Raw genomic sequence first — 288,358 nt, 5'->3', positions numbered from 1 at the left:
AGATGTTTGAAAAACTATGTCCACTTTAACAATTCTCTAGCTGATAATGTAAATAGAATAAATTATGACACTGACACCATGATGTTAACAGTGTATGAGTAACAATAACAGAACATTCAGAATATTCCTTATCACTATTTTACTTGATAATCTATTTTATTTAATTTTATTTTTGTATGAGCACCAGGGTCTAGGTGCTATTCCTTACTTATTTTTCTCAAAGCTGGTGCCCAACCACTTGAACCACACCTCCAATTTCAGCTTTTTGCTGGTTAATTGGAGATAGGAGTCTCCTGGAATTTTCTTCCCAAGCTGGATTTAACTGAGATCCTCAGATTTCAGCCTCCTGAATAACTGAGATTACACCCTGAGCCACTAGTACCAGGCTTAATATTCTAAAGTGTCGGCCATAATCGTATACAGTAAACTAATAGTATAAAATACTTAGATGTGGGGTTGAGACATTATCTAAAGTGGTAGAGCATTTTCCTAACACATGCAAGGCCATAATTTAAATCCTAAGCCCTGAAAAAAATCCTATATTTTTTCTAATTGTGTTGTCTTAACAGAAAATATATAAGTATATAACTACTTTAGAACATTAGTCAGTCATAGCCATCTTTTTTTTGGTACTAGTATTGGAGATTAAACTTAGGGCCAGGGAGCTGTCTCATCATTTTCTTTTAATGTTTTATTGTTATTATAAAGGTTATATACAGAAGGGTTACAATTACATAAGTCAGACAAACAGTACATTTATTTTTGGAACAAGTCGCTCCTTCCCTTGCTCTCTCCATTTTTCCTTCTTTTCCCCACCCACAAATTGTATAGTTGATTTTCAACATAGTGCTGCATTTGGTTCACCTTGTCCCTCCATTTCTGTGTCTCCACTTACTCTCCCAAAGACAGATAAACAAACAAGACAGAAAACAAAAACAGCAACAAAGAACAAACCTCTTGCTTTCATTTCCTGCAGTTCATTTCGATAAATATTATTTTATATGATCAGATGCACATAGGCATTGCACCTTTTTGCTCTTCTCCTAAGGATATCCTCCTTTTTTCTCACTATTTTAAATGTCTAGAGTCCTCTATATTTTTATAATGTACCAGTGTAGTTTATTTTATTTTTATTGTAAAGATACTATACAGAGGGTTACAGTTACATGAGTAAGGTAATGAGTACACTTCCTATTGAGCATTGTTACCCCCTCCATTGTTTTTCCCCTACCATCCCTTCCCTCCATACCTTCCCTGAGGTTCTTTTTTTGTGTGTGTGATTAAGTGATTACATAATTTCCAGAATTTCACAGTATTGTGGAATAATGATGCTCATTTAAAGTCACAAGTTCATTCTAACTTTCCTGGAGCAAATTGTCTATCACAGTCTATGTACACATGTTATACACCATACATGTGTGTCAGCAGCATGGGAATATTTAGTAGTGGTTCGACCAGATGAGTGGGAGTTCTTTGTTTCTTAAGTCCTGTTAGTTTTGTCGTATCAACCTAACATTTTGGATTTAGCATCCACTTATCAGGGAGACCATGTACCGTTTGTCTCTTTGCTCTTGGCTTACCTCGCTCAACATGATTCCTTCTAGCTCCATCCATTTCCCTGCAAATGCCATTATTTCGTCATTTCTAATGGCTGCATAATATTCCATTATGTATAGATACCACAATTTTTGGATCCATTCATCTGTGGTGGGGCATCTGGGTTGTTTCCATATCCTAGCTATTGTGAACAGTGCTGCAATAAACATGGAGGTGCATGTGTCCTTGTATATTGGTTCCTGTTGTTCAGGGTAGATGCCTAGAAGTGGTATGACTGGGTCGTAAGGGAGGTCAATCTTTAGCTTTCTAAGGACCCTCCAGACTGCTTTCCAAAGTGGTTGTATAAGTGTACATTCCCACCAGCAGTGTAATAGGGTTCCTCTTTCTCCGCATCCCCTCCAGCATTTGTCGTTGGCTGATTTGTGGATGTGGGACATTCTGACTGGGGTAAGGTGGTATCTCAGGGTTGTCTTTATTTGCATTTCCTTCACCACCAGGGATGATGAACATTTCCTCATGTGTTTCTTTGCCATTTTTATTTCTTCATTTGAGAAGTCCCTCTTTAGTTCCCTTGCCCATTTAGTAATTGGCTTGTTAGGTTTGGGAGGGATTAGTTTCTTGAGTTCCCTGTATATACAGGATGTTAACCCCTTGTCTGATATATTGCTGGTAAATATTTTTTCCCAATTAGTTGGTTGTCTTTCTAGCTTGGTTGCAATAGATTTAGCTGTGCAGAAGCTTTTTATTTTAAGGTAGTCCCAGTGTATTTTAGATCTAGCTCTGCATATGGTAGAAAATATGTACCATTTGTGTCTCTGAGCCTGGCTTACCTTAATATGATTCATTCTGGATCCATTCATTTCCCTGCAAATGACATAAAATTATTCTTTCTATGGCTGTGTAAAATTCCATTGTGTATAGTACCACATTTTTTATCTACTCATCTCTTGTAGGGTGTCTGGGCATTTCCATAACTTGGCTATTGTTAATAGGGCAGTGAACAAAGGTGTGCAAGTGTCATTATGGTATCCTGGCTTGTAATGTTCTGGCTAGATGCTCAGGAATGGTGTGACTGTGTCATAGGGAAGATCTACGTTTAGTTTTTTTAAGAACATCCAAACTGCTGTCCAGAGGTTGTACTGGCTTACATCCCCACCAACAATGCAATATGATTCATTTTCTCCACATCCCCACCAACATTTGTTGTTCAAATTCACCATGTTGGCCAATCTAACTTGGGTGAGATGGAATCTCAGAGTTGCTTTGATTTGCATTTCCTTTATGGCCTCTCTCAGCTTTTTTACTCAAGGCTGATATTCTACCTATTGAGTCACAGCTCTACTTCAGCTTTTTGGTGGTTAATTGGAGATGAGTCTCACAAACTTTCCTGCCTGGGCTTGTTTCAAACCTCAGTTCTCAGATCTCAGCTTCCCGAATAGCTAGGATTCCAGGCATGAGCTACAGGTGTTTGGAATAAGCCATCTTTTGAGTTTACTGTTGTAATGATGCCAGAGACACGGTGGAGAAAACAGTTTCCAAACCAGAAGTGGACTGCAACATTTCTAGTGGAAAGCTATGTCTGTTCCTGCACTGGGAGCTGAAATAAGGAGCAGTTTAAGGTGTGTATTGTCCAGATTGACTTCAAGAATTCTCATTGGAATTGTGAAGAGAACACCTACCACAAAAAATAAAGGGTCATATTGACACAGTCCATTTGACACAGCTAATTGAGATCAAGATAGATGTTTTAGATTCCAATAATATTTTTTGTGGTGTGGGGATTTTAACTCAGAGCTAGGGCCTAATTCATACTAGGTAAGTGTGATAATGTTGACTACATCGTTAACCTTTCAGTAAGCTCTGTAAATAGGATCTTAGCAACTAAACCAGGGCCTTTACTGTGTGCTCTGATAGTATGGCAGGTCTACTGTCTTTAAAGACGGAGCCTATGCTTTATCGATGGTAAATTAATAGCACCCAGAATTTTGTTATAGCCCTGGCTAATGAATGCCACAGATATCTGTGGCAAGTGGGCAAGAAGCAACTCCTAAAACATTTCAAAACTTCTCATTGCTGAGAAACTGATCTTTCTCCCTAAGTTAAAAATCTGGTCTACAGTCAAGCACTGCCAGTATTTCTAGCTACTCAAGAGGCTGAGAGTTGAGGATCAAGGTTCAAAGCCAGCTCAGGCAAGATACTTGGTAAGAACTCTTTTTTAAAAAAATCTTTATTGAGATTAAGTGACTACATAAATTTCACAATACTGTGGCATAGTCATATTTAGCTAAAGTCACAGACACATTTTAACATTTTAATGATAATCGTCATTATCTTAATCTACAAAGCTTATGAACTCTACAAACTTTAACAATAAAACTATTTCTTCCAAATCGGGTAATATGTACATTTCTTTCCTTTTGCTTAGTATCAGCTATTCTCTCTTTCTCTCTCATTCCCTCCCTCCATGTATATACCATATATAAGTAAAGAATACAGGGTTGTTATCTAAAAACAGTAAGACAAATTAAGAAGAGTTCCCTTATTTCCTTGTCTTTGGGGTTCTTTTAAGTCTGTATCTTATTTTATGCACATATGAAGAGGTATTTGGGTATTATCACTTGGTTTTATTCTTCCAAGACTGAACTCTTGGTTTTACTGTGTGTGGGTATCTTGAGTCCTGTTTACTTTGTCTTATCTTATTGTATCTTGAATCCAAGTATCAGGAAGACCATGTGCTGTTTGTCTCTCTGATTTTGGTTTATCTCACTGGACATGATTTGGTCTGGAACCATCCATTTCTTTGCAAACGCCATTATGTTATCCTTCCTAATGGCTCTGTAAAATTCCATTGTATATAGGTACCACAAGTTTGGATCCATTCATCTTAGTGGGGCATCTGGGTTGTTTCCAAATCTTGGCGATTGTGAACAGTGCTGCAATGAACATGGAGGTGCATGTGTCCTTGTTATATCCTGGTTCCTATTGTTCAGGGTAGATGCCTAGGAGTGGTATAGCTAGGTCATAGGGTATGTCTATGTTTAGTTTTCTGAGGAACCTCCAGACTGCTTTCCAGAGTGGTTGTATTAGTGTACATCCCCACCAGCAATACAATAGGGTTCCCCTTTCTCCTCATCCCCACCAGCATTTGTCATTGTCTGAATTTAGAATACAGGCAATTCTGACTGGGGTAAGGTGGAATCTCAGGCTTATTTTTATTTGCATTTCCTTTACAGCCAGGGATGATGTTTCTTTGCCATTTTTACCTCTTCTTCTGAGAAGTCGCTCTTTAGCTCTCTTGCCCATTTAATGATTGATTTGATAGATTTGGGAGTTTCTTGAGCTCCCTGTATATAATGGATATTAGGCCCTTGTCTGATATATTGCTGGTAAATATCTTTTCCCAATTGGTTGGCTGTCTTTCTAGTTTGGTAGCCATGTCTTTAGCTGTGCAGAAACTTTTTATTTTAAGGTAGTCCCATTTCTTGAGTCTCTCTCCAATCTCTGTGCCCCTGGGACTCTGTTCAGGAAGTTCCTGCCTGTGCCTGTAAGTTCTGGTGTTGCTCCTACTCTGTCCTGTAGTAGTTTCAGAGATTCAAGTTTGATGTTGAGGTCTTTAATCCATTTCGAGTTGATGTTAGTGCATGGTGACAGGCGGGATCCATGTTTAGTTTTCTGCATGTGGCTGCCTAGTTTTCCCAGCACCAATAGCACTGTATGTCTTTGGCTCCTTTGTTGAATATCAACTGACTGTAAGTATATAGTTTTATTTATGGATCTTCTAATCAATTCCATTGGTCTTCAGGTCTATTTTTGTGCCAATACCAAGCTGTTTTTGTTTTTATGGCTCTATAGTAGAGCTTGAAATTTGGTATTGTGATACCTCCTGCATTGTTTCTTTTGCCTAGAATTGTTTTGGCTATTCTAGGTCTTCTGCTGTTCTATAGGAATTTTTGGGTTGCTTTCTCTATTTCAGTGTCCTGTCATTGGGATTTTGATGGGAATTGCATTGAATTTGTGTATCATTTTTGGCAGTATGGCCATTTTTACAATATCGATTCTATCTATCCATGAACATGGAAGGTATTTCCATTTCCTGGTGTCCTCTTTGATTTCTTTCTTTAGATTTTTATGGCTTTCACTAAATAGGTCCTTTGCATCATTGGTTAGGTTAATTCCTAGACATTTTCTTCTTTTTGAGAGTATTGCAAATGGATTTTTTTCCCTAATTTTCCTTTCTGCTTGTACATTGTTGGTGTTCAGGAAGGCAACTGATTTTTGTGGGTTAATTTTGTATCCTGCTACATTGCCAAAATGGTTTATTAGTTCTAGGAGTTTTGGAATGGAGTTTTTGGGGTTGTTTAGGTATAGGATCATGTCATTTGCAAATAGGGACGGCTTAATTTCTTCTTTCCCTTTAATGTCCTTTTCTTGCCTTATAGTTCTGGCTAAGGATTCCAGATTATAGTTAAAAGGAGTGGAAAGAGTGGCCATCCTTGCCTTGTTACTGATATTAGGGGAATTAATTTTAGTTTTTCCTCATTTAGTATGATATTGGCTGTTGGTCTGTTGTATATGGCTTTTATTGTTTTAAAGAATGTTCCTTCTAACAAGTTGTCATGTCGAAAATGAGCTTTGCAACTTTGGTGGGGGGGGAGGATTGGGTGAGGGGGCGAAGGGAGGCAGGGAAGGGATGGGAAGGGTAAACAAAGGAGGAGGCTACAATGCTTGATAAGAAATGTACTCACTATCTTGCCCATGTAATTGTAACCCCTCTGTACAGTATTTTAACAATAAAAAATAATAAATAAATTAAAAAAGGTGAAACATGAGAAGGGACACATAGTAAAGATAGAAAACAAAAATACTCTGTGGTATACTATGCTTACATAAATGTTCATACATATATCTCTATCAAAATAGAGATATGTTCATATATGTATCTATTAATTATGTATATATACCTATCTATTAAGACAGATATAGATATTTGTATATATATATATTCCAAAATATACATTCAAAAATATCAAGTTGTAAAATTCAACCATATACATATTACTATGTATCACTAATACTTTATAATATTATCTATTGATAAAATAACAAATAAAATCACAGTGATTCACGTAAAAAAAAAGAATGTTCCTTCTATTCCTATTTTCTCCAGAGCTTTTAACATGCATGGATGTTGTATTTTGTCAAAAGCCTTGTGTCAATAGAGATAATCATGTGGTTCTTGACCTTGGTGCTATTAATGTGGTGAATAACATTTATTGATTTACATATGTTAAACCAGTCTTGCGTCTATGGGATGAAGCCTACTTGGTCATAATGTATAATTTTTAAAATTTGTTTCTGGATTCTGTTGGCTAATATTTTTATTGAGTAGCTTTGCATCTGTGTTCATTGGAGAGACTGGTCGGTAGTTTTCTTCTTTTGTTGGAACCTTGTCTGGTTGGAGATGAGTGTGATATTGGCTTCATAGAATGAGTTTGGGATAGCTCCCTCTGCTTCTATTTCATAGAAGAGCTTGAGGAGTATGTGTATTAGTTCCTCTTTAAAAGTTTTATAGAATTCCATGGTGAATCCATCTGGGCCTGGGCTTTTCCTTATTGGAAGACCATTGATTGTTTCTCTTATGCCCAGATAAGGATCCCCAAAGACCACCAAGGAGCTCATACCATTGTAAGTATATAAGAGTCATTTATTACAAGCTTGATCCAGACTCACAACCATCACCGACACAGGGGGTCAGAGTTGAGAGCCATAACCCTTCTTTCAGCAGGGTTTTTATAGGGTTTCAGGGACATCACTTAGCAAATCATATCACACCATGGGAAATTCATAAAATAATTCTACAAGGTGATTAGTTTAACCAATGGCGGGAACCGACAAGGGACTAGGGGTCGGCTGGTTTATGGGGCTGATGCTCTTTGAAATGATTGGCTACATCAGATGATCTGAGCTGTGACCAAGTGGTCTTTATCTTGCAGCAACTTTTGGAACTTAGCTGTAGTTAGTGGAATTTACCATAAAGGGGGTTGCTCCTGGAGTTTGGGCTCAAGGGGAGTTGCTGATAAAATTCCTGGAATTTCAGTTATAGTGCCTTAACAGGATGGAATCTAAAATGGTTATATTATATTTTGTTTGGGCTTCACATTCTCCCCTCTGACAAAGGGGGCCAATCATGGCCCCTTGATATCTAGTTCTATGTTAACTTCTTCTATGGTCCGATACTGAGATCTGAAAACAGGTACCCAGACCACATTAACCCGCTCTTTTACAAAGATTACTAGCCTGTTAATCATGCAAGGACCAATTGTGAGATTCAGAATGAACAATATCAGGGGTCCGGCCAGAGACATTACCTATTGGGCCAAAGGGTTGTAAAGCCATCCAATGTCCAGGTTGATAGTAGGACGTTTGCAAAGCCCCTAGCACAGGTTTTACAAGACCCTCACGTGTTTTGTTTTGTTTTCCCATCAGTCCTGACTCTGTTATCACAGCTAACTTACACCAGCTGTACTCATAAGCTCCATTTTTAAGACACACTCATACCATTTGCTACATACTTAAACTTTCTGGGGTTTGTCTTCTTCCCTTTTTCAGTTCAATACAAACATTTTAAGACAATCCTTACTTTTCAAATCTTTTCTTATCCAGAGGGGACCACTCCCCCCCCCCCCAAGGCTTTCTTTACTACCCTCTTCTTTCCCTGAGTTTCTTTGTGGCTTGAATTTAAAACTGCCCATTTTTCCTTTAGCTTGTGGAACCAAGTTATCTCAAAACAGCCTCAAGGTACCACTGGGATGGAGAAGCTTGCTAGATTTTAAGGCTGAGAGCAGGGCTGGGTCTCATTCCTCTAACTACCCCCAGTGATAAAAAATCTCTAAACAGAAGGTAGAAGGAGATGAAAGGGGTATGGAATTCTAGGCTCACACAGGGGCTAGTCTGATGGGGTTACTGCTCTTTAACACACACCCAGGAGGAAGCAGGTTATACCATACCAGGGCCAAACTAGGCTGTGACTATAGAGTGGATTTCCAGTCCCTATGCCTTGAAGTGCCTAAGATGAGCCAGTGATGTCCTTATCCCCAGTGTCCACTGTGGGAGGAGAGAGGGTTACTGGATATCACCAAAAGAATGTCCCACAAGATCTTAGTCTTAGCAGACTCAAAACAGTTTTCCACCGGGAAGCAGTCTCAGGTGATGGAATTAGGCAGGAGTTGATAGTCTACTTTTTCCACGGTGGAGGTGGTCCGGGTGACGGACGATGTTGATTTCCTCCAGGTGACTGTCAGGCTGTCGTTGAACTTTGCCCATTAGGGTGTGCAGCAGCAGCAGCAGCAGCAGCAACAGCGTCTCCCAGTGGCTCCAAGGGACTGTCACACCTCGTGCTTGACTGCAAATTTCTACACAGACTGGTTAAGAATACATTACATAGGCTTGGCAGGCTGTGACCCCACTAGTTTTTAAGACCATTTAGACAGTAGCCTAGGACAATTTACCAAGATGACAACTTTTTAAAACTAGATAGTTCTTTTAATAAGGCTAGCACTTTTCCACTATTTCCCATGCCTTTTCCTTTTGTCTATTTTGCCACATTTTTTTCAAAAGTGACTCTAGTCCCTTGATCTTAAAAGGGGATGATGGGCAAAAAGATTCATCTTCTGTAACTTCTTCAAGGGGTGTTGCCTACCTAGCCAGGAAACTATAACCTTAGCCTATTTGACAAAGAGGTTACCAGGGTTAGATGTCATTAAGAACAATATTTTAACTTTTGACAAATGCACAGACCTTTTCTCCAGTTACAGCGGTGTAGCTGGTTTAGCACTCTGGTTTGCAAAAGCAGTTTTCTGGATGGCTTAGGAACCTGATCTCTAGTGACCCTAATAATGCCTAAGTTACCTGTGCCAACCTTCAGACAGATGTCAGTAAGGACACACTTTCAGGTTTATAAACTTTTTTTCTGAACAGATGAATTTTATGTAGATGGTGTCAGCTCAAAAGTTACTGCCAATTAGGGCTTTTGGCACATACAGGGGTTGGGATTTAAACTATCCCCACATTTAGCTTTTTACTACTATCACAGAGGACTGACAAGTTCTTGTCCCTTACAAGGTAGATAGTCATGGACATTAGGCATGCTTACAAACTATCTTCCCATGACCTCCTGGCTCTGACCAACTTTGAAGGGCCACGCACAAATGACTCTAGGATCTGACATTATTTCTGCCATCCAAGCAGTGGCTTACTGCCTCTGGATGCTCCACCATTGCCAGGGTCAGCAGAGTACCTGTCTCCATGCTTGGATAAATGCACCTTTGGCATTTTTCTTCATTGGTTGCTGGACTTTTTTTTTTAATTTAATTTTATTTTATTTGTGAACATACTGTACAGAGGAGTTACAATTACATGGGCAGGATAATGTGTACATTTCTTACCAAGCATTGCAGCCTCCTCCTTTGTTTACCCTTCACATCCCTTCCCAGCCTCCCCCCTCCCCCCCATCCCAATCCTTCTCCTTCCCCCCCCTTCCCCCCCCCCCCCCGCACCGATGTTGTAAAGCTCGTTTTGGACATGACAACTTGTACTTCTCATTGTTGCAACAGGTCCATCTGTATCCTTAAACAACTGGTTTTTCCCCATCTCCTCCACAAGTTATACTGACATCAAATATAGTGAAAGCAGGGGTTATACTGTGGGGGAGGGACATACAAAGCAACAAAGAGATAATCTTATAAATGCGTTAGAAACACATGCATGAAAGAAAAAAAACATTAAAATACACATCTAAGGGTTCATTTTCCTGACATCACATTATCTGACCTTTTCCGCTTGACTCATACATATGCTAGATATTACAAATAAGGGAAACCATGGGACCTATGTTTCTTTGGGCCTGGCTTACTTCACTTAATATAATTTTTTCCAAGTTTTTCCATTTCCTAACAAATGGGGCAATGTCATTCTTTCTGATGGAGGCATAGAATTCCATTGTGTATATATACCACATTTTCTTGATCCATGGTTGCTGGACTTGAACTCAGGGTTTGGGTGCTGTCCCTCAGCTCTCCAGCTTAAGGCTAGCACTCTGCCACTTTGAGCTCCAAAGCAGCTCCACTTTTCAGCACTCTGATGGCCAATTAGAGATGACAATCTCACAGGGACCCTCCTCTGCCCGGGCTGGCTTCAAACTGCAGTTTCCTGTTTGAAGATCAATGAGTCTCTACAAATGGCCACTTTACTCCAATTAAAAGCAACAAGGTGGTCAACATAGAAGTAGCTTTTAAGCATGCTCTTACCTGGAACTTATTAAGAGCCAAAGTTACATCTGATAAACTTGCAAGAATCCTCACTCCTTTTTGTGGGCCTGCTGGGAACTGTTACACAAAAACCTATAAGAGCAAACTGAAATAGCAATTAAGCAATTATTTTGGTAATTCTAATTTTTCCTTTTTGTACATTGAGGCAAATGTTAAAAACAATTTTACTTTTAAACTTTATATCCAGAAATACATTCCTAATTTTAAGCCTCTTATTAATCTCTCTTTTAATATTTTATACTTTAGTTTTTAGTTGCATTTTGAAAAATTCCTTGAAATCTCAAGGCTAGGTGTCAGTCATTGCCTCTTGGCTGCTTGTTTTAAAACAGATACATATTAAAACTTTTAAATTCAAATGACAATTTTCCCTTAATGCAAGAATTACAATCACCATCACTGTACCAAGAAGCTAGACTTAACACCTTTATGACTTTTAAAAACATATCCTAATTGTAGAACATCATTGAAAGCAAGTCACATTACACAAATAAACTTTTTAACCCTCTCTTAAAGGCTTTTTAATTTTAATTTTAACACATCAAAGGGGCAGGTTTAACAATACTAATCAGATAATCACATCACTACTTTTTACCATCATGTCTCCAGTGTCTATCTGCAGGGAAAAGGGACAGGATGAAGATGGGCCAGTTCGCCCTTCCTATAGAATGGGCATACACCCAATCTGACTCTTTAGGGTGAAATGAACAACTGCCTTTGTGCCAGCTTGCCCTCTTGTGCCAGCATGGACTCCCCCCAGGGCCTGTCCCACCATGCATGCACTTCTGCCTGTTTACCTATGATTTCTAAAGACAGGTCTTCTGTTGGCTTCTAAGTTTTTCCCTTTTCTTTTCTCTTGGTTCTTGAATGAAATACACAATTTTAGACAGACTGAGCAGGTAAATTCTTTGACAGTGTTAAACAAACCTTTACATTTAAATTTCTATTACTTACCCCAAATTTTAGCAGAGGGAACGAAATCCCAAACAGGCCAATGCCTTTTGTTAAGCCAGATAACTTGATGACAGCCTTATGCATTCTAAAATACCAGATTTTAAAATACCAGATTTTCTAATTTTTAAGTTAAAGAATCCTTAAAAAACCTTTTAAAACAATGTGAAAAATTCTTTAAAAATTTTTGGTAATGTCCAAACCTCATAACCTTTTGAACTTTAAACTTAAACTCACCCAATTGTTACAACATGCGGACAATTTTTATCTTGAACATGTTCACAAGCACTTACAAAACACATTGACACAGATCTTAAAGACACAAAAATGAAAATCAGTTTTACGTATATTTTCTAAAATTCAGTGGCAAGTAATCTTTTTTTCTTTTTGCCAACTTACTCTTGCAGATGACAAAAATTTAAGAAAATTTAACAAAGCACTTTTTCTAGGCCATATATTTTTTCAAGGCTTGCTTGTTTAGCCAGGTATTTTACCAATTGGTCTTTTTGAATGCCTTCATTTGGAGGAAGGCTGAGTGTGGGGGGGTGGAGGGGGGCAAACACCTGAAACTAAACTGGCCTGATTCTGTGTTTTACCCAATTTTAGACAAGAGCACTTTACAAAATGTTACATTGTCACATTGTCAGGACCAGCTGAAAAGTCCAAACCAGGCACACAACCTTCTATACCCTCCAATCTGGCAGCCTCCACCAGGAGAAAATGCAGCCTGAGGCTTGAGGACCAAACTAGTCTAGCAACCTTCCATGCCCCACAGGAAGGGGGAGATAGCAGGTCTGTGACTGAGCCCAGCCAGAGGCTGGAACTTTTATTCCCCCAGAGATGTTCAAATAAATAGCAAAAACACAAATAAACACAAAAACCAAGGACCCACATTTAAATCTGGCACCAATTCTAAAACAGAACAAGACAAGATAACAACCAAAGTCTGAGTTGGGGACTATTCAGTTCTCAGTGACTGGGGCGACATCTCACCACCATTTATAAGTGGGACTCAAATCCCATCAACCCCCTCTACTCACCTCCAGAGGATTTTTCTTTCAGATTCCTGCAAACGTCCACCCAGGGACCTTCCAAGGTGGAAGAGAATTCCCAGTCATCTTGGAGCAAGGGAAATAAGTCCCTAGTGGCCGTTCTGTACTCAGATCCCCCCCCCACACCCAAGGCCTAAGGCTAAGATCCTGTTAGAGCCACTGGGCACTACAGAATGTGATCAGTTTCCCTTTTCTGACCTCCACACTGAAGTCTTGTCCTCTCCTTTTAACCTCTTTAAAATGGTCAATCAGAAGTGAAAGGGGAGTGGTTTGAGTCTGTCCATCACACAGAAATACAAAGCAACAGACAGACACAAAAGCAAAGCTGACACACAAAAAGACAAACAACAAATTCCCTCGACAAGAGGCAGAAAGGGAACCAGAATGCTGGGTCTAGGCCAGTCCACTGGAGCAACCCGCCTGGTCCAATCAGAATTTCCAGAGGTATGGGGGCTTCCACACCCTCTCAGAAGGGCCAGGACCCCTGACTTCCAGGACCCCTGACTGACGACCCTCCAGTGTGTCGGCCTAGGTCTTATGTCAGTCTGAACAGATTTTCAAATTCTCAAATTCTGGGCCCCCCAAAATGAAACACAACCACACAGAAGACAGACAACCACACAGACAGACAAAATTCACTGATCAGGGTCTGACTCTCCAGTTCGGGGGTCCTGGGTCTGGGGGAACCCAGATGAGCCCCCAGATCTTATGCCCAGATAAGGATCCCCGAAGACTACCAAGGAGCCCATATTGATGTAAGCACAGGAGAGTCGTTTATTACAAGCTCAAGCCTGGACTCACAACCATCACCGATGCAGGGAGTTAGAGTTGAGAGCCATGACCCTTCCTTCAGCAGAGTTTTTATAGGGTTTCAGGGGCATTCTATACACCATAACATTACTTAGCAAATCATATCACACCATAGGAATTTCAGTGGTGGGAACCGACCAGGGACTGGGGGTTAGCTGGTTCATGGGGCTGATGCGCCTTGAAATGATTGGCTAAAGCAGATGATCTGAGCTGCGACCAAGTGATCTTTATCTTGCAGGAACTTTTGGAACTTAGCTATAGTTAGTGGAATTTACTGTAAAGGGCAAGGTTGTTCCTGGAGTTTGGGCTCAAGGGAAGTTGCTGATACAGTTTCTGGAGTTTCAGTTATAGTGCCTTAACCAGATAGAAGCTAAGCCTAAAATGGCTATATTATATTTTGTTTGGGCTTCACAATTCCTCTATCTCATTGTATGTTATTGGTTCATTTAGTTGATTTATATCTTCTTGGTTCTGTTTGGGCAATTTTGATTTCTCTAGAAATTCATCCATTTTTTTGCTAGGTTTTCCTTCTTTAGTGAGTATAGATTCTGAAAATAGTTCTTTATGATCATTTGGATGTTTTGAATGCTTGTTGTAATTTTTCCTGTGGCAGCCCTGATTTTATTGATTTGAGTCTCCTCTTTTCTTTGTGTTAATCTTGCAAGAGATCTGTCAATTTTATTAATTTTTTTTCACAAAACAGCCCTTCCATTAATTTTATTTGCAGTTTTAAATTTTCTATCTGGTTAGTTTCTGTCCCTATCTTGGTTATCTTGCACTGCCTAGTTACTTATTTACTTTTGATTCAATATTTTCTTGTTTTTCTAACAGTTTTAATTGAATCATAGGATTATTTACTTGAGCTGTTTCTGCTTTCTTAATGAGTGTGTTTAAAGCAATGAACTTGTCTCTCAGGCCTGCTTTTGCTGTTTTGGAAAGGTCCTGTTGTGATGTATTTTCTTTTTCTTTGAATTGTAGGAACTTTCTAATTTCTTCTTTAATTTTTTTCTGTGAATGAGGTGTTATTCAGTAGTGTGCTGTTCAGCCTCCATTTATTTGAATAATTCTGCAGTAGGCTTTGTTGTTGAGAACTAGTTTGATTCCACTATGGCCAGATAGAATACAAAGGATTATATCATCTTATGGTATTTGCTTAAATTCCTTGTGTGAACTATGATATGGTTTTGTTGGAGAAAGTTCCATGGGCTGCTGAGAAAAATGTGTACTGGGTGTTGTTGGGTGGAAAACTGTAGATATCTGTTATGTCCATTTGGTATTATGGTGTCATTTAGTTCAGAGGCCTCTTTGTTTATCCTCTGATTGACCTGTCCTTTGGTGAGAGTGGGGCATTAAAGTCTCCCACTGCTATTGCATTTGGGTCTGTCTTGTTGTAAGAACTCTTATCTCTGGGCTGGGAAGGTGGCTCAGTGGTAGAGCGCTTGCCTTGTGTGCATGAGGCCCTGGGTTCGATTCCTCAGCACCACATAAGCAAAAAGAAAAAAAGCTGGAAATGGCACTGTGGCTCAAGTGGTAGAGCGCTAACCTTGAGCTGAAGAGCTGAGGGACAGCACCTAGGCCCAGAGTTCAGGCCCCACGACCTGACCCAAAAAAAAAAAAAAAAAAAAAAAAAGAACTCTTATCTCCAATTAACCACCAAAAATCTTATGTTGAGCTGTGGTTCAACTGATAAAGTGTTAGCCTTGAGCACAAAATCTCAGGGACAGAGCCTAAGTCCCAAGTTCAAACCCCAGGACCAGCACCAAAAAATAAACTAATTAAATTAAAATAATGTGTAATAGGACTACTGATCAAAAGAAAAGTTTGTGAATTTCCCCATTCCTCCCATGAGCCATCCAGAGCTGCCTTAGGTAAAGTGCCAGCCACCAGGGCCACAAAGCTCAGGTTTATGACTTCCTTCCAGGGACTCATCTCTGACTCATCTCTGAGCAAGTGAAGGACCAGCACCTGCTGTCTATGGGGATATGAAAGGGTGGGAACCAAGCTAGATTCGGGAAACACAGCCATGGATAGGCTCATCAGGTTCTGCCCTGTCCTCCCAGAACTCTCGAAGGTCTGAGTACTTTTTTTTATTCCCAACTTTGGACAGCTTTGTGATTTCCTGGACTGTCCATTTAAAATATATCCAAGTCCCAATTCAGAGATGTCCATTCTGAAGATGTCCAATCTGCATAAATTAAGGGGGAGGGACAGAACAGGGTTTTTAAAATTTACCTTTTAAAAAATATTTTATCAGTTGTGGGGCTTGAACTCAGGACTAGGCACTGTCCCTGAGCTCTATTGCTCAAAGCTAGCACTCTACCACTTTGAGCCACAACTCCACTTCCAGTTTTCTGGTGGTTAATTGAAGATAAGAGTCTCATGAACTTTCCTGCCCTGGCTGACTTCAAACAGTGGTCCTCAGATCTCAGCCTCCTGAGTAGCTAGATTAGGTGTGGGCCACCAGGGCCTGCCTCTTTATTTACTTTTTGATACTGGAGTTTGAATGCAGGACTTTCCAATTACCAGCAGGTACTCTATCACTTGAGCCATGTTCCTAGTCTCTTTTCTTTTTTTTTGCTTTCTTTCAGGGCTGCCTTGGACTTCAATCTTCCTACCTAGGCCTCCTACATAGCTCAGATGGCAGGCACACTCTATTACTTGTTGGTTGAAATAAAGCCTCAGTAACTTTTTCCTGACTTTAAACTCCAGAGTAGCTAGGAGGTCTGGTGTGAGTCACCAGACACAGTCATCCTGAAGTTTAGAATAGGCACCTTACAGGAAGGGAGCCAGAGCTGCCCTGGGGCATGGCCTCTTCACTGAGGCCTTCAACTACTCAATCACATGACCTCCTACAGGGTGGAGATGGGAAATAATTAAAGCCATCTTCTAGAGACAAGTCACAAAGGACTTGATGGCTGTGACCCAGAGATTATTACAGTTCTCTAGTATGGGAAGAGTGGGTGGTCCCATGGACTCACAGTGAACTTGGAGATAAATCTGCCTAGGGAGGAAGATCCCTGGAACCAGCTGAAGTGTCTCAGGTGCTGGAGGAGGAGCTCCCCAATCCCAAAGGTGTGAATCTAAAGCTGGGTGGAGATCTGAGGGGAGAGAAGGAACAGAGGGATGTGGGAACCCCGGGGGTTTGTGATTGGCAACAGGAGATTTGACAGTGTGCTTGAAGCATAAGTGATACCAACAGAAAACTGGCTGAGTGTTTTTTTGTGTGTGTTTTTTTAAAATCCTCTGCCTAAATGACATGGGATCATGAGTGTCTGACTGTTCACATTAATTCCTGTCAGAGCGCGCCTGTATGTCCTTATCTTAGTGAGGAAATTCCTAAATCCCTTACTAAAACTGCTTAGTAGTTAAGCAGTTGACTTTTTGTCTTCTACCCCTTGGAATGTGTCCTTTTGCCTACTTTCCTGTAACCCCCTTAAGTTTTCCCTAGGGTAACTTTAATCTATACTAGTATAGGTTAAGGAAAGAAGAGTAGCTTCTAAGTTTTCTAAATTTTCAGGAGTTAATCTCAGAGGATTACTTGCCAATTAACTCATGTGCTTTCTTTTGGGTGACAATGTTATATATACTTCCATGGATACTTTTTCGTATTTCATTTGTGCCACTCCATTAAATGGAGAAACAACAGGTCTCATGTGTTTAGATAGTTTTAATCACATGGAAATTTCACAACAGTTAAATGCTGATAAGGGACCTAGTTATACCCTCACATAATTTTCAGCTATTTTTGCAGCAATGGAAAATTCAGCATTATTCTGGTATTCCTCCAAGGTCAACCATTTGTAGAATGTGCTCATCATACCTATAAAATTTATCTAAATAAACAAAAAAGGGAGAAGAAGCCAATATCCCCTAGAGATCAATTAGCTAAAGTTTTATTTACTCTAATTTTTTTTTTTTTAGATTGTGACCAACATAGTTTGACAGCTGTTGAAAGGCATTTTCAAGCAACCTTGTCCTTCACAGAACATAAACCAGAGGTCTGAAAGACTTTCAAGGGGCCAATTCCTTGAAAGGGCTATTATTGTTTGGGGGGGAGAGGGGAGGGTATGCTTGTATTCTTTCTTCTATAGGGCCACACTGGCTCCCTGCATGAAGCATCAAGTCATATCATGAGTTGGAAAAATCAGTCTTTCAACCCTTTGCCACAGAAGGAAAAGATGACCTTTAGAGACCCCAAAACATTACTCTAGAACATTTCCAGCAACAAGAATGGTGCCTGATGTGATCTAGGGACAACTGATACAACGGAGTCAGGAAGCAGAGAAAGTGCTGAGGAGGCTGGGAGCTCCCTGCACATGGAATACTGGTTTTGATCTTATCTCACCATTCTTTCTAACAACTCGACTCAGGCAACTTTCATACTTGGGTTATTATTCCTTACATTTTTTTTCGGACATAGGAAGTATATTGAGATCATATGCTAGGCCCACTTATATTTCAAGTACTGACATGGCTAGAGAGTGAATGCTCCGTTCCCAATAATGACACCAACTGGGTAGGGGGATCATGGATCCCACCAGCAGGACCCTTACTTACTGGAACTGACTGGTGGGAACTATATAACCCATAGTACTTTTTGTCCGCCCCTCCACCTTTTTGTTTCTCTGCTACAGAAGATGATAGCTGTCCTCAGATTATATCACAAGAGCATTCATGGGAAAGAACATTACCTAGGAGTTATTAACACACACTCATATAGATCTAACAATTCTAACAAAGCTAGTTGCATTAGAACAAGCATTGAATGGTTCCAAGGATGTCAGCATACTCTGTTGGAGAGAAAATAACTCCAATGTAATACTGGTTTTGAAAAATTATGTGTAACTCCTCTAACTTATAATTCCTCCCAATGTGATTGGGATTCCCTGAAATGACATCTTCATGGTGCTTTCTCTGATTCCCTCCCCCCAGAAAGTGGAAAAGTTACATTCCCTATTGTTAATCACAACTGAATGAGTTACAAAGCCTTACCAACCACTTCTTGAGGAACTGCAAAACAGTCTCCATTGGCTTAACCCCCAACCTCAGTTCTCTAGACTGAATCTCCACATGTGGTAATTATTTGCTTTAGGAATCATTATTCCTTTTTTCCTTTTTATTATTATCTTTAACTTGTGCAAAGGAGTTCCATTTAATAAAGCAGTTTGTGAATACAATTTATCATCAGTTCGACCCCTTTCAACATTCTCACCTGCATTTTCCCTCACTTTTCTTAATTTTGTAGGCTATCACTGGATACTTTATTGCATTCTTCTTATTATTTCAGTCTTTCGAGTAATGTGTGGTGCTATCTCCTAAATGGAACACATCAGGATAAAGATGATTGCACTCTTATCTTTACAACAGATAACTGTTTTGTTTTTTTTTGTGACTGGTTTTGGAAGATTTGATGGTGTACTGGAAGCATAAATGATACCTGTAGAAAACCAGATGAGTGGGTTTTTTATGCTATGTCTAAAAGATACATCCTGTGAGTGTCTGACTTTTTGTGTTAATTCTTATCAAAAGACAGAGCCCTTTAGTAAGGAAATTCTTGGATCCCTTACTAAAACTGTTTCTTGAGTTTTTGTCTTCTAACCCCGTTGGAATTTGCTCTTTTGTCTATTTTCCTGTAACCCCCTTAAGTTTTCCCTAGCTAATTTGAACCTACAATAGTAGAGGTTAAAGAAAGAAGAGTAGCTTAACCGTGTCTGTGGATTAAACTCATCCTTTGACCCATGGTGGTAATAGGAATATTACTTAATAAACAATATTCTGAGATATCACTGCATGGGAATTTTTTCATCTATTACTATTGAATCCGCTATTTGGAACCAGCAATTTTGTGTATGTTGGTACTGGGTCTTGAACTCAGGGTTTAGTCACTGTCCCTAGGTTTTTTCACTCAAGTTTGCCACTCTATCACTTAAGTGACTGTTCCACTTCTGGCTTTTTGGTGGTTAGTTGGAGATAAGAGTCTTACATACTTACCTGCCTGGGCTGACTTCAAACTGCAATTCTCAAATCTCAGCCTCTTGAGTAGCTAGGATTAAGCCTCTGGTGCCTAACTTGAAATTTGTTCTGTTTTGTTTTGCTAGTCCTGGGGCTGGAACTCAGGGCCTCACTGCTATCCCTGAGCCTTTTTGTGCTCTAGACTAGCACTCTACCATTTGAGCCACAGCTCCACTTTTGACTTTTTCTGAGTAATCTATTAGAGAATTGGAGATAAGAGTCCCATGGACTTTCATGCCCAGTTGGCTTCAAACTGTGATCCTCAGATCTCAGCCTCCTGAGTAGCTAAGATTACAGGGGTGAGCCACCAGCACCTGACTTGTTTTGCTTGTAAGTTGGAAAAACTTGTCCAAATTATCAATTGTAGGACGTGGAGTAGAATGACCACCAGATGGAAAGCAGAAATTCCAGGATCAAGGTCCCTAGGGAAGAAGAGAACGTAGAGGAGAGTGGGGTTGTCATTGAGATGGGGGTGTGTGTGAAGGGGGTTTGGTCCGGACCTCTGCAGCCCTGTACATGGAAGTTACCTGGAAGATTCTCAAACATACTTTACCTGTATCAGTTGAGGAGTCTTGGTCTTTGGGAATCCCAGATTTATCCATTTTACAACTAAAGGAGGGTTGTCACAGCAAATGATAAATGTGCATGGTGGTATAAATGAAGGAGCATGCTCAGAGATGATACCTTCTAGACTATTAGACTGCCTTGATTCCTTTAATCACACCTTCCATAAAGGACTTGGAGCATCTCCTGGGCCACCTGAGATGAGCAAGCTTTTCTCACCTGCTAAGTAAAGCTGTCTTAAACTGCTCATCTAACTAGACTCTTCCTCCGATTCTGGATGATGTGAAGAATGCAGTTAGCATTAGAGCCAGGCACGTGACAGTGTACGTCACAAGCTCAACCCTGAGTTGAGGTTGTTAAGAAAATAAATGGAGGAGAACAGAACGAAATAGGCTGGACTCAATTGTCAACAGGCAAGGACTGTTTATTGGAGAACAGACCTTCTCACAGGTTTGGAGGTTGTGTGTGGGACTGGATTTGGGGTGGGCTTATAGAGGGCTTAACAAGGAAGCAGAACATAAAAATGGGCTATGGTCTTTTAGAGGCCAAGGACAGTGTCCTTCACCAGGTCCAAAGTGGAATGCTCCACCTGGGGTGAGGGATTTTTGTCTCCTGGGGACCAAGGGTGGTGTCCTTGGCAAGACCAAGCTTGGAATAACCTGTCTATGGGGCAGGCGTGTGGTCAAGCCTGTTCCTGTTTGTGTGCACCTGTTGTCCTTCTTGAGCTAGGGGAATAAGGCAGGAGTCAATCCTTCATATTACATCTTTAGATACATAAAAAGATTGGGCCTAGAGGGGGGAGGCAAGTCCTTCAGAAGTCATGCTCTCTGGAACCTCTCATGATTGTATGATCACCAGCATTTGAAGTTCATGCCGTCATCTCATGGAGATGTAAAGCCACATGCTCCAGGTTGTGGCTGTGAGGCATTGACCCTGGTAGGGCGCACTCCAGACCTCTCTCTTTTCTTAAGGGTGTTACTTTAGACAACTTGTCGTTGCAAGTTGTTTCTCTTTTGCTATATACTGGGACTAAACCCAGACCCCTGCCTCTGCAAGGGCTCTCCCACTTGCATTATGTCTGAGAACTATGCACCTTCTTTGAAAGAGTAAATAAGCAAGGTCCAACCCAAGACTAACATGGTCTTGGAGTTATAGCCCAGGACCATTATTTTTCTCCAAGATTTAGAAGTCTGCTCTTTGAAGTGTTATCAGCAATCAAAACAGCAATCCTAGTAGTATGGAGGTTCCTCAAAAGACTCCACAAAGAGCTCCCCTATGACCTAGCAATCCCACTTTTGGGCATTTACCTGTGCCCCGGCCCGCGGGGTCGGTCAACAAGGGCTCGAAGAGGAACTGACCTGAATGAGAGACAAACCAGACACGAGGAAGGAGACCAAGACAGGGTTCTGATCAAGGTCTGTTTATTGAACTTACAAGCAGGCGTATATACTATAAATGAACGAAGAAGTGGTTGCAACATATTGGTAACACAGTTTTTTACCAAAAAAAAAAAAAGGAATGCAGGTGGGTGGGGTAAGTAAAAGATCAGTATCTATCTTTACGATCAATCTAAGCCACATGGAGGTCTGTTACAAAATTCCTTAATCGATATGTTATGAGCTGACAATTGGCTTTGTGGTTAAGCAATAACTCTAGCAAATGATAGCTTTAGGAAAAGTTTTACAGTGGTCTCCGGCAAGTCCCCCTTCTTTTATTTATTTTAGAGAAGGTTCCTAAAAACAAATTGAGGCTTTAATCTGAGAGGGGAGACAGAGGCACCGATCCTTCTGAGCAAACGATGGGATGTATGGTAAGATGTATGGTAAGGGGAACGATCCTATGGGGAGAATCGTGTCCCAGACCTTTATACATCTCCTGTTGGTTTTTTGAAGGAGGGGATATTGAGCGACACTTCACCCCTATGCTATGGGGCGTATCTCTCGAGGGGTCCTGTGTGCTAGCTTTACTAGCCCCTCTGCACTAGTTGTTCACCTCTTAAGCAGATACCTTCACCCCAAGGGTGCGCGCCATACAGGACTGAGGTGCAGTTCCCGAAGGAGACCCTCTCTCAAGGGGCTCATCTAGGCCTTGGTCTGCAAGGTCTAGCCGGTGGTAATGAATCTGTATAGGTTTTGATGCTAGGGAATCAATCTGTTGCCGAATAAAACCAGTAAGCCTATTAAAGGCCCATGGGCCAAAAGCCAACAAAATTAGGATGCCAACAAAAGGTCCGAGTAGGGATGGGAGGAAAGTCGTGAACCAAGGGGAGGTGCAAAACCAGTTTTTGTACCAGCTTTCCTCTTGTTCTCTCTGCTTTTTTCTTTTCTCTAACCCTTCCCTAACTTTGGCCATGCTGTCTCTAACGACCCCTGTGCGGTCAGTGTAGAAACAGCATTCTTCCTTTAAAGCAGCTCATAGCCCCCCTGTGGTAAAAACGGGAGGTCTAGTCCCCTTCTAATTTGGAGCACTACTTCTGACAAAGAAGATAGTGATCTTTCTAAGGCAGATATTCCTTTCTCTAAGTTTTGTATGTCCTCATCTATTGTAGACCGGAATTCAGAGTAATGTTGATTAGAGAGGACGAGGGCGGCTACTCCGGTTCCTGCTCCAGCCATGCCTAATCCCAGTAAGACAGCAAGGGTTACAGCAGTAACAGGTTCTCTTTTCCGTCGAGGTAAGGCTCTTATGCCAGTCTCCCAAAGTCCTGTAAATTGATCTTGAGAATAGTAAGTTAACCGTGGCACAACCTGTACCATGATGCAGAATATGGGTTCTGGTAAAATTAAAGAGGTATACACACGGGAGATAAGGCCATCTCTGCAGGCCCACCATGTATCATTTGAGGGGAGTAGATATTTGTGAGTCTGATTACATAAAGGTTTATATTCTGGGGGGATAAAACTGCCATTACTGAAAATGCAAAGTCCAAGTCCCATAACTTGGGCTATTGTCACTTCGTTGAAAGGTTGTTGTGTCCAGCGACGTTGGGCGGGGTCGTCGACCTCATAAATGTGGCCAAGTACAGCTATACCCTCATAGAATGGAGGGGAGGAATGATAGCAGAGCCAGCAAGATTCTACTAATTGTGGATTGCTATTGTTAATAGTAAGGAAGGTTTGATTAATAAGGGATAAAATAAGGTTTTTGGCTCTGGGTAAAATCCTTAAGGGCGGCACCTATGGCCAAGCCAATGTTATGCGAGGCAGGGTCAACATCAGAGCAAAGTCTGATAAAGTCAGTAATGGTTTTGCCACTGCGGTGGGGATGTAAGGCAAGCAGAACTGGCATTTTCAAAAGCAAGATGTTTAATAAACTCTATCAGTTTCTTCCTTTCCCATAAGGCGCTTGGTAGCCTCTGTAAGGAGTCCAGTGAACTCACCGTAACATTCATGGGGTCCCTGTCGAACTTTGGCCAAAGAGGTAACAGCAGACCCTTGAAAAGGTAGGCTTTTCCAGGCCTTAAGGGCAGCGTATTGAATCTGAACAAGCAATCCTGGGGGAAATTTAGCCTGTTTTTCATTAGTATCAAATGGCTTGTTGCCCATCAATTTTTCTATGGTCCAGGACTTAGAGTGACCCCCAGCAGATGTGTTACGGCGAGCTATATCCTGGTATCTTTCGCCATAATCAGAATTCCATAAAAGAAAATCGCCTCGTGTTAAAGTAGCCTTGGTTAGCATGGCCCAGTCATTTACTGTAAGCCAGTCCTCGCTCAATGATTCCAAAAGAGAAATGGTATAAGGGGCGGTAGGGCTGTACAAGGAAACAGCATTTTTAAATTCTTTAATATGTGTAAATTCAAGGCGATTGTAATTTTGAGCTCTAATAACCAGACGCTCTCCTCCTTCCTCCTCGCCATTTGAATCATCAGACTTGGGCCCTCCCTCCGGCTCTTCCTCCCTGTCCTCTGCCTCAATCTCTTGATCATCAGATTCTCCTTCTAGATTTTCCGAAGTGGCTCTAATTTGAGACCGAGTGACTGGGAAAGCATTAAGGATCTTTTCCTTTTTTGTCATTAATTTTTGTAAGTTTGGGTTCCTAATTTCTAGGTCCAATTTATATAGTTGTTGTAATAGTTGGGCTTTTTCCTTCTTGGCCTGAAGTAGGGCCCTTAAGGACTGGGCTTCCCGGGAAAGCTTAACTGTGGCTTGTCTGGTGACCGCCTCAAGGTCTGTTGAAGAGACCAAGGCTGGGGCACAGAAGGGAGGGGCTATTTTATAGGGAGGAGGTCGTGTGCCCAAGGGGTTTAGAGGGGGCCAATCTGAGGCTCCTCTTCCAAAGTGGCTTTGTCCTCCGGAGGAAGGACATCATTATTGGGCCTTCGGGATCTGTGGTTAGAAAGAACCGGGTATATAGATTTTTGTTCTTGTAATTGTGAGTCGCTGTTAGTGTCAGGCATCGGTATGGAAACTGAGGGACAATGAGACGCGACTGAGGGGGGTCCGGAGAGGAGTTTTTGGGCAAGGGAGGCCTGACTCCCCGTAAATTTATGTTTTAAAAATTCTTCACCTTCCTTAACCACTCTAGACACATCTTTGTGTTGGTGGCAAACTTGAAGGATCTCATTTATGAGGTTCCAATATGAAAAAGCCTGAACAGGAATCTTTTCGGGGCCAAAAGTTTCACAAAAATCCTTAAGACAGTCTCCAACACGACCCCACCTTCTTTCTTCTATAGTACCCTCCCGAGGAAACCAAGGGCAAATATCCTCCAGGAGCATAAAAAATTGAGTTAAATCTTTTTCTTAACCCGTGTTCCTCGTGCCTTGAGTGAGGCCTTTAGGCCTTGAACAAAAAGTTCATGCTTACTAAGTGTTTGTCCCATAATTGCTTCACCTCTCTTACCTTACGGATCTATATCGCAGTTGGGCGTTTCTGCGGTGATCATGATGCGGATCTTCACTCACCGGCTAGGTGGTGATCCAAGAAGAAGAGAGCAGCCGCTCAATCAAGGGACATTCAGACCAGGATCCGTGCTTCGAGCCCCACGTTGGGCACCACCTGCTCCCGCCCGCGGGGTCGGTCAACAAGGGCTGGAAGAGGAACTGACCTGAATGAGAGACAAACCAGACCAAGACAGGGTTCTGATCAAGGTCTGTTTATTGAACTTACAAGCAGGCGTATATACTATAAATAAATGAGGAAGTGGTTGCAACATATTGGTAACACAGTTTTTTGCAAAAAAAAAAAAAAGGAATGCAGGTGGGTGGGGTAAGTAAAAGATCAGTATCTATCTTTATGATCAATCTAAGCCACAGGGAGGTCTGTTACAAAATTCCTTAATCGATATGTTATGAGCTGACAATTGGCTTTGTGGTTAAGCAATAACTCTAGCAAATGATAGCTTTAGGAAAAGTTTTACAGTGGTCTCCAGCATACCTGAATGATCACAAACAAGACCATACTAAAGCTACCAGCACAACTATGTTTATTGCAGCATTATTTACCATAGCTAAGATATGGAACCAACCTAGATGCCCCTCAGTAGATGAATGGATCAAGAAAATGTGGTATATATACACAATGGAATTCTATGCCTCCATCAGAAAGAATGACATTGCCCCATTTGTTAGGAAATGGAAAGACTTGGAAAAAATTATATTAAGTGAAGTAAGCCAGGCCGAAAGAAACATAGGTCCCATGGTTTCCCTTATTTGCAATAATTAGTATATGTCTGAGACAAGCAGAAATGGTCAGATAAGTTGATGTTAGGTGAAATGAAGATAAGAACTCAAATATTTTTTCTTTCTATTGTTTCTAACATATTTATAAGATGATTTCTTTGTTGCTTTGTTTGTCCCTCCCCACAGTATAACCCCTGTTTTCACTGTATTAGATGTTGGTATAAAATGTGGAGGGGAAGGGAAAAAACAAATTGTTTAAATAGGAATACAGGTGGACCCATTGCAACAATGAGATGTACAAGACCTTTTGTCGAAAAACGAACTTTACAAGGGGGGGGGTGCTGAGAGAGCAGGGATGGAAAGGGGAAACAAAGGAGGAGGCAACAATGCTTGATAAGAAATGTACTCATTACCTTGCTCATGTAATTGAAACCCCTCTGTATGGTATTTTCACAACAAAAAAAAACTTACTAATAAAACAACAACCAAAAAAAAAAAAAAAAAACAGCAATCCTATCTCCCTCTCCCAGGGTTGGGAGAGGTTGGAACCCAATATTCCAGGAAGTGCCAGACTTCAGTTTGCAGAACTGCCACCTGTCCTGAAGATATAAATTTATTTCTCTTTTAGCTAAAAACAATTAGTAAACAATCAGCCATTCTAATCACTAGGTGAATTGAGGATATACTCTGGGATTAATGCTGTTGTCACTTCCTGGAGGATGATTTATTGTTGTTTAATAATTTTCTTATTAGCATAAATTAATTGTACAAAGGTGCTCTATTTTGATCATTCCAACATGCACACAGTGTACTTTAATCAAATTTACCTCATTCTCTCCTTTATCCTCCACTTTAACAATTTTTGACGAATTCATTCTCATAGACAAGATTACTGACAATTCATGGTAAATACACATCTAAAGATAAAGTGATTTTTTTTCCCTAGGGAGGGAGAATCTCCTCTCCCTCTGGGCCTGGGAACTGTGGCTGAGCTCTTCAGCTCAAGGCTAGTATAATACCACTTAAACCACAGCACCACTTCCGGTTTTCTGGTGGTTAATTGGAGATAAGAAGAGTCCCTGCCTGGGCTGGCTTTGAACCGTGATCCTCTGACCTCAGCCTCCTGAGTAGCTAGGATTACAGGCGTGAGCCACTGGCGCCCAGCTCCTCTTCCCCTTTCTTAGAGGATTTACTTTAGACAACTTGTAATTGCAAATTGTGGGTTTTGTTATGCTATTTTCATATGACATATGTTTCTTTAATATCAGAAACATGTATTATCTAATGCCATTGTAAATAATACTTCAATATATATTTTAAATACTAAAACGAATCGTATTATGTAAACAACGATTTATCAAAATTAATAGAATGTATAAGATTGTCCCCTCCCTCTGCATTCATAGTTTACGTGGAGAACGTGTATGCAATGGACAGCATCTTCCTAGCATCTCATAAAAGGGAGAGATTTCTTTCTTTCCTTACAGTCCCCTCAGCGGATTGTGTACGATCCCATCACATTTGGGTTTCTTGTTTATGCAACACTCAGACTTCTTTCTCCTTCACTCTAGTGGAGAGGTTTTATTTGGGGGTGGGAGAGGGAAGTTTTCCATCATACTCCTCCAACAGTAGAAACACGGGTGTTAGGAAAGGGGTTGGGGGGAATTTGCAGCCTTTGCAGCAGGCGCGGCCAGGTCCGCGCGCGCCACTGCAGCGACTCAGGTCAGCTGGGTACCACCAGCGGCCTGGAGCATCCGCATCCCGGAGAGGGGGCGGTGTCGCGCAAGCCACGCCCCCCGGCACTCGCCCCGCCCCTCCCAGAGCGCAGCAGCTGGGAGTGCAGCCGGCGTCCGGGACGCCTAATCCGCGCGCTGCCTTGGGTGACTGAGGAGATGAAGATCTGGAGCTCGGAGCACGTGTTCGGGTGAGACTGGCTGCAGGCTGCGGGTTGCGGTGGGATTTGCACCTACGCCACCGGGAAAGGCCGTCCGAAGACTGCGGCCTCCGCATCCTGGAGACAGACTGGCGCTACCCATTCGAGGGCTGTTGCTAAGCGGAGCCCCGCGGAGCATGCCCGCTGCTGGGTCGGGCGCGGCCGCGAGGCTGCAGGGCTGGGGGCTGGCGGGGCGGTCCGGCGGGCGGGGGCGGCGGCGGCGGCTTCTCCGTGCGCGCAGGACTCGCCCGGGTCCCACGCAGGCCTGATCCGCGCTGCTGCGCACGCTCCGCGGTGAGGCGAGGGGGTCCCAGGCCCGGGAGAGGCCTTGCAGAAGCAGTTACCCTTTTTGATGAGATTATGCTGTGCAGGAGCCTTAAACAAGCATGAAGTAGGATTCCTGGAGGTCCCCAGAGGGCCTGAGTTGGAAGATAGAGAGATGGGAAGACGGCATTTGGGAGCCCTTGTCACTGAGCTCAATTGCAGGCCTGGATGCCTCCAAAACCCAGAGAACAGCTTAAACATGCCTTTCTGACCTAAGTGGTATCTTCCAAAGAATCACTGATCTGAAATCATTCTTTAAGAATGGGGGAGGGGGGAGGCTGGGAAGGTGGCTCAGTGGTAGAGTGCTTGCCTTGCATGCATGAGACCCTGGGTTCGATTCCTCAGCACTACATAAGCAGAAAAAGCTGGAAGTGGTGTTATGGCTCAAGTGGAAAAAGCTGGAAGTGGTGTTATGGCTCAAGTGGTTGAGTGCTAGCCTTGAGCTCAAGAGTTGAGGGTCAGCGCCCAGGTCGAGTTCAGGGCCCCACAACTGACAAAAAAGAAAAGAGAGAGAGAGAGAGAGAGAGAGAGAGAGAGAGAGAGAGAGAGAGAGAGAGAGAGAGAGAGAGAGAGAGAGAGAGAATACACCTGTGCATGTGCGCAGGTCCTGGGGCTTGAACTCGGACTAGATGCACTTCTTGAGCTTATTTGCACAAGGTTAGGGCTCTGCTACTTGAGACACAACCACACTTCAGGCCTTTTGGTAATCCTCAGATCTCATCCTCCTGAGTAGCTAGGATTACAGGTGTGAGCCACCAGCGCACGACTTACTCCTTAATATCTTTGAAATGTAAAAGAACAAAGAATTTTAAATTCCCTGATTGTACTCCTTGGGGCGGAATGGGGGTGGGGAGGTGGGGGTGGGTGGGAATTCTGCTCGTCATGCAGATCATAATCTTTTGACTTTTTAAAATGGAACATCATAATAAAAATTAACCAGCTGGTTTCAGAATCTCCCAGAGTGTTTTGTGGAATCTTGATTAGATCTATGTCTGTCTGTCTGTCTGCCTGTCTATCTGTCTATCTATCTATTATAGTTGGTAGCTTTCCTAGGATGTTCTCTTAGGAATAATACATAGCTTATTCCTTCTGGGTGCAGAAAACTGTTTTGTTTGTTTGTTTTCATCAGTCCTGGGGCTTGAACTCAAGGCCTGTACACTGTCCCTGAGCTTCTTTTACTCAAGGCTAGCACTCTACCACTTGAACCACAGTGCCACTTCTGGCTTGTTCTGTTTAAGTGGTACTGAGGAATGGAACCCAGAGCTTAATGCATGCTAAGCAAGCACTCTACCACATTCCCAGCCTGCGGAGAAGTTTTTTTTGTTGTTGTTGTTAGTCATGGGGTTTGAACTCTGGGCCTGGGTGCTGTCCCTGAGCTCTTCAGCTCAAGGCAAGCACTCTACCACTTGAGCCACAGCTCCATTTAGGATGGCACCACTTAGGTTTTCTGGTGGTTTATTGGAGATAAATTTCATGGACTTTCCTGCCCAAGCTGGCTTTGAACCGTGATCCTCAGATTTCAGCCTTCTGAATAGCTAGGATTACAGGCATGAGCCACTGGCGCCCGGCCTGCAGAGAAGTTTTAAAGTCAGTGAATTTAGGGATACAGAGTCCTGGGGCACAGTTTTCTCCAGGACCAGTTGAGAACTGCATTAGCAGTGAAGTGTTGGCTGATGATAATCAGCTGTGAAGTCACTTCTGATACTTCAGTTTTTTGTTTTTGTGTTTTGTTTTGTTTTGAAGTACAGGGTTTTGAAGTCAGAGAGTTGCTCAAGTCATATACCCAGCCTTTTTTTTTTGCTTTAGTTGCTTTTCATATGGCTTCTGGCACTTTAGAGCAGGGCTGGCTTCAGATAGAAGTCCTCCAACTGACAGCCTCCCTTGTAGCTAGTGTCACAGGTTTGATCCGTCTTGCCCAGATGTATTGGTTGTGATGGCATCTGTCCTCTAATCTCAGTCTTTCTCATCTCTGTTTCTCTAGTGGCTGGGATTGCAAGTGTGAGCCATTGTACCCAGCCAGCTGTTAATACTTGTGGTAATTTTTGCAGCTACAATCCACTTATTATTTAAGCTTTATTGAAGAATAAGTTATATGCCACTCAACTATCTATAATGTAAGTGACCTGTTTAAAAGTGTACAATTGTGGATATATTTACAGAAAATTTTAGTTTCTAGTAGATTGTGAATGTCAGCATAATTTGAACACTCCTATCATGCCTTCTACCCCAACCTCATTCTGCTTTCCCTTTCTGTTGATTTGCCTTTTCTAGATATTCATATAAATATAATCATACAATATGTGGTGTTTTGTGTCTGGCTTATTTTGTTTAGCATCATTATTTTTGGGAGGGGTGGTTGCCCGTGTTATAGCATGTGTTGGTACTTGGTTCCTTAAATCATTTGCTTTCTGCCCCTGACACCCTGCAGTGCCTGACACGTAGTAAATGCTCAGAAAGGGGCAAAGATAGGTCACATGGAGACCAAATGCCCTTCCAAAAGAAGCATGCTGGAAGGTCATGTCCACTCAAGGAAGTAGGGCTATGGGAGGAGATGGGACTAGTGCCAGCTCATCTGGCCAAGAGCAAGAAAGAGAGATGAATTAATATCACAGGGAGGAGTGGAAGTGCCCACTCCCCCACTTAACATTCTGTGCCTTTTCTCTACCCAAAGGCAGCTAAGATGACAAATTTGATGGGCATCTTTCCAAAGGTTCAGGTGCTAGAGGTGCACAGGACTCCATTTATGGACACCTGTGTGTCCACATATAACATGTAATTTGGTTTGCTTTTCTGAAATAGAAATGAGTGACATCATCTTGCCTCTTCTCAGTAGTGTGCTTTTGAGATCTGTCCATAAATAGATACCTAAAGGTACAGGTATTGATGGATTATACCAGCTGGGTAATACTCCTTTGTGTGAATGGAGACAGTATGTCCTTTTTCTTACAAGCATATTGTAGTGGTTAGCCCTGTGTATATTTCTGCTTCATGTAAGGGCTGTGATGATTATTCTTGATTGTCAACTTGATTGAATTGAGAGATGCTAGGAGATTAGTAAAGCTACCTCTGGATGCTGTGAGGGCATTTCCAGATATTAGATCCCCAAGGCTCTTGCCTAACCAATGGCTTGATCCATTCATGGATTCAGAATTTAAAAAGACCATTGATAGGGGGTGGAATTTGGGAAGGTGGAGCCTGGTTGGAAGTAGTGGACAGTAAGGGTGTATTTTTGATGGGTATATGTTATCTCTGGCTAACTAACACAAGAAGCCAATTAGACCAGCAGATATTAAGTTGCTCAGCTCTTGGAAAATATTGAGGACCCAAATAGTTTTTGTCTGTGTTGATTTTATCTATCATATTAGAGCCAGATGTGATTACAGCCCAGCACTTGGGAGGCTGAGGTAGGGGACTATGAGTTTAAGGCCAGCATAGGCTACTTAGGGAGATCCTGTTTCAAATATATAAGTGGATAAATAATATTAGAAGTTGCAGTTAAAAATTAAAATATTTTCTTTTGTAGTACTATGTATGAACTCAAAGCCTCACACTTGCTAGGTAGGTCCTTTACCACTTGAGCCACACCCAAAAATATTTATTGTATCATTACAATGAATAATAAGCCTATTCTATGTACCTCATATTTTAAAATAAAATCGGTTTTCCAAAATTAGAAACTGGCCCCTGTGTGTGTGTGTGTGTGTGTGTGTGTGTGTGTGTGTGTGTGCGCGTGCGCGCGCGTGTGCGTACGCATGCGTGAGCGTGCGCGTGCATATTGGTACTGGGACTTGAAGCCAGGGCCTGTGCACTGTCCCTTAGCTTTTTTGCTGGACTGGTGCTCTACCACTTGAGCCACAGCCCTACGTTTAACTTTTTGGTGGTTAATTGAAGATGTACAGGAGTCTCATGGACTTTTCTACCCAGGCAGCTTTGAACTGTGATCCTCAGATCTCAGCCTCCTGAATAGCTAGGATTACAGGGTTGAGCCACAGCACCCAGTTGAAGATTGGCCCTTTGAAAATAATATCTGTGGTCTATAGAAGGAGATTCCACTCTCTGCCTGGACAGCCCCTGTTTGGCTGTATGTTGTCTGGATAAACCTAGCCTCATGCAGGCATGTAATTGATTTTTTTTTTTTTGGGTCCGGTCATGGGGCCTGATCTCTGGGCCTGGGCGCTGTACCTCAGCTCTTCAGCTCAAGCGAGCGCTCTACCACTTGAGCCACAGTGCCACTTCTGGCTTTTTTTTTTTTTTTTGCTTATATGGTGTGAAGAATCGAACCTAGGGCCTCAGGCATGCAAGGCAAGCGCTCTACCACTGAGCCACCTTCCCAGCCCGCAGATATGTAATTGGAAAGGTAGAAATATTTTACTGTCATAAGTATTGTTATTGTGTAAAAAAAAACACCGATAGTTTCTTTTTTTTTAAATTTAATTTAATTTTATTTGTGAACATACTGTACAGAGGAGTTACAATTACGTGGGCAGGATAATGCGTACATTTCTTACCAAGTATTGCAGCCTCCTCCTTTGTTTACCCTTCACATCCCTTCCTAGCCTCCCCCCTCCCCCCCAATCCCAATCCTTCTCCTTCCCCCCCCTTTCCCCCCCCCGATAGTTTCTTAAAAATGAATTGCAATGTAAAACGAAGAGAAAAACTAGCTCTGCATTCAAACCTATTGGCTTTGGTAAGTGCTCTCTAAGGGTGAGTAGTAGCATCTTGTACTGCCTGTTTGAAGCCCCATGTTTACCCTGTTTGCTGTATGGGGTAGTTGTCATAATTGTGCAATGAGTAAAAGTTTTCTAAAATTCCAGTTTTCACTTGAAAGCTCAGATTTGATCTTTAGCAACAAATACTACCAGTTGTTTACTTCGAATCGACAGGCTCATGTCATGAATTGTCCAGCAAATGTCTGCTACATCCCCAAGTTAGAACAGCAGTTAGTGTGCTGGTCTTCCAAGTATCAGGTGCCAGCTGGTGGAGACAACAGTAAGTTGGACCAGCAACCTGAGCAGTGGTCCAGTGCCCACAGATAGCCAGGGAACTTGTTCTGCTGACGAAGTGTTTTTGGCGCACTTCCTGTCCTGGCAGAGAATAGCAAAGACAAAAGTGCTCAGAGGTCAAGTGGTACTAAATTAATCATCTTATCATTTCATCACAGTCCTAAGAGAGTCCACCACACTCCACACTCTCCTTGTGTAAGACTCTGCATTGGTGAGGAATAGTGACCAGGCTGAGGTTTGGAATCTGGCCTTTGCTGCTGGGGAGGTTCCAGAACTTTCTCTCCATTACTTTGCTGCATCAATGTAAATATGGATACTGGAGAAGGGCCAGTAATGTCTTGATGGCACTGTGATAGTTACCATCTAAAAGAATCCAGTGTCCCCTGCGGCTCATTCTCTAAGGGCCACTAGAGGTAGGATATAGTTGAACCTTTTATCTGTGGCTGCCTACTTTAACATAACAAAACTTTTTTGTGCTATTACTGGGGCTTGAACTTGGGCACTGTCCCTTAGCTTTTTCACTCAAGGCTGGAACTCTACTACTTGAGCCACAGCTTCACTTCTAGCTTTTTGGTGGTTAATTGTAGATAAGAGTCTCACGGACTTTCCTGCATGGGTTGGCTTCAAACCTTGATTTCTCAGGTCTCAGCCTCTTGAGTAGCTAGGATTAAAGGAGTGAGCTGCCAGGTGCTTCAAAACAAAACTTTCTATAATGAAAATCTTAGCGAGCTGATGGGCTGGGAAGGTGGCTCAGTGGTAGAGTGCTTGCTTTGCATGCCTGAGGCCTTGGGTTCGATTCCTCAGCACCACATAAGCAAAAAAAAAAGCCGGAAGTGGCACTGTGGCTCAAGTGGTAGAGCGCTAGCCTTGAGCTGAAGAGCTGAGGGACAGCGCCCAGGCCCAGAGTTCAGGCCCCACGACTGGACCTCCCCCTCCAAAAAAAAATGGAGAGCTGAGAGTCTAGGATGTCTTTAGTTGGTTTCCCCTGGGTCCTTTTTCCTGGGTGAGTTCAGGCGAATTTTAGACAGCACAGAATTTCCTCCTACAGAGTACTGACACTCTGGCTGTGGTGAATGAGGGCCTTTTCTTGTTCCTTTCCACCCCTTAGCATACAAGTGGAGTTCACCCTCCACCTTCCTTGGATTGTGCCATGAAAAACTTTAACATGTGTGGAGTACATACAAAGATACAGCTGTATATTGGAGCCTTCCCAGGCCCCCTTCCTTTTTGGGACAGGATTCAGATGTTACTGTTTTCTCAGTGTGCAGTGGGATTTTTGAGAATTATCTCCAATAATTTCTAGTCTGCCTAAATTTGGCAGTGACAATGTAGAACTCAGGGTCTGGGTACTATCTCTGAGCACTCTCTACCATCTGAACCACAGCTCCACATTGGCTTTTTTCTGGTTCCTTGGAGATTAAGAGCCTCTCAAACTCCCTGTCTGGAAAAACTTTGAACCAAGATCCTCGGATCTCAGTTTCCTGAGTAACTAGTATTAACAATTGTGAGCCATGGGTGCCTGGTAGATGTGTCTATGTAGGAGCTCAGTGGCTTCTGGAGCAGAGCATCGTGAGGGAGGAAAGGCTGTTTGTTGAAAGCAATGGACAACTGTATGACTGGCATGGACAGGAGATGAACTAGGAGAAAAGGTGTTCACCCACTTAGCCCAGGGTTAAGGGCTAGAAATTGTGTCCTGCAGGGTTACTGGGGAAGATTTCGGACCCTCAGGGACTCTCACAGGATCTGGGGATGTAGGGCTGGAAGTCTAGAAGTGTCATTGATTGTAGTGAGCTGGTGACACCTACACCATCTCTGTTCCTGCAGTCTCACTGTCCTAGATAGGTGGGTCCTGAAGAAATCAAGATGTTTGTATGGATGGAAGAAGCGTGGTTGATGGAATTATGATTAGTGGTTGTCTTTGGAGAGTGGAGATACTTTAAATATTCTCTAAATTTCGAACTGCTTTTATCATGCACCAGTTAGAAGACTGAACAAAGCATAGGGGCTCTTCAACTTTCAATAACGTCACATCCTGATAAACCCCAAGCAGGTGGAGAATGTGATCAGTGAAAATGCATCAGTGTATGTAACCATACAGACCACTACAGCTGGCCTGGCACAGCTGGCCTGGCACACCTTAGATGAGCTCAGAAGTAGCGTTAGCCTGCATTTGTGTAAACCCTTGAACACAAGCTCCCTCCCTTTTTTTTGCAGGTACTGGGGCTCCAACTCCAGTCCTTGCATTCCTACTAGCTCTAGCCACAACCCCACTTCTGGCTTTTTGCTAGTTAATTGGAGACAAGAGTCCTTGAGATGCCCGGGCTAGAGTCAAGCTGGGATTCTCAGCTCTCAGCCTCTTGAGCAGCTAGGATTATAGGCACAGGGCTACCAGTGCCTGGTTGAAAAGCCCATTTTATAATAGCTATCCTGAGTCCATAAGCATGGCCTATCCTGGTTATTTACTGAATCCTGTACTGAACGTGAGAAGCAGGATGACTGTAGATTATGCATTTGCACCACCATAAAGTAGAAAGATCTTGAATCTTGGTAAGTGGAGGATGGTGTGCAGCTGATTCTCCATCGTACTGAGTAGCTGGGAGAAGCCATCTTGTATAGGTGGCATCAGGTGGTCAAGTAGGACAGCCAGCAGGAAGTCAGGGTCCAGCCAGTGCTCCCAGCAGGAGGCCTGGCAGAGGCTTGGCACATGCAGGCATGTTGGTTTCCCATGAGGCACAGGGCCCTGCACCAGAGATGAGGACCAAGGCCCTCCTGCCAAGAAGCCCCCACAGAATGGTTCTGTGTCCTGTGGACAGGGGAGGTGCGGGAAGGACAAAGGGCTAGGGAGGCAGGTGGGATGGGGTCACCTCTATTAGATGGAATCTTCCTGTCCTCCAAGCATCTGATTGTGGATATTGTTCCTCTCACCAGCCACCCATGGGACACGGTCATCAAGGCAGCCATGCGGAAGTACCCGAACCCCATGAACCCTTGTGTGGTGGGTGTGGACGTGCTGGAGCGCGGTGTGGATGGAAGCGGGCGCCTGCACAGCTTGCGCCTGCTCAGCACTGAGTGGGGGTTGCCCATGCTCGCACGAGCGGTGAGCACCCCATACCTTACCCTCCCTTCTCCTGGTGCCCCCTCTCTGCAGCCCTCCCCTGTATCCAGTGCTCCCCCTGCCCCCTGCCTCCCCGTGTCTATCCCCCCCTGCATCCCTCATACCCTTTACTCCCTTCTCAATGTTTCTCCCGGTGAGGCCTATCTGCTCTCATCTGACCACTCTGGCCTGCCCTTCCTTGTTCCTGGAGCTCGCTCACAGGTCCTGAATCAGGGCCTGGACAGGATGTAGTCTGACTCATCCCTCCCATGGGGTGCTCCTGGCCACACCTCAGGAGCCTCACCTTTCACCCTGTTTGATTTTGATCTTTTTTTTTTTTTCCTGTATCTGTCACCCAAGGGAGTGGGGTATGCTGGGTAGACTTTTTTCTCTTCTGTCCATTTCTTTACCCCATCTTCACAGCACTTGTTGACTAAGTGAATTCATTAGTAAGTGGAATTTTTTTATCTCCTCATCAGCCAAAATTTATTTTTTTATTTTTATTTTTTTATTGTGAAAATACTGTACAGAGGGGAGTAAGTAGAATTTATAACATGCTACTACGCAAGTTTTGTTTTGTGTTTTAGATTTTGGGAACCAGTAGGACTTCGACATACGTCGAAGAGCGCTCTGTTGTGGACCCTGCAGAAAAGAAAATGGAGCTTTGTTCCACCAATGTAAGCAATGGCCTAAGCTGGAAAAGGTGCTGACACATGAATAATGGCTTCATTGAGTTTATCTTCAGCCTGCCTCTGGTCTTAACTGATGGATTATTTTTATTAAGAAAAGTGAATTTATTTAGTGGTATTTTGTGTTTTTCTCCAAGTATAAGTGGAGACAATTCAGATGAATAACTAAGTTGTGCTGTCCTATTGTGTAGCTGGTGACCATCGATAATGATACCCTATTGTGTATTGAAAGAACTAGAAGAGACAGGCCACTAGGAGTCTGTCTGTAGTCCTAGCTATTCAGGAGGCTGAGATCTAAGGATCGTGGCACAAAGCCAACCTGGACAAGAGTCTGTGAGACGCTTAGCTCCAGTTAACCAGCAGAAAGGTGGAAGTGGAGGTGTGACTCAAGTGGTAAAGCTAAGAGGAAGTGCCCAGGCCCTGAATTCAAGCCTCAGTACTGGCAAAAATTACAAAAAAAGGTTTTGAATGTTTTCCCCATAGACATAAGTTTGAGAACCATTTATCCTTATTTGAACATCATTCAGTTATACATGCATTGAAACATTGCCATCTCTCATAGATAAGTACAGTTTTATGTCAGTAGAACAAGAAGCAATGAAACAAAAATGCACATAAGGATGAATTGTTACAAAGTGAATATACCGTGTAAGCAGTGGTGAGCAGCCTCTTGATGCATCTAACCACTGTCCCAACCATAAAGATGAATGTTGGTATTATTTATTTATTTGTTTGTTGGCAAGGGTCACACTAGGGCATGCAGGCTGGCCCATGTACCTCCCTCCTCAGCCTCCTTAGTCCCAGCATCTCAGCTGGGACTACTGCCATGTTCCACCATACCCAGCCTATGATCATTTTTACAGCCATTTACCCCTCCCTTTTTCTTGCATATCTCTTAATTTAAATAAATATATATCCTATGCATATATAAAGCATAGTGGTACACGGTATATGTATAGTGATATATATGTGTGTACATATAATGTCTACATGAGCATGTATGTATATATGTATGTATGTGTATATGTATGTGTAATATATATATTATATATATATGGGGTAGAGTTTAGTGGCAGACTGCTTGCTGAGCATTGGCTAGGTCCCAGGGTTTAATTCCCAGTACTTCCAAAAAGAAAGAAAGAAAGAAAGAAAGAAAGAAAGAAAGAAAGAAAGAAAGAAAGAAAGAAAGAAAGAAAGAAAGAAAGAAAGAAAGGTGTTAGTCTAATGCAGATACAAAGAGTATATGGTAAGAAGTGCCTAGACTAGAAAAATGGGGTTTATTTTTGTGCTATGGATAAAACCTAGGGTCTTGCATGTGCTAGGCAAGCATTCCACCATGGAGCTAAACTTGCAGCCTCTTGGGACATGGTTTATTTCATGAAGTATGAAATACTCACAAGCTGGATGTCCATGGTGTTTGCCTGTAATCCTAGCTACTCAGGTGGCTGAGATCTGAGGATTGAAGTTCAAAGCCAGCCCAGGCAGACAAATCCTTGAGACTGTCTCCAATTAACCAGTAAAAAGCCTAAAGTGGAGCGGTGATTCAAGTAATAGAGCACCAGCCTTGAGTAAAAAAGGCTACGCAAGAGTACAAGGCTCTGAGTTCAAACCCTAAGTATCAGCGCACACATGTAAAAATATTACTTTCAGCAAACTTAGAAATGGGTCTCCAGGTGAAATTCTAACATGGTACCTGTACAAGGTAACTTTCCTTCCTCACAGACCCCTCTTCTGGCCGACCTGCCTTGTTCTCCACATCATGACATTGTTTATTGGTCTTACCAATAGTATCATGCACTCATCATGTGCAGACCTTGAGCTGCTATAGGGAATACAGGACTAAGAAAAGCTCCTGTTCTCTCTGGGTATCGTGTCATGGATAGACATCAAGCCAGCCTGTGCCAGTGGAGGCATGTAAACTGTCAGGGCTGGGAGAGAACCACAGACAGAAACTAACAAGAAGACTGGGGTTTCCCATTCAGACTAGCAGGCCTCTCACGCATTAGCACAACTAAGCCAGGGCAGGCAGAGTCTGGTGGCTGGAGCAGACAGGGGCAATACTCAGGAGGGACAGGGTGGCAGGCACAGAAGATAGTGGAGATACCAGGAAAGTTCCCAATCTTCTCAGCATTTTCTGGGAGCCCATGTTTGAAACAAACAAGGTTTGTTTCAAACCTTGCTGCTCTGGTACTTGCAATTTCTCCTCTGTCCCTTAAGAATATCAGTGGTACATTTGGACTTTTAGGAGGCTGTGGGGACCACTAGCTCAAAGCCTGTCACCTCTACTGTTCTTCTATTCCCATTGAAAGCTGGCAGCACTTTTACAGAAGAAAGCACAGTGTGTGCTTGGCTGCTGGACAACGAGGCTCCAGATTGCTCTCAGATAGGGCCGCTTTTCACCTATTGCTGGAACTCTACAACTTGAGCCACACCTCCATTTCCAGATTTTTGCTGTTTAACTGAGATTAGAGTCTCTTAGATTTGTCTGCCCAGGCTGCCTTCAAACCTGGATCCTCAGATCTCAGTCTCTTGAGTAGCTAGGATTACAGGCGTGAGCTAGCAGTGCCCAGCTGTGAAACTTTTTGGGTAACCCTGTGCACAGTTGGAAGAAAAGTTCCCTACTCACTACTTTCATCCGGATGGCAAGGATAGGCAGGTTGATGGTGAGAGATTGTTACAAAGCAGAAGTGCTTTTGCTACCACGGAAAGGTGATTTTGCTCTGGACTTTTTTTTTTTTTTTTGCTGGTCTTGGGGCTTGAACTCGGGGCCTGGGTACTGCCCCTGAGCTTCTTTGGCTCAAGACTAGCACTCTACTACTTGAGCCACAGCACCACTCCTGGCTTTTTCTGTGTATATGGTACTGAGGAATCGAACCCAGGGCCTCATGCATGCTAGGCAAGCACTCTACCACTGAGCCACCTTCCCAGCCCTAGACTTTTTAAAAAAAAATTTTAATGATCTTGTGTTGGAATAAGTTCTCAGAGGATAAGGTACATCATATGAAACAGTGCTACAATTCTAGAGCTTCATTTTGAAGTACTTCCATACTTCAAATGGCTACAAGTGGCCATTGACATTTAAATTAATTAGGATTAAATAAAATGTCAAAATTTTTAGTTCTTAAGTTCCTGTATTGCAGACAGTGCAGACACAGAATCAAATTACCACAGAAGATTCCAGGCTCAGTCTTGTTCTGGAGCTCCAGGTTTCTTTTTAGTTTTAGGGTGTGTGTGTGTGTGTGTGTGTGTGTGTGTGTGTGTGTGTGTGTGTGTGTGTGTGTGTGTGTGTGTGTGTGTGTGTGTGTGTGTGTGTGTGTGTGTGTGTGTGTGTGTGTGTGTGTGTGTGTGTGTGTGTGTGTGTGTGTGTGTGTGTGTGTGTGTGTGTGTGTACTGAGGCTCCCAGGTTTCTTTTTGGTTTTGGTGGTGGTGGTTGTGGTGGTGGTGGTGGTGGTGGTGGTGGTGGTGGTGGTGGTGGTGGTGGTGGTGTGTGTGTGTGTGTGTGTGTGTGTGTGTGTGTGTGTGTGTACTGAGGCTCCCAGGTTTCTTTTTGGTTTTGGTGTGGTGTGTGTGTGTGTGTGTGTGTGTGTGTGTGTGTGTGTGTGTGTATGTGTACTGAGGTTTAAACTCAGAGCCTGGGTACTGTCCCTTAGCTTATTACACTGCAAGCTTATGTTCTACCACTTGAACAAAAGCTCCACTTCTGGCTTTTTGGTGGAGACTTTCCTGCCCAGTCCGGCTTTAAACCTTAATCCTTAGGTCTTAGCCTCCTAAGTAGCTAGAATTACAGGCATGAGCTGGAGCTCCAAGTTTTAACAGAAAACATAAAGCGGACAGGAAGTTGGATAGTTAGGGGGAAGTAGAACTTGAGTCTTGGCTCTATCATCTGTGTGGGTCCTGGGGTCTGCCCCATCCCACTGCGGTTGCCAGGCTCTAATTCAGGCTCACTTGGATACCAACAGAGGCCCTGTCCTGTCTACAGCTGCTGGTGGCTTTGGTGCTGTGCAGGTTCCCTGAAGGCTAGAACCTTGCTCAGTGTGGGGTGTGACAAGAGAACAGATTATTACCAGAAGTGACAACTAAATGTGGTGTCCTCAGACACAGTATGGTGGGAACCTTGGGTACCTAAAAGTCTCCTGTGGGATGTGAGGGTGATCTGTCTGTGACATCTGTCACGCCATTGATCGCCAGGGTTGATTCGGCTGATCTGGCTGTGCATCCCTCCCAAAGCTGCGCACTCGATCGAAAAGGACCACCATCCCTGATAGAGGAGGACCGGTCTTCGGTCAAGGGCATACGAGTAGCTGCGCTCCCCCTGCTAGAACCTCCAAACAAGCTCTCAAGTCTCCCGTGCTGTTCTGGGTTTGGAAGAATATGGGCAGATGGTTTGGGGAGAAATGCGAGAAATAGAATCCCAAACCAATGTTTGTTGTTGCTTTTTGTTTTTCAAGATCACACTCACAAATCTGGTGTCAGTGAACGAGAGGTTGGTGTATACCCCTCATCCTGAGAACCCTGAAAAGTGAGTGGTCTCACCTTGGTTGGGATACGTTAACAGCCAGGGCAAGGCTGGGTGGACTGGAGACCCCATCTCTCAGGGCTGGTCAGCCTCTTGACTCTTGCCTGTTCTGCAGGACTGTGCTTACCCAGGAAGCCATCATCACAGTGAAGGGGATCAGCCTTGGGAGCTACCTGGAAAGTCTAGTGGCCAACACGATATCATGCAATGCAAGGAAGGTATGTCCCTCTGTGCCAGGCCCTGCATGTTAGTATACAAGTGATGTCAGGTTTGGAGCCAGGAGGCCTTTAGAGTACTGGGATCTTCTTCATCGCATTTCCTGTACTTGCCCTCCAGATAGGTGGTTTAGAAAAGACTGGCTAGGATCTGAGGGGAACAGCGCCTGTCATGCCAAGGGAGCTGTGGAGCTCCTCTCCTTAGTTGGGAAAGTGTAGGGTGAATCTAGAGTGTAAACAAGGAACCAGTACTTCAGAGAGCCCCAAATTGAGGGCACAGTGCAAGCAAACAGCTTTAGCACTGTAGACAAGGTATTCAGGCTTGTAGCTGTTTCCTGGGTAGTAGTCAGAAAGTGCCTTTGGCCGGACCCTCAAGTTTGAGCCTCCCTGGAGTCAGCTGCCAACATCACATCTCTTTCTGAGAATGAGTTTGTATGCATGTGCATGTGTGCATGTGTGTTTGCTGATACTAGACCTTTGAACTCAGGGCCTGGGCACTGTCCCTTAGCTTTTTTGTTCAAGGCTAGTACTCCACCACCTGAGCCACACATATCTCCATTTCTGGCTTTTCGCTGGTTATTTGGAGATCAGAGCCTCACAGACTTTTCCTGCCTTGCTGGCTCAGATCTCAGCCTCTTGAGTAGCTAGGGTTATAGATGTGAGTCACTGGTGCCTGGCTAGGAATGAGCTGGAGGGTATCTTTGGTTCTCCCTTTAGGAAAAGCGGTAGAGATTGCTCAGACCATCTAGCCATGTTCCCCTCCAGCAGATTGAAGGAAAGAGCTTGAATGTCTGGAAAGAAGGTCTCAAGTTCAAGGTGAATCTCCTTTTCAGAGGAGGACCTTAGCTCTTCATCTCAGCTCTCCTTAGGGGCTTACACCCTGCCCTTGTTTGTCCTTCCCAACCCTGGCTCATCCATCTGCATTTTTGAGATGGTGGGGTGATACCTAGGACTGTCCTTCCTTTCATCTTGTGCTTAAAACACCAATATAGCCAGGTGCTGGTGGCTCACACTTGTAATGCCAGCTTTCTCAGGAGGCTGAGATCTGAGGATTGATGTTCAAAGCCATACCAGGCAGAAAAGACAATGAGATTCCAACTCCAGTTGACCAGCAAAAAGCCAGAAGTGGCGTGCTAGCCTTAAACAAAAAAAGCTAAAAGCACTGAGTGCTAGCCTTAAACAAAAAAGCTAAAAGCACTAAGGCCCTGAGTTCAAGCCTCAGTACCAGTAAAACATGCCCCCCCCCCAAAAAAAAACCCCACGATGATTAGAAAGCCACATACATATGGCTACATTTAGCAACAAACGGAAGGGCCAGTCTACCTAGCTTTTAGAAAACTCCAGATTTGAGAAATAACATGCAGTAGTTTTGCTCAGGGCCACAAGGGCCTAACACAGGGCTTTGCTGTAAGAAAGCTCGCTGGGCCAGAGCTGGACGCATGTTGTTGTTTCCCCACCGACAGAGTCCCAGAGTATTTGCTGTAATAAGATATTATAGGGAGGCTAAAGCCACTTGAGACCTTTCATAAGGAAAGTCTTGGGTAAATCCACTGGAGCCAAGTTGGCTTCTTTGATTTCACTCATGAGCAATTGCTGTGTTGAAGGCCTCTGACAGAATTGCTGTCTGTGCCTGGCAAGTGAGAGGAGCCATCTTCCTCTGGAGAGGACTAGTGGCCATGTGGGAAATGGGGGGTGGATGCCTCCATGTGGTAGCCTTGGCACTGGGATTTGGGGACATCAGGGTCATACAGGCCTCTCCTGGATGAGCTTGTGCTATTTTAGCTGTGGGGCCGCACACACCAGGTACATTGATTTGCTAACTCAGTTCTAGAGCCTCTCTCTCTCTCTTTCTCTCTCTCTCACTCTCTCTCTCACTCTGTCTTTTTCTCTCTTTCCCTCCTTCCCTCCCTTCTGTCTTTTAATGGTGCTGGTACTGGGGCTTGAGTTCAAGGCCTAGGTGCTGTCCTTAGCTTTATCACTCAAGGCTAGCACTCTACCATCTGAGCCATAGCTCCCCTTCTGGCTTTTTGACACTTAATTTGAGATAAGAGTCTCATAGATTTTTTTTCTTCTGCTCAGGTTGCCTTAGAATCTTGATCCTCAGATCTCAGCCTCTTGAGTAGCTTGGCTTCCTTAGAATTGCATGTATGAACCCGCCTTATTTATGAGCTTGGAGAGGTCACTGCAGTCTAAATCATAGGCCCATAGCTTGCCATGTTAGTGACAAGCAGAAAATGTCACAGTGCTGAAATCTTGTGTTGTTGCAGGGGTGGGCTGCTATTGAATGGATAATTGAACACTCTGAGAGTGCTGTCAGCTAACAGATGTGCACCTGCGCCTTGGGAACACACGGTAAGAACAGTATTTTTCTAATGGTGTGCATGGGGTGCCATGGTGAGAAGATGCTTAGACCATGCAATTGTCCATGTCTCCAGCCCTGTGCTTCTTAGTGTCTACCAGCTCCATCCTTGCAGTGCATACTACTGTAGGCCCTCAGCCCTAGGCTGTCTTGGGACTGGTGCATAGCACAGCTGGGAAAGAAGCTCCCATGAGTAGGTGCAGATAATGTTAAAAGCTGAGCTGATCTGAGATTTTTTTTTTTGTCAGTCATCGGGCTTGAACTCAGGGCCTTGGCGCTGTCCCTGAGTTCTTTTTTTTGTATTTTTTTTTTATTGTAAAGATACTATACAGAGGGGTTACAGTTACATGAGTAAGGTAATGAGTACATTTCCTAGCGAGCATTGTTACCTCCTCTTTGTTTTTCCCATACCATCCCTTTCCTCCCCATCTCCCTGACTCCTCCCTCCCCCATGTTGTAAAGTACATCTTTAACATAGTGTTCCCTGAGCTCTTTTGTTCAAGGCTGTCTACCACTTTGAGCCACAGCGCCACTTCTGGTTTTATGGTTGTCTCATGGACTTTCCTGCCCAGGCTGGCTTTGAACTGGCTTTGAACCTTACATCTCAGCCTCCTGAATAGCTAGGATTACAGGCATGAGCCACCAGCTGGGATTTTTTTTTCTTGCAAAATTTGCACTTTTCCTTTTTTTTTTCTTTTTCAGTTCTGAGGATTGAACCCAGATCCTCGTGCATGTAGGCAAGTGCTCTACTACTGGGCTACACACACTAGCCTGCACATATTCTTACGAAGAATGTGTGTGCTATGGGCCACTTCCTTTTCTTGGCAAAAGCCATTTGTAGAATTTCCACGAGTTTCACAGGCATTCCTTGATCCCCTGAGTCCTCAGGAACCTGACATTTGGTTGCTTGGCATTCACCTTCAGGTCACCACAGACTGAGAGGAGACAGTGTCTGTTTCCCTTGGTTTAGCGGCCGCTGCTTTCTGCCTAAGGCTCTGCTCTCTTTTAAGTCGCTGGACTGTGCTTCTGGGTCCCTTCCCCCTGCCTACTGTCCCTTTTCCCAAGCATGTGTGTGCCCACTCCTGACCCCTCACTCAGCCAGCAGTCTTTGGGGTTCCTGATGTCTTGAAGAACGCTTTTCTGATGTTGCCTAAGTCACTGAAGCTTGCCAGAGACCCTCATCTTGAGTCCAATGTGAGACTTGCCATTGGGCTTCTCACTCTTGTCATGGTCTCACCTTAATGGGAGCATGAGCTGGGGGCTTGTTGGACCATGTCTTGTCCATGTGGATTGGGGGGCAGTGGGGAGATGGCGGACATTTGATATCTCATGAGCTCTTCAGTTCTGTTTCTTCATAAACTAGGGCTAAAGTATCCCCATCTTTAATTAGATACCTCATCAGAATTCTACAAAAGGACAAGAGGAAATATGGAGAAAGAAAAGGAAGTGTGGATGTGCTTCGGGCCCAGTCTGGGAAAGGTCTGTGGAATGAGCTGGAATCTGCAGCCCATGGTGGGGTCCAGCACCAGGAATGAGGTGAAGCAGCAGCCACAGAATGCACCTCGTCCCAGGCCACTCCACCCTGTTCTGATCGTTCTTGATTGTTCTCGATTGTTCTTGTGCCTTTGCTGATGCTCTGCTGGAAGAGACTTTGCCTGCCTCTCCTCTGTGCTTGCCGGTCAGAGCTGCCTGACTGCTGTCACCATCGCCCCTGTGAAAGGAAGTCAGGATGTCCCATGGGCGGCTCTGCCCTCTGGTGTCTAAATCCCGTGGTGAGGAAGTGGCTCCCCAGAAGCTGCAACCTCCCAGAGCTCTGCACTCTGGGTTCCAGGGCCCGGGGACTTTGTGCCAACCCCAGGTATCTTCTCTAGAGCGTGGCTCTGACAAGAGTCACCCATCTCAGGGAGTGGGCTGGGGACACAGGACCTACCTGTCCTTCTGTAGGCTGTGTAACAGCCACGCTAGCGTGTCCCTCTCCCTGCCCCCATTCTGGGACACCTCACCCTGGACCGGATGCCCAGGCAGGAGCGCGCTCTGCCAATCACCTCTCTACGTCACCTCCTGGTGGGGGTGTTATGGAGGCCTCTAAGTGTCTCCCTTGTGTTCTTAATTTGCTTCTCGTTTTATGGCATTTTGGGGACAAGAACAAATGCCTTTTCCCCCGAATGTCTTTAAATCAAAGTTGTTTAAAACAACACTAACTAAAAAAGAACAATCTATGTTTGTGGCTTAAGGTGGTGCAGGCCTCTTGAACGGTAAAGACCTCTTTCTCCTACCAATCAACTCCCCATTTTTACCAAACCTTCCAGAAGTTTTTTTTCTTTTATGTACATTGAAGTATATGTGTGTTTCTTTTTTCCTTTTCCTTCTTTCATTAAAGTGAAATGGTAGCATGCTGTATGCGCTGATTTCTAGCTGTATATCACTTGTGAACAGTAGTGATTTGCAAACATCCCTCAGCCTGTATGGTAGCTTATGCCTGTAATCTAGCTACTCAGGAGGCTGAGATCTGAGGCCCATGGCTTAAAGCCAGTATGGGCAGGGAAGTCTATGAGTCTCTTATCTGCAGTAAACCAGAAAAAACCGAAGTGCTAGAGTGCCAGCCTTGATTGCAAAAGCCAAGCAAAAGCACAAGGCCCTGAGCAAAGCCTCAGTACTGGCATAAAAACCAACAAGAAAAACACTCCCTGCCTAGTGCCTTAACCCCCCAGGATGAGGGCTGCTTGCCCACATTCACTGGGTCTGCTGCACCCTAGCGAGGAGGGGGTCAGGGTAGAATGTCAGGGTGCTCCTCTTCATGTGGCATCATTTTCTAGACCTTGTCCTTTACATTTTCACATGTGTCAAGATGGCTCTGTAACTTTACAGAAGTCACATCAGTTCTGTTCTAGAGGGACACATGGAAAGCTGGTTTTGGAAACCTTGTTCTTTTAAGAGAGGAGGGTAGCTTTCCTGATTCTCCGCAAGGGTGAGGGCATGCAGAGATCCCTGGGTATTTGTGGGAGAAGATTGCAGTTTTAGGGGATGAACAGTTGTAAAAATCAGGGACCAGGTACTTTAAACGGTTATTAGCCAAATAAAGGTAAAAATAAATACCTGAGACTGAACATGCTGGCACACTTCTGTAATCCCAGCCATAAAAATGTAGATAGAAGAATTGTAGTCTAAGGCAAACAGGAAATCCTATCCAAAAAGTAGTGATCAAACTCTCCTCTGAGGAGGAGAGTTTACTGGCAATCAGGTGGATCATGAACTTGACCCAAAAGCTGTGTCTCCTGAAGAGGAAAGGAATCCTACCCTGGCTGCCAGCCCCTCCCAGCCTTTCTAAGCTGGGTATACTGCTGTCTGAAGTTCAACAACCAGTTGTCCTGATGAATAGGAAGGGAAGAGAAGGGGAAGGAATGTACCCTGGCTGTATCTCATTCCCTTGTCTACTACTGACTGATATTTGCTAATATAAATAATAGTAAATTATTGAGACCTCTTCTTCTTCTTCTTTTTTTTTTTTTTTTTTTTTAAAAAAAAGGTCTAGGGATGTGGCTCAAGTAATAGAACATCTGTCCAAGAAAACCACAAAAAAGGCCTTCCCCCCCATCTGAATGTGTTCAGTTTCTTACTCTTCTGTGCTTTTCCCTGATAAAGAAATCATTTTTTCTCCTGGTAACCATTAAATGAAGGCAATAGCAATTTAGTGTCTTGTATAAAGTTGTTAGGTGTTGTAACTTGTGTGTCAGTTGAAAGTAGGATTAATATTCATTCCTACAACCCTATTTGGAATTCACTAGCACTAAGTAAATATTGCATGTGAGAAGTGTCAGAGAAGAGGTTAAACCTGGATGTCCAAGTTGAGAAAATAGCTGTAATAATACAGTGCTAATGATAATAGAGTGGCATAACCTCTAAACACTGCTGGTTCTGTGAATGTTCAGTGGGTTTGCTAGGGGATTGGAAGAAATAGCAACCAATGGGGCAGCCTTGTGTCTTCTGATGCTCCAGAGAAGTTTGATAAGTCCTCAAATAACAAAAATGGTGGTAGAGAAAACATAGACAAGCCTAATGTGCTGTGTGATACTATCCTGCAGAATACAATGTGTGATTAGGGTGCTCTCTCTGCTCACCTCAGGAGGTACTCAGGGCTATCCTCTCAGCAGGGTCAGGGGTGGGTGAGCAGGTACCTGAATGTAGACCTGAACCTGTTGGCTACTGCTTGTGGGAGCACATGGAACCTGAGGACCAACCTGAGACTAGAGCAGGGCCCAGCACTGACAGCACTGGCCCCACCTATCCTTTGGGGCCTGTCATCACTGCATCCTGGAGGTGTTTAGGAAAAGGCACAGGCAGGCTGTGGGTTGCTGGTTTTAAGACTGTCTTTTTTTACTGAACAGGAAACTTTCCCAGAGTTCATCCTTTCCAAGAGTCCAGGATATGAGAGAAAGACTTTCTCAAGCTGTGACTCCTCCCTCCATTTACTGACAGAAATTTCTAGTGGTTGTTTTATTTTGTTTGTACCAGTATTGGGGCTTGAACTCAGGGCCTGGGTGCTGCCCCTTCGTTTTTTTTTCACTCAACTCTGGTACTCTACCACTTGAGCCACACCTCCACTTTTGGATTTTCTTGGGTGGTAACAAATTATACATAAAATGTAAGCCTGATTCCTAACAAACGAGGAGGGGTGGCATCACTCCATGGGTTGGGATAATGCTTGCCTAACTCTGTGGAGAGAGGCTATGCACCCTTCTGTGCAGAAGTGAATTGCCTCACGAGATCTCCTTTATCTCTTGTGTGTCTATTTTGTTTCGGATGCAGAGGGTGTTGGGTTTCCAGCAATTAGAGGTAAGAGGTTCACAGATTTTCCTGCCCTGGCTGGTTTCAAACCATGATCCTCAGATCTCAGCCTCCTGAGTAGGTAGGATTATAAGCATGAACCAGTGGCTAGTGGCTCAAGCTTGTAGTCACCAGCTTCTAGTGGGTTTTGATCCCAAAGTTTGCAGCCATCACAGGCCAGCTTCATCCAAAAGCAGAGGGCTGGAGTTGAGTTAAATACAGGAGCCTTCTCAGGTCTGGGAGGCTTGTGAATAGTGGTGCTGGACAGTCAGTGTGGCTCTGCATCAGACTTGTAGTGGCCCGGGCAGGCCTATCTTACACTGGTCAGATTGCCCAGAGCAGCTGTGTCCTTCTCTGAGGGCTAGCTGAAAGGGCGCCTCCCATACACCTGGCACAAGTAACACAAAATACTTTTTTTTTTTTTGGCCGGTCGTGGGGCCTGGACTCTGGGCCTGGGCACTGTCCCTCAGCTCTTCAGCTCAAGGATAGCGCTCTACCACTTGAGCTACAGAGCCACTTCTGGCTTTTTCTGCTTATGTGGTACTGAGGAATTGAACCCTGGGCCTCATACATGCAAGGCAAGCACTCTACCACTGAGCCACCTTCCAAGCCTCCACAAAATACCTTTTTATCAGTTTTGGAATATTGAGCAGGGCATTGTTTCCTATACTGTTTTGACCATTTAAATTTAGTTTAATTTTTAGAGGACATACGGTCATCTCTTAAAGTATCTTGTTAATAGCGTATTACCTGCCTGAGGTTTGTGTTTTTAATTTGGTTTCAGTTCTAGGGCTTGAACACAGGGTCTAGGTGCTCTTAGCTTTTTCACTCAGGGCTGGTACACTACCACTAGAGCCACAGCTCCGCTTTCAGATTTTGGGGATTTCAGATTTTGCCCTGTCTGGCTTTGAACTGGGATCCTCAGATCTCAGCCTCTTAAGTAGCCAGGATTACAGTCATGAGTCACTGGTGCCCAGCCTGGGGCTTTTTTTTTTTTTCCTCAGTTGTTCCTTTGTACCTTCAGGGAATTGGTTCTAGTACCCAGAGGTCAACAAAAGCCATAATCAAGTTCCTTCTACAAATGTCACAGAATTTGCATAGAACCTGCAACATCCTCTTGTATATATTAAATCATCTCTAGATAACAGTGCTAGCAGTCTAAATGTGTAGTAGTTGTCAAGCTGTGTTAAGAATCACACAAACCCAGATACAACTTTTTCCATGAGTATTTAAACCATCTGTAGTTGGTTGAATTTGAAGGTACAGAGGGAGAATGGTGTGTGTGTGTGTGTGTGTGTGTGTGTGTGTGTGTGTGTGTGTGTGTGTGTGTGTGTGTGTGTGTGTGTGTGTGTGTGTGTGTGTGTGTGTGTATGTGTGTACATACCCAGACTCCTGCTGCCTTTGAATTTCTAGTTTCCTCCTTGTTCCTGGGTGAGGAGTAAGTTAAACACACTAGGCTCTTCCTACAAACCCCTGCTAGAACGATATTCAAGACAAATCTAGTTTTCTTCCCTTGGACTGTGCAAGGCCATCAGAGCCATGGCCAGGCAGCCTTTGTGGCAATGGTACTAGATCATTGTGATTCAGGATATCTTTCTTGTAAGGAAAGAAAGGAACAATGGGGCTGAATACTTTTTGACACTTTTCCATCCATTTGGCACTGGAATCAAACATGACAACATTCGGCTCTGAGCCAAGGGGTTTTCAGTTTCTGACAAGCAGGTGATTGCTTGCCTTGGTGCTTCTACCCCCAAACCCATGTTTAGGAAGGGGTGGTGTCTTCCATACAGGGTTCAAGGCTAGCCTGGGCAACAGTGACAGTTTCTCAAACTTATTTGTGAAGTTTATTTGTTGTTGTTGTTGTTTTACTGGCTTACATTAGTTTTATAGAGGGGAGTTCATTTTAAAAACACTTATTATTAGCCGTGCTTGGTGGCTCATTCCAGTAATCTTAGCTACTTAGGACGTGAGATCAGGAGAATCAATGTTTGAGGCCAAGATTTCATCTTACCCAATGAAAAGTTGGGCATGGTGGAATAAGCCCAACTAGTTATGTGGGAAGGGTAAATAGGAGGATCGCTTTCCAGATCAGCCTAGGCACAAACATGACACCTATTTGAAAAATAACTAAAGCAAAAAAAGAGCTGGGGACTTGATTCAAGAGGTAGAAAGCCTACCTAACAAGTATAAGGTCCTAAGTTCAATCCCCAGTACCACGAAAAAATTGATTAGTGTCATAAAGCTTATTTTCATAACTTTCCTTACTTTTTCCTTGGCTAAATTGTCAGTATGACAAATTTAATATTTATTTTGGCATAACTGGCATTCATTTTATTTTTTTTGGTCCTGTCGTGGGGCCTGAACTCTGGGCCTGGGCGCTGTCCCTCAGCTCTTCAGCTCAAGGCTAGCACTCTACCACTTGAGCCACAGCGCCACTTCCAGCTTTTTTCTTTTTTTGCTTATGTGGTGCTGAGGAATCGAACCCAGGGCCTCAGGCATGCAAGGCAAGCGCTCTACCACTGAGCCACCTTCCCAGCCCTGGCATTCATTTTAAAACCATAATTTTGTGATTACTAGTAAAAGCTAACAACTATGCCATAAAAAGAGGTCAGTAGTAACGAATGGGATGAACTCAGTATTGATAAATACCTTTTTCATTTCTGTAGCAGCTTGGTGGGCAGGTCTCCAGGGCCTGTGCATCTGCACACACTGTAATGGGAGGAGGTTGAGCTTGCAGATTGCTCTATCAAGGGGCTCTGGAGATGGGGGAGACCTGCCTTTACAGGAAGAAAGCAGGAAGACAGGAGCTTAGGAGGTAGTGGTAGACGGCTTGCCTGGCATTTGCAAGTCCCTGCATTCCACCCAGCACCGTGCATATGTATGCACATGTACACACACATAGACAACCCAGGGTAGCAAAAAGTATTCTTCAAATTTCAAACCCACTGTGCTAATACCATGACAGGCAGGAATTTAACTTAGAATTATACTCTGACTTAAGGAAAGGCAGGGCTGTAGCTGTTGGAGTACACTTAAGACTGCTGGTTGTTCTGAAGACAACTGGAAGGTCCCATCTTATTTCTTACTTATTCTCATTTCCATATTGAACATGCTCACACTCTCCACATCTGTGGAGGACGTGTTTCACACCAGATATTTTAGGAATATGGCAGGAAAGAAGTGTGACAAGGTCTTTGTATCTTCATGGAACAATGGACTAGGATGGTGTGTGTGTGTGTGTGTGTGTGTGTGTGTGTGTGTGTGTGTGTGTGTGTGTGTGTGTGTGTGTGTGTGTGTGTGTGTGTGTGTACTGGGGCTTAACTCAGGGCCTTGTGTTCTCATTTAGCTTTGTTTGCTCAGAGTTGGTGCTCTACCACCTGAACCACAGCTCCACTTCTAGCTTTTTACTAGTTAATTAGAAATAAGAATCTCTCAGATTTGTCTGCCTAGCTTTGAACTGGGATCCTCAGGTCTGATTCCTGAGTAGTTAAGATTACAGGTCAAAGCCACCAGTGCTTGACCAATGTACTAGGATGTTAGGTGCTAAGTATAACAGGAAAAACCTGCCCAGAAATATGGAGGGCAGGAGGTGATAATGAGAGGAATGAGGATTATTAAGAGGATCCTTCAGGAAGAGGCAGCATTTTCTGTGGAGACACATGGGCAGCACCATCAAGTCAACCATGGCAGGAATCTACCTGAGGTCAGAACTTACAACTAGTTGACCTCGTCAAAGAGGGCATTTTGCAGGGAATAAGGTCTGCCTTATCCTGGATGCATTAAAACAGGCGAGGGCCTAGAAGATGAAGGCAGAGGGTTCCTGCAGTTGGTTGTTGGCATGGATTCCTTTCAACAGTTGAGATCAGCTCTGAAAGGCCAGCTGTAGAAATGAGAGTTGGTGAGTTCAGGCAGTGACCTGCTTTTCTCCGAGTTGCATATGGGAGGTGTGCAGATTTGGAGCCACCTGCAGCTGTGACTCTCTCCTGGGTAACAAGTTGCTTTGTTGCTGAAGATGTAATTTGTGTGGTAATGCATGTCACAGAGATGAAAATGAACAGTTACAGTGTTCACCTATGAAGTCACTTTCTCTTCACATCAAAGCAGGAAGTAGGGGCTGGGAATGTGGCTTGGTGGTAGAGTGCTTGCCTCACATGCAGAGGCCCTACATTCGATTCCTTGGTACCACATAATCAGAAAATAAAATTAACTAAAAAGAAAATTAAAAAAAGCAGGAAGTATGCAGTGAATTGTGGGAACAAAGGGATGTGTTGCCCACTACTGCTATGGCAGGTGAGATCTTCCAATAGAACCCAGCGCTGGACTCAGTGCCCAGACATTGGCAAAGCTAAGTGGCTGGTACGAGGTTGGTTGTTTTGTGTGTGTGTGCGCACCTGTGGTCATGGGACTGGGAATTTGATCCCAGGGTTTTGTACATACAAGGCAAGCACTCTATCACTGAGTTATAGCCTCAGCTGCAAGGAAGGTGTGTGTGTGTGTGTGTGTGTGTGTGTGTGTGTGTGTGTGTGTGTGTGTGTGTGTGTGTGTGTGTGTGATCCCAGGGTTTTGTACATACAAGGCAAGCACTCTATCACTGAGTTATAGCCTCAGCTGCAAGGAAGGTGTGTGTGTGTGTGTGTGTGTGTGTGTGTGTGTGTGTGTGTGTGTGTGTGTGTGTGTGTGTGTGTGTGTGTGTGTGTGTTTCATAGTTAACTTCCTTCTGATGTTTGACTATTTCCTTTTGAGAGATGGACTAAAACTTGTTTATGGCAACTTGTACAACTATTTGCCTCTGCTTTTGAGTTTCAAATAAGTAACATTTTGTACTTTCTTGCTTTTGTGTAATATTCATAACCAAGTCTGTCTTCAAAAGATAGAAACATTACTTGGAAAGAATTGCCATTTCACATGTCAGTGAAAGGATTTGCTTGGATTACCCAAAGATTTCCCCCCCCCCCATTACTAATTACAATTGGCCCAGTTTAAATGTTTACCACTTGGTCAACCTGTGAAGTTCTCTCACCTGATTCCCAGCACTCAAGAGGACGCACAGGGAAGAAAGATACCTGTACTACACAGCAAGACTTCCAAAAAGTGGCCGCTTACCAAGCAAGAGCTCAAGGCCCTGAGTTCAAGCTCCAGTACCAGCATGTATGTGTGCACACACATACACCCCTCCCCCCACAGAAAAAAACAAAATTAGATGCTTGGTATTGCTGTCAAAAAAAATCTACTTTGCTAATTATAGTCTAGGGTTTTGTTGTTGTTGTTTTGTTTTTTAGGTATCAAGATCTAGGGTCTTGGCTCCTTAAAAAAAAAAAAAAGCAGCCTATTTGCTGGGGAATACCACTTTGAAACAGAGAGGGTCCAGCTGCTACATGGAAGTAGTGGCCATCACTGCTCCATCTGGAGGACCAGTGACACCTAGGGCGGGAGTCCAGCCATTATGTATCCCATGCACCTGACTCCTGGAATTGGAGCAGGATGACTCTGGAGGTTTGTAGCTGGTGCACGGCTAAATTTGGATTCTCTCTTTTCAGATGTGTAAAACCAAAGCTGCTGCCATGTTTGCTTTTGATGTCTGTAGAGAATCTTAACTCAGGGTCTGAGAGCTGTCCCTTAACCTTTTCTCTTAAGGCTGGTACTCTACCACTTTGAGCCACAGTTGTACTTCCAGCTTTTTAGTGATCATTTGGAGTAAGAGTCTCCTAGACTTTTCTGCCTGGGCTGGCTTTGTACCGTGATCCTCAGATTTCAGCCTCCCAAGTAGCTAGGATTACATGGGTGAGCCACCAGCACCTTGAAAGTTTCTTATATTTTTCTGCTTTCCCATTGGGGCTCCATATACAGAGGCTACAGTGTTCACAGGTTTACCTGAGCAGATTGGCTGTTCCTTCCCACTCCACGTCCTTCCCTAGAGCTTTACACTTAGGAACTGCTTAGGAACTTCGATTTGTGGTACAGCAATCTTCAATCCACCTGTGGCAGGTTTCTCCTGAGGAGCTGGGATGTAGGTTTTCGGTGCATGCACACTTCCTCCTCCCAGGAAAGGAGAAGGCCAGGATGCAGGTCACTGCTCATAGGCCTCATGTTGTTATCACAGAGAAACTTCAGTGCAAAAATGAAAAAGCTCCTTAAAAAGGTCAGGTGACCCAGGGAACAGCTTGAGTACATAGATCTATATAAAGTTCAGTATCATTTGATGCTAAGATATGCAGTCTACAGCACCACTCCTAGAGTGCATGAAGTATATATAACAAATTTCCTAAGTTCACACTTGAGGAAGATGCCCTTTGAGGAGTGCTATTTAGAAAGTATAAATAAAAACTGGGCATGGTAGAATACATCTATAGTTCTATGAACCCAGCAGACTGAGATGGGAGAATCTCCTGGCTTTGAACCTTGGTCCTCAAATCTCAGCCTCCTGAGTGGCTGCAGTTACAGGTGTGAGTCACTGGCATCCAGCTCAGACTTTATTTCTGAAATTACCATAAGTTACCACTGCTTGGTCTCTTACCTCTCCAGCCTGGTGACTTCAAACAGTGGGTAACCAGAAGACACTGGAACTCAACACAGAAGCTATGACCAAAGACATTTTATTTTTCCCTATATAAGTTTTAAAATAAAATACTTGAATGGAAAACATTTAGTGCCATCATGTCACCCTGAATGTCAGCAATCCCTCTCAACTTTCTACACAGGAGAAGCCAGGTCAAAGTCCAGCAGCAGTACACCTTCAATTGTTCTGATTGTACAAAATTTTTCTGCTGTTCTGCTTTAGTAAACAGGAACATAATTTAAAACACTCATTTCCTATATGATACCTAAAATCCAGTTCCATATTTATTAGTGTAGTTAGAAAAATAAAAGCCTTAAAATTTTCATAGTATGAGTTCATGGTGTTAATTGCATCTCTCTTCATTTTTAATTGGTAAGATCATTAAGTCACTGTACATCAATTATTTGATTTAATTTTTACCTGCTTTGGGACAGTTAATTCCCACTGTCCATTGAATGAATGTCTTTCAAATATTAATGAATATATTACAGTATTGACAAGTGTCTTACATCTGATACTGGTAAGAAGTGAAGCTACACAGAGAGAGGCATAGATCTCCCTGGGTGACCCCATGGCCTATGGGACAAAAGGACCTGGTGCTCACACCTGGAAGAAGCTGGGCTGGAAGAAACAACAAAGATGTGTACACATGCGCAAGGTACATCCAGCTCCAACTGAGACCAGACAACCTCAGCTTGTTATTGGGAAGAAAAAGCTGCACCAGGAGGAAACCAGGATAGCAAGGCACACTGCAGGGGTGGGGTGGGGGAGGCGCTGATTCCAGGAGGAGCGGGAAGCTCTGAGCTGAGGCGCAGGATTTTAAAAGCAAGTGCCTCGCGCTTAAATCAGACTATGGAAAATTCACTTAGTACAAATGTTGAAGGGGGCATGCATGGCCAAGATAAGGGAAAGTAGACACACAAATCTGTTTTGGTACCTCAGAGGTGCTAATTTGATTCTGAAACTTTAATCCTGTTATATGTTCTTTTTTACACAATTTTCTGCAAACTGTTTCACTGGAAACACCATTCACTCAACCTCTTGGATGAACTGGCAAAGCTGTTCATGGAGTTGTAACCATAATGGCCTGGTAAAAGGTGATCACAATGCTCAAGTCATTTGTTGCAACACCCCATACTGTAACCTGAAGAAGGGGATAAAAAGTTTACTAGATAACTACTGAACTAGATAGGAAGTTGTGAATGTGAGTGGAATTCTCATTTTGGGGGAGGTGGGTGGTCAGTGTCTTATGTTGCAATACAAACAGCAACCAGTCATTGTTTTAAAAAGCATGTTACCTAGATCCATATTTATATACTCATGTAAGTACCACCTCTTCCCCTTACTCCCCTGTAGGAAGCCACAGCAGCTTAAGCCTGGGCCATCCAAGAGGGTGGGCATATTTGTATAGTTGAGATGTTTTCTTGAAAACTTTAAAACATGAGATATAACCAATATAATTTGTGTGTGTGTGTACGCGCGTGTGCGCATGCTGCTACTAGGGCCTGCTTGAACTCAGGGCCTGGGTGATGTTCTTGAGTTGTTGTTTTGCTCAAGCCTAGCACTCTACCACTTGAGCTTCAGCTCTACTTCTGGCTTTTTGGTGGTTAGAGACAAAGAGTCTTACAGGCTTTCCTGCCCCATTGTGGCTTTGAACTGCAATCCTCAGATTTCAGGCTCCTAAGGGGCAAGGATTACAAGCATGAGTCACTGGCACCCATCTAACGAACATAATTTTTAAAGTTCTTAAGAAGAGTCTTTAATATAATTGAAACAATTCAGTTTTCTGGTGGTCCACTTTTACATGCATTATAGATTAAACTAGTAACATGCATTATTTTACTCAACTGGTAAAGTTTATTTTATAAGTGTAAGTAATTTAAAGCCATTTCCTAAACTGTAAATTTCAGTTAGAAAACTACGACTGGAGCAGTTTTGAGGTTATGATGTTAATTTAACGTGGAAATGTTACTATTTTTTTTAATGTGGTATGAAATGTGATGGTCATGCCTTTTTATTAAATGGAGCTGCCATAGTGTTGATGACGAATCTGTTCTCTAGCTTTCAGGAAACAATTGTGCATGTGCATTTAACTGGTTTTCAAGCAGCCATGGTGACTTGAAAGGTTGCACATTGCTAAGTATATCAGTCACAAAGGATAGTCCATGGAACAGGGCAAAAGGGCTGAGTGGTTTCAGGTGCCAAATGCTACCTGCCAATCTACTTTCACAGAAACCCAACCTACACTTAACTCAATTTTGCAAAAAGCATCCAAACTTTTTGCCAGTCAGGAGTTTAACTTTTTTTTTAATTTTTGAAGAATTAAATATGTGTTTCTTTTAAAATTCATTTATAAAAATAAATTTTAGTTTGATATTTAGGTACCAAATTGTGGGTGAATTTAGTTGTGATAACTGCACTACAAAATTATGAAAAATGTAGCTGAAAATGGACGAGTTGTGGCTCATTTTCCACTGGAACCTCTCCTGTAACAATCCTTGTCATAGTTGACAAAATTACAGCTTTGTCCTGAAACTCCCACAAAATTAACTCTTTTGATTTCTACTATGAAACTATTAGTCACTTTTAATACATTCACGGAAGGGAACGAAAGCCTGTCAGAGGTGCCACGGTGCTGGGAGGGGGCCAGCAGCTCAGAGGAAGCAGCTACCTTGTGCAGAGGGATGCAGGCAGAGAGCCCCTTATGGAGTTCGTACCTCAGAACAACAATAATTTAAAAATCAGTTGAAAGTACCAGCAAGTCCTAGGTTTGTGCAGTGAGGCAGTAACAGCCTAGCCCTCCCCAGGGACCTGGCTGGGAGCAGGGCACTGGACACTATGTACATGAGATAGGAACACTGTCATGTGGATATGCCAATATGACTTACTGCTTAGAACTGTGCTAACATCAACACCTCTGTCAGACCCACTTCCCATGTCAGAAACCCTTTGCCTTAGGCAGGAAATTATTTCAGGGACAATAAGAACCAAACTAAGGAAAAAGTTTCTGGTTTTCACATCCACACACCTAAGAGCAAGTTTCAGGCTGTTGTTTTGTCCTCTGTGAGTGCAAGTGACCAACTGGTTGACCTGTCACGTCTCCTCAACCGATATGAACACAGCATTCAGTCTGTGGGAGAAGGTGAAGCAGCAAAGTCTGATCTAATACAAATTCAAGCCTATGAAATAAAACCAGGGGGAGGAGAGACAGCTTGGCAGTGTTTTCCACTCTGACACCGCCTTGCCTTGGGACACAAAAGCAACTGGAAGGCACGGGCTCAGATCTCATTGATAGTCCTTTCTGAAGGACAGTACTCAGAGGGGGCTGCTGAGGACATATAGAAAGACTGTGTTTTCCTTTTTAATCGGGCTCTTTTGTTGGCCAACACCAGGCTGCGCCGACTTGAACTGATGATTTCTGAAATGAACTTTTTGCAGTCTACGCACACCTCCATTGTGCTCCAGTCCTCCATGAACTCTTTGGGAAATTGGAGTTCTTCGTCTGATTTGTCCACCGACTTAGATTTTGAAGAAAACCTGGAAGAAAGAAAGCCCAAACAGCTCAGTATTCCTACTTAAGATTCTATTGCAACATTAGCAAAACATGTAAATTATTAAAAATTTTATGAGAAGGGGTGACATTGCCCAAAAAGAAATATACTCATTACTTGACTTCCGAAACAGTAATCCTTCTTGTATAACACCTTATTAATAACAATAAAATTATATACAAAATATTAAAATTCTTGTCAAAGCATTATGGAATGGGTAAATTGATCATATCATGTTTTTGGAAGGATTTTTTTTTTTTGTTAACTGGACACAGGTTCAAAAACATTTTTTTTTTTCAGTTGTGGGACTTGAACTTTGAGCCTGGGCACTATCCCTTAGCTCTTCAGCTCAAGGCAAGTGCTCTACCACATAAGCCACAGTGCCACTTCTGGTTTTCTGAGTGGTTTACTGGAGATAGGAGTCTCATGGAGTTTCCTGCCCGGGCTGGCTTTAAACCTTGATCCTCAGATCTCTGAATAGCTCGGATAACAGGCATGAACCACAGATGACTGGCCTCAAAAACATTTTTTTAAAAAGACAGCAAGGACTAGGTGCTGATAGTGCCTAGGTATAGTGCCTCTATATCTAACTAATCAGCTAGCTAAGATCTAAGGATCATAGTTCCAAGCCTGCCAAGGCTGAAAAAAAGCATGAGATGCTTATCTCCAATTAATCACCAAAAAAAGCCAGAAGTGATAGAAAAAGCTCAAGTGATAGAGCTCCAGCCTTGAGTGAAAAAGCAAAGGGACAGTAATCAGGCCTATAGCTCAAGCCTCAGTACTGGAAAACAAACACCAGGAAATAGGTTTTATTAAGAAATAACACTGAGGGCTGGGAAGATGGCTCAGTGGTAGAGCACTTGCCTTGCATGCATGAGGCCCTGGGTTCGATTTCTCAGCACCATATAACCAAAAAGAAAAAAGCCGGAAGTGGTGCTGTGGCTCAAGTGGTAGAGCGCTAGCCTTGAGCTGAAGAGCTGAGGGACAGCGCCCAGGCCGAGTTCAGGCCCTACGAACGGACCCCCCTCCCAAAAAAAAAAAGAAATAACACTGAAAAGCTACTTACTGGTGGTTCACACCTGTAATCCTAGCTACTAAGGAGTCTGAGATTGGAGGATCACAGTTCAAAGCCAGCCTGGGCAGGAAGTCTGTGAGACTCTTATCTCTAGTTAACCACCTGAAAACTGGAAGTGGCGCTCTGGCTTAAAGTGGTAGAGAGCTAGCCTTGAGCAAAAGAACTCAGAGACAGTGCCCAGGCCCCAAGTTTGCGCAAGCCTCATGACTGACAAAACAAAACAAAAACAAAAAAAAACCCACTGAAAATTGTGCACTTATAACATCTTTGGAAAAGAGTCTCCAAGGTGTTTGCCTGATTATCATTCACATGTAGACCAGGCATTTTATCAACCAAGACACAAGTACATGTTGCTAATATCCTGCTGATGATTCAGAAGGACTTCAAGTTTGTTTTCCAGGGACCTAGTGCCCTGTGTCATGATAAGTGAGCATCAGTAAAATGCTGTGGTGCTATAGGAATGTGCTATAGGAAACTGAAATAAATTGATCATTTTGTTTTTTTTTTTTGTTTTTGGTGCCAAGTATTGAGGCTTGAACTCAATGTTATCCCTTAGCTTTTTCACTCAAGGATGGCACTCTACCACTTGAGCCACAGTTCCAGTTCTAGATTTTTGCTGGTTAATCAGAGATAAGAATATCACCAACTTTCCTCCCCAGGTTAGCTTTGATCTGCGAGCCTTATATCTCAGCCTCCTGAGGAACTACGATTATAGGGGTAAACCACTGGAGTCTTGCCTATTTTTCTGTCTTATGACACATCCTAAAAAATTATCTTTTGATCAATGTTCTTGCCACTTGTGTTTTTAATTACATATGCTCACTGCCCTATTCTTCTAGACTTGAGAGAGTGGTTATTTGGATTCAGAACTAGATCAACAGCACCATAAAAGTATAAGGAAACAAAGGATCATTAATTCCCTTATTTTTTAACCAATGCAAATATGAAAGGCCAGAAAGAAGGTCCAGGAGGTTGAGGGTAAGCAGGAAAAAGGAGGACTATTGTCTCAAACCCACTTATGACATCCCTATGAGCCTGTCATGAAGAGGTGGTTCAGAGGACAGAGCTGAAGCACAAGGCAAGTGTCTGGGGCTTGGGGCTCAGGTCTCATGCTAGGCTCTCACAGAGCCATGAGACTCTTCCCTGACAGTCTGGGACCTGAGTTGGTCTTTCTCCTCCATTGTGATGACCAGCAAAGGGACTGGTATTGGGCTTTTTTTTTTTGGCCAGTTTAGAAAACTGGCAGTTTTAAGCATAAATCTTTTACTTCTGCCTTTACAATAATAAACCACTGTAAACACAAAGTAGTTTCTTTCCAAAACTGGAGGAGGAAAGAAGAATTAGACTTGTTCCATTTAAAATCAGGTCAGTTTTAAAGATGACTTCTAAAGAATATAATGGTTACTTCAAAAGTAGGGGAACTACTATATGATTAAGTATCCTTTGAGCAAATTGTCATTATCCTCTGAAGAGTCACCTTTGAGGAAGCTTGGGAGATTTGTGTGCAAGTCTGAACCAACAAAGGAACCAGCAAATTCCTCTTCTGTCAAACCTAACCCTTCTTTGCAGTCCCTGTAAGCAGAGAGGATACTTGGAAGACCCAGGTCCTGGCTTACCTGGCAATGCCCCGAAGTGGCCGATGGTGGCTAGTGGAGGGCTTTTCTGACCTCATACAGCTTTCCCCTCTTTGCAAGGCAGAAGGTCCCAAGGAAAAGATAGGGAGCGTGGAGTATGGCTTGGAGGGCAGCCGCATCTATTACCCCCCCCCCCACAAAAAAAAAAGAAAACATGAGAATGAGCAAGACTAGCATAGGCAAAACATGGACACAACTCTATTTAACCAAGCTGGGCTTACCTTTTTGCAACACTGTGAGCATACAGGCCTGTGTACAAAAGCAGAAGCATTAGTTGGTGTGACACAAAGGATGTGAGCAGAGTTCAAGAGGCCAGTGCAACACAATATGACTTCTATAACAAGATGCATACACTCTCTTCTTCTTAGGCCAGAATGTAACAAACTAATTCAAATAGAATTGCCAAAAAGACAATAAATCTGTAAAGCTTAACTGTCCCTCTGTCCTTCACTGATAAGGGAAGATACTATTCCTGATCTTAGCTAAAAGGTCAAGACATGATTACTGTGTCCCTTACAAAAGAATCAACTTCTGTTTGGAATTTTCTTATTAGTTTATTTAGACTCACATAATGACCATAAATGTCATTTAAACACGATGCATTAGTTATTTGCTTACATAAAAGAAATAACAGAGAAAAATTTCCCAGGTTCAATAATAGTTTGGTCCATTCTTGAAGAAATAGATCGTCCTTCCTAAGTGGCAAGGAAGGTATGAGGTAATACAACAGAATGGATCATTTCTAATACTACTCCTAGGTGGAAAAATGATAAAACAGTAGAGGTAATTATATTTCTTTTTATGAATTTGTTTTTGGAACAGGTCTTACTATGTCATCCAGGCTAGCCTTGAACTCTAGATCTTCCTGCCTCAGCCTGTAGTCTGTGAGTATTGGAATTACAGCAGTAATTGGCATTTCTTTAGTACTGTGAAATGTATCTTTTTATCAATTACCTTACCTCTTACAGAACTGACAGGTGTAAGACCAGGTGAAGAAGGAAAACCTCCGTGTCCGGCAACAAAAGCAGAGCTAAAAAATACAAAGTTAAAAAGAGAGAAGAAACAGGACCAACAGCTGCCCATCTAACTCCCATAGCTCAATATATTTCATATTCATCTAGGGGGATGTTTCATAAACAGAGGGAGGAGACATTTGGCTCAGTGATACTTATAATTTGGCATTATGTTTAGTAATTCTCCTTCAGAAAAATAATAAAAGGCTACAGCACTCAAAAGTCTCATCAGTAAGGTTTTGAAAAACTATGTTTCTCAGACATATTTTCTTTATAAATCTTTTTAAAGTACAGTGATCTAAGTGTAAATATGGCTTCATCAAGCCATACTGCTACTATTATGATTGCTGTGATTGTCATATAATATATGGTCTCTGTCCATAACTAGTATATGACTATCTTACCTCCTAAGATCCCCTAAAAGCCTTGTATCATCTGGCTAGTGTACAAGGCTCCTAGGATACCATATCTAGAACTGTCTAGTCTTCTATTGTTCCGTTTAATCAACTTTACACAGCTCTACCTTTCCTTTTTTCAGGGCGGTGTAGACATCTTTATACTGTTGGTATTTTTCCAGCTCTGCCTTCACCAGAACCTGACGGATATGCATCACTTCTTCCACGGTAAGGGCGAGGCATTCCACTGGGTAGCAGAATTCCTCCTGAAATTCAAAATGCCACATGAATAAGGAACTCCCATGACTGTTCTGGAATTGCAATTTTCCCTTCAGATCATACATCTGGTTAGTAGCTGCAGAGAGGAAAAGAGGCTTCCCATGATCACTGGGACAGAGCTAGCTCCCTCTGGGGACCACCACATCAATGCCAAGTGCAGGAAGACTACAGATGGCAAGACCCAGGACCACAAGACATGCTGTAGGCGACTGACATATCCAGTCCATGGAAACGCCTCGTTTGTTCACATATTTTGCCTATAGCAACTCTCCCATTAAGTACAGCTATACAACTATGCCTGATATCTTGAAAAAAATTGTTTTTTTAAACCAACCTTATGTTGGCTTTCTCCTAATTATGTACAGACATTAGTGTTGTGGTGTGCCCTATATACTAACAGAATAACAGCAAATCCAAAACAGTGGTCCTGTTTTAAGAAAAACAAAACAAAGCTGGTTTGTGGTACCCAGAATAGCCAAGAGAAAGTGGTTAGTAACTTTATAGTGATCAGTTACATCAGCACACTTAAAAAAAATCCAAAGGGTCTGAGTTGAACTGAAACCATGGGAGCAGTTTACAAGCAAAAAGCCATCTCTCCAGGCTGCCCATTGCTCCAGATTTCCATGATTACTTTGCAACAATGGCTGAATGTGCAGTCATCCCTGGGATGACATGGAAACACTCAGAAGAATTTCATAATAAATATTTATGTTGGCTGGCTTATGTTAATGGCTTTCCTACAAACAGCTGTGGAAGATGTTGATGTAACTGATCCTACTGAATAAGAGCCTCGCACCCATCCGTTCTCCATCCGGCCCCCTCTTGATTGGTGGATCTAAGAGAAAGACAGAACAGTCTTGTGCATTCGGGCCCTGCCAGCCTTCAAGGGGCCATTGTGGTGCAGTGACACTGAAACTGAATGTTCTCAGCACAGACACATTATAATTCACTCCCACACACACAATAGCGTTGCTCCCAGGCATTCTGGAACCAAACAAGCCAAATGAGAAAGCACATGACTATGAACGCAGTCAGTTTATGGAGTTTTAACATTCAGTTCTGTCTTTCAATCAGAGGAAAACAAAAATAAAGCTAAGTTGCAAATTCAACAAACATTAGCATTTACTAAAAATAAAAAAGGTAGTTTGACAAACTACTGCTTATTGGTTAAAAAAAGTACAAAATCATCTCTGTTCAAGCTAACTTAAGGTAGACTAAACTGGCTTAAAAATTGTTTGTAAAAAATCCTGCAATTAGGTTTCTTAAGATGAGGAACTTGTTAGTATTTGGAGGGCAAGAATTGTTCAGAAAAATTACATCATTTGCTCTATGATGCCCACATTAAGATACACATTAAAAAAAAATCACCCATCACACAGTTTTCTCTTTCAGTGGGAACAGCTTTTTGAGATAATAGGATTAAAGCCACATGTTCAATATCTGCTCTGTTTTGCTCCCCCCTGAGAACAGAGCATGGTGTCAAGTGGAACAATGAACTGCCTTTCTGAAGGTCAAGCCATCAGAACTGAGTGCTGGCTCAGCACATATGAGTGATGGGTTTTCTCTGTTCTTAACACGTCAAAAGAACAAGTTTTCCTACCATGATTTTCACTCAACTGGGATGGTGGCCAATGGCTGGCTGGCAATACTGCTAAACTGTAGCCATCTGGATATAGCCAAGAACCAGATGACCATATGTGTTACTGTGCATGCTAGGAAGACAGCAAGAAGTGTCAATTTCCCCAGCTGTAAACTAGCACACATGGCTGCTAAGCAACCTAGGCAGAGGTAATTCTTTGTTTTTGATGCTGGTACTAGGACTTGAACTCAGGGCTGCTCCTAAGTTTTTTTTTTGTTTTTTTTTGCTAAAAGCTACTGCCCACTTGAGCTACAGTTCCACTCTAGTTTTTTGGCTAACTGGAGCTAAGAGTCTCATGGACTTTCTTGCCCAGGCTGGCTTTAAAACATGATTCTCAGTTCGCAGCTTCCTGAGGGGCTAGGATTGCAGGTGTGAGCTACCAACACCTAGAATGATACTTCCCTTTTATTAGCAGGGACCAACTCTCTATCATGATAAACCCACCAGCAGGGGGCTTCCCTTGTTTCAGTCACACAAGCCCTTAGTCAAGCAGATCTTCAACTTCCTGCTTTGACCTACAGCAAAGTTAGAACTTCAAAGGACATTAAGAAGTAGATTTTTTTTTTTTTTGCTGCTTTGCTTTCTGATTTATTTTTAAAGTTCAAGTAGATTATTACCCTTTAGTAAAATAACTAAACAAGTCAAATGCTAATGTTTTAATTCTGGAGCTTTCTCAAGGACAACAAGACTTTAATGCAACATGAAATGACATAATAAATACTTTTCATTATTTGTTTCCGATGACCAAAAAAAAATTAACAGCATCCCCAGAGCCAAATTAAACTTCACAGGTTTTGCTTCAACTTGTGACACCAAGGTTTGAAGTGAGTGAGAGCCTTGCCACTGAGACACTATGCTTTGTCAGTACAGCAGTAGGTGCTCAGCTTATTTGACAGGCATGGAGGGCAAGGGTTACACCATGCAACTTCATTTCCCTCACTGTTTTGTGTTCCTATGTGACAAGAGGGAAGCTAAGTCCTCACAGGCTTTCACAAAGACTACTATATGCCTTTGGAGCTTACTGGTATGCATGCTAGTAAGTTTACTGAGTTTGATTGGGTATACGTTTTAACTATATAAAAGGGGTTAGAATTAGGCAGTACAGAGAGGTTAGCCAGCAGAATTTTGGTGAATAGGTCACTGACAAGTGGGAAGAGATATCTTTTTTTTTTTTTTTCCTTCAGTACTGGGGATTGAACTCAGGGCCTGGGCACATTCCCTTGGCTTTTTCATTCAAGGCTGGCATTCTACTACTTGAGCCACAGCTCCATTACAGCTTTTTGCTCATTAATTGGAGATAAGAGTGTCACAAACTTTCCAGGATGGCTGTGAATTGCAATCTTTAGATTTCAACCTCCTCAGTTGCTATTGATGCCTGGCTACATTTTCTATAATGGTCATGAGTAGCGTATATCTGAAGATTGTCTGAAACAACCATTGGTTTTCAAATTTTTAATAAATCAGAGAGGCAATTTTAAGCCAAAATAGCAATTAAGTGCAAATACTCTTCTCTTTTTTCAAATTCAATTTTAACATCCAGAATAAATACTTTCTTTGTGGGAAATAGATATAGCTACTTCCTGTAGAGCTATCTCAGTTAGGAGGTGTTGACAGCAAAATGCCAACATGTAGGAGTGGCAGGAATTAAAGAGTCACTCCCATACCTCACTGTTCTGCCCAATGGACAGATCTAAAATGGGAAAAAGGACAGACCTCAGGACAAATGATAGAGGAAGGAATGTGCTGCATCTGGCTTACATCTAGAGCCTCCTTTCTACCAAGGTGACTAATAGAATAACAAAGGGCCCAGCTGCTAGGTCATCATTAGTAAACATCAGGTCTTTAAGAGTCAGGCCTGGCTGTTCACCAGTATCTGCTATGTGTATGTGTGTGTGCGTGCGTGCGCACGTGTGCACGGTTCACTTTTGGCTCTTTGGTACTTAATTGGAGATTAACTACTTTCCTGCTCAGGCTGGCTTCGAACTGTGATCCTCAGAAACCAGCTTCCCGAGTAGCTAGGATTTACAGGCTTGAGCCACTGGTTCCTGGCATTCTTCTGGGGAGTGAGGTGGAGTGGAAGAGCACTGGTACTAGGGCTTGAACTCAAGGCCTAAGCACATTCCTTAGCTCTTCTGCTCAAGGCTGACACTTCACCACTTGAGCCACAGCTCCACTTTCCGTTTTTACTTTGGTTGTTCATTGGAGATCAAAGTCTCATGGACTTTCCTGCCAGGGCTGGCTTCAAATTGCGATCCTCAGATCTCAGCCTTCTGAGTAGCTAGGATACAGGCATGTACCATCTGTGTCTAGCTAATGATTTCCTCTTAAAATCTTTTTGATGTGTTCCTCAACAACATGTACATTCAAATAATAGTAACATGGATTATCATGTGAGAAAAATCTCAAAAGGAGAATTAAAGTGTTTTAGATAACCCTATCAATAAAAAAGGAAACAATTATTTTCTAATGAGAAACAACATCTTGATTATTATAATGCATTTGGCAGGTGCTAGTTCTGGTTCAGGTTAGCCAGAACTGGCCTAGCCTCTGGATACTGGGAGACAGAGCTCATGTAGGTTGACAGGAAGTGGCAATGACGCACACGTACCTCCGGGTACAGGCAGTTTATGGTAGCTACTTGGCTGGCAGGAGCTGCTTTGCCAGCTGGGTGAGTGAGCAAACCTGGTGGTGAGGGAGGCCCCAAGAGGAAAGCACTGGGCCCTCAGAGGGCCTCTTGTGGAGAAGACAGGTTCCTGGTGACTCATTCCCAGAGACAGACACCCACAACCTCTCTAATGTGATGCTGCATTTTGAGTCTGTTGTCCTTTCAGTAATTTCTTTCTTAAGTGAAATCATGGCATGTTCTACACATCCTACACAAGATTGGAATCAATGATCAGAAGCAAAGGGCCCGTCTGAGCTGTTAATTCTTGCAGAGTACAGTAGCTGAGGTATCACTGTCATGGAGATAGAGTAAAGTAGGTCCCAGAACCAGCAGAAAGAGGCCAACCTTTGAGGATTTCCACCTGCTGGTGAAAGCTCTCTCACAGAGATAATACATAGCCCCTGCTACCCCAAACATGGCTGCTTCAAAAGGATGAGAGCTGAGCAGAGAAGCTGTTTGTATGGTAGAGAAAAGTGGTCGAAAAGGCGTCCTTGGCCATACACTGGTTATCCTAGGAACCTGAACAACAGAAAGGAGAAAGAAAATGGCAGGGGAAAGAAAAGGAGAAAATAATGCTGAACATGAGTGTGCTATAAATAGCAATTACACATCATGAAAGAACAACAAAACACACCAGGAGAATGGTAATGGTGAGTGCTGACGTCTGCATTCACTTGTGTAAATTAGGGATGAAAGCATGAAGTCATGCCTAGAGAGGGTATAGTAGTTCACACAACAGACTACAATTTTAAGATTGTTTTAATGTGCTCTTGGGAGCATTTCAAGTCTCCTGAATGGGGCTCATTGGGACGCAGGACAGAGGGCACTGGAACACATCCCGCAGCCTGTTGCCTCTGTGGGACCCTGGGAAGCATGGAGAGCCACCCCCATCACCCCTCCCTACCAACTGTCATTTGAACAAATGATGAAAAATTAATTTTCAACCTTCTAGGGAAATAAAGACAAAATTAAAATGATCAACAACACAAACATTACTTCCATTTATAGTTGAGAAGTTATAAATGCAAATAATTTCTTGTCTACTAAAATTTTAATTACCACCTCAGCTGGTGCCCATGGAGAACCCGGGAGAGCTGTTCTCAGGAAGGAATCCCTTCCCTGACCTTTAACCTACACATCATCTGGTGAACTATGCTTCTCCCACCACCTGGTCTCCAGAGATACTTCTCAGTGCCTGCAAATTAGTTTTCCTTGCTCTCCTTCCTGCTCCCCAAAGAAACATCAGAGTGTGACCAAGCACCAGCTGTGCCAGGAGGCAGAATTCCTGGGCTTTACATGGGTAGAAGGTCTTGGCATAACTTCTATTAATAGATGAAACTCCTTTGTAGTTCATCTCTGATTCTTTTACACTGATTTTTTTTTCTGGTACTGGGGCTTGAACTCAGGACCTGGGTGGGCACTGTCCATAAACTTTTTCCCTCAAGGTTAGTGCTCTACCATTTAAGCCACATCTTCTTCCGGTGTTTTGGTGGTCAACTAGAGATAAGAGTCTCACAGATTTTTCTGATTAGGCTGGCTTTGAACTGTGATCCTCATATCCCAACATCCTCATATCCCAGTCTCCTGAGTAGCCAAGATTATAGGTATGAGCTACTGACACCTAGTATGCACTGATAATTTTTGAATTTGAGGCTAGCCTTAATGATGCTTTATGATCAGAAAGGCTAAGTGGCCAGGTGAATGACAGTTTACCTTCTTAGAAAAGGTAGGCTGAGGAAATATTTTATTATTAGATGGGTTACAGAAAAACAGGATGTAACTATGTATGTATGTATGTATGTATGTATGTATGATCTCTATCTTTTTTTGGACTGATTCTGGTTTCTGTTCCTGAGCATTTGTGCTCAAAGTTAGCACTCTAACCACTTGAGCCACAGCTCCACTTCTGACTTTTTGGGTTGTAAACCAGAGATAACAGTGACACAGACTTTCATGCCCAGGCTGGCTTTGAACTGTGATCCTCAGATCTTTGCCTCCTAAGTAGCTAGTATTACAGGTGTGAGGCATCAGTACCCAATTCCCCTTACATATTTTTAAGTTGTGACTACTCTATTTGATAAAACAAGAGCATATTCACATTAGTGAAAGTCCTTATCTAGTCAGAATTCTGTTTTTCTTTGATAAAGCCACTGACAGACTTTATGCCATCAAGTAGCAGGGTTTTAGCAAATCTTTAGGAGTTAAGAGGCATTCCATTAGGACTGACCATAAAAATCATTAATTCCTCAACTGGAATTGAATGGAAATGACAGATCAAATGCAAATATTAAATTCTGTTCAGTCTCCCTGTATTCATGGTAACCACACAAGTTTCCTCTGTTTTGAAGGAGGCCATCTGTTTTTGCTTGAAGTCCTAGTGATTCATCACAACTAAGTATATATAGTAATTTTAATCATGAGTATTTGGAAAAACATTAGGTAGTAAGTTGTAGGTAGAAGCCTGGTATCTTGCCTATAGTCCCTAAATGGGGCTACAAAACAATCTCTGCAGACCTCCGTTGGCTGGTGGACCTGGTAGTGCTTCTTGGCAGGCCTGTGTGCGACCCCACTGTCCTGAGAAATCATCACTACATGAACCTGAACATCTCTGGAAATCAGTAAAAACTGTTAACTAGTCCAAAGATGAGCTCTGGCTCCATAGGACAAAATACACTAGGAAACAATGTACAATGACCATACATGTGTCCAAATAAAAATTTTCTCTCCCATGTACTTCTGCTCCATAAAATTATCTATTACACTCAGATTTGACAAAGTTATCTTAATCAGTTTTTAATAATAATTTTAAGTGGATGAACATCTATGGAAAGGAAGAAAGCACTTCTTTAATAAAATCAATTGATAAATCTTCTGAAAAAATGAAATATTCCAAATGAACAAAGACTAGTCAAGTATGATTACAGCCTATTTTCTTTATATATTAAACACTCAAAAGCTCATTTTAACCTTCAAGAGATCTTTTCTCCCTTTTCCTTTTGAAAGAAACTTCAACAGTTCTAGTTTTCCAGTGGGTGCTTAAATCTCCACCTACTCTTGGAGGTACTTACCAGAGAGCGGGAACTCTGCCGGGACGGGGGCAGGAACTGGCGCACATTTGTGGGGGTCTCCTTTTCAATAGAATGTCGTCTCTGTGGGGGCTGCCGTCTCTCTGGCTGGGGTGTTGATGATATAGGCAAGAATTTTGGAGGCTCTAAAGATTTAACCAAATAGATGAACTGTCTACAAAACAAAAACCTTAGATTTCTGAATTATCTAACAGAATATCCTTTGTCATTTATTTCACTGGAGGGATATTTTTAAGGTGCTAACAGTCATGAGGATTGCCACCAAAGATCCTTTGTAAGGCAAACTTGCAATAGAAAAAGCAAGGAGCTGAGCATGTGGAACATGCTTGTAACACTTGGGAGGCAGAAGCAGAAAGATTTAGAGTTGAGGTCAGCCAGAGAAAGGGTAGTGAAATCTTACCTCAAAAACAAAACAAGGAGCTGGGAAGATAGCTCAGTGGTAGAGCGCTTGCCTTGCATGCATGAGGCCCTAGGTTCGATTCCTTAGCACCACACAAGCAGAAAAAGCCAAAAGTGGTGCTGTCGTTTAAGTGGTAGAGTACTAGCCTTGAGCTGAAGAGCTGAGGACAGTGACCAGGCCGAGTTCAGGCCCCACGACCAATAAAACAACAACAACAAACAAACAAAAACAAGCCAGGGGCAGGCAGCTCACACCTTTAATCTTAGCTACTAAGGTAGCTGAGATCTGAGCTCACAGAAGCTGGCCAGGAGACTTTTTTTTTTGGGTCCGGTCGTGGGGCCTGAACTCTGGGCCTGGGCGCTGTCCCTCAGCTCTTTAGCTCAAGGCTAGCACTCTACGACTTGAGCCACAGCGCCACTTCCAGCTTTTTTCTTATGTGGTGCTGAGGAATCAAACCCAGGGCCTTGAGCATGCAAGGCAAGTGCTCTACCACTGAGCCACCTTCCCAGCCCCCAGGAGACTCTTATATAACCAATTAACAGCAGAAAAAGCTAGTGGTGAAATGGTGGTTCAGGGGTAGAGCATTAGCCTTGAACAAAAAAGCTCAAGGATAGGAAAAAAGGGTTAGGTCATGGATCAAACTGTATAGCATATGTCTCAGACATTGTTTTAAAAACACATAAAGAAGCTGGGCACCAGTGACTCATGCCTGTAATCCTAGCTACTCAAGAGACTGATCTGAGGACAGAGGTTCAAAGCTAGCCCAAGCAGGAAAGTCCTTAAGACTTTTATCTCCAATTAACCACCAGAAAACTGGAAGTGGTGCTGTAGCTCAAATGGTAGAGCACTAGCCTTGAGCTGAAGAGCTCAGGGTCAGTGTCCAGGCATAGAGTTCAAGCCCCACAACCAACAAAAACAAACAGCAACAACCAAAAAAAAACACATAAAGATATGTGTACTGTATGGCCAATAAGACTCCCAAAATTCTCAAGTGTATGTTCTTTTTACATTCTTTTTCTTATGAGTATAAAATAAGAAAACACTTTGTCTATTAAGACAGTTTGTCTTTAGACTTAAGGCTTCATACTGAAAAAATTCCCAACCAAACAGCTTTGATGTTACAATTATACCTTTATTCTCCTTTGCCTCATCATCATCTTCTTCCTTCCTTCCTTCCTTCCTTCCTTCCTTCCTTCCTTCCTTCCTTCCTTCCTTCCTTCCTTCCTTCTTCCCTCCCCTCCTTCCTTCCTTCCTTCTCTCCCTTCCTTCCTCCCTCCCTCCCTCCCTCCCTCCTCTTTCTCTCCCTCTTTTCCTTTTTCTATGCTGCTGGGGCTCATGCTAGGCAAGTGCTCAAACTGTTGAGATTCTCTAGCTCAAGCGAGACTTTAAATGAATTCTAATCAAGCTCACTCCCCTACCACTCTCCCTTACTCTGTCCCCACTTCTTAAAACAATTTCAACAGGGTTCATGGCACTATTTTATTTATTTATGAAGTATGCCCCCTTTGCATTTAAAAGTTTGTGTGAAGAAATCTACTGCCGTTGTAAGTTGTTTGTCTCTTCTCTTTTGTAGGTGTTAATAGTCTTTCTTTATTCTGTATAGTGAGTGTTGCAATTATTAAATATCTAGGGGTGTTTCTCTTTTGGTCTTGCCTGTTTGGTGCTCTGTAATCTTCTCCCATATGAATGATAACCACTTTCTTGAGGCTGGGGAAGTTTTCCGCTATTACTTTTTTGAATAGGTTTTCAATGACTTTAGCTTGTATTTCTTTCCCTTATCTATACTCATGAGTTACAAGTTTGATCTTTTGCTAGAGTCCAAGAGATCTTGTAATTCTACTCACATCTTCCAAGTGTTTTTTAAAATGTTTTGACCCATCTAACTACTCTGCCTTACCTTTGACCCCTGATACCCTATTTCCAACTTGCCCTATTAGCTAAACCTTTGATTGGGTTTTAAAAAATGATTTTGGTGGGGCTGGGAAGGTGGCTCAGTGGTAGAGCGCTTGCCTTGCATGCCTGAGGCCCTGGGTTCGATTCCTCAGCACCACATAAGAAAAAAATAAAAAAGCCGGAGTGCTATGGCTCAAGTGGTAGAGCACTAGCCTTGAGCTGAAGAGCTGAGGGACAGCGCCTAGGCCCAGAGTTCAGGCCCCACAACTGGACCAAAAAAAAAAAAAATGATTTTGGTGATTGAAGTCTTCACTTCCAGGATTTTAATTTGATTACTCCTCCCCCCAAGATTTCTATGTCTTTATTGAACTCTCCTTTTATATGTTGAATTGCCTTATTTATTTCATCCATCTGTTTTCTTTCTAGTTGTTTGTTCATATGATCTTTCTATTCATTCAGGTATTCAAACATTGTCTCTTTTAATCCAAATACACTGCTTTAATTTTCTGTCTTTTCACTAGCACCTAAGTCCTTTTTTAGTGGACTTGTTGATTTTTGAGGAAGACCTGAACTTGGTGATTGTTTTTCCACAGGGATTCACACATATGGGGAGATTTCAGTCTCCTAAAAACATGGAACATTTCATGAATTTGTGTGTCATCCTTGAGTAAGGGCCATGATAAACTCTGTATTGCTCCAATTTTAGTATATGTGCTGCCAAAGTATGCACACTTGTGATGTTTTAAAGGAGAATAGTTCTGCATTTCGCCTTTTGAAAGCATAAGGAGACATTAGACATAAAACATACTGCCAGTGTTTGATTCAGTATTCCCTCCTACTCAACATTGACTGCTTAGAAGTAGTCCAGAGGAAAGTCAGAGTTAAGGTTAAGTGGGAGCCATATATTTGGATTATCCCATCAAGAGAAACCACTAAAGGAACACAAAGGACATAAATTGCACAGTCAAGAAAAGATAAAGAGCTAGCAGTGTAGCTCAGCAGTAGAGCATTGGCCTAGCAAGTGCAAGTCCTTGAGTTCAAACACCAGCATAGCCAAAAAATAGTGGGGGAGGGGGAGAACGAAGGAGAAAGGGGAGAGAGAGAGAGAGAGAGAGAGAGAGAGAGAGAGAGAGAGAGAGAGAGAGAGAGAGAGAGAGAGAGAGAGAGAAGTTTCTAGAACCTGAAAGATCCATTACATTATTTAATTGGGTCTCTATAATATTTAACTGGCTGGCTAAACACTAATTATAGATAATAACCCAAGCCAACTGTTACTGTTCTTGATATAATCTGTTTAAGTAACTGAAATGCTATGTAAAGAATTTTAACCATTAAATTCTCCGGTGTATGAGCAACTAAGTCAACATTCTAAGAATATCTTAATATACAATTCATGCTCAATCCTATCTAATAATTTCATAAATGAAAAGGATTACTAAAAGCCTTTAGAAATTCTTTAATTTTAGGTATGTGTGTTCAGAGTCTATCGTTTAATAAGAGTTATACAGATTTTTAGGTTACATCTACATGGGCAGGGTTGTGTGTGTGGTGGGCCAGGTGATTGGAATATAATTACTTAGGCTTCTAAGCCTGAATTCGACAAGGAGGTAATAAATACAACACATGTATACACTGTTGACATATTTTTATATTATCTATATATGTTATCTACAAACATGAGTGTATCTGATCTATTGCAAGTTAAGAAAACCTAAGGCTGTGAATGCAGCCTAGGAAAATAACTGAGTTGTCGTGGTACTGAGTTTGTCCTCAAGACTTGGAGCTAGCTAATAAGTGAGTGCTTCATCGTGAAAGCCATGCCTGTAGCAGAGTTAGTTTTTTATACCCCGAATGTCAAAAGGAGAACCAGGACATCTTATAGGCAAAGAGCATTTTGTAAGGTATGGGCTCTGGCTCGCTGTGGACCACAATACTCACTCTTCCTGGTGCACACGGCCTCCAGTACTGGGTCCTCAAGAATAGAGGGAGACACACTGCTGCTGCTGGTTGACTTATGCAGAGTTTCTTCCTGAGGAAGGAGAGATTTCCTCACTTTAGTGTTTCCATGCTATTATTCAACCGCCTTTACTATCGAACAGTCAACAAATTATAATGTCAAAGGTTCAAGGCAAGAATAAAATGAACTACAAGGGATCTAAAATTAGGCCTGAGTTTGTGTCCTAGCTTTGCCCCAGTAGAGTGAGCAGACAATCAGCAGGTTTCTGAGTTTCGTTGTTTGTAAGAATTAATGAAAACAATGCATTCAAAATGCTTAACAACCAAACCTATTATCTGGTTAGCAGTGTCATTATCTGTAAAAATATTAGTGAATAGATAAAAGTAAACACTACAGAAATGGCAGTGAGTCTGTGAACATGTCTACACTATGCCAAGCAAAATGGAAGGTTCTAATACTAGTGAGAATACTAGTTTTTTACCAAGCTTGAATGAGATACAATATTTTCACATTAAATGTCTTACTTCGTGACAGGAGATACACATTACCTAAAAGAAAACTAAGTTCATGCCACTATAAAACTTCTAAAATACTAAATAATTCTAAATATAGAAGGAAGAAAATTAAGTAAATATGCTACTCCATGACTATGGGAGATAGTGAAAATTCTCTGATATTTTTAGCCAAGTTGTCTTAAGAATTAGTCAATCACTAAAAATTGAGCTCTCCTAAATTAACCTATTACTGAAATCATTAGTCTCAAGAAAGTTGCAATATAAAAGATCGAGTCAAAACCACATAGTTTAAAAAAAAAAAAAGCTAGCTACTCAGGAAACTGAGATCTGAGGATTGCGGTTTGAAGCCAGCACAGGCAAGAAAGTCTGTGAGACTCTTATCTCCAATTAAGCACCCCAAAAAGCCAGAAGTGGAGCTGTGGCTCAAGTGGTAAAGTGCTAGTCATGAGCAAAAAGAGCTCAGGAAGAGTACCCAGGCTCTGAGTTCAAGTCTTAGGACTGACGCGTGTGTGCATGCATACAGACGCAGACACACACACACACATACACACACACACACACACACACACACGTGCGCACACGCACACGCACACACACACACACACACACACACACTTTTGGGACTTACCATGGAGCACAATAAAGCATTTAACAAAGCCTTTATCCCATATATGATGTTGGTCATAAAAATTGCAAAAAAAAAATCTTAGAAGTGATTACAATAATCTTTTGTTAATAGAAAGTCAGAAGGTAAAAGAAATATAAGCCAAGGGCCAAGACTCTCTTTCAGGAAGACAAAGAAGTCTTTCCTAGCACCCCTAATAATCATCTGATGAGGTGGCTGATGAGGTGGCTGCTACTGTCTGAAACAGGGCCGGCACCTGCTTGCCTCCCAGATTCTTCAGCAAAGTCTAATTTACACGTGGTTATCTCTGCTACTGATAAGGGAGAAACACATGATTTTTCTTTATTCATATATGGAACTAGATTGTAAAATAAAACTTGTCTTTAAAATGCTATCATATTTACTTCTGTAAGAAAGCAAAAAAAAAATGGCTCTCTGAATCTGTCAGAATGAATTTTTTAATAAGGAAACAAAATTTCAATAGTTCTATGTTAACCAACTGAAATACCAAGTTAAAGTGGAAAATGAGAAGGTGTCAGGCTCAGAGTCTGATGCATGGAGCCAGGCCCAGGAAGCACTTGTGCTCACAGGGATCCTCGCATTCCAGCTGTGCCCTCTCAGGTTTATTGTATACTTGCGTCTTTATATTCTTGTTGTCTTACTGACCACTTTTTCCTGGCTGGGGTTCATTGTCTCTTCTTCAGCCTGGTTTCTAAAATCTGCTTGCTTGTGCTGGCTGATTGCAGGAATGGTTCCATCACTCATGAGATCAGGCTTTTTGAGTTCAGAATTGTGGCTGAAGGAGAGCTGCCTGTAGCTTGCCTTTGCTCCCAGGTGGCACTGTTACTTAATCTAACTCACTTATTTTCCTAAAAAGAAGCCCAAGAAAGTCTCAGACCCAGCTCCTTTGCTTACCTTTGTTACCAGAAGCCTGCGTATCACAACAACCAAAACTAATCTTTTATTTAAAAAGAGTTATTTCCCCAACTCCTCCCTCTCCTCTGCCCCCAATATTGTAAAGTTCATTTTCAACAGTGTCTTGTACATCTCACTGTTACAATGGATCAATCTGTATCCTTATTTCAGCATTTTGTTATATCCCTTCTCCTCCCTAAATTATAAAAATGCATATATAAGATGCAGGACACCGAAGGGAAGTGATGGTAGGAGTAAAACAAAGGAGGAGGTAACAATGCTTGATAGGAAATGTACTCATTACCCTACTGATGTAACTGTAATCCCTCTATACAGTAGAGTGAGAGTGAGTGAGAGAGAGAGAGAGAGAGAGAGAGAGAGAGAGAGAGAGAGAGAGAGAGAGAGAGAGAGAGAGAGAGAGAGAGAGAGAGAGAGAGAGAGAGAGAGTGTGTGTTTGCTTGAGATAAGCTAAGAGAAGTGACTGAAGATAAGCCAGAAACTATGAAGCTACATTTCTAGGAACTGACAAAAGACCCAGTATAGGAGGTCTGGTGAAATCGTGGATGGTTTTTCTAACTTGGTCTCTACCTTTCTAGGGGCTTAGTTTTCTCACTGAAAGTGAGTATGGTGGACAAAATTTCTAGGCTCCTTTCAGTTAATTTTTTTTTAATTCAGGCATTCTTACACAGTGCTGCTTGAAATATTGCCAAGTTTATGGACAAATAACTTTGGAGTTAGATGTGGGTTTCCAATATGACTGTCACAAATGCTATCATTTACAACTATTTCTGTTCCCTTATTTTTTTAAGTAAAAATGAAATATCATATGATTTGGGAAAAAAATCCACAATGGCCTTATTTGTTCCCTTTTCTTTGGGAGGAGGAGAGAATACTGTGATTTGAACTCAGTGCCTTGTCCTTGCTAAGCTAGTATTCTATCTTTGAGCCATGCCTCTAGCTGCTTTTTGCTGGTTATTTTTGGAGATGGAGTCTATTGAACTTTTCTGCCGAGACTGGTCTCAAGCTAAGACCCTATGGATTTGGCCTCCAAGTAGCTCAATTACAGGTGTAAGCCACCTGCACCTGGCTCTTATTCTTTATATAAGGACTACAGCCACTTTCTAATGTTTTAGCAAAGTGAAATTGATATGTAAAGTCTAGCTCAGAGTTAACCCTGTAAAAAGCAACTATTATCCCTTTAAGAAACTTCACAGTATCTATGTACCAAAAGCTATAAAAAATGTGCAGTCTTTCATTTAGCAAGTGGAATTCTAGAAATATTCTGAGAACCAAATGTCTGTAAAAATTTAACAAAAGAGTGCCACAACAGTATTGCTATTTATAATGGCAGAAAACTGGAAACAAACTGTTCCAAAAGAAAGGACTGAGCGAATAAAATATGGTTAGATAAACTGGGCACTGGTGGCTCACGCCTGTAATCCTAGCTACTCAGGAGGCTGAAATCTGAGGATCACAGTTCAAAGCCAGGCTGGGCAGGAAAGTCCATGAAGCTCTTATTTCCAACCAGAAGCGGCAATGTGGCTCAAGTGGTAGAGCACTTGCCTTGAGCTGAAGAGCTCACGAACAGTGCCCAGGCCCAGAGTTCAAGCCCCACGACTGACCAAAACAAACAAACAAACAAGCCAGAAGTGGAGTTATAGCTCAAGTGGTACAGCATTATTAGCCCTGATTTAAAATCTAAAGGACAGCATCCAGACCTTGAGTTCAAGTCCCAGTACTAGCACAAAAAAAAAAACCAAAACATTAAAAGATTTAATGAGACACATGAGATCATGCATGTAGAGATTTGTGCAACAGGAGTCTGGTGGTGGCTAGAAGACATTTCCTGAGACGTTAAGAAAAACCATCTCACTTGGATGACTGTCTGATGAGGGAGAAATTCACTCCTGCCTGTTAGCCCTAATGTGAGAAGGGAATGGAGTGACTGGGCTGTAGTGCTGCTGCTTCCTCCCCCAGGGGAGGTTCTGGCTTGGCCTTCTGCCATTTCAAAGGCTGCAGCACAGAGGGTAGGCAAAGAGGCCTGTGCAAGGTGCATCAGATTCAGGGGGCTCACTGGTAAAAAGCTCAGTGTCAGCTAAGTGCTGCCACTTCCTAGTGGAACTTCCTCTTAGGATGGAAAATGAATTGTACAAGGTTCTACCAGGCCCTTGCAGATGGGGAAGCGGTAGTGGTGGTGTGTGGTCAGGGCTCTGATGCCCAGTTCTGTTTCTTGCTGATGGATGCTACTTCTGTGTAAGTCTGCTTTAAGAAAAAGTTTTACTGCTTACAAAAATGATCTAGGAGGAGAAATAAGGAAGTAGGTGATAAAAATTGAAAGAAGGAAAAAAAGAAGGGTCAGACTTCTTCACAATATCCCTTTATTTGGTTTCTGTAGCCCTGAGTGTTGACTGTGCAGTCTTACTTGGGAATTCACTTGGTCAATCAGCAGAGCCACCAGATACTGTGGAATCTGATCCTGTGGGGAAGATTCACTGCAGGACAAACCTGGCTAGCAGAGCGAATGATGTGATCCCCTTCTGCCTGTCTGATGCCCCCACCCCAATTTCTCAAATACATTTTTTTGGTTGGTCTGTGAGCCAGTACTGGGACTGAAATTCAGGGCTTGTGCTCGCACTTGGTTTGTTCACTCTAGGCTGGCACTCTACCTCTTGAGCTACATCTCTACTTCCACATACCCCAAATTCTCAAACTGAGGCTTCTCCAGCTCCTCTGGATGCTGAAGTCCCTGAACTTCACATACCCTAAAACAGTGCTCACTAAACACTTGTAATAATTCTGAGATATATGGAGCTTATTTCCTAAATTATAAACAACTAGAGGGCAAAAGATGAATTATTTCTGCCTTTATTTCTTTAATTCTTGTTGAAAACATTCAGTAAATATTTGACTGGGAAAAAAACTGATGAAGAGAACAAATAGGAAGAGGATAAAAGAATACGTTAAAGTTGGGCGCCAGTGGCTCAAGCCTATAAACCAAGTTACTCCCAGGGGGCTGAAATCTGAGTTCTGTGGTTCAAAGTCAGCCCAGGCAGAAAAGTCCGTGAGATTCTTATCTCTGATTAACCACCAAAAAGCTGGAAGTGGAGCTGTGCTCAAGTGGTAGACCACACACACACACACACACACACACACACACACACACACACACACACACACACACACACACACACACACACACACACACACACACACACACACACACACACACACACACACACACACACATATGTTAGGACAGAGGGAATAAAAATTATTAAAAACATGAATGTTAGTCTGCATAATGTGATATGGGACATATCTAACAGCCATATTTGCTGCCATTATTAGATAGCAAACATAACCACCAATCTTAGTTACTCATTCCCCAACACCAAAATAAATGAAGGAATGGGCTGAAAGTGGAAGAAGAATACCCTTCTAGAAAATTAGGAAGGCAGGATTCCTCAGTGCCTTTTCCAATTTTACATTTCTGGGGAAGAGCTGCCAATTTCCAGAGGAGACGTGAAGATTATCAAGTCAACCCCTGTATCAGGTAAAAGATAGGAGGGATCAATTCTCTGTGGTATTCTATAAACTATCTACCATACAGGTTGATACTAAAAGTAGTAATATATTGCTTGACTTTCTATCGTGTAAGTTAATCTCAAGTTAATTGTGGTCTTGAAGGTTAAAACATGGGAAGAGACGAAGCAGCAGCTGTAGGTACTGGCTGAGAACTTGAGTCAGAGCCTCACCTCAGAGTCTGAGCTGTCAAGCTCCGCCAGGGTGGGGGCTTTGAGGAGCTTCTTTCGCTGCACAGGTGCCTGCTGGGTGGCACTGAGCCCATTTTCTTTTGTCTGTGATGATAAGGCTCCATTCACTATAGATGATTCTCCCACATTCTTTGGAGATTCTGAGGCATTGACATCTGGTAAGGGAAAAGCAAAAGCTTACCTTTCCTTAGGCCAGCAAGGGTAATTGTTGAAAGGACATACCATGTGACAGCATACTTTTATGTCTCCCACCCCCCACAGACTCCCCCCAAGATGCTTGAGACAATGGCCTTGTCTGTGCATATGAGACTTTGTTTTTTAAAGAAATAAACTGTCAGAGTCAACTGAAGGAAACTTTAACATGAATAATTACATATTCAAGTTATATTCAGTTTAGATTCAGAGTTGGGAGAACTCCTATAGATGACTGACTGAATTGCTATTTGCAAGTGAAAGAACAGGGCTCAGAACTAGCTCTACCTTGGGGCTGGGAAGGTGGCTCAGTGGTAGAGCACTTGCCTTACATGCATGAGGTCCTGGGTTTGATTCCTCAGCACCACATAAGCAGGAAAAAAAGCCGGAAATGGTGTTGTGGCTCAAGTGGTAGAGTAGCTAGCCTTGAGCTGAAGAGCTGAGGGACAGTGCCCAGGCCCAGAGTTCAGGCCCCATGACCGGATCAAAAACAAAAAACAAACAAACAAAAAAAACTAGCTCTACCAGCCCTAAGGGCCAGGGGTGGGTAAAAAGATCCAACACACAGAATATTATCAGGCCTAAAATTTGAAAATATTTTGGCCTAAAAATCAAAATACCTAGCTGGGTGCCAGTGGCTCATGGCTGTAATTCTACTCAGGAGGCTAAGATATGAGGACCAAAGTTCAAAGCCAGCCTAGGAAGGAAAGTCTATAAGACTATCATTCCCAATTAATCACAAAAAGGAGCTTGTAAGAATTAAATGTGTTAGTAAATGCAGGTAAAATAATATGTCTAGTGTAGACAATGCATATGCATTGATTTTTTTTTTTGTAGCACAGATTAAACCCATGAAAGTTAGAAAATGCTCTATAGTTGGAGCCATGTCCCAGCCCCCAGTATTGCCTTTTATCTCTACCTATGAGTAAAACAAGGCCTTGGCTGACTCAGATAGTGCTGTAGGCCAGAGCTGATGGTTGATGATGATCACGATCATAACTAATCCTTGCCATTTCTGATGCCAAAGGCCTCCCACGCAAGTGGAACTAATTTTCCTTAAGTTAATAACTAAGTACAAAATAAGAATTATTTCAAAGTGAAAAGAGTAACCACTATATAATTCAATGCACAGTCCAGCATGATAGACAGTTCCTGCTATTTGTGGCTGAGGTAGAGGGCATGCTGAGCATGAAAGTGAAGATGTGGTTATGGTTTCTTCACAAGCATCAGAACTGAATGGATTTCTATTTATAGTAGACTTCCTCAACAAGTGATATTATATACTTCCATGTAAGAGGTACACAGTTCCAAGGATGCATTGAGCATTAAGTCTGTTCTGCAGCATAGCTTTTGTGGACATTATTGAGAAGAAACATAGGCATCATTTTTTGTTACAATTATATATATTATATAAAATTTAATATTCACAATTTCTGCTTCACTTCAGATATGAAGAAAGCCAGAAAACATGCCCCGAAGAAAGGGCATTGAAGAAAGGGGTTAACTAAGCCAGAAAGGAAGGATAGAAGTAGGGAAAGGGGTAAGGGGACAGAGAAAGAAAAGGGAGAAGATAGCTGTCTTCTTCCCATTTTTTGTTTTAGGCAAATCTTTTAAAAGATTTTTATTTATTTAGAAACAAGGTCTCTCTATGTATCGTAGGCTGGTTTGGAATTAACTGTGCATCCTAGGCTGGCATCAAACTCCTGCTCCCCCTGCCTCAGTGTTCTGAGTGCTGGGATTCACTGTGACTAGTGGCATAGTCTGTGACACTACATCCCGCTAGATGGAAGTTTTCAGCGAGAACTTGGCATCATATGCATTCATTTTGTTCTTATCTTTTCAAGTATTAAATAGCAAAAAAAAGTTGACAGGGCATTTTACAAAGAGAAAAATAGCAAAGGCAGAAAAGTTGTATATAAATTTCAAGGGTTAAAATGACTAAATAACTCTTTTAAGAGGAGACGTTGGAAGAAAAGTATCTCAGGAAAGTATTCAAAAACTTTTCCAGAAAATGACTGTGTTAACTGGTGAATTCCTACTTAAGAAAAAGACTAATGCCTAAGTATGGTCTTAAAATATCTATCTTCAACTTTTTATTCTACAGCCTGCCTTGCTCTATGTACTTCCTATACAATTGTTCTCACTGTAGTATTTATTTTCCAAGAGAGAGGACACCTTCCCTTCTTAGCCCCTAATATCTCAACAGAAATCCTGCCACTGCCCGGTGGCAATCACTCAAGCAGAGGCTTAGTAGAGAGAATACACTCAGCTTTCCAAGGCTAGAACCACCATTTCATCTTAAGGTTTGCCATCTTCACACCATTGGCAGTGCACAGAGGAAACTGAAAAGTTGCTACAAATTTAATATCTTGCAAAAACTATAGCTATTATATCAGATCTTCAACTTTATAGATCATATATCTTAAGAATATTTAAAAAGCCATTTAGTGCAAATTAAAATTTTTTAATAGTGCTGATAACATTTAGGACTGACAAAAAAGCATGGTAGATCTGGTGGCATTGACTGTACTCCCAGCACTCAGGGCTGGGCAGGAGCTGCATGAGTTGGAGGCCAGCATAAGCTATACAGCAAGACCTCCTTTTTTCTTTTCCAGCCCCTCTGGGACTTAAACTCAGGGCCTGGGTATTGTCCTGGAGCTTCTTTTGCTCAAGGCTAGCAATCTGCTACTTGAGCCGCAGCCTTACTTCTGCAGCCCCACTTTTGTCTTTTTTGGTCTCAGACTTTCTAGCTGGCTTCATACCATAGTCCTCAGATCTCAGCCTCCTTAGTTGCTAGGATTATAGGTATGAGCCACCAGCAAGCACCCACTCGTGTTAGCAACAATGGCTGCTTTAAGTGTATTCCAGTCTCAATGCAAACAATCTCAGACATTTCTCAATAGCTTTCTAACTGTGCTATGGAATTGACAGCTGTCATTCTCATACCTGTATCAATTCAAAGTCTGAGGAGAATGAGATAAAATAGGTTTTGTAACAGCAGGTTTCAGTGACCTCACACAAGACTAGATGATATAAGGTTTTAATCACACATTGCCTAGTTATACTCAGTTGGATATATTTGAAAGAGTTTGATTATCTGTATTTGCTGTTTAAATGAATAAATCATTGCTATCACTCCAATGTACCAAATGCAAACACACAGATTCTATATTTTATATTTCATCTAAGACAGAATTTCCTAAAAAAATAATCTGATGAAACTTACATGAAGATAAAAAGATATGAATTATTTAGATATGACTTTAGAAACTATACACTGTATGATCAGATCTAAAATGCACACTTGTGATATCAAATACTTTATGTGCAAATAACTTCCTGTATGTCTACTGCAGTTTTTAGTTGGAGGAAATATGATTAGAACACATATTAGGTGTTTAGTATTTGGCAGGAAACAAATGATACTCACCTCAATTGATGCTGACTGCACGGCTAGGCTGCTCACTCAGAAATAATACTCCTAAGATACACATGCTTCAGCAGAATTACCTCCTTACAGCTTATTCTATACTTAAGTTCAGAGTCATTATCTAGACTGTGCACAAATTTCAACTTTTTTTCTTTATTCATTTTCCCACTGAGAAAACACATTCTAGCCTTTATATTTAGTCAAAGAAATGAATCTTTCCGATTTATAGTTTGGCACATTTTACTTAACAGTCAAAATGTAATAATCAAAAACGTAAAGAAGCAAAAAAATCAAGACTGAAGCACTTAGAAATCACAAAGCACAATAAGGCATAAAATAAACTATTGCAAATGATAAAGCAGTGAACACAGGCAGTACTTGGGGCAGTACTGGGGTCTGAATTCAGAGCCTTATGATTTCTAGGCAGGTGCTCTACCACTTGAGCCACACTGCAGCTCTTTCCTCTTTAGTTATTTTCAGATAGGGTGTGCTTTTTTGTTCAGGATGGTCTTAAACTGATTCTCCTTTCTGTCTCCCATACAGCTAGGATGTAAAGTACCATGCCCAGCCTTGGACTGATTCTCCTATATCTCCCAAGTAGTTAGGATTATAGGGATGAGCCTATCCTTTTGTGTAAAGGGCTATAGAGGTGTCTTTCCAACACAGAACGATCACAGCCTATGAAAATAGAGTAAACTTACACATATTATGTGTGAACATGCACAACTGTGTGCATGTATATTATATATTATACTATATAATATATACACAATATACATATTCCTAATAGCTAATTCATACAAGTCAATAATTCATGTGTTTAGGCAACTTCCCTCTCCCTCACAGTTCAACTAAAGAGAACACATTTAGCAGATATTCAGAGAGATAGTGTCTATTATGATGTATTTGGCCATTTTTTCCCCCTTTGGCACTACTAGAGTTTGAACTCAGTGCCTCGTGTTTGTTAGGCAGGTGCTCTATTGCTTAGGTTATGTTCTCATCCATTTTTCGCTTTAGTTATTTTTCATAGGATCTTGTACTTTTGCTAGGGGCCAGCCTTGGACCACAATCCTACCTATACCTCTTGTACAGTTAGAAGTATGTGTTATATGGCCAACTTTTGAAGGCTAGTAGTAACCACATATATTCCACTGCAAATGGACTAATAAATAAAAACTGCCAAATGGATAAAGAAAATAGAAAAGGTTCATTGGTGGTCAGTCAAAAATAGTAAGTGAAGATTACTAAATATTAGTTATACTTGAGACTTACTATGATAAATAGAAATTTTAAAGAAGAGTTGAGATAATTTCATATTTAGAAGACAGTAAAGATGTAATACAGAAAAGAACACAGCACTCACTGTTTCTTTAAAAATCTTCATGTAAGGCCTGCTTAAGAGGCCTTAAAAGAGTATTCTGGAAGAAAATATGCTAAAAAAAATCTCATTTTGTCATATTATATCTCATTTTGCAATTTGAACAATGGCTCCTGATATCTATAAACTGGATTTGGAAAATATTTCATAGGAATTAGATTATCTTTGAAAGTTTGCTCAGATACATTTACAATTCTGTTTTAAAAAGGGAACTGTGTTACAGATTAAGTTCAGTAATTTAAGCTTGTAATATCCCTAAATTTGAACTAAAAGGGCATGCCTTCCACTGAAAATGGTAGGGGGCAGAGGGAAAAAGGACCAAGGCCACCGTGCTCCTCACCAGCATGTGGTGGCTCATCAGCTTCTGCCCCCACACAATGCTCATTTAGTGGTCATTTTGGGGGGCTTAGCTGCTTCATTACGGAAGGGTTTAGAGAACACTGTGGACACTGTCTTTAAAGTTTTCCACCATCTCCTAGGATGCTATGGGTCTATTATTTCAATAATACTAATAATGTTCCAAGTAGGCAGGGAATTTTTGTTTTACTGACCACAGCTTAGAAGAAAGCCTTTCCATTTTCTTTTCTGCCATGTTAGAACAAGCAGACAATGAATGTGATTCACAAAAACCACACAGCCCACATCACGACCCACGTCAGGTGTGAAAGCACTTTGTTTTTACCTGACAAGTCAAAACTGTGAGACATGCTAAGTGGCCGCATTGCTGAAAAAAAAAAAGAAAAAAACAATAGAAAGGAAATAATTTAGCTGTTAGGAGTATACAGGGAAGACAAGAAAGAGAGCAAGGTAAAAGCAGCCCCTTGGTGACACATCGTAGATCTGAGGCAGAAGCTGGAGGGACAGAATCAGAAATACACTAAAATCACACAAGACTCTAGTTTCAGTTCTATCATTAAGACTAGAAACAAAAGAATATAAGAAAAAATCGTGTTTGAAAGAAGAAGCCACATGTTAGATACAAACACTTTAACATCATAAAACATGATTTTTCACTTATATATAAACAGAACAAATAAAAATGACTTTGGTTTTACAACATGATTTCAGGAATAATGTATGGTAGTTTTAGAATACACATGTCTTTCAACAACCATGAAAATTTGGCCCTGCATAAGCGTAAGGTTGTTTTTTTGTTTTATCAGTCCTGGGACTTGAACTCGGGACCTGGGCACAGTCCCTGAGCTTCTTTTGTTCAAGGCTAGCGCTCTATCATTTGAGCCACAGCGCTACTTTGGCTAGTTGTTGTTGTTGGTCATGAGGTTTGAACTCTGGGCCTGGGTGCTATTCCTCACCTCAGCTCTTCAGCTCAGGTTAGCAACCTATTACTTGAGCCACAGCACCACTTCCCATTTTCTGGTGGTTTACTGGAGATTAGAGTCTCATGGACTTTCCTGCTCAGGCTGGCTTTGAACCGTGATCCTCAGATCTCAGCCTCCTGAGTAGCTAGGATTACAGGCATGAGCTACCAGTGCCTGGCTACTTTGGCTTTTTCTGCTTACGGGTTACTGAGGAATCGAACTAAGGCACATTCCCAGCTCAAGAGTGAAGATTTTTACAAGATATCTCAGTGAAGAACAAGGTGTTGGTGAACCAGTTGTGTTGGGTACAGTGTCATCTTGGAGTTGGGAGTCCACAGGTCTTAGCTCCGCCATTTACTGGCAGTGTGACCCAGCAAGTTACTTAACCTCTTCATGTTGTGGTTCTGTCATCTACAAGACAGGAATAATGGTACCTATCCCACAGAGTTATTATAAAGATTAAATTACTTCATACAAAAACAGGGCTTGTGGGACAATTACCAACACACACACACACACACACACACACACACACACACACACACACACACACACACACACACACACACACACACACACACACACACACACACACACACACACACACACGAATGACAGGAAAGTAAAACAGGCTCTGTTGGGGGACTGTAGCAGCAAGGAGGGTAGAAGGTGAATAAAGGTGAATATGGTCAAAATACTTCAGATGCACTTATGAAAACAGAATAATGAAACCTGCTGAAATTGTTTTAAGAAAGGGAAGAAGAGTAAGGGAGAGTAAGAGAGGAAGTGAGGTTGGCCAAGTCCATTGTCTATATGGAAATGTCACAATGAAATCCTCCTTGTACAATGAATGAATGCTAATAAAATTGTCTTAATAAAAAGGGTGGTTTGAATAGTGCTTATTACACAGAAACACAATTTTTATTAAGAATGAAATGACTATTTCTTTCATGTTGAAATAATTTTAAAACACTACATAGAATAAAACTATTGAAGATGGGTAAACTCTAGGGTATGTAAACTTTTTTGTTCTATTAGAGACTGAACATAGAGCCTTGTGCTTGTTAAGCAAGTGGTCTGGTACTAAGCTACAACCCTAACCCTTTTAATATTTATTTTATTTTGAGATAGGATCTAAATTAGTTGCCCAGGCTGACCTTGAACTTGCAATCCTCTTGCTTCAGATTCCTAAAGAGCTAGAATTAGAGACATGCACCAATGTGCTCAGCTGTGACTTATATCTTAATAGTGCTTTAAAAAGACCATTGCAAAGATTTGATGAACTTGTGTATTCATGAAAGAATTACCTTTTGTCACCAAAGTCCAAAACTCTGGCCAGTACTCCATGCTAACACATCAAATTAGAATATCTGTCTGTGACCTCGAATTAGACTTCTTGTGGCTGTGTCAAAATGGCCACATCAACCACAGTTCTTCATCTGAAGAACTCAGTGATCACTTTCCTCTTCTACAAAGCATCTCCCCCCCTCCCCCTTTCTTTTTTTTGTCTGTTGTGGGTTTGAACTCTGGGTCTGGATGCTGTCCCTCAGCTCTTCAGCTCAAGGTGAGCGCTCTACCACTTGAGCCACAGTGCCAATTCCAGTTTTCTGGTGGTTTATTGGAGGTAAGAGTCTCATAGAGGGGCTGGGAAGGTGGCTCATGGTAGAGCGCTTGCCTTGCATGCATGAGGCCCTGGGTTCGATTCCTCAGCACCACATAAGCAAAAAGAAAAAAGCCAGAAGTGGGGCTATGACTCAAGTGGTAGAGAGCTAGCCTTGAGCTGAAAAGCTGAGGGACAGTGTTCAGGCCCCACGACCGGACCCCCACAAAATTAAAAAAAAAAAAAGTCTCATAGACTTTTCTGCCCGGGTTGGCTTTGAACCGCAATCCTCAGATCTCAGCCTCCTGAGTAGCTAGGATTACAGGTGCCCGGCTTCCCTCTCTATTTCAAAGCCACATCTACCAATACCCCAAGACTTTCCAAAAGCAATGTCTTTCATCATTCTTTACTCCTTTCTTCTAAATCTCTTTTCTATCAACAAGGTAAGATATCTGAGATGTTAATCATTTCTCCTTAATTTTCTCATCACCTCATTTCACAAATCCTTACCATTGTCAACTAGGTGCAGTACTGCCTTCCCTGAGCTCTAGGAGCCTGGGATGCAACTAGGCATTCTGCTAAGAGGAAAGGACAGGTCCTCTGTAGGCCATGGAGGCCACCACTGCAGGTGCAACACTGGGTCCCATCAGGCAGCCATCTCTTCAGCTCATGTTTTTCTAGGGAAGACCACCTCTAAGGTTCTATTACTCCAATATAATGAACTATTCTCTCCCTCCCTTCCCCCCTCCCTCCCTTGCCCCCTCTCTCCCTCTCTTTCCCTCTCTCTGTCCCCCTCCTTCTCTCTCTCTGATGGTACTGGGAGACTTGAACTCAGTGCCAAGGCATTGTCCCTTGGTTTTTTGCGCAAATCTAGTGGTTACCACTTCAGACAGCTCCATTTCCAGGTTTTTGGTGGTTAATTGGAGTCTCATGGACTTTCCTGCCCAGCTAGCTTCCAACTGGGATCCTCAGATCTTAACCTCTTGAACAGCTAGGATTACAGGCATGAGCCACTGTGGTAATAGCAGAATTCATCTTCCCATTTACAACCCCAAAGCTCACTATGTCTTTAAAACAATGGTATGAAAATGAAATATTGGCCTGACTCACAAATATGACAAGTCAGTGTTTTTAGAAGCACATATGTCACCAGAGAATGTGCATCTTAGATGGGACAAATAAAGAAACAATTATGCAACAATCATATGCACTGTTTGGTGGTTAGAAAGTACTATTTTGGCCTAATGCATAAGTTAAGAAGAAACTTTGCAGTGATGTTTTTTCCTCCACAAAGGCAAAGGTTGTAAGATTGAAGTCAGAGGCAAGCCTGAGCAAAAATGCCAGACCTTATCTAGAGCAAAAAGGCTGGAGGCGTGGCTCAAGTGATAAGGCATACATATCTAGCAGGTGTGAGGCCCTTAGTTTAAGCCTCCTACTGTAAAAAAAAGGAAAAAAGTAATTTTAAACTCAAATACAATGTTCAAACTACTCTAATATATGTCTAAGTATATAAAACAAATAAAATATTGCATATTCTCAAAGCACTCTTCAATCTTCTCTAGTATCCTCTTACTGTGCTTTTCTCAGGAACTTGAATATATCTTTTGAAACAAGTCTGACTATAACATATAAAAGAGATTTGTCATTTCTTAAGCATAAGGTTCTCTCTCTCTCTCTCTCTCTCTCTCTCTCTCTCTCTCTCTCTCTCTCTCTCTCTCTCTCTCTCTCTCTCTCTCTCTGTACCAGGGCTTGAACTCAGGGTCCTGTACTTTTGTTTAGCTTTTTTTCCTCATGGCTGGTGCTCTACCACTTAAACCACAGTCCCATATTTTGTTGGTTAATTGGAGATAAGACTCTCACAAACTTTTCTGCCCAGGCTAGTTTTTGAAACTCGATTTTCATATCTCAGCTAGATTACAGGTATGGGCTGCTGGCACCCAAACAGGTTCATATGTTTCCCGTCTCCATATATTACCAAATGGACAATAAATAAAGATTGTAGCAGCTAAGATGTCTAGGAAAAATGATCTGAGACAGGAACAAGCATGAATGCACACTAATAATAATTTCAGGCTCCCTGGGGAAAATAATGGGAACTAACCTGTATAGCAATAGGGAAATGAAGAAATAAATCACAATTTAGTTCTACATTAGGAGAGCATGTCCTTATAATTCATGTTTTGAATCTTATTTAATGACAAAAGAAGATGTCGCAGTTATAACATCTAATGTTAAAGGGAGTGAAATATTGTCCTCATCTTGTAATGCTCAGGTCAATTTATAGTAGATGCCTGTGGGCTAGTCAAATTATGGGTGGCATGTTTTTCTCTTTAGACATGTAGATGTTCCCCCACATCCGGCTATCTACTTGTCATTACATTAAGAGGAACTGTCATAAAAGTTAGGGAAACTTCTGCCAACCTTACCTATATTCCCAAAAGCATACTTTGATAGTAAAAAGAAAAATGTAAATTTGAAGAAAAATGTCCATTTAAGGATTGATCTATTTAAGGATGAGTCCATATCATTCACTTAAATCATCCATATAAACCATATCATCTTAAATGGATGATATGGACTCAATTCTAGAAGTCTAAGATTCTCATATGAAAATCAGTTTCTACAGCAGTTCAATTCTGGTTATTGTGACACACTGTCTCTGAAAGTTAAAATAAAATAATATATATTCAATATAAAATTGTTGTTTATTCCAGGTAAGGGTCTGGAAGCTAGCATTTAAATATAACTTTAAAAGTAAAAATGGAGGCTCCAGGAAGGTGGCTTAGTGGTAGAGTGCTTGCCTTGTACACATGAGGCCCTGGGTTTGATTCTTCAGCACCACATAAACAGAAAAAGCTGGAAGTGGTGCTGTGCCTCAAGTGGTAGAGTGCTAGCCTTGAGCTGAAGAGCTGAGGGACAGCGCCCAGGCCCAGAGTTCAGGCCCCACAACCACCACCAACAACAACAAAAGTAAAAATGGAGGAGTATGTAAGTGAAAAACACTTGGTGTGGGAGACTGGCTCAGTAATTCAAAAGCTCTCAACAAAGAAAAGTCTAGGGTCAGATGGCCTCATCTGAATTATAGCAAACATTCAAAGAACTAATGAGAGCAAATGTCTATCTTTCTCAACATTTTCTAAAACTCTGAAGATGGAAAAACACTAAAGATGAAAAAAGAAAAAAAAAACTATAGGCAAATGTCCTTAATGAATAGGATGAATACTCAACAGAAAACAGCATACAGTCCCCCACAGCATGTCATTAGCAGTGGACCAAGTGGGATTTCTCTCTGGGATATGAGGATGGCTCAACAAATAAAAATGACTTAAAAGGATACAATATCAACAGAATTTCATAATTGTCTCAAAAATACAGGGCAAGTGTGTTGGGCAAAATTCAACATTCTCTCACGCTGAAAACTCTCAACAAACCGAGCGTACAAGAAAATGATCTCAGCATAATGAAAAGCCCATAGATAATATTATACTCTACAGTGAAAAATGACCTTTTTCATACTCAACCATAGTACTGGTAGTCCTAGTGAAGACCATTAGTCAATCAAGAAATTTTTGTTAAAGAAAAAACAAGCAACTAAATAGGAAAATAAGTAAAACCATTCCTGTTGTAGATAACATCTTATATGCAGAAAACCCTAAGGTCATCATTTAAGAAAAAAAAAACATATTTAGAATAAATTCAGTGAAGCCACAGGTTCCAAACCCAATATAGAAATATCTATTGTGTGTTTACATACAAAGTCAAACTATATGAAAAACAAATAATAACACTTGTGACATTACCAAAAAGGAATACAATACTTAGGACTATTTGTATAAAGAAAACTGTAGGACACAAACAAATGCAAAGACATTCTGTATCCACAGACTGGAAGAATTAACATTGTTAAATAATCCACACAACTGACAGCTATATACAAATTCAGTATAATCCCCATGAAAATCATTTTTTAAAAAGTTTTTTTGAGATAAGGTTTCACTAAGTTCAGGAGACTGACCTAGAACTTGCTATATAGCCCAGGCTTATTCAACTTGAGACCCTCCTGCTTTTGCCTCCTGAATGCTGGGATTATTATAGGTATGCACCTCTAATGCCTGACTCCCATGAAAATTATAATGGTAGATTTTATAGAGAAAACTAATCCTAAAATTCATATGGAAACATAAAAGACAAATAGCCAATCAGTACTGAGAAAGATAAACAAAGATGAAGGCATCACACTTCAAAATAGTAAGGTAAGTCTGAGCTATGTAAGTGCAAACCTATCTCAAAAAAAAAAAATTAGGGCGGGGAAGGTGGCTCCATGGTAGAGCGCTTGCCTTGCATGCCTGAGGTCCTGGGTTAGATTCCTCAGCACCACATAAGCAAAAAAGAAAAAAGCCAGAAGTGGTGCTGTGGCTCAAGTGGTAGAGTGCTAGCCTTGAGCTGAAGAGCTGAGGGACAGCGCCCAGGCCCAGAGTTCAGGCCCCATGACCGGACCCCCCCAAAAAAATTAAAACAAAATCCTAGTAACGACTGGAATATAGACAAATAACAGACAGATAGAACAGAGAAGCATGAAGTATGTATGTATGTATGTATCTATAGTCTATTCAACTGATCTTTAAGAAGATTGTTAAGAGTACAACAATGAGAAAGTACACTAGGTCTCTTCAACAAATGATGTTACGAAAATTGAATATATATGTAAAAGAATGAAACTAGGGCTGGGAAGGTGGCTCAGTGGTAGAGTGCTTGCCTTGCATGAATGAGACCCTGGGTTTGATTCCTCAGCACCACATAAGCAGAAAAATCTGGAAGTGGCACTATGGCTCAAGTGGTAGAGAGCTAGCCTTGAACTGAAGAGCTGAGGGACAGCGCCCAGGACCAGAGTTCAGGCCCCACAACCAACCACAACAAAAAAAAGAACGAAATGAACCCTTATCTCACACAAAAACTAGCTCCAAATGGATGGATGGTTTAAATGTAAGATCTGAAACTGCACAACTCCGATAAAAAACATAGGAGTAAAGCCCCATGAAACGGGTCTTGATAATAAACTCATGACTAGGACAGCAAAAGTACAGTTGAAGCAAATATAAAACAAAAACAGTCAAATGGGACTAGATCAAACTAAAAAGTGTCTGCTCAGCAAAGAAATCTATCAACAGAGTGAAAAGGCTGCTTGCTTCTCTGGGGAATGTATATGCCAACCATGTAACTCATAAGGAGTTAGTTAATATGCAAAGTACAAAATCAGTTTCTATAAGAATAACAAAAAAATGACTTAAAAACAAGCTTGGTGCCAGTGGGTAGCTCACACCTGGAATCCTAGCTACTCAGAAGGCTGAGATCTGAGGACTGTGGTTCAAAGCCAGCCTGATCAGGAAAGCAGTGAGACTTTTATCTCTCGTTAACTACCAAAAAAAAAAAAAAAAAAAAAAAAGCCAAAAGCAAAGCTTTGGTTAGAGTGCTAGCCTTGAGCAAAAAAAAGTTCAGGGACAATGCCTGGCCCTGAGTTCAAGCCTCAGGACGACTGTAAAATAAAATTAACCAAAGACAACATATGAATGATCATAAGTAAATGAAAAAAAATGCCCAAACAAACCTACTCATCAGGGAAATGAAAACCAAAAGCACAATGAGAGATTACCTTACACATATCAGATGGAACGTATCAGGATGCACACTGTTGAGGAGAATACAAAATATAGCCACTGTGGAAAACAATATGGAAGTCCTACAAGAAATTAAAAATACCAAGAATATGGTGGCTCAGACCTGTAATACTAGCTACTAAGGAGGCTGATATTGGGAGGACTGTATGTCAAGGTTGGTCTGCGCATATGTAAGACCCCATCTCAAAAACAGTCAAAGCACAAGGTGCTGGCTAGTGGCAGAGCATCTGCTTAGCAAGCTCAAGGCCCTGAATTCAAACCCCACCGCTGCCAAAAGAAAAACAAGCAAATAAACATAAATAAATAAGATATAGTAAGTCTACTTCTGGTAATCTAACTCTTCAAGTTGAAATGAGGATCTTGAAATGATATTAGCACCCCTGTGTTCCTTGCAGTAATCACAGCCAAGATGTAGAAACAAGCTAAATTCCCACTTACATATGAATTAAAAAAAACACAAAATATACACCTAGCAGCTCTATAAAAGGAGGAATTCTGTAATACGTAGAACATGGATGAACCTTCAGGACATTATACAGTACAATGTCACAGAGAGATGATACATGAATTTACTACTATGCGCTATCTCAACTAGCCAGATTCTTAAAACAAAACCAGGGAATAGTGGCTGCCTGGGCTAGGAAAGAACGGAGAGTTAGTAGTATGTGGGATCACCTAGGCTTCAGAGCAAGTTCAAGTGCAGCCTGGGTTATGTAGTGGGGCCTTCTCAAAAACAAAACAAAACAAAATAAAAACAAAGAACAAAAAAGAAAACCAACAAGTTTTCTATGACACTCTAGTGCCATAGGAGTGTCTTCCTATCTGGTTAGAAGGAAAGCTAGCTTCTCCCTTAGCCATTTGCTTGGCCACTGTTAACGCTCATTTATATTTCTTGAAACATGAATACATGTGGTACTTAATCACTACATGCAACACTTTGTGTGCAGAGCCTACGTTCTGAAGCCTCAGTTGCTTGAACAATAGAGGTTCAAAAAATTAAGGGAGCAGATGCAACTACCCAGCCATCCAGGATGTTAGGCCTGGTTTGCCCCTTCCTCTGTCTGATTGGTGCTCTCACAGAGGTTCAATCCTGAGCCTTTGCCTGTTTCACACATATAAATCATAACCTCACTTGTCTCATGTAAATATAATTGTTTTACCTCATAGTTTTATTAAAATCTTCTCTTCTAATGTCATTATTCTTTATCAAGGTGTAGTAATTTTTCTTTTAAACTATGCAGTATATACTCTATAGTACCATTTCAGTTATATTTCGATAGTGGTTCTTACTCTTTTGGGGCTAGGGGTCCTTCAGGAGTATATATTCCTTACTTTTCTCTATATATACTCTTTGTGAAGTAATCATGTCCTTTGGATTTTAGACCTTCCTCATGCCCACTCAAAGACTCTCAGCAAAAGATGTCTTGATTTCCATAGCTTAAATGTTTTGGCTCAAAATTACATAAATGTTCCCATGGATTTATTTGGTATGCTTGAAATTTTTTTTTTTTTTTTTTTTTTTGGTGCTGGTCCTGAAGCTTGAACTCAGGGCCTAGGTGCTGTCCCTGAACTTCTTTTGCTCAGGGCTAGCACTCTACCACTTGAACCACAGTACCACTTCTGGCTTTTTTTGTAGTTTATTGGAGAAAAGAGGTTCACAGACTTTCCTGCCTGGACTGGTTTCAAACTGTGATCCTTAGAGTTCAGCCTCCTGAGTAGCTAGGATTACAGACATGAGCCACCAGTGCCTGGCAACTTGAAACATTTAAAGAGAAAAAAACTTGTTGCCATAAAAACCTGAGGTAGGAAGGTGGCTCAGTGGTAGAGTGGTTGCTTCGCATGCATGAGGCCCTGTGTTTGATTCCTCAGCACCACATAAGCAGAAAAAGCCAGAAGTGGCGCTGTGGCTCAAGTGGTAGAGCGCTAGCCTTGAGCTGAAGAGCTGAGGGACAGCGCCCAGGCCCAGAGTTGAGGCCCCACAACCAACAAAAACAAAAAACAACAACAAAAAAACCCCCCACAAACCTGAGAAGGATAAATTGATCCAACCTTCACTCACTCTAGAGCTTTGTAAACAGTAGGTACATTTAATTATTTAGTATATATGGGACTACTTTGTCTCCTCTGTCCTGTGCGAGGGACACAACAAGAACAAGATGGACACAGTCCTGTCATTACAGAGGTCATACTGTGACAGAGGCATTGGGACAAAGAACACAGTGTAGAATGGCTAAACAGTCCCAGGCTAGAAGCAGGGAGCAATCAGAGGCTGATGTGATAAACACAGCCTGTGTTAGGACAGTGAGTGCTGTACTGGAAGAGAGGAAGACTAGAAAAATGCAGAAAAAGTAAAATCAACAGGACTATGCCATGAGGCAAGAGCAAAAGATGATCTGGAAACAGAATGGGATGATTTGGAGGAGGGTGGATGACTTGATTGCATGCATGTAGCTAGTCATGCTTGTAGAAGGCTCTCTAGTACAGAGTTAGATATATAGATGCATGCTCTGAGAGTTCAGAGATGGCTGAGCCATAAATTGGGAGCTGGAAAGCAACCAGAAACAAAAACCATAGGAGAAGATATATAGTTGTTCTGAGAGCAGAGAGCCCAAGACAGAACCTGAAGAACCAAGGAGACTCTGAAAGAGGAAGAAAACAGGGAGAAAACCAAAAGAGCTTCCTAACTGTTCAGGTACCACTCTGAATCTCTTAGGTATCTTTAATCTTACAAACTGTAGGAAAGCTATAGAAACAAAAACATTTACAAATATCTTATAATATAGTCTTGCCCTAAATCAAAATCAATGGATGCTTAGAATATACATTAAAAATAATAAGGGAGTAAGTTAAGTATTATCAGATAATAAGGGGTATCCTTATCATCCAACCCCATAATTAGGATGACAGAGATATGAATAAAACTACACATCTATTACCAAATTTGCTCACATGTCAAAGCTTATGAAGTGCTTTGACACTATGTTACTGAATTCTTATAGAAGAACCATATATACGTAAGAGGATTGTTCATGTTCAGAGAGGTAGTTTCCTAAAATCTCAGTCAAGATATTGACAGAGCTCTTTCCATTGCACACAATGCTCTCCTGTAGTTTAACATCAGGTAAGGAATTTGCTGTCCTCTGATTTTGAACATAAACAGGAAGTATGTGTGTGAAAGAGTCAGAGACAGACAGAGACAGACAGAGCGAGAAAGAGAAGAGAGACAGAGGGGGAGAGAGGGAGGTGGGGAATCAAACCAAGAGTCTACACACCTTAATCTACCTTGTCACTTTCATGTGCTGGTTATATAAAATCACCTTTCACACTATGTTGAAAAACCATATAATTTAGGCTGGGGGGGGGGGTTGGGTGTGTGTGTGTATAGTTGTGGAGGTACCTGAGGGAAGGGATGGTAGGGGAAAAACAAAGGAGGAGGCAACAATGCTTGATAAGAAAGTATTCATTACCTTGCTCATGTAACTGTAACCCCTCTGTACAGTAGTTTCACAATAAAAAACTTATTAAAAAAAAAAAACCACCTTTCCCAATGGCAGCTCAAGTGTAAGAAGCAGAGGACTCACCTAATCTACTCCGTCTAATTTCCTCTGGTGAGACAGGCCGCAACTTTCTTTCTGCTTTAATTTCTTCTAATATTCTTTCATGGAGGCTTCGTGGCCGTGGTGGGGTTGGCTTCAGTTTTCTGGCTGAGGCCTTGGGGAAAAAAAAAGAGCATAATGGTGAGAGACTTGAGTATTTGTTTCTAAATAAATTTTAAGGAAATTTATCACACAGTATAATATTATGAATTATATCTCATTGACTATAAAACCGCCTATAGAAGACTCTGTTCAAGTCATTAAGCATCAAGATTTCTACAGCATTAAGGATATTTTGGGGTTTCATGTGATTTATTTAGTCATATGTATATTCAATAATTGAAGTTCTGCTAAAGTTATAATCACATTTTTGAGTAACTTACCCAGCCTTCTAATAACTACAATTTTCTCCATTCTATGGTTGGGGAAAAAAGGCTGGGGGAAGCCAGCTAGCTGGCTCAGAGGTGTGGCTGCTAGACGTGGCACTGGTGTGCATACCAGGTCCACTTGACCCTGTTCTCCGCTCTGCAGCTTCTTGTCCTTCCACAAAGATTTCTACAAGGGATCATTCATTATGCTGGAGATGAATGCAAACTGGGAGACACCATTTCCTGTTATTTTATGTCACAAGCTTAGAAGTTGAGCCGGGGGAAAAGAAAGAAAATAAAAGGAACATAAACCAACATTCCAACCACATTAGTGTATTCTGACTCTAATCTCTAGGAAGAAACTTGCTAGCAAAGCGAGATATAGTTTCAGCAGAGGTTGACACTAAAAATAATGTCAATGTGACACTACCAAGGAGGGAGAGTAGAACTATAAAGTATTGGAAGGGCAACTCATACCTGAAACTATCAAGTATTTAGTTAGTTGCTATTCAGCAAGATTCTGCACCATGACTCAGCTTGTTTATAGATAAAAACATTCTGGGACATAGCTATGTATCGAACAACTGAAAGAAAGTTTTTGTGTGTGTGACCTAAGAATGTAATTTTCAGTAGAGCATGGTGGTATATGCCTGTAATCCCAGATCTTGAGAGGCTGAAGAAGCAGGACGGTGAGGTCAAGGCCACATGGGATACATAGTGAGTTCCAGGCCAACCTCTGCTCTCCAAAAAAAAAAAGAATGCACTGTAACTTATAGTTGCATTTCATCATATCATTCTCAGAAAAAAAATCGGTGGAAAAAGTAACCATTTAAAAAGCCAAGTTTTGAAACAGTCCCTAGAGGAGAAGAATTCATTAAGCTTTCACCAAAGAAGGGGTGTCAGAGGATCAGACTACATACTGGATTTAAAGGAGGTCTTGATCTGATAAAGTCAAGGATGATTTCATGAGCACTCTTTTTTAACCGAGGGGGAATGTCACCATTCACCTAAAAGGAGACAAAAAGTAGAAAACCATGTGACTACAGATCTATCATTTTAGGTTTTCTAGTACCGTTGTTATCTTAAATAGATCACAAAGTCAGTGAAGTATGATGCAGCCTACCAAGGACACATTTCAAATCGACAGAGTAGAAAATAAATGATTGTGTGAATTAGAGCAAAGTAACTATGAAATTAAAGAAAAACCCAAGTCATACTAATTCTATCATGTTAGAAAATTACATTTGAGATACATGAAGATTAACAAAAAGTTTCTGAAATCAGAATGTGAACAGAATAAATAACACTGTAGTTTACTGAGAATTTTATAATTTAAAAACCCTTTCACCTCTTATTTGCATCATTGAGGAAAAGCCTCATATCAAACAGGCCAGGAAGGCCTGGTAACACAACTTACATTCTGTTAAGTAAATTCAAGTACAGAAACAAGATTTGCTTATATTCACAGAACTGCCAAATGAAAGATAAGCAGAGACTGAATTGATATCCCTAGTCTTAGTCTCCCCACAACCCCTGTTCCTTGTATAAACCTTGAGGAGTCTATCCAACAACCACTAGGCTCCTCCTCCCTGTACCCACCCCTAAGCCTGAATGAGGTAGAGTGACCTCTGTCAAGAGTGATTGCTGCTTGAGCCAAGCCATGCACAGGCTTCTGGGTGCCTGGTTTAAGAAGGACATTGGCACCAGGCACCGGTGGCTCATGCCTGTAATCCTAGCTACTCAGGAGGCTGAGATCTGAGGATCATAGTTCAAAGCCAGCCTGGGCAGTTAAGTCCATGAGACTCTTATCTTAATAAACCACTCAGAAAACCGGAAATGGCTCTGTGGCTCAAATGGTAGAACACTGGCCTTGAGCTGAAGAGCTGAGGGACAGCGCCCAGGCCCAGAGTTCAAGCCCCACAACCGACAAAAAACAAAAACAAACAAACAAAATAAAACAAGGACACATTTCCACCTGGTTGGTGAAGATGTACAATTCTGACCACTTCTGTGTGCCTTAGGTTTCTTTCCTTTCAAATGAGAGTGACAGCACTTACCTCAGGGCTGCAGTGTATCCCAAATGGGATTTTTTAAAAAAGCATTAGAAATCAAATGTAAGATGTATGCTTATTCACAGATGCTAACTCTACAGTTCACCAATCACTGCAGACTTGTAGAACATGTCGATTTCAATTACATACTCATGCTGAAGCCTGGGACCTTTCCTGACCCAGCCGTTTTCTTTCTTGTTACTGCACATAGATTGAAGATTAACCTTTCTAAGGTGATCCTTGGGCTGTACTTCATGTGTTTTCAGGGCACTTGTCTTCTGAGACACAAGTTCCTCACTTAAATACAGCATTAGAAGTGCTTGGCAGAGACAAATGGGGCCCTCCCTCCTCTGTCCAGAGCACAGATGGCTGTGACAAGGACAGAGCCAGAAGCTCACATCAGCCATACTCCAGGAGAAGGTGCAGGGCTCTGCCAGACATGGGGCAGCACTTCCCTCATTTCTTATGGAAACAGTCTACTTGGAGATGGTGGAGGTGGCTAGGTCAGGCAGTATGTGAGGTGTCAGTGCAGAGAAGCAGTCAGATTCAGGATACATGTTTTGGTTGTTGTTCTAGTATTTTGTCTCGAACTCAGACTTTGCTCTCACTTTTTTTTTTTTTTCTCAAGGCTGGCACTCTACTGCCACATGTCCACTTCTTACTCTTTGGTGGTAAATTTAGAGATAAGAATCTCTCAAATTTGTGTGAATCCTCAGATTTCAGCCTCCTGAGTAGCTAGGATCATAGGCGTGAGCCACCAGTACCCAGCTAGATTCAGCATACATTTTAATGACAGAATTTCAGGATTCACTGATGAGGTGGATGTTCCAATTTCCAGAACTTACTAAGGACTTCATTGTGGCTATCCACAAAATTTTATGTGCTAGGAAACAGAAAATAGGTTGCTTAAATAGACTCTGGTATGATAGTCATAGTTAGAAAAGGTGGTTACTTAGAAATGATATTGTTCTTAGTCATTAGGGGAAAAATCCCCACCTTGAGATTCCATCTCATCCCAGAATGGAATGGCTATCATCAAGAAAACAAACAACAAATGCTGGGGAGGATAGGTAGGGGGTGGGTGGGGAAAGAAATCTTCATACAATGTGGATAGGAATATATGTTAGCATAGTCACTATGAAAATCAGTATGGCGGTTCCTCAAAAAAATAAAAATAGAACTACCATATGATCCTGCTCTACCACTCCTGGGAATGTACAGACTCAAATCTGAATCAACATACAATAGAGGCACCTCACACCCATGTTTATTGCAGCACTGTTCACAACAGCTAAATTATGGAACCAGTCTACGTGCTCAACAACAATGTGGTACATTTACATAATGGAGTTTTACTCAACTCTGAAGAATAAAATTATGTCATTTTCAGGAAAATGGGTGGAATTCGTGATCATCATGTCAATAAGCAAAATAAGTCAAACTTACAGTGCAAAAAAAGAAAGAAAACACTAATAGTGTATGTTTAAAAATCATAAAAAGTAGAAGGGGACGATGTGGGAAGAGGAAAGGGACTGGTGGTGAAGGACAGAGAGGATTAACGGACAGGTGAACGTGGTCAAAGTAGATTATATATGAAAATGACATGATGAAACTCATTACTTTGTAAATGTTTGTGGAGAAAATGATGCCAAGCAATGATAATGCTGCATATAATGATGTGGGAAAAATATTGACAATATGTTAAACAAAAACAACTGGATACAAAGCTAGCCCATTTTGTTCTAACCCAATGCACAGAGCAAAAAAACTGAGGATTATAAACCAACATGTTGGTGAGATTACATATTTGAAACTTTTTTCTTTGAGTTTTGTATTTTCCAAATTTTCTACAATGATTATTATTTTCATAGGAAAAAAATCACCGGGAAGACCATTTTCTGCAAGTAATATTACAGAAGGACCATGAGCATATTAATTTTCTTTGTTTCTTACCATCACTTTCCGCAAGGTGTATCTTTTGCACCGAATGTCATCCATTAGCATTTCATAGGGTGTGAGCTGGTATTCAATGGGCAGTGGGTTGTACTGCCGCTGTTGGACCTTCTTCAGCTTTACTCCATTTCGCAAATCTCTCATCACCTGCACCCAGAATCGGGCCTAAAAAGACCAAGGGTGAAGAGATAGCAGTAAGTAAATTCATTCATTTCTTCTGAACAGCTATAGTCATCAAAATAAAGAGCATGAATGCGTAAGCCAAACAAAAACTTCTTTAAAAATTACATTAGGATGGGAAAAGATAGGTAGAAAGTCAAGAATCCATGGGCTCTAAAAGCTGAAGGGTCTGGGTTTAAAGCCCATCTCCAACACTGTGTGTGGTTGCATTAAGACACATCTCCCTGTGCTTCTGCCTTGCTTTGTGACTGGACTTGCAACAGGGTCTATTTCTCACAGCCTGACTTTGGGTTTGGCTATATAATTTGCTTGGACACTGGAACAGGAGTGGGCATGATGAGATCAAAGATTTTAAAAGGACATGGATGTCAGGCTTGTCTGTCATGTTTCTTTCTGCTGAGAGAATATCAAGCTTGGATTGGCCTTGCTTCCAGGGCAAGACTACCATACCTGTGGAGTTAAACGACTCCAACTGCTCGCAGACCTGTGATCTAGGTTTACCTAGCGCTGTCTCTGTGACTGCCTAGTGGTTAGTTTCACAGCATCACTGTGACCACAGCTGCCTGATTTAATTACCTACTTGCTTTTGACTAGCCCTAGTTTCCTCATCAATAAAGGAAAATGGTACTTCATAACTAATCAGGAAGGTCATAGTTGGATCAATACATAAGGAAAGGCTCAAATGACAATTCTTGTTATCTTTATATATATATATCATTTAATCATAGTTTTTTATTTATAAATAACAAGTTGCCTAATTAACCTTCAAGAATCCTAAGAATAAAATGAGACTTACATGAAAGTGCTTGATATAACAATGTTTTTGTTTGATTGATAGAGAATAAAAAAGAAAATAGCTTTCAAAAGTGAGTGGAATTTTCTGAAAAAAATATTATAGCCTATTACTACTTCTTCACCAGAAAAATGATTATTCTTTGTTTTTTTCTATTTAATTATTTTTATTTATGTACCATTAAGCTCCATTTTCATTACTATTTTTTTTAATATTATTTTATTTTATTTGAGAACATACTGTACAGAGGGGCTACAATTACATGGGCAGGATAATGCATACATTTCTTACCAAGCATTGCAGCCTCCTCCTTTGTTTACCCTTCACCTCCCTTCCCAGCCTCCCCCCTCCCCAGAAAAATGATTATTCTTAATGTCTTAATGTAAGTACAGTATGTTTATCTAGAGAAAAAAAGTGCTTGATATAACATATGACAAATATGTATACTCTTGTTTTATCCCTTTTGTTCTCCTGACTAGTAACATTAGTTCATCATTCTTTCTGTCTGTGAAAAGTCAGTCAATACAATATTTGATTAAAATGCTGTAGCTCCTCCAAATTAATGATCTCAATACCTACCTAAATGTATTCTTATAAAATCAATTTCTTAAGAATTGTCTATACTGAATGAGGTAGAGGCATAGCTCAGTGGTAGAGCAACATAAGTGTGTATTATGGTTGAACTCAAGGCCTATTATAGTGAGTGTTCTACCATCTGACTCATACTGCAAGACCTTTGCCTTTAGTTATTTTTTTTTTAGATAGGGGCCTATGTTTTACCAGGCCTTGAACCCTGATTCTCCTACCTATGCCTCCCATGTAACGGGGCTTACAGGCATCCACCACTATGCCCATCTTATTTGGTGAGGTAGGATCTAACTTTTTCTAACCAGGTTAAGCTTTGAACCACAACCTTCCTAATCCTCATCTCCTGAATAGCTGGTATGACAAGTGTGAGCCACTGTCCCCAGCCTAAGATATTAATAGGTTAATTAGAAATATCATGCCAGTTGCTGGTGGCTCATGCCTATAATCCTAGCTACTCAGGAGGATGACATCTGAGATCACGGTTCAAAGCCAGCCTGGGCAGGAAAATCCTTAAGACTCATAAAATAAACCACTCAGAAAACCAGATGTGGCTCTGTGGCTCAAAGTGGTACAGTGCTAGCCTTGAGCTGAAGAGCTGAGGGACAGTGCCCAGGCCCAGAGTTCAAGCCACATGACTGAAAAAACAAAACAAAACAAGAAATATCAATATATATTTGTATGCTAGTACTAAAGCTTGAACTCAGGGCCTGGGTGCTATTCTTTAGCTTTATTGCTCAAAGCTGGCACTCTTGTCACTTGAGCCATAGCTCCACCTCTGGCTTTCTGTTGGTTAATGGGAGATAAGAGTTTAATGGATCCTACCCAAGTTAGCTTCAAACCATGATCCTCAGATCTCAGCCTCCTGAGTAGTTAGGATTACAGGTGTGAGCCACCTTTATATGTATACATATAAATCTATCTATCTATCTATCTATCTATCTATCTATCTATCTATCTATCTATCTATCTATCTATCTATCTATGGTCAGTACTGAGGTTTGAACTCGGAACTTTGGTCTTGCTGGGCAAGTGTTCTACCATTGAACCACATTGTCTAGCCCTGACAACTGGTTTTGTAAGAGCATTACGGTACCCTGACATGAAGCAGGTGAAGAAGTATACAACCCTTACCCAATCGGCATGCTGTAGTTCCTCCAAGTCTGTGCCACATTCATCACTCTTTTCCATTTCTTGAATCTTTTTAAGATTCTGCCAGTTAAAACAGAAAGAAAATAGCCATGAAAATTCCATTGTTATATCCAAATTAAAACTCCTCAAAGACAGGCTCAGATAAAATACACATAGAAGTAGCATCAATGAAAAGATAATACAGAATGCATTCTTCCTCCAAGTCTAAAATCCATTAAAATGGTTTCATTTTGTTGGGTGCGGGTGATGGAGAGATGGTCCACTGTCTTCTTGTGAAGCATCTAATCACAGCATTAACTCAGCTTCTAAAGCTACAGGAGCTGAAGATTGTTTCTTCTCCCTCAACTTGAAACACACTCAATCTGATACTGTTATGGATATTTTTGTTGCACCTTTTTTAAACTTTAGGTGTCTTTATCTCCCTTACATCAACCACATCTGTCCTGGACCCTCTCCTCATCCCATAGTCACTCTCTACTCTCTACTTCCCTTCCTGCAGATATCAGGACCAGAGAACTATCCAGTTCCTCAAAGAACCCTCCCTTTATAACCTTCTATTACAAAATTTCCTCACCTCCCCACAGCCACTATCATGGGAACTGCACACTGACTTGGGGCCTCCCTCAAGGCTTCATGAGGCCAAATTCCATCTTCTGAAGCTAGTGCAAGCTTTGGCAAGTTCTGGCCTTTGAGATATACATATATATACATATATGTATATATATATATTTATATGCATATTTTTAAATTTCAATGGATTAATACATTTTAAATTGCATCAACCCAACAATTGCAACTTTAGCAAAATCTTGATGGATAAAGCATGTATTCACATATTAAATATATTTTATTGTACATCATTCCTGCTAATATAAATTCAACCCCAATATATTTCACTTTTTGCTGAGCTGTTTCCAGCCTGCTTGCCTTTAGTTTAAATGTACTATATGAAACCTAACTTGCTTATGAGAATATAAATGAAACATTTCTAAACCATTTATTTTTAGCTTCCAAATGTTATCAGCCATCTGCAAAAATGAGTACACCACCACCTACTTTTTTCTATGCAATCATATAGTGTTTCTATAAAAAATAAAATGACATTATTCTGACCATTTAAAGAACATGCTGTGTAAATAATGCAGCATTTTTTCTATCCATAGGGAAAAAAAACAAGGAAAAAGTTTCTGGTTATTTCAGGATATACTTTCATAATTATTTTGAAAGGAGAAGTCAACACTGGAACATGGTAAATTATACAGGATTTTAGACATTCACACATAGTGAGACCAAAGAAGGAAATTCTCAGGAGAGGAACACAAAAGTCCAATGCCTAGATACATCTGATCATATAAAATAATATTTATCAAAATGAACTCCAGGAAATTGAAACAAGAGGTTTTTCCTTTGTTGCTGTTTGTTTTTTCTTTTTTAAAAAATGTTTTATTTTATTGTAAGGGTAATGTCAGAGGGATCACAGTTATGTAACTAAGGTAAGGAGTACATTTCTTGTCAAACCTTGTTACCTCCTCCCTTGTTTTTTCCCACTTTTCCTCTCCCCTTACTCCCCTTCCCCCAAGTTATAAAGTTCATTTCCAACATAATGTCTTATAAGTATTGCTGTTGCATTGGTTCACCCTTTGTCCTCTGTCTCATCATTTTGTTTTGTGTGAGAGTGTGCGTGTGTGCATGCATGTGTGTGCATGCATGTGTGTGCGTGCGTGTGTGTGTGTGTGTGTGTGTGTGTGTGTGTGTGTGTGTGTGTGTGTGTGTGTGTGAGTCCTGGGGCTTGAACTCAGGGCCTGGGCACTGTCCCTGAGCCTCTCTGTGCTGAAGGCTAGTACTCTGACACTTAAGCCACAGCGCTACTTCTGGCTTTTTCTGTTTATGTGGTACTAAGGAATCAAACCCAAGGCTTCATGCATACAAGGCAAGCACTTTACCATTAAGCCACTTTCCCACCCCGTCTCACCATTTTGTTATTCCTTTTCTCTTCCCCAAATCAGATAAATATATATACAAGACATAGGGTACAAAAAATAAAAACAGTGACAACAGGGGATAAACCAAAGGGGAAAAAATGAAAGAAAAAAGAAATAACTTCACACAGTGCCTTAAAAAACAAAAACAAAGAAACAAAAAAAAAAAAACACTCTTCTTTCCAAATCTTGGAGTTCATTTCAATTAGCATCATTTTATATGATCATATGTACATAGCTATTGAGCTATTCTGATCCTTTGTGTATCTGTCTTTGGGAGGATAAGGGAGGCATAGAAATGGAGGGACAAAGGTGAACAAATGCAGCAGTAGACACTATGTTGAAAATGAACTATACGACTTGTGGGTAGGGACCTGAGGAAAAACCAGGAGAGAGCAAGGGAAGGGGTGATGTTGTCCAATAAGAAATGGGACTCATTACATCATATTGCTGTAATCTCTCTGTATATAACTTTAAGAATAACAGTTAAAACATTAAAAAAAAAGTCATTTCTCTTTGAGATGATGTGGTAAGATATTTGCCCTCCTCTCTGTCATATGAAGACTGATCCCATGGTAAGCACTCAATAACTCATAAACCAAAAGATAATGCAACATAGGAGGCGGGGAGACAGGAGAATGTCAAAGTTGAGGCCAGGCTGGGCTACACAGTAAGATCCTGTCTCAAAAGAAACTGAAAACAACTTGAAAAACCATCTGAAAGCAACCTTAATCTCTGTAAGCCTATGTTGTAATATACTAAGAGAAGAAGAAGGAGAAGGAGAAAAAAAAACCTCTAATGGTCTTCAGAATGGGACCAAGTTTTAGGATGAGAAGAGAAGGAAAAACAAAGGAAACAGATACAGCAAATAATGGGAGAAATCTGGCCAGAAAGAAGATTATAACATGCCTCTCCATTCTTTCTGTTCCAGTTTCTTCCCCATTTGGTCCATTTCTCACTCTCAGTTTGATAGCCATGGCCAACCAGTGCAAAGATATGTCAAGGAGCATTTAAAACAATAGGTACACATTGCATGTTTCTTAGAGTCAGTTTAAAGACAAAGCAGTGGAGCTGGGTACCTATGGCTCACAGCTGCAATCCTCACTGTTCAAATGGCTAGGATCTGAGGATCATGGGTCAAAACCAGCCTGGTCAGGAAAAGTATCTGTAACTCTTATTTCCAATTAACTACTCAAAAGCTGGAAGTGGAGCTGTAGCTTAACTGGTAGAGTGGCAGCCTTGAGACAGCATCTAGGTGCTGAGTTCAAGCCGCCTCAGTACTGGAGTGCACACACACACACACACACACACACACACACACACACACACACACACACACACACACACACACACACACACACACACACACACACACACACACACACACACACACACACACACACACACACACACACACACACACACACACACACACACAGCAACAGAAGCCTTAGTGGCCTGCACTAGTTGCCAGAGAGATCTGCCAAATGGTCACTGCTTGATCTTTTAGCTCCCTCAGCAAAGAGCTGTAAGCCAGGGCTGTAGCCCTCCTACAGGCCTCAGTCACTTCAAGTCAGAGCCCCTTGCTTCATTTTAGGATTTCTCTGGTCCTCCGCTTCTCCTCTATCCTGCTTCCTGGGCCCCATGGTGCTACTGATAGTATTCTTCCATACTCCTAAGTTTTTCTACTTCCTGGGGTAACTCAATTCACACCATGAGGAATTTTAAAAAACATCAATTTTTGTTTTGTTTTTTAAGTTAAAAAAGTTTTTTTTAAAAACATCCGTTTTATAAAACAGAAATATAGAGATATGTTAGTAAAAATCAACATGACTTTTAAGAGGTAAAAGTCACAAATTCCAAGGCATCTTGATTTACACTGGACTACATATCCCTCACAGGGTCAGTGTGAAAATCCTCCCTTCTCCTCCCTTTGATACAGATTGTTCAAACCAGGTGCTGGTGACTCACACCTGTAATCCTCGCTACTCAGGAAGCTGAGATCTGAAGATCTCAGTTCAAAGCTAGCCCAGACAGAAAAGTCCGAGAGACTCTTTATCTCCAATGAACCACCAAGAAGCCAGAAATGGAGGCATGTGGTAGAGTGCTAACCTTGAATGGAAAAAGCCACAGGACAGTGGCCAAGCCCCAAGTTCAAGCCCAGTAGTGATGGGAAAGAAAAAAAAAGGGGAGACCCTCATTCTTTTGGGATACATCTCATGCAGTTTGAGTAGAGTTAACATGCAGGATTTCCAACTCATAAGAGTAAGACCAGCCAGGGTAGTCCATTTCCCCAATTCCTGTGATGCACTGTGATTAGTTTCCAAGTTGGTTATTTCCAAACTTCCATGACCTGTTTGCCTTTCTGCTGGAGTTGCTGAACTGAGAGGTCAAAGATTAGGGCTGTGGACTGCACTAGGAACCTGTCTGTCCTGGGAAGTGGGTAGGAGAGCCTGTTCTAATTACAGCTGAGTCTACAGCTTGATGTCCCCACAGACTTCCCAATTATGTGAACCAATAAATTCTCCTCCCCTCCCCATGCTAACAGAAGTCAGAATTACAGCTAAAAGTCAGAATTTAGTATATTGCCCAAGCCTAGCACTATGAGTTTATGCTTCCATGTCACATAGTCCTTTGGCGGCATCACAGGAGAAGCAGCAATTCAATTCAAGCTATGGCTAAAAAGCTTGCTGAAGTGGGAGAGAGTGAAGGAAGGGGTGATGTACTCATTACCAGACTTATAAAACAGCCCTTCTATAATCACCTTTATAACAACAATTAAAAAAAGAAAAAATAACAGCAATGAAAAAAGCCTACTGCTTCATGGACTCTAATCCTTTCACCTTCATTTCTACTGTTATCTGACACATCCCTTATTAAAGGACTTTATGGTCACTAGCTTTTTGTGCTGGGATCAAAGCCCTAACTTCCTGCTACTAAGACAACTGTTCTATTTTTCATAATATGGAAAAAACTTAAATGATCCAAAATATCATGAATCTTTATTTTTCTGAACAAAGGAACACATTGTAGATCAGACAGTCCACAGTTGTATGATTTAGGGAATGCTCTAATCCTAACTAATTTACTCATCTATAAAATGTGGATGACAGTGGCTGGGAAGGTGGCTCAGTGGTAGAGCACTTGCCTTGCATGCATGAGGCCCTGGGTTCAATTCTCAGCACCGCATAAGCACAAAATGCCATTAGTGGTGCTGTGGCTCAAGTGGTAGAGCTCTAGCCTTGAGCTTAGAAAGAAAAAGAAAAAAGAAAAAAAATGTGGATGACAACAGACATCTTTTGGTCTTACTAACATTACATAAAATAGTACAGAGGAAACAAAGCAACCCAGTTCATGTTAAGCATTTAGTAGATAATAGGTATTGTAAAACAATGAACATTTATTAGGATTTGATTGTGAACATTTACTTCACCACTGAAACATTTTGTTCTTAATGAATTTGTTTTACTGAATACCTACAATCTCCTATAAAATAAAAAATGAAGCATGTGACTAATAACTTCACTTTCTACTGAGCAGAAAAGACAAGTTTTTTAACCTAAATTAAAGATTGTTCTCGTTTTAGAGACATGGTTCTGTCAATTATATCAAGTCTGTTTTAGCTTCTGAATGAAATTTTGACTTTCACTTGCACATATGCAGTTACAGACACCAACCTGTGCTTGGAATCTGCCGAGAAACTCTAATTGGGACCCACATGGCAATTAACCACACTTTTCACATAGCCATTTTCAAGCCAGCAATTAGAATTATCTCATGCCAACATTTCCAGTTCCTGGCATCTTTAAAAACAAGAAATATCTACTCTGGGAACCACAAGGACCATATGTCAAATACCCAGAGAGTAATTTTCACCCACTTATGTAGGTTCAATGTCAGCATCTATATAAGCCCCTGTTTTGATTAAATTTCCTTGGCATTTAAAGATCAGCACTTTTCTCCATATTGTTAACCATTTAAAGCTGTCCTTTCCTCTATGCCTGGATATCTTCAGTGGTGACAAGAACAGACAAAGAGCTGATAAGGAGATTTAATTGTTGTTGGTAAATTGAGCATGCTGCATATAACACCAACATCCACAACAAAACAGCAACTCAAAAGGAAAAAAGTAAAGAGCAACAAGAATCCTGAAGATTACAAATGATGATGATCTAATTAAAATGAACAACTAGCAGTCATGCACATAGACATCTGGTGGTAGATTCCTTCCATCAGAAGGTGATATGTTCAACCACCTGGAGGGACATAGCCCATTTTAAATCTAGAGAGAAATGCCCAAGCAACTTAAAATGCCACAGTTGCACTGCTGAAGGTGTTGGAAATGGACATGAAGGAGGGGGGAGGCAAGGACTCTGAGAAGCTGATGAAAAAATACACTTACTGTGAGTCAGATGGACATCCATGGCTCCATCTTGTTGAATCTATTCAGACAAGCCTGTCACAATGAGGTATCTAAGTTCACGTGTAACCTGCACTACAAGACAGCTGGATTTGACTGGATTTGGTTTGGTAAGAGATGGTAGCATAATCCTAGGTACTGGTGGCTCATGCCTATAATCCTAACTGCTCAGGAGGCAGAGATGTGAGCATTACAGTTGGAAGCCAGCTCAAGTAGAAAAATACAAGAGACTTGGGCTGGGAAGGTGGCTCAGTGGTAGAGCGCTTGCCTTGCATGCCTGAGGCCCTGGGTTCGATTCCTCAGCACCACATTAGCAAAAAGAAAAAAGCCAGAAGTGGCGCTGTGGCTCAAGTGGTAGAGCGCTAGCCTTGAGCTGAAGAGCTGAGGGACAGCGCCCAGGCCCAGAGTTCAGTCAGGCCCCACGACCGGACCCCCCCCCAAAAAAAAAACAAAAAACCAAAAACAAAACAAAATAAACCACAGTACTGATCAACATATACGTCCTGATCAACATATTTTCTTAATAGTCAACCAGAATTGTGCATGATTACACATTAAAGTAAAAAGGGGTAATACTAAGAACAAAAAAATCAGGATAATAATGGCTTGTTGGGTTGATAACCAAGTAGAAATGGTATATAAAATTATAAGGACAAGAAGTTAATATAAGAAAAATCTAAAAATCTTCTTTGTAAGCTAGGTGCCAGTGGCTCATACCTATAATCTTAGCTACTCAGGAGGCTAAGGTCTGAGGATCATAGTTAGAAGCCAGCCTGGGCAGACAAATCCGTGAGACTTATCTCCAATTAGCCAGCAAAAAGCTGGAAGAAGTGTAGCAAGTGGTAGAGAGCACTCAAGTGAGAGATTGAGGCACTGAGTTGAAACTTCAGTACTGGGCACTAATGTGTGTGTGTGTGTGTGTGTGTGTGTGTGTGTGTGTGTGTGTGTGTGTGTGTGTGTGTGTGTGTGTGTGTGTGTGTGTGTGTGTGTGTGTGTGTGTGTGTGTGTGTGTGTGTGTGTGTGTGTGTGTGTGTGTGTGTGTGTGTGTGTGTGTGTGTGTGTGTGTGTGTGTGTGTGTCTGTCAAAGGCTAACAAACATGAGATCAAGTTCTGGCTGTTCATCTAACTTGTAGAATTTTGAATAAACACAGAAGAACCAGAAGAAAACCCAGAGAAAAATGTAAGCAGTAACTTTTTCCTCTTCTTGATCACACAGACATGCCTAGCTTCCCATCAGTCTCAATTGGCCCCTTGGTAGGTTAAGTTTCCTAGTGCTGGCCTTTATGAGACAGTTCTGAGAACAGCAACTAGCCTCTCTTCCTACACTACCTTCCTCTGGCCAGTCTACTGATAGTCAAAGAGTCATCAATATTTCTATTTTAAAGCAAAAACATCTTTAAAGCAAAGGAATTCCATGTGTAGAAGAGTGAACTTATATCTTACTGATGTGGGAAAATACTGACTGCAATTGTAACTGAACTATTTTTTAGGTAGTCATAAGTAGCTCCAGAGAGAATATCATTCCTAGGCTTCAAGTTCATTTTTCTCTGCTCATTCCTTCTCTAGGAGGGCTCCACTGCTCCTTAAAAGCAAGTGTCCGTGATCTTCATATGCTCAGGGGGTGTTCAATGACATATGCTAAACAAATGAGGGAAAGTAGTGCTCAGTGGACAGGATCCTGAGAGTACTCACACACAGATATTACTTCATGCCTAAAAAAGGCATTCAGAGTATCAGTAGTCACACTTGCTGGTGGATCACAGTCTATAATCCTAGACACACAGGAGGCTGAGATCTAAGGATTATGGTTCAAAACCAGGCCAGGCAGGAAAGTTCATGGGACTCTTATCTCTAAATAATCATTAAAAAGCCAGAAGTGAGATGTGGGTTAAGTGGTAGAGCACTGGCCTTGAGCAAAAAATAAAAAAGCTAAGGGATAGCATCCAGGCCCTTAGTTCAAGCCCTAGTATTAACATACACAAACACATACACACAAAACAACAACAGCAAAAGAAAAGTGGTCTCTATGGCCTCCCCTATTAGATGCCTGTTTTACCTATGTAACATCTCCTGGGATGGTCCTCCTAAAAGTGGTTTCACTGCCTGACAGCTCTGCCTCTCTCCCTTCTACCTGCCCCACCCACCTTCTCCCTTGTCCACCCTTGTCCTGATCTTCACATGGGCTGCTTCCTTCCACCATTTTGTTTAGCAGCATCACGTCTTAGCACAGGCATGTGATGTTAGCCTCTTGTGCTGGATTAGTGCCCTGCATGAACTCATCACAGCCTTCCCACATTGAGCTGGATGGCTCCTCTTAGACTGTCATCCTTAGTGAGAGGCAGAGGCCACAATCACCTGTTCACCACTGTACGCCCAAAGAAAAAGGAAGTAATAGTAGCACTTAACACATGGTTTTGTTGTGAAGACTCAACAAATTGATGTGCATTCTTAGGATGGTATCCAGCATAGAGCAAGCAAGAAATAAATGTTGGCAATTACTGATTGTAGTGGCATCTGTCATACAGGAGACCATTAAATGATTGTTGTACAAATGAGTAAATTGTGTCAGCTGGGCCTAGTTCTAAAATTCAGTGCCTGCTAGAAACAGTTATTACAATCTGTCAGGTTTTCACCAAAATTCCTTGTTCATTTCTGGTTATACCTATATGGAGCTTTATAGATACTTCCCTCACTTCTGGACCTCCTATGCCAAGCTCCATTTCTACTAGTGAATCCTAACCCCTTTCTATCAATCACTCTAGCAACTATTTTATTGGAGTTTGGTCAACTTTGTTTGGAGTTCCCTACTTATACAAAGCAGTCATTACTACCTAAGTAACAAGCCTGTCACAGTTATGAAGTACAAGCAAAGGCCAAGAAGGAGGTACTCAGGAAGAAAAGTGGGCCTCAGGTAAAAGGGATAAAGGCTGTCTAGCTTTCAATAGCTGTACAGGATGGTGGCTCTTTCCCCCAAGTACACAAAATGTCCTCTAGCAGAAATCTTTGAAAAATGAACAAAAATCAAGTGTCATTAAATACTAACACCCTACAATTCAGCATCTCACTCTGAACAGCAGAATGTGGCTGTGCAGACCAGGTGTTAATTAGTGTGCATGATTTCAGGTGCTGACTCCTGGCTGGTACTCACCAAGCTACTCAAAATTTGATAAATATTAGGTGAAAAAAAGTCCACCTCATTGACAGGGATCTATGTTACATGAGTTTAGGAAACAGCAAGGGAAACATGCCCAGAAGAATGCTATGTGAGACATTTCCTGATAATGTAAAATGATCCTTGCTCTTGAAGAAGTTCACTGAGGAGACATATGTAATTACAGTACAGTATAAGTGACAGATAGAAACCAGAGCACAGTGCTTTAGGAACCAACACGAAGAAAAAAATTAACTCACAGCTATAGAAGCATTTCAGAATAGTGGACCTCTAAAGTTACATCTTAAGATTAAGTAGGCATTGTATAAGAGAAGGAGGCGAGGGAAGGGGCTTTTCAGGATTCTGAGGCTGGGATGATCATGTTACAAGTATAGGCAGGACAAACATAGATGGTTATATTGGTGGATGACAACCTGGAGAGGACAGGCTGTACTAATTTAAATGCTTTAAACTTTGTATCTACAGAGAACAAGTGTTGACAAGATCTTTACACAGGCAAGTAACATTGGAGGATAGATTACAGGAAAAATATGAAGATCTGCAATGGCTCTAGAAAGTGATGCCACTCTACTACATAGACCAGACCAGCAAAGTGAGAAAGAAAGCTCTGAATTCCAGAGGTGATTCAGAGTACAAAGGACCATCTAAGCCCTATTTGCTCCCACTAAATACACAAGATAAAACACAGACAACTGCAACTACCACACTGATCCACCCAGCACCTCATTTAGTCAACATCTGTCTAACATTTCCAGAATTGGGAGACAGGCCTCTTTCCCAACCAGATTATATTCTATTAGCAGAGATCAAGACAAAGAGAAAGACCATTGGGCTTACTTGTAGATTTACAGGCATATTCTAATCACTACAAATGAGCAGCCTATGTTTCTGTGCATCTGTCTTACTTCACTTAGTATAATTTTTTTCCAAGTCCTCCCATTTCCTTATGAATGGGGCACTATCATTCTTTCTGATGGAAGCACAGAATTTCATTGTGCACATACCACATTTTCTTGACCATGATTAAGCAGCAGTCTAAACATTCACACATAGAGAACAAAGCAGGACATCCTTAGGAGAGGATTGTAGGGGCTTAAAATCATATAAAATAATGTTTATCAAAATGAACTCCAAGAAATGGAAGTAAGACGTTTTTTATTGTATAGTTCATTTTTTTCTCTTTTCTTCTTTCTTTTTTCTTTGGTTTATTCAGTTTCTGTTTATGATTTCTGTACCTTTTGTCTTGCATATGTTTATCTGATTTGGGGAGGGGAAGGGGAAACACAGAAACAGCAGGACAAAGACTGAATCAATTCATCAGTGAAACCCACTAGATACTATGTTGGAAATGAACTATACAACTTTGCAGTGAGGGGAAATACTGGGAGAGAATGAGGGAGGGAGGAATATTGTTTAAAAGGAAATGTACTCATTGCCTGACTCATGTACTGTAACCCCTCTGTACATTACCTTTATAATAATTTTTTTAAAGAGAAAAACCAATTAGACACTTACAGACTGTGATGGCTGCTACCAAGGAAACAGCTGGGTCCTGCTGTATACTAAGTATGTGAATGTGTCCAGCTGGGTCCTCTGTATGCAAAGTATATGAATGTGTCCAGGGATGGTCTGGGACATGAAGGAAGTGAATAGAAAACCCTAACTGAAAGGGTGAATAAAGAATTTACAAGAGGAGGTTAAGACGTCAACAAGAAACTTATTAAGCACTAAGGATGGAGCCACACTTGACCATATAATCAGATAATCAGAAACAACAGTCCACACCTGTAGAATCTGCACTGCTGAAATCTTAAGTCAGCTTAACTATATTAGACATCGAACCTCTCAAAGATCAAAACATTTGGATAGTCTACCTTAGCCGAGTGTTAAATTATGATGGAAAAACAGAAGTTAGGACAAATCTTTTATATGCTTTATAAAGTTCTGACTGCAATAAACAGAATATAATGTTTCTTAATGCTCAGCACTACTTGTACTGCCTCTTTGTGACTATTAAGAAGGTTTTAAAAAAATTGTATTGTGATGATAAAGATGATGTATAGAGGGGTTATAGTTACGTAAGTCAGATAAAGAGTACATTTCTTTTTGGACAATGTCACCCTTCCCTCACTATCTCCCATTTTTTTCCCTTCCCATCACCATAGAAGTTCTTTTCAGGAATCTTCTATCACTAGATTATAAAAACAAAGAATTTATTTTTAGGTTCTACTGACATTAATTTGGTAGTAATATTTATCCTAAGTTATAGGGTTAGTTTAACAATTTTTTAAATTCACAGGATTTTTTCAAAAAAGATCTGTAGCCAATGGAATATTATGCAGCCATTAGAAATGACAAAATAATGGCATTTGCAGGGAAATGGATGGAGCTAGAAGGAATCATGTTGAGCAAGGTAAGCCAAGAACAAAGAGACAAACAGTACATGGTCTCCCTGATAAGTGGATGATGAATCCAAAATGTTAGGTGATATGACAAAACTAACAGGACTTAAGAAACAAAGAACTCCCACTCATCTGGTTGAACCACTACTAAATATCCCCATGCTGCTGATCACATATATGGTATATAACATATGAGCACCGTTATATATTACAGACTGTGATAGACAATTTGCTCCAGGAAAGTTAGAATGAACTTGTGACTTTAAATGAGCATCATTATTCCACAATACTGTGAATTTCCGGAAATTAAGTAATCACTTAATCACAATCAAAAAAAAAAAAGAACCTTGGGGAAGGGAGGGAGGGAGGGGATGGTAGGGGGAAAACAATGGAGGGGTTAACAATGTTCAAGAGGAAGTATACTCATTACCTCACTCATGTAACTGTAACTCTCTGTATAGTATCTTTACAATAAAAATTAAAAAAAAAAAAAAAAGATCTGTAGCAACCTGAAATTTGGTTAGTATATTTCTAATACCGAACTTGTTTCCTGTAAGATCTCAAATTTAAAATATAAAATAGTAAACACTAATCTCATAATAAATATTATAGGACATGCTTTTTACATGTTTATATGTACACATTTTGCCTATGAGGTAAGACTGATATGAAAACAAGGAAGAGCTTGTTGAATGAATACAACAAGTCATCTTTGAACCGAACTTTCTGCAGTGATTTAGATGGCTTCGGAACCTTAGCCTCCCCATTTGTAAGCCTAAATAAACTGGAAAATTTAACAGTGCCCAGCCTGGGGTAGTGTAAGCAATAGAGGTGAAAATGAGATGTGGAAAGGAAGAAAGAAGCCATCAGCCCGGGAAGGGAGGTGGTGTGACCCCATGTCTCCTGTCACTTAACTGTGTGTATTCTGGGCTCCTATGCAGTCTGCCGATTAACAGTTCTGTGGGGATGGGTGAGAGGAGGGCAGAGGGGAGGGTATTATTATTTATCTGAGACTGGGCAGGTGGAGCTCCCTCCCCCAGTAACTCAGAGCAATGCCAGGGACCTTTGTTTGGCCAGTCCAGGTGGCCAAGAAGCGAGCAGAAGAACCTGCAAAATAGATCTAGGAGCTAGGGGAGATGTTGAAGAGACCATGCCAGCTATCCCGGAGACGGAGAGCAGGGCCTGCTAATCCTGCTCAATAGAAATCCCTGAAGATTTCTCTACCACACACTCAGGGAAACTCAGATCCTGAGATGCAGACTAGGTGCAGCATAGACATGAGAGAAACATGGAACAAAAACGGACTGCTTCATGAATTTGTGTGTCATCCTTGCACAGGAGTTATGCTAATCCAATCTCAGCTATTGGATAGGCAGAGATCAGGAGGATCAGGTCATTCAGGGCAAAAGTAGCAAGACTTTAACTCAACCACTAAGCTAGGTCTGGTGTTTTCACATCTGTATACACACTACTTCAATGTATAGACTTAAGGATCACAGTCTGTGGCCAGCCATAAGTAAAAATCACAGAACTATACCTGAAAAATAACCTAAGTCAAAAAGGGCTGGGGATGTGGCTCAAGTGTTAGAGTATCTGTACAGAGAGAATAACGTCCTGAGTTCAAACTCTAGTACCACAAAAAAACTCTTACTGTTTGATATTTCTGTAATATTCTGTCTTTTCCTTTTTTATCTCTCTCTCTTATTTCATATCTAACGACATGTATCTCCTCTCTCCAGCCTACATGTGTGAGCCCAGTCTATGAACTCACATGTATACATTCTCTCATTACCCCTCTTCTCCTCCAACATTAAATTTTATTCTCTCTGGCTCAGACATTCTTCTTCCAAGCCTATGCAGAAGTATCTTCCTCCTAACTAGCTTCTTTTCTAAATGGTTTCAGCATTTCAGAAAGATGGAAGTAAGCATTTTATTTCACTTTTAAATTTTAATTTTTAAATATTATCTTAAGTTGTATAAAGGGGTTTCAAAAGCATGTCAGTTTATGAATACAATGCATCTTGACCAATAGCATTTTAAAATAATAAAACAAACAATGTTGCAATCTCAGGTTTACCTTTCTCAATACCAATAAACATCAAACAGCTGCACTTACCTCCTTTGCACTCTTAATTTTGGTCAGAAATGTATGCAGCTCCATGGTCTCTGCAAATAATGCACGGCACACAGCCTGATAATGATTCGGAGCCTCTGACTCGGTTGGGAGATGAGCAGCACAAATCTACAGGAGAGATGAACTTGGTTATTAGGGGTTTGGATGCCTTAAATACAGATACATCTACTGTAACTTTATTTTCATATCAGCTAGGCAGTTGCCAACATCCAAGGCTTAATGCACCCAACACAAGACCATTGGTAAAGCCTACATAATGAGGGAAAGAAAAGGGGTTCACTAATGGATACTTTGCAGCATGAATGGGCTGATTACAATTTGCTTTTACTTGAAAATGAAAGGACACCATGTAAAAGTGTTGGCTAGGAGCAGAAAGGGAAAACAACCATTTACTGCATATTGACAGTAATTTAGGTACCAATTATTGAACATACCAGGTACTATATTTGACATAGCACATTAGCAACATAATACCACTCACTTGCCAATGTAACCCTGAACATTCCCCCATTTTATAACAAAGAAAAATGAGGTTAAGAAAAGGCAGGTACCTTGTCCAATAACAGAATTTAACACATGTTGGATTTTGGCAGAAAAACATGCAGACCTTAGAAATGGATAACAGGAAATGGGGGATGGGGCGGGGTGCTAAGCCTGCTGGTGCTGTAGCAGCCTTGATGTCCTTGGTTATATATAGCCCATAATTCCCCCAGGATGACTACGGGTAAAAGAAGAAATTTAACTTCATGCAAAGCAATTTAGAAAATCCAAGCACCATTTACCTTGTTAGAATGCAGACATCTTCTTACTACTCCATAGGAATAACTTTATCTTTCTGCTAAACAATAATTATGCATCTAAGTACAATAGATACAACTTAGAGTTTAGCTTTTTTTTTTTGCCAGTCCTGGGGCTTGAACTCAGTGCATGGGCACTGTTCCTGAGCTGCTTTTGCTCAAGGCTGACTGTACCACTTGAGCCACAACACCACTTCTGGATTTTCTGTTTATGTGGTACTGAGGAATCAAACCCAGGGCTTCTAGGCAAGCATCAGAGTTCTAACTTAACACAACAGATAAACCTGAGCACTAAAAACCTGGTGTTCTTGGAAGTGGCACTGTGGCTCAAGTGCTTTGAGCAAAAGGTGGTCAGGGACAGAGCCCAGGCCCAGAGTTCAAGCCACAGGATCAGCACACACACGCACACGTGCACATGTGCGCACACGAACACACACACACACACAAATTGATGTTCTCTTAATAAATTCAACATTAATACAACTGTTGAAATGTACATTTTATTGCATCTTCATAATTTTTGTCAATAAATAAAGGCTTTGTCAATTATGAGCTTTTACTGATGAATCAATGCTTACCTTTTTTTTGGTATCATGGAGAAAGTTTCTATGTTAGCCTTTGCATTGGTGTGACAATGAGAAAAACAACTTATGGAAGAAGGATCTATTTTGATTCATGGTTTCAGGTTTCAGTCTATGGTCACTTGGCTCTGTTGTTCTGAACCTATGCATGGATTTTTGACAAAACATCATGGCAGGGAACATGTAGGGGAGCCACCTTGCTCCCCTCACAAGGTGGCTGAGAGCAGAGGGTAGAGGAAAAGTAGAAAGGGAGAAGAATGGCCTTCAAGCCATGCCCCCAGTGAACTATTTCCTTCAATTAGGCCCCACCTCCTAAGAATCTATTCAGCTATGGATTAATCCCTCAGTGAGCTTTTTGCTCTCATGACTCAATCACCTTTCAATGGCACCAACAGCTGCTGAGTCAGCCTTCAACTTGAACTTAATGTTTTGGGGGAATATTTCATGTCCAAAACACAACAGTGGCCTACTCAAACTCAAGTTCTTTTTTTCCCTCTAATAATGCCAAAATAGAGCAATTCACTCAAGACAATAAATATGATTTGTTGACTCTCTCTTGGAACAAATAAGCTACAACACACGAGGTGATCTTTTCTTCCCCCACCTCCCAAGAGTGTAGGGTGAGTAGGGAGCAGGGAAAGAACAAAATGGGGTTGAAGTTGTTTAGCAGAATCCACTGACAGAAAATCACATCTAGCTGTAATTTGACACAGACAATTAAAATTCAAAAGTTCAGTGAGTGGTAGAAGAGACATTTCTGCATTTGACAAGAAACACAATAAAAAAAAAAAGTGAAACAAAAGGTTAAAAAAGAGAGCTGAATGCTGGTGGCTCAAGCCAATAATCCTAGCTAGTCAGGTGGCTGAGATCTGAGGATCACTGAAGCCAGCCAGGGCAGGAAAGTCTGTAAAGATTGTAGTTTGAAGCCAGCCCAGGCAGGAAAGTTGGTGAGACTCTTATCTCCAATTCACTAACTGAGGTTTTCAATCTACTAGCCAAACCACAAATTCTTATGGGTCTCTCTATGATCATGAGTAATGGGTTTTATAATATTTAAAATTTTTAGTTTACTTGTTAAATGTCTCAGCAATTGTTTTTCCTCTCATTTAGCTGTACTGAATGTTTCAGAGAATATTGTTACAGTTGTAGGAAACTCACAGGCCAGTTTTTATTAGCATGGAGATTAAGAAATAAGAGGTGAAGCCGGGCGCTGGTGGCTCACGCCTGTAATCCTAGCTACTCAGGAGGCTGAGATCTGAGGATCGCGGTTCAAAGCCAGCCCGGGCAGGAGAGACCGTGAGACTCCTATCTCCAATAAACCATCAGAAAACCGGAAGTGGCGCTGTAGCTCAAGTGGTAGAGCGTTTGCCTTGAGCTGAAGAGCTGAGGGACAGCGCCCAGGCCCAGAGTTCAAGCCCCACGACCGACAAAAAAAAAAAAAAAAAAAAAAAAGAAATAAGAGGTGAGATTATGATACTCATAAGTAAAACAGCTAAAAGTGGAACTAGTAAATGTACAGATTTCCTCCAGTCTATAGTCTTTCATTATCATAAATTAATTGTACAAAAGTTTCATTGTGATATTTACATTGATGCATGAATTCACCCCATATATTGCTCTTTCTTAAATACTCTCTGCCTATAACTGTTGAGTATCATTATAGTACACACACACACACACACACACACACACACAAACACACACACAATGTATTTTGATCATATTTGTCTACTGCTCTCTTCTCGTCCCCTCTCTCTTACATTGGTCCTTCTTCTAGAATTATGTCATTTTAAAAGTTTGCATTCCACATATGGGTGAAAACGTAGTATCTGTCTTTCTGAGCTTGGCTTATCTCATTCAATATGATGATATCCATATAAAATATGACTTTTTAAGCACTTCTTTAATGACTTAGCTTTTTTTTCAGTACCGGATTTGAACTCAGACCCTGGCATTTGCCAGGCAAGTGCTCTACCACTTGAACTGAGTCTCCAATTCTTGATGTTTATTGAGTATGGCAAACACAGTAGCTCAAATTTAAAATAACAGAATAAAAAGTATATCTTCAAACTGCTAAATGCCCAGGAATGTTTGTTTTCTAATAAGCATACTTAATAGGCTGCTGTGAAATTTTAAGATTTCCATTCATCTCTGCCTTCATCTTTCAAACTACATGTCATGCTACTGGTGCCAGAGCTGATTTTATTGATAGTACAGGTTCCTTTTTCCTTCACAACTCCTTGAACACCACTTTTGCCTATACACGCTACCAAAATACTGTTAACCTTGAGTGGTATGAGTAGTGTTTTTAATGTAAACTCTTTATTCTTCATTTTTAGGATCATTATCATTGATTTTTCCATAAAATAAGTAGAGAATTTTGATCTGCAGACCTTTAAGTGTATTTCTTTTTTTTTTTTTGTGGTACTTATGATCTAAACTCAGGGCCTTGTGCTTGCTAGGCAGGTGCTCTACCACTTGAGCCATGGCCCAAGCTCCTTATATGAATCTTCTTTGAAAATATTTTTGATAAGCATATAGAATTTTACTTATCACTAGAGCTTTATATGGTATTTTGACACATTCATACTGTTGCTCTGATCAACCCTTCCTACCCAACATCTAGTGGCCCCCAGCATATTCAGATTGATTTTACCTTACATATGAGAGGGACTGTGAGGTACTTGTCTTATTGTGTCTGGCTTATTTCAATCTACATATGTCCCCCAGTACATATGTATTTAAAAATAAACCATAATATCTATAAAACCTAAATGTGTGAAATTTTGGTGTGTATATATATATATATATGTGTGTGTGTGTGTGTGTATGTGTATATGTGTGCATAATATATAATATTATATATTTATATACATATATGTGTATATATATATATGAACCACAGAATATATCTGAATTTCTTATATATTTCTTATATATTTCATATATTATATGGCCACTTTCCAGAGTACCAAGAGACCTATATGGGGAAAGGGAGGGAGCTCCTCTCTACATGATTCCTCTACATTACTGCATCTGAAATGCTTTAAGAAAAACTAGAAAATAAACTGATATACTGCCATTATTGCTTACAAAATCAGGTATTATATATAAATAACTCAAAATGGAACACTCTGAGGCTAATTTGTTAAATCTGTCTTAATTTTAACCCCATACATTTAACACGGCAGACATTAGGGGCTTCAAATAAGCAGCAAAATTTAACTACAAAGAAACTTTAATCTTAGCCCCTGAACTTGATTCATTTATATAGGTCCTATTAGGTAGGTCAAGAAAACAAAACAATCAGCTGTGATACTGGCATCCAGAGTCTTCATGTAAATAATTGGCATGCAGTCACTATTTACTCTAAAGAAAGAAATGTAGAAGTTTGCAGAAGACACAATGCCATCTAGGCTGCAGAGAAGAAAAGAATATTCCTGAAAGTGGGTCGTAAAAGGTCCTATTCAGGGTACCAAAAGTCTGGGAACTAATTCTCTTTTTTTTTTTTTTTTCTTTTTTTTTTATCGGTCGTGGGGCTTGAACTCTGGGCTTGGGCGCTGTCCCTCAGCTCTTCAGCTCAAGGCGAGCACTCTACCACTTGAGCTACAGCTCCACTTCCGGTTTTCTGGTGTTTTATTGGAGATAGGAGTCTCACGGTCTCTCCTGCCCGGGCTGGCTTTGAACCGCGATCCTCAGATCTCAGCCTCCTGAGTAGCTAGGATTACAGGTGTGAGCCACCAGCGCCGGCTGGGAACTAATTCTCAAAACTAAAATATCAAATTTTAAAAAATGAAATCATCAGGCACTGTTAGCCCACATCTGTAATCTTAGCAACTCAAGAGGTTGAGATCTAAGGATTGTGGATCAAAGCCAGACTCGGCAGGAAAGTCTGTGTGATTCTTCAATTAATCACTGAAAATCCTGTTTGGCTCAAGTGGTAAAGTGCCTACCTAGAGTGAAAAAGCTAAGGGCCCGTGCTTAGGCCCTGAGTTCAAGCCCAAGTTTATTTAAAAAAAAAAAAAAGCTGGGCACCGGTGGCTCACACCTGTAATCCTAGCTACTCAGGAGGCTGAGATCTACCAACCCAAGGAAAGTCTATGAGACTTATCTGCATGCAATTAACCACCAGAAAACTCAAAGTGGTGCTGTGGCTCAAGTGGTAGAGTGCGAGCCTTGAACTGAAGAGCTGAGGGACAGCGCCCAGACCCAGAGTTCAAGCACCACGACCAACAAAAAAAGAGAGAGAGAGAGAGAGAGAGAGAGAGATAACAACTTTAGAGATTCAAGTACTATATGAAGCACCATTTTACCTTCATGACATCCTTGTAAGAGCGGATAGCTGAGATCTTTCTTTTTTCATCTTCTTCATCTTCCAGGCCTTCATCCGCAGCCCCATATCCTTCATCATTGCTGCCATCAGCTTCCACTGTGTTGGCCATGTTGTCAATGAGCTGCTCCAGGGGAGGGCTAAGCTCCCTTTCTTCATTTTCCTTTAAACCATAATCCAGTGCTTTATAGATAATAATTCCCAAAGATTCAATAACCTAAAAATATTAAAGGAGGTTGTTAGTAGACGTGACCAGTTGAACATGATTAATTAAAAGCCCAATATTTAGTATATTTAAGCTAGGTCTAAATTATTCTATTTCAATCACATGTAATGAATTAAATTTAAGGAGAGACAACTCTCAACTTATGCATATATTTAAGAAACTCTGGCCAGCAGGTTTCTTCCTAACAAATACATAACACATCTACAAACTGCTCTAGACATTGGCCAGTACAGGAAATCCTACTTTACCTCTGTATTTTCTGTACCCCCCCCAAAAAAAATCTATAAACCCTTTCTTATTTTATAACTTCTTTCTTCCTATTTTTAAGAACAGAGGCAATGAAGCCAAACATTTAGAATTAAATCCTGATTTTTACCACTAGACATCTGGCTCAGCAAAAAATTACCTATAAATTGATAGCAATGATCTTTAGATTACGTAAAAACTAAATGCAAGAGCTACAGTTGTGGCTCAAATGGTAAAGCACCTACTTGGTAAGTAGGAGCCCTGAGTTCAAACCACAGTACCAAGAAAAACCAAAACAAACAACTAAATACATTCACTATGCATGAAAGTACCTGTTAGTGCCTGGCTTACTCAGCAAATGTTATCTGCCCTCCCTTCCCTTCCCCTAACTCACTCATTTCCAGTATTTACAAAGTGAATACATACAAATTTAATTTTATTTATTCCATTTTAACTATCCAGCTCTGTGGTTAAAAAGAAATACATCTGCTGGGTGCTGGTGCCTCATGCCTGTATTCCTAGCTTCTCAGGAGGCTGAGATCTGAGGATCACAGATTGAAACCGCTTGGGCAAAAAAGTCCACAAAACTCTTCTGTCTACTAAATTGCTCAGAAAAAGCTGGATGTGGTGCTGTGGCTCAAGTCATAGAATGCTAGCCTGGAACAAAAGAAGCTCAAGGAGAGTGCCCAGGCCCTGAATATAGGACCAGCAAAATAAAAAAGTAAATTATACACTATCAAAAACGGGGAGGGGGTGTTTTCAGTGAGTTAAGCACAACAGTGTCAAGACCAGCATATTTAATGTCCCTTAAAAACACTCAGGCATTCAATAAAATCCATCAAATCCGAAATCTATCATATCAAGTAAAATAATGTTTTTTCAACATTGGTACTTCATATGAACATAACATGCTTTAAAATTCTTAACTTCTAGCTATTAAACAATAAAACCACATTAAAAATATTTCTCATTGAAACACACAGCATTTTTTCATTGGACCTGAACCTCGCTACTAGTTTTTTTTTTTTTTTTTTTTTTGTCGGTCATGGGGCTTGAACTCTGGGCCTGGGCGCTGTCCCTCAGCTCTTCAGCTCAAGGCGAGCGCTCTACCACTTGAGCTACAGCGCCACTTCCGGTTTTCTCGTGGTTTATTGGAGATAGGAGTCTCACGGTCTTTCCTGCCCGGGCTGGCTTTGAACCGCGATCCTCAGATCTCAGCCTCCTGAGTAGCTAGGATTACAGGCGTGAGCCACCAGCGCCCGGCAATTCGCTACTAGTTTTAAGTAATGCCTTCCAACAGTGGACCATGTAAGTTCCAAGGCAAATGGCTACTTTGGGTCCCTTCTCCTGGCAGGCAGCCTAGAGAAGGTCCACTTTAAATGCTTCCCTGGCATAACTATATGGTATTCCTAGCACCAATCATTCTCCCACACTTAGGGCAGCGATTTTAACTTTTATTTCAACCAGAGCAGAGCCCACAATGAGATGTGTACTCAATAAAGCTTACTAAATTGATCTCAGAACAGTCACTGAAAATCAGGGCATCATAGCTAATACATTAAACTCTCAGAAATTAAGAAAAAAATTAAGGTTGAGGTTTCCTTGTAATTCTTCTCAATTAAAAATCACACTCTACTGAAAATTCTGTATGCTTGGGGACTCAGTAACTTCTCATAGCCCTACTCCTCCTTTAACGCTGTAGAAATTACAAAAAGAAAGATAAGCCATAAAATCACAGATAATGCCAGCACCAATAATAGCTTCCAAATGTAGCTAGGACCCAAGGGCTGCTGAGCAAGCTTTGCTTTTTTCCTTTATTCAACCATTCTTCACGAAGGTCATTTTATACCTTCTTGTTTCAGGCCTCCCACACCCTTTTCAGCTCAACATAAGTCATTAGAAAAAACACTCATTATCTGCCTTCAAGTGTACAATCTGAGGGGCATCTCCACTTACGGGCCTTCCTTCCTCTTACAGTGGAAGAGAGTCTGTTCCTGTCAAAAACCCAGCCCCACCCTATACTCACTCCCTTACACCATCCTGTGCTGTTTCCCCAGCAACACTACTCCAAATCAGTATGCCCGTTCCTTCCTCCCCCTCAATCATTCTTTTTTTTTTTTTTTTTTTTTTAGTTTTGTGCCATTATTTGTGCTTGAATTCAGGGCCTGGACACTCTCCCTGAACATTCTCCCTGAAGGCTGGCACTCTACCACTTGAGCCACCATTCTACTTATGGCTTTTTGTTGGTTAATTAGAGATAAAGAGTTTTATCCCCAATTATCCTGCCTGGACCTGATTCAAACTACAATCCTCAGATCTCAGCCTCCTAAGTAGCTAGCATTACAGGCTTGAGCCACCACTTTTAATCTTCTGAAGTCAGTGAAACCACAAAGTCACAGTCTTCCCACATCCTTATCCTAAATGGTGCTTGACAGCACCTGAACAGCAGACCTGTTCTCAATACTACTGAAGGTCCAGGTTTCCTCCGCACCACCCTTTTGTCTGATGACCAGTCTACAATTGCTGAAATAATTGAGTTCTCAGCCCACACATTCTACTTCTACTGAGTGTTCATGTACATGATTATCAATGCTATAAATATATATCCTGGTATTCTTGACCTTACATTTCTAGACAGTATTTGTCTCTGGGGTGCAGACTTGTATATCATACTGTTACTTAACACTTCCACATGAATAAATAATAAACATCTCAAACATTAATGCTTGTTGGCTATCCCCTCCACTAAAATTCAAGTTCCATAATGCCTGGAGTCTTGTCTATTTTGTTCATCATGGAACACATACCTATACAGTGCTAACTCACAATAGATGATAAGTCTCATAATTAGATAGGATGATTTACATCAACTTTGGAGTTTCTTATTGCAGATATAAAGTGAAATATTGAGCATAACTGTTTCTCAGAAAACTTACAGAATTTTTATCTTAAAAACTAGATTACTGCTGTATGCTGGTGGCTCATGCCTATAGTCTTGGCTACCCAGGAGGCTAAAATCAGAAAAGTCCATGAAACTTGTATTTCCAATTAATCATCAAAAGCCTGAATTGGAGCTGTGATTCAAGTGGTAGAGTACTAGCCTAGAGCAAAAAAAAAAAAAAAAAACAAAAAAAAAAAAACACTCTCTCTCTCTGTCTCTGTCTCTGTCTCTCTGTCTCTGTCTCTGTCTGTCTGTCTGTCTCTCTCTCACACACACACACACTAAATTACCAAGCAAAACCATTTGACCTATGTGTGAATATAGGCAGTCTCCACTTAAGCATGTTCTACTGAATTCAGGGACTTCTTTTTTAAATGACAAACTAACTACAAAGAGAATTATACTACTGTTATCAAGGCCACCATCACTTTTGGTCGTATTATTAACTCTACAAACCTTTGAGGGCAGTTTTCTTCATGAGTTAAGAATTTAACATGTTTAAACATCCCATATCTCTCATATTTCTCCCAATGGGATAAAGAAACTACTCTGTCGCTTACAATTAACAGTCCTACAGTGAAATATATCCGCACTTGATTCAGTAGAAAGATTATTTACAAAGTATTACACCATTAGACTTTGCCACCAAATGAGATGAATGCCAAACTTAGGGAAAATAAACTTTTGGTTTCCAGGATGTTCTGAATAATAGATTTGCAAGTAAGGATTGCACATGGTGCTATGACCAGAAACCTTAATAAAATCATCTGATGCTCTAGATTAGACTGTGAGTTAAGAAGATGCAAAGTCTTACTAATATAGTAACACCTAAGTGAGGCTTAAGCTTGCTTTATATAATAAGAAAACTGGCCTTCGATTTTATTTTTTCTACTAGGCAGTGGGAGAGTAAAAGAAAGAAAGAGCCTACTCTTACTTTCCTTCACTGAAATGTTACAAACCAGAGGTTTATTGCCTTTTATTGGACAATGACCTATTTAGTATTCTGATGAAACCTAAGAATCTTGCCTTATAATAGTACCTTTAAGTGCTTAGAACATGATAAAAAAAAAGTATTCTAGCATATACTTATAAAATTATAATACAGCAATATATAAGCTTTATAAGCACATTAAATAACATGCTCTGTTGGGAATTACAACTAATTATGCAGTAGTGACACATGTATTTGAGCTATCTGCAACAATTATAATTTAACTGAAAAGACCTATGAGCTCTACTGGTGTGCTAATACCATGGCTTGTCATTCAGAGTCACCACTGAAGAAATGCCTAACTTGTCTTGGAGGGGAATAATAGTAACTAAGCACTTTCCAGGCTCACAGACAACCCTAAGCACAGGACATGAGTCCCTGATCTGTATCCTATTGCAAATAACATCTCCCTGAGCTCTTAGCATATAGTATTCACCTATAAATCTGTTAATAAAGTAGCTACTTCTGAGCATCAAAATGATAGAATTCCACACAACTATAATGTTACTGTCTGCTTAAAATGGAATTTTTTTATAACTCTCAGTTCAATTGCTTTATTGGACACAGGTGTTTGTGTCTACACAAAAGAGTAATCTAAGCCAGGTGCTAGAAGTTCACATCTGTAATCCTAGACACTAAAGATGCTGAAATCTAAGGACTTTGGTTCAAAGCCAGCCCAGGCACGAAAGTCTACAAGACTCTTATCTCCTATTAACCACCAAGTTCAAGTAGTAGAACATAAGTCTTGAGCAAAAAAAAGCCCAAATACAGGCTTGAAAAATACTGGGGGAGAGGGAGAGAGAAGTAGTTCCATGTGGTAATAGGTAACCCTTAGATACATTTTTTAACCTAGGATCATGGCTAATTATGTATGTATATATCCTAATTCCCCATAAAAGTAAACTCTTAAAGTCACAATCCTTCTGAAAGTTATCTTAATTATTAAAATTATTTCATAAACAGTAGGGAATTAGTAATAAGCTAGCCAAGTATAAATTCATTCCACTCAGATGTATATGCTTGAAGTTCAATATGGAACTTACAAACAAGAAGGCAGACACTTCAATCTTTGTCATCCCAACTGAGCATCACAGTGTGGTCCAGCTGAACAGTACCTCCTTGGCCAAGGAGAGTTAGCCCAAGGATAAGCAAGTCAGTCTTTTTTTTTTTTTTTTTTTTTTTTTTAGCCTACTCAGGTCTTTCAATCTTTCCTGGCAAAATTAACCCAACTTTGTAGAAATGCAGGCATAAAAGGCATATATGGGGAAAAAAAGCCTCTTCAATAACTGGTGATTGAAAAATTGAGCATCCATATGCAGAAAACTAAAAGTGGATCCCTGTTTATCCCTATACACATGTCCACTCAAAACTTCAAAATCACTGCAAAAAGGAGTAGGAGAAACAGATGCCCTAGAATAGATAAATGAATCCAAAAAGGGTGGTAACTATACACAATGGAATTTTACACAACCATTAGAAAGAATAGTATTATGTCATTTGCAGGGATATGAAAGGAGCTAGAACAAATCATGTTAAATGAGGTAAGCCAAGCTCAGAAAGACAAATGGCACATTTCTCATTTGTGGAATCTAGATCTAAAATACACTGGAACATGATAAAATATATAGGACTTTAGGCATTCATACACAGTGAGACCAAAGGAGGATCCTCTTAGAAGAGGAACATAAAGGTGCAATGTCTATATGCATTTGATCATATAAAATAATATTTATTGAAACAAGTTGCAGGAAATGAAAACAAGAAGTTTTTCCCTGGTTGCTGTTTTTGTTTTCTTTTCTTTCTGTCTTGTTCATTTATCTAACTTTGGGAAGGTAAAGGGGAGGGGCACAAATATAGAGGGACAAAGGGTGAACAAATGCAGCAGTGATACTCGCTAGACACTATATTGAAAATAACTATGCAACTTGTGAGTGGGGACAGGAGAGAAAAACTGGGGGACAGCAAGGAAAGGGGTAACATTGTCCAAAGCAAAATATGCTCTTTACCTGACTTATATAATTGCAACCCCTATATACATCACCTTTATAATAAAATTAAAATTAAAAAATTAAAAAAAGAAATACAGGCATAATAAGGCAGGGCATAGTAGACCAGGCATTTTTTCCCTTTGTTTTTCCTTTCTTCCTGTTTATGGGACAGAGAGAAGTTTGAACCTTTTGCCAAAGAAGCATTACCTAATTCTTCAGATGCTGTCTTGATTTATTTATTTATTTATTTATTTATTTATTTATTTATTTATTTATTTATTTATTTATGCTTAGACTCAGAACCTTGCTTGGTTTTTTTGCTGAAGGCTACTGTTCACCCAATTGAGTTACATCTCCATATCCAGTTTTTTTGCAGAATAATTGAAGATAAGGGAATTGGAACTTTCCTGCCCCAGCTGGCTTCAAACCAGGATTCTTAGAGTATCTCATCCTCTTGAGTAGCTAGTATTATAGGTATGAGCCACCAGTACCCAGCTTTTGTTGAAATTTTTTGAGAAAAACTACTAAAACATGAGTATGTCAAATTCCATAGATAGCTACTTAGGCTAGTTTTAGAAGCTCACTGGCAAAAACATGTGGAAGTATTAAGAAAACGTAAAAAACCTAAACTTTCTGAGACCTAAAACTTTCATCGGAGTCAGCGGTGTCTCAAAACAGCTGGAAATTCATCCTTCAGTCTGGTCCTACTGGTACTTGATCTCTAGGGACATTTACGGAATGTCTGCTATTCATTACAGTGAACAAGAATCACACTGTAATGTTTTAAAATTAAGTGGAACAAGTGAAATACCTTTGAACACCATGGTTTTACAGCCTAACAAGGGGGTACAATGATGAAAGGCATGAAATTGGTCAAGATGCATTGTATTCATAAACTGATATGTTGAACTGAAACCCCTTTGTATACCTACTTAAAGACAATAAATACCTCGTGAAGCCTTCCTATTACCACGTTCCTCCCTTCGTCCAGCACTCTACTTTCTGCCCTTCACTTTCTAAAACATTTGAGTCCCTATTTGTATCCTTTGCTAGAAGGTAAACCTCTTTAGGTCAAGGACAGAGTAGGTGCTTTGAAATCTTTGTTTGACACTAGCAAACAGCAAAAGCACAAAAGCCAAATCTGATTAATGGAGATGACCTATGTCAAGGTGTGGAAAAGCACAGGGCCTGGCAATTTAGTTGACATCAAAGAACAACTACTACCATGCCATCATGCCTCTAAGTCCAAAACCCCTCTTAGCCAGCCTAAACATTAAAAAGGCAAAACTGAAAACAAAATGCCTTCAATTCTTCAGGGCCTATTGCCAACTCAATAAATAAAATCTCCTTATAACTGAGTAACATTTCATTAGGAAGATGTTTTACTTTACATGTCAACAATCCTGTGAAGCAGATGCTATTCTCTGTGCCTAACTGTAACCTTAGCTACTTGGGCAGCTGAGCTGAGACAGAAGGGTCACCTGATCACAGGGCCAGCCTGTCTCAATAGAGGAGTGAAAGGAGGAAAGGAGAACTGAACATGAAAGAAAATCAATAAATCACTTTTAAGTTAGAAAGTTAATAATTAAGAAAACTGAATGGCAGATGACTGTGGTGGCTTATGCCTATAATCCCAGTGACTTGGGAAGCAGAGATAGAGAAGATATCAGTTCAAGGTCAACCTGGGAAAATTTTAGCCAGATTCCATCTCAGCAAACAAGCCAGGCATGGTGTTTTACATTTGTCACTCCAGCTATATGGGAGATTGCATAAGAATGGTGGTCTGAGGTTGGCCCTATGCAAAATGTTACTATATCCTACCTGAAAAGTAAAGCAAAAAAAGGAGTGGGGCAGGGATAGAGTAGTAGTTGCCTAGCAAGCATGAGGCCCTGAGTTCAAATCTCAATTCAAGAGAGAGAAAGAGGGAGATGGAGATGGAGTGGGAGACCAAAACAGAAATGAAAATAGAAACAGGAGAGGCTAGGATGACTTCTTGGCTTAATCATGGAATTCCACATGCATAATTCTACTCTATCACTGATCTGCACACCTGAACACCCCCTAGTTTGTCAACACTGGTCTAAAATGTGTCATCCAGAATAAATCCTATTCATAGTATGATCTGCAGAGAACACACCAGATGAATACTTTCCTGTGTCATACATCAAATTCAGTATTTGGGTTTTGAGAACACTCATTAAGTTGCAACTTTGGGTTGCTGTGAACTTTGGGTTTACAGTCATTTACAGTGGCCAAGTCACCTACACCATACAACAGTTACATGTCTTTCACTTTTACCTTGTGAATGACATTTTTCAGGACTAGTGACTGGTTGTACATTTACTTCAAAGTCATTTTATCCTGTTTAACTTAATCATTAGATGGCATCTAATGCATCACTCCCAAATGTATAGCACTAGCCACACTGGGTGTGCTTTCTGAGTCTGCAGAAAGTCCATCTGAATGTTGAGCAGGTCAGGCCTAAGAAGCACTTCAGAAATCTAGGGATGCTATTCTCATGCTGACTTGGATTACAACCTATTACTACCTAACTTTTATTATTTTAATTTTAATTTTTGGCTAGTTCCAAGATTTGAACTCAGTCCTCAATTTTTCTTGGCTTGGTTGCTCTGCTGACACTCTACAACTCAGAGTTTTCTGCAGGGCTTGTTTCAAACAATGCTGTTTGAGATGGCAGCCTCCTGGGAGCTAGGACTACAGGCATAGTGCCAAGCTACAAAGCATCTTTATAAAGACTGATCTCCATCTTGCTCACAAAAATATTACAAAAGACCTCTCATAGCTTGCTGTGACCTCTGAATATTAATTACTGTAATCTCATATCTAGTAAATCTTAGTGTTTTTTTTAATACTTTAGCTAGATGTGGTGGCTTATGACTATTAATATTAGCTACTTGGGAGGCAGAGATTGGGAAGACTGTAGTTCAAGGCCAGCCCAGGCAAAAACTAAAGATTAAGCTGGGCGCCGGTGGCTACTCAAGAGGCTGAGATCTGAGGATCGAGGTTTTAACCTAGCCCCGGCAGGAAAGTCCATGAGACTCTTATCTCCAATAAACCACTCAGAAAACTGGAAGTGGTGCTGTGGCTCAAGTGCTAGTGCACTGGCCTTGAGCTGGAGCTGAGGGACAGCACCCAGGCCCAGAGTTCAAGCCCCACAACTGACAATAATAATAATAATTATTATTATTATTATTATGAGATTCCATCTCAACCTAATAAAAGCCGTATGTGATGATACATAGTTGCCATTCTAACAGGAAGTGTAAACAGAAAGATTGCAGTTCAAGTCTGTCCAGGAACAATACAAGACTTTGTTGGAAAAATAACTAAAAAAAAAACAAAAACAAAAACAAACACAGTTTCAGGGTGTGGCTTAGGTGGTAAGAGTGTCTGCCTAGCAAGCATAAGACCCTGAGTTCAAACCCTAGTACCACACACACAAAAACTGTGTTTTTCCATTGGATAAGCTTATTAATGTTCATCATTCATGATTTCTTTAACATTAGCCAGTGTAGGGGCTGGGAAGGTGGCTCAGTGGTAGAGTGCTTGCCTTGCATGCAAGAGGCCCTGGGTTCGATTCCTCAGCACCACATAAGCAGAAGAAGCTTGAAATGGCACTATAGCTCAAGTGGTAGAGCACTAGCCTTGAGCTGAAGAGCTGAGGGACAGAGCCCAGGCCCAGAGTTCAGGCCCCACAACTGGCAAAAAAAAAAAAAAATTAGCCAGTCAATAGAGCAAAATGTGCAAGGCACAGTAATGAAGATAACATACAAGATCCTGGCCTTCCAGAGCTCCTGTCTTTGGGGAAACAGTATAACAGTGCTAAACATTGTAATATAAGAGAAAGGTGTCATTGGAGTACATTCTAGGAGGCTCTAACATAGCCTGGGATCAGGAAAGCCTCTACTAAGAGTCAACTCTATACTGAAACCCGAAACAGAAGTAGGAGCAGGAGATAACCAGGAGGAGAGGTGGAAAAACAGTTGTAAAGAGAGGTGACTGGGAGGTTAGAGGCCCATAGGTTAGAAAAGACATGAAAACCATGTCTAGAGGGAGGGATAAGACAAGGCAAAAGTGTGAGGGCACCAGTCATAATAGGTTCTCAGAAAGGATTTCTATGGACCTGGGTTGTTCATCAAATGAAAGCAATATGAGCCTCTGAGTATTTAGGAAAGTGGGACAGTCTGACCTGATTTTTATTTTAAAAGGCAGAGTGTGGTACTGGCAAAAGAATGAACAGAAGGCCCATAAAAAGCCACATAAACACTGTCAGCTGATTTTTAACAAAGGTGCAAAGGTAATACAATGGAGAAGAGACATAGACTTGTCAAATGGGCTACAACAATTGGAAAACCCAGGTATAGACACAGATCTGAAACCTTTCATAAAAATTAACTCAAAAGGGATCACATACTTAAACATAAGTTACAAACTATGAAGCTTCTAGAGGAAAACATAGTAGACTAGTGACCCTGGCTTTTCAGACACAATATCAAAAGCACAATCTGCCAAAGATAAAAATAAAGCTAGACCTTATTAAAATTAGAAACTTCAGCTTTGTGAAAGGTACTTTTTAGGTGGAGGAAATGATAAACCACAGACTGGGAAAAATATTTGTAGAACACCTATCTGATAAAGGACCCTAGATACATAAAGAACTCTTAAAACAATATGAAAGCAATTATAAGATGAACAAATTATGTGAGTATTGTACTTATCAAAGAAGATACATAGATGGCAAATGAGCATACAGGAAGAAGCTATACATCACATGTTAATAAGTAAGTGCAAATTAGAACAATGAGATACCAACACATCCCCTTACTAGAATGGTTACTCCAAAAGCTGACACCACCAAATGTCAGCAAGGATACAGAGTAAGGAAAATGTTGTTTTGTTTTGAGATAAATCTTGCTATGTTGCCTGCCTAGGGTGGTGCTGAAGTGATAGGCTCAAGTGGTCCTCCCTCCTCCACCTCCCAAGAAGCTAAAAGCCTGTAGCATCAACTCATACTCAATGATACTAGAAGTGCAAAATGTTCCAACCATTATGGAGGGCAGGGCGGTGGTTTCTTACAAAGTTAAACATATTCTTACCATATGACCCAGCTGTTATGCTCTTCAGTACTTACTCAAAGTAAAAACATGTCCACACAAAAATCCACAAATGTCTTCATAATTGTTCAAACTTGGAATTAGTCAAGATGTGCTCTAGTAGACAAACAGATGAATTCCTCCAGATAATGGAATATTATCCAGAGATAAAGAGAAATGAGTTGGGACTGAGGGAATAGCTCAGTGGTAGAATGCTTGCCTAGTAAAGCCCTGGACTCCATTCGACAATGAAGAGGAGTCAGAGGATAAGGTAAAAAACAACTCCAAACCCCAGAGCTTCCAAGTCTTTGAACTATAGATGCCTTTTACTGAAAGACAACATGAAAAGCAACATACTATATACTTCTAATTATACGGCATTCTGGGAAAGGCAACACTATGCAGACAAAGAAGTGGTTGCCAGGGATTCAGGAGACTAAGGGATAGATAGGTAGAACAGAGAGTTTCAAGGCAGGGATACTATCATGTAGTATTTCTATAGGATACAGTAATGCTGGACATATGCCACTAGATATGTGTGAAAATTGATCATTTACAACACAAAAAGTGAACCCTACTATTCTATAGACTTCAGTCAATAACAACATATCAATATTGGCTAATTAGTGGCAATAAATATACTAAGACAAAACATTAATTGTGGGCCAGGTGCTGGTGGCTCACACCTGTACTCCTACCTAAGCAGGAGGATGAGATCTGGGCAGAAAACCAGAAACTAGAAGTGGCAGAATACCAGCCTTGAGTGAAAAGCTAAGTGAGAACACAAGGCCCTGAGTTCAAGCCTCATCCTCATTATCCTCATTATCTTCGTCATCATCATCATCATCATCATCAAAAGTGAGGGAGAAAAGAAGACTGTGGTAACTCTACTTTCAAACTGTTTTGTAATTGAAAACTACCCTGAAAGATTAATGAAGTCTCTTAATTTCAAAAACACACAGGAACTATCACTTAGCAGATAAGAGTGGTGTTGAACTATAATCCTAGCTACTCAGAAAGCTGAGAACTAAGGATTAAATCCCAGTACATACCCCCGCTCTCTGTGTCTCTGTGTCTCTCCCTGTCTCTCTCTGTCTGTCTCTCTGACTCTCTGTCTCTCTCTGTCTCTGTCAGTCTCTCTCTCTCTCTCTCTCTGACACACACACACACACACACACACACACACACACACACAGAGAGATGCTGAAAATGGGCTGGAGTGGCTTCTTTTCCTGGAGAAAGATGCAGCAACAGGTAGAGAGTCTGGTCCATCTACTCCTGTTCTTGCCTTATTGTAGCTTGCTCTTTGGTGGGACAAAATTGTTCAGGAAGTCATCCTGCCTCCTGATTTTTAAGTACACATGAAAACCAACTGTGGAACTGGAGGTAGCAATTCATGAAACTAGAATTACCCAGCAGCCTCAAGGTAAGACCCCTGAAGGGTGTGATGATTTGATGAGAGATCTAAAGGAAAAGAATCGCAAAGAGCACAGACTGGTTCAGACGAATACAAGATTCTGACAATAATCACAAACACAAAAAGAAAAGGTACACTGTGGTGGAGGTTTTAATACATGGAATCTTTCCAGATGACGATTCAGAAGCAACTCATTGATTCTCATAATCCTTTTGAAGTTATTAAGGAAATGACTTCCCTCAGTATTGAACCAGTCTCCATGGCAGATGCTTGAGCCAACTCTGCTAACAAACTGATTATCAGTTGTAAAAAAGAAAAGGAGTAGAGGGGGTGCTGGAAGATAAGATAGGAGACTTACAGTAGAATCCAAACCAAGGATGATGTTTCCTTGAGCTAAGGTATAACAATGGGTATAAAGAGATAGAATCATTAGGAGGTAAGGTGGAGAGGACTTTGTAGTATATTAAATATAGAGAGGAGTCTTGTACTATAGAGATAGTGGTGGCATTCATGAATAAAGATACTAGACAAAAGGGGTTAGAAAGAGAAGGATGATAAGTTCAGACATCTGTGGGAAATACAATACTAGACTGTATTTATATTTATTATATAGGAAGCTATACGGACTATACAAGAGAGCATAAATTGTGTCAAAAGTAGGATTCTTTGTTATATAATCAGTAAAGTCATGAGAGCATATGAGACAGTCTAAGAAGAGAATACAAGGGAGAAGAAGTAAACATTTAGTCATTAACAAGAGGATAAAAAAATCAAAGACTAGATTAGAAAGGAACAGGAATACCATGTAAGAGGGAGGGATGAATGACATCAGAAGACTGTGGTATCACAAAAAGCAAAGAGAAACTATTCCAAGAAGGAAGGTGCAGTCATGTGCTCTAATGTGGTCAGAGGTAAGAGGAAGTCTAGAACACACCCACTTGCTTTTGTGTTGAGGAGGTCACTGAGGACTGCAGCAAGGACATCTGAGTGTGTAAGAGAAACATGCACATGACAAATTTCTACCAATGGGAAACTGGAAGCTTGGCTTTAAGTGATGTGGTGCTTACCTAGCAAGTGTGAGGCTGTGAATTCAATCCAATACCACCAAAAACTTAATCAAGATAATAAGATTAAATGGTGCCAGAACTCAGTAAACAAAACTTACAACAAAAGGGAGATGGGAAAATATAGCAGCGAGAAAGTAGAAAGAGAAAATCAAAGGCAATGGAAAGACAAGGGGTAAAAGTAACTGAAAGGAAAAAAGCAATTATTTTATCATTTTAGTTTGACAAATTAGATTCTCAAAATGGGTACTTTCTCAGGGGAAACGAAAAACAAAATAAACTTCCCCTAAAATGAGACAATGCTCTGTTGCTTTTTTTCCCCAGTACCAGAATTTGATCTTGGGACCTTGTTCTTATTTAGCTGATGTTCTACCTCTTGAACCATGCTACCAGCTCTTATTTTGCTGGTTATTTTGGAGATGGGGCTCTTAAAACTTTTCTGCCCTTGATGGCTTCAAACCATGATCCCCTGGATCTTGGCCTTCTGAGTAGCTAGGATTACAGACGTAAAGTCACCAGTGCCTCTTTTCTTTTTTCTTTCTTCCCCTCTCCCTCTTTTTGTTTGGTGTAGTATTGAAAATCAAACCCAGGACCTGGTGCTTCCCATACTCTTATCATGGAGCTATACTTCCAGTTCTGCTGCGTTAAGTGACAAGGTTACTCCCTTACTGACATCACTTATTGTGGACGATGTGAATATAGCCTAAATTCACTCACATGCCATCCTAAGTCTCTCAGCTCCCCCGTGTAGTTCACTTCACCCACTCTCAAATTGGTCCTTTCTTTATTCACATCAACCTCTGTTCAAAGCTCTTTTCCCCAGCATTTTTATCAGACAATTAACCTTTACCCAGCCTTTAAATGCCAGCTCAGTGTTACTTCCCCTGAGAAGCATTCTTACCCACCATGGGCTGAGCTCTTCCTATCCTGCTCTTTCCTGATGGCTATCTGACTTTCACAATGAGCTATGTAACTATTCACTATACCCAAACTGCGGGAAAATCAAACATTCTCTTCAATTGAGGATGAGATTCTTATAAGAAAATTCCTGTGTCATGAAAACAGATCCAGTACTTTTTCTTTTTTTGGGTGGGTGGGGTGGGGGTGGGTCATGGGGCTTAAACTTGGCCTGAGCACTGTCCCTCAGCTCTTCAGCTCAAGGCTAGCACTCTATCACTTGAGCCAAAGCACCACTTCCAGTTTTCTGGTGGTTAACTGGAGATAAGAGTCTCACAGACTTTCCTACCCAGACTGGCTTTGACAATTCTCAGATTTTAGCCTCCCGAGTAGCTAGGATTACAGGTGTGAGCCACTAGTGCCCGGCTACAGATCCAATACATTTTAAGATGGAATATCAAAGTATATTTCCTGATAATAAAATAAAATCAGAATCGGTTAACAAGCAATCTAGAACATTCCCAAGTCCTAAAACATTAACCCACATCTAGATAATATTTGCTCTAACTCTTTAATGTAGTAGGCAGCATGTCAGTCTCGTAAACAACTCTTGGAAATTTTAAAATACTTCATGACAATAAAGCATTAAAAGAGCAAAATTTGTGAGCTGCAACTAAAGCAGTATTTATGAAGAAACTGACAGCTTCAGGAGAATGGGCAGATTTCCTGGAAAATATAACTCACCATAGTGGATTCCAACACTGAAAACTGTAAAACATGACTGAAACTATTGTGCTGAGAAAATGGAGACGTACCAAATTCATGAATTGAAAGACTAAAAGTTACAACTCTTTCCAAATGGATTTAAAGTCAAGAGTAATCCCCATCAAAATCCTTTTTGGAGAAACTGACAAACTGATTTAGAAACTTGTATAGAAATGAAAATTACTTAGGATACACACAGTTTCTGAAAACAGCCATACAGTCCATTGCAAAAGCCTTCGACACTAATGTGGCATATATACATAATGGAATTTTATTCATCCATTACAAAGAATGATATTGTACCATTTATAAGGAAATGGAAAGACTTGGAAAAAATTATGATCAGTGAAGTAAGTCAGGCCTAGAGAAATGAAGAATCCATCTTTTCCCTTACATGTGGAAGTAGACTTAGCTCACAAACTCATAAGTAAATACATTGGGTGGTATGCAAGTATATACAAATGTATTAACTGAAATATGGTAGATTCAAGGAGATCTCAAATAGTATAATTCCTTAAAAGCCAAAATCAGAGTTCATCAAAATGAAATACCATGAAGTAGGTACTAGAAAAGGGTGGGGTGGAGTCAAGGGGAAAGAGTTAGATGAATAACAAGGAGAAGAGGAGAAAAATACAGATAAGAACCCAAAGTATATCGCACGAAATTAAGAAGAGTGAGGGGAGGGTATGGAGGGAAAGGATGGGTGAGAATGTTGAAAGGGGTGACAATGATCATACTGTATTCATAAACTGCTTTGTTACATGACAATTCCTTTGTACTACTTAAAGATTATAATGAAAAAATAAAGAAGTGTTTCAAATTGAGAAAAAAAAGCAAATTAAAAGCAAAAGGATTGAGGTGTGCTCAAATATGTGCTGGGTTCAATCTCACCCAAAAACACCATTAAAACTATTTTCTTCAAAAGAACATGATAAAATGAAAAGGCAAGTCATGTACTAGTCAAAAGTATATACTATATAAAACTTAGAACTCAGTAAGATATATAGCCCAATAAAAATGGGCAAAAGTTTTATATATGTATTTCACCAGCGATCTAGGTATACCTTATAAATATGTTGAGTAAATGCTCTACTTCATTAGGCATTAGGAAAACACCTGTCACAACAAATTGTGCTTTAGTAGGAGAAAAATGACAACAACCATCTGCTTCTGAAAAGTCTGTCATCCTAGGAACTTGCCTGGCCTGTATTGAAGGAACATTCAAATTTGAAACTGGTTCTCCTTCAATTAAAGATGAAAACAGGAAGTAGATCCGTGGCTGAAAGTGGTAAAGCCCTGGCCTGAGTAAAACTTTTATGGACAGGGCCCAAGCCCTGAGTTCAAGTCCCATGGCTAACAAAAATAAAAAATAAAAATCAGGTCTTAGAGACTTTGAAAGAGAAGGGAAAAATCTCATTAGAGACAATAAAATCTAAACAAGAATATGAACAAGATAGAAATTTTCTACCACCAAGAGGGAAAACAATGTACTCAAATATATAATAGTAATGGAGCCAATTTAAAAATGTTTGGGTTATCCTAGCTATTCAGGAGGCTGAGATTTAAGAATTAAGGTTGGAAACAGGCTGGGATAGAAAAGTCAATGACACGAGTACAATTAACCACCAAAAGAGCTGGAAGTGAGGCTGTGGCTCAAGACCCAGCCTTCAGTGCAAAAGACAAGCAAAAGTGTGAGGCCTGAGCTTAAGACCCAGTACCAACACACACACACACACACACACACACACACACACACACACACACACACACACACACACACACAGGGGCTACATACTGTGTTAAACGTAAGTAAATTATGCCACTTTGATGAGCCATAAAAACATGCTATATGCAAGATGTCAGACAAAAAAAAAAAATCAACAGTATAGAAATCTACTTCTACAAAATATCCAGAATAAGGCAATTCAAAGAGAAAGTAGTGGGGAGGGGAGGAGGTGTGGTTAGGGCTTACTGGGTACAGAGTTTCCATCTGGGATATGAAGTTTGGGAAACAAGTAATGGTGATGGTTGTAAAACACTGTAGGTGGAACTAATGCTACTGAACTGTACACTTGAAATCATTAAAATGGTGTTATATGTATTTAATAACAATGAAAACATTAAGGCTTCCATAATTTCTTAGGAAGAGCTATCATTAAGGAGCTTTCCAAAAGGCCTAATTCATCTTATTTACCAGTGTTTCTAAGGCCTCCACATCAAGATAAAGGTTCCAGGAAGATCCAGCCACAGTACTCCTCTGAAAGTGCATCTGTTCCCCCCATACTCTCATTCTGTTCCAAGTCTGAGCATGGGCATGGGCCAGAGTTTGCCTTACTTTCACTGTTTATTTTTTTTAACAGCATGAGCTTGGTTATTTCATTAAGCTTGCTAAGAAAATGAAGGATTAGAAAATAAATGAAGTCTTCATTTCTTCAGCAAAATTTAATTAAAACCTAAACTTGTTTGTACATGGTAACTTTCTGGGCTCTTATTTATTTTTTGTGTGTGGGGTTAGGTATGGAACACAGGACCTCAATGCATGCTAAGCAAGCACAATGCCACTGACCTCTAGTCCTTTTGAGTTAGTTTGTGGGGCTTGAACTCTGGACCTGGGTGCTGTCCCTCAGCTCTTCAGCTAAAGGCTAGAATTCTACCACTTGAGTCACAGCGCCGCTTCTGGTTTTCTGGTGGTTTATTGGAGATAAGAGTCTCACAAACTTTCCTGCCTAGGCTAGCTTTGAACCGTGATCCTCAGATCTGACTCCTTAGTAGCTAGGATTACAGGCGTGAGCCACAGGCACCCGGCTCTTCTAAGCTCTTTATATTAATAATTTTATTAAAACCAAGGCTATAAAATACAGTAATGGTCCAAATCTATCAAATGATGAGAATACAATGCAATATTATTGAGCTATAAAAAAATGAAGTACTGATACATGCTAAATATACACAAATCCTAGGAAAGCTCTAGCTAAGTGAAAAAAGCCAGTGGCAGGGGACCATTTATTGCTTAATTCTACTTATATGAAATGTCTAAACTGGCAAGTCTGTAAACATAGAAAGGAAATTATTGGTTGGCTAAAACCTGTAGTACTAGAGGGACATGGTTAATATCTGCCAATAGTACAGAATCCTCCTGGAAATGAAGAAAATGTTCAAGAATCAAGTGTGGTTATATTTACACACCTCTGTGAATGGATTAAAACAATGAACTATACTCTTTAAATGGGCAAATTGCATGATATGAAAATTGTATGCCAAGAAAAATGCAAAAAAAAAACCACACTAATAAACATTATATACAAATCTCAGTCCTCATTGACAACTATCTCATAGAGTCCTGGATTCAGTGGTACAGAATGATATGGTATCATACAAAAGAAGTGAAATCTAAGATATTGGAAAAGCAAACTAAGACAGGAAATGGAAAATGGCTAAGACCACAGTACAGTATGTCTAAAGCCAGGTTTAAAGTACATATTTGATGAGGACAGGCCAGCAGAATGAGTAAATGTAGATAAAATGCTGTATATTCTATTCTGGGCTATAGAATTGTATCAATAGTATGCTTTATATTTTACTCTGAGCTATAGCTATACGGTAACATGTTCTATGTTTATGTTGCCTAATGATGTACCCATTAGGCATGACTGGCCTTTGACCCCTTGAAATATATCCAGTGTGATTAAAGAAGTAGAATGCTAATTGTATCTAATTTTAATTGTAAAAGATACATGTGAGATGTAGCTGCAGTCTGATGAGCGTGTGGACAGGTTACAGAAAGAATAGGGCTACCAAAAAGGGAAAAGCTTAGAAATCTAGGACACATTTCATCGTCTAGAGACTTAAATAAAGACAGGGTAGTAGAGCCTAAAAGATACTTTAAAACTTCAACTGTGATAGTATTATACGACAAAGCAACCAAGTCTTGTATCAACTGAAACAGTTGATGTGAAAGGTCTTATGTAAATGTAAGATGGCTCTATGTAAATGTAAGATGATTAAAAAAACAAAACAAAACAGAATAGACCTGTAGAAGCCAGAGAAAGGAAATGACATTCTCGGAGGAGACAGAGTTCACTTTCATTATTTCCAGATCATTCATCTGTTCACCCTCAAGGGCAGACCTATCTTCTGCTCACAGTACATTACCCTGAACATGGCAGTGATGCTATAAATGTACGCTGAACTACTAAAGTAAATAAATACTTCACTGAGTTTCCAGGGTAAACAATGAAGGAGAAACATAAAGAGTTCTCAGGTGAGGGTTGGGAATGTGGCTCTGTGGTAGAGTGCTTGCCTAGCATGCATGAAGCCCCCAGTTTTGATTCATCAGTACCTTAGAAAAAGCCAGAAGTGGTACTGTGGCTTAAGTGCTAGCCTTGAGCAAAGGAAGCTCAGGGGCAGTGCCCAGGCCCTGAGTTCAAACCACAGGACAAAGAAAGAAAGAAAGAAAGAGAGAGAGAGAGAGAGAGAGAGAGAGAGAGAGAGAGAGAGAGAGAGAGAGAGAGAGAGAGAGAGAGAGAGGGAGGGAGGGAGGGAGGGAGGGAGGGAGGGAGGAAGGAAGGAAGGAAGGAAGGAAGGAAGAAGAAAGAAAGAAAGAAAGAAAGAAAGAAAGAAAGAAAGAAAGAAAGAAAGAAAGAAAGAAAGAAAGAAAGAAAGAAAGAAAGGAAGGAAGGAAGGAAGGAAGGAAGGAAGGAAGGAAGGAAGGAAGGAAGGAAGGAAGGAAGAAGGAAGGAAGGAAAGGAAGAAAGAGAAAGAGAAAGAGAAAGAGAGAAAGAGAGAGGGGAAGAGGGGGAAGAGGGAGGGAGGGAAGGAGGAAGGAAGGAAGGAGGGAAGGAGGGAAGGAAGGAAGGAAGGATAAAGGAGGGAGGGGGGAGGAAAGAATTCCCAGGTGAGCCAGATGTAGTCATTTTTATTGATTGAGACCCCTCACTCAACTAATAAAAAGCTTGTAGTGGTATGCATATGTCATCTCAGCTACTTGAGAAGTATAAATAGGAAGATCACAGTTGAGGCTAGCCCAAAAATAATTGAAGCAAAAAATGGCTGAAGGCTTGGCCCAAGTGGTAGAGGTCCTTGGTAGTGAAAAAGAAAAATTCCACAGGTGAGATTAGAAGAGAACAAACATGGTCCGTGTCATAAAAATAACAAAAAGGAGCCATTACATCATAGTCAATGACAGTTGGTTAGTCATTTCCACAGAAAGTCCTCAAACTACTTATTTAACACATTTTTACTATCATATGATGAATGGAAGTGACTTTCATCTAATTTGCTTAAAGCACTGGATTAGAAACCATTAATTAAGGTTCATAAGGCATAAATTATTATTTCCATTTTGAAAAGCACGGCACTAAAAAGGTAAATAATACAACCATGTTTAAAAGATGATAATTATAAAAAGTAAAAAGCTACATTCTATTTATTTTAACCTGATTAAATCCCAAAATACTAATCCAGCTTTTTTCTTGAATATAGCTAACGAAAGAAAATCCACTAGAAAAAACAGCTGCTTACTCTTAGCATAAGGCCAACATGAAACCTGATGAACTGCTTTTCAATCACAGGTTTAATTAACGACTGCCTGCAACTCTAAAGGTCCGCATTCCCAGGAAGTCTGCTCCTTCAGGCAAATGAGTTTCCTAACTCCACAGATGACTCAACCCAAAGAAGCCATCATGTACACAGAAAAAACTAAAATAATCTCAAGGCCTTTGTATGCCAGTCAACCTCATCAACTACAAACCCTGAGAAACATAGACTAAGAGAACCAATACATAAGGAAATTGGGAAAACATAGGCCTAAATCCAACCACTGATGGCAGAAAGGCATAGAGGCATGTACAGCAAAAACTTTCTTATAGAACACATGGAAAAGATGTGGGAACGCTTGAAAAATTATTTAAAGAAGAGAAAAAAGAAAATTTAGCATTGCTTTTTTGATGTTATTGAAATAGTAAAAGCAGTTACCTTTTCATTAAAAGAAAAGCTAAAATTGTGGTATATTTCTCTAAATGAGGAAACCATGGCCCTTCTAAGTAGATAGCTCACTTAGTAATCAATGTTGCACTTCACAATTTTTAACTACATCAGGGGACTCCTAAGTTTGTCTCAATGTAGAAAAATCCATCAAACATCAGCTAAAGCCCCTGGCACCTAAGGCTCACACATGTAATACTAGCCTCTCACAGGGGTAAAATCTGAGGATTATGGTTCAGAGCCAGCCAAGGACAGAAAGTGAGACTCTTATGTCCAATTAAATAGCAAAAAGCCAGAAGTGGACGTATGGTTCAAGTGGTGCTAGCACCGAAACAAATCAGCTCAAATTATTTCAAATCTGATCATCAGGTTATCTGAAGAAATTTTATCTAGAGCCTGCCCTTGAATCAGACAGATGCAATCAATTGGCTACTGGGGGCCAGGACAAATTGAAGCGAGCAGCTCCTACAGACAGGTGCCATCTTTGCTATGTCAGCTGAATGCTTCCGTGCAGGAATGCATGCCATTGCCACAGGGGTTTTTCTAAGGAGGCAAGAGAAGGGGGTGGGGAGAACTAAGATAAAACATGATGGAAATGAATCCACATATATCAGAAATTATAATAAATGTAAACAGGTGAGCCAAATTCTCCAGGTGAGATTTCAAAAAGAGCTTTCAACAATGACAACAATTTAGTGAAAAATGGGAAGCAGTATAATGTATCTACAAGGAAGAGGTTAACAGGGCCATGTCTGAAGTCAGATAGGTTCATATCTCAGCTCCAGTAACATGTGTTACGTGATCACATCAATCCCTCTAGGCCAGTCAACTCTATAGCGTCAAATCCTCATTGTATCTAGTAGCTCCTAAGACTCTTGGCAAGGATAAAGTAATAACATACACACACACACACACACACACACACACACACACACACACACACACACACACACACACACACACACACACACACACACACACACACACACACACACACACACCTTAGAATACTGCCTTGCAAACTGTCAGCTTAACAAAATGTTGGTATGCTGTTATAAAAAATGAGGTAGCTATGGGAATTAGGGTTAAACAGGCAAGTTGCAAAATACTAATGAGTTGTGCATGAAAGCCTTTATACGAAATATAAATATAGGCCAGGCACTGGTGGCTCACATCTGTAATCCTAGTGACTCAGGAGGCTGAGAGCTGAGGATTGCAGTTCAAAGCCAGCCCAGACAAGAAAGTCCGTGAGACTCTTTATTTCCAATTAACCACCAGAAAACTGAAAGTGGTTCTGTGGCTCAAGCAGTAGAATGCTCGCCTTGAGCTGAAGAGCTGAGGGAGAGCGTCCAGGCCCAGAGTTCAAGCCCTGTGACCACCAAAAAGAAAAAAAGAAAAAAGAAAAATCCACATTGTTAATTTGTCATCTGCCACTGTGGCAGATACCATACTGAGAGATTCTGTTTCTTTCCTTTTTTTTTTTTTTTTTTTGTCAGTTGTGGGGCTTGAACTCTGGGCTTGAGTGCTGTCCTTTGCTCAACACTAGTGCTCTATCACTTTGAGTCACAGCTCCACCTTTCAACTTTTTGGGGGGTTAATTGAAGACCAGAGTCTCAATGACTTTCCTGCTTGGTCTGGCAGGAACTGTGATCCCCAGATCCTAGCCTCCTGAGTAGCTAGATTACAGGGATGAGCTACTAGCACATGGCTAGAAAATGCATATTTTATTATCCATTTAAAAATATTTCATGAAAAAAAAATATTTCATGATTCAGGGCCTTAAAGCAGTATTATCTAATAGAAGTAGCAGCTAACACTTACAGTGGCTGTGACATGCTTAACATGTATCATGACAGTCCTCACAGTAATTTTACCAAGTAAACATAGCACTTACGCTCATTCGTTCTGATTAAGAAACAAGCACAGGGAGGTTAAGAAATTTGTTCAGGGCTGGGAAGGTGGCTCAGTGGTAGATTGCTTGCCTCACATGTATAATGCCCGGAATCAATTCTTCAGTACCACATAAGCAGAAAAGGCTGGAAGTGGTGGCTCAAATGGTAGAGCGCTAGCCTTGAGCTGACAAGCTGAGGGACAGTGCCCAGGCCCAGAGTTCAGTCCCCACAAACAACCAAAAAGAAAAAAAAAGAAAGAAATTTGTTCAAAGCTACACAACCAATAGGCGCAGATAAAGCCACTAAAAGGGATATAGCACCTACACTTATGACAGAGCAACTATATATAAAACAAAATCTGCCTGATAAAGTAGACAGAGAACTAGATTGGGCATAAATCTTAATTCCAATTCTCCCTCTTAGAAGCACTTAAGAACAAACTTAACTTCTTTGACTTTAGTCTCCTGGTCTGTAAAAAGATCATATAACAGTGGTTCTTATATCATTTCAAGCTCTAAATAAATAATGGCTATATATGGAGCAACAAAGCAAGAAAATGCAATCCAAGGCTGACTGTACACCAGAAGCACCTCTGCCAGAAGTAGAGCTTAGTTTTTGATACAGAGAACAACTGACTATGGAAGGAGCCAGCTTCCTGCCTGGCACCCCTAGGAGAAGATTGGCAACCACATACTTCTCAGGTAATCCACGTGTTCCAGATCTGAGAACCACTGCTCTAACCACTGGCCTTTTTGCCCACTGATTTTATTAGGAAGACTCCAACTTAATGCAAATTAAATATTCTACCTCTTTTTTTTTTGTTTCTTAGTAGTTTTATTCATTAACTGATCCAGTATTTACAGATGATATTCTACCTCTTATACTTTGCAAAATTAAGAATTATTTCCAATTGCTTATTTTAAAAATTATCAGTTTTCTCCCAACAAATCCTCAAAGAAACAACTGCCCAATAAATAAGTGGGCTAAAGACTTAAAGAGAAACTTCTCTGAAGAGGAAAGAAGGATGGCCAATAGACATATGAAGAAATGCTCAACTTCCCTAGCCATAAAAGAAATGCAAATCAAAACACCATTGAGATACCACCTCACCCAGTTAGAATGGCTATAATCAAGAACTCTAATAACAACAGATGCTGGAGGGGATGTGGACCTTACTGCATTGTTGGTGGGAGTGTAAACGTGTTCAACCACTTTGGAAAGTAGTATGGAGGGTCCTCAAAAGACTACACATAGAGCTCCCCTATGACCCAGCAATCCCACTTTTGGGCATTTACCCAAATGATCACAAACAAGACCATACTAAAGCTACCAGCACAACTATGTTTGTTGCAGCATTATTTACCATAGCTAAGATATGGAACCAACCCAGATGCCCCTCAGTAGATGAATGGATCAAGAAAATGTGGTATATATACACAATGGAATTCTATGCCTCCATCAGAAAGAATGACATTGCCCCATTTGTTAGGAAATGGAAAGACTTGTAGTAAGCCAGGCCCAAAGAAACATAGGTCCCATGGTTTCCCTTATTTGAAATTACTAGTATATATCTGAGACAAGCAGAAATGGTCAGACAAGTTGATGTTAGGCGAAATGAACCCCAAGATAAGGATTCAAATGTTTTTTCTTTCTTGTGATTGTTTCTAACATATTTATAAGATGATTTCTTTGTTGCTTTGTATGTCCCTCCCCATGGTATAGCCCTGTTTTTACTGTATTTGATGTTGGTATAATTTGTGGAGGGGAAGGGCAAAAACAACTTGTTTAAATATGGATACAGGCGGACCTATTGCAACAATGAGATGTACAAGAAATTATGTCGATAAATGAACTTTAAAACTTTGGCGGGGGGGAGGGGGGGAGGGAGAGGAGGGGAGAGATAGGAGGGGATGGGAAGGGATGGGATGGGAAAGGGATGGGAAGGGGAAACAAAGGAGGCGGCAAAATGCTTGATGAGAAATATACTCATTATACCCATTGCAACAATGAGAAGTACACGTTGTCATGTTGAAAACGAACTTTACAACTTTGGTGGTGGGGGGGGGAGGATTGGGTGGGGGGCAGGGGGAGGCTGGGAAGGGATGGGAAGGGGAAACAAAGGAGGAAGCTACAATGCTTGATAAGAAATGTACTCAAGAAGTGGCGCTGTAGCTCAAGTGGTAGAGCGCTTGCCTTGAGCTGAAGAGCTGAGGAACAGCACCCCGGCCCAGAGTTCAAGCCCCACGGCCAAAAAAAAAAAAAAAAAAAAAAAAAAAGAAATGTACTCATTATCTTGCCCATGTAATTGTAACCCTCTGTACAGTATTTTCACACACAAAAAAAGAAATATACTCATTATTTTGCCCATCTAATTGTAACCCCTCTGTATGGTATTTTCACAATAAAAAAAATTATCAGTTTTTCGAACTAAGCAACTCAATGGCAGCGATGGGAGGGAAGGAATGAGCAGGAAAGAGGGAACAGCTTACACTAAGCAAAAGGAAAGAAATGTACATATCACCCAATGTGGAAGAAATAACTGTATTGTCAAAGCTCATACAACTCATAAACTTTATAGACCACAGTAAAGACAATTTGCCCTATGAAGGTTAGAATGTGTTTGTGACTTTACTAAGTATCACTATCCCACAATACTGTCAAATTTATGTAATCACTTAATCACAGTAAAAAATTGCTATAAAAAATAATCAGTTTGGGGGGAATATTTTTGTCGGTTGTGGGGGTTAAACTGCATTTAAAGTTGGGCACTGGTGGGTCATGCCTGTAATCTTAGCTACTCAGGAGGCTGAGATCTGAGGATCGAGGTTCAAAGCCAACCCGGCAGTAAAAGTCCATGAGACTCTTATCTCCAATAAACCACCAGAAAACCAGAAGTGGCACTGTGGCTCAAGAGGTAAAGTGCTTGCATTGAGCTGAAGAGCACAGGACAGTGCCCAGGCCCTGAATTCAAGCCCCACAACCGACACACACACACACACAAAATATATCTATATACTCTCATTTATATATACATATATACATATGTATATATGTATGCATGTAAGTATAGTATAGTATAGTATAGTATAGTATAGTATAGTACAGTACAGTATAGTATAGTATAGTATAGTATAGTATAGTATAGTATAGTATAGTATAGTACAGTATAGTATAGTATAGTATGTCAGTTTTCTTGTGCTGCCAGTACTGGGACTTGAACTCATGGCTTTGGCACTGTCCCTTATCTTTTGTGTTCTAGGCTAGTGATCTACCACTTTAGTCACAGCTTTACTTCTCTTTGTGTGTATGTATGTGGGGTGGGGGTTAACTGGAGATAAGTCTCACAGACTTTCCTATCTTGGCTGGTTTTTAACTGTGAGCCTCAGATCTCAGCCTCCTGAGTAGCTAGGATTACAAGTGTGCACCACTGGTGCCTGGTTTTCCCTGAGCTTTTTCACTCAAGGCTGGCACTTTATACTTGAGCCTCACCTCCAATTCTAGCTCTCTCACAGACTTTCTTTACTGGACAGGCTTTGAAGCAAAATCCTCCCATGTCAGCCTCCTGAGTAGCTAGGAATACAGGTGTGAGCTACCGACTCCTGGCCATATAGTTAACCTTATTGCAATGTAAAATAGTATACCTCTTACAGTTAACAATGTAAATTTGCATATTACTCACTGATATTAAAAACAAGATACCAAAATATGAATACGACTTTCTTGTGTAGTAGAGATTTATACTTTATAAAAGAAATCCTGTTTCTTTCAAAACCAGTTAATTTCTGATTCTGCCACCAGCAGTTGTGGCTTTGGTACTGGAAAACTACTGACTTCACTTTGCAGCTCATAAGTGCTCTCCTTGTTTTGCTTTTAAAAAGAAAAGAAAACCCTCCATGGACGTGCTCCAGTCTAGTGCACAGACCTTTATTCTTTCCACTCCCTTTCTTGTCCAGGGCTGACCTAGTTGTCCTTACAGGCAGACCTTTCAGCTTGGAAAGCACTCTACTCCAAACTCTGGAAAACTACCCTGGTTTTCTAAAACACCTTTTTGAACTGCAAAGTTGTTAAGCTTGCAAGTTAAAATGTTCTCTCCCAGTACCAGGGAGTACTTAGGGGTTTCAAACTAGCTAGGTTGGCACTCTACCACTTGACCTACACCTCCAGCCCAGCTCTTTTGCTGGTTATTTTGAAGATGGGAGTCTCCCAGACTTTTCTGCCCTGGCTGGCTTTAACCCACAATCTTCCAGATCTTGGCTTCCTGAATAGACAGGATTACAGCCATGAGCCACCAGTGTTCAACTCCACTTAAAACATTATCCCTTACACAGAAGGTTCAGATTTGACGATCATGGTATAAAGCCAGCCTGGGCAGAAAAAGTCCTTGAGACTCTTATCTCCAATTAACTACCAAAAAAGCAGAAAGTGTAGCTATGGCTCAAGTGGCAAAGCACTAACCTTGAGCAAAAAAGCTCAAGGACTGTGCCTATGCCTTGAGTTCAAGCCTCAGGTCTGGAAAACACACAAAAAGTTATCCCTGTTTCAACTACATTTTCCCCCCCAGTTTTAGAACAAATCAATTGTTTGTTCCTTGGTAATGCCTAGTGATTTCAACTCTGTATCTAGAAGAGATAATGATCAGTTATACAAATGTTTTATATATATATATGTGTGTGTGTGTGTGTGTGTGTGTGTGTTTGTATATATATAAGTATATATATTTATATAAATGTTCTCTCACTTTCTCTCACTTTCTCTCTCTCACTTTCTCTCTCTCTCACTTTCTCTCTCTCTCTCTCTCACTCTCTCTCTCTCTCTCTCTCTCTCTCTCTCTCTCTCTCTCTCTCTCTCTCTCTCTCTCTCTCTCTCTGTCACTAAGTTCAATCCTTGCTACTGCCAAGGACTGCTTGGTTTGCTTCCTTAGTTGGCACTCTACCACTTGAGCCATTTTAACTTATTTTGGACATGGAGTTTAGTGTACTTTTCTGTCCTGGCTAGCTTTCATCACAGTCCTCTAGTTTCCTGAGTAGCTACGATTACAGGCATGAGCCACTGGCACCCAGCAGCTATTGTGCATTTTAATACACACTCTTCTCAATTTTGGAGATAAATAAATTGGGAATTGAATAATATGTTAGGGACTAAGTAAACAATTTAGTCAGAACTGAAACCCAGGTCCGCATGCAGAGCCATAAATTTGACTGCTCTACGGCTGTTCACACAGAAATCAAAGACAACAGAGCTCAAGGCCTGAATGGCAAGTATAAGAAGGAACACTCTTGACCTTGGAACACATCACCCAGGTAGGAAGGAGGAGGTACCCAGGCAGCAGGTGTCCTCTTTCTCTGACCTTTTTCTAAAGCATGTACTAACATTAACAGGACAGAGAGGACATAGTAACGGCTAGGATACAGAGGATGTTTTCTCTTACCTCCAGGGGCTTGCAGGTAAAAGTTGTTCTTAGGTAAAGCTAGCCTGTTCTAAGCGGTTTAGAGCTCATCATTTCTAGAAAGCAGCTCTGTGCCAAGCTGAATAAATAAACAAGAAAGCCCAGCCTGAGAAGTCAGGACAAGGACAGATACTGACTCCCAGCTGCCGGGCCCTTCCAGTTCTAGTCCAGTGACAGCCACAGCTGCAACCCTCAGATTTCTACCTCCCAATAGGAAAGAAAGGACAGTAAGGATTAAAATGGTCCTTTGCAAAAAAAAAAAAAAAAAGAACCTTGGGGAAGGGAGGGAGGGAGGGGATGGTAGGGGGAAAACAATGGAGGGGGTAACAATGTTCAAGAGGAAGTGTACTCATTACCTCACTCATGTAACTGTAACCCTCTGTATAGTATCTTTACAATAAAAAAATTTAAAAAAAAAAAAGGTCCTTTGCTACACACAGAGTTAGTTAATGGAACAATAGTATTGAGTTATCAAAATAAATACTTTCCCACTGTTTACATATAATTTATCTTCATAAAACATATTACTTGAGAACAGAAGTTTGCAATTTTTAAGATATACCTACAAAATCAATATATCTTCAAGATTAGTTGAACAGCAGGAGGATATTGTACCCTTGCCTCTCCTCTATTATTTTTTTCCTGTCCACTAACTGCAAAGTTGTTCTGAAGGCCTCTCCTAGCTGATGAGTATATTTTGTTCCAGTTTTCTTTCAGCGCAATCTGCACACTAGAAATTAACTTTCCCCTAAAGTCATAAAGTGTTCCAATATTAGGTCACTGTAGACTATTTAAATTGGAAATGCAGTGTCTGAGCACAAATGCTCCATCAGCTCCTTGGCCATGAGAAGGGCAGCATCGGCCTCCTGCTGGTCTTGATTGATAGATGTCAGTGATAAAGCAGCAATGTGCGAAGACAGAGGGACCTGAGGGACCTGAAGAGGGCCCAAAAAAGCCAGTTTCAACTGGGCAGAAGGTGCTCAGGTTCCTGGGCTAGCAAGGCCTGGCAGAGCACCTTAAGCCAGGGACCTCCAACACATATGTCTGTATCGAGCATGGGAAATGGGTTGTGCAACCATGGTAGTTTCTTTAGTCTTAATATAAATTTGTCAGATGATATTTACTCAAGTAACTCAGCACTGCTTTCCATCTTTATTTTAACAGATGAGAAAAGATTACAAAAATTAAGTCATTTATTCAGTATTTCAGAGCCCACAACACAGCAGTGAACCAAAACACAAAATTCTCTGCCATCTCTAACACTTACCTTAGAAGAAGATTGGTTAATAAGCCAGATCAGTAAGTAAATTACAGTACATAAGAATAGGCTAAGCACTGCAGAGGAAAACAACATGCAAAGTGCAGAGGTGGTTCAAGGGACTGGGGTATGATTTTAAATAAAATGGTGTAGACTTCAGGTCATTACCCAGGAGCACATTGGGTATTTGAAGGCAGGTGTGTAACTGACTGTCTGAGGAGAGAGTTCCAGGCAGCAGGAGCAGCCAGTGCAAAGTAGTCTCTTCAAAAGGGATGTGCCTGGAAAGTTCTGTCAGACAGCAGGACAGCCCATGTGTCCAAAGAAGGGTGAAAAGGAGCAGAGTTTATTATAAAAAGAGAAGTCCCACCACATGGGATGAATAGGAGTTTGGCAACCATTGTACAGACTCTGAAGTCTGGGAAAAGGGAGAAAAGGAGCCACTGAAAAGGAGCCACTGAAGGGGGCAGAGGAGTGACACAAGACATGGCTGATAGGGAATGCCCCTGGCTCTTGGCTGAAAGTAGACTCTAGAGGAAGAAAGCACTATGAAGAAGCACTGGGGACAAGAAGGCAGTTTCCTAGTACATCTCCACAGTAAAGATTTGCTAACAGATGAACAATTAAGTACTAAGAAAGAGGACTCCACAGTTTCTGTCTTCATCAGATAGAAAAAACATACAGAACAGGTTTGCAGGGGAAAAAAATCTATCAGGGTTCTGTGTGTGTGTACTGATACTGGGGCTTGAACTCAGGGCCTGGGTGATGTCCCTTAGATTTTTCACTCAAAGGTGGCACTCTACCATTTGAACTGCATCTCCACTTCCAACTTTTTGGTCGTTAATTGGAGCTAACCCTGCCTGGGCTGGCTACGAACTGCAATCCTCAGATCTCAGCCTCCTGAATAGCTAGGATTACAACCATGAGACACTGATGCCTGGCTCCGTGTTCCATTTTCAATATATGAAGTTTTAGACATGTCCATTGATCTAAGTGGGTCCACACATCAGCAGTTTAATTCTGGGGAGCAGTATGGGATGGAGACTTCCAGTTGTAAGTGAGCAGATGTAATAAGAATAACTGTACATAAGAACAGATGAGATCTGTGTTCTTGATTTAAGAGATTGAGTGCAAAAGAAATTCATCAGGATTTTCATTTTGTAGGGATATCAGGAATTCTCAGTAACGTAATGCTATTTACCTGGGACTCAAGAGTTTTGTAATGAACTGTTAAACTGATGTAATATCAAATTTACAGGAATATAAGAATTCCATTTCTCATCCACATCCTCCTCCTTTCAAGTGTGATTCTTTTTATGTGTTTAAACACTGTAATAACTAGAGAACAAATGTGAATTCACAGGCCATCTACTTTTACAGAAAGGAAGATGAAAGTGATGGATTAAATGACCTGATCGAATTCACAGAATTCATCAGTGGTAATGACAGTGCTGGCTCAAGGACTCCAAACCCAGTGTTCTTTCCACAGTAGCATTATTGGCTCTTCTGGGTCAGAAGTTCCAGCAAAACAGAGGTTCCAGCTTGTATCTATCTCATACAAATGAGCATCATTTACTATCTCTATGAATGGTAATAACTGCAGATTCAGGAACAGGGAAAAGACTCTGAAAGGGTTCAGGTGACTGCCACATCTGTCCCTCACACCCAAGTGTGTCCCAGTTCAGGAGAAGAAAGGATAGTTGTCACTTAATGACAACATAGATGCCCTTCAACTTCAGAGGAGTCACATTCTTTTGTTTGGGTTTTTTTTTTTAACTGTATTTTTTTTGTCTTTTCTTTTTTGGTACTGGGGATCGAACCCAGGACGTTGCACTTGCTAGGCAAGCGCTTTGCCACTGAGCTACATCCCAGCCCAGAGGAGTCACATTCTAATAAGCCCATCTTGATTCAAAAATGTATTTGCTCCACTAAACCTGCCCAACTTCTTGGCTAAGCAGCATCCTTTGTCTCCCCCTAGTTTCCCTCTCCCATCCCTACCCACAAGTTACATAGGTCATTTTCCACATAGTATACACTGAACACCATGACTGCATTTGTTCACCCTTCTTCCCTCCCTTTCTGTACCTCCCCCTGGCCTCACTTCCCAAAAAAGAAAAGAAAAAAAAAATAATACCACCCCCTAGTTCCTCTTTTGAAAGATGATATAGTCTAGTAGAAGACACAATAAAGAATACATACAGCTGAGTACTGGCTCACACCTGTAATCTCAGGTATTGGGAGGCAGAGATTGGGAGGATTACAGTTTGAGGCAAAAGTTGGCAAGCTCCCCTATCTCACTTAATAAACTGGGCATGATGGCAAATACTTGTGGTCCAAGTTATATGGGAGGCCATAAATAAGATCACAGTATAAGGCTGGCCACAGGCAAATTGGAAAAATAAGAAAGGAGGGAGAGCTGAAAAATAAAAGCTGAATAGTTCAAGTGGTAGAGACCTTTCTACTCCTTAGTTCAAAACATCAGTCCACACACATACACATGCACGCGTGCTCACACACACACACGCACGCACACACACCCCTACCACAAACACAGTATGCAATTTGGGCTAGGCATGGTGGCACACACATTTAACCCTAGCTATTTGGGAAGTATAGAAAGGATCACAGTTTGAGGCCAGCAAAAAGTAAGACACTACTCAAAATAGGTAGGTAGGTAGGTATGAAGGTAGGTAGGTAGGTATAGGTAGGTAGTTAAGTAGATAGATAGAATGCCAGGTGTGGCGGCACAAAGCTATAATCTTAGCTACTCAGATAATGGAGGATAATGGTTTGAGCCTAGACCAGACAAAAGTACAAGGCCTATTTGAAAAACAAACTAAAGCCTGAGGGCATGGCCCAAATGGTAGAGCACTTGCAAAAGGTCCCGAGTTTCAAAACCTTCCACCACCTAAAACACTTAGCAAACTGTTTTCCTAGAATTACAAAATTCTGCCCACAAAGCACACTAGGAGTCAACTAAACCAGTGTGGGAGGGAGAACATGGAGAAAAAGACTATCTAAATTCAAACTTTAAAATCTGTATCTGCAGCAAGTGGTTGTGAGTGTGAGCCCAGTGGCTCATACCTATAATCCTAGCTACTGAGGAGGAGTCTGAGATCTGAGGATGGCGGCTTGAAGCCAGCTTGGGCAGGAAACTCCCCTGAGACTCATATCCAATTAACCACTCAAAAACTGACAGTGGAACTGTAGAGGTCAAAGTGGTAGAGCACTAGCCTTGAGCAAAAGAGCTTAGGAACAGTGCCCAGGGTCCTGAGATCAAGCCCTACAACTGACAAAAAATAAAAATAAAATAAAATAAAATCTGTATCAGGCTGGGCGCTGGTGGCTTACACCTATAATCCTAGCTACTTAAGAGGCTGAGATCTGAGCATCTCGGGTCAAAACCAGCCTGGGCAGGCAAGTCCATGAGATTGTTATCTCCAATTAACCACCATAAAACCACAAGTGGCTCTGTGGTTCAAGTGGTAGAGTGCTCAGCTGAAATGCTGAGGGACAGCACTCAGGCCCAGAGTTCAAGCCCACAACCAACGCCACCCCCCCCCCAAAAAAAATCTGTATCAGTTAGGTAAGTGTGCTTTGGGCAGAAAAAATGGCACTGTAAATGGAAATAAAAGAACATATGAGTTTCACAATTTTTTTTTTTTTTGTCGGTTGTGAGGCTTGAACTCTGGGATTGGGCGCTGTCCCTCAGCTCTTCAGCTAATGGTGAGAGCTCTACCTCTTGAGCCACAGCACCACTTCTGGTTTTTAGTGGTTTATTGGAGATAAGAGTCTCACGGAGTTCCCTGCCTGGGCTGGCTTTGAACCACCATCATCAGATCTCAGCCTCCTGAGTAGCTAGGATTATAGGTGTGAGCCACAAGCGCCTGTCGAGTTTCACAATTTTATGTGGCTCAATACAGGCTGAATAGCTCTTATCAGAAATGCTTGGGACCAAAATGTTTCAAATTCCAGAGGTTTTAATTTTCACTTTGGGGGGTGGAATTGGAACATTTGCATAAATGTTACTGGTTGGCAATTCCTAATCTGTAAATCTGAAATCCAAATGGCATCTTGACTAATTTAAAAAAGTATGGGGGCTATGAAGGTGATTCAATGGTAGAGTGCTTGCCCCGCATACATGAGGCCCTGGGTTGGATTCCTCAGCACCACATAAGCAGAAAAAGACAGAAATGGCACTGTAGCTCAAGTGGTAGAGCACTAGCCTTGAGCTGAAGAGCTCAGGGACAGCGACCAAGGCCCAGAGTTCATGACCAACAAAATAAATAAATACATACATAATACATATAAGGTATGAATTTAAGAGCACTTTATCAGATTCTCGGATTGGATATGCTTAACCTGTACCATCAAAGCAAAGACAAGGAGAGAAAAAAGCATGAAGCTAGAGAGCTATGTGTGATCAAACTGTTAAATGAGTAGACAATTGTAAGGGATTGGTTAAATGAATTATAGTGTGCCCATACAATGGAATATAACTATGAACATAATGTTCAAAGAGTAGTCAGTAGTCTCTGGCCTAGGATACAGTCCCTGTCTAGCAATCACAAAGTTCTAGTTTCCAGTATCACAAAAATAAATAACACTGAAATATAACTATGGATAAAATGGTCACTAAAACAAATATTGAGGTAAGTGAAAAAAATTATTTACAAACCAGTATGTTCACATATGATGTAATTCTTGTGAAAAAACATATTCACAAGAAAAAAGATCAACAGAATTTTTGTTTTTCTTTTTCTTTTCCAATTTTTCTGTCTTCTTATGAAATAGTATAAAAATGCAAAGTAAGCTGGGCACTGGTGGCTCATGCCTATAATCATAGATACTCAGGAAGCCTGAGATCTAAGGATTGCTGTTGAAAGCCAGCCAGGCAGGAAAGCCAGTCAGACTTTCATCTCTAGGTAACCAGCAAAAAGTTGGAAGGGAAGCCAAGCTCAAGTCATAGAGCACTAGCCTTGAGTGAATGCTAAGAGACAGTGCCTGACAGCCCTTCTCATAAGCCAAGTTATAAAAGAAAACTATACATATGGCTCACCATATTTAAAGGAAGACCTGGTTTTGGTTTTATGCCAGTGCTGGAGCTTGAACTCAGGGTCTAGCTGCTCTCTCAGCTTTTCCACTCAAAGTAAGAGCTATACCACTTCAGCCACAGCTCCACTTCTGGCTTTTTGGTGGTAAACTGGAGATAAAGAGTCAAAAGACTTTACTGCCTGGGCTAGCCTTGAACCACAAACCTCAGAACTCAGTCTCCTGAGTAGGTATACCGGATTACAAGTATGAGCCACCACACCTGACCAGAACTATTTTTTAAACAAGAATCTAATTAAACTTTATTAAAGGCTTGCTTTATACTAGGCACTGAAAAAATATGGACACAAGATGAATGAAGCATAGGCCTAGAAAGCTCAGCCAAGTAGAACAGACAGATGGGCAAACAGAAAGTATGATGTGGGTATGTGACTGTCTAAACAGAGATCACCAAATATTACAGAGCTCTGAGACCAGAGACCACTGGCACTCTACAAGCTGCTCTTTTATATATACCTTGTGTACCCCAGAGAGTCACACTTATCCCAATCACCTTGACCTATTTGCCACCAGAAGAAAAGTGGGGAGGAGGGCAGGGAGAGACACTGTACCAATTATACTAACCAGGCCTACAATGCAGTATTTATGTACCAATCCTGCTTTACAAGGAGCCATTGTAGGAAGGACACAATGGCCAGACCAAGAGATGTCTTATCTGATGGTCTGCTCCTGTTCTTTGGTACTCTTGAGTTGTTAAGGGCAGGTGTACAGTTAGGTCCGGACTGCATGTGGACAGTTCTCAAGGAAAGCCAAAGAACTAGAAAAGAGGAAGGCCTATAGTCACCATCTTTTACTGAAAGACAAAACTGAAAGGCAAAATGAAGGCCAGAAAGAAGGCTAGCCATTGCTCTGGCCTAATTTCTCCATTTTGGTCTTCTGTCTGTCTGTCTCTCCCTCTCTCTTTCTCCCACTCCTTCCATTCTTGTTGTTGCTAGCAGTGGGGCTTGAACTCAGGACAAGGGCACTGTCCCTCAGCTTTTTTGTGTAAGTCTAGCACTCTACCACTTGAGCTACATCTCCATGTAAGGCTTTTTGCTGTTTAATTGGAGGTAAGAGTTTCATGGACTCTTGCCATTCTACTTCTGGTTTTCACTACATCACAAGAGGAACTATCACATACAAAATATCTGGACACTTTGAGTATTTATGCCTTTATCATACAGAAATTTAGTGGAAAAAAAACGTTCCCTGAAAAGTTAAAAGGACAGGAAGTATGTTGGCAGAGTAGCCCACATAAGTAATTGTAACTTACTTTTTTTTTTTCTTTTCTTTACAGTTTTATGTCTGCGATGGGGACACAAACTGAGACTCACTGGCTAGCACTCTACCAGCTAAGCCACACCTCCAAGCCTGTAACTTACCTTATTATTCATGACAGATAACCACAGTCAAAGTTGATTAGGAGAAATGTGTGGCTTATTAAAAATTCCATATACTTCAATGACTGTGCCACTGCATTAAAAATACTGTCTTACATTAGAACTTATAGGAACTGGCAGAAACTTCCTAAATAGAGTCCCCAGAAGCATAACAGATAGGAGAGAGACTCAATAAGTGGGACTACATTAAAACAAAAAGTTTCTGCACAGGTAAGGACATAAACTAGAAAGCCAACCAGTTGGGAAAAAATCTTTAATAGCAATATATCAGACAAAGGCCTAATATCCAATATATACAAGGAACTCAAGAAACTAACACCTCCCAAACTTAATACACCAATTACTAAATGGGCAAGGGAGCTAGAAAGAGACTTCTCAGAAGAAGAGGTAAAAGCAAAGGCAGAGACACACATGAGGAAACATTCATCATCCCTGGTCATAAAGGAAATACAAATCAAAACAACCCTGAGACTCAACCTTACCCTCAGTAAGGCTGGCCAACATTGTGAATTCTGACAACAACAAATGCTGGTGGGGATGTGGGGAAAAGGAATCCTATCGCACTGCTGGTGGGAATGTAAACTAATACAACCACTCTGGAAAGCAGACTGGAGGTTCCTCAAAAAACTAAACATAAACCTTCCCTATGACCTAGCCATACCACTCCTAGACATCTACTCTGAGCAGCATGAGCCAGGATGGTAAGGACACCTGCATATTCATGTTTATTGCTGCACTTTCACAATAGCCAAGATGTGGAAACAACCCAGATACCCCACAATAGATAAGTAGATCCAAAAAATGTGGAACCTATATACAATGGAATCTTATACAGCCATTAGAAAAAAATAATGTCATTTGCAGGGAAATGGATGGAACTTGAATAAATCATGTTAAGTGAGGTAAGCCAAGATCAGAGACAAACAGCGTATGTTCTCCCTGATATGCAGAAGCTAAAACACAATAATACATAACAAAATTCTAGATACTCCTGGATAGTCTTAGAAGAAAATCACAAAGATGTAATACCCAAGCACCTCTTTATAGGTATATAAAATAATATATATACTGAAACGAACACCAAAGATATGGAAGCAAAGAACTTTTTTCTTAAATTGTTTTTTTCTTTTTCTGATGACTCTGTTTTTGTGTTTTGTTTTGTTTTTTGTCAGTTGTGGGTCTTGAACTCTGGGCCTGGGCACTGTCCCTCAGCTATTCAGCTCAAAGCTAGAGCTCTAACACTTAAGCCACAGTGCCACTTCCGGTTTTCTGGTGGTTTACTGGAGATAAGAATCTCTTGGACTTTCCTGCCTGGGCTGGCTATGAACTGTGATCCTCAGATATCAGCCTCCTTAGTAGCATGATTACAGGCATGAGCCACCGGTGTCCAGCTAACTCTGAATTCTTTACCTTATATATGGTGTACTCACCTGCACATCTGAGCGAAGGTGGGGAAAGGCACAGAATCAGAGGGAAAAGGGTGAAAAAGTACAGCAGTGGAGCACAGTGGATGCACTGGACATCGATGAAACTGAACTCTGCAACTCATGGTATGTATAGATGGGAGGGAAGGAAAGGGAGAGACTGAGGGAACAACCTGATGTATGTAAAGGTATTCCCATTATATATCACCTCTAAAACAGCAATAAAGTTAATTTTTTTTAAATACTGTCTTGGCCTGGTGCCAGTGACTCACGCCTGTAATCCCAGCTACTCAGAAGGCTGAGATATGAGGATCACAGTTCAAAGCCAACTCAGGCAGAAAACCAGAAATGGAGATGTGGCTCAATGTAATAGAGTGTTAGCCTTGAGTAGAAAGAGCTCAGGAGAATCACCCATGCTCTGAATTCAAGTCTCATGACTGACAAAAAAAATACTAATTTGTTTATATCTATTTAATCTTCATATTTAAAATACTAATAAGTTACAGTTGGGGAGACAGAACTTTTTTGGGGGGGGGCAATCCTGGGGCTTGAACTAAGGGCCTGGGCACTGTCCCTGAGCCTCTCTGTGCTCAAGGCTAGCGCTCTACCACTTCAGCCATAGGCGCCACTTCTGGTTTTTTCTGTTTATGTGGTACTGTGGAATAGAACCCAGAGCTTCATGTACTTTACCACTAAGCCATATTTCCAGCCCAAGACAGAACTTTTATATTAACTTCCTAACAATTTATGACATGCTCCATAAGAAAACACTGTAAGCCAGGCTCTGGTGGCCCACATCTGAAATACTAACTACTCAGGAGACTGAGATCTGAGGATCAAGGATCAAAGCCAGCCTGAGAAGTAAAATCCTTGAGATTCATTTCTCCAATTCAGTTCCAAAACAGTGAGAATAGATCCGTGGCTCAAATGGTAAAACACTAAGCAAAAGAGCTCAAGGACAGTGTCTAGGCCCTAAGTTCAAGCTCCAAAATAGACACAAAAGAAAGAAAAAAAACTGGAATAAGACCCTACCGGCTCCATCTGCCCTATTAGCCCCCCTGTATGTTTTCTCCTCTACTTTAAAAATGAGCAAGCTCTCAAAAGCCTGCTCTGATCTCTGTATCTCTTTTCTTAGCCAATCACATCTCTCAACAAAGGCCTTCTGGTCCTTCTTCCATAACCTAGGCACCCCATTTTTTTGTTATCCCTCATTTCAAATTTCTGTTCACTTTGAGTCTCTCTCTGTCCCTCTCTCCTTCTCCCTCTTCCTCGCTCCTTCCCTCTCTTACATACACACATATACACAGAGTGCTTACTTAAAATCCTTCCAGTCGATAAGGAGCCCACCAATCTGTGCCTCCTTGCTGGGCCTAAAAAAGTACTGGAGAGGCTACTGTAGCTCAGGATACCACAGAGCAGGCAGGGAAGGCTGTGGTGGGTGCAGGTGATCTGGGCTGTTTTAACTGGAAGAGTCACCCAGACAGGTAGAAGCCAGAACAGCTAGGCTAGAGCAACATTTCAGGGGAGATTCTTTTAATTCTGCATCTTTGTGGGGGCACTTTTTGAATATTTGCCAAATGAAAGTTTCATCTCAAGACTCCCCAAATAATTTGACTGCTTCAAAGGAATGTTTGGCAAGAAAATTAAAGACTGCACAGGAATAATCTGCTAAGGATTCCATGTGAACAGCTTCTACACCTAGCTTCTCCTGAACTAAAGGAAAGCAGAGTAGATGTGGTTTCTAGAATTTATTTTTTGAAGAGCTACTTGAAATGACTGCTTCGTTTCTCTGCTCCCTTTTCTGGGGCATAATTACACATGCAGACTGAAGAAACCAAGAGTGGAATCCAATGACAGAGATGCCCACGCAATTACATAGCTGGGAGTGTGGGTGCTGCCCTGCCCTGCCCAGCTCGCCCCACCACTGGTGTGGAGCTAGGCCCTGGAGGCAGCCAGGCTGTGCTGGCACGCATGTGTATGCAGGCAGAGGCCACAGAGCCTCACATATTTCGGATTTTTACCCAGCAGATGAGCTTGACTCACCAAACTGAAGGGTAGCAAATCACTGACATTTCAAAACTGTGAAATACGTGGTAAAAAACAAGTATCTATATCATTTACTCCTAATGTATTGTTCTTGTACTTATTCAGTATAGTTATAACTTCCTAGTTGTTTATTTTTTACAAATAATTGTTTTTAAATTAAAAATATACAATGAGCATATGATATCAAATCTAAAATTCATTTGAAATATGTCAAAAGCAATTATTCTTTTAAGAATATTCCCCAAATTCCTCATACTTCATTTAAAACCAGTGTTTTAAATTCTAAACAAAAAGTTCTAATTATATTTTATTTTTTCTAATTATATTTTAATAATCATGTAGAAGAAAAAGCATATGTCTATTACTACTTAAAGCCTGTATCTATTCCAATACAGCTTTATCATAAACCAGTTTTTATAGTTTTGGGGCCTTTTTTTTATTTGGTCCATTGTGGGGCTTGAACTCTGGGCCTGGGTGCTGTCCCTCAGCTCTTCAGCTCAAGGTGAGCACTCTGCCACTTGAGCCACAGCACCACTTCCAGTTTTCTGGTGGTTAACTGGAGGTAAGAGTCTCATTGACTTTCCTCCCAGGACTGGCCTTGAACCACGACCCTCAGATCTCAGCCTCCTGAGTAGCTAGGATTACAGGTGTGAGCCACCAGCACCCAGCTTAAATAGTTTTGTTTTGTTTTTTAACTCATGAAACTTTATCAAGCTAAAATAATTACGAATTCAGGAAATGTTTAAATGTTATCCACAAAATTCATTTCAATGACTTTTTTGAACCATTCTTGACACTCTCTGTTAAGTCTTAAATTATACAAGAATGAAAACTTCCTAAAAAACTGAAACTAACTGAAACGGCAAGAGCAAGCAGGCAACCCAGCTTTCCAGCAGCACTTACACCATGGACTGTGGTGGGGAGGGTAGAAAACCTGGGTATGTACCTGTAAAATTGCTGAGTGTTATCTGAAGCCAATTCTGAAACCTGCCTCTTTCACTTTTGGAGAGCCCATTTCCTTGTCATTTAAATCAAGTTAAGGTTTTTGAAACTTTACTTACAGATAAGGCTGAAAAACAATCCTAAGAATCACTATATATATATTATCAACATTTGCCTAATGTGCTTTATCTTATTCTCATTCTCTCCTCCCTCCCTGCCCCCCGACCCCGGCTTCTTGGAACTATTTGGGAATAAGTTGCACACAACATACCCACTTCTTATCCATTTACTGTTGTGTATTTCCTAAAAATAAAGAATAGCTTCGATGACCAAAGTACCATAATCCAAATAAGAAAATGAGTTAGGAGCTGGGAAGGTGGCTCAGTGGTAGAGCGCTTGCCTTGCATGCCTGAGGCCCTGGGTTCGATTCCTCAGCACCACATAAGCAAAAAAGAAAAAAGCCAGAAGTGGTGCTTTGGCTCAAGTGGTAGAGTGCTGCCTTCAGCTGAAGAGCTGAGGGATAGCACCCAGGCCCAGAGTTCAAGTCCCATGACCGGATCCAAAACAAAAAGAAAGAAAATGAGTTAGCATCCATATAATTCAATGCCTAGTTTATAAGATGTTCCCCCAAAATGTTGCCTTTTTATTGTTGTTGTTGTTGTCAGTTGTGGGGGCTTGAAATGTGGGGCCTGGGCTCTGTCCCTGAGCAATTCAGGTCAAGGCTAGCACTCTAAACACTTAAGCCACAGTGCCACTTGCAGTTTTCTGGCTTGCTTTATACCACGATCCTCAGCTCTCAGCCTCCTGATTAGCTAGGATTACAAGCATGAGCCACCAGTGCCCAGACCAAAACGCATTCTTTATGCTATCTTTTCCCTAATCCAGCATCACCACGTCTTTTAATGAACTTTAGACAAGATTATGTCCTAGGTTTGGTGTTTCAGGACAATGAGACTGAAAAAGTATGGGCCAGGCTTGTTGTTGTTGTTGTTGTTGTTGCTTGTGGGGCCTGAACTCTGGGCCTGGTCACTGTCCCCTCAGCTCTTCAACTCAAGGCTAGAGCTCTACTACCTGAGCCACAGCTCCACTTCTGGCTTTTTCTGCTTATGTGTTTCTGAGAAACCAAACCCAAGGCCTCATGCATGAAAGGCAAGTACTCTACAACTCAGCTACCTTCCCAGGCTCTGGGCCAGACTTTTGAATCCTCAGAAATTTGGTTTGTCTCATGCTCCTCAGTTGTGTGTGCATAGTATACAGGAATAGCTGAACAGTAGCACTGTGCCCTTCTAGTATAGTAGGAGTATGGGTTGGGTCTGTGAACTCTGTCCACCAGGGCAGACAGACCCTACGGTGCTCCTGGCACCCCTACAAACTGGTATTCATGTGGGGAGATTCTGTGATTTGTCTCTAGCCAATAGAACACAGCAAAGCTGATGGATGTTCCTGATCCCTGGCTGGCGGAAGCAGGTGGCTGTGTGTGTGTGTGTGTGTTTGTTTGTGTGTGTGTGTGTGTGTGTGTGTGTTTGTGTGTGTGTGTGTGTGTGTGTGTCCTCATAGCAAGAACCTACATAGTAACTAATGACCAAAAAAATGACAAGCTGTCAGTCCTCCACCCACAGAACTCCACAGAGTCTGCAAACACATGAACAGGAAGTAGATCTTTCCCTGATGAGTCTCCAGATGACCCAGCCTCAGCTGACACTTGGCTTCCAGTCTTAGGACACCATGAAAAGAAGACAACTAAGCTAGGCCCAGATGCCTGACTCACAGAAACTGTGAGATAATAAATATAAAAGTTGTTTTAAGAGGCTGGGAAGGTGGCTCAGCGGTAGAGTGCTTGCCTTGCATGCATGAGGCCCTGGGTTCAATTCCTCAACACCACAAAAGCAGAAAAATCTGGAAGTGGTACTATGGCTCAAGTGGTAGAGCTGAAGAGCTGAAGAGCTGAGGGACAGAGCCCAGGCCCAGAGTTCAAGTCCCATGACCAAAAAAAAAAATTTTTTTTTAAAAAGTCTGGCTTTACTTTCATTCTGCTTTGTGTGTGTGTGTGTGTGTGTGTGTGTGTGTGTGTGTGTGTGTGTGTGTGTGTGTGTGTGTGTGTGTGTGTGTGTGTGTGTGTGTGTGTGTGTATGTATGTGTGTGTGTGTGGTTTTTTTTGATGGTAATCAAATCCCCAAGGACTTGCAAGTGGGAAGCAACTGCTCTATCCCTGAGACATACCCCTAGCTGCTGCTTCAGAATTCTTCAGAATATAACCAAAAGGCTTTCCTTCTGGGCTTTTGCAACAAAAGAAATCTTTTCTAAGCAATGACTACCAATTCTATGCTGGGTATGGGGGGATCCCTCCCTCAGCCATGTGGGCTGTGAGTTTGCCCTTTACAACTGTACCATGTGTAACCAATCCAGACAAATGACAGTGTCTTTGAGACATAGCCAGGCTCAAAAGAAGCCCATTAGCTCTGTGGACCAAAAGCAGAATTAAGAAAATGTAGCTGTTAAAGGCCTTAAGCTCAGCCTCTCAGTTTCTGTATCTGAGACAGCCAGGAGTTGGGAAGCAGGTACAGGAAAAGACTTGAGATCAAGTGCACTGTGCCAGATAGGACAAGTCTTTCTCCATGTGCTACAAGCACTGTGCAGATTACACTTTGTAGTGAGCAACACTGAAGTCCTTCAGTGGATGTCAGGAGTTACAAACTCACCGAAACTGTGGGCAACATTCTAATATACTCGTGAGATTATGTGAGGCGGCACAATGGAAATCACATGATGACCACCAGAGTTTGCCACACTGTGTGTGTGGTTTTGTCAGCTATTTCTCAGAACACATGCATGCCCAATGCATATGCAAGACACAATAGAAACAAACACAAACTCTACACTTCTATGTTAGTGAGGGCAGAAAGAGCCAGCGAGAACTTGTGAGAGCATGTCATCAGACCTTGTCACTCTGCTCAAAACTCCCTAGTGATTGCACACCCAAGTTTATAGCAGCATTATTCACAATGGCTAGGAAGTAAAAGCAACCAGCTGTCCACTGAAGGATATGATATATACATAAAAGTTAATAGGACTCAACTTAAAAAAGAAGGAAATTAGCCAGACACTAGTGGCTCACACCTGTAATCCTAGCTACTCAGGAGGCTGAGATCTGAGGATCACAGTTCAAAGCCAGCCGAGGCAGGAAAGTCCATGAAACTCTTATCTTCAATAAACCACTCAGAAAACCAGAAGTAGCACTGTGGCTCAAGTGGTAGAGTGCTAGCCTTGAGCTGAGGAGGTGAGGGACAGTTCCCAGGCCCAGAGTTCAAGCCCCATGACCAACCAAAAAATATATTTTTTAAAAAAGGAAGAAAATTGTGACACATGCTACAACACAGAATCTTGAGGACATTATACTAAGTGAACTAAACAAGTCTCACAAGGACAAATGCTGTATGATATCATTTATATAAATTATCTAGGGGCTAGGAATGTGGCTTAGTGATAAGAGTGCTTACCTAGAATGAAGCCCTGGGTTCAATTTCTCAATACCACAAAAACAGAAAAGGCCAGAAGTGACATTGTGGCTCAAGTGATAGAGTGCTAGTCTTGAGCAAGAGAGGCTCAGGGACAGTGCCCAGGCCCTGAGTTCAAGCCCCAAGTCTTGTAATAAATAAATAAATAAATAAATAATCTAGAAGAATCCAGACCATGGCAACAGAAGACAGAATGGTTACTGTTAGTGCCAGAGGTCAGGATAGGAGAGTTTGAATTTTATAAATGAAAACATTCTGGAGCTCTTGTTTCACATGGGTATATGGAACAGCACTGATCTTCACACCTAAAAATGATGAAGATGGTCAATTCTGCCAGGTGCTGGTGGAGATCTGAGGATAACAATTCAAAGACAGCCCAAGCAGAAAAGTCCATTAGATTCTTATCTGCAATTAACCAGCAAAAGGCTGGCAGTAGAGTTGTGTGGCTCAAGTGATGGAGAGCCAGCCTTGAGTAAAACTGCTTAGGGACAATACCCAGGGCCTGAGTTCAAGCCCTAGTATTAGCGTGCATACACACACATGCATGCGTGCACACACACAAATCATCAGGTTTATAATGTGATGTGATGTTTACTAGATTTTTTTGTTGTTTTATTGTCAGTCGTGGGGCTTGAACTCTGGGCCTGGGCGCTGTCCCTCAGCTCTTCAGCTCTACCACTTGAGCAGCAGCTCCATTTCTAGTTTTCTGGTGGTTAATTGGAGTTAAGAATCTCATGGACTTTTCCTGCCCAGGCTGGCTTTGAACCACAATCCTCAAAATCTCAGCCTCCTGAGTAGCTTGGATTATAGGCCTGAGCCACTGGCGCCCAGCTTGCTTACTAGAATTTTAACAAAGGAAAGGAAACTTTAGCACCTTATGTTTGCTAGCAAATCCTAGTCAAGGACAAAATTAATAAGCAAACAAGCCAGCAGTAAGAGAGAAACTGTACCTCATATGTTGCTGACTACTGAGGAGACTAGATGGAATAATGCAATTATATTACATGCTAGTTCAATTATTCCTAGGTAAGACAAGGTTTTAAATAAGTTAAGATTTGAATCTGTTGAATTCCTATTTTATCACTTACAGTACTACTAACAGCTATAATAAACTTCTCAAGGGGTTTCCTAATTCACTTATCGTGGTTAACAGGGTAACAGGGTGCTCCTTGTCTGACCTCATCTACTGCCTCTCCCTAGACACACTAACCTAGTTACTTAATTACTTACATTTGGGGGGATTACTTTAATGCCATGTTTGCTAAGCCTCAAGCCCTCTACCACTTGAGCTATACCCCCAGTATTTTAGCTTTTACTTTGTTTTTCAGGTAAGGTCTTCATTTTTGACTGGGTCAGACTTACACCTTGATGCTGTACCTCCCCCTCCCAAGAACTGGGATTATAGACATGGGCCATCCCCACATATCAACATGCTCTTGGCTGCAGGGCCTTTGCACATCCTCTTTCTTCTCTCCATCATTTTTATTCTCTCTCATCATTCCAGTATCTGCCCAGATGTTTTAACAAATGAGAAGCTATCACTTCAAAACTAGAACTGTAGGGCTGGGAAGGTGGCTCAGTGGTAGAGCGCTTGCCTTGCATGCATGAGGCCCTGGGTTCGATTCCTCAGCACCACATAAGCAAAAAGAAAACAAAACTAGAACTGTAAAACAGACTGAAGTGTACCTTCTCTTCTCTGTCTGCTCTAGTCCCTACCAGGTTATGTTCCATCCCTGGCCTTTCTTTATTTTTCTTCGTAACATTCAACATCATACCATATTTATAATACTGATCGGCCTATTATCAGGAAATAATAGGGTGTAAACTCCATTTTGTCAGTTCTGTTCATTGACACACCTTCCATCCAGACAACAGTGCCTGGCATAAGGTATGTGCTCTCTTTGTATAAGAATTACAGAACAAGCTGGGCATCAGTGGCTCACACCTGTAATCCCAGCTACTCAGAAGGCTGAGATTTGAGGATCATGGTTCAAAGCCAGCCTGGGCAGGAAAGTCCGTGAGACTCTTACCTCCAATAAACCACTAGAAAATGGTGCTGTGGCTCAAGTGGTAGAGTATCAGCCTTGAGCTGAAGAGCACAAGGGCAGTGCCCAAGCCCAGAGTTCAAGCCCCATGACCAACAACAACAACAACAAAGAATTACAGAACAAGAGGAAAAGGAAAAAAGGAAGCAGTGGAGGAGGAAAGAGAGAGGAGAAGGGAAGGAGAGAGCAAAATAGAACTAGAAAGGAAAAGGCAGAGGGTGTCTGTCCATCAGTAATCCAGAACTACTCTCCTGGCCACATCTTTTCCAATGCTGGTCACTCACTAAAGGGAGTAATTTTTTTTCTTTTACTTTATTTTTTATAATTAACAATACTAATGTTCCATTTTATTAGTACAATGTACAAAATTTTAAAAACTGACTTACTCTCATACCTGCTGAACAACTGACTAAAAGATAATCTTGCTAGGATATGAAAATGCTTTTTTTTTTCAGAAAATATTCCAATGATCTTGGAAGTCATCTGATAAATAACACTAATTTGATGGCTTCACTGCTTACTTGTTAAACTGTGACTCAGAGTGCTGTTACACAACAGTAAATTTCCTGGTTCCTAATTGCTCAAGTAGCTTATGACAATCACAAGGTTCTTTTCCCTGAAAAAGGAGTTTGCTCATTCAATAATATTCACAGAAAACCTTTGAAGGAAACAGTTCTTCTGCTCACTTACATCTTTCATAGTTCTCTTTAGAGTTGCTTTCCATCTCATCCCAGGTGAGCATCATGGTGATTTCTAAAGAACTCTATTTTTTGGAAATCAACTAAGCCACAGTTCTTGAGTCACTGCCAGGCCTGTAAGGTGAAGAGCAAGGTTCTCTGCCTCCCTTGCCTGTCATCCACAGAAAAATGCACCAGACTTCTCCACAGTCACTGTGACTAATAAGAGAGCCAAATGTGTTCATCCTCAGGGTTTTTCATGTCAGCAACACAGACATAGACATAGACACACACACACACACACACACACACATGCACGCACATGTGTGCATGTGCTCAATTTTCATATTACAAAAGCAAAAAACGTTTATTATAAATCTCAGACAACACAAGCAAGACAAGAGTTGGTGGCATAACACATAATCCAAGCTACACAGGAGATTGAGATTAAAAGCCGATGCAGGCAGGAAAGTCTGTGAGGCTCTTTTCTCCAATTAACCACTAAAAAGATAGGTGGAAGTATAACTGTGGCTGAAGTAGTAGAGCACCAGTCTTGAGCAAAAGAGCTACTGGACAGCACTTAGCTCTGAGTTCAAGCCCCAATACTGACATAAAATACAATAAAAGCAATCTGAAAGTCCATTCAAAAAACTCCTTTATCTTAGAGGTAATCTCTGCTGACCAATGAGACAATTGCTATTTGTTCTCCAGATCACATCCTTGGCACATTCCTTTCACACTACTGGATCCTTCAGTACTGACTCTTTGGTAACCTATTTGGTACTGCGATGGACACCTTCCCACATAACCAGTTGCATAAATCCATTTGTAATAACCTAGCCTGCTACTGCAAACATTTCTGTACTATCTAACTTTCCTCTTTTCTAAACTGTGCTGCAAATAAGCAATCTTCTTATTGCATTTCCACATACATTCCTTATTTTCTTTGAGGAAAGTCCTAGAAGCAGAAATATTGGATTCGGCCCACAATCATATGTCTGTGACATATACTAACAATTGCCTCTAAAGAGTTCACAGCAGAATATGGCATATTCTCTGACAGGTGCGCTCCTTTGTAACCAAGTTTTAACTTAAGGTGATGACAACAAGAATAATAATACCTGCTATTACAGGAACAACTCTCTACCAAATCTTGTAACAGCTGAGGAATAAGTGATTAGGCCTGCAGTTTAGAAAGAAAACTGAGGAAGTCAGGTGCTAGTGGCTCACGACTGTAATCCTAGCTACTCAGGAGGCTGAGGTTGAAGGATCACAGTTCTAAGCCAGCCTGGGCAGAGAAGTCCATGAGACTCTTATCTCCAATAAACTACTCAGTAAAAGCCTGAAGTGGTGCTGTGACTCAAGTGGTAGAGTGCTAGCCTTGAGCAAATTAAGCTCAGGGAGAGCTTCCAGGACTTGAGTTCAATCCCCAGGACTGGTGAAAGAAGGGGAAAGGGGATAAGGGAAAGGGGAGGAAAGGAGAGGGGAGAAGAGGGAAGGGAAGGGGAAGGGAGGGGAGGGGAGGAGAGGGAAAGGGAGGGGAGGGAGGAACAGAGAGACAGAGAGAGAGAGAGAGACAGAGACAGAGAGAAAGAGAGAAAGAGACAGAGAGAGAGAGAAAGAAAGAAAGAAAGAAAGAAAGAAAGAAAGAAAGAAAGAAAGAAAGAAAGAAAGAAAGAAAGAAAGAAAGGAAGGAAGGAAGAAAGTTGGGTTTCCATAAAGTCATGATCTATAAATAAGCAAAGCTGAGGATTAGTGCTTACATCTGCCAGACTCTAAAGCATTTAAAGGTATAACAGCATTTCAGAGGGAATAGAGTCAGCTTTATACAGTGCTAGAGAACTCATACCAGCTTATTAACAGCCAAACTGTCAAATACTCAGGAATTCTGCAAAATGGTTAAACCTCTGAGAGACTCAAACTGGCCAGGTGGGCCCATCAGTGTTGCAGGGGAAGGAGTGGAAGGGCAGTGCTGAAGGGCCAGTTTACTAACAGAAAATTTAAGTAATGAAACCTCTCATCAGTTTTCCCAGATATCTCTTCATTTCCCTGCTAAGCAGTGCTGGTTTGATGTCTTTTCTCTCCTTAAAACAGCTGTGTGCTCCACCATGAGGGAGCTGGGTGTGCTCCAGGACAGTGGATCTGAGAGCTATTTCTGGAACATCCATCTGCAAGGATTCAAAAGAGAGCTCCACCCTCCACACCTCAGCACCCACAGCCTCATCACCATATTTGCTGTGAAAGCACCATGACTGTTTGTCCGGTATCTCCAGTGACATAATCAGCAAAGATGCTGCTGGTGCCACAGCAGGTCTCCCTTCAAACCCCACACCCTTCTTTCTATGCCCTCCAGATGTTCTGTGTCTTTAGCTTTTCTCATAGTCCCCTCACCTTGTTTAACCTAAATCTCAGTCTCCCCGGGGTCAGTGCTGGCCCAAGCTGCTCTTTCTGTCTTTAATTCTGAAGCCACTGGGGCTAGTTTGGAGAAGGCATCTTGTTTGCTCTGCCTGATGTTTCCTTGTCCTCCCTAAGGCCTCTATACATGCATACCTGTGGTCAGGTTTAATTGCTAAATTAGGCAAAGCAAGAGATTAAGAACAAATAATAATAAAATAGCACAATTTTAACAATATATACTTTTTTTGTATGTGCCAGTACTATGTTTCAAACTCAGGAAGCTCATTGGCTCTCTTACAGCTGGTGCTCTATCACTTGAGCCATGATTCAAATCTGATTTTTGCTGGTCAGCTGGAGAGAAAGTCCTGCAGATTTTTCTTACCAGGCTGGCTTTGAATTGTTATCTTCCAGGGTTAAGCCTCCTGAGTAGCTAGGATTATAGGAATGAAGCATGAGCACCCAGTAAATTCTTTTTATTAATAAGAAAAGTTACATGAACTGGGCACTGGTGGCTCATGCCTATAATCCTAGCTCAGGAGGCTGAGATCTGAAGATCTGAGGTTCAAAGCCAGCCTAGGCAGGAAAGCCTAAGAGACTTATCTCCGATCAATCACCAGAAAACTGGAAAAGAAGCTGTGGCTCAATCAGTAGAGAGCTAGCCTTGAGCAAAGGAGCTTAAGGACAGCATCCAGGACCTGAGTTCAACTCCAGGACTGACAAAAAAAACAAAGAAAGAAAAGAAAAGAAAAGTTACATGAGCATGGTCTTTCTCTCTCTCTCCTCCACCCTCCCTCCCTCCCTTTCTCTCTCCCTTTCTCTCTCTCTCTCTCTCTCTCTCTCTCTCTCTCTCTCTCTCTCTCTCTCTCTCTCTCTCTCTCTCTCACACACACACACACACACACACACACACACGCACAATATCTTACTGTATCCTTTTTTGCACAATGCATTGTGAAGCTCATGGGTATAGCTCAGCACCTTCCATACAAGAACCCCTGGGCATTAACCTCCCAAAAAGGACTGACAAGAATACAATGCTATCTTATTAGATAATATGGGGTTAATGATAGACTATTGTATAGGTTATGTAATCACAAGCATTGAAGTACAACATAACCCAGAAGGCTACAAAAAGGCTATCAACCACTATAATTGCCACATTGTCAAATTCAGCCCTCTGTATCAGGGGATTGATTTTAGGACCTCGCTCCCCTGTGGATATAAAAGTCCTTTTATTGTCAAGTTTCATATAAAATGGCACAGTATTCATATATTTGTATTGGTGCTCCACACACTGCCTATATACTTTGAGTCTCCTCTGTATTACTTAAAAAACCTAATAAAATGTAAAAACTATGCAAGCAGTTGCTTGGGAACCAATGACAACAAGAAGTTTACACAATTTTACAAAAAAAAATTGGGGGGGGGGGCATGTGGGGCTTAAGGCTTGGGCTCAAGGCGAGCGCTCTACCACTTGAGCCACAGCGCCACTTCTGGTTTTCTAGTGGTTTATTGGAGATAAGAGTCTCACAGACTTTCCTGCCTGGGCCAACTTTGAACCGCGATCCTCAGATCTCAGCCTCCTGAGTATCTAGGATTACAGGCATGAGCCACCAGCACCAAAACATTTTTAATCTCCATTGGTTGAATCTACAGATGCAGTAGCCATGGATAGGGAAAGCCAACTGTAATTGACTCTTAGTTCCCTTTCTCAATCTGATAAGCAACACTTCACATAGTTGGCTACTTACTTCTTCCTCCTTTAAATACTTAATCTACTCTCCACACTTATAAGCTCATGTGGTGATCACTCTTTTCCTTCACAGGCTTTCTTTGCTGACTCCTCCTCCTCTCGCTCCTCTCATCCTCTCAAAACGTTGGGACACCCAGGGCTCAGTCCTTAGTCTTTTCTTTCTTCCATTCTCATTCCTTTCTTTGCTGATTGCTGACTCCTCCTCCTCTCGCTCCCCTCAAAACGTTGGGACACCCAGGGCTCAGTCCTTAGTCTCTTCTTTCTTCCACTCTCATTCCTTTCTTTGCTAATTTCAACTAAACTATATATAACTATATATATATATTTTATATATATATATATATACACTACACTACACACACACACACACACACACACACACACACACACACACACACACACACACACACACACACACACACACACACACTATATCCTACCTAATCAAAGTGTAGTCCTAGGGGTTGGAGAGGTAATTCAGTGGTAGTGTTTGTGCTTAGTATTTGTAAATCCATGGGTTCACCCACAAAACAAAGAAAACAAACAAAAAACAAAACACAAACTAATAACAATTAATAAACTATTGTGGTCCTTGGACCAACTAAATCCATATCACCTGAGTTTATCATCTCTGGCCTTAGTCAAGACTTACCAAATCAAAATCTAAAACTGAACAAGATTTACATTTATGCAAAATGATGTTCAAGAAGCACTTCTTTGGTGTTCTAGTATCCTATCTTCTCCTTGACTCTATCTTCTAACAAACCTGACTCTAACTGGCCCACCTCCTTGTCAGTCCTTTTATATATAATTTTTTTATTGTAAAGATACTGTACAGAGGAGTTACAGATACATAAGCAAGGTAATGAGTGTAAGGTCCATTCCAGGACGGCGAACAGACCTCGCCCAGTACCTGCGTTACCTAGGCAACTGGGACACCTGGAAGAGGTCACATCTGCATTCGCTGAGGTCACATCTTAATCTGATGTGGCCAACCTTTCTCCCACCTGGTCCCACTTCCCTTTATCTGGACACACCTTTCCCCCCCCCACACCCTATATAAGGCCTAACCCGGGGCCAGACGCCCTCTTTTGCCAGCCGCGTGGAGTGCCAACCTTGCCTGGTCCCAGCAGGTCTACTGAATAAACCTACCCTTTACCTGAATACCATGTGCGTGGTGCTGTTCTTACTCGGCCACCTCTTTTTAAAAACCTAACAATGAGTCAATTACCCCTTCTTTCTTTTTCCCCTTCCATCCCTTTCCTCCCTCCCTCGCCCAAAGCTGTAAAGTTCCTTTTCAACCTAGTGTCTTGTACATCTCGTTGTTACACTGGGTCACCCTGTATACTTATTTCAGCATTTTGTTATTTCCCTTCCCTTCCCCAAATTAGAAAAATGTATGTATGTATATGTGTGTATATATATATATATATATATATATGTGTGTGTGTGTGTAATATATATTATATATATGTATATATATGATGCAGGGCACTGGAATCAAATACAGTGAAAACGGGTTATATCATGGGGGAAGAACATACAAAAGAAACAAAAAAAAATTACATAGTACATTATAAGTACATTAAAAACAACAGCAAGAAAGATAAAACCTCTTGTGTCCCTATCATAGGGTTCATTTTGCTTAATACCATCTTATATGGTCAGATGTACATAGTTTTGACCTGGGCACTGTCACTGGGCTGTTTCATTTATTTTTGGGGGCTCAAGGCTAGCACTTTCCCACTTGAGCTAGAGCTCCACTTCCAGCTTCCCAGTGGTTAATTGGAGATCAAGGGCTCACAGACTTTCTTGCCCATACTAGCTTTCAACTATGATTCTTAGATCTCAGTCTCCTAAATGGCTAAGGCTTATAGGCACGTGGTTCCTTGTAAAATATTTTAGGATAAAACTGTTTTTATGCCTAGGACATGGTCTATAAACAGCAAGTACTCAAGAATTGATGGCTGAATTAAGGACAGTGTGTGTGTGTGTGTGTGTGTGTGTGTGTGTGTGTCTGTGTGTGTGTGTGTCTGTGTGTGTGTGTCTGTGTGTGTGTCTGTGTGTGTGTCTGTGTATGTGTGTGTCTGTGTGTGTAATTTTACTCATAATTATCCCTCTCTTTCACAATTCCATTTTCCTAAAACTTCTTCCAATATATCAATGATAATTCCTCTGCTAGATAACAAATTCAAACTACAAGGCAAAGAGCTTGTTAATTATCCACAGATGTGAAACTCACAAGAAGACAATGTCATAAACATTTGAGGCTAAGGCCAGGTGCCGGTGGCTCACTCCTGTAATCCTAGCTACTCAGAAGGCTGAGATCTGAGGACTGTGGTTCAAAGCCAGCCGGGGCAGGAAAGACCATGAGATTCTTATCTCCAATAAACCACCAGAAAACTGGAAGTGGAATTGTAGCTCCAGTGGTAGAGTGGTAGCTAAAGAGCTGAGGGACAGGGCCCAGGCCCAGAGTTCAGCCTCCACAACTGACAAAACAAAAATAAACATTTGAGGCTAAATTAACATCAGATAAATTAATATCAAATTAATATCAGGTAAAACCCCTAAGAACAGAGCATGGGAGACCAAAGGTAATCAGTGTCACATTATCAACTCCTAGTTTGAAGCTACCTATATTTTTTAGTTTTATATCCAATTAGCTTGACATTCTAAAGAGAAAATGATCCTAAGGAGGGAAACAATAGTCCAAATCCAATTACAAACTAAAAAGTTTGTTTTAACACACATACAAAATTTACTTTCACTTAAATAGAAAGTATATAAATATTCTTTTGTAAGTCTAATTTAACATTCAAATATTTAAATATTCTCTACTATAATAGCTATGCCACACTTTGGGACATTCTCCAACTCTCTGACTCTAAGTTGTGTACAATATTTTAAAAGAAATAGCATGACAATGAAGGAGGAAAAAAAAAGCATCCAAATGGTAAACAAAAAGTTAAGCTATTTTTGTTCACAGATTATGTGAACTTGTACACAGAAAATTTTTAACAATCTACTTTTTAAAACTGTTAAAATTAATAGGTTATTCCAGCAAAGTAGCAGGACAAGATCAATATACAAAATCAACTTTATTTCTGTGTACTTTTAATGAACAATCCAAACATAAAGTTGGGAAAACAATTACACTTGTAATAATACCAAAAAGGAAATACTTAGGAATATATTTAACAAAGAAAGTATAAAACTCAGCCCCTTTAAACTGCAAAAGAGCATTGAAAGAATTAAAGCAGACCTAAAGAAATGGAAATCCTTGTTCACGGATTTGAGGACTTGCTATTAACATACCCAAAGCTAATCCCAAAGGAACTCCCTATAAGAGTCCCAACTAATTTCTTTGTCAGATATTGAAAAGCTGATTCTAAAATTAATATGGAAATTCAATCTAAAAGAGCCAGACCGATCTCAAAAAAGAACAAAATTAGGAATTCATGCATCTCAATTTCAAAACTATACAGCAATAGTAATCAAGACAGTATGGCACTAGCACAATAGAATATAACTAACAGTCCAGAAATAAACCCACACAGACAGCCAACTGATGTTAACAAGATCATTCAATAAGGAAAAATAGTTTCTTCAAGAAACTGCTGGGACAACTGAATATTGACAGGCAAAGGAATGAAACCTGATTCCTCACTCACACCACATAAAAGAACAATTTAAATTAGTTCCAAGACCCAAATTTAAGAGAAGCAAACACGATAAAACTCTCAAAACAAACAAATAAAAACCCACAGGTAAATCTTTACAACCTTATGTTGGCAATAAGTTCTTAAATATAACACCAAAACCATGAGAAACAAAGGGATAAATTTATACTGGACTTATAAAAATTAAAAACTCTTAGGGTCATTGTTCTACTCAGTAGAATGCCTTCTTTGCATGCATGAGGGTGTGGGTTCAATCTCTAACACAAAAACTAAAAAATAAGTAAACAAAAAATTTGTACTTCAAAGAATACCATTAAGAAAGTAGAAAGGGAAACTCTATGTTTAGTCTTTTAAGGAACCTCCATACTGCTTTGGAGAGTGGTGGAACAAGTTTACATTCCCACCAACAGGTTCCCTTTTGGCCGCAATTCCACCAGCATCTGTTACTGTTAATTTTCTTGATAATGGCCATTCTAAGTGGGGTGAAGTAGAATCTCAATGTTGTTTTGATTTACATTTCTTTTATGGCCAGAAATGCCTCCTGGCCATTCTAATTTTTTTTTTTTTTGGGGGGGGGTCCAGTCATGGGGCCTGAACTCTGGGCCTGGGCACTGTTCCTCAGCTCTTCAGCTCAAGGCTAGCGCTCTACCACTTGAGCCACAGTGCCACTTCCGGCTTTTTTTTCTGTGTATGTGGTGCTGAGGAATCGAACCCAGGGCCTCATGCATGCAAGGCAAGCGCTCTACCACTGAGCCACCTTCCCAGCCCATCTTACTTCTTCTCCTAGGAGGAGTATTTCTTTAAATCTTTGCTCTTTTTTTTCTCTCGTCACGATTTTGATTTCTGTACCTTTTGTTTTCTATGTAAGTATATCTGTTTTAGGGAGGGTAAGGGGGAGCACAGAAATGGTGTGACAAAGAGTGAACATATGGAGCAGTGATACTCACTAGGTACTACGCTGAAAATGAATTATATAACTTGTGGGGGAAGAGGTCAAGAGGGAAAAACTAGGAGAAAATGAGGGATGGGGTGACACAGTTCAAAAGGAAATGTACTCATTAGCCAACTTAGGTAATTGTACCCCTTCTCCCAGTATATCATCCTTACAATGACAATTTAAAAAAGAAAGTGGAAAGAAAACATTTGTAAGACCTGGTGCCTTCATTCATGAAGAAGTATAACTAATTAATAGAAAAAAAAAAAAGATTACTCAATCTGGCCACCAGTGGCTTACACCTGTAGCTTCTCAGGAGGCTGAGACCTAGAACACTATGGTTCATAGCCAATCCTGGCAGAAAAGTCTATGAGACTCTTATCTACAATTAACCACCAAAAATCCAGAAGTGGAGCTATGGCTCAAGTAGTAGAGCACCATCCTCAGGTGAAAAAGCTAAGGGACAGGGCCCAGGCTCTGAGTTCAAGCCCCATACTGGCACAAAAGAAAAAACTCAAAAATGATCATGACCCCAAGTAAATTAGGTCTTACTGACTGATGGCTTGTCCTTTAAACTGTATTTTATATTATTTGTCAAATACAGTGAAATCTGTCAGACATCATTACCAACAGCAGGTGCTGTTAATCACCCCTAGCTAGCTGGCATGTCCATGTCTCACTCTCCAATCTGCCAAGTCCAGATTGACCAGCAGCTACTCTTCAGGTCATCGATGCATTCCTACCCCTACCAAGGTAAGTGGCAAGCTTCCCATGGATCACTTTATACAACTGCCCTTGTACGAGTGTAATTCCAATTGATTTAAATAGTGTATAAACTGATGAAATATGAATACTCGGCCACCTTCCCCATTGTCAAGAAGGGAAACATACCAAAAGTACAAACCTAGAAAACAGAAGAAGTTTACAGACAGAACTGTTTCTTTCTAGCTAAGAATATGGCGTAGTGTGCTTGCCTAGCATGCATAAAGCTCTGGGTCCTTAGTACCACATAAACAGAAAAAGCCAGAAATGGCGCTGTGGCTCAAGTGATAAGTGCTATCCTTGAGCAAAAGCTCAGGGACAGTGCCTAGGCCATGAGTTCAAGCACCAGGACTGGCAAAAAAAAAAAAAAAAAGGAAGAAAGAAAGGAAAGGAAAGGAAAGCAAAGCAAAGCAAAGCAAAGAGAAATCCTAGCTACTCAGGAGGCTGAGATCTGAGGATCACGGTTCAAAGCCAGCCCCGGCAGAAAAGTCTGTGAGACTCTTATCTCCAATAAACCACCAGAAAACTGGAAGTGGCGATGTAGTTCAAGTGCAGAGCACTAGCCTTGAGCTGAAGAGCTGAGGGACAGTGCTCAGGCCCAGAATTCAAGTCCCATGACCGACAAAAAAAAAAAATCTATCTATCTATCTATCTATCTATCTATCTATCTATCTATCTATCTATCTATCTATCTATCTATATATATATATATATTGTCCCACTACAGATGAATGGATCCAAAAATTGTGGTACCTAAATACAATGGAATATTATGCAGCCATCAGAAAGGAAAAATAATGGCATTCGCAGGGAAATGGATAGAACTAGAAGAAATCATGTTGAGGTAAGCCAAGAGCAAAGAGACAAACAGCACATGGTCTCGCTGATAAGTGGATGTTAAATCCCAAACATACGGTGATATGACAAAGTAAACAAGACTGGAGAAACAAAGGACTTCCACTCCTCTGATGTAATCATTACTAAATGATCTCATGCTGATGACCACATATATGGTATATATGTGCACATCGGAGGGAAAGTAGGAGGAGGACACAGAAACAGAGGAAAACATACAACAGCAGAACCCAACAGCTGCACTGGACATTAATCAAAACAAACTAAGCAACTCAATGGCAGTGATGGGAGGGAGGGAATGAGCAGGAAAGAGGGAACAGCTGACACTAAGCAAAAGGAAAGAAATGTACATATCACCCGATGTGGAAAAAATAATTATATTATTGTCAAAGCTCAAAGAACTCATAAACTTTATAGATCATGATAAAGACAATTTGCCCCATGAAGGTTAGAATGTGTTTGTGGCTTTAACTAAGTGTCACTATCCCACAATATTGTGAAATTTATGTAATCACTTAATCACAAGAAAAAATTGCAAAAAATAATAATATATTAACTTCTGACAAAACAGATTAATTTGGCTCTTGACGAGGCAAATTATTAAGAAAATGTTCTACTAGTCAAGTGTAAGATTTATACCTATAATCCTTGTTACTCAGAAGTCAGAGATTGGGAGGAACACAGTTTAAGGCCATTGGACAAAAAAGTTAGACCTATCTCACCTCAACAAATAAACTGGGCCTCGTGATGCCACTAGAAGGTATAGGTAGTAAGCTCACTATCAGGGGCTAGCCCTAGACAACAGCATAAGACCTTATCCAAAACTTAACTAAAGCAAAGTGGGATGGGACTCAAGACAGAGTGCTCAAGGTAGCTAGTGCAAAGCTCTAAGTCAAACCCCTCTACTCTTACTACAAAAACAAAAACAAAACAAAACAAAACAAAAAAACAGTCTGAGAGAGACAAAGAGAAAGTGAGAAAAAGAGGAGGAGCAACAGCAGAGAGGGAGGGAGGGAGGGAGAGAAGGAATAGTCTACCATATTGTGAAAGAACTGGGAAATGTATAAGTTACATGTACAGCAAACTTTCCATTTACAAATAGTTATAAAATATTTACTCCTAAATCAACATTTTTGTTTATTCTGATATTCTTTAACCAACATAGATACATAATTATCATTTGTCTTCAAATACAGTAAAGCCTAAACAAAGAAACTTGTATAAATTCTGCATTATAAGGTTAAATCACAGTCTCTGACACAGACGTTTATCAATCACTGTAACCCAAAAAGGCTGTTCTAGTAGTAAATGCTATCTGGGTCAGGGAGGGGAGGATGAATCCCAAAGTGCCAAGTTTCATAATGTGCCCAACTCTGTATGAAAACACATGAAATCTAAAGGACTACTGTCTTCTTAGCACAGCAACACCACTCTCTCCCAACCTCCACTAAATCTGATACTCATAAGTAGCAACTTACATGCAGGTGTGACAGTGCATAATCCCAAAATTCAGGAGGCTGAGGCAGGAGAACCATAAGTTTAAAAGGGGATAACCTGAGCTAAATAGCAACTCTTGTTTCAAACATTAAAATTAAAAATAAACAAAAAATAAAAGCAGCAGTAGCAATGACATCATTTTCTCTGAGGACATATGAGCCAACTTCCTGATCAAATGGCCAATGTCAATCAATGTCAATCAAATGGCCCTACATACACATATTCCAGTGCATATGAGGTCTTCTGTTTGAAAGGACAAGAAGTAGAATTGAGCAGCCTGCTGACCAAGGGGAACATGTGGCTGCTACCAGCAGTTAATAGGCTTATTCTCATTCTTTTAGACAACCCCACATATAAACATCTTAGCTGTGGGTCATACAATTCCATTTATAAGCCCCTAAAGTTAAAGATCAGAGAGAGTCTCTGCTAAAAGAACAGATTCGGTACTAATTCACCTTTTGTTTCTGCTAGCTAGTCTTAAGATTTAATTCAGTTGGTTTCTAATACTATTTTCAGTCATATAAAAGTCTTATTCATGCAGGTAAAGTTGTACATACATGTAAATGTTTTTATTAAAAATCACACTCTTCTTTTGGGTTAGATTTTTGAGTTATTTTGAAATTAACTAAGGACCAATTCTTATCAAGAGCCAAATGGAGCTAAAGATGAAGTAAACAGGAATAGGCAGATTCAGCTCAAGAGAAAATCAACACTTTTCAACATTATACACTGCACTAAAGCAGCTAATTCCAAGTAACAGATTATTTCAGGCTGCTCAGAAAACATAAAAATGGTTCATATTCTCCAGTTTGGGTAAGCTATCCACAACAATGGAGTAATCCAAGACACCAACTCCAGTATATTTCTTGGCTCATTCCCTAGATCTATGGGTTGCTCATAAAACAAACCCAATTTCCTAGGAGATTCCAACATGCAGAACAATTCCTAGATCGTTCTGAGTAATTCAGAGTCGTACTACTTTACACGTTCTATGATATAAAACCTGTATTCATTCATCTATCTTTGGAACTGAAGGTCATGTGCTGTGTTCAAGTCCTGTCAAAGTTGCAGCTGGCAGTAGCCTCTCTTCTGGCTAACTATGATCATAAACTGAAGCAACATAAGGGAAGAAGCAGAAACAGACCAAACAGAGGTGCCACATTTCACTGTTCCAAATGGGACACTAAATGAATCACCAGCATATGGAGATGCCTTACATTGCAGGTAAACATAATCTCAAGAAAGAACACAGGAAAGGGGAGTTATATGGTTTAACAACCTACTGACTATTGGCACTTGGGCAGATCACTCAGCCTCTCTATACTTTTAGCTCTCATCTCCAAAAACACCTAAAATAGTGGTTTTGTTTTAACTATTATATTCCTAAAAGAGTAAAATTAATGTCTCTAACAATGCCTAGTATATAGTAAACTCTGAAGCACTTTTAAAAGATGCATGTAGGAGCTGGGAGGCAGTTGCTTGTGCCTGTAATCCTAGCTTTTCAGGAGGCTGAGAGCTAAGGATCACATTTCAAAGCCAACCCAGGCAGAAAAATTCATGAGACTCATCTCCAACTAACCATCAAAAAACAAAACCAAACAAAAAGGCCAAAAGTGGGATTGTGGCTGAAGTGGTAGAGTACCAGACTTGAGTAAAAAAAAAGCTAAAGGACAGCACCCAGGCCCTGAGTTCAAGCCCAGTACACACGTACACACACGTATGTACACACACACATACACACACACACACAAAATGCAAGATGGAATATAGAATAAGTGCTTACATACAAAAGATGCAAGCTCTATTTTTAAGACATAAGCATGAATCTTTTAAGTTTTCTTCAAGTAAAGGCTAATTTTTCTTCTAATATGGCACAGATTAAGGTCAGCTCTATGAAGATCTCACTTGAATCAGTTTATCAAGATTAAAGATAAAACTTAATTTAATTTTGCATAATACTTTAACCTATTCCACTTAAAATATAGCTAACCCACCAAGGGAACAGCAAGATTGCTCTAGTTATTCATTTAGCCTCTTTCCTGCTAGCGAGAAAGGGTCTCTGAAGGCTACATAATTAAGAGTGGTTAATATAAGACAGGAAGGTAATGAAATTTGGAAGCTTTTTTAAAAAAAAGTCTCAAGTCAAATACTTGAAAATTCAAATCAGTTATGTTTTAGTAACTTAAAGACTTAGTAATTTTCCTTAAAAATTGTAATACACTGAGCTATTTAAATAATGGTACTAGGAAACACTTTTAAAATGAAGGCAAAAACTACCTTTAATTTGGTTCCAAACACTCACTTGATAGACAAGCACAAGTACAGGTTAGCCATCTAAGAGTTTATAAGTTACCAATCTGAGCTGAGAGCCACTTCTAGAAGTAGAAATAGATGGGTCACACACTGTTTAATTAGCTTGTCCTCCTTCAAACAGTAAGGACAACCCCCTGATCCTTGCTTGCCAGGTATGAAAGGATAAAGGGAAAATTCAGGGAATGTTTTAATTTTATTGTGAGGCTAGTTAGCAAAGTATTGTGATTATCAACAGTGGGATAACTATAACTAAAAGGGTGAATTTCACTGCACGTAAATTACACCTTAAAATGAAAAAAAAATTGCCTATTAAAAATTTTAATGTTTATGTGGAGACTGTGTGTGGTGGTGCACACCTGTTATCCCAGCATTCAGGAAGTAGAAGCTTGTGACCCTATCTCAAAAAAACAAAAGTGCATGTCCTTTAAAACAAATCCTATGAAAGGTTTCAAGTTCAAATGCTTGAATATACTAGCACAATCAAGCTATTAGAACATTTTCCAGTTGGCTGGAATCTACCCCAGTGGTAGAACACTTGTCTATATGTGCCACACCACAGTCAGTAATACACACACACACACACACACACACACACACACACACACACACACACACACACACACACACGCACTCACACACGCACGCACGCACGCACGCACGCACGCATTCACATTAGCTGACCTGACAGTGAAGGCCCTCATAGAAGTTGACTACCTATGACTTCTCTTTCTCTCAACTCAATTTTAGCTTGGTTTCTACAAATGTAGGAAAAATATTTATTAGAAAGAATAATTTTAATATGCCTTAGCCAACTCATTTAAGTGATGTAATTAAAAAACAAATTCATAGGAAGACTTTATGTACTACAAAACCTATGAAAGCCAGGTACCAGTGGCTCACACCCCTAATCCTAGCTACTCAGGAAGCTGAGATCTGAGGATGGAGGTTCACATGAAAATGTCCCTCTGCCATACACACCCAGTCCATCAGCTGTCAAATATCAACAAAGACAAAGTTTTTGCTAATGTGAGCTATAATCTATCCACATTTACTGAAATAGAAATCAAAACAGAAATATAAAAATATATTTATTAACCCACTTAACCCCATAACATATAAATTTAAATACCACTTTTATGAAAAATAATTCTTTTCACAAAGTTAAGAAGGATGGGATGATTTCATGTGGTTTTTGTTTCGTTTTGTTTGGTCAGTCATGGGGCTTGAACTCTGGGCCTGTGTGCAGTCCCTGAGCGATTTAGCTCAAGGCCAGTGCTCTACCATTTGAGCTACAGTACCACTTCTGGTTTTCTGGTGGGTAACTGGAGATAAGAGTCTCACAGACTTTCCTGCCCAGGTTGGCTTTGAACTGTGATCCTCCGATCTCAGCCTCCTGAGTAGCTAGGATTACAGGCGTAGACACCAGTGCCCAGCTTTGTGTGTCTTTTTAAACTCTCTAATGGGTCAAATAACAGACCTCAAGTCAGCTTCTGCAATGAGCCCAACAACTGGGAGTGAATTCTGGCTGCCGATGCTAGCACTGCCTTGATTTTGTGGTAATATATCATATCACATGATAGAATTACATCACAATTCAGTAAAACAAAATAATGAGACATGCCAATGTCCTATATGTCAAATCTCCTCCTTTCAATACCTAAAGGCAGAAATGCTAACTGTATTTGTATCATCACTTAATGAAATACCTTCACATATATTATTTAAAATTTCACAACCCTATGAAGTTAGTACAGATGATCATTAACATTTATAGGTAAGAAAGATAAAAGTTCTAGGAGGAAAAAAAATGACTTGCTCCAAATTGCACAGCTAGGAAGATGTACTACCAGAAACTACAGACAAAACTCTTTTAGGTTCAAATCAAATTTACTCATTGATAAACACTATATCAAAACTAGCAAAATAAAAATTTTATGGTTTTCTCCATTTTTTTTTAAATTGGTTGTGGGGCTTGAACTCTGGGCCTCAACATTGTCCCTCAGCTCTTCAGCTCAAGGCTAGTGCTCTACCACTTAAGCCACAGTGCCACTTTCGCTTTTCTGGTGGTTTATTGGAAATAAAAGTCTCACGGACTTTCCCGCTTGGGTTTGTTTTGAACCACAATCCTCAGACCTCAGCTTCCTTAGTAGCTAGGATTACAGGCATGAGTCATGGGCACCTGGCTAGTTTTCATCAATTTTTAGAACTGATTTTATAAAGTTATCTCTAACTTTTAATGTTGAACAAGAAAATACAAAATGAACTGAATGCAAAAAAGATATTATTTTTGCTTTTTGATACAACGATATAATCCTTTAGGAAGATTGAATTGTACCCAAAACAACAGTTAAAATTTATTAAAACCTTTATCGAACACAGCTACATTACAGAATTAGGAATTCAATTTCAAAAGTCCTTTATTTAGGCCATTAACATTAAATGCCTACCACCCTTAATCTAAGGACTGCTGAGAGCTTACACATACATGCTACCCAGGCACAGCACGGTCATCCTGAAGCTCCTGAAGGGAACATAAGAAATACCTCCAAACGCCCATATTTTACAATCATAATGTTCAATATAATTATTATTTAAATTATTTTATAAAATATGTACTTGCAGAAAATAATAAAGTTTTATTTCACTGCAATCTAACTAAAACATGCCTTTTCCCCCCCAACACTAAGGCAGTGCCATGGAGTCCAACAAATTAAAGTGATACTTCTATCATACACTAGATTGAAATATGAAAAATAAATAAATTTAGTGTAAAATATTCCTATTCAAGGGACTCTTGCCTGGATCTTAATTACCTCAATTTACAAATAATAATACAGAAAAAATTTTGAAGCTATGTTAAGTTACTCTTTATAATATCTCCTGACAAATATGTAGACTTTCCTTCAGCTTACTCTTCCTAAATACAGAACACCTGTACCTCTTCTCAACACATCCTATGAGAAAGCTGAGAGCCTTTAGAAAGGTAGTTGGCAATCAAGTTCACCTAAGCAGGACTGCAAAGATGTACTACTAGAAATATTTGAGCTTTTCTCTTACCTCTGTTTCTGTACAATGTGAATATCCCAATTTACCTGTAATAAAAATACAAAAGGTTATTTCCAAAGAACCTGAGGTTTTTAAAACCATTAATAAATATATTTAAGTTACTCAAGTAACTTATGAAAGATGACATCATCAAAAAATTACTCTTTACCCAATTTATGTAACTGTAACCCCTCTGTACCTTTTTCTTTTTTTTTTTCTTTTTTTTTTTTATTGTGGGGCCTGAACTCTAGGTTTGGGCGCTATCCTTAAGCTCTTCAGCTCAAGGTTAGAGCTCTACTACTTGAGCCACAGCACCACTTCTGGCTTTTTCTGCTTATGTGGTGCTGAGAAATCAAACCCAGGGCCTTGTGCATGCAAGTCAAGAACTCTACCACTGTGCCACCTTCCCAGCCCCCTCTCTACCTTTATAATAAAAATAATTTTTTTAAAAAGTGCCTAGAATGACCAAATACCAAAAGATCTTGCTCAGAGATTTAATCAAAGGAAAATAAAAAATCTTTTAAAGTCTTGCTTTTTAAATACCCTAAAATGGTTTAAAGGCATTTAGAACATGCTCTAAGAAAACTTTTTAAAAACTCTTAGACTTTATACCAAATATATTCCCATTTGTTTCAAACTATTTTCCATTATAGAGCTGGTTGCTTTTCTTTAATATATGATTAGATAACATCATATAGTTTAGTAATTCTTCCAATAAGGATCACCCAAAGAATAAATAGAACTGGCTGGGTGTGGTGGTACATGCCTTTAACCCCAGCACTCTGGAGGCTCAGGTGAGACGCTCCAGTTCAAGGTCCAGGCCACCCTGAGCTATGTAGCAGTGAGGCATCATGTCTAACAGCAAATACACACACACACACACACACACACACACACACACACACACACACAAAACAGACTAGAACTTTAACAACACTTTACTAACCCACATTGTAGTTGGTATATGTACAATTCTGTATTTCTGTCCATTTGAGTAACTAAAACATTTTAAAATAAAAGGGGCTACTTAAAGAGAGAATAATACTTTAACAAAAAGAACTGATAACTCCTGTATAGTCGTTATTACGAAATTCAATTTCCCACATCTCCACTTCTTAAGTGTTGTCATTGTCTTAGGTACCTGCACAGCCTCCCGTCCCCCGACACTGCCCTCCTCACCGTGCCAGCCTTCCTTTCCCAGTCTCTTACTCCAGGCCTACTCCAGAAGACTGAACTGAGAGCCTCTCATTTACTAGGCAAGTACTCTACCACCACCAGCCTGTGGGGTTTTCTGAGGCATAATATTGTTGCCTTGCCCAGGCTGCCCTCAAGCTCATGGTCCCTCTGCCTCTGCTTCCCATTTAGCTAGATTTACAGATATATGCCACCATATTCAGCCTTTTTTTTCCTCTTCAGATACTAGAATTCACACACCTTAAGAGTCCACCACTAAAGAAAAATCATGCTTTTTATTTGCCACCCAATTCTTTAAAAAAAAAAAAAGCTGATATAATTTCTCATCACTATCCTAATATGAAACACTGTTAAAACTTCAGACCAAAGAAACCAGATGCCAGTGGCTCGTGCCTGGCTGTAATCCTAGCTACTCAGGAAGTTGAACTCTAAGGAACAAGGCTTGAAGCCTTATATAGTAAGATTTGATTAACATATAACTTTGATTAATACATGATTTATGCTGGGGTGATGGTGGCTCACACCTGTAGTCTTAGCTACTCAGGAAGCTGCGATCTGAGGACTATAGTTCAAAGCCAGCCCTAACAGGAAAATCATGAGACTCTTATCTCCAATTATCCACCAAAAAGCCAGAAGTAGAGACATTGCTCAAGTGATAGAATGCTAGCCTTGAGCAAAAAAAGCTCAGGAACAGAGCCTATGCACTGTCCCAGGACTGGCATGTGCACACATATGTACATATGCTCACACACACACTCAAAATATACATACATATCACATATATTTGTGATACAAAATTACATTAGTATGTCATATATTATTTATATATACTATATATAGTTATAAATTCTGTCCTTTATTCACACTATTAAGCTTTTACTCCTTTAGAATTGGTAATTGAACTAGAAAGGTACCACTGGATAGGAATAGCTCAAATAAAGGCATAGCATACCTCTCAGCAAACATGACCTGTGTGCCTACTCTGCACAGGAAGAACAGAGGTACCAGAGCAGACTTCACCAGAAGAGAGCAACAACACTAAGAACACATGGATGTACATCTCAATAGGACATATTCTAAAGAAAAGACGCCACTAGAGTTCAGGTACTAGATTGGTAATTAATTGTAGTTCCCATTTTGCAAATGTTACAGTACTAAGCAAATGATAAACTCAGTGATGAAGAAATCTACAAACCTAACATGGGGGAGGAAGAGGAAAAGCTCTACAGAAGTATTAACCAGAAACAAGAATTACCCAGCTTCAAAAACCATACATTTGCCGGGCACCAGTGGCTCACGCCTGTAATCCTCACTACTCAGGAAGCTGAGATCTGAGGATCTCGGTTCAAAGCCAGCCCAGGCAAGAAAGCAAGAAAGTCTGTGAGACTCTTATTTCCAATAAACCACTCAGAAAACAAAGTGGCACTGTGGCTCAAGTGGTAGAGCTCTAGCCTTGAGCTGAATTGCTGAGGGACAGCGCCCAGGTCCAAAGTTCAAGCCCCACAACTAGATAAAAAAAAAAAAAAACAAGCAAAAAAAAAAAAAAACATACATACATTTCCTAGTTCTGCCCATCAAAAATGGAAGAACCTTATTCTGCAGGAGCATACATAGACCCATTCCCCCTCAACAGGATGGATTCCTCCTGAGATTGACTGACTTCAGGGTTGCACAGGGAAATGACAACAAAAGCCAGAACATCTTTCTTCCACTAGAAAATAATGAAATACTTGAGGAATGACAGTGTGATGTTAAAAGGGCACGAGTCCCTTGAAATTAAATTCCTGTCGATGACTTCTGTTACAAAATTGAAAATGCTTTCCTGCAAGGATGCCAAAGCTTTTTGTGGAATGTGCAACTGCTCTTGGTTATCCACTGAGAATTCGTGAGTACCTCGTGAAACTATGCTAAGGTTATAAGCACAAAGGGTCTGCCACCTACACAACTCTTCCCTCTACATCTCTGCCCATCTGCTGACCCACAAACCAGAAATCCCAATCTCATGACATCAGAGCTTAAAGGAATCATGGGAGTGACCTTGCCCAATTCATTCATTTTACAGACGAGTAATCTGACAGGCTGACTCTGCACATAACCAGAGTGGGTGGCAGGGCTAGAAGGACAGCCAAGGCTCTGGATGCCTTGTCATGAGGGCTGGTGCAATTTTCTTAGCCCACTCATCCATTCCCACTCCCACTGGAGACAGGGGAAGAATATGAAAGAGTGCTGTCCCTGCTAACTAGCTTTTGGGGAAATACATTCCTCCAATACTAACTTAAGTTGGAAACTGCCAGTACAGCACCAAGAGATTTTCATTTAGCCACTTTTGAGTCTTTCTTCAAGGGCTGGCCACCTTGTCTTACAGAACTAAGGAAGTCCTCTCAAACCTAGAATTACCCTGACTCTACATTCTACATTATAAGCTGATGGTAGGCCTTACATTACATGGTAGGCCTTAAGGTTACAGTTACTGTGAGCTAGTTCTCCCAATTAAGTAATTACTTCACATTAGCTGATAAAAAAGATCTGAAATGGTATTTAAACAAAATCATTAAAAAGTACTTATATACTAGAAGGAAAGTAGATTTTCTCAAGAAGCTAGAAGTATAAAAGTTCAGCTCTGTGGGGAGGTTTTGTTTGGTTGGGTTTTTTTGTTTGTTTTTGGTGCCAGTATTGGGGCTTGAACTCAGGGCCTAGGTGCTGTCCCTTAGTTTTTCTGTTCAAGGCTGGTGCTCTACCACTTGAACCCCAGCTCCACTTGTAGCTTTTGGGTGGTTCACTGGAGATAAGACTCTCATTGACTTTCCTGCCTGGGGTGGCTTTGCACCATAATCTCATATATCAGTCTCCTGAGTAGCCAGGATTAGAGGCATGAGCCACTGACACCTAGCAGCTCAGTACTTCTTTTTTTTTTTTTTTTTTTTTTAATTGTATTTTATTTTATTTGAGAACATACTGTACAGGGGGGCTACAATTACATGGGCAGGATAATGCATACATTTCTTACCAAGCATTGCAGCCTCCTCCTTTGTTTACCCTTCACTTCCCTTCCCCGCCTCCCCCCTCCCCCCACCCAATTTTACCCCCCTCCCCAGCTCAGTACTTCTTAAAAGGCTTGGGCGGGCTGGGAAGGTGGCTCAGTGGTAGAGCGCTTGCCTTGCATGCATGAGGCCCTGGGTTCGATTCCTCAGCACCACATAAGCAAAAACAAAAAAGCTGGAAGTGGCGCGGTGGCTCAAGTGGTAGAGCACTGGCCTTGAGCTGAAGGGCTGAGGGACAGTGCCCAGGCCCAGAGTTCAGGCTCCACAACCGGACCAAAATAAATAAATAAATAAATAAAAGGCCTGGGCATTTTAATACTGCTACATCACCTGAAAGATCTGCTCTTCTCTAAAGATTGGCTAGGTGAGATCCTTATAGCCCATGACAATACCTTTCTATAAACTGATATAAAACTAGCCCAGTATAAAACAACTGTCATAAAGATTTCACCAAGACTTTCAGTCTTCACTGTCTATAACCAAGTAATTCCATTTGGGAGAACAGGAAGTTACCAGAAAGAACATCCTGCGAATGCGCACTGGCAGGCCCACTCCATCTTAGCTGTTGAGGATTTAGTCATTACACACTTGCTGCTCACCTTAGTGAGAGATCACACGTTCTAACAAACCATACAACCTTTCAACAAAAAGTAAAGCAGTGCCGGGTGCTGGTGGCTCACACCTGTACTCCTAGCTACTCAGGAGGCTGAGATCGCAGCTCAAAGCCAGCCCGGGCAGGAAAAGTCTGTGAGACTCTTATCTCCAATAAACCACTCAGAAAACAAAGTGGCACTGTGGCTCAAGTGGTAGAGCGCTTGCCTTGAGCTGAAGAGCTAAGGGACAGCCCCCAGGTCCAGATTCAAGCCCCACGACCGACAAAAAAAAAAAAAAAAAATTAAAGCAGTACTGGAAAAAATACACAAGTTTTCATAGCTAGAATAGTCTTTGGTGTAGAAACTTCACCACAGTGGCCAAACTATCAGTCTCATTATCAGCAGGATTCAAATAAGCTGAATAAACACAAGGCAAAGTATGCTCACCAAAAATTCCTGAATTTTTTTGGCTAAGAATTAGCCTAATTTTTTCTATGTGACCAAACTGTTTAGATTTACTGAACATGTGAAATTATGTTATTTTTCATGCTAAAATTCAGTGATACCAACAGATATACCAGTTTATCTACCCTCCTCATTTGTCCCATCATTTTTTTGGGGGGGGGTCCGGTCGTGGGGCCTGAACTCTGGGCCTGGGCACTGTCCCTCAGCTCTTCAGCTCAAGGCTAGCGCTCTACCACTTGAGCCACAATGCCACTTCCAGCTTTTTTCCTTTTGCTTATGTGGTGCTGAGGAATCGAACCCAGGGCCTCAGGCATGCAAGGCAAGTGCTCTACCACTGAGCCATCTTCCCAGCTGTCCCATCATTTTTTTAATTTGGGGGGAGGGTTTGAACTCAGGGCCTCTCACTTGCAAGGCAGGCACTTGACCATTTTAGCCATTCCCACAGCTTTTCTTGCTTTAGTTATTTTTCATGTAATCTCTCCTGTTTGCCAGTGAGTTGGAGAGCCTGGATTGAGATCCTTTACATTTGCATTTACAGACCCTGGATTACAAGTATGTGTCCCTATACCAGCTTACTGACTGAGATGGGTCTCACTAACATTTTACTCAAGCTGGTTTTGAACCATGATTATCCATCCTGCTCTCAGCCTCCTGCATAACTGGGATGATGGGCATGAGCCACCATACCATAAATATTGACTGAATAGTTGCCTGATCTATAAATATTGACTGAATAACTACTCAATACTGTTGACTGGCAATGACAATATGCTGTGAGCAAGACTGGCATGGCCCTTTCCCCACAGTACTACATTTTAGTCAACACAAACCAGAAAAAGCAAACAAAATAAAGACAAGTGGTAACACATGTAACTATGGATGCAAAATAAGAGAGAAAGAAAATACAAATGTCCCAATTAGGGTAGCAGGTAAGACTCCTTGAGAATAAATTTTTTTAAGACCTTGAATTTGAGTAGAAGTGACTACAGGGCTAGAGGAAGAGCCTGTTGCAGAAGTGGGAACTGGAAGGCAGTCAGTGCTGAGTTTGGGAAATTCAGAGGGCTGAACACAGTCTGCATTTGAAAAGACAAGCAGGACTTGTGAGGGCAGCCCAAGGTTTACAAGTCTGCATGTGACTTTAATCACCAAGAGAAGCTACTAAGGGATGCTAAAGTTAGGCAAGAGAATGAGCTGACTCCAGGTCTATTTCCAGTGAAAGCACCAGCCATCAAGAAGCTACTGTCATCATTCTGGAAAATAAGCAGGGGGCTGGCCCATGGTTGAAGCAGGTATGAGGAAGGAAAAGAAGATTTTTGAAGAGATAATTTGGAGATTGAATAAACAGACTATGCTATTGAACAGGGTGTGAATAAAGAATGGCATTCTATACAATCTGTATTTCAAGAACAGTATTCTCTCAGAATTCTCTATTCTTCAAACTCATCCACAAGTACCAGATTAAGAACTGACATTTTGGGGCTGGGAAGGTGGCTCAGTGGTAGAGTGCTTGCCTTGCATGCCTGAGGCCCTGGGTTCGATTCCCCAGCACCACATAAGCAATAAGAAAAAAGCCGGAAGTGGTGCTGTGGCTCAAGTGGTAGAGTGCTAGCCTTGAGCTCAAGAGCTGAGGGACAGCGCCCAGGCCCAGAGTTCAGGCCCCATGACCGGAACCAAAAAAAAAAAAAAGAACTAACATTTTTATTTAAACAAAAGTATATAAAGTAGGCTTTTGAGATAATGGGTTATGTTATTACTACAAACAAAAGTATATCGTTTTTGAACAATTACCAGGCTGCAATTTAGCAATAATAATAATAATAATAAATAATCCAGGACTGAAGGTACTGCTCAAGTGGTAATGTGCCTACTGTGAACAAGCAAGCTGAACAAAGATGAAGCCCTGAGTTCAAATCCCAGTACTGACACTCCCTGAAAAAAAATCCAGCAGCCTATTGACATGTGAATTTCCAAAACATCCTGGTAATTGATGATTTGAAAACCATGAACAGTATCTTTATTCCATTAACATGATACATAAACTTACATGTTCATATGTCAAAAGTCTCTAAGCTGATAGCTCCCACCTACAAACCTAGCTACTTTGGAGACTGAGATTGTGAGGATTATGGTTCAAAGACAGCTCAGAAAGAAAATTCTGTGAGATCTCCTTCTCAACAGATACCTGGATACAGTGGTGTATGCCTGTTATCCCAGAATAGATGTCTGGGAAGTGAGAGCCTACCTCAAAAAAACAACCAACAGAAAACAGGGCTAGAGGCTAGCAAGAGTGAGGTCCTAAAATCAAGACCCAAAACCAGCACTAAAACAAACAGTACAGGCTAGAAGATGGCTCAGCAACAGAGCCTTTGCCTAGCAAGCATGAGGTCCTGAGTTAAAAGAACTTTAAAAAGTTCTATGAGAGACTAATATTCCTATGCCTTAGGTATGTAATAAAGTTTGTATGTTATTTTTTTCTATGTTAAACAAAATTTCTATAGAGAAACAGAATATAATCTTTCATATTTGGGGGGAGTGTGTGTGGTTGTAGAGGTGGGAGGGAAGGGATGGTAGGGGAAAAAGAAAGGAGGAGGCAACAATGCTTGATAAGAAATGTACTCATTACCTTACTCATGTAATTGTAACCCCTCTGTACAGTATTTTCACAATAAAAAAAATTTAAAAATTTTTCATATTTAATAGTCTCATATATATGTGTATGTATGTATGTGTGAATATATATGTGCATATGTGTGTGTGTGTGCATAGCAGTTTAGATTAACCCAGGACCCCAGCAGCTCATGCCTGTAATCCTATCTACTCAGGAGAGCTGAAGATAGCAGTTCAAGCCAGCTTGGGCAGGAAAGTCCATGAGCTTCTTATCTCCAATAAACTACTCAGAAAAAGCCAGAAATGATGCTATGGCTCAAGCACTAGCCTTGAGCAAAAAGAAGCTCAGGGACAATGCCCAAGCCCAGAATTCAAATCCCATGACCAGCAAGTAAAAAAAAGCAGTTTATATTTTGAAATAAAAAATGCCTATATCCAGGGACTCATCAAAGAAAGAGAACTATAGACCCATTTCTTTGATGAACATTGATGCAAAACTTCTCAACAAAATTTTGGCCAATCGACTTCAACAATTCATCCAAAAAATCATACACCATGATCAAACAGGATTCATTTCAGGGATGCAAAGCTGGTTCAATACACGCAAATCAATTAATATTATTCATCACATCAACAGGAGCAAGAATAAGAACCACATGGTTATCTCAATAGATGCAGAAAAAGCATTTGACAAGATCCAACACCCCTTTATGATGAAGGTTCTGGAAAAATTAGGAATCCATGGATCATTCCTCAATACAATAAAGGCTGTATATGACAAACCTACAGCCAGCATTATACTCAATGGTGAAAAACTAAAGCCATTTCCTCTTAACTCAGGAACAAGACAAGGATGCCCACTCTCTCCACTTCTCTTCAATCTAGTATTAGAATGCCTAGCTACAGCAATAAGACAAGATGCAGACATAAAGGGGATCCAAATAGGGAAAGAAGAAATAAAACTCTCCCTCTTTGCAGATGACATGATCTTGTATTTAAAGAATCCCATAGACTCCACTCCCAAATTACTCAAGCTGATTCAAAACTTTGGCAAAGTAGCAGGTTATAAAATTAACCCCCACAAATCAATGGCTTTTCTATATGCCAACAATGAGAAAAGTGTGGCTGAAATTAGGAAAGCAACTCCATTTGTAATAGCCCCACAAAAAATAAAATACCTAGGAATTAACTTAACCAAAGAAGTGAAGGACCTCTATGATGAAAACTTTAAAATCTTGAAAAAGGAAATCAACACAGAACTTAAAAAATGGCAAAACCTCCCATGCTCCTGGATTGGCAAGATTAACATCGTGAAAATGGCAATACTTCCCAAGGCTATCTACAAATTCAACGCGATACCTATCAAAATTCCACCCTCATTCTTCCAGGAAATAGAAGAGGCAATCCAAAAATTCATATGGAACAATAAAAGACCCCGAATAGCAAAAACGCTCCTCAACGGAAAGAACACTGCTGGAGGAATATCAATACCAAATTTCAAACTCTACTATAAAGCCATAGTAATCAAAACAGCTTGGTATTGGCATAAGAACAGACCTCAGGACCAATGGAATAGAATTGAAAACCCAGAAATGAACCTACAGACCTATAGCCATCTAATCTTCGATAAGGAAGCTAAAACAATAGAATGGAAGAAAGACAGCCTCTTCAGTAAATGGTGCTGGCAAAATTGGTTAACTACATGTAGAAAACTAAAGCTAGATCCTTATATATCACCCTGCACCAGAATCAACTCCAAATGGATCAAAGACCTTGAACTCAAAGCAGACACTCTGAAAACATTACAGGATGGAATAGGAGAAACCCTAGGTCTCCTTGGCTCAGGCCGAAATTTTCTGAATAGAGACCCGGAAGCACAACAAATCAAAGAAAGGTTGGACAAATGGGATTGCATACGGTTGCAGAGCTTCTGCAGGGCAAATGACATAGCTAGCAAGATCAATAGAAAGCCCACCGATTGGGAGAAGATCTTTACTAGCCATACAACGGACAAGGGTCTCATATCTAAAATATACTTGGAACTCAAAAAATTAAACCACCCAACAACAAATCCTCAAAGAAACAACTGCCCAATAAATAAGTGGGCGAAAGACTTAAAGAGAAGCTTCTCTGAAGAAGAAAGAAGGATGGCCAATAGACACATGAAGAAATGTTCAACATCCCTAGCCATAAAAGAAATGCAAATCAAAACAACATTGAGATATCACCTCACTCCAGTTAGAACAGCAAAAATCAAGAACTCTAACAACAACAGATGCTGGAGGGGATGTGGACAGAAAGGAACCTTACTTCATTGTTGGTGGGAATGTAAACTTGTTCAGCCACTTTGGAAAGCAGTATGGAGGTTCCTCAAAAGACTTCACATAGATCTCCCCTATGATCCAGCAATCCCACTTTTGGGCATTTACCCAAATGTTTACAAACAAGACCACACTAAAGCTACCAGCACAACTATGGTTATTGCAGCATTATTTACCATAGCTAAGATATGGAACCAACCCAGATGCCCCTCAGTAGATGAATGGATCAAGAAAATGTGGTATATATACACAATGGAACTCTATGCCTCCATCAGAAAGAATGACATTTCCCCATTTGTTAGGAAATGGAAAGGTTTGGAAAAAATTATATTAAGTGAAGTAAGCCAGGCCCAAAGAAGCATAGGTCCCATGGTTTCCCTTATTTGCAATATCTAGTATAGGTATGAGTCAAGCGGAAAAGGTCAGATAATGTGATGTTAGGAAAATGAACCCTTAAATATGTATTTTAATGTTTTTGTTTCTTTCATGCATGTGTTTCTAACGCATTTATAAGATTATTTCTTTGTTGCTTTGTATGTCCCTCCCCCACAGTGTAACCCCCGCTTTCACTATATTTGATGTCAGTATAACTAATGTGGAGGAGATGGGGACAAACAACTCGTTTAAGGATTCAGGTGGACCTGTTGCAACAATGAGAAGTACAAAATGTCATGTCAAAACCAACTTTACAATGTCGGTGTGGGAGGGGAGGGGGGTATAATTGGGTGGAGGAGGGGGGAGGCTGGGAAGGGAGGTGAAGGGTAAACAAAGGAGGAGGCTGCAATGCTTGGTAAGAAATGTATGCATTATCCTGCCCATGTAATTGTAGCCCCTCTGTACAGTATGTTCTCAAATAAAATAAAATAAAATAAAATAAATGCCTATATCATAGGAAGATTTTGAAATTCAACTCATTTTTGTATTTGTTTATTAAGATCTTTAAAAAGCTTCAAGCTGGAGCCAGGCACCAGTGGCCATGTCTGTAATCCTAGCTACTCAGGAGGCTGAGATCTGAGAATTGTGGTTCAAAGCCAGTCCAGGCAGGAAAGTCCATGAGACTCTTAGTCTCCAATTAACCACCAGAAAACTGGAAGTGGTGCTGTAGCTCAAGTGCTAGAGTGCTCACCTTGAGTTGAAGAGCTGAGGGACAGTGCCCAGGCCCAGAGTTCAAGCCATACAATCAATTAAAAAAGAAAAAAAAAAAGTCAAAGCATCCTTTCATCATCTCAAACACTATAGTCTACTAATCCTGCACCAAATGTACTAAAGTCACCTACCACAAAGGCTAAAGAACAGAATCCTTAAGACAATGTCACCAGAAGCAGTGACAACAGTGAATAAATGAAAGGGAAAAAAAGAAAAAGAAAAAAGAAATAACTGAAAACAGTACAATTAAATACCTCATTTCCATTTCTTGAGGTTCATTTCAATAAGCATCATTTTATATGGTAAATGCACATAGCTATTGAACCACTGTGATTATTACAAAGGACGGAAACCATGCAGCCTCTGTTTCTTTGGGTCTGACTTACTTTGCTTAATATAATTTTTTTCCAAGACTTTCCATTTCTTTACAAATGGGACATGATCATTCTTTCTGATGGAAGCACAGAATTCCATTGTGTATATATACCACATTTTCTTGATCCATTCATCTACTGAGGGGCATCTGGGTTGGTTCCCTATCTTACCTATGGTAAATACTGCTGCAATGAACATGGTTGTGCTGCTGGCTTTAGTGTAGGCTGGTCTGTGGTCATTTGGATAAATGCCTAGAAGTGGGATTGCTGGGTCCTAGGTAAGCTCTATGTTTAGTCTTTTGAGGAACCTCCATACTGCTTTTCAGAGTAGCCGAACAAGTTTACACTCCCAACAGTGCAGTAGCGTTCCCTTTGGCCACATCCCCACCAGCATTTGTTATTGTTAATTCTCTTGATAATGGCCATTCTAACTGGGGTGAGATGGAATCTCAAATGTTGTTTTGATTTGCATTTCTTTTATGGCCAGAGATGTTGAGTGCTTATTCATATGTCTATTGGCTATTCTTATTTCCTCTCCAGAGAAATCCGTTTTTAATTCTTTAGCCCACTTATTGATGGGATGGTTGTTTCTTTGAGGATTTTTTTATTGGAGGGTTTAATTTTTTGAGTTCTAGGCATATTTTTTATATGAGACCCTTGTCTGTTGTATAGTTAGTGAAGATCTTCTCCCAATCTGTGGGCTTTTTATTTATCTTGCTAATTCTGTCCTTTGTTGTGCAGAAACTCTTCTGTTTAATGCAACCCCATTTATCTTTCTTTGATTTGTTGTGTTTCTGGATCTTTACTTAGGAAGTTTCAACCTATACCAAGGAGCCCTAGAATTTACCCTATCCCTTTCTGTTATATTTTCAGGGTATCTGCTCTTACACTGAGGAATTTTCTTCAGGTTACCTTCTACTTCTTCATGTTACCTTCTACTGATCAACTGACAAGAGTCCAATCTCTAGTAAATACTGGAAATTGGGAGACATGACTAAGGCTATGGTTCTAGAATTAGTCTGCTAACTTCAAATTTGGTGATAGATCACTGTGTTTAGTTCAATCTGCATGTATTTAATTTGCACACTAAAATGGCCTATCTCCTAACAGACTTTATTATTTTTGCTCACTTTGGCTGAGAGTCTGATAATGCTACAAAATAATTTTAACTTAAAGGTCCTAAGTTAGAGTTACAAAGTTTTTACAAGTGATTATTACACCCACATTATCAACACTAAAATCCATACAATTATGAACTTCAAGGTTCACATTCTTTGTATATTGTATATTCTTTGTATATTTGTATATCACAGTCTTTGTATTTTTTTAATAAATGAATCTATTACTGTAGTCTCATGCATAATAATTTCATCACCCTAAAGGTTCTCTATACTCCTGTTCTCCCCCTTCCTCAACCATAACCACTATCCCTTTACTGTCTCCATAGCTTTGCCTTTCCCAGAACATCATGTAGTTACAAGACCGGCTTCTATCTCTTCATAATATATACTTAAGTTCTTCCACATCTTTTATGGCTAAGATTAGTCTTTCTAGATTGAATAATATTCTGTCATTTGACTAAGCCAGTTTATTTATGCATTTGTTTGCAGAACAATATCTTCATTGCTTTCAAGCTTTGCAATTACAGAGAAAACTGCTATTAAAAAAAGAGAGAGAGAGAGAGAGACAAGGTCTCCAGGACCAGATGTTTGGGGTTTGAATCCCAAGTGGGTTGCTACTTACACTTAAGAAAAGGCCTCTTAAAAGTTTTCCATTTGGCATGGGAAGGTGGCTCAGTGATAAAGAGCTTGCCTTGCAAGCATGAGGCTCTGGGTTCGATTCCTCAGCACCACATAAGCAAAAAAAAAAAAAAAAAGAGCTGGAAATGGCACTGTGGCTCAAGTGGTAGAGCGCTAGCCTTAGCTGAAGAACTGAGGGATAGTGCCCAGGCCCAGAGTTCAGGCCCCACGACCGGACCCCCCCCCAAAAAAAAGAAAAAGTTTTCCATTTGTGAGATGAAAAGTAATACCACCTGCCTCATTCTCATTGTGAGGATCAAAATGATAATCAATGCCAACTGCTTAGCCTGTTATTCAATGAGCACCACACTGGATAAATATTAGTCCATTATCTTCAAATCTTTAAACCTTCTTACAAAAGAGCTTGGTCAAAAAAGATTCTTCTTAGTTGGCACCAATAGTCAACACCTGTAATCCTAGCTACTTAGGAAAGTCCATGAGACTCTTATCTCCAATTAACTACCAGAAAACCAGAAGTGGAGCTGTGGCTCAAAGTAGTAGAGTGCTAGCCTTGAGTGAAAAACCCAGGCCCTGAGTTCAAGCCCTATGAACACACACACACACACACACACACACACACACACACACACACACACACACACACACACACACACACACACACACACACACACACACACACACACACACACACACACACACACACACACACACACACACACACACACACAGACACGTAACAGTAGAACTGGAACTAAAGTGGCAGAGCACCAGCCTGGAGGAAAGAAGCTTAGAGATGTCATCCAGGCCCTGAGTTCAAGCCACAGTATTGGCAGAAATTGAAAACAAACAACAACAACAACAAAAACCCTAACCTCTTCTTTTCCAAACCTGAGAAGCCTAAGTAAACACATCACTTGGCCTCTCACAGGTCTGATATCATCTTCCTAGGTCCTCACTACAAAACCCATCACTCAGCTTTCAGTAAGTCCCAGGAGCCTCCTGCCTCTGAACCTCCTGCATAATTCTGAGGGCAGAGCAAGGATGAAGCATCACAAACACATTCAGCTTTCCTCCAGATAAGGATAGGCCACAAGGAGGAGTCACTGAGACCTCCTCTCTCTTGGTTCCTCTCATTCTTTCAGTGTCTTCCTCCCAGTGGTCTAGTGGTCAGACCCCCAGGGGTCTTACCTGACCCCTCAAGTTCTTCAGCCAGAATTAATGGAATTCTTCAGAATGATGCCAATTATTACCATTTTCTTCCACCTCCTTACACGGAGCAACTCTGGGTGAAATTTTCATTTAAATGTTCTGAGTTTTTTTGTTGTTGTTCGGGTTTTTTTGCAAGGATCCCAACTTTGAGGAAAACTACTCTTAACATCTTCATCAGAAATGTATTTTTAAAAAAAGACAAAAGACATCTATACAACTTCCCTGGACATTTCTAAAATCACATAGTATTCAAACTAACCCCCAAAATGCCCTTTAAAATTCTAAGAAATTAAGTTATTATTCATAAGCTTTCTCGTAAATACTTAAAGTCGATCCATACTTATTTTATATGCAACATGCTGGTCTGAAGCCCAGACCTGAGAACCATGGCACAAACGCTCTCATTTTTACAGCTAAGGAAACTCAAACTCTGAAGAATAAAATGAGTCATCAAAGGTTACGGTCTATTACCCTATGCCCAGGCTGCTAACCCTGCCCAGCCACCTTGGACTTTCAGGGTTCAGTAACGGTGAAAACAGAGCCAATGGGTATCCTCAACTAAAACTAAGGCTCAGGACTCGGAGCCATGTTTCGGAATACTAAAACAAATTTGGCTAAGTACCATTTTGATTTACTGACTCTTGTTCTTGACTAATAAATAAGAGAAAAGGGGCAAAAAAAAAACTGTACTTAAGCTTTACACTCTCTTTTAAAAAGGGGGGGGAGCTGGGAAGGTGGCTCAGTGGTAGAGTGCTTGCCTTGCATGCATGAGGCCCTGGGTTCGATTCCTCAGCACCATGTAAGCAGAAAAAGCTGGAAGTGACGCTTTGGTTCAAGTGGTAGGGTGCTAGCCTTGAGCTGAAGAGCTGAGGGGCAGTGCCCAGGCCCAGAGTTCAGGCCCCATGACCAACAAAAACAAAAACAAACAAACAAAAAAAGGAATCTCTTGAATAATCAATGTGTACTTGTAGACTGAAACACCTTGGCAAGAATTTGGAGCATAGTCTGGCCATTTCAAATAAGTAGAGAAACCTGAAGAGGCATAGATACATTATATGTTTGCCTGTATAACACTGTTTCTCTTATAGATAACTGATTCTGACTGAGTTTCTGGTGCAAGACATAACTTCTAATTTTTAATAAGTTTTTTAATTGTGAAAATACCGTATAGAGGGGTTACAATTACATGAGCAAGGTAATGAGTACATTTCTTATCAAGCACTGATGTCTCCTCCTTTGTTTTTCCCCTACCATCCCTGCCATAACTTCAAATTTTAATGCTGCTCACTTCTTCATTCATGGAATGCATTTGCCTGAGCTTGTATCTACTTCATTTTTTGTATCTACTTCATTTGTATCCTCTGCATCATGAACTTACCTTTAAAACAAACAAAAACAAACTACCAAATACAAGTCGTTGAGTTCAAACTGCAGTGTAACCTTACAAGATAGAAGGGGAAGTGAGGGAGGAAGAAAAAAAAGAGAGAGAAAGAAAACCTTAGCTTTTTATTGCTGGTCACCTTCCCAAATACTGGAGTCCCCACCACCAGACCTGATCTCCCCAGAGCAGACCGATTCCTGGCTGTTACAGATACTATCAGCACCTTCTGGCTGTCTGCGGAGGCTGAAGGTGCCTGCTTTGTGGACTAACATCATGATTTCTGCCCCTTCCATGAAGTTAGGTGTCACCAACAAAAACATCACCCCAAATCTAGGAATAAGTGTGGTTCAGACCCTGCCAACCTACTCTATGGTACTATTTTTAAAATCTAAGTTTTAAAAGCAGGTGTTCTTAATTACTAGCATTTTTCTATTCAGCAACCTTAATACTGCCTCACAGAAATACTATTATTATCCAATGAAAAACAATTACTTTAGCATAACTTTTCTCAATATAAGTACCTACCTTTGTCTCTTTTATGTAATTTGGCAACAGTGCAAGCTTGTAAAGCAACTGCCAACTTATAAAGCAAATACATTTCACCTCTTATGTTAAATCTACCTGACTGCCAATGACTATCTAAAACACAATTTTCAGAAAAGTTCAGGCAAATAAAAGGGGAAGTATACACCAGAGATAGTTAGCAGTGTTAGCCATAGCAATGGGCCATAGTGCTGACAGTCCTGTTAGAGGACAGACATCCTGGAATCTGTGGTGCCACTTGTAAACCATACAGATGTGGGTTAAAGTTTTCTCTACTGATAGTATTTCAAATATTGCTGAAATGTCATGAAACCTCCAAAGTATACTGTGATCCTAAGTACTGTGTTAATTCTTTCAAGAACTAGGAGAACTTGTAGGGGAACAGTCCCAAGTCAAATCATGCAGCCAAAGACCTGGTAACAGTGAAAACCTTGAATGTCCCAGTTTTCCCTATCAATGGGGAAGTTCAGGTTTTCACACACTCCATCTACCCTCTGCACATTCCTAGTGCCCTCACCCACTACAACACCAAGAGTCCCAACAGAAGCTTCTCTCCACCTTTAGATACAACACAATCCTGCCATCCATTGCCTTGATCAAGATATGCATAGATCTGCTTCTAGCTACAAACCCCATGTAGGTTGGGCTGGGGTGATACAGCCTTGCCTTGCATACCCAAAGGCGTGAAACACTGCAAACAGTGTTTTTGCATGTATTAGTTGTACACTATTCCATCACCCATACACAATACTTTGATCAAATGCTCCCCTTTATTATTATTATGCTACCTCCCACCTTTTAAAAATAATTTGTAGCATGTTTCATTATTCTATCTTTAGACATGAGTGTGAAGTGCTTTAATAATATTCTACCCCTTCCCACTATTTTCACTGGCCCAGTCCACTGCTTCCTACCTTTTATCATTCTCTCACTCCATTTACACTTGTGTTTTTGTTCTGTTTTGAGCTCTAGATTCTTTTTTTTAATTGAGATTAGATGATTAAATAAATTTCACATATTTCAGAGTATTGTGGAATAGTGATACTTAAAGTCACAAATACATTTTAACCTTCACAAGACAAACTGTCATGATCATAGTCTATAAAGTTTGTGAATTCTATGAGCTTTGACAATACAATTATTTATTCCACATCAGGTGATATTTACATTTCTTTCCTTTTGCTTAGTGTCAGCTGTTCCCTCTTTCCCTCATTCCTCCCCTCCCATGGCTGTCTTTGGGTTGCTTAGTTCATTTTCATCTATGTCCAGTGCAGCTGATGGGGTATGGCTCAAGTGGCAGAGTATGTAGCAGGTGCAAGGCACAGAGTTCAAATCTCAGTATATGGGTGGGGGCCTCAGCAAGGTAAAATGGCTTACCAGAGGTTATAACTAAGCAATAAGCTTCCAAGCCAAGAATCCAAACCATGTCTGTGGTAACCAATTCCTATACTCTTCCCATGGTAGCACCTAACATTAAACAAATGATTCTGCAACTACCTGGAAGAGCAAGAGGACGCAGGAGGTGTCAACATGACTGTATAGGAAAAGTATTTTCCAGGGCAACTTAATTTCCATAAAGCCTAAGTCAGTACCTTCCCATCCTAACCTACCCTCCTGCCTTCCCTATCACTCAGGCAGGGAGTCTGAGAACCTGTAAGGGATCCTTCCTGTTTCTTCCCACATGTCAAACACTAAATAGCCACAGCATATTCCATTTCCCAAATCATTCTCAATGTGACTCTTTCAATCCATTCCTACTGCTGTTGCAACCCTCCATCATGCCTTGTCTGAACAGCCACAATATTCCTAGTTTAGCAACTCAAAGGCCAGTAAGATCTAAAGACAATATGAAATGCCAAATGGTGTCTTTGCCCCCAATTTCACCCAGTTCAATGCATTGTCTACAAACCTGAATAGCTGTCTTTCTAAAAGTAATCTATTTACATCATTTTCCAGTTTAAATTCTTTTCAGGACTCCCCAGTGCCTACCCACCCCTTATACAATGTCAACAGTGTGGCACAGTGTCCTTCATAATCTAACTCCAACCAGAGTCCCTACCAGCCTGTCTCACCCCCACCACTCCCACACATCCCATGCTCACGGCATAGTCAACACCCACTGCAGGGTAGACAAACAGGTTTAACCTCACATGCCAAGTCTATGTAATTGGTAGTGGCTGCCTGAAGCATCCTGTTGAGAACTCAAAGTTTGCTTATGAGTTTAGCAGCAAAAATGTCATGACTGATTAGCAAGCAATGTCTGCTTTCGGTATGGGTAAGTGGGTGGCACAAATGCCACACTGAGCATCCATCATGTGTGTGGTATGACGTCTTCTGGATACTCTATGATGTCCAAACCTTTCTATTTAGATGCTTCTGCCTCACATTGCTGTTTTTTTTCCCACATTGTTGTTCCTTTCTGAAACTAAATTGCCATGTGATATTGCCTATCAAAGTCAGCTACTCTTTTCCCTGGGCTCATACAGTGTTCTATACATGTTTCTGTTTTTGTGAAATTATTGCACTGTGTTGCGGTATTAAGGTTGTACCTCTTTGAGCTTCTCATAGGTATGTATGCAACTCATCCCTCTTTGTATCTTCAACATCTAGCACAGTAAACTTGTTAAGCATTCAAATACTGGTGAAATGAATAAGAGAAATCATGTCAGAAAAATTCCTCTACTACAGTATTTTCACTAAAAATCCAGAAAGATGTGGGCCAAACCTGGGACAGGCAGCCTTTGGGGCATATTAAAGGCATCCTACCACATTTTGTCAACTGTATCTATCATTATATCTCATAAATACAAGATATTGGGGGATATTTGATAGAAATTTGTCTTCTGAGAATATTGAGGATAGAAGTGAAAACAGGTAATATATGAGTAAAAGACATTGTCCTAATTTGTGTTTAAAAAAAAAAAGATACATTAGCACAAGCAGCATAAAAACAGTCAAGAGTCACAGGTTTCAGAAGCTCAGTAAATATAGATCTGATGTTCTTATTAGAAATAAAACACTTCTAGCCAGGCACCAGTGGCTCATGCCTGTGATCCTAGCTACTCTAAAGATCATGGTTCAAAGCGATGGTGGGCAGGAAAGTCTGTGAAACTCTTATCTTTAATAAACCACCAGAAAACCAGAAGTGGCGCTGTGGCTCAAGTGGTAGAGCGCTTACCTTGAGCTGAAGAGCTGAGAGACAGTGCCCAAACCCAGAGTTCAAGCCCCACAATCAACAAAAGAAAAAAGAAGAAAAAAAAGAAATATAACACTTCTACCCATCTGAAACTATTTAAAATGTTGGGCTCTTAGGTGACAAGTATTTAGATTTTGCGAGAGTATATAATTGTATATCCTCTTGGAGCATAAAGTGGCATTTCAATACACACATACATTGTGGAATAAGTTATATCTATCATTCTAAAACGTATCTTTTCTTTATGTAAAAGTCCTTAAAACTCTTTATGTTATTTGAAAGATGTATTATTACTTACTATAGTCATCTAAATTTGTACTGAAGTCTCAAACTGACTTTGTAATTTTAAAAGTTTGTGAGGTACAATCACTTTGGAAAACATTGGCAAAATACAGCATCTATTAGAATGAACTAACAATTGCAAATTACAGTATAGGCTCAACACAAATGCTGTATCTAACTACTAAAGCACACACTTGACAGTGCTTTTAACAGCATTATTCATAATATCCAATGACTGCATATCCAAAACCCAAATATCCATGTAGAGTAGAATGGGTTAATTCAGCATATTCATACAATGGAATATGATCCTAAAATCTAAATAAACTATGCAACCATGGTATAGAAGCAGGCTTTTCTGGATGCTAATGATATTCTGTTCTTTCTAGTGACACAAGTATACTCTCATTTGTGAAAAGTCATCATTTATGATTTATGTACTTTTCTGCACACATTTTAATTAAAACTTGTTTTAAGAGTAGTAGTGTAAGCCATGCTCAAGAGATGAAGACAGAAGGGGCTGGGAAGGTGGCTCCGTGGCAGAGCGCTTGCCTTGCATGCCTGAGGCCCTGGGTTCAATTCCCCAGCACCACAAAAGCAAAAAGAAAAAAGCCGGAAGTGGCGCTATGGCTCAAGTGGTAGAGCGCTAGCCTTGAGCTGAAGAGCTGAGGGACAGTGCCCAGGCCCAGAGTTCAGGCCCCACGACCGGACCCAAAAAAAAAAAAGAGAGAGAGAGAGAGAGATGAAGACAGAAGACCTAAACGAAGCCCAGGCTATCTAACAAGACTGGGTGGGGGGGAGGGGGGAACAAAAATATCTAAAAATCAATAGTGGCGATAATTGTACATTACTGTAAATGTAATTAATGCTATGAAATCAAAAGGTTAAAACTGCAACCTCTTTACATATATCTTACCAAAAACAACAATAAGGGGAAAATGATCAAAAGATGTAAACAAGAATTTCACTAAGAAATATCTTCATAACCAATAAAGAAGGTAATCAATCTAATTAGCCATCAGAAAAATACAAATTAGGAATATATTGAGCCAGTAACTCATGCTTGTAATTCTAGCTACTCAGGAGGCTGAGATCTGAAGATTGTGGTTCAAAGCCATCCCAGGCAATAAAGTCCACGAGACTCATCTCCAATGAACCAAGTCAGAAATGGAGTTATGGCTTAAGTAGTAGAGTGTGAAGACTTGGGCACAAAAACTCAGGGACAGCACCAGACCCCCAGTTCAAGCCTCAGGACCAGTACACAAACATGCACGCATGCACACACACATGCTCATATGCACACACACACAATTAAAATTACAATAAAAAATAATAAAACAATTCTAGTAGCAACACATAACACACCCAGTTCTTCAATCTTGATTCATATCATTCTCCAATTCAAGGATCCAGAGCTCCTTAGAGATACAGCTAGTTCTAGGGCTGGGCAGGAAATAAATACACATGATGAGTTTGTAGTGCCAGAAAGCAAGGATGTATTCCACTAAAGGATGTCTATGTCAAAGGGAATAGTGGCCCACCAAAGGAGTGCCCCAATGGCCACAGCTGGAGATAAAAAACTTAAGCAATCAAAGAATGTGAAGTGGATAGCCACCAAAGTATAAAATACCTGCAAGTCCAGACTGATAAAAATAAATAGGCAGATTAGAAAAAAGGACAAATCTTCCTTACAGAAGAATTGCAAATGGGGGTATTTATGCATGATGGAGCTGATCTGACTGCCTGGACTCCATGACTGAAAGCTGGAGAAAGCAACACAATTCTAACCAAGAGTACAGAACAGGGGAAAACAGTAACTTTTAGTGGAGAAATCTGGTAAAGGCTGTCTTCACCGAGGACCCAGGTGACACATCACGCTGGATACAGTGTGCACCCCAATGTGATGAGATGAGAAGAGCCTTCACTCAGAAACATCAGGCAAACACAAATAGACTTTTCACAAAACACATGACCAGTATTCCTCAAGATTTTGGGTGTGAAATGGTTTTTGCATATTTCTGTAGAAATACACAAAAGAGGACATTAACAGAAATACTGAGGAATTCCAAAAGTTGCTGGGGATAGTGACTCATACTTATAATTCTAGCTACTTGGGAGGCTGAGATTGGGAGGATAATGGTTTGAGGCTACTCAGAAAAGTCCAAAAGACTCCATCTCAAAAAAAAAAAAAGGTTTTTTAAAGATTTTCGTGACAAGCACTGGTGGCTCAAGCCTGTAATCCTAGCTAGTTAGGAGGCCGAAATCTGAGGATCACAGTTCATAGCCAGCCCTGGAAGAGTCCGCAAGACTCTACCTCCAATTAAACACCAAAAAGCTGGAAGTGGAGCAGTGGTAGCTCAAACAGTAGGGCGCCAGCATTGAGTGAAAAAAGCTAAAAGCCAGCAAGTAGGTCCCAAGTTCAAGCCCCAGTACTAGCAGCCACACACATGCACACACATGCATGCACCTACAAACACAAACACAGTGTTTTGACCATTTCTTTTCCCTAAATATTCTGGCTCTTTAAATTCAAACAGAATAGTATTCCACAGTCATTTTCCTCACCAAATGATCATGAACCTTGCTGAGATGCTTGACTGATCACATCCTCATTCCAACCCCTACACCTAGAAGCCATGTTCAAGGGACCCCAGTATTAGTATATATATAGCCTTCATTAATCTTCCTAGAAAACTTAACTCATTACCAACCTTAAGATTATTTAAAACAGCCGGGCGCTGGTGGCTCATGCCTGTAATCCTAGCTACTCAGGAGGCTGAGATCTGAGGATCCCAGTTCAAAGCCAGCCAGGGCAGGAGAGATCGTGAGACTCCTATCTCCAATAAACCACCAGAAAACCGGAAGTGGCGCTGTAGCTCAAGTGGTAGAGCGCTCGCCTTGAGCTGAAGAGCTCAGGGACAGCACCCAGGCCCAGAGTTCAAGCCCCAGGACCGACAAAAAAAAAAAAAATTATTTAAAATAAAAATGCGGCCATCATATTTTAAGTATTGGTTATAAATCTAAAATGAATTGTCCATCGAAAAACTGAAAGAAAAGTTTGAAGTGATTACTGTCAGATGGGTATTTTAATTACTAGAGGACTAATGAATCTAATCACTAATATTCCGCCACTAACAGTCCTTTGTGACATCTCAGAAAAATCAATGTTCTAATCTTATGACTATCTAGGACATCTCCTAAATTTCATCAGTCACCACTTTCTAAAGATACCAAAATGTGAGCTGAATGCCAGTGGGTCACGCTGGTGAGGCTTCACAGAGCTCACATGCTTGTGATACCTCAGTCACCGGGGTGTGAAGAAGAAACTTCATTAAACTGGACCTAATAAACCTTCCCCACGGTAATGTCCATCACAATCATACTGCATAAACATTGGGGAAAATCAAGTGCTAAGCCAACTACAAAGACGCATAAATCCTCTAGATTCCAAGCCCTGAGTTCAAGCTCCAGGACCAGCACCAAAAATGAATAAATAAAAGTAAATTGTGGCCTGGGAGGGTAGCAGAGCACTTGTCTAGCATGCACAAAACCATGGATTTACCCCAATACCAAAAAAGAATAGAGGAACTTTAAAAAAGTAAATTCAATTACTACTATATACAGTCCCCAAACAAGCCAGGAAAAGCAAGTAAAGTGCTCTTTCTTTTCCTGGGCTGAGATGGAGTGATAGTGGTGGTGGTGGTGAGGGTCAATGTCACTCACTTGAATGAATAGCAGTAGACAGATTCATTGGCTTCAGGACTGAGCCAAATCCACTTCACACTGAACACAGACATGGCACCACCCATCATCTGCTAGACCAGTTCTCAACCAGGATAATTTTGCGTGGTCCAGATGGCAAGGTCTGAAGACTTTTTATTCTCACGATTGAGGGAGGGGTTTACTGGCATCCAGCCATAGAAGCCTGCAATGCTGAGATTTGAGGTACCACATAGGACAGCCCCACAACAAAGAAGTATTGAGCCAAAAATGTCAGTCAAGCCATAGTTGAGAAACCATGACCTGGACATCTGTCCTAATTCAGAATTAAGATACCATGGAGGCACTATGGTGGTATGACAAAGGACCATAGGATAGAAAGGTCAATAAAGTATTTGTCACTTTACATTTCTTACTGAATTTACACCTTGCCCAGATTTTAAGTTCCCTAACCAAAAGGATAGTACCTGGGCGGGGAAGGTGGCTCAGTGGCAGAGCGCTTGCCTTGCATGCCTGAGGCCCTGGGTTCGATTCCTCAGCACCACATAAGCAAAAAGAAAAAAAGCCGGAAGTAGTGCTGTGGCTCAAGTGGTAGAGTGCTAGCCTTGAGCTGAAAAGCTGAGGGACAGCGCCCAGGCCCAGAGTTCAGGCCCCACAACCGGACCCAAAAAAACCCCAAACAAACAAAAGGATAGTACCCTACCACTTTGAGCCTCAAGGACACTTCCAATTTCCTGATGGTTAACTGGAGATAAGAGTTTCACTGCCTTTCTGGCCTGGGCTTGATTTTGAAAGGCAATCCTCAGATCTCAACCTACAGAGTAGCTAGGATTACAAGCATGCACCACTGGCACCCGGCCAATCTAACACTCTTATCTAAGCAACACACTAACGTTTAAGACATATAATCATGAGATTTGTTCTTTCTGGAAGCAACCATTCCCATGATGCTTCAAAAAGTGAGCTGCAGGGACTGGGAAGGTGGCTCAATGGTAGAGCACATGCCTTGCATGCCAGAGGCCCTGGGTTCGATTCCTCAGCACCATATAAGAAAAAAGAAAAAAGCCGGAAGTGGCACTGTGGCTCAAATGGTAGAGCGCTAGCCTTGAGCTGAAGAACTGAGGGACAGCGCCCAGGCCCCGAGTTCAGGCCCCATGACCAGACCCCAAAAAAAAAAAAAAAGTGAGCTGCACACAAATTCTTTTCCTCTTGAAACAGCTAGGGGCTGGGAAGGTGGCTCAGTGGTAGAGTGCTTGACTCGCATGCATGAGGCCCTGGGTTTGAATCCTCAGCATCACATAAGCAGAAAAGGCAGGAAGTGTCACCGTGGCTCAAGTGGTAGAGTGCTAGCCCTGGGCTGAAGTGCTCAGGGACAGTGCCCAGGCCGAGTTCAGGCCCCATGAAGGACAATAAAAATAAAACACCCTGACACTGCTTCCCTGCATTTTAAAAAGGTGTCTTCCCATGCCATCTTAAAATACTATAAACAAGCAAAACACCAAGTACTTCCCACTATTCTATCCAATACACAAACACAAAACAGATCGAATCTGAAGACTATTTGAAATAAAAATTATTTCAAAAGAATCCTTAAAAGGCTGGCTTTATTTACATCTCATACAATGTACACATTTACCAATTTAATGGGATATCAGGTGATATCCCATTAAAGAGAAAATGTTTAAGTTTTCTATGTATCCCTTCAAAAAGTAAAAACAACACAAAGGCGATTAACTAAAAAAGAAACGTATAGATGTCTGGAGGAATGAAAACATAATCTTGAATGTTTTCATCGGTTTAGAAAAGGCTTTCCTTTACACGTCATTTTTCTGACTATTCTGGGATCACATCTTTCACCTGAAGCATTTTGACAATTTCTTGGAGAGAGGGTGGATTGTTTTTCTCTGTTTTTAATCGACCTGCCTCTCAGAAGACGGCATTTGGTAAAAAAAAAACCGGGTAGGAGCAACCAATTATCAACCTCTCCTCATCCTCAGTGAGTACGCCTGGCTGTGTGTGTCACTGTTCGGGGGACAGATCCTCGGGAATCTGCAGTAGACAATAGCTAACCGAACGAACCCGTGTTCGCCTTTCATCCGCTTTCTGGTTTGCACCGCAACAAACTTTGACACACCGGTGAATACGTGTCCCGACGCCCACGACCCCAAGCCCCTCGTCTGGGTTTCCATTCCTCCCCAGGAACAGCAGGACCCTCGAGGCGTCCGAAGAAGCCGAATAGTTACATTCGTAAACACCGGGCGCTTCTTTAGAAAGCTGTCACCGTCCTGCCTCGGAGATCTCACGCGGGCTCGCCGGTACCTGAGCCCGGCACCAGCCCCGCGCAGGTGAGCGGGCTCCGCAGGTAAGCCCGGCCGGGGCCCCGGGGACCCGGGGCGGCGGGGCCGCGGGCAGACAGCCGGGCGCAGGCCCAGCCCTGGCCGGACCCCCGGCCCCGGCCCTCCTTCGCTCGCGGTCCTCCCCTCCCTCCTTCCCTCCCTCCTCCTCCCGGTCCTCAGTTCCCCTGCTCGGCCCTCCCCGCCCCCGGTCACCCGCCGGGCCTCACCCGCGGCGGGGGTCGGCTCTCCCTCGTCGCCGGCGGGCGCCAGGGTGACGGCGCCGTCCCTCCAGACGCGGATCTGCGCGGCGGAGCGCACGCGGCGGCGGGGCCGGCGGCGGGCGGCGGCGCGCAGGGAGCCGCAGCACTGGTAGCACACGGCCCACGCCTGCTCCTCGTTGATGGGCTGGTTGTAGAGCCGCAGGATCTCCGCCAGGCTCAGCGAGTCCTGCGGGCCCGCGGCCGCGCCGAGCTCCGCCGGCTCCCCGCGCGGCTCCCCGCCGCCGGCAGGGCCTGCCGCCTGCGCCATCCCGCTCGGTGCGCCGCGTCCGCTCAGCTCCGGAGCATCGTCTCCGCGCGCCGCCGCCTCCTCATCCCCGAACCGCCGCCGCCCAACCCGGCCGCGCGCCGCCGCCGCCGCCACCGCCGCCGCCGCCGCGGGGACTGGGCGGGGGGTGAGGCGGGGGCGGGCGGCCCGGACGCCGGGCGGCCGCTCGGTGCTGCCCAGGACGCCGCCGCCACCGCCGCCGCCGCCGGCCGCCAGCGACGCGATGGCGTCCGCTCGCCCCGCCCCGCGCCCGCCCCGGGGGGCCGCGCGGGACCGCGCGGCGGAGATCGGTGACGCGGGCGAGGGGGCGCCGCGCGGCCGCGGGCAGTGACGCGGGCCGGCCGGGGGCGCGGGGCCGGGGCGCCGGGTCGGAGGCGGGGCGTGGGAGGGGCACAGCCGCGGGCCCGGCCCCGCCCCGCGCGCGAGCGCCCCGCGCACCCGCGCTGGAGGGCTGTCTGTCCGCGGTCTCCGCCGGGACCCGGCTAGCTGAGAGTCCAGCGAGGACCTGACCGCGCTGAGCCCTCCCAGAGGCCCGCTGAGCCGCCGGGCCAAGCAGGGCTGCGGACTCCGCCGTGCCCGGGGCCGCGCTGCCCCGCACCCTGCGCTGCTCATTTTCAGTCATTTCTTTAAGTCACGGCCTCGCCGGGTGACCCAGGCTGCCCTTGAACCGGAGATCCTCCTGCCCCGGCGTCTCCCAGCTGTGCACCAGCATGCCCCGGCTGATTTTTAGATTAACTGGACATTCCCTTTCCACACTGCCACCTTCCATGAAGACAGAGATCTTATCACGTGTGCCTGATTTCTCTCAAAAGCCTAAAACGAGGGGTCTAGGAGGAAGTTCATCAAAATGTCCTTTCGGTTCACTTGTAACATTAGCCCAACCACTAACTACTATCCGTACTGGTGACCAAACTCATCCTAGCCCAGTTAATCCAGTCTGCTCATAGGATTGGTAGTCACAGGAGCAACACGTAACTGAGGGCAATTAGCCCTGGAATGAAAGGAAAGACTCCGGGGCTCCTCACTCAATCCACTACGAGTGCAATAAAATATGAAAGGGATAAATAATTCTTAAATAAAACAATCACTCACTAGGTAAATGACTTTAATTGGTTACAGGCTAGTCCTATGTGAAAACCCTAGCGTTAAAAGCATCAAGCAAGAACATTATTTACCATTTTGTTTGACATGAGAAACTGTATTGCTGAACAATTAAGTCCTGCAAGTAGAATCACTAGTTTGTTCATGTAGGTTACCAAGGTACATACAGCAGGGATGGGGAAACAAAAGCAAAGGGTCATAAAGGAAGAATAAGAAATGGAGCTCTGGAAGAGGAAAGAGCCCCCCTAGACAGCTCATAATTCTACTGCAAGAGATGTAAAACAACCCCTTAAGAAGAATCACTTGAACAGGGCGCTGGTGTAATCCTAGCTACTCAGGAGGCTGAGATCTGAGGATCACGGTTCAAAGCCAGCCCGGGCACAACAGTCCATAACACTGATCTCCAATTAACCACCAGAAAACTGGAATTGGCGCTGTGGCTCAAGTGGTAGAGTGCTTGCCTTGAGCTGAAAAGCTGAGGGACAGGGCCCAGGCCCAGAGTTCAAGCCCCATGACATCATCAACAACAACAAAGAATCACTTGTAGGTTTATAATTTCAGCAGTATTTGTGTGCCTTGGCCCCAGTAAGCAAAGACTTTCCTGATTCTATGTGTGAGATATATGTGTATCTGTTTTTTCTTCTAAAAAAAACATGAACATTCTCAAATGTTGATATTTTTGAAAGTTTAACTTGTATGGACCTTGAAAATATAAAGGGGTTTAAGAGTTTTTATGCAGAAAACAGTGAAATGGTCTAGTGGACAACACTGCCACCTTCTGGCGATATGGAGTTTTGTCCCATTGCACTTGGATAACTATAGCCAGATATTTTTGTCCTTGCCTGCCTTACCCCTCACTGAATTAAAGAGCAGCAGCCACTCGCTGCTCTTCTGCAATAGGACAGCAAACATTCAAGTAAAAATACCAACAGAAGGAAGAGGGAGGGAGTGAAAGAAATATTATGTTAAAATCCGAATTTTATGGGTGTGTATGTGGGGGGGGGTATTGTAGGGGGGCGTTGTTTTAGCTCATGGAGCTTGAACTTAAGGCCTAGGTGTTGTCTTTGAGCTCTTTTGCTCAAGCTAGCCTTCCCACTTCTGGTCTTTTGGTGACTGATTGGAGATAAGACTCTCACGGACTGTCCTGCCTGGGATGGCTTTGAATGACAATCTTAAGATCTCAGCCTCCTGAGTAGCAAGGATTATAGGCTTGAGCCACCAGCACCGGGCTTAATTATTGTTGTTGTTGTCGTCGTCATTGGTCATAGGGCTTGAACTCTCAGCCTGGGCGCTGTCCCTCAGCTCTTCAGCTCAAGGCAAGTCCCTACCACTTAAGCCTCAGCACCACTTCCAGTTTTCTGGTGGTTTATTGGAGAGTCTCAGGACCTTTACTGCCCAGGCTGGCTTTGAACCTCGACCCTCAGATCTCAGCCTCTTGAGTAGCTAGGATTACAGGCGTAAACCACCAGTGCCCAGCTTTAAATGTTGTTTTTATAAGGTTGTTTTCATTTTTGTGTTTTTGGTACACCTTGGATCTAATGTTGAGGAAAAGAAAGGTAAAGCTAGGCACCAGTGGCTCACACCTGTAATCTTAGCTCCTTAGGAGGCTGAGATCTGAGTATCACAGTTCAAAGCCAGCCAGGGCAGTAAAGTCCAGGAGACTCTTAATCTCCAATTAACCACCTGAAAACTGGACGTGGCACTGTGGCTCAAGTGGTAGAGCACTAGCATTGAGCTGAAGAGCTGAGGGACAGCGCCCAGGCCAGAGTTCAGGCCCCATGACTGATTTTTTTTTTTTTTAAAGAAAAGAAAGAAAGAAAGAAAGAAAAATCAGGAGTTTAGTGCTGTACTCTGGATGCTTCATTCATTTTCCCATAATACAGCTCACCTTCATTGCCTTTCAACAAATATCACTTGATCAGTTCAGTGCATGACATATCTTTTTTTGTCAGGGGATTATCGTAACTTTTACCTTGCTTTTGGACAGGCAGATTATCAGAAAATTAAGGTCAGGGAAACATTCAGGAGATCAAAAATGATGTAAACACAGTTGATGAACTGAGAACTTCCCCCAAAGCAACCAAATGGATAATACGTAGGTGGGAATTTAATTTTTTGTGTTAGAATTTGATTTTTTAAGTTATTGTTTGTCGATTTACAAACAGGAACCCATCTGTCACAAACTTTGAATTAGGTGGGCGTTGAGCCCAGCACCTTGAGATCTACTGCTTGAACTAAACAAACAAAAAAACTAAATAAACAAAAGGAGAAGAATTTTGCTTCTCTGCCAGGACTGGCTTGAAACTGGCAATCCTGCCTCAGCTTCCTAAGTAGCTGGGATTATAAGCATTAACCACCACACCTGGCTAAAAGATGTGTCCTGGGGATTGAACTCAGGGCACTGTCCCTAGACCATTTTTGCTCAAGGATAGTCTCTACCACTTGAACTATAGCTCCACTTCCAGCTTTCTATTTCCTTTTCTTTCTCTTTTGTTAGTTTATTAGAGATAAAAGGCTTATGGATTTTACCGTCCAGGCTGCCTTCAAACCCCAATCCTCCCATCTCAGCCTCGTGAATAGCAAGGAGTAAAGGGATGAGCCACTGCTGCCCAGCTAAAAGATGTATTCTTTAAAACAATTTTATCCTAGGGTTTTTTTCCTTTTCCTAAGAGAAACTTTTATATGTATAAACACATTTTGACAGGGAAAACATCATGACTCTGAATCTCAGAAGATTGCACACAGAAAAAGGTTTATTTGGTTTGGTTTTATTTTGCCAAGTACCAATCATGGCTATTATATACTATATTTAAAGTCTTTGGCCTTGTGTGAGCTTGTATGTAATTAAATCAAGGCAAGATGACAGCTAGAATGTTATTTGATGTTCTTTCTGTACATAGAAGGAAAAACTTTAAAACAATAGCTACTTTCTATTATAATTCTAGTCATTTATAGGCTAAATCTTTGACATTTTCTGTTCAATGATAGTACAAGGGTATGGTTTTCAGTATCATTTTTAAGTATCCTATGGATTTTTTTTGATGCCCATCCTGGGACTTGAACTTGAGTTCTGGACACTGTCCCTGAGCTCTTTTCTCAAGGCTAGCACTCTACTACTTGAGCCACAGCTCCACTTCTGGCTTTTTGTAGTAAATTAGTAAATTATGAACTTTTCCTGCCTGGGCTGGCTTCAAACCATGATCCTCAAATCTTAGCTTTCTGAGTAGCTAGGATTTATAAGCATGAACCACCAGCAGCTGGTTCTAAGAAATTTTCACAAGCTCCATCACTCATCATTGTAAAACTCTAACCATTCAAAGCTGGCATGTTCTCCATGTGCAACAGGTTAGCACCTTTCCACTTTCTCATCTTCAAGTTTAAAGATTCAAATTCAGCGAGCATGGCAGTACATGCCTGTAATCCTAGCACTGTAGGAAGAGGCAGAAAGATCACAAGATACAGGCCAGTCTGGGCTACAGAATGAGTTCAAGACAGCCTAGGATTTATGTAATAAAACCCTGCATCAAAAGGAAAAATAATTATTGTATTTGAGATATTTTGTTCCAATTTCTATCATTGATTTTTTTCTGGTGACTTCTCTCTTTTTTTATTTATTTATTTTTTTGTGTGGACTTCTCTTTTTGATTGCCAGTACTGAGCTTGCTTGGCAAGTGCTCTATCGCTTAAGCTGGATTTTTAGTGGTTATTTTGGAGTTAAAGTCTCATGGACTTTTCTGCTTGAGCTGGCTTTGCGCCTCAGTCCTTTAGGTCTCAGCCTCTTGAGTTGCTAGGCTGACAAGCATGAGTTATCAGTGCCAGTGACTATACTTAATGAGTTTTCTTCATAGTTAAAATGTGTGAACAATTCAAACAAGTAAATGTCTCCCAGGTAGAGAGATGTGACAAGTAGTGACATACATTACCCTGTGATTTTTTTTCCTTGATTTTGTTGTTTATTGACAAGAGACTCCTTCTAATCACAAGGAGTCCTTTGTGTAGAATAAATGTTCTTCATGCTTCATACTCTAGATGTGTGGCTGAGCTGCTCCAAGTCTTTGAGAGAGCAAGGTCTTGTGAGAGCAGAGTCTGTGTAGCTCAAGCTTATCCCAGACTCTTGTAGACAATTGCTCCTAAGAGGCACATTTGCCTGGAAAAGTGCATCGAGGAGGATAAATATAAAACAACTTTTTCAATGTTGTAATCTAAATTTTCCTTGCCCATAACTATACATTATATACATTGATTTTTAGTGATTTAAAAAAATAGTTTCAGCCGGGAGCTGGTGCCTCACATCTGTAATCCTACCTACTCAGGAAGCTGAGATCTGAGGATCCTGGTTTGAAATCAGTTGGGGGAGAAAACCCTATGAGGTCCTTATTTCCAATTAACCAGCAAAAAGCCAAAAGTGGAGCTATAGCTTAAGTAGTATAGCTCAAGCCTTGAAAAGGGCATGAAAAGCCAAGGAAGAGCTCCAGGTCCTGAGCTTAAGCCCCAGAATGGGGCTTAAATTGATTTGGAAAAGATTTGGAATGGATTTTAATTTTAGGCCATCCACTGTTTTATGAACATGGACATTACAAAGCTAGACGACTCATTATTACTAGAGATAATACCCATATACTTCTATTAACAACTTTCTGGACTGTGATCCAAGACCAGCCTAAGACAAAATGAAGACCTTGTCTGAAGCAGAAAATCCTAAAAGCAAAAGCCTGGAGTGGCTCACGTTGTGGAATGCTTGCCTATGCAAGACCCTGAGTTCAGTCCCCAATATTGCCAAAGGTTTGATGTTCAACAAAAACTGCTTTAAAAATGGAGAATTCTCAATAGAAAAAAAGAAGTGTATAGAGGATAGGATATGGGAATTCTCTGTACTGGTTTTGCAGTTTTCTCTATTTTGAAACAAAAATTTCATTTAACAATGAACAAAAGGCAATAAAATCATGCTGGACCCAGTCCTGGGTACACTGAAATATCGAAATAAAAATAACCCTTTGCCTAAATATCAATTGAAAAATGAAGAATGTTCAATAATATTTAAAAACCAGAATTTTGGCTTCAGATCACATCAAACTTAGCTAGTGAAGTAAAGCTAAAATATTTTTTCCCAAACCTCCATTGTTCATTTTTTTTCTGGCCTTATAAAGAAATGATGGCAGCAGATCAATAGCGGCACATGCCTGTAATCCTAGCTACTCAGGAGGCTGAGATCTGAGGATCATGATTTAAAACCGACTCAAGAAAATCCATGAGACTCTTATCGCCAATTAACGCCAAAAAAACCCAGAAGTACAGCTGTGGTTTAAATGATAGAGTACTAGCCTTGAGGAAAAAGAAAACTCAGGACACCCTGCAGGACCAGCACAAAAAAAAAAAAGAAAGAAAGAAAAAAGAAAGAAAAGGAAAAAGATGGTCTTTTCTTGCTTAAAAATAGCTGTCTGTCCCCACTCCAATACAAACACAGAGGTATTGCTCTTGCCACCAAGGTGCTCACCTCGTGAGAGACTCATTGCCCCACAAAGATCTTGTGAGAAACATAAAATATGGCTTCCTTTTAATTCAGTTCAGTGAATGGGCTAAAGGATATTCTATACCAAAATCAGACAAAGCCAAAACAACTATAAACCAAAATTTCTCACACACATAAAAATACTATTCCAAGCTGGGCAACAGTGGCTCACTCCTGTAATCCTAGCTACTCAGGAGGCTGAGATCTGAGATCACGGTTTAAAGCCAGCTGGGGGAGGAAAGTCCATGAAACTCTTATCTCCAATTCACTACCAGAAAACTGGAAATGGTGCTTTGGCTCAAGTGGTAGAGCGCTTGCCTTGAGCTGAAGAGCTGAGGGGCAGCGCCCAGGCCCAGAATTCAAGCCCCACGACCAAACAAAAGAAAAAGAAAAAAAAACTATCCCACAAACTTAGGGTTGAATTAATATTTGAAAATCAGTTGTGTTTATGTAGTAGCATTATATTAATAGAATATAAAGCCAAAAATCATGCAAAACATGCAAAAGCACCTTGATAAAATACATTTCCTAATAAGATCATTTTTTTAACTGTAGAGAAGAACTTTTTTTTTTTTTTTTTTGGTCCAGTCGTGGGGCCTGAACTCTGGGCCTGGGCGCTGTCCCTCAGCTCTTCAGCTCAAGGCTAGCGCTCTAACACTTGAGCCACAGCACCACTTCCGGCTTTTTTCTTTCTGCTTGTGTGGTGCTGAGGAATCAAACCCAGGGCCTCATGCATGCAAGGCAAGCACTCTACCACTGAGCCACCTTCCCAGCCCCGAGAAGAACTTCTTAACCTGATAAAACCCTGTTAATATACACTGAACTAGAGGATAGTGGATGCAGTCCCTTAGACCAGGAAAAAGACAAGATAAATCTCATATCTTTTTTTTTATTAGCATACATTAGTCTTACAAGGGGGTTTCATTTTCCCCAATTCCATTTATGTATACAAAAGCTCCTTGATCATAATCACCCCTCTGTCATTCTTCTTCCTCTTGCTCCCTTTCCATAAGTCTAAGTACCCTTGTTCCATTTTCACACATGTATATATTGTCTGTATTTGCCCTCCCTCTTTGTCTACTAATATGACCCCTCCCACTATTTATTGCCAACACTCCAGACAAGAAATGTTACCTAATATTTTTTGTATGTTAAGGGTTTTTATCATGGTGTCTCACACATGCATCACACTGAACTTTAATCCAAATGATCATATATGCATATTCACATATGGCCCTTATGGCTTATGTATATATTTATATTTTAGGTCTAACATCTATGTCAGAGATGTAGATGGTTTAATATGATGGTTTCCAGGTCCACCCATTTCCCTGCAAATGACATTTCCATTTCCTTCCTTCTTTCCTTCCTTCCTTCCTTCTCTCCTTCCTTCCTTCCTTCTCTTTCTTTCTTTTTTTTATTATGAAAATACCATACAGAGGAGTTACAATTACATGGGCAAGATAATGAGTACATTTATATATATATGCAAGGCAAGCGTTATTGCCTGGCATGGTGCCTGAACTCTGGGCCTGGGCGCTGTCCATCAGCTCTTCAGCTCAAGTCTAGTGCTCTACCACTTGAGCCACAGCACCACTTCCAGCTTTTTCTGCTTATGTGGTGCTGAGGAATCGAACCCAGGGCCTCATGCATGCAAGGCAAGCACTCTACCACTGAGCCACCTTCCCAGCCCCAATGAGTACATTTCTTATCAAGCATTGTTGCCTCTTCCTTTGTTTCCCCTTCCTATCCCTTCCCATCTCCCCACCCCATATCCCCCCTTCCCTCACCCCCCATCCATTACCACCCCCCCGCCCCTGCCCCAGCCAAAGTTGTAAAGTTGTTTTCCACATAAGGACTTGTACATCTCATTGTTGCAATGGGTCCACCTGTATCCCTATTTAAACGATTTGTTTTTTCCCTTCCTCTCCACAAATTATACCAACATCAAATACAGTGAAAACAGGGGTTATATCATGGGGGGAGGGCCTTTTTTTCTTTCTCTTTCTTTTTTTGCCAGTCCTGGGGCTTCAACTCAGGGCCTGAGCATTCTCCCTGAACTTCTTTGCCTCAAGCCTAGCACTCTACCACTGGAGCCACAGCTTCACTTCTGGCTTTTTCTGTTTATGTGGCACTGAGGAATTGAACCCAGGGCTTCATGCATGCTAGGCAAGCACTCTACCACTAAGCCACATTCTCACCCTGACATTTTTTTGTGGCTGAATAATATTCCAGTGTGTGTGTGTGTGTGTGTGTGTGTGTGTGTGTGTACACCACATTTTCTTGGGGTATATATACCACATTACAACCCATCAGTTGTAGGACATGGACTGTTTCCACAGCTTGGCTATTGTGGATAGTGCCACAATAAAAATGGGTGTGCAAGTGTATCTATTGTGTATCCTGACAGTCTTTTGGTATATGCTCAGGAGTGGTATCACTGGATCATATGGTAGTTCTATTTTTAGTTTTGTGAGGAACCTCCATACCAGTTGCACTTGTTTCCATTCTTACCAATACCGTATTAGGATCCATTTTTCCTTGCACCCTTTCCAACATTTGTTGTTGCATGTGTTCTTGATGGCCACCATTCTGACAGGAGATGGAATCTCACAAAGATTTGCATTCCTTTATGGCTAGAGATAGTGAGCATTTCTTCATATTTGTTGGCCATTCGTACTTCTGTTGTGAAGTATCTGTTCAGTTTATTTTCCCATGTATTAATTAGGTTAGAGATTTTGTGTGTGTGTGTGTGTGTGTGTGCGCGCGCGCGCATGCACACGTGGGTGCACGCGCACATGCAGGTTTGGGGGCTTGAACTCAGGGCTTGAGCACTGTCCTTGAGGTTTCTTCTCAGGGCTAGAACTCCACTTACAGCCTTTTGCTGATTAGTTGGATAACAATATCACAGACTTCCTTGCCCACATTGGCTTTAATCCATGTTCCTCCTATCTCAGCCTCCTGAATAGCTAGGATTCCAGGCATGAACCATCAATGCCAGGGTGAGGATGGGGGTTTGGGTTTGTTTTTTAAGCTGGTTTTGAATTCTACTTATTAGATCCTTGTCAGGATCATTAGAAAAGATCTTTTCTAATTCTATAAGCTCTTTTTAGCTGTGACTATGTTTTGCTGTGCAAAAGCTTTTTAGCTTGATTGAAGCTCACTTGTCAATCCTCTCTCCTATTTTCTCTTTCACAGTTCTATTCAGGAAGATGTTGCCTATGCCAACCAGTCCTAGTGTTCTTACTCTTTCCTGTAGTGGTTTAAACGTTTCCAGTTTTACTTTAAGGTCTTTGATTCATTTTGAATTGGTATTAGTAGAAGATGAGAGACAAGGATTCATAAGGGATCCGGTTTCAATGTTTATCTCTTCTCTTTAGCATTATGCTGGGAGGGTGCTAGCCAGGGCAACCAGGCAAACAAATGAATAGAAGAGAGCAAGATTTGGAAGGCAAAAGTAAAACTGCTTCTTTCATAGATGACATGGCTAAGGAATATGTTGAAAACAATTAGAATAAGTAAATTCATCAAGGTTGCAGGATATGTAGGATAAATATACACTTGCAATGAATTTTATTTTGTGAGATTGTGTGTGTGTGTGTGTGTGTGTGTGTGTGTGATACTGGATTTTTTTTTTTTTTGGTTGGTCATGGGGCTTGAACTCTGGGCTTGGGTGCTGTCCCTCAGCTCTTCAGCTCAAGGCGAGCACTCTACCACTTGAGCTACAGCACCACTTCTGTTTTTCTAATGGTTTATTGGAGATAAAAGTCTGATGGACATTCCTGCCCAGGCTAGCTTTGAACCCTGATCCTCAGATCTCAGCCTCCTGATTAGCTAGGATTACAGGCATGAGCCACTGGCGCCCGGCGATACTGGTATTTGATTTTAGGACCTTGTATTTGCTAGGCAGATGCTTTACCACTTAAGCAACTCTTCTATCCTGCAATGAATAATTTGAAAATAAAAGTAAAGAAACAAGTCCAGAGTTGGGGTTGTAGTTTAGTGGTAGAATGCTTGTGCCACATGCACAAGGCCCTGATTTTGAACTTAAAGAAATGTCAGACACTGGTGGCTCATGCCTGTAATCCTAACCTATAGTCTCAGGAGGCTGATATCTGAAGATAGTAGTTCAAAGCTAGTCCAGGCAGGAGAGTCTATGAGACTCTATTTCCAACCATCCAAAAGCCAGACATAGAACTGTGAATTAAATGGTAGAGCATCAGCTTTGAACAAAAAAAATAAGGGACAGTGCCCAGGCTCTGAGTTCAAGCCCCAATACCACCACCACCAGCAGCAGCTGCAGCAGCAACAACAACAAAACCCCCAAAGACTAAGTAACAGTGCTGGAATGTGGCTTAGTGGCAGAGTGCTTGTCTAGCGTGCATGAAACCCTGGGTTCGATTCTTCAGTACCACATAAACAGAAAAGTCAGAAGTGGCACTATGGCTCAAGTGGTAGAGTGCTAAACTTGAGCAAAAGAATCTCAAGGAGAGTGCCCAGGCCCTGAGTTCAAGGCCCAAGACTGGCCAAAAAAACCCCACAAAACTACGTAATAGGTGTTTTGAAGGATGTAAAGAAATCAGAAAGGTCATCCACTGCAGGTAGGATTATAAAATGATGTAGCTGCTCTAGAAAACTGCCAAAATGTTGAACAATCATATGACCCAGACATTCTTCACCATCAGTGTTCACTGTATAGAACTTCAAAGGTGTCCCCCCAACAACACACACACACACACACACACACACACACACACACACACACACACACACACACACACACACACACACACACACACACACACACACACACACGGCTGGGGATGTGGCCCAAGTGGCAGTGCCAGCCTAAAAATTCAAAGCCCTGAGTTCAAACTCCAGTACTGTCCAAACAAAACAAAAAACATGTTTTAGAGTAGTAGTACAAATCCAAATTCATTAATCAGAAAAAAAAAAAAAAACATTTGAGTCAGCGTCTTATGGTGCCCAGGCTGTCTTCAAACTCTAGATCCTCCTGCTTCAGCCTCCCAAGTGCTGGGATTACAGTCGAATACCACCACACCTAGCTAAAAGAAAGAAATTGTCCATCAAAATTTACATTAACTTGTCAAATCAGTAGCCCTCCCCCTTTTCCTTCTAAAATTCATGATTATTTCAACATTTGTGCCAAGAAGTTAACTTACAAATAAACCATAAGGGCAAATGTACTATGCCAATCAAATATCATAAATATTAAGCAACATCCAATGTTAATATTTAAATACATTGTATCAGTGAACTTGTACTCAGAATGTTTAAAGGTGTTATGCTACAAACAACATGCTAAGACTAAAATTGGATAGCTTCTAGATCATGTGTTTGGCCATATTGGCACTCTCTAGCTAATTCCAAGTTGTCCTTCAGGTAGCAGCTGTTGGAAGGTCATGCTACTTTTATTGGTACAAAAGCTAAGTGCACTTTAAAAATAGACAATATAATTCCCTGAGTATTTATTGACAAGTAGAAAGTATAAGATTGTTAAAATCAATAAAAATTATTAAGTTGTCATCATTGTGTAAACTGAGGTTTTTAAAACTTATACTTGAATTACGTCCCCAGACCTTTTAGCTTTGTAGTTCATTTGTAAGATCATGTGCTTTTGCCCCAGCTGGTCTCAGCCTATAATCCTCCTATTTCCAATGTAGCTTAGATTACATACATGAATTACCACATCAGCTTATTTCTTTTTTTGTTTTGTTTTTTGTTTTGGCAGGTTGTGGGGCCTGAACTCTGGGCTTGGGCTCTGTCCCTCAGCTCTTCAGCTCAAGGCTAGCGCTCTACCACTTAAGCCACAGCGCCACTTCCGGCTTTTCTGCTTATGTGGTTCTGAGGAATCAAACCCAGGGCCTCATGCATGCAAGGCAAGCACTCTACCACTGAGCCACCTTCCCAGCCCTTAGCTTGTTTTTTGAGATAGGGACTGTTTTGCCCAGACTGGCCTCAAGCCTCATCCTTCTTCTCTACCTATCTATCCAGGATTATGTTTCATCACTACCAGCCCAAAGCTAATGCTTTCCAATTATCATGTACTTATAAATTTTCTAGGGGCTGGGAATATGGATTAGTGGTAGAGTGCTTGCCTAGCATGCATGAAGCCCTGGGTTTGATTCCTCAGTACCACATACACAGAAAAAGCCAGAGTGGTGCTGTGATTCAAGTAGTAGAGTGCTAGCTTTGAGCAAAAAGAAGTTCAAGGTCAGTGCTCAGGCTCTGAGTTCAAACCCCAGGACTGGCCAAAAAGAGTTTTTTCTAATATAAAAGCCACTGGTGGCTAACACTTGTAATCCTAGCTAGTCAGGAGGCTGAGATCTGAGGCTCAAGGTTTGAAGCCAGCCCGGGCAGGAAAGTATGTGAGGCTCTTATCTCCTAACCATCAAAAAGCATGAAGTGGAGCTGTGGCTAGAACACTAGCCTTGAGCATAAAAACTCAGGGACAGAACCCATGCCAAGAAAAAAGAAGAAATTACCTGACTACTGTTACTGTAACCCCTCAAACTAAATCACCTTTATAATAACACTTCATTTGGCCCAATGTTGCCTATTAATAGGCAGTAGAAATGTAAATTCCAAATTTAAGCACTGCCAAGTTATAAATATGATTTTGCAGATGTATAAAAATGTGAATCTATATACTAGAAAAATTCTAGAAGGACCTGGAATGTTCAGTTAGTTGGAACTGTGCTTAGTTCAAGTGGTTTTGTGTGTGTGTGTGTGGCTGAGGTTTGAATTTAAGGCCTGGACGCTATTCCTGATTGAGCTTTTGTGCTAAAGGCTAGCACTTTACCACTTGAGCCACAGTTCCACATCCAGCTTTTTGGTGGCTAACTGAAGAGTCATGGACTTTGCTGCCCCATCAGAACCATGATACTCAGGTCTGTCTCAAAGTAGTATGATTACAGGCACGAGCTACCAGTACCCGGCTTAGTTTACTTTTATATGTTTCTGGGTTTCATATTTTTCAACTAAGTAAGTCTTACATATTTTATACAGAGAAGACTGTAAATACATGTTGTAAAAGAGAAATACATTTAAAAAAATGTTAGAGCCAGGTGCTGGTGGCTCACACCTGTAATCCTAGCTACTCAGGAGGCTGAGATCTGAGGGTTGTGGTTCAAAGCCAGCCTAGGCAGGAAAGTCCATGAGACTCATTATCTCCAATAAACTCCTCAGGAAAGCTGGAAGTGGTGCTGTGGCTCATGTGACAGAGCGCTAGTCTTGAGCAAAACAAGCTCAGGACAGCATAGCACCCAGGCTGAGTTTAAGCCCCAGGACCTAGGGCTGGGAAGGTGGCTCAGTGGTAGAGCGCTTGCCTTGCATGCCTGAGGCCCTGGGTTCGATTCCTCAGTACCACATAAGCAAAAAGAAAAAAGCCGGAAGTGGTGCTGTGGCTCAAGTGGTAGAGTGCTAGCCTTGAGCTGAAGAGCTGAGGGACAGCGCCCAGGCCCAGAGTTCAGGCCCCACGACTGGACCCTCCCCCCCCCCCCCAAAAAAGCCCCAGGACCTGGGGGTGGGGAGGTGCTGGGAGAGATAATGGGATGGACACATAAAAACCACACTAGAGACATTACATAAAATTAAAATTTTTAATAGGAAACAACTTATGATGGCTAAGTATACAAGACAAATTTAATCCTTAAAAATAATTACAGAAGTCTAGTGGTAACTTGAAATAACTATGAAGCAAACCATCTTTAGAGAAAAGTATTAATGCCAGACTCTACTAAAGTGCATAAAAAGCAAATTTATTTTAGAATTTATAAGAAAAGTACATTGAAAGTACATGTTATTGCTACACAGCAAGGTAGTCCTCAGTGTCAGTAAGCCCTGATCTAATAGTCTGCCTCTTAGTATAGGACTCGAACTTTGTTTCAAAAGTCCAAAGTTACAAGCAACTTTCTTTGATAGTTTTATGTGTACCATTAGCAGCAGACTTAAAAAAAGATTAATTCTTAGTTTATTAACTCTCTAAAGCTATGTCAGTTTCACAAGAAAAATCTATCATTTTTTTCATGAAAACTGGTAACAGGACTGTAAAATGTTCAGACTTTTACAATAAGTTATAAATATTCATTATTAACAACAACAAAAAAAAGCTGAATGTGGTGGCTCACACCTGTAATCCTAGCTACTCCAGAGGTGGAGATGAGGAGAATCATGGTTGAAGCCAGCTGGAAAATATTTGAATCCCCATCTCAACCAAAAAACCTGAGCATGGTGGTGTATACATGTCTTCCCAATGGGCCCAGGCAAAAAGCAAGGCTCTATATGAAAAATAATGAAACCAAAAAAGGCCAGAGACAAGACTCAAGTTATAGAGCAGCTACCTAGCAAGTGCAAAGCCCTAAGTTCAAATTTAGCACAGTCAAAATACAAACAATTTAAAATAGTTAGATTTTAAATAAAAAATAATTTACAACTAGCTGCAGTGGCTCATGCTTTTAATGCCAACTCATTGGGAGGATACTGGTTAGAGGACAGATAAAGCAAGTTAGTGAGACATGCTGGTGTGCAACAGTGATGTCAGCTACATAGGAGGTCATAGGAAAGAAGATCATGGTCTGAGGTCAGTCCTGAACAAAAATGCAAGATTCTACCTTAAAAATAACTAAAGGAAAAAAGGGTTGGGGGCATGGTTCCAGTGACAGTGCACCTGTCTAACAAATGACAGGACATGTGTTTAAAAATAATTTTTGTTACAGTACTGAAATTTAAATGATGAAAATGAAAAGAATAATGTACTTTCTTAAGACCATCAATGGACAAACCTACTAAATTAGGGACTGTGCACGACGGACTGAGAGGGCACCTCAGTGGTAGGATGCTTTGCCTAGCAGGAGGGATGCCTGGGTTTCTATCACCCCCAAAACAAAACCAAACAAAACGTGCAGAGATGACTAACAGGCAAGCCTGACATCTATCACAGCTTCTTTCAGAGTCGAACTGGCAGTCTTATTAACCTTTATCTTTGTTCACTTAAAAATAACCTAGGCCTGGGAGTATGGCTTAGTGGTAGAGTGCTTGCCTAGCATGCATGAAGCCCTAGGTTTGATACCTCAGTACCACATAAACAGAAAAAAGACTAAAAGTTGTGCTGTGGCTCAAGTGGTATATGCTCAAGGCTAGTCACTACTCTGCCACTTGAGCCACAGCGCCACTTCTAGCTTTTTTGGTGGTTAACTAGAGATGAGAGTTTCACAGACTTCCTGCCCGAATGGCTTCAAACCATGATCCTCAGATCTCAGCCTCCTGAGTACCTAAGATTACAGGCCCGAGCCATTGGCACCTGGTGTTCATCAGTGTTTTTATCACAGTGAAAAAGAAAAAATATGGTTTCAGAAGGAAGCTAGAGAGACTAGAATGAATCTTTTTGACCAGAGAGATTCAGCAACAAAAGACAAATTAACTACAGAAAAACCCACAACATATTACAGCGGTATTTTCTGAAGTACCTACCCAATTCAGTCTTATAAATATTTATATAAATGATTTGTGTACCTTCAGGTGCTTTGTTACTAATATTTATGCTTTTCTTGTATTATCATAATTAAGCAAAATGTGTTTTCACTTATGTAATGGTATTGTAAAGCTAGTTTCTCCTAATTTGTTTAATATATTCTCATTTATCTAAGAAAAATAATCATTGATTTGACTATGACCCAAACCCTTACAGAAATACCTCCTTGATTACTTATTAGCATAAAGAAAACTAAGTATATTTTTGTTCATAAACTATTGAGTACCTGAAAATAAAATACCATTTATTAAAATAAAGTATCTATTTAATTCATACTAAACACAATAAAGATTTGTACAAGCTTTTTATCTGTACTTTGTAAATACATACATCATGATTTTTAAAACATTATCAATCAGCTCTATACAAAAATGAAATATGACATCCAAATAAGAGTGGTTTTAAAATAAGAAACATTCAAACAGCTAATAATATACCATGTGTAAAAATTTAAATAAGAGACAGATACAGTTCTAATTGAAATGTCAACCTTATAATACTGAGCGATATTTACAAGCAAACATGATCCAAACAGCACATGCAGATTCAGGGTAAGTAAATACTCGAACACGAACTGCCAGTCGCACCTGGTCTCCACGGCAACAAATTATTTCTTCACAAAAAGGAGACCTAAATAATGAAAATGTATTCAACTAAGAATGACTGTAACATTTTTTTAATTAAAAAAAAATTTAGAGCTCATTCCTGTGGCTGACACCTATAATCCTAACTACTTAGGAGGCAGAAATTGGGAGGATCATGGTTTGAGGCCAGTGTGGACAAAAAGTTCGCAAGACCCTCCATCTCAACTTAATGAAAAGCTGGATGTGGTAGCATGCAGTACCACACAAAGTACAACTAAGAGGATCACTATTTAGGCTGCCTAGGCAAAGGCAAAACTCTATTTGAAAAATCACCAAAGTAAAAAGGGATATATATGGGCACTGATCCCATGGCAACATCTGCCTAACAAACATGAGGGCCTGTTATTCAAACCTCCGCACTACCAAAAAAAGAATTTTATGTGTGTGTGTGTATTTATTTTTGGTCATGGTACTTGAACTCTGGGCCTGGGCGCTGTCCCTCAGCTCTTTGGCTCAAGACTAGCGCTCTACCGCTTAAGCCACGGTACCATTTCTGGTTTTCTGGTGGTTAATTAGAAGTAAGAGTCTCATGGATTTTCCTGCCTGGGCTGGCTTTGAACCGTGATCTTCAGATCTCAGCCTCCTGAGTAGCTAGGATTACAGGTGTGAGCCACTGGTGCCTGGCCCCAAATTACTTTTAAGTAACCATAGATTTAATCTTTTTCTACTTAAGTCAATATTTAAGTATTTAAGAACCTCAGAACTAGATGCATGGCTCTAAGTGCTAGTACGCCAGCTGTCAGTGAAAGCACTATGGCCCTTAGTTAAAGCCCCAGTACCTGCACAACCACGTTAAAAAAAACGAAGTATTAAATATTTTAAAACATTATCAAAATGGTTCTAAAGTTTTAGTTGAGCTACTCATATTATTATTATTATTTTTTTTTTGTCGGTCGTGGGGTTTGAACTCTGGGCCTGGGCGCTGTCCCTCAGCTCTTCAGCTCAAGGCGAGCGCTCTACACTTGAGCTACAGCACCACTTCCGGTTTTCTGGTGGTTTATTGGAGATAGGAGTCTCACGGTCTCTCCTGCCCGGGCTGGCTTTGAACCGCGATCCTCAGATCTCAGCTTCCTGAGTAGCTAGGATTACAGGCGTGAGCCACCAGTGCCCAGCTCTCATACTATTTTCTAATAGTCTATAAATTTAGGAAATTACACTACAGCACCCAGATGCTAATGGCTCACATCTGAAATTCTTGCTATTCAGGAGGCTGAGCTTTGAAGATGGTGGTTCAAAGCCAGCCTAGGCAGGAAAGTTCATGAAACTCTAATCTCTAACCACTAAAAAAGCTGTGGCTTAAGTGGTAGAGTACTCAGTGGAAAAAAAAAAAAAAAGGAAAAAAAAAGAAATGCCAGGTGCCAGTGTCTCACACCTGTAATCTTAGCTACTCAGGAGCCTGAGATCTGAGGATCACAGTTCAAAGCCAGCCTGGGCAGTAAAGTCTCTTATCTCCAATTAACCACCTGAAAACCAGAAGTGGCATTGTGGCTCAAGTGGTAGAGTGCTTGCCTTGAATTGAAGAGCTCAGGGACAGTACCTAAGCCCAGAATTCAAGCCTCACAAGAAAGAAAGAAAGAAAGAAAGAAGGAAAGAAAGAAAGAAGGAAAGAAAGAAAGAAAGAAGAAAGAAAGAAGAAAGGAAGGAAGGAAGGAAGGAAGGAAGGAAGGAAGGGAGGAAGGAAGGGAGGAAGGAAGAGGGGGAGGGATGGAGGGAGGGAGGGAGGGAGGGAGGGAGGGAGGGAGGGAAGAAAAGAAAGTAAGTACACTAGAGAAGATCAGAGCTTTTCAACTGAGTAGCCTATACTCACTGGAAAGTCACTGGGAAAATTATCCCAGACTATCCAGGTCTATCTTTCAGACCCAATGAATCGAAATCTGTAATAGAGCGTAAGTCATGGCTAAAGCTCCCAGGATTCTACTAGACTGAGTTCTAAGATTCCTAAGCCAAAAACATTATGAATCCATAAATGACACCTTACCGGAGACATGTGGCAAATGCACGCCTTGCATTTCTATACACAAAATGTATCGGAAACCCTTTAAATGTGTGACCATCAGGCACAGCCCTCCTTATGGCATCTTGGAATTCTTCATTGCCTGCAGATATACTTGTTGTACGCTCAAATTCATAAGAAGCCAAAGCTGGAGATAAAAGGTAGGAAAGTTGGTCTTCCCAAACAGTAGTAAGGCCAAGATCCTATAACAAAAGGAAAAGTGAAACATATTAACATTTAAAAAACCTATTTAAAAAATGTTTTCTCTTTTTTGGGGGATGAAAGGTTTTGTGGTAGTAGAGTTACTAGGCAGATACTCTAGTACTTGAGTCAAGCCCAAAGCCCTTTTTGCTTTAGTTATTTTTTGAATAGTCTCTTGTGTGTTATGCCCAGGACCAGTCTGGACTGTGATCTCCCTATTTATATGTTCCATGTAGCTGAAACAACAGATGCATACTCAACCAACTATTGGTTGAGGAGGTATAGAAAACTTTTTGCCTGGGCTGGCTTTGAACTGTGATCCTCCTGATTTAGCTATGATTATAGATGTGAGACAACACTCAGCCTTATTTTTTTGATAGAAGTGTGTGTGTGTGTGTGTGTGTGCGTGTGTGCGTGTGCGTGTGTGTGTGTGTGTGTGTGATCTAATTCTTTAGCCCTGCTCCCACATGCTAGGATTACAAAAGCACATCATATGCCTGGTTATTTAATAGATGTCAATAAATTATTTTTAAATGAAGGGCTTTCATGTCCAGAAGTATAATCAGTAAGATCCTCTTGCCAACTCCACTGCTGAAAACATAACTACAAAATACTCTTTCAAATGTTCCAGGAATTCCAAGTAAGGAATATATTAAAGGTAAAGTTAGAGAACATATTTAATGAATCACATCGACATTTATGGGTTAAGAAAAATGGAAATGAAACATAGGTCCCATGGTTTCCCTTATTTGCAATAACTAGTATAAGTCTAGAACAAGCAGAAAAGGTCAAAAGCTATGTACATATGACCACATAAGATGATGTTAAGTGAAATGAACCCCAAGATAGGGACACAAGTAGTTTTTTTCTCTCTTGCTATTGTTTTTAACATATTTAAAAGGTACTATGTCATTTTTTTGCTTCTCTTGTATGTTCTTCCTCCACAGTATAACTCCTGTTTTCACTGTATTTGATGTCAGTGCCCTGAATCTTGTATACATTTTTCTAATTTGGGGAGGGGAAGGGAAATAACAAAATAAGGATACAGGTAGACCCATTGTAACAATGAGATATACAAGACGCTATGTTGAAAATGAACTTTACAACTTGCGGGGGGGGGGGGGGATTTGGGGAGGTGGGGAGGGAAGGGATGGTAGGGGAAAAACAAAGGAGGAGGAAACAATGTTTGATAGGTAATGTACTCATTACCTTGCTCATGTAATTGTAACCCCTCTGTACAATATCTTTACAATAAAAAACAAAAAAAGAAAAATGGAAGAGCTTCCCTAAGAAGTAGAATTTAATAAACACCAAAAATGAATGAGGCATAAATCTTTTATAAGAATTTTAAATTTGGTCTTTTGTTGGTTTAATATATTGCAGATAACTTTTCCCACTCAAAGGCTTCAGTCTCTTCATGGTTTCTTTTGCTGAACATTAAAGTTTGGGTTTATTTGCTTGTTTATTTTGTGGTACCCAGGATCTAACTTCAAGCATTCTATGCAAGTACTTTGCCATATAACTACATCCTCAGTCAAAGGAGATTTTTTTTTTTTTGCAGGGGAGAGGGGAACAGTCAGTTATGGGGCTTGAACTGAGGGCCTTGGTGCTGTCCTTGAGCTCTTTTGCTCAAGGGTAGTACTCTACCACTTTGAGCCACAACTCCACTTTGTTTCTGGTCATGAATTACAGATAATTTCAGAGGGACTTTCTGTTGGGGCTGGCTTTGAATAGTGAGTTGGGCTAGTTTCTAGCCATGATCCTCAGATCTCAGCCTCCTGAGAAGTATGAGAAATATGTACACTTGGCTAATATCTTCATCTTAAATGACCCTTTAAAAAAATCTTTCGCAAGGTCTTTTACAAAAATAATCTATGCAGCTGGAAAGGTGGCTCAGCGGTAGAGTGCTTACCTCCCATGCATGGGTTTGATTCCTCAGCACCACATAAGCAGAAAAAGCCAGAAGCGGCCCTGTGGCTCAAATGGTAGAGTGCTAGCCTTGAGCTGAAGAGCTGAGGGACAGCACCCAGGCCCAGAGTTCAGGCCTCATGACTGACCAAAAAAAATAAAATAAAATAATCTATGTGGGAAGGGGTGGGGAGAGTGAGGCAGGGGAGGAGAGGGAAGGGATAGTGGGAAAACAACAAGGGAAGAGAAAACAATGCTCAACAAGAAATGTACTCATTGCCTTACTCATGTAACTGTAACCCCTCTTTACAGCATCTTTACAATAAAATAAAAATTTTAAAAAATCTATGTGATTCATAGACAAGAGATTTGATTTTAATTAGTAATACAAAAATGCAAATTAAAGCCAGAACTGAGTACCATTTTACATACAATGAGACAATAAAAATAGAAACAAGCCTGGGGCGGGGTGGGGGGGGGGGAGTGAAAAAAATCCAGGGTTTATTGGGAGGCAGTAATGAGATGCAAACTCAGGGCATCAAACTTGCTAAGCAGGTGCTCTACCGCTCAGCCATAAATAATTTTTGTGCCAGTTATTTTTGAGATAAGGCACTTCTTGCCTAGACACATTTAGGTCCTATAGTAGTTGATGACAGGTGCATACCACTATGCCCAACTTTATCCCTTGATATGGAGTCTCATTGGCTGGCCTGGAATTGTAATTCTCCCAATCTTAGCCTCTTATGAAGCACATACTGTTCTCAATAGTTGAAATGGGTGTTTCTTGAATTTTTCTGCCTAAGCTGCCCTTAAACTTAGCCTCCCAAGTAGCTAGAATTACAGACACAAACCAAAGGGTGCAGCATAATTCAATATTTTAATGGAGCAATTATCTGAATAAGCCACTTCATAAAGAGGAATACTAATAGTGATATTCCACAAAAGTCTGATGTAAGTCCAACATTCCTCATTTCTAGAAGGAAGCAATAATTATATAAAAAGTAGTGGATCCAGCAATTTTTGAGTCTTAGAATTGATCTCTCATCATTTTTAAAACTTCAAGCTTTATAAAAGCAGGGACTGTAAGGGGATGGGGGCCTGGTAAAAGAGAAATAGACTTGTTTTTGTTAGTGCAGGGGTTGGATATCAGGAGAGGGTAAGTCTGACAGAGAGAATGAAGGAGTTTAAGTTGAATGCCATCACAACAGATTAAATGGCTGGGCACCAGCAGCTCACATCTGTAATCCTAGCTACTCAGGAGGCTGAGATTTAAGGACTGAGGACAGGAAAGCCCATGTAAGACTCTCATTTCCAATTTAACCACCAGAAATCTGGAATTCAAGCCTCAGACCCAATACAAACAAACAAGCAAACAGATTAATTCTAACTATGACAACCTGTTGAAGATATTTTTGAGCAGGGAGGGAGAGCAGAGAGTGACACAGAGGATAAGCCTGGAATACAGCGCAAATGTGGAAATACAATGAATGAAATCCTTCCACCCCTATATAACTAATATAAGAAAAAGAATAGAAAGCTGGATGCCAGTGACTCACGCCTATAATCCTAGCTACTCAGGAGGCTGAGATATCTGAGTATCATGGTTCAAAGCCAGCCTGGGCAGGAAAGTCCATGAGACTCCTATCTCCAGTTAACCACCAGAAAACTGGAAGTGGCACTGTGGCTCAAATGGTAGAGCACTTGCCTTGAGCAGAAGAGCTCAGGGACACCACCCAGGCCCAGAGTTCAAGCTCCACGACCAACCAAAAAAAAGAAAGAGAACAGAGGAGGTGATGGAGACAAAATTTGTCTGAACCCCTATATTTTTGGCTAATTAGTAGAATATCAAAGACATTTATGAAAAATAAGATCAGACGATAAATCTCCTATGTGTTAAATATTTCAATAGTCGTTCATACTGAAAATCTTCTAATGTAATTCTCATGTAACTATGTTTGAAACATTTTTTTGCCAGTGAGATAACATGCTTTTATCATTATATCTTTGAATAGCCTATTATTTACCTGAGCTAGAACATTTTATATAAAAGAGAAGCTAAGATAGCAAGAGAACACTTCATAAAGATGTGCTGTTAAAATTTATTTAAACAGCACACACTGTTTTAATCAGAAGTCATTAGAAATAATTCAATGAAGTGCCCTCATCATGTAAGAAGCAGTTAGGTGAAGAGCTGAGGGTCAGCGCCCAGGCCCAGAGTTCAAGCCCCACGACCGACAAAAAAACAAACAAACAAACAAACAAAAAAAGAAGCAGTTAGGAAGACCAATAGAACTCCAGGATGCATTAAGGGAGAAAATAATATGGAATGAGTTGATAGTATATCAATTAATGCCACATTTTCAACTGCAATACCAAGTCTAATTTCAATCAATACACCTTAACAGATAGAAAATGAAAATATCAGGAATGAAAAGAGAAAAAGAAAGGTAGGGACTGTATTTGCCTTTTTTGATTAGGATAATGACTAGCACTATCATACATACTAACAGGAAAAAAAAAACCAGATAAGCTTACAATCAACTATTTCAATATTAGTTACTTACTTTCCTGTGTTCTGACACCAGGAGCCTCAGCTGCATTTCTATTTCATTACTTGTTACTGATGCATCAATTGTAGATGCACACAGGGGTGGGAAAGGAGGAAGGGATGTGGTAGCTCCTGGAGCACACACAGACTTAATTGCTTCTTCGCTCATGGGTTTCCACTTAGATTCATCATTCAAATCAAACACGCACGTTTCTACTGCATCTGAGGGTTGGCAATTTCCCAGGAACATCTGATGGTTGAAAACACAACCAATGGTTCTATATGGGTACAATGGTTTGGGCTGTTCAGCAGATGGAGGTTCATCGGGATTGATAGGTTTGTGGATGTACCTAAAAAAAAAAAAATCAAACAATAATTCCCCTAGTTACAATTCAAAAACTACAAAGACGGTATCCTGTGAAGGAAAAAAAAGTTATCCAAACAATTAAGGCCATAAAGTTTAATACCTGTTTTTCCCTAGGCTAACTACATGGTATATTTATAGAAACCAATTTTATTCCATGAACAACAGACTATTCTATGCCCACTGTCAAGATAAAAAAAATTAACCTTAGAAGATATAACTAAAATAGCTATACAGTAAGCATAACTAATCAAAATGATCATCAGCCAGGAAGAAAAGAGTGCCCAATGCTGTTATCTTTAGAACTCTTAACACTTAAGAGAAAACCTGAGAAAGAATATACAAGAATAATTTAAAATTGTAAGACAGCAATATAGCAGAAACAAAGAAAAAGAAGAAACTCCAGGAGAGAGGAGGCTCACTTCAAAAATATGACAAACTAAGTACTGAAATAAATATTTAGTGGGATTACCACCATGAAATTGTTACCCAATTAAATTTTCCAAAGAAGACTCTATGCCAGGTACATACAGGCTCATGCCCATAATCCTAGCTACTTAGGAGGCTGAGATCTGAGGATCAAGGTTTGAAGCCAGCCCAAGGCAGGAAAGTTACCATAAGCAAAAAAGCTCAGAGGGTCCAGAGTTCAAGCCCCAGGATCAGCACATAAAACAAAAACTCCCTAATGTATAATCCAAACTTATGTGCTAACTTAGGGATGATGATCAAGAAAAAAGTTTACCAATTACATAAAACTAAAAGTCAATGTGACATATTTCTATCAATATTATGTGGTAAAGAATATTTTAGGAGTACCATATTTTTCCTTAGATTTCATTACTTAGCTGCTATAAGTGAAATAGCTTTCATAGTTTCAAGAAAAAAACTTCTAATAACTGAAGTATAAGCATGTACCTTTGAATAGCATTGTTATAAATGAAATTTCTCTAATTTAAAATACTTAGGGCTGTGCCAGGTGCTAAAGCCTCATATCTATAATCCTAGCTACTCAAGAGGCTACTCTGAAAAAAGGCCAGGCTCTTAAGTTCAAACCCCAGTATCAGCACAAAAAGAAAGAAAAACATATGACTGGGAATGTACCTCTCAAAGGTAGTGTCAAACTTAGCATGCACAAGACCTGGGCTTTGTACCCAGTCCTATAAAAATAAATATTTATGCTTTAGTATCCCTATGAAGTTAGTTGACTAACCTGTGTCCTGTTAAACTCTCCCAAAAAGTGATGGTTCCGTCAGTTCCACAAGTCATAACCCATGCATGCGGTACCCCTTTTGCCTTGGTCCCAACACAGACAAAGGCTTCTAATCCGTATCCAAGAAGAAGACTACACAGAAGATTAGCATGATCTTCACAATCTCCCTACAAAATGAATTTAAGCATTTAAAATAAAATTAAGTATTCATATTATTTCATTAAGTACAAAATTACAATGAAAATTTACTAATAAATGTTTTCACATTAGTCCCATGTTAAGCTGAAACAATGCAAGAAAAAGATACACTAATTACTTTTCTAAGTTAGTGCTCATAAATCTGATGGTCCTAACAGTATATAGGAGGCATTTAGACCCAGAAGTTTACAAAGAACTCAGTCTTAATGGAAGGAAAACTAAGAGGCTTTAATAGATGAAGAAAGGACATGAATGGGCAAGCCAACATATCATTCAGTTAAAAAAAAAAAAGAAAACTTGTGAGTTATAGTGTATATATTTTAAGGAATTTTAAGGAAATAGGTATATATGAAAAAGGAGGGGAAAAAGCAAAGTTATCATAATACTTTCCATTAGGGTAATATATATATATATATATATATAGAGAGAGAGAGAGAGAGAGAGAGAGAGAGAGAGGTGCACATGCTTCTCTTTTTTTCCAAATTCCCTTTGATACAGTTATATACAATTAAAAAAAATTATGAGCCAGCTGAAATGGCTTATTCCTGTTAATATCAGCTCCTTAGAAAGCAGGTATCAGAAAAAAATCAGTTAACACCAGCACAAGGCAAAAAAGCAAGATCCTATCATAGCCAGACCAGTGACTCATACCTGTAATCCTCTACTCAGGAGGCTGAGATCTGAGTATCACAGTTAGAAGCCAGCCCCGGCAAGAAGTCCATGAGACTACCAAATTTACTTCCAAAAAGCCAGAAGTGCAGCTGTGGCTCAAGTGGTAGGTAGAGTACTTGCTATCCTTGGACAAAAAAGGTAAGGGACAGCACAGCACCCAGGCCCTGAGTTCAAGCCCCAGGACTATCACACTTACACACACAAGTAGGACCTGAGTAAATGCTAACACTGAATTATACCATTGAACCATTGTTCTCATCTCCTATTCACTCTATACCTGGTTCCTTTTTCAGTTTTTTGGGGCACAGGGTCTTCCTAGATAGCCCAGGCTGAGCTCAAACTTGTCAATCTCTACCTTCCATCTCCAGAATGCTGTGATGACAGGATTTTGTCACCACACACAGCTCTATAACTTAATTTCTAAATCACATTAAGGAAGAAACTACAAAAGCAATTTAAAGATGCTGATTCTTTATGGGGGAAAGGGCAAGAAGTGGTACAGGATGTTGAACATATAGCCTCATGCTTACAAGGCAGGCATTCTACCTCTTGAGCCATTCCTCCAGCTTCTATTTTTGAGGTAGGGTCTCACTTTATGCCTAGGTTAGCCTAGGTTGAAATCCCACTTATGCTTCCTAATGTTGCTTGTGTGCCACCATGCCCAGGTATGAGTTCAGATGGAGTCTCACTAACCTCTATTTTGCCTTGGCTGGTCTTGAACTATGATTCCCCAATCTGCCACCTAAGTAGGATTATAGGCTTAAGCTACTGCACCTGGCTCTTAAGTTGTTCCCTTTATATACTGATATTATATGTTATTTAAAAATGGTATTGGGGCTGGGAAGGTGGCTCAGTGGTAGAGAGCTTGCCTTGCATGCATGAGGCCCTGGGTTAGATTCCTCAGCACCACATAAGCAAAAAAGAAAAAGCCGGAAGTGGCACTGTGGCTCAAGTGGTAGAGCACTAGCCTTGAGCTGAAGAGCTGAGGGACAGCGCCCAGGCCCAGAGTTCAGGCCCCATGACCGGACCCCCCCAAAAAAACAACAAAAAACATGGTATTAAAAAAAGTTTAAGCCAGGCACTGGTGGCTCACACTTGTAATCCTTGCTGCTCAGGAGGCTGAGATGTGAGGATCATGATTCAAAGCCAGCTTGGGGAGGAAAATCTGTGAGACTTCTCTCCACTGAACTAAACTACTAAAAAGTCTAGAAGTAGAGCCATGGCTCAAGTGGTAGAGCACTAGCCTCAACTCAAGGATGGCAACCAGGCCCCAAGTTCAAGCTTTAGGACCAGCACAAACAAAACAAAAACTTGACTTGTTCCAGCTGACAGCATGTACATGTGCATTTTTCCTAAAGTAATTCTTTCATAAGTATACTATCATTTCCAAATAGCTATGTTGTACTGCTGTAATTATGCGTGTATGGTACCTTGTTTCTACAGAGAAAGGCCAGCAGAGTGCACCACTGCTCCTGTTTACCTCCTCCTCCAATAACAGGAGCGCGTTCATAACCAAGGACATTAACAAATCTTGCTGCTTGCCTTGGGGTATCCAGAAGTCGTCCAGCTCGAAGTGGTTTGACATAGGAACACACTGGTCTATTTATCCCATTCTCATCCTGGAAAAAGAGGGGAAAACATTATCATTATCTATAGCTATGCTACTGTGCAGTTTAACACCAAAACTTTTCTAAATTTTAATAAATTAAAATTAAGTAAAATTCGGGCTGTGAAGGCTCAGTGGTAGAGCACTTGCCTTGCATGCATGAGGCCCTGGGTTTGATTCCTCAGCACCACATAAGCAGAAAAAGCCGGAAGTGGCACTGTGGCTCAAGTGATAGAGTGCTAGCCTTGAGCTGAAGAGCTGAGGGACAGCGCCCAGGCCCAGAGTTCAGGCCCCATGACCGACAAAAAAAAATTAAATTAAATTAAATTAAAATTGTTTCAGTTACATTGTGAGTTCTCAACACAGCTGGAAGGTACCACATCAGAAAACACAACACAGAACATTTCTATTATTGGAGAAAGTTCTGAGAAGTAGGGCCTGAACATTGGAAATGCCCTTTTCAGACTATGTTATAATAGGTTCCTAGTTTTACTTTAGTTTTTAAGATTAGATTGACTGTCTTAACAGTTGTTCCTTAATTTCACAGCTAGTCAAACACAGGAAGGAAATCAACTCAGAAATTACATATTATTCTAACTATACAAACAGAAGTAGCCGTGACATGCTGTTTGATCTTACAAAGTCATTTTCCCCTTCCTATACTATTAGCCAACTAACTACCCCATGCAGAAACTAAACCATTCTTAGTGTATCCTTAGTATAGGATAGGATCAGGAATATATGGTAAATCTAGATGAACATACAGTATCTGAGAAGCATAAATCAAAATAATATACCATTATATATAGAAGAATCTATATGGAGTGATATATATATATTTATATATATATAAACATATAAATAGGCAGATAATCATTCTTCAGAATTTACAGCTATATGCACATTCAGTACAAATCATACTTTAATTTTTTTTTTTGTCGGTTGTGGGGCTTGAACTCTGGGCTTGGGCGCTGTCCCTGTGCTCTTCAGCTGAAGGTGTGAGCACTCTACTGCTTGAGCCAGAGCGCCACTTCCAGTTTTCTAGTGGTTTATTGGAGATAAGTTTCACGGATGTTCCTGCCCGTCTTTGAACCTCGATCCTCAGATCTCAGCCTCCTGAATAGCTAGGATTACAGGCATGAGCCACCAGCACCCAGCTTTACTTTAAATTTTGGATTCTGGGGCAAACAGACATCTGAAGAAATCTCTGGCCATAAAGAAATGCAAATCAAAACAACATTGAGATTCCACATAATCCCAGTTAGAGTGGCCATTATCAAGAAAACTAATAGGGGCTGAGAAGGTGGCTCAGTGGTAGAGTGCTTGCCTTGCATGCATGAGGCCCTGGGTTCGATTCCTCAGCACCACATAAGCAGAAAAAGCCAGAAGTGGTGCTGTGGCTCAAGTGGTAGAGCACTACTAGCCTTGAGCTGAAGAGCTCAGGGACAATGCCCAAGCCCAGAGTTCAGACCGCAAAACTAACAAAAGGCAAAACAAAACAAAACAAAAATAATAGCAGATGCTGGAGGGTATGTGGCCAAAGGGAATGCTACTATACTGCTGGTGGGAAAGTGAACTTGTTCAACCATTCTGGAAAGCAGTATGGACATTCCTCAAAAGACTAAACATAGAGCTTCCCTAGGACCAAGCAATCCCACTCCCGGGCATTTACCCAAATGACTACAAATCAGCCTACATTAAAGCCACCAGCACAACCATGTTCACTGAAGAATTATTTACCATAGGTAAGATACAGAATCAACCCAGATGCCCCTTAGGAGATGAATGGATCAAGAAAATGTGGTATATATACACAACTGAATTCTATGCTTCCATCAGAAAGAATAACCTTGCCCCATTTGTAAGGGAATGAAGAGACTTGGAAAAAATTATAGTAAGCAAAGTAAGCCAGACCCAAAGAAACACAGACTGTATGGTTTCCCTCATTTGTGATAACTACAATATGTCTGTAAATCTACAAGTTAATCCAATGGATAGTAAAAGACAAATAATTATATTTGGACATGATTAAACTGCACTTTAAGCATCGCATAAGCATCGTAGTGAGAACATAGGAGGATATTCTTAGGAGAGGATCACAATGGCTCAATAGCTATGTGCATTATGACCATATAAAATGAGGCATATTGAAATGAACTCCAAAAAATGGAAACAAGGTTTTTTTTAAATTGTACTGTTTGCAGTTATTTCTTTTTTTCCTTCTTTTTTTCCCTTTGGTCTATTCCCTGTTGTCACTACTTTTTATTTCTGTACCCTTTGTCTTATATATATGTTTATCTGATTTGGAGAAGGGAAGAGGAATCACAGAAATGGTAGGACAAAGGTTGAACCCACTCAACAGTGACACTAAATGAATTTTACAACTTGGAGGGAGGGGAGATGAGATGGGAAAAAGTGGGAGAAAATGGAGGGGTTGCATTGTTCAAAAAGAAATATACTGCCGGGCGCCAGTGGCTCATGCCTGTAATCCTAGCTACTCAGGGGGCTGAGATCTGAGGATCACAGTTCAAAGCCAGCCTGGGCAGGAAAGTCCGAGAGACTCTTATCTCCAATAAACCGCTGTGGCTCAAGCGGTAAAGCGCTCACCTTGAGCTGAAGAGCGCAGGGACAGCGCCCAGGCCCAGAGTTCAAGCCCCATGACTGACCAAAAAAAAATAAATAAACATACTGATTATCTGACTTAAAAATTGCAAATCACCTTTATAATAAAATTTAAATTAATAAAAATTTTGGAGGGGGCTGGGTAGGTGGCTCAGTGGTAGAGTGCTTGCCTCGCATGCATGAAGCCCTGGGTTCGATTCCTCAGCACCACATAAGCAGAAAAAGCTGAAAGTGGCGCTGTGGCTCTAGTGGTAGAGCACTAGCCCTTGAGCCGAAGAGCTGAGGGACAGCATGCAGGCCCAGAGTTCAGGCCCCACGACTGAACAAAAAAAAAAAAAAAAAAATTTTGGATTCTGATCTCCAGAATCGCAGAAATACAATGTATGATACTATCTCCCAATGCGGGGAAGCCACAGCTTCTAGTCACCATATGATCACAAGGGTAAACAACTAATCCTCTACAATAAAATTTGTGGCTAAGCTATGATGCATGGCAGTTTAGATGTACTTTCAACTTCCAGTATTTAATTGATGTAACTCCATCAGAAGTAAAAAAGCATCTGTAGTTTAAATTCTCCAATTAAATACTTCTGGTCACCACTGGCTTAGAAATCTTGGTTCTACAGAATTATTACAATTAATATTGTTTTTGCTTAACTCTATAACAAAAATATGTCCAGAGCCCTTGTTTAGCACACAAGAGCTGAATTTACAAATAAATCACAACATGTCCAACTAGTTAATTATTTGGTTGTAACTATAAGGCCAGGGTTTAGTCTAGTAAAACAAATTTTATCCACTTTTTGTTGTTGGTGGTGGTTGTGGGGCTTGAACTCTGGGCCTGGGTGCTGTCCCTCAGCTCTTCAGCTCAAGGTTAGTGCTCTACCACTTGAGCCACAGTGCCACTTCTGGCTTTCTCTGTTTATGTAGTACCAAGGAATTAAACCCAGGTCCTCATGCATGCAAGGTAAGCACTCTACTACTGAGCCACCTTCCCAGCCCCAAATTTTATCTACTTAAATGGAATACATTTAAGTAAAAGGCTTAAAAGCCCAGTAGCTAGTATGAAAAGTAAAACAAACATTGTATTATGCTACTCACCTACTCAATGAAATAATTATAAGAATCAACATTTTATTTTAGAAACAAATTCACATTTTCTACAAATGTAGAATTAAATATTTACGTATGCAACACTAAATCTCAAATACAGGCATTAAACTGTTGAATGTAATTTACCAACCTGTGCAAAAATCTTAACCAGTCGTGAGTTGTGTGAGGGTCGAATTTGCAAATATTCTCTCCACCACTGTTTAGCATACACGAGAAATAATCGTTCTTTCTCTGCAGTTTTTTGACGTTCTAAGGCAAGCTTGAAATTAAAAGAACATATATTTCTTAATTTCCTTTCAATCTCTTTAACTACATGTATATAACAATTACCACCATCCTTGTCTGCACCTACATCATTTCTTATTTGTAAGAGCCTCAACACTTTCCTATTTCTAGTTACCCCAGTACCTCATTCAGTCTTTCCATGACAGTCAAAGTAAGCCAGGTACCAGTAGCTCAGGTCTGTAATCCTAGCTACTCAGGACTTTGAGACCTGAGTAAGAATCACAGTTTGAAGCCAGTCCATGCAGGAAAAAGTTCATGAGACTCATCTCCAATAAACTACTCAAAAAAAAAAAAAAAAAGCTGCCGGGAGCTGGGCACTGGTGGCTCACGCCTGTAATACTAACTACTTCAGGAGGCTGAGATCTGAGGATCACAGTTCAAAGCCAGCCCAGGCAGGAAAGTTCATGAGACTCTTCTCCAATAACCACTCAGAAAAGCGGAAGTGATGCTGTGACTCAAGCAGTAGAGCTCTCACCTTGAGCTGAAGAGCTGAGAGACAGTGCCCAGGTCCAGAGTTCAAGCCCCACGACCGACACACACACACACACACACACACACACACACACACACACACACACACACACACACACACACACACACACACACACACACACACACACACACACACACACACACACACACACACACACACACACACACACACACACACTGCTGGGTACTGGTTGCTCACACCTGTAATCCTAGCTTCTCAGGAGACTGAGATCCGAGGATCATAGTTCAAAGCCAGCCCTGGCAGCAGTTTGTAAGATTCTTATTTCCAATTAACCAGCAGAAAACCAGAAGTGGTGCTATGGCTGAAGTGGTAGAGCACTCACCTTAAACTCAAGAGCTAAGGGACAGGGCTGGGAAGGTGGCTCAGTGGTAGAGCACATGCCTTGCATGCCAGAGGCCCTGGGTTCGATTCCTCAGCACCACATAAGAAAAAAGAAAAAAGCCAGAAGTGGCGCTGTGGCTCAAGTGGTAGAGCTCTAGCCTTGAGCTGAAGAGCTGAGGGACAGCGCCCAGGCCCAGAGTTCAGGCCCCATAACCAGACCCCCCCCCCCCAAAAAAGCTAAGGGACAATGTGCCCAGTTCAAGCCCCAGGACCAACCAAAAAAAAAGCTGAGGTACAGCCACAGCTCAAGTGGCAGTGATAGCCTTAAGTAAAAGAAGCTCAGGAGGGGCTGGGAAGGTGGCTCAGTGGTAGAGTGCTTGCCTTGCATGCATGAGGCTCTAGGTTCGACACCTCAACACCACATAAACAGAAAAAGCCACAAGTGTCACTGTGGCTCAAGCTGTAGAGCACTAACCTTGAGCTGAAGAGCTAAGGGACAGCACCCAGGCCCAGAAATCGAGCCCCATTACAGACAGACAAACACATATGAATGATCATTTCCTTGTTTAAAACACTTCAATCATTTCCATTATGCTCTACACCTCATTGGGCTTTAAATTTGATAGTCTCAGCACTGTTTAGACTACTACGCTTCTTGCCATGCAGATTTTTACCTACTTTAATCACTTGATACTAAGTGATTAAATCCCTCAAATCCCTCTGCCACACATTACCCTGTTACTTTCCACAGAGAACTTTCTACTACTTGCTATTGTTTGCTGCGTCCACCAGAAATTATCTATCTATCTATCTATCTATCTATCTATCTCCCTATCTATATCCTAGCAGAAGCGTGAGAAAATACTTCAAAATGTTAAATTTTACATACATAAATGTATATACTTTTTAAGAGTTTCATCAGGATGGTTCTCTTCCCCATCTCCTTTTTTGTTGTTGTTGTTGTTGTTGGCAATGCTAGGGATCAAACCCAGGGCAAGGCACATAGTAAGCAAGCATTCTACCACTGAGTAGAAGCTATTCAAGTCCTTGCTTTGCAATTCTGACCTGGTTCTGCATTCCCCAAACTACATTACTGATTTCCCTATAGGAACAATACCATCATTATTTTTCTCATCCCTTTTGTTAACCTTTGAGTACTAATCTAAAAGTAACTGTTATCATGCCCTCCATCTCAGGCCCTGACCCCTCCGACAAAACCAGTTGATCTGTTCAGGCCTAACTGCAGCCGGCCTTCAGCCCTAGCTGTTTTTCCCACTTCACTTCCCGGAGCCCTGTTTTACCCCAGCCCCCAGCTCCATCAGGGAAATGCTGCCTAATTGTAACTGTTATAATCAGAAAACCCCATCCCAGCTATATGCCATCATTAGCATTCAGCTGACAGGCATACACACAGATTTCCCATACTTCCTGCCCCAAGCCCCCTGACTATAAATTTGACCTTAAACAAAGGATGAGTGCTATTCTCCCTCTCATTGAGGGAGGTGGCCTTGTCAGCCTTGCTGACAATAAAACTCCTTTTCCTATATGTGACTGTGTCCATGTGGTCTTCTGGGATGGTGACATTCAGTAACAAATTATAATTTTCTGAATAAAAATTATTTTATAGGATCAATAAATACTACAAAAAACATGCATAAAGAAGAAAACTATTTACCTGTGTATTCACTACTTCTTGGGATAATGTTTGATTGAGTGCTGGGTACATTTCAAGTTTTATATTTAAAATTCCCACAGAAACTTTTGATTCTGTGCCTGCAAACATAAATATGTATATGTTAATACTTATATTCAGAAATCAAATACTGCATGGACTTTTGGTGTGTGGTTATGTGTCAGTACTGGGGTTTAATCTAAGGTCCCAGATGCTATCCTTAGTTTTTTCACTCTAGGCTTTACTCTACTACTTCCAGATTTTGGGGGGAGTGGGGTGGGGTAGAGTGGGGTGGGGTGGGCAGTGTTAATTGGAGATGAGAGTCTCATAGACTTTCTTGCCTGGGCTTGATTTGAACCATGATCCGCAGATCTGTGTAGCTATCATTATAAGCATGAACCACCAGCACCTGGAAAATATTGCATGTATTTACTCAACTAAAGTCTTAACAAAAGTAATTTTAGGACTGTCATGCTTTCCTATTTAAATAGAGTACTTAATATTAACTTTAATATGCATGTTAAAAATGACCAATTCCCCAGGCACTGGTGGCTTGTGCCTGTTATCATCTTTACTCAAGAGGCTGAGATCTGACGATCAAGGTTCAAGTCAGCCACAAGAAAGTCCATCAGACTTTTATTTCCAATTAACCACCAATAAGCCAGAAGTGAAACTGTAGAGCATTATTAGCCTTGCATGCCTGAGGCCCTGGGTTCGATTCCTCAGCACCACATAGCAAAAAGAAAAAAAGCCGGAAGTGGCGCTGTGGCTCAAGTGGTAGAGCGCTAGCCTTGAGCTGAAGAGCTGAGGGACAGCGCCCAGGCCCAGAGTTCAGGCCCCATGACCGGACCCTCCCCCCCCCCCAAAAAAAAATAAGCCCAGAGACAGTACACCGGTCCTGAGTTCAAGCTCCAGGACTGGTGAGCACGCACACGCGCACGCGCACGCGCGCACACACACACACACACACACACTAGTTCATTTTTCATTTACAAGACCATTTATCTACTAGTAAGAGACATATTTTCTTAGTTACCTAATCACATTTTTTACACCCTGATTTAATAATTTGTGAATTTTTCTTCATTAAATACACAGTACCAACCAGACTTACATTAAATACAAATCCAAAACACCTGCTAATTGTACCTCCATGAAAAAAGCAGAAACTATACTTGGTCATATACAGTAAACCCACTTGCTCTTTCTTCTTACTATAATCACTTGAGTACAAATTTTTCATTCATGCTTAGACTTAACAATTAAAAAAGTCATGTGCCAGTGACTCACATCTGTAATCCTACTTAGAAGGCTGAGATCTGTGGATGATGATTCAAAGCTGGCTCAGGCAGAAAACTCTATGAAACTCATCTCCAATTAATCACACTGTCACTCTCTCTGTCTCTCTCTCTTTCTCTCTCTGTCTCTCTCTCTCTCTCTCTCACACACACACACACACACACACACACACACACATACACACACACACACACACACACAGAGCCAGAGTAGAGTTGTGGCTCAAGTGGTAAAGCACTAGCCTTGAGCAAAACAGTCCAGGGACAGTGCCCAGGCTCTGAGTTCAAGCCCCAGGAATGCCATAAAAAAATAATTAGAAACCAGCAGGGTGCTGGTGGCTCTTGCCTGTAAACCCTAGCTACTCAGGAGGCTGAGATCTGAGGATTACAGTTCGAAGCCAGCGTGGGTAGAAAAAGTCCATGGGACTCTTATCTCCCATCAATCATCTAAAAGCCAGAAATGGAGCTGTGGTTCAAGTGGTAACTTTGAGCAAAAGGGCTTCAGGAAAGTACCCAGATCCCAAAACCACTACTGAAAATTTTTAAAAAGAAAAAGGAAAATACATTTCACATTAGAACTAGTTTACATTTATTTCTTCAGCAAATCAGTGTATGTTGGTTTCCACATTATAATTATAACCATAGGGCTATTTCTGAAGGCATATAACTAGGATTATTTTTTTTAATACAACTATATAAAGCAAACATTTTTTCCTCTAGTTTTTATTTGACTTTAAATTCAAATTTTTATTAAGGCTAGGCTGTCTATAGCCTTGTTTCACACTAGGAATAATCTTCAGTATTCTGAGTCAGACTTAAAATTCAAATTATTAAGGATAGGCTGTCCACAGCCATGTTTCATTCTAGGAATAATTTTCAATAACAAAGTAATTCCACTATATGTTATATATAAAATACAAGTGGGGTGCTGGGAGGATGGCTCAGTAGTAGAGTGCTTGTCTTGCATGCATGAGGCCCTGGGTTCAATTCCCCAGCACCACATAAGCAGAAAAAGCTGGAAGTGGCATTGTGGCTCAAGTGGTAGAGAGCTAGCCTTGAGCTGAAGAGCTGAGGGACAGCGTGCAGGCCCAGAGTTCAGACCTCCCAACTGACAAAAACAAACAACCACAACAACAACAAAAAAAGGTGGGTTTTGTTTTCTTCATTTTAGCAGAAATATATTACATAGAAAGCAGTATGCAAGATTCCAAAGAAATAATGATAAATTCATCATTTTAACCTTTACTACTTAGTCCTACCGATATTGAGTATGATGTCATCTCTTCCAGGACTCAGTGCACTGAAAAAGGCTAGAAGACCTACTCCCTACTTTAAGAAGCACTAGTCGGAGCTGGGCATGATGATGTAAACCTGTTATCCCAGCTCTGAGGGGGCTGAGGCAGGATGCCAGACTAGAAAAGCTTGTCAAGGCTGGGAATATGGCTCAGTGGTAGAGTGATTGCCTAGCATGCATGAAGCCCTGGAGTTCAATTCCTTATACCACATAAACAGATAAAAGCCTGAAGTGAAGTGGTGCTGTGGCTCAAGTGGTAGAGCACTAGCCTTTAGCCAAAGAGGCTCAGAGACAGTGCCCAAGCCCTGAATTCAAGCCCCATGACAAGCCAAAAACAAAAACAAAGTTTGTCAAGCTAAAGCCAGACACCAGTGGCCCATAATCCTAGATACTCAGGAGGCTGAGATCTAAGGATCAAGGTTCAGAACCAGTCCAGGCAGGAAAATCCATAAAACTCTTATCTTCAATTAATCACCAAAAAAAGTAGAACTATGGCTCAAGTGGTACAGCACTAGCATTGAGGTAAAAAAGCTCAGAGACAGTACCCAGGCCCCAAGTTCAAGCCTAGGACCAGCCCCCCCCCAAAAAAGTTCAAGACTAAAAAGACAGAACCATAATACCTCTATCCTCCCTCCACCCCCCCCAAAAAGAACCACTGTACTATGTGTGCTAGAGAGTAAGCTATTTTAGTAGATGTAAGGACATTACTTTTCTTTATACTCAGACTTATTCCAATATATAAGCAAAAAAAAAGTTTTGAACCTCAATTTTTCTGCACTAATTTTACTGAAAAAAAATTTTCCCCTTAAGGTAAAAGGCCAGACTAACTCTAAAGTACTACATTGCTTATTTCTTAATATATTCCCTCAGGTTACTATTGTAATCCTAATAAAATTCTGTTTTACAGGTTTCTCTCCTGGCCTATAAAACTGCTCTGAAGATATAAAATGCATTTACAAACTGCCTACAAAAAGTTAACAATGACACAAATCATCATACCTACACCCATAAGTTCCACAGTCAGACTGGTTACTCCATTTTCTGAGCCCAAAACAGATCGCCATTCCAGAAAATAAGATGCTATTAAAGTGGTCTCACCAAATATATCTGTTTTGATTAATACCATATGAATTGGATCACTTATTGATAACATTGTTGTTGAATCAGCCATTCTAGTTCCATCACCTAGCAACATAAACCAAAAAAGAAATATACCACGTTATTTATTTACTTAGGGAACATAAAACAGTAATTTTCTTAAAAGTATACTAAATAGAAGGCTTATAGAAAACCAGAGAATAATTTGGTAATGTCTCAAAAACCATGCCAGAGCCTGGAAATAAAAGTCGAGTCCTATTTTCACTACTTTTTTTTTTTTTTTTTTTTCAGTCATGTGGCTTGAATTCTGGGTCTGGGTGCTGTCCCTGAGCTCTTCAGCTCAAGGCAAGCGCTCTACCACTTAAGCCACAGTACCACTTCTGGTTTTCTGGTGGTTAATTGAAGATAAAGAGTCTTATGGACTTTCCTGTCTAGACTGACTTTGAAACATGATCCTCAGATCTCAGCCTCCTGAGTAGCTAGAATTACAGGAATAAGCCACTGGCACCCAGCTCACCACTAACTTTCGGTGAGTAGAACAATTATGAATTACCTAATTAGAGCATAATCAATGCTTTCTAATCCATAAGAAGTCACTAAGGTAGGGAACCTTTTCCTACCAAAGGTCATTTGGATATTTATATCATTCGCCAGCCATACAAAATGATCAATTCAGGAAGATGACTGAGAACAGCCTACGACAAGTGTCTGGCTAACCCTAACCCTGTCACGTACCAAATGTTTGTGGGTCTCATGCAGCTCATGTGCCAGATATTCCCCACTACTGCTTTAAAACTACTTGTATGCTACAATACAAAACCATCAAATGTCAACTTTAATCTTCAAACTACCTTTATTCTCTAGCCTCCAGAAGTTTATTATCTACACTGTATTACTGACACAAAACTGAAAGATCTACCACCTTAAATCCAGCAAATTATCCCATTAATATTTTTATAGAAGAAATCTATATTAAAACCCCAAATTACAAAGGTATAATTGGTAACTGTGCTTACTTCATGATTATAAAGTTTTCTAGGTTGACAACTAAAAGGCATAAAATAGAACTTTGTTACTGTCATTCTCCACTATCACGCTGCAACTGCTTAATATTTAGGGAAAATTTGCAAACAGAATAAAAGAAAGATGAGAAGTCAAATCAAAATCAGCAAGAGATTTATCCACTAAAAATCTCCTCTAATAGCAAAAGTTGGCACCGTTGTTCTACAATACTTAATAAAGATCTGCTCAATTAAATGACTATTAATGCTCACCTAAGCTTTCCCTGTGTACTTCAAGTAAAAAGCCATCATGAAAATCTGGTTCACAGGCACATGGAACAGGTTTAGAACGAAAACGTTGATTCCGATAATGTAAACATAAGGTAAAAGTTGAACAAACTTGTCCTGGTAAAGGCTCAGGTTCTTGTAGATGTTCCAAGAAAGCTTTTCCACCCAAAACCTGAAGGTAAAGATACCTCCGTGTTGGATCAATATTAGCTGTAAAGTGTAGCAATAAATATGAGGAAACTGCCAAACAATTTAATGAATGTGATCAAAACATAAGGAAACAACTTGACAACCAAAGATTAAGAGAGAATAACAATTTTACTATATTATATAGCAAGATTATTTGCTTTCTGGGAAGGAAATGTACATTATGGTATTCTTTTCTGAGTTTATATTCTAGCTATTTTCAACAATGAATTCAGAGCCCAGATCTTTTGCTTTTTGTTTAGTTTTATTTTGTTTTGTGCTTTAAGTATCTTGCCTAGGCTGGTGTATTTCCTAGTCTGACATTTTCTACATAGGGCAGACTGGCCTCAAACTTGAGATCCTTCTACCACTGTCTCCCAAGTTCTGGGAGAACAGACCTGGGCCCCCACACAGCTGTACTTTTCACTTTCTGTTTATATATGTTTTATGTAACTTCACTTTCATAAACCAACTTAGCAAGCATATTTGTCAATTATTCTACCATTAAAAAAGCAAAACATTGGAGAGGGAAGGGATGGTAGGGGGGGAAAAAAGGAGGAGGTTACAATGCGCCATAGAAAATGTACTTATTACCTTATTCATGTAACTGTAACCTCTCTGTACACTATTTTTATAATAAAAAACAAAAAAAAGCAAAAAAAATTCTGTAAAATGAATTATTAAGATATAAGAAACCAGTCTACTTGTTTTTGCATGCTCTGTGCTATATATAAAATCTTGAGGGGCTGGGAAGGTAGCTCAGTGTAGAACACTTGCCTTGCATGCCAGAGGCCCTGGGTTCGATTCCTCAGCACCACATAAGCAAAAAGAAAAAAGCCGGAAGTGGCGCTGTGGCTCAAGTGGTAGAGCACTAGCCTTGAGCTGAAGAGCTGAGGGACAGTGCCCAGGCCCAGAGTTCAAGCCCCACGAGCGGACCCAAAAAAATAAAAAATAAAATAAATAAAATAAAATCTTGAGATGTATTTTATATAAAACAGAAACTAAGGACCTGAACTCAAGTGCTAAAACACATGCCAAGCAAACACAAGGACCTGAGTTTTAATCCCTAGTACTGCAAAAAGCTAACTAGGGACAAAAATGTATTTTATTTTGGAAATAAAAACTGAAATATTTCCCATCAATAATACTATAGCACAGTAATATACCATCACTAATCACAACTAAATTCATGTAAAAGCATATACATACTTTTTTTAAATGTTGATTGTTTATCAAAACCAACAGCATGTTTCGGAGAGGAAGGAAGTTCTTGATCAACACTGTCCTAGAAAGATTTTTTTTTTAATTAGAAAACAAAAATTATAGTTAAGAAAATGCTAATAATGGAACTAAGCACTGACCCACAAAAAGCCCCATGTCCTCCGGAAGACAGAGGCGTAAGGATCAAAAATTTGAGGCTATATATTGCAAGTTCTAAGCCAGCCAGGGTTACTATGGAAGACTATCTCAAAAAAAATATATATATATAAACAAGAAGCCCCTTATTTTCACTAGTCTAATTAAAATAATTTAAATACCTGCATAAAAGCTATAACTGGTCACTCCTGAAAGTTGAATTACTAAGAAATTAAATTGTCTATCAACCTTGTCACCCACAGAAAGCTAAAAACAAATTCTAAAAACCTTAGCAAATTTCAACAAAAAACCATGAACTTATTTTAATAGGGTGGCATTAATCCAGTAGAGGCTGATATTAGGTCAACAGATGGTTTTTGTAAACCTCAAAAACCCCTAAATAAATAAGTAAATAAATAAAGCCATATTACAATAATTCCTTGGTATACTATGAAGTCCACCCTATTTTTATAGTATCGAGGTCACAGTTTTTCATTATTACCTCATTTTCAAAATAGCACCTATAACTGTACACTGAGAAGCTAACTACTGACCTATTTGTATGAAGATATGAGGGCTCTTACATAATTTTTTAACAATTTTATACTTTTATTTTAAAATAATTGTTTTAAAAATAAGTTTAACTTAAAAAGTTATAGAATAACTAACTTTGTTAAATAGTAAACTGACTAAAATGTGTTTAAGTTTCAGACTTAGAGATTAAGAAAAACCACTGAAGACAGGAATTAAGCATAAAACTTCAATCATATTGATATATATATACTATTTGCCTTACTCCAGCGTAGAGCTAACTTCAACTTGAAATAAGGATATTATTAGACAGAATGAACAAAGTGGTTTTACAGAAAGGACAGACCCCAAGTAAAGACCCTATAAACAGTGAGTTCCAAGTGCATATTCATTTCTACTTTTCCCCTACATTACTCACAGGAACAAAATTAAGTTCTTTCATCACATCATCAATGATTCCTCGCCGTCTAAGGGCTTTGATCAGATCTTCTGTTGATAAATGTTGTTGGTCAGGTGACAATTCTTCACGTATTGTTTCCGCAAGAATTTCCCTTATTCTGCCATGGACATCCATCTGAAGAAGACTCACAGTATAGTTTACAACATTACAAAGCAATTAAATACCATCCACTTTTTAGGCTTCTAGAGGTAGCAGTAAACCTCCACTTGTAAGCTTTTTAAATTTTTAAAATATAACTTTATTGTTATTATTAAGGGGTTGTACAGAGGGGTTACCTTTCATAAATCAGGCAATGTGTACACTTGTTTTTGGACAACGTCCTTTCTTTCACTTTCCCTCCGTTTTTCCCTCTTGTCCTTGGCCCACAAGTTGCATAGTTCATTTTCCACATAGTGTCTACTGAGTATCATGACTGCGTTTGTTTACACTTCTTCCCTCCACTCAAAGGTAAGCTTTAAAACGATAACACTCTTAAGTAAAATTCTAAGAATCATCTCTACCACCTTTCTTACCCTTTATTCACAAATAACACTCAATGACAACAAAATCGGTTAAGAAGAAATTATTCAGAGTACACCTACCTGGCGGAGTTTGCAGATCAAAGAGTTTCCGCTCTCACCTTAATAGACGTACAACCCTGCGCTACCTTATGAATCTGATGCCTCCCCTCCAGATGGGAAAGGTGGGCTGTGGAGAGGATTCGAGCACGGGCGCCCCATAACCAAAGGCTTTTGTTACTTCAACTCCGGGCGCTCAGCTGAGCGCCCCCAGAGTTCTTGAGCTCGGAAAATGGTAACCAGGTTCGTTCATCTTCATTTTCTAGTCTCCTCTCCTTGCCTTCTTAAAGAACCGCGGATGGGAGGGCGCTCCGGGGTCCCCCTTACAGTAACCAGTCGACAAATCCGCTCCCAGGGCATCTCACACGCCATGCGACCCGGAGAACTCGCCCGCCAATCGCTCCGTGTTTACAACCGTCCAACAACCAGACCGTTCCATGACTCGCTATTTCTAGAACTCTCTCTGCTTGTTCTTCTGCTGAGGCTACAAAACGGCTCTGGCCTCACCCACAAGCCCTCTCCGGGGTCCCGGTCCCGCCTGCTCTCACCTTGCTCAGCTGCTGCTGGATGAGCTGCTTCAGTTCCGAGGCTTTCTCCGGAGGCAGTGACATGTCGGCGGCCAGAGCCTCCAGGCTGCTCCCCGCCTCCGACGCTCTAACACAGGGGGTCGCCGAGGTGCCGCCGCGGAGCCTCAGTGGAGGACAAGCTCAGCGGCCGACCGCGCGCAGCAACCGAGGAGCGGAGCGCAGCGCAGCGCACCGCAGCGCAGCGTCAGGTCTGCGTCTGGAGAGAACCAAGGTTGCCGCGGCGGCGGCGGCGCCAACTGTTTTCAAACGGCGCCGGGAGGACCAGATTTTGGGCTGTCCACCCCATTGCCTGATCACTTCCGTCCGCGCCCCATCTTGTCGCAGGACCTGCACCACACAGCTTCAGCGCACTCGGTCCACCTGGTCTTGGCAGCTGCCCCAAAGCTCTTCTTGTTTCCTTTCTCCACCCCTGGTGGCGACCTCCTTCAGCACTGTGTGCCGGCAGGAAGCTGGACAGTCCCACAGAACCAGGCGCCGAGGGGATTGAAGGACCCTGTCGGCTAGGCGCCGGGCTCTGGGGACTGAACAGTGTGGACCCGACGCCGATCTCAGGTTTCCGCTTTCCTAGCACCCTCGTTCTTCTCAAGTCCGGGTTCATACCTTTCCTCGCTGCCAAAAATGTTTGTTCCCTGCGGGGAGTCGGTGCCCGACCTCACGGGCTTCACGCTCTTGATGGTGAGTCTCGCTTGAGCTGGCGGCTGCCGCCACCTGGACCCGGGGTAACCCACCCGACCTCGGGAGAAGTGGAGTTGTTTCTTCTGTTAAGGATTTTCAGCTTGAAAAAAAAAAAATAGGAGGCAGATGTCCAAATGGAACCTTTGTCGGTGCCACCAATAGTCGTCTACGAAATGTAGATTTCGTTGACTGTTAAGACGTTTTATGTGTGTGTATTACACATATATTGTACATACCTTGTGCGGGGCAGGCCTAAATTTTATCTTTGAAAGCCTGTTTCCGAATAGTGTAGAGATCGTCCGAAGCTAGCATATCATTGTCATTAGGCAACTACTGTTCGTAACATTTGCCTGTGGACAGTGGTACCATTGCCGGCATTCAGTCATTGTTTCAGTAAGCAGGCTGTTAGGTATAAATATTAGCTTATTCTCAGAGAGTTTGCATTCTCTTGGAAAACTCGCGGAAATCAGTAAGATCAATATAATTAGGAAGTTTGAAAAACATACAGAAAAGCCTGAAGGTAATTGATAGGAGGAACACAACACATGGACCTGTCAAGAAAAGCTTCTTAGAGAAATTAATGTCTTTTACTGGGCTCCGATGGCTCATGTCTGTAATCCTAGCTGCTCAGCAGGCTGAGATCTGAGGACCAATGTTCGAAGCCAACCTAGGCAGAAAAATCTGAGGAACTCATCTCCAATTAACCAGCAAAAAATAAATAAATAAAACCAGCTAGAAGTGGAGGGGTGGCCCAAATGGTAGAGTGCCAGGTTTAAGCAGATATGCAAAGCAGGAACATGAGGCCCTGAGTTCAAACCCCAGTACAAAGCACAGAGAGGGGGAGGAGTTAATATCTGACACAGCATGGAGCATTGGGGCTGCAAAGAATGTGTAGTGGCACTTTGGGAAGGAATTGTTTGGAGGCTCTGTGAATCCAGAAGACACCACTGGTGAATGCATTGTTTTTAGTGGTGTAAGACCAGAGAGAGAACTTTTATTCCAAGGGTCTTTTTAGTCAACAACATGGTGGCCATCTAGGCAAAGTTACTAACTGGAGTGATAAAGGGTAGAGTAGTAGCCTTACTGAAGTGGGTTAAATAAGTAAAAGCCTTACTAGGGTGTGTAGCTATATTTGAGATGGAGAATTGTGTATGTTGTGTATTCATCAGTTCAGAGATGAAGTTGTTAAGCTTTAGTGGACAACTTGGTGAAGTTTAGTTGGCTATGTAGGGTGAGAAGTGAGGTGACAGCTAGGAAAATACATGGAGTCATGAGAGGATTTTTTTTTTTTTTAGAATAAAAGGTGTTAGAACACGAGTACTTGCTGATAGTGAGGAAAGGAGGGATTATACACTTGAGGCTAACCAAAGTAAAAAAATCATTGGGAAGGGAATTACAGGAGGTAGCCAGATGAGATTAATGAGAAGTTAGAAAATGCTTAGGAACCCCTCTATACAGTATGTTCACAAAAAAATAAAACAAGAAAAAAGAAAATGCTTAGGAAATCCTGAAGATCAAAAGAAAACAGTTGTTGGAAGAATGCAATGGAGGAGCTCATTAAAGAGATACTTTGGGATGCTGACCATGATGTCACCTGCTTTAATCTTAGCTAGTGCAGAGGCAGAGACAGGAAGATCCTAGTTCACTAGTAGTCTGAGAAAAATTAGTGAGATTGTCTCAAAACAAAACAACAAGAACAACAACAACAAAAAAAGATGTGATGAATGCCTATAGTCTCAGGTGCTTGAGAAGCAAAAGAAGTAAGTTGGAGGCCAGCACAAGCAAAGTTATCATAAAATCCTATTTGAAAAACAAAACTAAAAGCAAAAGACTAAGGGTATGACTCAAATGGTAAAGCACTTGCCTAGAGGTCCTGAGTTCAGTCCCAAATACTGAAGGAAAAGAATACTTAGGATAGGAGACTGAGGCAGAGAGGATCTTGAGTTTGAGGCCAGCCTGAGCTACCATATATTCTATATTCTTTTTTTTTTTTTTTTTGTCAGTCATGGGGCTTGAACTCTGGGCCTGGGCGCTGTCCCTCAGCTCTTCAGCTCAAGGCAAGCGCTCGACCACTTGAGCTACAGTGCCACTTCCGGTTTTCTAGTGGTTTATTGGAGATAGGAGTCTCATGGTCTTTCCTGCCCGGGCTGGCTTTGAACCGCAATTCTCAGATCTCAGCCTCCTGAGTAGCTAGGATTACAGGCGTGAGCCACCGGTGCCCGTCTCATATATTCTATATTCTAAGGACTGAATCAGATGTAATTGATAAAGGAAAAGGAAGGAATTTCATAATTTAAGCCAATGAGGGAATAATTTTGCTCTTTTGTGAAATACAGATAAAAGGACAAGATTGGGCAAAGTTCAGTCTTATACATATTGAATGAGCTTCCTATGCCATAATCTACATCCAGTAGATTGGAACTAGAAAATAGTTGTGGGATAGGCTGGGAAGGTGGCTCAGAGGTAAAGTGCTTGCCTTGCATGCCAGAGGCCCTGGGTTCGATTCCTCAGCACCACATAAGCAAAAAGCAAAAAAAAAAAAAAAAAGAAAATAGTTGTGGGATATAGGTAGATATTTGGGTCTTTGATGTTATAGGTATGTGTATGTAACGTAAAAGGATCACTTCTGGGAGTGGATAGGGAAAGAGATAAGAAAGTAAGCAAACTGGCAGAAGGCCAAGATTGATTTTGTTTGTACCTCATATCCCTTAACACTTGGCTTTTTCACTGTCTGCACCATTCTTTTCCCAGAGTGATAAGATTCTTTAGCTTATTCAGGTATGTAGTCATTTTTCATCTGAAATGAGTCTTTTCTTGATCATCCTATTTACAATTGAAATGGACTACAAGTACATTTACACTCACTTTTTCTCTGTAGCACTTAAACAGTGTTTATTACATGCAAACCATTAGAATGGAAGCCTCATGAGAGCAGAAACATCTGTTGGTTTGTTTTACTACATGAAATTCAATATGTACCTGTGCACCTGTACAAAAGCATTCAATTCTACTGCTTTGGTTATTACCTTCTGTTAAACTTTTTAAAGAGCTGCTGATTTTGGTGACCCATTTAACATATCTTTTTTTTTTTTTCCAGCCAGCTGTATCTGTTGGGAATGTTGGCCAACTTGCAATGGATCTGATTATTTCTACACTAGACATGTCTAAGATTGGTTACTTCTATACAGATTGTCTGGTGCCAATGGTTGGAAACAATCCTTATGCAACTGCAGAAGAAAATTCAACAGAACTCAGTATCAATGCTGAAGGTATGTCTTTAGCATGGTTTTGTTTTTTGGATTTTTTTTTTTTAATATGTTGTTTTATATATGGTTTTTGACACGGGTCTTACTATGCACCCCAGGCTGGCCTGGAACTAACTATGTAGTCCAGATTGGCCTCAAAAAAAAAAAACCACAGGCTACTCAAGTGTTAAGAATTACAGGTGTGGGCCGGGCGCTGGTGGCTCACGCCTGTAATCCTAGCTACTCAGGAGGCTGAGATCTGAGGATCGCGGTTCAAAGGCAGCCCGGGCAGGAGAAACTGTGAGACTCCTATCTCCAATAAACCACCAGAAAACCGGAAGTGGCGCTGTAGCTCAAGTGGTAGAGCGCTCGCCTTGAGCTGAAGAGCTGAGGGACAGCGCCCAGGCCCAGAGTTCAAGCCCCACGACCGACAAAAAAAAAAAAAGAAAAAAAAGAATTACAGGTGTATTCCACCACATTTGGCTTGAGTCTTTTTTTAATTTGGAATTAGACACAAAGGTGGGCATGGTAATAAATACCTATAGCCTACTTACAAGGAAGGATGGAGCAAGAGAATCATTTCAGCTCAGGAGTTTAAGTCCAGCCTAAGCAACATAGCAAGAGCTTGTCTTAAAAAAAAAAAAAAAAGGCAGGACCTAAAGAGCAATAGATAAATGAGCCCTGATGCTTAATGCTTAATGATGAAATAAAAAGCATAAGTTGGTTTTGATAGAAAGAAGAAAGACTCCAGTAGAACATTCCTAAGAGCTATAATTGAACCTCTGGTCTAAGAGAGCTCATGGCAGTGTCCTCTAGGTCTGGAAAGAAAGGCTTAGTTTAAGTGAGTCCAAAGGCCTCGGCCACAGCAGGCGTGGCCTCCTTTCGTCTGCATATCACTTTCTCCCCTTCTTGGTCTATGTTTCTTAGCTTGGGTCAGAAGACCCAGTGCCATTAGACTAAATGTAGTCTTTGTTTTTCTTTTTTTGTTGTTGTTGTTGGTTGTGGGGCCTGAACTCTGGGCCTGGGTGCTGTCCCTCAGCTCTTCAGCTCAAGGCTAGTGCTCTAGCACTTGAACCACAGTGCCACTTCCGGCTTTTTCTTCTTATATGGTGCTGAGGAATTGAACCCAGGTCCTCATATGCGAGGCAAGCACTCTACCACCGAACCACCTTCCCAGTCCTAGTCTTTGTTTTTCTGTAAAAGAATCCTAGACAATCAGTAAGAGAAGATGATAAACAGACCCCATAGCACCTTCCCTCCCTAATATTTAGTTTATTGAGAGAGAGTGTGTGTGTGTGTGTGTGTGTGTGTGTGTGTGTGTGTGTGTGTGTGTGTGTGTGTGTGTGTGTGTGTGTGTGTGTGTGTGTGTGTGTGTGTGTGTGTGTGTGTGTGTGTGTGTGTGTGTGTGTGTGTGTGTGTGTGTGTGTGTGTGTGTGTGTGTGTGTTGGTCCTGGGGCTTGAACTCAGGGCCTAGGCACTGTCCTTGAGCTTTTTAGTTCAAGGGAGCCACAGTTCTGGCTTTTTGGTGGTTAATTGGAGATTAGAGTCTCATGGACTTCCTACCCAGCCTGGCTTTGAACTACAGTCCTTAGATCTCACCCTCCTAAGTAACTAGGATTGCAGGTATGAGCCACCAGTCTGGCTCTGATAGGATCTTGCTTTTTTTTTTTTTTTTTTTTTTTGGGTCAGTCATGGGGCTTGAACTCTGGGCCTGGGTGCTGTCCCTGAGTTCCTCAGCTCAAGGCTAGTGCTTTACCACTTGAGCCACAGTGCCACTTCTGGTTTTTGGTGGTTAATTGGAGATAGAGTTTCACAGACCTTCCTGCTGGGCTGGCTTTGAATTTTGATCCTCAGATCTCAGCCTCCTGAGAAGCTAGAATTACAGGCATGAGCCACCATGCCTGGCTTAGGATCTTGCTTTTTGCCTTGGGCTAGCGCAAAGAGATTGAGTTGCTTGGTGCTACCTATAGTATATGATTTTCCTTGACCATAAGACTCTGTAATTTCTTCTTGACTGTCAGGCTTGACATTAGGGAACAATGGTTATAAATATAGGATAGGACCAAGTGAGTAGGGAAGAGTTCCTATTGATCATGAAGCACAAGAGCATCTAGTTGCTTCCTTTGATAGACTCTTAGTCATCTGTTTAACCATTTTTATTTTAAGTTTTAGCAGTCTTGAGGCTTGAACTCAGGGTCTGGTAACTGTCCCTGAGCTCTTCTGCTCAAGGCTAGTGCTCTGCCACTTTGAACCACAGCTCCACTTCCAGTTTTTTGGTAGTTAATTTGAAATAAAAGTCTCATGGGAACTTTCCTGCCTGGGCTGGCTTCAAACTGTAATCCTCAGATCTCAGCCTCTGGAGTAGCTAGGATTACAGATGTGAGCCACTGGTGCCTGGCTGTTTAACCATTGTAATGTCAAATCAGAAAGTGATAGAAGAGCTTGAGAGGCCATTGGTAGATTGAAAGACAAATGAACTAATACCTTAGTTATCATATATAAAGTTCTTAGCTTACAATAAAAAAAATCCTTTTGGGAAGTAATCTTACTACAGAAATTCCTGAAAGAAAGATAGCTTTGTTATTTTATGAAATTATTTTATGCCTTAAAAGATATAAGATTTGACAGGCACCTGGCTCATGCCTGTAATCCTAGCTACTCTGGAGGGTAAGATCTGGGGATCAAGATTTGAAGCCATCCTGGGCAAGAAAGTCCATGAGACTCTTACCTCCAATTAACCACCAAAAATGCAGAAGTGGAGCTGTGGCTCAAGTGGTAGAGCATTAACCTTGAGTACAAAAGCTCAGGGACAGCACCCAGACCTTTAAGCCCCAGGACTGGCTGGCACACACATACACACACACACATTTGCACACACAAAAGAAAATATATAGAATATAGGATTTATATACTTTAGTGATAAAAGCTATCATTTACCGAGTATTTACTTTTGAGCTAAATGCTATAATGTGCTTTTATATGTATTACTTTATTTAATACTTACAAGGTAGTTTTAGGGGCTTTTTATTTCTTTATCTTTTTTTCTTTTTTTTTAAGTTTTAATTTTTTTTTTTTATTAGTGCTGGGTATTGAGCTAGGTCCTTGTACTTCTAAGCAAGTGCTGTTCCACTGAGCTATATCCCTAGCTTTCCATAGCTAGATGAGGAAGACATGGCCTGGAGAAGTTCTGTTTGATAACTGGTGTATGATAACTGATGTAACTGAGATTCTTTTTTTTTTTTTTTTTGTCAGTTGTGGGGCTTGAACTCTGGGCTTGGGCACTGTCCCTGTTGTCCCTGTGCTCTTCAGCTCAAGGCGAGGGCTCTACAGCTTGAGCCACAGCGCCACTTCTGGTTTTCTAGTGGTTTATTGGAGATAAAAGTCTCACAGACTTTCCTGCCCAGGCTGGCTTTGAACCTCAATCCTCAGATCTCAGCCTCCTGAGTAGCTAGGATTATAGGAGTGAGCCACCAATGCCTGGCTTTGTAACTGAGAGTCTAATCAAGGCAATGTAACCCCAAAAACCTTACCACTCTGCTATTGCATCTCACTCAAAACACACCCTACTGTGCTGTGGTCTCACAAGCTGGCAGTAAATCAGTGTACGAATATAATTCTTACCTACTTTATTTATGCCTGTACTCAGCCACTGGATCCCAGCCATTTTTTTTTTATTGTGAAAATACTGTACAGAGGAATTACAATTACATGGGCAAGATAATGAGTACATTTCTTATCAAGCATTGTAGCCTCCTCCTTTGTTTCCCCTTCCCATCCTCCCCCCCCCCGCCCTCCCCAATCTTCCCCGCCCCTCCCCCCAATATTCCCCATCCCTTCCCCCCACTCCCCCGCACAAAAGTTGTAAAGTTTGTTTTCGACATAATGACTTGTACATCTCATTGTTGCAATGGGTCCACCTGTATCCCTATTTAAACGCTTTGTTTTCCCCCTTCCCCTCCACAAATTATACCGACATCAAATACAGTGAAAGCAGGGGTTATGCTGTGGGGGAGGGCCCAGCCATTTTTTTTAAAAGATGAGTTATTTAAAAAATGACATTCAATAACCTAATACATATATATATGTATGTATATATGTGTGTGTGTGTGCATCTTAAAAGATAAAATTATTTTCTTACATAACTAAAATGACATTACTGTTAAAATTAGTATTTTCTAATATCTTATTGTATCTCATCCTATTTTACTCAAAATATCACTTAAAATTAGCTTCTTCAGATCAGAACCTGTAATATATCTGACTGTTGTACCCTTGAATCATTTACTTTAGAAAATATGGGGCTGGGAAGGTGCCTCAGTGGTAGAGCGCTTGCCTTGCATGCATGAGGCCCTGGGTTGGATTCCTCAGCACCACATAAGCAAAAAGAAAAAAGCCAGAAGTGGCGCTGTGGCTCAAGTGGTAGAGTGCTAGCCTTTAGCTGAAGAGCTGAGGGACAGCGCCCAGGCCCAGAGTTCAGGCCCCACGACCGGACTCAAAAAAAAAAAAAAAATTAGAAAATAAAAGTCCCTTTTATTCTTCTTCATCATAAAACTGATCTATTGAAGAAAGTCTGACCCATAGACTATAAATATATTACTTCTGCATTTGTCTAATCATTTCCTTGTGCTGTCATTTGGCTTATTCATCTAACTTTTGTAGTTTCCAAAACAAGCTAGGTCTGAAGGTTTGATTTAATATAAGTATTGTTGGTTAAAATATATAAAGGGTGATGTTGTTTTCTATTACATCAGAAGAAAAAGTACATGAAAACAGGATCCTAACATGTTTCACTGATGGAAAATGTAGGAGTTGCTATTACTGAAGATGATGTGTCTTAGATAGTTTTTTTTGTTTTTGTTTTTCTTTTTGTCAGTCCTGGAGCTTTTGAACTCAGGGCCTGGCACTCCCCCTGAACTTCTGTGTTCAAGGGTAGTGCTCTACCACTTTGAGACAGGGTGCCATTTCTGGTTTTTGAGCGGTTAATTGAAGATAAGAGTCTCATGGGGATTTTTCTGCCTGGACTGGCTCCAAACCAAGATCATCAGATCTCAGCCTCCTGAGTAGCTAAGATTATGTGTGAGCCACCAGCATCCAGCTGTGTCTTAGATTGTAAGTTTAGTCTGCCTGTACCCTACAGATTACTTTTCACGCCTATATCTGTTAAGTTGTACTGTATATGTATGTCAAAGATAGACTAGCAGCCTGTGTTTTCTTATAACTACTCTCTTTTTCCTCATTCCTAAATTGCTGCTCTACTTCCTTTGGCCTGAATGTGCCTGGGGCTCACTAGACTGACTTGCTGACTGTGGCATAATCCTTACTCCCACTATATCATATGAATCATAAGGAGATAATTCCCAGAAATTGTAACATGGGAGAACTGATTCTCAAAGCATTTGCTTAATTTATAGTTATGTGCAGTCCTTCCTTTTTGTGTACGTATATGCATTTGTGTGTATGTGTGTGTATGTGAGTATTGGCAATTGAATGAACTCAGAGCCTGAGTGCTTTCTCTCAGCTTTTTTGCTCAAAGTTCACACTTTAACACTTGAGCCACAGCTTACTTCCAGCTTTTTGTTGGTTAGAGTTAAGAGCCTTATGGATGGGGCTGAGAAGGTGGCTCAGTGGTAGAGCGCTTGCCTTGCATGCATGAGGCCCTGGGTTCGATTCCTCAGCACCACAGAAGCAAAAAGAAAAAAGCTGGAAGTGGCGCTCTGGCTCAAGTGGTAGAACGCTAGCCTTGAGCTGAAGAGCTGAGGGACAGCGCCCAGGCCCAGAGTTCAAGCCCCATGACTGGACCCAAAAAAAAAAAAAAAAAAGGAGCCTTATGGACTTCGCTAGCCTTAACTGGCTTCAAACCTTGATCTTCAGTCTCAGCCTCCTGAGTAGCACCCAGCTAATGTGATCTCTTTATAGTGTCCAAAAGCTTTATCTTGGGACTGAGGGTATGTGTGGGTCAAGTGGCTGAGCATCTGTCTAACAAACATGAGGCCTTGAATTCGAATGCCAGTATTGCCTCCAAAAATCTTTTATTATAAAAGCTTAACCTTGGAGCTGGGAATGTAGCTTAGTGGTAGAGTGCTTGCCCAGCATGCGTAAAGCCCTGGGTTTGATTCCTCAGTACCACATAAACAGAAAAAGCCAGAAGTAGTGCTATGGCTCAAGAGATAGAGTACTAGCCTTGAGCAAAAGAAACTCAGGGTCAAGTGCCTAGGCCCTAGTTCAAGCCCCAGGACAGGGAGGAAAGCTTAATCTTTAGCACAGTTGACCTAGACCTGTCTCCTTAGTGGCTCTTTTGTTCATACAAGAACTTATTTGTAGATGTGAAATTGAGGAAAGGATCCTTAAATGTTACTAGAATAGGCCCTTCTAAAATCTAGTGGAAGTTATTAATCTTTTTCCCAGAAAAAAAATATGTACACATATCAGCTCACAGAAAGTTTTATACTATTTCAGGGCCTTTGAAATGTTCTAAAGAATACAAGCATACCTATTCCATGATTTGATTATATGGCTAACATTCTCTTGCTTTTTACTATTTCTTCCATTAATCTCAGTAAGTGTTGCTGTTCTTAGGAGAGAAGAGGGAAGTGTATCAGAAACTGAAAGTTTAGATTTCTTTTTTTTTTTTAATTTAATTTAATTTTATTTGTGAACATACTGTACAGAGGGGTTACAATTACATGGGCAGGATAATGCATACATTTCTTACCAAGCATTGCAGCCTCCTCCTTTGTTTACCCTTCACATCCCTTCCCAGCCTCCCCCCTCCCCCCCACCGAAAGTTTAGATTTCTTAAGAAATTTATTTGCTATAATACCAGAAATTTCTGGGGTGTGTGATGGGGGTGGGGGGGAGGGTAAGGAGGAGGTTGGAAACCTCTGATTTTGCATCTGAAGTCAGAAGAAAAGAAACTATTTTTAGAGATGTGGCTTGATGTGTTATGTAGTCCAGATCCAAACTCTTGGGCTCAAGCCATCTGGTGCCTCACTTTACACAGAAGTTAGGACAATTGAATGCATGTCATCATGCCAAGTTAAAAAATATACTTTTTTATGTTTTCTTACAGTTTAAAGATGAATATATTACATAGGATAAAGCTCATTGGCACATTTTAAGTTCCTTTTAAAATGTATTATTTTAACCAGTTGATGTGCTGCATATGTTTTAAAGCTGGATGTGGTACCATATGCCTATAATCTCAACTTCTCGGAAGGCTGAGGCAGGAAAATTGTGAGTTGAAGGCCAGGCTAGGCAGCATAGTGAGACAGCATCTTAAAAAAAAAAAAAAAGCACATAAATTTTGTGTGTGTGTGTGTGTGTTATACATATGTTTGTGTTTATATATTTTTTGGTGGCTATTCTGGCGTTTGAACTCAGGGACTTGTGTTTGCTAGGCAGCTATTCCATCACTTGAGTCATAACCCCAGCCTTATCTCTTTTTATTTATTCTTTAATAGGGTCTTGGGGTTTTTTTTGTTTTTTTTGTTTTTTGTTTTTTTTTTTGCTGGGAAAGCCTAGACCATGATCCTTCTATTTGTGCTTCCCAGGTAGCTGGGATGACAATTATACATCCACCTTATTATTGAGATTGGGTTTTGCTAACCTCTCAAACCATGATCCTCCCAATCTCCATGTAGGTGTAGTTATAGGCATGAGCCACTATCCCCAATTTATATTGAAAATACTGAGTTGACTGGGTGCTGGTGGCTCACACCTGTAATCTTACTCAGGAGGCTGAGATCTGAGGATCGCAAGTTCAAGCCAGCCTGGGCAGGAAAGATTGTGAGACTCTTATCTCCAATAAACCACCAGAAAATCAGAAGTGCCCTGTGGTTCAAGTGGTAGAGTGCTAGCCTTAAGCTGAAAACTAAGAGATAGCGTGAAAGCCCAGAGTTCAAGCCCCATAACTGACAGAAAAAGAAAATACTGAAATGCAAAAGCTATAATAATTCAGGTATTGTTTTATCATTAATAATTTCAACTTAGGGCTGGGAAGGTGGCTCAGTAGTAGAATGCTTGCCTTGCATGCATGAGGCCCTGGGTTCGATTCCTCAGAACCACATAAGCAGAAAAAAACCAGAAGTGGTGCTGTGGTAGAGTACTAGCCTTGCGCTGAAGAGCTGAGGGACAGTGCCCAGGCCCAGAGTTCAGGCCTCACAACCAACAAAATAATAATAGTAATAATAACAATAATTTCAACTTATTAACTTCTTATGATTTAATTTTCTTTGTAGTATATTCATTGCCTTCAAGAAAACTAGTGGCTCTTCAGTTAAGATCTATTTTTATTAAGGTTGGTATGTTACATTTACTTTTTAAAATTTATTAAAGTAAAATGCAATGAGAAAGTCTCATTGAGAATTAAAATTTTAAAAATCATTTCTACTATATTATATGTATAGTTAAAAATAATGTGACCCTACAGAGAAATAACTTCATAATATTTCAGTATATTACTCTTATTTCATGGTTATATAGAAGGGAACTGAGGCTTATATCTTGGATATTATGACATTTTCCATTCAGGTACTATTGGTAACAAATGTAGGTGTATCAATATTATAGATTTATTCCATTTGAATTACATTTCAGCCCCAAACATCATTGTATAAATTATGTGTATGTCAAGTTACATACATAAAGTACATAAATATCTTTCCACTGCTACCACTTAAGAAAAACCAGTCATCTGGCAGTTAGCTGGGTATAGAATCCAGGACCCCCCTCATGCTAGGCAACTACTCTACTACACTGACAATGAATGAAAACTTTAGTTGTCAGTTATACTAGTCATGTTTCCAGTGCTCAGTGGCCACACTTGACAAGAGGATCATCACTATGATCCTGGAGAGTTCTTCTGGACAGCTGCTCCACATGATCTGACCTTCAGCCATACTGGCTGCCTGCCTAATAGTTTACACACATTGGGTTCCCACTGTTTCTCTGCTTGGAATGCTTTCCTTCTTGAGAACCAAATATCTTACTTCCTTTATTCTTTATCTAAATGTTACTTCATCTGAAACGTCTTCCCTCTCTACCCTTTCTGTGTTCTCTATTCTATGTTCATTTTCATCAAAAATCATGACTAGGGCCAGGCACTGTGGCTCAGTGCTGCAATTCCACTTACTAAGGAGGTGGAGATGGAGATGATTGCAGCTTGAGGCCAGCTCAGGTAAATAGACCCTATAACAGTTAATAAGCCAGGCATAGTGCATACCTGTAATCCTTACTACTTGGGAAGCCATATGTAGGAAGTTCTCAGTCTGAGGCTGGCCTGAAAAATAACTAAAACTAAAAGAACTGGTGGTGTAGCTCAAGTTAAAGAGTACCTGACTACCAAGTGTGAGGCCATAAGTTCAAACCCCAATACCACCAAAAATAAATGAAAAACATCAGTACTTGACATGTCATGTGTGTGTTTATTACCTACCTCTCTAGTGGAAAGTAAACATTCTGAGAGAATCAGGCCTGTGGTATTCACTCTTTTACCACAGCTCCTACAGCAGTGCTTTGTTCACAGAGATATTCTCAGTAAGTATTGGTTGAGTGGCTTATTTGAAATGAGTCGGGCACCATTTGTTCAGGATGTCAGAAATATATGAGGTTGTTTGGGTTTTTTGAGATATTCTCACTGTGCTATTCAGGCAGACCTCAATCTTGCTACCCTCCTGCCTCAACTTCTCAAGTAATGGGATGACAGGCCTGCACCACCACACTCAGTTGGTAATAAGGAATTTTTGTGTGTGCATGTGTCGGTCATGGTGCCTGGAACCATGAGGTTCTATCCCTCAGCTCTTCAGCTCAAGGATAGCACACTACCACTTGAGACACAGCACTAGTTCTGGCTTTTTTTGCTTATGTAGTGCTGAGGAATCAAACCCAGGGCTTCATGCATGCAAGCCAAGCACTCTACCACTGAGCCACCTTCCCAACCGAAATAGGGGATTTTTAGTGGCAAGGTTAACTCTATAAAACATGTTTTAACTTTTTATTGAAGTATACATAGAGAGAAGGACACAGTTCATAGATGTATAGCCTGATGAGTTTTCACAAAGTAAACTATGAAACCCAGCCTCCTGGTCAAGAAATAACCTTTCAAAGGACTATGATCCTTCTCACATAGATGGCATCTTTAATAGTGTGTGTTCCTCTAGCTTTCTGTATGCGACATTCTGTCTGTGATGTTTATCCATTTTGTTGCCAGTGACAAGTGTTCATTCTTTCTTTTGGCATCCTGCTGTGTAAGTAAACCATACCTGCCAGTAGCTTGAGGCTACCAGGAACAGTGCTGCTTTCATCATTTGTGAATTTATAAGACTCCTTTCTTCATTAAAAGAGTTAGTATTTGAGTTTTGCATGGAGAGTAACCTACCTTTATAGATTATGCCACATGACATTTTGGTCCTCTTCCAGTGTCTTTTTTTTTTTTTTTTTTTTTTGTCTGTTGTGGGGCTTGAACTCTGGGCTTGTGTGCTGTCCCCTGGGCTCTTCAGCTCAAGGCAAGCACTCAACCGCTTGAGCCACAGCACCACTTCCAGTTTTCTAGTGGTTTATTAGAGATAAGAATCTCATGGCCTTTCCTGCCTGGGCTGGCTTTGAACCATGATCCTCAGATCTTAGCCTTCTGAGTAGCTAGGATTACAGGTGGGGGGGGGGGTCCAGTTGTGGGGCCTGAACTCTGGGCCTGGGCACTGTCCCTCAGCTCTTCAGCTCAAGGCTAACACTCTACCACTTGGCCACAGAGCCACTTCTGGCTTTTTTCTTTTTGCTTATGTGGTGCTGAGGAATCGAACCCAGGGCCTCATGCATGCAAGGCAAGCGCCCTACCACTGAGCCACCTTCCCAGCCCCCCAATGTCATTTTAAAAATTGAGATAGGTACCAGGCGCTGATGGCTCATGCCTGTAATCCCAGCTACTCAGGAAGCTGAGATCTGAGGATCATGGTTCAAAACCAGCCTGGGAAGAAAAGTCCCTTTGAGACTCTGATCTCCAATCAACTACTCAAAAAACAATTGTTGCTGTGGCTCAAAGTAGTAGAGTGCTAGGATTGAGCAAAAGAGCTTAGGGACAGTACTCCCAGGCCCTGAGCTCAAGCCCTACAACCTACAAAAAAATTGAAATAGGCAATTTATATACTTCTAAGTTAAATCTGGAGATGTAAATAAAGAATGATTTTTAAATAGTAAACATTTACTGAGCATGGTTTCTTTACACTAACACTATTTGAAATATATATATATTAGTCTACTTTAATCTTCACAATTCCATGAGGCAGCTACTGGCATTATTCAGTAGATGAGAAGTGAAACCCAGGAAAGTTAAGCAATTTCCTGAGGCATACACTCCTGAAGAACTGGAGACAGCATTCTACTTCAGGCAACTTGCCTCTTTCTGGTGTTATACTGTTTTTTCTCTCTGTGTGTCTCTCTCTGTCTCTTTCTCTTTTCTTTTCTCTCTCTCTTCCCTTTCTTCCCTCTCTTCCTTTTCTCCCCTCTCTACTCCCCCCTCCTCTTTTTCTCCCATCCCTCTCTCTTTTTTCAATGCTGAGAACCAAACTCGGGGCCTTGCACTTGCTACACAAGCACTCTTCTACAGAGCTAAATCCCCTTACACCTGCTGTCTTTTTTATAATTAGCCATTTTTCACTTCCATTTTTAAATTTTAGTAACTATTTTTCATTTTCATAAAGCAGGTTCCCCTCCCCCCCAAATTTTGTAACTCAGATTTGGCAATTGTTAAAATGTTGTCACACCTGCTTGATCTTTCTGTGCCTATAAAAACACACACACACACACACACACACACACACACACACAAACACACACACACACATTTTCTGTAAACTAATCCAGAAATTGGCTAGCAATAGGATACTTCACCCCTAAGTGCTCATACTTTCAACAGCAAGGACAGGTTGCTAGGGCTTTGACTCTGCCTCGCATGCATGAGGCTTGTGGACAGTGTTCTGTGCCACAAAAAAGGACATTCTTGTCACAACCATAACACTTGAAAAAATCAGCATATAATAACTTATTATAAAGTGTTACTCGGAGAGAATGAGGGAACAGATGATACTGTATAAAAGGAAATGTACTTATTACCTGATTTGTGTAAGTGTAACCCTTCTGTATATCACCTCTAAAGTAAAAAAAAAATTTTAAAAAGTGTTACTCACTCATTTCCAAAATTTCCTTCAGTTTTGGATTCAGTTAAGAATCACATGTTGGGCTGGGAAGGTGGCTCAGTGGTAGAGTGCTTGCCTTGCATGCATGAGGCCCTGGGTTCGATTCCTCAGTACCACATAAGCAAAAAGAAAAAAGCCGGAAGTGGCGCTGTGGCTCAAGTGGTAGAGCGCTAGCCTTGAGCTGAAGAGCTGAGAGACAGCACCCAGCCCCAGAGTTCAGGCCTGACAACTGGCCAAAAAAAAAAAAAAAGAATCACATGTCATAGTCCTCCTCTTCTTTCTATTCGTTGTTGTTGGTGGTGGTGGTGGTGGTGGTGGTGGTGATTGTGGGGCTTGAACTCTAGGTCTGGGTCCCTGAGCTCTACAGCTTAAGACAAGCACTCTACCACTTGAACCACAGCAAGACTTCCGGTTTTCTGGCGGTTAATTGGAGATAAGAATCTCACAGACTTTCCTTGCCTAGCTGGCTTTGAACCACGATCCTCAGATCTCAACCTCCTGAGTAGCTAGGATTACAGGCATGAGCCACCAGGTCTTGGCTTTCTTTCTATTTTTCCCTGTATTATTTTGAGAAAGGAGGCTGTGTGTCCATCACTCTGTAGTCATCTAGTGATTTCTTCATGATTAGATTTCAGTCAGAAATTTCTAGGAATGACCGTGTGATAAATATTAATAGTAGATTACTTAAGTAACAGAAAGGGAAATTATATTTAGAGTAGAGTATTTTGGAATCTAGATTTCTCAAAAAATTATAAAAATAAATCACTGCCCTTTTTATTTGCAGTTTAAAAATAGTGGATCTGACAGTACTAATAATTTTATTTTCCAGAAATTGTCATTATCACATAAAGTTGATAAAATATTATATAGAATATTCTTATAACTAAGATCCCACTTTGTTTTTACTATTTCTTATACAAAGTACAAAGCCAGGCCATTCTGTGAAAAACTGCTTTCCTGGGTGAAAAGTAGTCATTGTTCCAGGGTTATTGTTCTCTCAAGCAGCCATTCATCTCACCGTAATGACCTCCAGCTTCGCAGGTATGTTCCTGTCTTTATTAATGCTTTACTCTGTGATCACTTTTCTGTTGAAAGGTTCAAATAAATTCTTAAAGCCATGTATATCCTTACCTCTCCTAATTTGGTAGAGAAGGTGGAGAGGTAAGTATAGTTGGGTAGATCCTCTGAGGTTAGTATGTCTGAGTACAGGTAAGGCTTTGGTGGGAAAAGTTTTAGAACCATACCAATAGTATTTGCCCTTGTGTATGGCCATTGCACAGAACTTGACTGAGAGAAAAAAGGATACCCAAGATTTATTGATTGATAAATTTTTGTGTGTGTGGCACTAGTGTTCAAACCCAGAACTTGAGCCCCATCCCCTACACTACTGACTGAGAATTTTTGAAAGATTAAACTGATACACTATACTGATATATTATCTTCATTTATGTTCATATTCAATCATCTGTAATTGTATAAATCCATTTGTTTCTCAGAAAACTTCATAGCATGTCAGAGTGAGTCCTTAAATATGAGACAAAGTATCCTAGAAGTAGAAATATAAGGTCTTACATTTTATCATTATCATAGAAAGTTGATAAAAAAGTATTGTATAGACTGCTCATTATACTCTAAAATCTGACTATTAAGTTATAGTTTACTGTGTACACACCCAGATGAAAAATATCAAGTCCATAATCACCTTTCAAAATGAGCTAATTTCTAGGACTGTCAAAATAGACATAGGAATCATGGCAGAAAGGAAGGTTGCTATTGGAAGTAGATCTGGGTTTTTGTTTGTTTGTTGTTATTTTTTTTGTCAGTCAGCGGGGCTTGAACTCTGGGCCTGGGTGCTGTCCCTCAGCTCTTCAGCTCAAGGCTAACACTCTACCACTTGAGCCACAGCGCCACTTCCAGTTTTCAGAGTGGTTTATTGAAGATAAGAGCCTCACGGACTTTTCCTGCCTCAGCTGGCTTTGAACCGAGATCCTCAGATCTCAGCCTCCTGAGTAGCTAGGATTACAGGCATGAGCCACCGGCGACAAGCAGTAGATTTGTTTTTATAGTGGCTTTGCCTTGGTTTAAATTTTCCTCTGTTTACAATTTCTCTCCTAAATATATAAATAGTAAGCTAGAGTGATTATTTTTGCATAAATTATTCTTCCACAATCTGCTGAGACTGGTATTTTGCCTATGCAATAGGATATATGGAAATCAAGGTAATTTACATAGAAACCTGGTATTTGCCACTTACAAGTGTTCATATTTGTGAATTTTCTAAAAATGCAAATTATCTGATTGTTTTTAGTACTCCCTTCCGGTACCTACTGACACCTTCTGTGCAAAAGAGTGTTCTAAATAAAATAAAGAGCCTTAACTGGGAAGAAATGGAAAAAAGTCCATGCATTCCTCAAATGAATGATTCTGAATTATGTATCCGTATTCCGGGAGGAGGTATCACAAAAGCACTCTATGATGAAAGGTGAGTTTGCTTGGATTTTGTTACTTACTTTATTTAAAAATAAAATTGGCACCAGGAGCCAATGGCTCACGCCTGTAATCCTAGCTACTCAGGAGGCTGAGATCTGAGGATTGCTGTTCAAAGGCAACGCAGGCAGGAAAGTCCATGAGACTCTTATTGCCACTAAGAAAAACCACTAAGAAAACTGAAAGTACCACTGTGGCTCAAGTGATAGAGCGCTATCCTTGAGCTGAAGAGTACATGGACAGCACCCAGGCCCAAAGTTCAAGCCCCACAACCAACAAACAAAACAAGATAAAATACAATAAAATTGGCAATTTGGGCTATATAGTGAGACCCTATCTCAAAAGAAAAAAAAGCTGGGCACTGGTGGCTCTCATCTGTAATCCTAGCTACTCAGGAGATAACAGCCTCATGCACTAAGGCTAAGACGTGAGTAGTACAGTTCAGATCCAACCTGGGCAGGAAAGTGCATGAGGCTGTTATCTCCAGTTACCCACCAGAAAACCAGAAGTGGTGCTGTGGCTCAAAGTGGTAGAGCACTAGTCTTAAGAGAAAGAGCTCAGGGAGGACTAGGAAGTTGGCTTAGTGGTATTGTGCTTGCCTCGCATGCATGAGGCCCTGGGTTCGATTCCTCAGCACCACGTAAGCAAAAATGGCAGAAGTGGTTCTGTGGCTCAAGTGGTTGGGCACTAGCCTTGAGCTAAAGAGCTGAGGGACAGTACCCAGGCCCAGAGTTCAGGCCCCATGACCAACCAAAAAAAAAAGAGCTCAGGGACAGTGCCCAGGCACCGAGTTCAAGCCCCACAACTGACAAAAAAATAAAAAAGGAGCTGGCTATAGTGGCTCACACTTCTGAATCCTGTCTTTGATCCTGCCTAGTCAAGAGACTGAAATTGGGAGGATTGTGGTTTGATGTCAGCCTGAGAAAAAAGTTGTTGAGCTATGAAAGCTGGACACAGTGGCTTAAGCCCAGCCATAAGTCAGAGAATTGTGGAAATGGAACTGGCTCAAGTAAAGCACCAGCACTGAGTGAAAAAGCCAAGGGCAGCACCCAGGCCCTGAAATTAAGCCTCAGTATTGGCACACCAAAGGAAAAAAAAGGATTTGAGGCCAGAGAAAAATCAAAACAAAAATAACCAAAACCTTTTTTTGCTTTAGAGGTATGGCTCCAGGGATTGAGGCAGAACAAAGCCTTGAGTTCAAACTCTGGTATCAAAAAAATAAAAGAAGAAGAAAAAGAAAAAACTTAATTGGTACTATGGCTCACATCTGTAGTCTCAGTTCTCAGGATGCTGTGACCAGAGAATCACTTGAGTGTAGGAGTTCTATATCAGCCTGGTCAAAATAGTGAGACCTTATCTCAAAAAATTACATATACATACATACATATATCTATATCTCTCTATATAATAAAGTATATTGAATTACTTATTGGACCTTTGGGAATGTATTTATCAGTGTATTCTATAAAATATCTTCAGGAGAAAGATTTAAATTTATCTGTAGATTGGTTTCTGAAAAGCTGTATTTAATACTGTATTAAGTTTGACATCTTAGGAATCCTGATAATTAATATAGCCTGTTAAACTTTTCAAAAATGGCATTAAAGCCATTTTTGTTCATACCTATAATTCTAGATACTCAGAAGGCTGAGATCTGAGGATTGCAGTTCAAAGCCAGCCCAGGCAGGAAAGTCTGTGAGACTCTTACCTCCAATTAATCACCAGAAAACTGAAAGTGGTGCTGTGGCTCAAGTGGTAGAGCACTAGCTCAAGTACAGCACCCAGACTCCGGAGTTGAAGCACCAGGACCTGCACACAAATAAAATACTCTGTATAAGTTCCATACTTCTGAATTTCCTAGTTTTCCTTCTGTTATGATTGCTAGCTTTACTGTATTAAAAAATACTTTATATTCAATTTGTGTAGACTTGTTTTATGGTCTGTTATCTACCCTAAAGAATATTCTGTGTATAATTGAGAAAAATATATAGTCTTTTGTTGGTGAGTAGAGTGCTAAAAGTATTCATTCTCTTTGTGTGTGTGTGTGTGTGTGTGTGTGTGTGTGTGTGTGTGTGTGTGTGTGTGTGTCTGTCTGTCTGTCTGTCTGTCTGTCTGTCTGTCTGTCTGTCTGTCTGTCTGTCTGTCTGTCTATCTTGGGGCTCCAAATCAGGGCTTGGGTGCTGTCCTTGAGCTTCTTTTGCTCAAAGATAGCACTCTACCACTTGAGCCACAGTTCTACTTCTACTTTGGCACTGGGCCAAAGTAATGATTCTTTACCTTCCTTTTTTTTTTAAATTTTTTTATTGTACAGATACTATACAGAGGGTTACAGTTACATGAGTAAGGTAATGAGCATACTTCCTATTGAGCACTGTTAACCCCTCCATTGTTTTCCCCCTACTATCCCTTCCCTCCCTACCTTCCCCGAGGTTCTTTTTTTTTTTAATTGTGATTAAGTGCTTACATATTTTCCCAAATTTCACTGTATTGTGGAATAATGATGCTCATTTAAAGTCACAAGTTCATTCTAACTTTCCTGGAGCAAATTGTCTATCACAGTCTATAACATATAACAGTGTACACATATACACCATACATGTGATCAGCAGCATGGGGATATTTAGTAGTGGTTCGACCAGATGAGTGGGGGTTCTTTGTTTCTTAAGTCCTGTTAATTTTGTCGTATCACCTAACATTTTGGATTTAACATCCACTCATCAGGGAGACCATGCACTGTTTGTCTCTTTGCTCTTGGCTTACCTCGCTCAACATGATTTCTTCTAGCTCCATCCATTTCCCTGCAAATGCCATTATTTTGTCATTTCTAATGGCTGTATAATATTCCATTGTGTACAGATACCACAATTTTTGGATCCATTCATCTGTGGTGGGACATCTGGGTTGTTTCCATATCCTAGCTATTGCGAACAGTGCTGCAATAAACATGGAGGTGCATGTGTCCTTGTATATTGGTTCCTGTTGTTCAGGGTAGATGCCTAGAAGTGGTATGACTGGGTCGTAAGGGAGGTCAGTCTTTAGCTTTCTAAGGACCCTCCAGACTGCTTTCCAAAGTTTTAACAGAGGGTAACATTGAAACTTCTCTGGCTTTTTGTAGTAGAAGCAGTGTTAAGTTTCAGACCACAAGCCTTTCTAATGTGTAATTGAAACAAGAGCATTTAGAATTAGACTTCCCTAACCAGGTGCCAGTGGCCCATGCCTGAAATACTCTCTACTTAGGATACTGAGATCTGAGGATCACAGTTCAAAGCCAGAAGTGGTGTTGTGGCTCAAGTGGTGGAACACAAGGCTTGAGTAAAAGAAACTCAGGGACAGAGCCCAGGCCCAGAGTTGAAGCCCTAGGGCCGGCAAAACAACAAAAAACCAGACTTCTCTGACTCTCAGGACTCATGAGTAGAGGCTCATGCAAAGATTGAGAGTCTCTGAAAGATTTAAGAATGGCAAAGTGAGATAATATGGGCAAGGCAAAAAACTTTACTTTCTGTTTGCTAGAGATGGATCTGTGGCCAACCAGCTGAGTATCAAGCCAGTCTCTGAGCTTACACAATCGCCTGTGTATTCTTAGTCTCCTACTTAGGAACTAGGTGGTTGTCAGTCCTGTACTCAAACCTTTTCTTTTTTTTGGGGGGGGGGGGAGGTCTGGTTGTGGGGCCTGAACTCGGGGCCTGGGCGCTGTCCCTCAGCTCTTCAGCTCAAGGCTAGCGCTCTACCACTTGAGCCACAGCGCCACTTCCGGCTTTTTTCTATTTGCATATGTGGTGCTGAGGAATCGAACCCAGGGCCTCATGCATGCAAGGCAAGCGCTCTACCTCTGAGCCACCTTCCCAGCCCTTTTTTTATGTTTTTTATTGTGAAAATACTGTACAGAAGGGTTACAGCTACATGAGCAAGGTAATGAGTACATTTCTTATCAAGCATTGTTGCCTCCTCCTTTGTTTTCCCCCTACCATCCCACAACTACATTTCCCCCCTCCCCTCGCACATTTTCTGATAGTTCTAAGAAAATCTGTAAGAAGAACTCTGAATGCTTTTCTTATAGTTCTTGGTTTGGGGAAATAGTTTTGCTTTGTTGGCAAAGAGGAAACTGCACCGACATTGTGTCAACTGATCACTGGCTTTGAGGCCTTTATAGCAGTATAGAAAGTTGACAGTTGAAGTTAGACTTATTTTAAATCACTTCCACTCTATACCTCTTCCACTTAATTAGGGGTTACCCAGGTATGGTGGTATACATCTAGAATCCCAGCACATAGGAGGCTGAGATAGGAGGACCTATTTGAGGCTGTGTAGTAAAGCTCTGTCTCAAAAATAAACCAAAAGAACCCCTGTAGGCTAATCATATTTTCAGTCTGCTTTGTTTTATTTGGTAGCTCTGTAGGGGTTTTTTGGTGGCCTTATCCTTGCTAGGAAGACTATCACTTGAGCGTGTGTGTGTGTGTGTGTGTGTGTGTGTGTGTGTGTGTGTGTGTGTGTGTGTGTGTGTGTGTGTCTTTCCTGGGGGGCTTGAACTCGGCCTGATACTGTCCCTTAGTTTTTTTGGTCAAGCCTGATGCTCTGCCACTTGAATAACAGCTCTTCCTCTGGCTTTTGGGGAGTGAACTGAAGATAAAAGTCTCATAGACTTTTCTATCTGAGCTGGCTTCAAACTACAATCCTCTCTGATCTCAGCCACCTGAGTAGCTAGAATTATAGGCATGAACCTCTGCAGTTTCAGTGTCTCTAAGTCTGTTGCCTTATCATAATAGCTCACATGTCCATTGTCTATGTTATATATATGTCACTGTCTCTGCACTTTGCTATCATGATCTCTGTTATTCTTCATGACAGTTTTTGATGTGGGTTCTGTTGTCTTTCTGAGTGAGGATCACTGTTCGCACTTTTAAGTAGGAATGTAAGAGTTTGAATCCTGGCATTCTGTCCTGGTTCTTGTTCTGAATCAATTCATTTGTGAAACAGACAACTAGAGCTTCCTCAAGGACTGTTATACAAATTGATTCATAAAATTTTCAGTGTTTTGCATGTATGAAATACATAACAGTATCCGTAAAAGGAATAAGCTTGCTTTCCTTTATTCCACTGTCTTGCACCTTTCCTTCACTACTTTAATAAGAAAGGTGTTATTTTCGTTCAGTCTCTTTTTTTCTTCAATCTTCTGAAGTAGGTTTTGGGAGTAGATCAGAAGGTACCTAATGTGCTATAATCAAGGATAGACAACATGGTTTTTCCTGTACCCTTGGGGTGAGGCACCAACTTGCACATTCCCCGTGTGGCTACCTGGTTGTCGCACACATAGAATGTTTATGGGGCAATGTAGACCAGCAAGTCATCTTAGGATGTTAAATCTTTTCCTTGCCTAAAATTTTACCAGGCAGGTTAACCTACTTGTAAAATTAACACACTAGAATCAGCATCTTCTATCAGGGGAAGAATATTAAATTGTTCTTTTTATTTCTTTTAGCTGTTCTAAAGAAATTCAAATGGCAATTCTGCTGAAATTTGTTTCAGAAGGGGATAATATCCCAGATGCGTTAGGTCTTGTCGGGTACCTAAATGAATGGCTTCAGATAATCAAACCATGCGTAAGTTTTATTATAGCATAAGTCTATCATTTTTCTAGTTATGTATTCATCAACTTGCATTTGCTATATTATATAAGTATACTAGATAAATGAAGGGGTGGGTCAAAATTTAGTTTAAGCTGAATTTCTGAAAATAAGGTAATTAGCCAATCTATTTCTTACAGTTGTTTGATTAAACCCAATTTTTCAGAAGAAAGTCTGAGTTCATTGTGTTCGTTGCTTGTGCTACAATAACTATGCCAGACATATTCTTTTAAGAATGAACAGGTAGGACTGGGAAAGTGGCTCATTGGTAGAGTGTTTGCCTTGCATGTATGAGGCCCTGGGTTCAATTCCTCAGCACCACATAAGCAGAAAAAGCCAGAAGTGGTGCTGTGGGTTAAATGGTAAAATGCAGAGCTGAGGGACTGCGCCAAGCCCCAGAATTCAGGCCCATGAATGACCAAAAGAAAACAACCAATGAGCAGGTATTCTGTGAAGTTTAGTATTATTTTAGGGAAATAAAAAGTATTGCTATGTGAGTCATAATAAAGACGGTGGATGAGTTCATTGCATCATAGGAATGCAGTGGCCTTTAGGCAGAACGGAAGCACCACAGGGCTGCTTTATATCCTGGGTAACTGGTGCTTTTGCTAAGAAAAATGGAAGCTAGTCACTTCGTTTTCCAACTTCTATTCCTTTTTAATTTGATTTTACTTAATAGGCATTTGTAGCCATTCTGGCATATGTAGATTGTTTGAAACTTGAAGTATGTCTTCACTTGATGAAAACATAAGAACTTACTAATTTTTCCTAACAGTAAGACCTAAAAGTATCAAAGCCAGAAGGGAGATACGGTAACAAAACTGAGGGATTAAAGTATTTTGTTCATTTACAGAGTGAAGATCCTACAGCGTCTGCATTACCCTGGAAGCTCCCCAGCTCCTGGAGACTGCTCTTTGGCAGTGGTCTTCCCCCTGCACTTTTTTGATCTGTTGCACTTTTTGTCCCAGACACTTAATACCAACACAACTAACTGTCCAGAGAATATTAGGAAATCCTAACTTGTCACAGAAAATCCCAAAGACAAAGGAGTAAACATAAGGTTTTTGCCAGCTTTTCCTCACATACAACAAATGTAAATTTTGTACAATAAATTTTATTTCGTAACTTGGTCTGAAAGTATCTTTTTGTTTTTCGTAATCTAGACTGATAGTTTCCGTTGCCTACCACATACCAGTCAGTGTGTACTCCAGATCTGTAGGTTAGCTGCTTTACCTCTATGCCTTGGCTTTCTCATCTGTAAATCTAGGGCAAGTAATACTAATGGGCATGGAATCTTCCTGCAGCACTCTGTAAATCAGTGCTGTAAATATTCCTTTTGATATGTTCATCATCCTGGATTCTGTAATCTCTTTCCCTCTTGGTGACAATATTGAGTGGGAATTGGCATCAATTAGCATTGTAGTTGTAAGCGTTCCCACAGAGATACCAATTTAATACGTGGGCCAAGAAATCAGAAACCAGTCAAGATCACTTCATCAAGTGCAGATCCAAATGGCCACGGAAAGGTTAAGGGTCATGTCACTTTGCCTGTGGTTGCCCCCCAGCCAAAGTGACAAACAAGCATGAGCAGAGGAAGTCACCAGTTTACAGCTGCTGGATGGCTGGGTTGGAGAAGGCTGGAACGCGTGTCTTTTGGTTAGTGTTTTTCAGAATACTACCCAAGGTACTGGTTTCTCCCACACTTGACTTGAGTCATTGATGGAACAGCCATAGCTTAGTTACCCCAAAGCCACTGAAATCAAGGGCAACTAGTTAGGGGACTCTGGTGGCACTACATCATGCAGGTCCACAAGGGTTACTATGGCTGGGCACAGAAATCCAATTTATAGCTTTTCTCTAAGGAAGAAGAGAATGTAATTCCCATGAGTCTGGCTTTTCAGAGCTTGAGGATTGCTGTCTCAACCTAAGTTGGATCACTTATGGGAATCTATGGCGTCTTGATTACAGAGAACCTACAGAACAAAGGCAGTTTACTGCAGCAGCACCAGTGAACCTGCAGTACTGCTAATGGACACCAGAGAGAGTAAGAGATCAATCTGAAAATGAAAACAGCAAGTTGGCTTTGTGAAAATATACAAGCTCCAGTTTATCTAAGTGGTCCCTCCTGTACAAAGCTAGGCATTGGAGGCTCACACCTGGATCTTAGCTACTCAGGAGCTGAAGATTGCAGTTCAAAGCTAGCCTTGGCAGAAAACTTCAGATTCTCTATCTCCAATTAAACAGCAAAAAAAAAAAAAAAAAAAGTGGAACTGTGGCTCAAGTGGTAGAGTGCCAGCCTTGACCAAAAAAGCTAAGGGATAATGCCCAGGCCCTGAGTTCAAGGCCCTGTACCAGCATTCCCCCTAAAAAAAAAAAAAAAAAAAAAAAAACTATCAAATATATAAAACTATAAAAACCCTGGGCTGGGAAGGTGGCTGAGCAGTAGAGTGCTTGCCTTGCACGCATGAGGCCCTGGGTTCTGGGTTCGATTCCCCAGCACCACATAAGCAAAAAGAGAAAAAGCCGGAAGTGGCGCTGTGGCTCAAGTGGTAGAGCGCTAGCCTTGAGCTGAAGAGCTGAGGCCCAGGCCCAGAGTTCAGGCCCCGTGACCGGACCCAAAAATAAATAAATAAATAAATAAATAAATATATCCTAAGGGCACATAAAGAAATATAAACATGGTTCAGTCAAAAGAAAAAAATTAAAAATCCCAGGAAGGGGTGGGGTGGGGGGGAGGATGGGAAGGGGAAACAAAGGAGGAGGCTACAATGCTTGATAAGAAATGTACTCATCTTGCCCATGTAATTGTAACCCCTCTGTTCAGTATTTTCACAATAAAAAAAATAAAAAATAAAATAAAAATCCCAGGAAGAGGCTGGGAAGGTGGCTCAATGGTAAAGTACTTGCTTACCATGCATGAAGCCCTGGATTCCAGTCCTCAGCATCACATAACAGAAAAGGCCGGAAGTAGCCCTGTGGCTCAAGTGGTAGAGTGCTAGCCTTGAGCTGAAGAGCTGAGAGACAGCGCCCAGGCCTAGAGTTCTAGTCCCACGACTGACCAAAAAACAGCAAAACAAAAATACCAGGAAAAGGGGCTGGGATGGTGGCTCAGTGGTAGAGCGCTTGCCTTGCATGCATGAGGCCCTGGGTTCGATTCCTCAGCACCACATAAGCAAAAAAGAAAAAAGCTGGAAGTGGCGCTGTGGCTCAAGTGGTAGAGCGCTAGCCTTGAGCTGAAGAGCTGAGGGACAGTGCCCAGGCCCAGAGTTCAGGCCCCATGACCCGACCACCCCAAAAAAAAAAAAACCGAAAAAATAGATTGCTAAGTTACTTAAAGAATTCATTGTCTTTAACAGTGCTCTACAAAAGAAAACATAGGCAACTAAAAACCACAAAATGCATGAACAAAATTGGACCCCCCAAAATGTAACTGCTTCTTTCCTTCTGCTATAACAGAGTTCCAGGAAAACTCAGTGTAAAACAACCAAACACTGTAAGCCAGAGCTGTTTAGACAGTTCCAGAAGGGCACATGCAGTTTATTGACTTACAAAGAAGGTCATAGATGGCAGCAAGAGTGGTGGGTCCTACGACTTGAGTTGGAGGGAAGCTTGCTACTACTATTTGGATCTTAAATGTCTCCAAGGGTACATGTAATAAAGACGTAATCACTATCCTTTGGCCCTGTTGGGAGATACTGGAACTTTTAGAAGGTGAACCCTAGTGGAAGGAAGCTGGGTTACTGGGGACATGTTCTTGAAGGTGATATTAGGATTCTGGATCCTTCTCTCCCCCACCCCCTTTGTTTTTTGGTCAGTTATGGAGCTTGAACTCTGGGCCTGGGCGCTGTCCCTCAGCTCTTCAGCTCAAGGCTAGCGCCCTACCGCTTGAGCCACAGGGCCACTTCTGGCCTTTTCTGCTTATGTAGTGCTGAGGAATCGAACCCAGGGCCGCATGCATGCAAGGCAAGCACTCTACCACTGAGCCACCTTCCCAGCCCAGATCCTTCCCCTTTCTTTCTCTGCTTCCTAGGGAATAGTTTTGTTCCCATCCCATGCTTGCTACCATGACTGCCTTGCCACAGGCTCAAAAGCAAGTGACCACAGACTGAATCTTCTGTTACCATGAGCTAAAATCTTTGCTCCCTCCAAGTTCATTCTCAAACATTTTGTCACAGCAACAGAAAGCTAACAAGCTTTATATAGTAGTACAGGCAAAGCTTGCTTGCATTCAACCAGAATGAACCTGGGTTATAACAAGCTCACATAAAAGTGTTGTTTTAGGGGGGAAGATTGGAGAGGGAGGGAGGAGGCTGGGAAAGGAGATGAAGGGTAAACAAAGGAGGAGGGTGCAATGCTTGGTAAGAAATGTATTCATTATCCTGCCCATGTAATTGTAACCCCTCTGTTAAATATGTTCACAAATAAAATAAAATAAAATGACTAGGAAAAAAGAAAAAAATAATAAAAGATGTTGTTTTTGTGGCACTGACAACACCAGGATCTAGCTGAGAGCTCCACATATTATGCTAATAGTTTTGTTTATCTGTGATATGCTGGGCAGGTATGCAAAGAAGACAGGCTAGAATTACTTAGGGGCAGTCACTGCAGTTCTGATTGATGATTGCTGCAGGCCATGCTGGATCCCTGCATACAACCTGGAGAATTTGTAAGGAAATGTATTTCTCACCATTCTGAAGGCTGGGCCATTAAGAGTATGGTAGTGACATTTGGCAAAGATCTTCACAGCATGCTGATGGGAGGCAGAAGGGCAAGAATAAAAAGAGAGCTCACTCTATAACAAATTAATCCATTCCTATGGATGGATTAACTCCATTCCTAAGATAATTGTTTTGTTTTTAATACTGGGGTTTGAACTCAGGACCTCAAACTTGTTAGGCACTCTACTACTTTTTCAGATAGTGTCTCATTGTTTTTTGTCTGGGGCCAGCCAACCTCAGACTAATCATCTAACATATCTCCCCTATAGCTGGAATTATAGTAGAGTACTCCCATGCCTGGCTTATTTGTTGAGATGGGGGTCTTTAACTTTTTGCCCAAGCTGACCTTCAGCCATAGTTCTGATCTCTACCCTTCCCTACCCCCATGTAGCTAGTTAACTTTTTATTTTATTTGGTTTGTTTTTATTTTTTTTATTGTTAAGGTGATGTACAGAGTGGTTACAGTTACATAAAGTAATAAGTACATTTCTTGCCAAACTTGTTACCCCTTCC

At 41.0% G+C, this 288,358-nt stretch overlaps 4 protein-coding genes and 1 non-coding gene across 15 annotated transcripts; 2 read left to right on the top strand and 3 right to left on the bottom strand.

Annotated features, from left to right (window-relative positions):
• The first annotated feature begins 27,737 nt into the window (after positions 1-27,737).
• Positions 27,738-46,423, top strand: Prelid3a (PRELI domain containing 3A). The gene is made up of 7 exons (XM_070028673.1): positions 27,738-27,816; positions 36,081-36,249; positions 36,834-36,923; positions 41,384-41,454; positions 41,567-41,669; positions 43,934-44,018; positions 45,416-46,423. Exons 1-6 carry the CDS (start codon positions 27,785-27,787, stop codon positions 43,985-43,987), a joined length of 519 nt encoding a protein of 172 aa, XP_069884774.1. The 5' UTR covers positions 27,738-27,784; the 3' UTR covers positions 43,988-44,018; positions 45,416-46,423.
• A 9,003-nt stretch (positions 46,424-55,426) lies between these two features.
• On the bottom strand, positions 55,427-216,280 carry Spire1 (spire type actin nucleation factor 1). Of its 4 annotated transcripts, XM_070029608.1 has the most exons (18): positions 215,903-216,280; positions 189,520-189,554; positions 124,891-125,124; positions 119,182-119,307; positions 105,075-105,152; positions 102,383-102,547; positions 99,299-99,385; positions 97,996-98,125; positions 86,503-86,544; positions 80,803-80,975; positions 74,974-75,064; positions 70,725-70,867; positions 68,002-68,175; positions 63,202-63,339; positions 62,625-62,695; positions 61,887-61,914; positions 61,648-61,784; positions 55,427-58,942 (listed from the first exon to the last, which is right to left on the bottom strand). In XM_070029608.1, exons 1-18 carry the CDS (start codon positions 216,201-216,203, stop codon positions 58,684-58,686), a joined length of 2,412 nt encoding a protein of 803 aa, XP_069885709.1. In that variant the 5' UTR covers positions 216,204-216,280; the 3' UTR covers positions 55,427-58,683. The 4 variants fall into 4 exon arrangements, with proteins under 4 accessions (XP_069885709.1, XP_069885710.1, XP_069885711.1 ...); XM_070029609.1 differs by lacking the exon at positions 86,503-86,544 and having other exon boundaries at positions 215,903-216,279; XM_070029610.1 differs by lacking the exon at positions 68,002-68,175 and having other exon boundaries at positions 215,903-216,278.
• Positions 73,662-73,765, bottom strand: LOC138832641 (U6 spliceosomal RNA). Its single transcript, XR_011373596.1, has one exon. It is a non-coding gene; the product is annotated as a U6 spliceosomal RNA (small nuclear RNA).
• An 11,455-nt stretch (positions 216,281-227,735) lies between the features above and the next one.
• On the bottom strand, positions 227,736-259,057 carry Cep76 (centrosomal protein 76). Of its 8 annotated transcripts, none has more exons than XM_070029598.1 (13): positions 258,873-259,055; positions 257,726-257,881; positions 256,630-256,705; positions 255,220-255,444; positions 253,847-254,032; positions 250,259-250,356; positions 247,594-247,722; positions 243,553-243,741; positions 241,253-241,419; positions 239,695-240,028; positions 235,007-235,224; positions 232,899-233,014; positions 227,736-227,893 (listed from the first exon to the last, which is right to left on the bottom strand). In XM_070029598.1, exons 1-13 carry the CDS (start codon positions 258,933-258,935, stop codon positions 227,829-227,831), a joined length of 2,022 nt encoding a protein of 673 aa, XP_069885699.1. In that variant the 5' UTR covers positions 258,936-259,055; the 3' UTR covers positions 227,736-227,828. The 8 variants fall into 8 exon arrangements, with proteins under 8 accessions (XP_069885699.1, XP_069885701.1, XP_069885703.1 ...); XM_070029600.1 differs by having other exon boundaries at positions 227,736-227,897; positions 258,873-259,054; XM_070029602.1 differs by lacking the exon at positions 258,873-259,055 and adding an exon at positions 258,349-258,688.
• Positions 259,058-259,395: 338 nt separating this feature from the next.
• Psmg2 (proteasome assembly chaperone 2) lies at positions 259,396-284,252 on the top strand. The gene is made up of 7 exons (XM_070029607.1): positions 259,396-259,586; positions 262,684-262,855; positions 271,069-271,127; positions 275,942-276,060; positions 277,328-277,501; positions 282,983-283,103; positions 283,981-284,252. The coding sequence occupies exons 1-7, from the start codon at positions 259,530-259,532 to the stop codon at positions 284,071-284,073; spliced, it is 795 nt and encodes a 264-aa protein (XP_069885708.1). The 5' UTR covers positions 259,396-259,529; the 3' UTR covers positions 284,074-284,252.
• The last annotated feature ends 4,106 nt before the right edge of the window (positions 284,253-288,358 follow it).

The sequence above is a fragment of the Dipodomys merriami genome, unplaced genomic scaffold (assembly GCF_024711535.1).
Source record: "Dipodomys merriami isolate MVZ:Mamm:240054 unplaced genomic scaffold, mDipMer1.0.p SCAF_2, whole genome shotgun sequence".
NCBI lineage: Eukaryota > Metazoa > Chordata > Mammalia > Rodentia > Heteromyidae > Dipodomys > Dipodomys merriami.
Note: the sequence above shows the minus strand (reverse complement) of the source record. Positions and strands in the feature narration are given on the sequence as shown.

What these genes read in the sequence shown, in the direction of transcription:
- Prelid3a (XM_070028673.1), top strand. Translation starts at nt 27,785, where the DNA reads ATGAAGATCTGGAGCTCGGAGCACGTGTTCGG. An exon ending in AGCTCGGAGCACGTGTTCGG is followed by an intron (nt 27,817 to 36,080) that starts GTGAGACTGGCT and finishes TCCTCTCACCAG; the next exon opens with CCACCCATGGGACACGGTCA. An exon ending in TGGAGCTTTGTTCCACCAAT is followed by an intron (nt 36,924 to 41,383) that starts GTAAGCAATGGC and finishes TTGTTTTTCAAG; the next exon opens with ATCACACTCACAAATCTGGT.
- Spire1 (XM_070029608.1), bottom strand. Translation starts at nt 216,203, where the DNA reads ATGGCGCAGGCGGCAGGCCCTGCCGGCGGCGGGGAGCCGCGCGGGGAG. An exon ending in GCAGGTGGAAATCCTCAAAG is followed by an intron (nt 63,340 to 68,001) that starts GTTGGCCTCTTT and finishes TTTGAATTTCAG; the next exon opens with GAGGAATTCTGCTACCCAGT. An exon ending in GCTCACAGTGTTGCAAAAAG is followed by an intron (nt 61,785 to 61,886) that starts GTAAGCCCAGCT and finishes GGGGGGTAATAG; the next exon opens with ATGCGGCTGCCCTCCAAGCC.
- Cep76 (XM_070029598.1), bottom strand. Translation starts at nt 258,935, where the DNA reads ATGTCACTGCCTCCGGAGAAAGCCTCGGAACTGAAGCAGCTCATCCAG. An exon ending in TGTGGAACTTATGGGTGTAG is followed by an intron (nt 250,357 to 253,846) that starts GTATGATGATTT and finishes TTATGTTTGCAG; the next exon opens with GCACAGAATCAAAAGTTTCT. An exon ending in CCTTTCTCTGTAGAAACAAG is followed by an intron (nt 241,420 to 243,552) that starts GTACCATACACG and finishes TTCATTTTGTAG; the next exon opens with GGAGATTGTGAAGATCATGC.
- Psmg2 (XM_070029607.1), top strand. Translation starts at nt 259,530, where the DNA reads ATGTTTGTTCCCTGCGGGGAGTCGGTGCCCGACCTCACGGGCTTCACG. An exon ending in AATGACCTCCAGCTTCGCAG is followed by an intron (nt 276,061 to 277,327) that starts GTATGTTCCTGT and finishes GATTGTTTTTAG; the next exon opens with TACTCCCTTCCGGTACCTAC. An exon ending in AAAGCACTCTATGATGAAAG is followed by an intron (nt 277,502 to 282,982) that starts GTGAGTTTGCTT and finishes TATTTCTTTTAG; the next exon opens with CTGTTCTAAAGAAATTCAAA.